A 276,914-nucleotide genomic window follows, 5' to 3' on the forward strand; every position below is an offset into this window, starting at 1 on the left:
CAATGGGGTTCAAGCCATGGACTGGGAGCTGATCTAAAGAGAACAGATGTGGATCTAGAGGCAGAAGCTTCGCCACTGAAGATCAAGGCGAGTCCCTGGTGGCTCAGTGGCCGCTCCACACTGAGATCCCCTTCCAGATCCATACTGCCTGGGGGTCCTCCTAGAGCATCTATTATCCCAAAGTGCTGTGCAAATTCTCCCATTATTAAAATGCAGCCACCGCTGGGGTAGGAAATTGCACTCGGCTTTAAACACCTGCCTAGATCAAACGATGGTTGAGGTTAAGTCCAAATTTCTATGCTAATTTTCCCACTAGCCAGACACAGGCATTCTTAGCCCAGAAAAGTGTCTCATGTAGTCAAGATTTTAAAAAAATGAAAGTATTTCTTGTTTCACTGAAGGTGTCCTAGCATGCATTGCCTGGTGACATTGCAAATGCAGTGAAATGCAACACTGCTTCTGGTGACTGACGTCCCATTCTAGGATATTTACAGTGAGCTAGGAAATGCCAAAGGAGGATTTCACAGAGAGGGAGAGGAATTTTATAAAAGAAAGGCTACTGCACTTTTGTGTCAGCTACCTCTCCCTCACCATGGCCTGGCTAATGGGGATATTCAGCCCAGGAATCTATACACTTGCCAGCTCCTCTTTCTACCTGGCTCACTGCAATGCTATGTTTCAGGCAGTAAAGAGTATCCTAGCCATCTGAGACAATAGCATTGATGGGTCAGATATGAGGCAAGTTATACCAGCCAGATGGAAAGAAGATTTTTTAGGCCAGAAGGGATGATTATGATAATCTATTCTGACCTAGTGCATAGCACAGGCCAGAGACTAACAGCCATGACTTGGTCATTCCAGTTTGACCCTGTTCATGTTTGATTCTTTAGCAGAATCTCTAAGCCCTTGCATCAGCCTGTAGTGTGTAGGTGTGTACTTCCTGGCTTCCAGTGGAGTGGGAGGGAAGGCAGGTACACTCAGTCTAGCACAACAGGAAATGCTAATCTGCCCTTGAAATGGTGGGGAATTTCGGGAGCCAGAACGCAACCACCCAGGAGAAAAGGACAAACATCCTCTGTGGCTAACATCCTTACTCTCCTGAAAAATACTGTGAGCTCTCCAATGATCATGTGGCTGGAGAGACCTTAGATCTATGGCACCACCTCCAGAAGCAGGGGGCACCCTGGCACCGAGCTCGGGGATTGGCTCAGGAATCCATCCGGGGGACGCTAACCAGTTGCAAAAACTGGTGAAAGAGCAAATCTCATTTACGTGAGGCCAAAGGCACCTGGCGCGAGGATCTGAGAACTTGGTGTGATGGAGACACTGCTGCTGGCTAGGTCCTGTGGAATGGACCAGCCTTGCTTCAAGGTCGCTGGCAAAGAACGGTTGCTTTGCCGGGTCTGGAGGGCAGCAGGATGTGTGGCACCTTCCTGCAGTTGAACAGCCCCATAACAATTGAGCGTCGATAGGTCTCTCTTGCTTGTGGTGATGGCTGGATTCTAGGGTCTTAAATACCGCAGATGGTTCCAGTGAAGAGCAGTCAGGACTCCGCGTCTAGAACCAAATCAGAGAAATAACCAATCTGTCTAGAGTCCAGAAGAGGTTTCCTGATTCTCATTGCAATGGCAGAAGCAGGCTGGAGAGGCAGAACTGCAATTCTCCTGCGGCCACAGCAGCTCCGCCTGCAGAATTTCTAAATGTGGGCGTCAGCCAAGCGTGACCTCACAAATGCCAACTCCGCCCATCCCCTGAGGACAGGGCACTGCTGCTAGCTGCCTGGCTCTTGCAGGAGGTGCAGAAAGCTCCAGCTAAGGAACAGCTGCGGTCGCATTGTTTAGAATTGGGAAGAGTCCCATGCTGAAGGGCCATCCCAGTGCTCCTGTCATGCATACGTAGTAAATACACCACAGCAGGGCTGCTCCCAGAGACCGAACTCCCATCACCTGTAAACCAATGGGGGAAGTATCAGAAGGGTCCAGAAAGGAACAGCAGGGTTTTATAAAGGAGAGCAGCCTTTCCAGCAGTTGTCAGTTGCCAGCCAAACCTGGCCGTTCCCTCTGATAGGATTCACAAGTCTGCTAGCTGAGGGGGAAGCAGGCGATCTGAGGCTAATTAAGCACTGGATAGGGAGGTTGTGGAACCCCCATTCTTGGAGAACAGGTTCAACAAATGCCTGCCAGGATGGTCTAGGTCTAGGATAGGCAGCAAGAGATGGATTAGATGGTCTCTTGAGGGCCCTACATTTCTATGATCCCATGGCATACTGTATCTGATCTTAGTAAAGCACTTGATACAATATCTCAGGCTTACATGAGATTAATTCAACTGAACTTGGCTATGAACATGGTCATCAAATAGAGCCTTGGTTTATGATATGTGTGTTGACTTCCAGCGCCTGGAACAAAGGGCGGGATCTAGGTGCAGCAGGGATCTGGGTTGGGTTGGATTTGATTAAATAATTGGGATGAGGAAGTAAACCTAGGAATGAAACTAGCAACTGATATTAAACTGGGAGGAGCTGGAAATGCCACTGAGGACAAAGATAAGCTACTAAGACCTCTAGAGAGACTGGAAACATGGCCAGGTAATGAAAGAAACAAAATTCCCCCTAGAATCATAGAGAAGTAGGACTGGAAGGTACCTCTACAGGTCATCTAGTCCAACCGCTTCAGGTAAATGCAAAAGAATCTAGGTCCTGTGCATGTAATCTAGGTCCTGTGGCTGTAAATATATCCGATGAAGTGAGCTGTAGCTCACGAAAGCTTATGCTCTAATAAATTTGTTAGTCTCTAAGGTGCCACAAGTACTCCTTTTCTTTTTGCAAAATAATCTGACATTCAGATATTTAGTAGGCAGGTAAAGTGGGAAGCAGAGATGCTGAAAGAGACCTATGGGTGGTAGCAGACAGCAAATTGGACACAAGTTTTCAACATGATATGGCAGCAAGAAGGGACCAGTACAACTGGGTCTCGGGGGCAGTCTACACAGAGGCATTGCAGGATGGGGAATTAATAGATCCATCTCCATGGATGTGGCTACAAGCCTGTGGAATCGAGGCTATGTCGACACTAGCATGGAGCGGCTACGTGGGAGATCTTCCAGTTGCAGCGATACCGCTGAGCTGCTGCAAGCTCTCTAGTGTAGATATGGCCCAAGTCTCAGAGCCCAGGTCATTTGACTCAGGCTTGCAGGGCTAAGAATAGCAGTGCAGATGCACGTCTCCCTTGCTATTTTAGAGTCCTGCAACCTGAGCCCCGCAAGCCCGCGTCAGGTGACCCGAGCTAGTCGTGGCCATGCTGCGGGTCTTGTAGTGCAGTATAGTGCATAACCTGTATGGCTCTGGTGCAACTGCACCTGGACTAGGCTGGTCACTGCAGGCCCTCGGTTACCAGAAGTGCACAGACAAACTGGAGGGAATTCAGAGCAGATGAACAAAAATGGCCAAGAGGGCTGTCGGACTGGTCTACAAGGGATGATTGAGAGGGAACAGGAGGCGAATCAATTCAACACCTGGCTTTCTAGCTGGAAACTCCTCTCTCTCTTTATAGTTGCAAGTGAGGATGGCCACTAAACCCACAAAAACAGGCACAAATGTGTATCACCCTTGTTCGCCAAGACCTGGATGGGCCATACAGTCTGAACCCCCCTTTCACCGCTCTACCTGGCCTATGCAGGCACATGCTGGCTGGGGCTTGCACTGCCGGACATTCTCTGGCTTGTGTTATGCAGGAGGCCAGACTAAATGATCATGACGGTTCCTTCTGGCCTTAGATCTCTGGACTGCACCTGCTCCAGGGATAAATGGAGGGTAAGACTCTGTAGCGGGCTCCTTCTCCCCAAATATTAGAGCGGGGTGAAATGTTTCACCCAAAACTCCTTTCGGTGAAAAACGCAGATTCAGTAACACCAAAACATTCACCACGTCGGTCATTGGGAAGGGAAAATCGAAGTTTTGCTTTACCAGCTTGACAAGACATTTTATCTTGAAATTTCCTTTACTTTTATGTTGTTTTAAATCCCCAAATGGTCATAAAACAATGCTTTCTGTTTTGGCTGAAAGAGTGAGGGGGGAATTCCTGTCACCACAATAAACCCATTTGCCCAGTCTGGAGGGGAGGGGGGACCTTGGCGTGGATGCATTGCACGCCCATGGCCTGATGGTCCTGCCCCATCATCAGCCTCCAGGGGGCACAACCCCTTTCTCAATCCCCTGGCCATTCCCCATGGGGACCCCAGCTACCCCAGTGCTCCGGCATCTATGGGAATCCCAGCCTCCCTGCAGTGAGAGCTCTGACTCCTCTCCTTGCTCACTCCATCCCCATCAGGGAGACCCATAACCAGAAGAACCTCAGCCTCCCAGCGTCAGGGGCCCCCCCTTCTTAGTTCCCAGGGCCAGATCCACCTGTGGGCGTCCCCCTGATCCCACAGCCAGGGACCATGGGGCCCAAGGACCCCCAATCTCAATAGCCAGGAACCCTTGGGCCCCCAACCCCCCATAGGTCCCCTACTCCTTCACTGCCAGGACCACCTGGGCCCCCACCCCATCAGCCCCCCCAAGCCCCATAACCAGCCCCGCCACGGAGCCTCCCCTCCCCACTTCCAGGAGCCCATCAACCCCCTCCCGAACCCCACAGCCAACCCCCCATGGGGCCTCCACCCCCCCATTGCCAGGAGCCCATCAGCCCCCCTCACCCAGCCCCCCATGGAGCCTCCACCCCCCATTTCCAGGAGCCCATCAGCCCCCCTGAACCCCTCATCCGGCCCCCCATGGGGCCTCCAGCCCCCAATTGCCAGGGCCCATCAGCCCCCCGAACCCCTCATCCAGCCCCCCATGGGGCCTCCACCCCCCATTGCCAGGAGCCCATCAGCCCCCCAAACCCCTCATTCAGCCCCCCATGGGGCCTCCACCCCCCCATTTCCAGGAGCCCATCAGTCCCCCCGAACCCCTCATCCAGCCCCCCATGGGGCCTCCACCCCCATTGCCAGGAGCCCATCAGCCCCCCCAAACCCCTCATCCAGCCCCCCATATGGCCTCCACTCCCCATTGCCAGGAGCCCATCAGCCCCCCGAACCCCTCATCCAGCCCCCCATGGGGCCTCCACCCCCCCATTGCCAGGAGCCCATCAGCCCCCCCGAACCCCTCATTCATCCCCCCATGGGGCCTCCACCCCCCCATTTCCAGGAGCCCATCAGCCCCCCCGAACCCCTCATCCAGCCCCCCATGGGGCCTCCACCCCCCATTGCCAGGAGCCCATCAGCCCCCCCAAACCCCTCATCCAGCCCCCCATATGGCCTCCACTCCCCATTGCCAGGAGCCCATCAGCCCCCCGAACCCCTCATCCGGCCCCCCACGGCCGGAGGCCCCCGGGGATCCCGCCCGCAGCCCGTGCCCGGCAGCGGCCGCTAGGTGGCGGCGCGGTGCCCGCTGGTGCCCGGCTCCGCGGCGCTCGGCAGCGGCTGCCGCTCACTCGGCTCGGGCAGAGGGAACCTGCGCCGGCCCCGCCGCCCGGCCCCGCTGCGCAGCGAGCCCCCGCCAGCCCCGAGCCGGGACCGCGGGCAGAGCCCCAGGCAAGTGCGGCAGAGGCGGGGAGGAGAGGGGGGCAGCATCGGGGGCGGGGTGTGGGGGAGACTCTGGCGGGTTGGGGGGCAGGATTGCGGAGGGTGGGGCATGGGGGAGGATTTGGGAGCCATGGGGGTTGGGGGGCAGGATCGAGGGGTGGGGTATGGCCCAGGATCTGGGGAGCTATGGGGGCTGTGGGTCAGGAATAGGCGGTGGGGTATAGGGGGAGGATTTGGAGGGCTACGGGACTGGGGGCAGGGTTGGGGGCATGGGCAAGGATCTGGGAGGCAGGAGTGGGGGGCAGGGTATAGGGAAGATCTGTGGGGCTTTGGGCCATGGGACCTGGGGGGGGCAGGCTCAGTGCCCGGGGAAGGATCTCGGGAGCTGTGAAGGCCTGCGGGGGTAGGATTAGGGGATGGGGTATAGGGGGAGGATCTGGAGGGCTACGGGGCCATGGAGGTTTGGAGGGGGCAGGATTGAGGGGTGTGGTATAGGGACAATCGGGGGGACTACAGGGGTTGGGGGGCAGGATCAGTGGCCAGGGGAATAGGGGAAGGATCTGGGGAGTTGTGGGAGTCTGGGGGGCAGGATTGTAGTGTGAGGGTATTCAGGGCAGATCTGTGGGGTTATGGGTCAGAGGTAACATCCATGGGGGGCTGGGGGGCAGGATCCGGGGGCAGGGATATAGGGGAGAATGGGGGGTATGAGGCAGGAGTAATATCCATGGGGAGCTGGGAGACAGGATGGGGGGATATAGTGGGAGGATCCAGGGCTGTACAGGGCAGAGGTAATATCCTGGGGGTGAGAGGTATAAAGGGGTGTCTAGGGGGACTTTGGTGGGCAGGGGTCTGGAAGAGTGACATATTGGGGGCTGTGAGTGGGGCTGGATTTAGGGGAATGGGGTAACGTGCTGGAGGCTAGGATCTTGGGGGGGTGATGTGGGGGTGGGTTTAGAGGAGCAGTTTCGGGGGTGCACGGGTGTGGGAGACATACTGTGAAGTGTGAGATGCCGGTGTCTGGTCCCGGGGGCATAGTGGGGTGGGGGGTGACTTGGGCTGTGTGTCTGTGTATGTTGGGAGCTATGGGTCAGGGAGCGTGGTGGATGGGTGGGCTGGGAGGCAGGGGTTATGTATGGGGATGGCCTGGTTTCGGTGTCGGTGGTGCAGGTAACATTCACTGCGTGGGTGATATAGCACAGAAATCCAATGGGATATTGATGCCTTCTTCGCCCCTCCTCCCCACGAGTGCCCTCATGGATGGGGGGGGCGGCTGGCTTGGGGAGTCACCTGGATTGAAGACTGGGGCCCCTTGAGGGGGCTGGCTGTGAGGCTTGGGGATTTCAGATTCATACCAAATTGCAGGCCAGTGACACCTGGGCTGGGGGCTGGAGGGGGATGCAGCACACTGGGATTGTAGTGCTGGAGTGCAGTTGTTTTTTTCAGCCAGCTGGGCACTTTCCCTTCTCCCCCTTCCCTGAGTGCGGGGCTGTGTGCGGTGCAGGGATCTTTCACACAGTCTGGACAATCTTCCTTCGCTGGCCCCCTCCTCATCCCCAGCGAGCTCCGCGCCTCGGTGTGGCCTTTCAGAACGCCGGCTTGAAAGTGGGGTAACGAGGACGTGCCTCTTCTGCTGCTGACAAAAATAGTCTTGCAAGACAAAGAAACTGTCGAACATGGATGAGGAGCGCAGGTTCCCCCAGAGGCAGGGAAATTATTATGAACAACAATGCCATTTTTCTGTGCCCATTGGAAAGTGGCTACCCTCCCAGACAGGCTCCTTTATGTCCTCCCTTCCCGCTCCCTTAAACAGGAGCTTAAGGGTTGCCCGGAATAAAGGCCCGACTCTTAGTGACTTCGGTAGGACTTAAACTTGAGCCGGACTTAAGTGCTTTGCTGAATCAGGGCTGGGTGGCGGGGGGAGTCTATTGTGGCCACATTTCCCTCTGGTTTGTTATGGAGCCATGCTCAACACAGCGGATCTCTGCTCATCTTGGCATGGTTGCTCTGGGGAGGGCAAAAAACCAGTGTTTGTGGTGGTCCTGAATTTCAGTTTAGGGTCTGAAAAACGTGTTGATAGTCCACTGAGGGTTTTTTAAAGTCCGTTCGAATCTTTCCGTTCCCTTCCCTTTAGGGATGTAGTGTGTTCTTGTAGCTGTAAGATTTATTCAGTGATTGTGGCAGATTGAATGGAGGAAAAACAACCAGGAGCACTTGGAATAATTGATGTCTAGTCTGTGCTCTGGAGCGGAGTAGCTGCTTTTAGGTGCATTACCTTACTTCATAACTATGCATGGAGCATCTGTATTAGCAGCTCAGGTAAGGATCCGAGCACGGGAGCTGGTATTAAGGTAATTTCACAGGTGAATGGGATGGGATGTGTGAGGGGTGGAGAGGGAGAAGCTCTCCCCTGGGTTTCTGGAGTTTACCTGGGAGGCTGAAATTGACAGTTTGATGCAACTTGTGTAGCTGCTGTAGCTTAAGGTACAGAGAAGAACAGTTTATCACTAATGCTTTGTAAAGCTGTTTGAGCTGATGGAGTGAAAGCTGCTGTAGAATTCAAATAGCAGAGATCTGGTGAGAGTCCCCCAAAAGACTTGGTATCTGCTTAAGCTATCAGAGAATGCGTGTTTGTATCCACCCACCCTGGATAAAATAGTGCAGGGAGAAAGCTGAGTTTGGCTTCCAATCTGCTTTGCTGCCCTTCCTCTGGTGTTGAAAACCCTGTGTAAAATATTAGGGGTGGGTGCGTATTTGGCTTGAAGGTAGGGTGAAGCTCGCTGGCTCCTCTCTGCCCTGTTACTTGCTTTGGAAATCGGTGTGATTAGAATTTCTATTTTTGTTGCTCTTGCTGCTTTGCGACCCCTCGTCATATTTTATCAGTGCTAGGGCTCTGCTTTAACAAGGTCCTGGCGAAATCATCTCCATGTGAATTTTCTGAATAAACTCTCTCTCCTCTCTTTCCCCCCCGTGGACCTCCCAGCCCCAACCCTGCAGCTAACCTGAAAATAAAACCTTCCAGCTGAGCGTTCCGGCAGCCTTGTAATAAGATGATGCCCTGAACAGACATCAGCTATTAGACTTAGGCTTTGCTCTAGTTTGTGACTTAAAAGAGAGAGAGAGAGAGAGAGGACTTCAGCAGAATTAAAATACTCGATATTCTGTCTAGTGGGACTTCTGGGGGCAAGCAGGACTGTGCTTTTAATGGAGGTCCTACACAAAGCTGCAAATAACCTCAGATGGGACAAAGTGCTGTGCAGCTATAGTATGCTTTTGTCCAAGGTAGAAGTAATTTTCTTCTAATATTCATCTTGAAAGCTGAGTTAAAGGAGACATCAACTTAAAGTTAAGCTACGGGGAAAAAACAAACAAGGTTTTATTCAACTTGAAGCCAATAAAAATGCTTCTATTAAATGTTTTCATTGGATTTTTGAAAGAAAATGTATCTTTAAATAAATAAAGGGGAGATGATTCAGTCTTGGGGTTAAAGCACTGGATTGAGACAGTTTGGTTCAATTCTCGGCCCTGCCACAAGTTTCCTGTGGGACTTTTAGCAAGTCACTTAGCCTCTCTGAGCCTCAGTTTCCCATCTGTAAAATGGGGCAAGTACATCCTACCTCACAGTGCTTTTGTGAGGCTCAATCCACTCCTGTTTCTGAGGTGCTCTGGTACTGTAGTGATGGTGGGGCCACGTAAGCAGGTTGCCAGTAAGGGTTTTTGAAATCCAAATCTTGTGGCACAAAGAAACTAGAAGTAAAACTGGCACTAAGCGCACATGAAACTGACTTAAATGGTCTTTCATTGTTCGAGTCCAATGAAATGCAAAGTGTCACAAAGAGCACGGCTAGGGACAAGCAGATTGGATCTATAAATAGTGGGGAAACTCTTGAAGCCTGAGGTATTGCTAACAACAGCAGGGCAACTTGTCAACGTAAATAACGTGTCAAGAGTCTTTTTACATTTGGGGCCCCGTTTTCTTCTCAGTGTAACTCTAAAATTATGCTTCCGCTTCTAACCTGAAAATAAAGCCCTTACACCACGAAGCGTGTGACGGGTTAACTGTAGATCGCATCCAGCATGTTATGATGAATGGTACAGCTTTGTCTGAAAGAAAAGACAAATGCATGCTGCTGGGAACCTTTGCCGTAGCACTGTCAGCCTGGAGTTAGCTCCTGCACAGATCGGATGTGGCGCTGCTGGGGAAATGATCATTTCCCAGCCCTGTGCATGGTCTTTCCAAAAGTACTTAACATTTGAGGGTTTGGTTGTTTTCTTTCCTTCTGGATTTTATCTCCAATCCCCTCGTGCTGGCTTAAACGGAGAGCATGCCCCTCTGAGCAGGATTTGGATGGGCTGCCTTGGTGTCCTGGAGTCTGACTCAGTCTGGGGAGGATTGTTGGTATATTTATGCCCTGTTCCTGGTCTCTAAGGTAATGGAGCCACAGAGGAACTTGGTGCGAGTGGGAGCAAATCTGGCTAAGCTCAGTGGGAATTGTGCTCACTAAGGTCATAGCTGGACTGGTCTATTGTGCTGAACTCTAGTTTGAGTTTGTTACTGGGATTCCCTCTTGCTTGGACAGATAGTCCAAGGTAGCAGAGACGTAGGGTTGCTTGGGGAAATTGACCTACGCCTATGGGTCTGTCTTCACTGCCAAGCTCACTCGAGCTTTTTGGTTGTTGCCCCTCAGCCCTCTCCAGTCCACATGCAAAACTTGCACCCGAGATTGGTGATTTAAACCCCGGCTAACTGGGGGAGTGGGGTTAGAGCCCGGGTTCCACTTTCAGCGGGGCTGGTTATCTGCCCACTTTGCAGCGAACACACAGGCTAAACCATTCCCATGCTGCTAGTTCTCCAGTGCCTGCCCACAATTCCTGCCATGTGCCCAGGAGGTCAGACAAGTTCTCCCACAATTTGGTGGGAAGGAATCAGAGCGGCTCAGCTCACCGCAGCTCAGAGCACCCTGGGATGTGCCCCCAGAAGCCCTAGCGATACACACAGGGGAGCGCAGCGCAAGTGAGGACATGGTCACGTGCTGGCTTTGCCACATGGCTTCTTGCAGACTCAACTTGGCTGGTTGGCACCTGTGCCTAACCCTGTGCAACGAAGACATCCCCTGTGTGTACATTGCAACATAAGGAAAATAACCAGCCATAGCATTTGAGGGGAAAACTGGGGAGCTGCATTGGCATAACACCCCTCCTGTGAAGGAAAGCTCTCACGATAAAAATTGCATTTCTCTGGGTTACCCAGAACCTTGGATTATGAAAACTGAGCTCTGAATCGCCTCTCAAATAAGCTCTTGAAGCTGGATGATTTCCTCAGGTGTGGGATCCGAATCAAGCCCTCCGCATCGCCAGTTCCACTTTCAGGTTCTCATATGCCCTAGCACTCTTCTCCTTTTGTCCTTTCTTGTAAAAGGTCCTTCCCCCACCCCGGCCATCTGGCGTGTCACTGTGCGACCCAAGCTAGGAAGGCACCACAGATCGCTGGTGGTCCTCAGACCACAGAACTAGCACAGGGCTGCTTTGTTTGGGTTTCCGATTAGTAAATAAAAGGGAAGATTCGTGGAAATTGCTTGCACATGCCCTTTCATGGGAGCATCTTGCAAAGCTAAACGGCTTCCAGCAAACTCTCTGTTGTGCAGCTAACTGACACAAATTGTCCTGGTAAGGGATAGGGGTTTTTTACCCCAGAGTTGAGGGACAGGAGCCAGGTAAACTTGGCTTCTGGCTTCCTCTGCTGAATAAATGAGAGCCTGCCTGTCTCTCCCCACAAGTTCTGAAAGACGGACCACTCCCCACCCACCTCCCTTAGTCCTTCAGGATGGCACTGCTTTCCGGTTGTGGGGCAAGAAAGCCCACGTGCTCACCGCCTCTGTTCTGAGCTAGCTACCTGCTGCGGCCTCCCAGGGAGAAGTGGGGGCCAGTTACCCCAGGCAGGCTGGTGGAGAGACTCCTGGACAGAGGCCTGATGTATCAATACTGGCTTCTTCCACAGCACCCGGCCCTCCTGCCTCTCCTTGTGCCCCCTTCTGTCAAGCTCAGTGCCCCCTTGAGTTTTTGCCCTGAAGGAGTCAAAATCAAATCCCTAACACCAGAGGAGTGAGGGGGCAGAAGTTCGGGGTGGGGGAGGGGGGTTTGGGTCCCGTACCGGTGTTCTGGGAGCACCAACCCCAGGCTTGCTGTCACTTGTTGTGCATCTGCGTACAAGCCCTGGGCTGGACATGTTCCTCTTTCTAACATGTCCCATTGGCTGATGCTCTGTAGTGCTCTGAGGGGGGGCTGGCTCTGGAGGGGGGGTACGTTTGCTGGCAGGAAGGAGTCTGTGGGCCTGTTGTCTGGGGGCGGTGTTGTAGGTTGGTTGCTAGTTATTGGAGTGATGGAGCGAGAGCTGCTGGAAACTGAAGACATCTGAACAAACAGAATCAGCGGACCCATGCGGCTCTTCTTCCGCTCCATAGCAGTTGGAGAGGAGCTCCAGCCAGAGGGTCTGAGCATGTCAAATCCTAAAGTGTGGGGCGGAAACAGGAATACACTAAAAGCCAGTTCATAGCCTGGAGTGCACATAATGCTGTCCCCAGCTCCCATTAACGTCCCTGGACAATTCTCAGCCATGGGCCTAGGAATACTCTTGGAGCTGCTGAAGGCAGATAACGAGAAGCTCCGGAGACTGGCCTCTGAGTATGACTCTGTACATTTCGCTTTCTGAGCCTGATGTGTTGCCATGAGATGTTTCTTCCTGATCCTAGCAATTCACTAATTTATTCCCTCTCCAGATTAGGGAGGTAATGAGCTAGATCATCTTTTGGCTCTAAACCTAGCAGATACTTCAGCCCCCTTTCGCCAAATAGCATCTGTTTGACTAATCACCTAATCAGTGCTGAAAAGTACCAGTGTTCTAGGGAGGAGCGGAGATGCTGATCTTTGGGTCTGTGTCACAGTGAACCTGGCTGCCCGTTAGGAGGTGGCTGACCATTTGGAAAGGAGTGTGTGTGTGTGTGTGTGTGGGGGGGGGGGGAAATGGAATAACAGTCTGAGAGGGCTGAAAATCAGCTGGTGTGAACTACCAAGAATTCTGGAGGGAGCTGATCTAATGTGATCCCTTCTAACCTTAAATGCTGTGAAACTGTGACCAGTGTGCAAGGCACAGATGTAATCAATTATGATAACCTAATGCTGAGTAACCCTCCCCTTTTAACTTCTGCAACACATACCTAAAACTCCGGAAATTCACTTGAGAACCAAGCTGTCTCCACTACAGACTGATGGCCGGTGGCTAATGTAGTTACTAGCCATAAGCCAGAGACCAGTGCTCTGGGGAGAAAGTCCCAGCAGACCAAGTGTCTCTACATGGATGAAGAATGCTTGTCTGAAGTTTACCGCTAGTTAGCATCCCACTCTGGAGAAGCCTTGAGACACTAAGGCATTGCCATTACACAGCCAATGGAGCATGTTTCCAGGGTGGATTTCTACACTCCAAGAGCTTGCTATTAAAACTGTCTAAAAGTGGAATGGAATTTGATCTAGTTCTACTGTCCAAACTGAGAAAAAAAGAAAAGGAGGACTTGTGGCACCTTAAAGACTAACAAATTTATTTGAGCATAAGCTTTCGTGAGCTACAGCTCATTTCATTGGATGCATTCAGTGGAAAATACAGTGGGGAGATTTATATACACAGAGAACATGAAACAATGGGTGTTAGCATACACGCTGTAACTAGAGTGATCAGGTTAGGTGAGCTCTTACCAGCAGGAGAGCGGGGCGGGGTGGGGGACGGGACCTTTTGTAGTGATAATCAAAGTGGGCCATTTCCAGCAGTTGACAAGAATGTCTGAGGAACAGCCCAACCTGAAGCAAATACTCACCAGCAACCACACACCACACAACAGAACCACTAACCCAGGAACCTATCCTTGCAACAAAGCCCGTTGCCAACTGTGTCCACGTATCTATTCAGGGGACACCATCATAGGGCCTAATCACATCAGCCACACTATCAGAGGCTCATTCACCTGCGCATCTACCAGTGTGATATATGCCAGCAATGCCCCTCTGCCATGTACATTGGTCAAACCGGACAGTCTCTATGTAAAAGAATAAATGGACACAAATCAGACGTCAAGAATTATAACATTCAAAAACCAATCGGAGAGCACTTCAGTCTCTTTGGTCACTCGATTACAGACCTAAAAGTGGCAATTCTTCAACAAAAACAACTTCAAAAACAGACTCCAATGAGAGACTGCTGAATTGGAATTAATTTGAAAACTGGATACAATTAACTTAGGCTTGAATAAAGACTGGGAGCGGATGGGTCATTACACAAAGTAAAACTATTTCCCCATGTTTATCCTGCCCTCCCCCCCCCCCCCCCCGCTGTTCCTCAGACATTTTTGTCAACTGCTGGAAATGGTCCACCTTGATTATCACTACAAAAGGTCCCCCCCCCCCGCCCCGCTCTCCTGCTGGTAAGAGCTCACCTTACCTGATCACTCTCCTTACAGTGTGTATGGTAACACCCATTGTTTCATGTTCTCTGTGTATATAAATCTCCCCACGGTATTTTCCACTGAATGCATCCGATGAAGTGAGCTGTAGCTCACGAAAGCTTATGCTCAAATAAATTTGTTAATCTCTAAGGTGCCACAAGTCCTCCTGTTCTTTTTGCGGGTACAGACTAACAGGGCTGCTACTCTGAAACTTGTCCAAACTGTGTGAGCTGCAAAAAGCAAGCAAGATGAAGAGTGGAGAGAACGTTACACGAAACACAGTTTTATCGGTAATCAGTTTTACCAAGTGCATGTGTTTGAAAAGCATGAGTCAGGGCCCCAAAATCAGGAGATTGTCTTGAAAATGATGAGATTTTAAAAGAGCAAATCTGGGCTTTATTTGCTTCTGGGTTTTGAACCATTAAAGTTTCACACATTCTTGCTTTCCTCTGCAACCGTGAGGGCTAGAAAAAAAATATGTTTTTAAAATGAAAGCAGCGATTCTCATGGAATAATGTGACTCTAGCAGCTGGGGATTCAAAAAACGTATGGTGAGATTGATAATCAAACCACAAGAGTTGACAGTGCTGAGTAACAAAGGCAAGGAAGAGTTTTATTGGTCAACAGCATCCCTTTGTTGTTACCATTTCTGAGTGTGATCTTTCAGCTAGAAATCATACGGATTTACTTCTCCTTTTTTGGACCCAGTACGTAGTGATCCGTCCCTCAGTTCTTGTTGAAGGGAGAATGCTGAGAGCTCTGTTTCGAAGTACAGAGTGCCTGTGCTGTCATCTATCACTTTGTTTTTCTGCTTCCCAGTAAGTTCGCCTCCCTCCCCCTTCTTCTTTCCTGACGTGCAGAACCAGAACATGAGATGCCGTTTGCACTCCAGCCCTGCCTGTTCTGAGGGGACAGGTTAAAGGGACACTGTGCAAATGCACAACACGGATTAGATTTTGAATTTCTTCCCCACTCTTAGCAATCAAAGAGGGTGTTACATGGGCAACTCCTGGTTTTAAAGCTTTCAAGCTCCTAGCAGCAGCCAGGTCTCCGCTTGGGTGCTGATTTTGCTCCGTTTGATGCAGTAGACTGCTCTGGCCTGTTCCTGCTGTACCATCTCCCTGATTAACTGCAGGGCTGATGTGTTCCTGTCTCCCTCGGGTCACTTCTTCCAGGTTTTGTGCAGGGAAGTGGGGCTCTGATTCATTGGAAGACATTCTTCATGTCTCTTTATCTTCTCCTATTTGACTATCCCTTCCTGAGGTTTTTTTGCATGGCACATTCCAAGCCATTGTCCAGTTAAGAATGGGGGGGAAGTGTTTTTCCCTCAACCCCAGATGGCTCCCATAGGTGCTTTAAGAAAAGGAGTACTTGTGGCACCTTAGAGACTAACAAATTTATTAGAGCATAAGCTTTCGTGAGCTACAGCTCACTTCATCGGATGCATTTCCTTTTCTTTTTGCGAATACAGACTAACACGGCTGCTACTCTGAAACCTGTCATAGGTGCTTTAATACGTGAGCTGCCCGCTCCTCCCAGTCACCCACAGACCAGCAGTGGTCAGTTGTGGGAGGGTGTGCGTTCGCGAGGCTCTGATTGCTTCCAGAGGAAACCAGCACAGCAAAACTCCCACTGGCTCTGCACAAGGGAGGTGTCCTGGGCTCATTCACTCGACTTACTCCCTAGGCGCCATCGAGGTCCTGGCGTTCGAACAGGGCAGAAAGCCATTTTCTCGTCCTGGCAAATTTTTCAGTATTTTGAACACTTTTCTTGGCCTGAATTAGTCACCTTTTCACAAACTGCAACACGCCCCCCCTCCCAATATTTTGCTTTGGGTCAATGAAAACGTTTTGATTTCAACCTTTTTTTAACTTCTTTTTTTGGGTTTTTTTCCCTACATTATCTGAAATTTCCAAACGAAAAGTCCTATTGAACCGAAAAGAACATTTCTTTTGGAAAAATGCCCAAACAGGATGCGCTGGCAATTTTGAACCTCCCCTCCCCGGCTCCCAAAACAGGGAAGTCACCAGACCAGGCCCTTTCTCATAAAAAAACCCTTTCTTTTTGACAAATCAGCACTTTCCAGTGAAAAAATGTTTCATTGATGAATTCCCAGTGAGCTCACCTGACAGTGCAGGCTTCGTCTGTGCCCATCCGCCAGAAGCTGAGGAAGATCACGGTACGCTCACTGCCCTAGGATGCGCCATACTCCATAGTAAGCAGCAGGCCTCCTTCTCCCTCCTCCACCCCTCTTCCTTAATATAGTTCCCCCATCTCTTCTCTTAGGCTGGGATGTGCCATTGGATCCTCAAGCTACCACATTCCCCCTCTTTTCTTCCTGCTGCTCTCTCCCAAATACCAGCCTTTGTGTACCTGCTACATGTTCACCTTGAGATGAATGAATTGTGGGCCACACACTGTATAGCAGGGGTTCTCAAACTGGGGGTTGGGACCCCTCAGGGGGTCACGAGGTTATTACATGGGAGGTCGCGAGCTGTCAACCTCCATCCCAAACCCCACTTTGCCTCCAGCATTTATAATGGTGTTAAATATATAAAAAAGTTTTCTTCATTTATAAGGGGGGTCGCACTCAGAGGCTTGCTATGTGAAAGGGGTCACCAGTACAAAAGTTTAAGAGCCACTGCTGTATAGGAAGGCTGCAGTTATACAGGGTTAATTATATGGTCCATGACTGGGGCTTCTAGGTGCTAAGATACTACAGATGACAATGAGTACTTGTGGCACCTTAGAGACTAACAAATTTATTAGAGCATAAGCTTTCGTGAGCTACAGCTCACTTCATCGGATGCATTTGGTGGAAAAATGACAATATGAGCAGACGTTGGTTTTTCTTTCAGAGGTTTATAAGCCACCTTGAGCAGGTGATTAATAGAAGGCCTATAAATGGGTTAACTTTGTATAAACTATTCAGAAGAACGTTCAGGCTGCGAAGTCAGGAGGTGGCAGGTCTAAGATGGCCCCATGCAACCCTAATTCAGCCTCCTCGTGGGCATATGAATTATGGCATTAAAGACGGCTGAATATTATTCCCTCTGTCCCTGTTGTGCAGATCTGCTCTAGGGATGAATCAGGTTTGGGTAGTGAAGGAGGCTACCTATGCAGGGCCTGTGCTTCACTTGCATAAGGCCCCATGGGTCTAGAACCTAGGCCTGAAGAGGTGCTAGCTTCATGTTGCCACCCAGCACCAGCTGTAACCTGCTTACACGCTACTTTCCATGACCTGCTGTGGACACTGACCATGGGATGTTCCGCCTCAAGGGTTTGACAGACAGCAGCTTCGTGGCTCCTGTTTGGCTCCATGCCCTATGTAAACCCATGGGGCATTCCATGAAGTGTCCCGCCACTGGTGTGGATCTCCTGTTGGTGCCATGATTAGTCCCGCTCCCGAACTCCTGGCTTTGACCTTGGCTTGATATGGACTTTGCCTCCTGACCTGGACCCTGAAACCTAACTCAGAGTCTGACCTTTGGTATCTACCCTGGCCGGTAACCTGACTTCAAACTCCTCTGCTACTTGCAGACCCAGGTTTGCCCCTGCTCTGACCCTTGGTCCTGACCACCCATGGTAGGATCCTGACAGTTTGTTGCAGAAGTTGGAAGGTGTGTAATGAATGAAGATGGTCTCTTGGGGAAGTCAGCGGAATGTTGCCCTGGCGAATTGGATTCTTTTCCTGCCCCTGCCACTGAGTTCTTATGTGGCGCCGGGCAAGTCACACAAACCCAGCTTTTCCCAGCTGACCACTAACTGTGTGTTCCTCATTTTCTGGGTGCTCAGCACGAAACACCTGGGGCTGGATTTGCAGAAGTGCTGAGTACTCACAGCCGCAGCAGAGGTAGAGGGAGCTGTCCTTTGAATACATGTGCTATGATGATGCTAAGGACTCTGGAAAACCATGGCCTTGTTGTCCCAGATGGGGCACCCAAAATTAGTGGATGCTGGGCCTTAATCTCTGTGCTTCAGTTCCCCATCTTTAACAGAGGGTAAGAATCCCACCTACTGTCGGGTATGCGAGGAAAATGAATGCCTGTTTGTAAAGCACTCGGATGCCATGGTGAGAGAGCATTATAGAAATGCCCCAGCAGGAAGTTAATAACTTTGTGCTCATCACAGGCTTTAGAAGAGCTGTGCTTAAAACAGGCCTTGGGCCACACACTGAACAAGGGAGGGGGAGAAAAAATAGTGAATAACTCTTCAGTTACTGAATGAGGCAGGGTCCTGTTGGGGGGGGTAATAATCTGTGATTGTGTAATTAAAGACTGTGTCGTAACACATGTGCCCAAGGGGGCCGAATCAACCTTTGTACTGGCGTTTCTTAACTTTGGAAAGCTGGAACGTTAAGACAGCGTAAATCTGTTAATTCAGGTTTCTTTGTGATTTCCTAAGTTTTATTTTTAAAAGCCACAGATTCATCTGGAACCATATTGACCCCAACTTGGTCAAGAGCAGGCTGTGGACCTTTTGATCCACAGCACAGATGTCTGCCACTTGAGCTAATGGAATAATAATAGCAGTAATAGGCTGTCATCCTCTATGAGGAGTTGCTACTAGAGGCACACACTTTGCCAGTGGGTTTCACAGATGTTTGCTGAAAGCAGAGGAATGGAGAGATTCAGGACTCTGGGTACAGTTCTAGGTTTTGGAGGGGGAATGTGCTCTACTGGTTACGCTTTCACCCCAAACCCTGTGTCTGTCCCCCAGCTCTCTCTCTCCTCCTCCCCACTCCCACCCATCGTGACTCCTGTTCCTTGTCTTCTAGCTCCTGCAAACCCTTCCTCCCACTTCTTCGTCCTCTGCATTTGAATCAGGTGCTTCCTCTGTTTCCTCCTTGTTGCCTGGATGCCAGAAGGGGAAGCAGGAGAGTAGACAGTCTCCCTGATCTCAGTTCTGGTGCCCAATGCCACAGTGGCCACCGACAGTGAGAGGAGCAATTGCAGGGAAAGTCCTGCTCAGCCCCTGCGGCCCTGGGATGGAGCATGCTCAGTTGCTCTGTGGGATGGTGTATGTGCAGTCCAGTTGCATGTCGAAGCTGTGAGGGGCTAGAGCATGCTCAGTGCAGATGGCCTCTTGGGAGAATTTAGCTGCCAAACTTTAACAAGCCTGTCCTAGTGTGTATGAATTGAGAGTGCACCTGTGGCTCCTCCCCCACCCCACCCCAGCCTCATAATTTGGCCAGATTTGGGTGAATTTTCACAGGAATGGCAAAAGACATGTCCCTGGCACCAGGATGACACCACCCTCCCCTGCCAAGTTTCAAGGTCCTGCTCCAAAGCAGAAGCACCAGAGCTTCTCAACAAAACACGGGGAAGAATTTTTTTTTAGCATAGAATTTTTTATTTAGCTGCAACTTTATTTTTTTATTTAGCTGCAACAAAATAATTCGTCTTGAGGTGCAGCTGTAGGACACAGCCTGGAAGCAACTTCTGGGATCATCAAGACCCCTGCCGTCGCAGGGGCCCGGGACATAGCAGCCTGAAGGATTTAAGTTTAGCAAAGTTGTAAGCAATGGAAAACTGGGTCTTATTGTGCAAAGTGTTGGACAGCTTTAACTATAGGTGGCACTACCAGCTGTGCATATGATACCCTTAGTATAAAGTGTGACCAGATTTATGAGAGCGATGCAGTGAAAGAAAACGGTACTTGGTTGGCGTACATTTACTTTTAGCCATATTAGTGAGCAGGCGTTTTTGAGCACTTGTGTGTTGTGAATGTACTATCTTATAGTCTCCTGCTATTCCGATTTGTATTTTGTTAGCTCTTTCACAACTCTTACTACAGAAGAGGTGTGCGCATAATTCCAATTTATTTGCTCCCATGTACTGAAGGATAAAGAGCATTTATCTGTTGACACAGGGAGAGCCGCGCGAGATAAGGCAGAAGGCATGGCCGTGTTTCAAGGGAGTATAATTGCATTTGATTAGTGCAGAGAGCTTGGCAAAGCGGATCTTCTGAGACTTCACCCTGGCGCTGATCTTTCAGAGTCAGAGATCAGGGACATGAGGGAACATCAGAGCCCTACTCTGCAAATCTTTGTACAGTTCTACAATGCAAGTATCATTCCCTGAAATGCTGGGACAACTCATTAACTTGCCGCTCTCACTACAAGCTGCTGTGTCTAGCATTCGTTGGGTTTGTTGAGGAGGAGCTGAAGGCACGGAGAGGCACCTCGCTGTCCTTCCACGTCTTGTATACTTAAAAAAAGCATTTAGCTTGATTTACTTCATTTAGAAGATGCTGCTCATAGAAAGTCCCTGAAGAAAGGATTGAGCTGCTATGTAACACAGAGAATAGAAGATGGGACCTGACCTTTCCCTCTGAACTATCATATTTTTTTTTTAATTAATGCTAAAAAAGGGGAGCTGGCTCTGGTTTCAAATAAGCTTCCAAGCTGGGTTTGAGAAGCCCTTAAGCTAATTCTCGGGTGCACATTGGCTGACTTGATATCAGGGCTCTTGGCCTCTGAACGTGGGCTGGTTTGGGTGTTGCAGTTCCATAGTCCAGTGCTGCCCTCCAAGTAAAAAACCGCTTTTACTGGAAAAATGAAGTGAGCTATGCAAGATGGGTCCCAGTGACATCACAGGTAGATGCGAGGTGATTGGTCATCCCTGAACTAGAGCCACATGTGGTGATGAGTCATTTCTGTGCTAGGCTCCGAAGCCAACCTGCAAGCCAGGAGCGGGTCTGGTGACTCTCAGGGCAGGTATATAAGCCTTGCAGGAGCCATAGCAGCTCCGTCTGCCAAGTGTCACTTCCTGGCTTGGACATGTCCCCTGCCTGATAGTGGTGACAGACTCTACATGCCTTTGCCTGCTCCAGCCCTACATGTGCCTTGTTCTGACCCCACTCTTGACTCCTGGCTCTAGCTCCGACCTCTGGTTCCTGGCCTGGCTGCTACCACACTGACCACTGGGCCAGACTGCCGCTGCTCCAATCGCTCGGCCTGACCCTCCGTGTCTCAGTTTCTGGCAGTAGGGTCGTCTCTAGTTAAGCAATACTACACACAGAATTACCCATGGTTCCAAGTAACTAGGGGTGTGGGAAAGGCCAATGAGGAGCGCTAGATCTACTAGGAATCACCGCAGGTCCAAGGGTAGCCTGGTGATTAAGGCACTAGAGTGGGATTTAGGAGATTGGGATTCACTTCCACATGTCACCTAATCCTACACCTCCATTTCCCATCTGTAAATGGGATCGTATTCCCTCTGGCTGTCTGGACTGCAAGCAAGGACCGTCCCCCACTCTGTATCTACACAGTGCCTAGCCCAATGTCTGAGGCATTTGGGTGCTACTAGAATATTAATTCTGGTCCCAGCGATAAGATGTAGGTCCTCAAATGTGAATCTAACCTAAACAGCAACTCCAAGGGAAGGCAGTGACTCACTGACTCGAACATTAGACTGGCTTGCTAATGTAGAGGAATGTTCTACCGCCTGCTGATCACTGCGTTACAGATCTGCCATTTTAAAGTGATTTATGACCGCTAGCATTTTAGTCCACAGTGGTGGAGTTCTGGGGGATGGAAAAGCTGCTTGGGGCAAGTCTTGGGGCAATTTAGTGTTAATGGAAAAATAAGCTGGGTAGCCTTTGGAATGTAATTCACAGCTCCTTATAGGGCATCTGTCTTCAGGTATGTCTCTTTGCAGTGACTGTGGGAGAGAACAATACAAAGAGTTCCCATTGTGGGCGGATTGTGTTTGAGTCAATGTCGCATATGCTAATAACAGTGGTGTGGGAGGCTGTTTTCCAATGGGAAGCATTCGCTCTGATTGTACGAACTTGTATATATACTTATGAATGAAGCTGTGTAGTTGGCTGGCCTTGCGAGGCTTTGCACTCAGCTTGATCGCATTTCTCTGCTTGTTTTTCTAAAAGATCTGCTCTAGGGATTATTTTGGGGCAGTTCTCTGGCCTTTGCCATATAGGGAATCAGACTAGATAATCACACTCGTCTCTTCTGGCCTTGGCATGTATGAGAAGAAGAATGGTGGTGGGAAGGGGGCTCACAGATCCCCTGGCATGAGGCAGAGAGTCTCTAAAATAGATGGGGATGGGAGGATGGCAACAGAGAACCTGTGGGGGCAGGGGGAATGAAGAGATGGAAGGAGCCCAGATGGGCTTCTAATGGAACAGGTGACAAATCTGGGGTCTCTTAAAAGCTTCTTCCATTCCATAGCTCTTAGTGTTCTGAATAAGAAAGCTGGGTCTAGCAGTTTCTGGGCTATCCTTGCCTGTCCTGAGGCAATACTCTTGTGATAATGCCTCGAATCCTCAATCAAATTGGTCTCTGTTCAAGCCAAGGTACAAACATGGCAAATGGCCTTCCCTGTCCTAAAGCGCTTACAATCCTAGAGTAACATAGAAAGCTAAGGTCGGTTAAAAACATTCCCATCCAGTTGGTTGTTCCAGCTAAAGTTGTGGTGTGATGGGAACCAGTCCCAAAACTGAATGCAGCTTTGCTGGGCGAGGAGTAACAAAATACATGAAAAAAATGGAAGGCCCCCTGCCCTTTTGTTTTATAATCACGGAGCAATGTTTAGTTTGATTTCTGACATCTAAGAACAAAGGAATAGGGTTTGATTTCAGTTTGGACTCTTTAAAAAGCTGCGACATTTGCAATGTATTTTGTCTCTGGCTTGATACCTTTACCTGCTGTCATGGTGGCCTACAATATGGGGAGAGAAATCTGTTGACTATGATTTGATTGTGCTTTTCTTAACGAGGGCTTGCAGATTAAGGCAGAATATTTTCAGTAGAAGGCAGAATATGTATCTGAGAGTTTATGAATGAGAGAGCAGGATGTGGGAATGTTCACAGTGAATTTTAGCCTACTGGATTTAAGGAAATAAATGTATACCCCCCAAACGGTGGCGTGGGGGATTTCTGTTGTCCTCTGTGACAGGAAGAGATTTCAGCTTTTGACACAAGTACTTTGTTTGACATGCTCAGTCGAAAACTCTTGGGAGCACTGAGTATATTGCTGGCACGAAAACTTGTTTGGGAAAGCTTTTGATCTGTGTAAATGCCTTGGAACTCTTTCAAGCCACACAATTTAATAGCCAACAGCAAGCACAAGGGTAAAAACTAGGAGTGGGAGGTGGGGCAGCCTAAGTGATAACTACAGTGTAGTGGAAACAGGGGTTGTTTCTACTCCAAACTGGAGTCTAGCTTTCAGAGAAGTAGGTAGTAGTTTCATTTAAGATGTTCCTACACCAGTGCAAGAACAGCTTTTTGCCTGCAGGCCCACTCGACGGGCTCATAGGCTTTTTCCACATGCAGTCTGGTGATCGTTAGGCCAGAAGGAACTCAAATGAGGCTTTCTTGCCCATTAAAATAGATTCTTTTAAGTGTAATAAGGCTTTGGACAGTTGGCAGGTGGGACTGTGGCTTCTTGAATAGAATACTGCTCTTTAAATGTAAAAGGCTGGGCACTGGGCACTGACTTTCCTGTTTGATGCCCACGGATTTGAACGGACACTAAAAATGTAAAGCCCAACACAACTTATTCTGACCTGGAGTGGCGCAGGAGTGTCTTGACTGGCGGAATAGCATGCAGCCCATGTGGGCTTAGGGGTGTGCTATGTCTGAGCCACCTTCTCCATTCCCTTTGTGTGCAAAGCTCATCACTTTATGAGAAGTATTTAGATGAGCTCAGTGTTACGAAACTGTGGTCTCATGGGGTAAAATCCCGTTCATGAAAATCGGAAACAGCAATGGCCAAAGTGCAGACCTATGACTGTTAATTTTTAAATGAAGTGAACTGAGATGAATATGAACTGTGTCCTCAAACTGCAGCTAATCTTCCTGATTCACCCTTGTAACTGAATTCGCACCACTCAGCTTCATGTTTTGCATGGCCCATGGGGACTGATTTTACTGTTTTCCCCCCTAGGAACAGAGACACTGTCATGGCTGGAACAGATCAATGGCCAACTCTAGCCTTGTGTCTTTTCTATTCCTGTGATCCCCCCAAAAGTATATCCAGGCCAGAAAGGAGAAGGTGGTATGAACAATGGTGGCAGAAGAACACAGTCGGACATGTCTCATGCTTGGAGGCTGGGGATACAGTCCTGTATCGCACTGTATGGGAAATCTGAGCTGCTATCACTCATTAATATCAATATTAACTGCTTGGATGATAGGGATCGGGGAACAAGTTTTAAAAGTAACAGATGCTTCGTTTTCCAGCAGAACAATTAAGCGAGGGTTACATCAATGTAAGAATCAAGAACAGCTCCACCGAAGTGAACAGACGCTTGCGTAAGTGAGATCAGAATCAGGCCCCCAGGAGAAGGTAAAGGCACACTTCCTGCCTGCTACCCCAGGGGCTCTTTCACGCTGTGATAAGGAAATACCTCGCATGTGGGAAAACACCTCCAGTGAGCACTGAAGGGACAGCAGTGAAAAATGGGGGTTCACAGGAGCCAACAGGTCTGCACTGACTATGGATTTGTTTCTTTGCTCAACACTGGCTCCCTTGCCTTTGAGTGGGACCTTTCTGTTCTTTGACAAACGGACGGGGCAGGCTAGAATCACTGCAGCTTTTGTAAGAGCCTCTCACAGTGCTATGTGGTATCTTCCTTGGGTCTGTCTACACTGCAATTAAAAACCCGCAGCAGGCCCGTGCCAGCTGATGTGGGCTTGCAAGGCTTGGGCTGCAGGGCTGTTTAATTGCAGTGTAGACTTCCAGGCTCGGGCTGGAGCCCGGGCTCTAGGACCTTGCGAGGTGGGAGGGTCCCAGACCTCAGGCTGCAGCCCCAGCCTCAACATCTACACCACAATTAAACAGCCCTGCAGCTGGAGCCCCTCGAGCCTTGGGCCAGCCATGGGTCTCTACTGTAAGGATATGTTTACACTGCAGTTAAAGTACTCAGTAACAGCTGGTGGATACCGCATGCATGCCACAACTGGGTTCTTGGGAACACTCCTTTTCCTTCTTAACTCCCAAAAGTCTGACACAGGTTTAAGAGCCCTCTGTGAAGACATCAAGAGGCCGCACTGTGTAAGTGTAGGATCAGAAGACAGATAGAATTTCAGCTCCTGAGTATTGTAAGTCACTCCATTTTCTTAAAGGAAGCTTTTAAATTAAAAGCAGAAAATATAATTAGGATCAGAAACTAAGCAAGGAGGTTGCCCCAGGAAAAAACAGGCTGGCGAGAGACATAAGCTCTGCTTTAGCCAGGAGTCCTATGCAGCCAGCTTAAAAATATCAGCTTAAAAAAAATAAATAGCCAAAACACATGCTGCTGCTGAATGTGTTTTCAGCCACTGAGTTATTGGTTATGGTGTGAAGGTCCGGGTAACGGCAGCACATGGAAATGTAATCCCTCTGCATGGGCCCTGGCCAGGAGATTTTCAAAAGTCTGTTAGACGCTAACCTATTTCCCTGCACTATTTTATCTGGAGCGGCCATAATAAGTAGAAAATTGCTATATTTACGTAGCAATGCAATTACACCCGCTAGAGTAAAAGTTAAAGGGGTACCTATTGTCATGCTTCAGGGCACAACCTAGACTTGCGGGTCAGGAAGATAGTCACCACATATACAGCCACATCATGGTATAGTCCAGTTCAGCATTGACTTTTGAAGTGGAACTTTCCCACTTGATGATCCTGCTCTCAGTTGGCAGCGAACTTGATGTGGCTTTGGAGAAGCCCATTTCACAGCAAAGCATTGCCCCGTTTCTCCAGGAATGCTGCAAAACTCCCCCTAAAAAGAGCCCTGTCAAGATAAAAAATCAAATAGGTTCATGCCATTTGTGTACGGGACTTTGTTAACACCCCTGCATGTTGGAATGACAGTTATAATGCCCTCGTTTTATCTTGTGCTGGCTGTTGACATCTGGGCCCCATGTGGTTAGCGTGATGGTTCTGGAGACGGGTTAGTTTTGCTCTCCAGTTCTCACGTGTTAGAACAAGACTCTCTGGGTTCCCAGCTTGCCAGGGGAATGCTGGAATGTAAATAAACTGTGTAGAATTTTTTTTTTTTAGTTGAGTAGTTTAAATAACAGGGCTTAGTCTCCTGAGAGCTATTATACTTTGGTCTAATCGTGAATGCTGTGGAGAAAGTGAATAAGGACGTGTTATTTACCCCTTCCCATAACACAAGAACCAGGGTTCACCAAATGAAATGAATAGGCAGCAGGTTTAAAACAAACAGAAGGAAGTATTTCTTCACACAACGTAGAGTCAGCCTGTGGGACTCATTGCCAGGGGATGCTGTGAAGGCCAAAACTATAATGGGATTCAAAAAAGAACTAGATAAGTTCATGGAGGATAGGTCCATCAATGGCTATTAGCCAGGATGGGCAGTGATGTAATCCCATGCTCTGGGTGTCCCTAAATCTCTGATGGCTAGAAGCTGGGACTGGACAACAGGGGATGGGACACTTGAAAATTGCCCTGTCCTTTCCCTCTGAAGCATCTGGTACCAGCTGCTGTTGGAAGACAGGATACTGGGTTAGATGGCCCATTGGTCTGACCCACTCTGGCCATTCTTATGTCTTAATTCTCGTCGTTTGCTTGGTGCCTGTGATATGCAGGAGGGCAGATTAGATGTTCTGGTGAATCTTTCTGGCCTTAAACTCTGTGGCTCTGGAGAACCTGGGGCAGGCCAGCGAGTGCCAAGGTGGCTTTGGGCCTCCCTAATTTTGACCTTCTCCAGGAACCTGCGCAGCCCCTCCAAGTGAATTGGATCCAGCTGCCAGTCGGCTGCTCTCCCTCCCGTCCCTACCCCTACGTCAGGTGGGCTGTGTTGGGCTGCTTATGTTGGCCTACACTGGGGAAAATCTCCAAGGGGCTCTTCCCCCCACCGGGACCCTCTTGCTGAGCAGAATTGGATCAATGTTCGGGGTGGCAAGGACTGTCTTGTACAGCTTAGACCATCTGCTTGCGCCTGCCCAGTGCACAATAGCTTGCATTGTGGTGGCCATTGATAACTGGTTTCTTTCATCCTGTAGCTTGTCCCCTCCTGAGCTGTGGCGTGCGTGGACGCTGGTGTTAGAATGTAGGCTGGTAGGTTCTGTGGCAGACGTGGCCTGAATATACCTCTAGGCTGGCTGAGGCCTGAGTGTGACCGTAGAGCTGAGATGCATCTGTCCGGTCAGATCTTGCAGTTCTGTTTGTTTCTCTCTCCCATCATCCCTTTCTGGGATGAAGGGGGATCAGTCAAGGTAGGAGCGGAGGTGGGGGCAGTCATGTACTGACTCAGGGAGGAAGTGCTTGGGGCCTGCCAGAGTATCAAACTTCTCAAAACAGGTGAGCTCTGAGGCTGGGACAGAATCTTGCCTTCCCTCCCCATCGCTGATTTCCCCAGGGAAAGCCATGCACCTGTAGAACCTGCAGAACAAACCCAGCTTCCTGTGGGCGTGAAATGCCAGCCAGCCAGCCAGTCCCCCCCCGGTCTGTGTGGGCACTTCCTTGTCACTGCACTGCGATGTTTGTATTGCCCCAGCTTGAATTCACTCTGCTGTGCGACTCTCTGATCTTTTGTTAAGGAACAGGGTCTAGTTTCTCTCCGCCTTCCTCATGCCAGGGGAAGGTCTGTAAGCACTTGGGTTTGCCAATCGAACAAGGCCAAGGATGAGTTAACATCCCCTGCTTGCAAAAAATAAAAAAATAAAAAAAAATAAAATTTAAACCCCAGCAGTTCCTCCTTCTATATCCACTGGGTAAAAAATTAACCAGCTTTTACAGCTAATTGGATGATTGTCCTTCAAGACAAAAAGCTACCCATTGATCGCAGACAAAGGAGCGCTGGGGAGGAGGTGTAATTACTGCTCTGCAAAAACACCGAAAAGCTGACTTCATAACCCCTACATTGGGAAGACGTGCATACACAAGAATCCGGGTCTGCCATTAGCATTTGCTTTGCCCTATCTGGTTACATTTTAGACTGCTGTTTGAGCAGAGTTTGCTTTGCGATAAAGAAAGGCCCAGCAATCTTTCCTGAGGCTGGGTTTGGCCGGCGGTCTGCCAGCTTTCTAGAGGAGGAGATGGCAAGGAAACAAAGTTCAGGGCTTATTTATTTTTGGAAGACAAACTGTGCATGCCTGTCTGTAGCCAGGCAAGTGGCATGATTTTTATTGATCTGTTTTTCGTCTGGTGGATGAAAGAGAAGTAGCCCTAACATTTACCAGCCCAGATGTACAATTTACTTGCATGCCTTTTTTGGGGCGGGGAGCAATCCGCTGGCTTCGGACAAACAATTTCATGTTCTCGCTTCTGCTTGATGCAGCACGGTCAAAGCGGTGCGCAGGGCTCGTGTGTAGGACTCCCAGGGAGCTGTTGCTTGGGTGCCCGAAGCCGGCTTGCATGAAAGCACTTTGGTGTCACAGCCCCCCGCAGGGTGTGGCACACCATGTGCCTGCATATGCCAGTACGTCCAACGGTACTCAGACAAATGCCACGCTGGTGCTTGCCCTTGGTCTGTGCGGAACTGGGTGTTGTATCTTCCCTCGCTGGCGCAGTGACTGCTCAGATAGGGGCTATGCCTGTCCAGTCGGTCCCCCCAGTGAAATTCCCCTCATCCTGCCCACCCTTCAGGGACTGCCGAGCCCCTCGCTGGCTCGCTATATGCAGGCCAGAGAATGGTCCTGCTCCAAACTTGGTTTGTCCATCGTCCAAAGCAGTGAAGAGACACCAGTACAATGAAAACTTCCACTGCATTTGCAGAAACTCTGTGCATCCCCTAGGGTTCCTTGCAGCATTGTTCTGGGAAGGCCTCCATTTGGATCCATCCCAGCTTTAGCCCCTCCAGGAAAGCTCAAGAGAAGGAAACTGTTAGCGAAGATCCAAACCCAGGAATATCCTAGAAACATAGATTCTAAGGCCAGCAGGGGCCATTGTGATCATGTTGTCTGCCTGCCTGTACAGCACAGGTCAGAGAACTGCCCCCCAATAATTCCGAGAGCAGAGCTTTCAGAGAAAGATCCCATCTTGGTTTTAAAATGGTCAGCGACGGAAAATCCACCATGACCCTTGGTAAATTGTTCCAAGGATGATTATTTTCACCATTAAAAATGTATGCCCAATTTCCAGTCTCTGGTGATGAGCAAAGGTGTGCCAATTGCCTGCAGATCTGGTCGCCCCACCTCAAAAATGACATTGGATTTGGAAAAGGTACAGAGAAGGGCAACCAAAATGATCAGGGAGATGGAGCAGCTTCCATAGGAGAGATTAAGAAGACGGACTTTTCAGCTTAGAAAAGAGACGACTAAGGGGTGATATGATCGAGGTCTGTGAAATCATGGCAGGCGTGGAGAAAGTCAATAAGGATGAGTTATTTACTTCTTCCCATAACACAAGAACCAGGGGTCAACCAATGACATTAATAGGCAGCAGGTTTAAAACAAACAAAAGGAAGTAGGTCTTCACACAACGCACAGTCAACCTGTGGAACTCCTTGCCAGAGGATGCCGTGAAGGCCAAGACTAGAACAGGGTTCAAAAAAGAACTAGATAAGTTCCTTGAGGATAGGTCCATCAATGCCTATTAGCCAGGCTGGGCAGGGATGGTGTCCCTAGCCTCTGTTTGCCAGAAGCTGGGAATAGGTGACAGGGGATGGATCACTGGATGATTCCCTGTTCTGCTCATTCCCTCTGAAGCACCTGGCATTAGCCACTGTCGGAAGACAGGATGACGGGCTAGATGGGCCTTTGGTCTGACTCTGGATGGTCGTTCTTATTTAGTATCCCTGCCGGGGGCGCTGACTTACGTACTGATTGATCACCATGTATGCTGTTGGCTTTGGCTCAGTAGCAAAGTTCAGAACTGTGGGTCTCTGGATCACCTTAATCTTGCGGTGATGTGTTTCCAAATCTAGACTTTGGAGGGTCTCTAACTCCAGCCCCAGGCCCACCTGTTGGTGGTCTGTATAGAGCAAGGGAAATAAGACATAGATGGGCGTGAGCCATTCTGAGACTCTGGACTGGATTTGCATTGCATAGGCCGCCATACAGCAGTCGGCTGGCTTGGACCACTAATCAGCTGGGCTGATTTAAAATCAGTGACTTCGAGGGCGGAGGCTCTGTGTGCTTTTTTATCAGTCTCCCACGCCAGCCAGTTCTCCCCGTCCTGCTGCTGCACCCAGAACTTGCACCGCTCTGGTGAGCTTTTAACAGAATGCACAAACGTACTATTGTAAAAATGAAGGGCAGCCGTGTCGGGGGGGGGGGGGAAATGGCCACTGTGCGTGTTTCAGGCAGGCTGGGAAGCAAACTGGCGTCTCTAAATAGATGTGAGAAAGTTGCAAGCCATTAATAAGCGGAGCCGAGATGGGAACTGATCCCATGGGGGCATCTAAGCAAGGCCACTTTCTGTGCATGCCTCGCAAATGAAAACAAGATCATCCATTTCTTGGTGGGCCGCGGCGGTTTTAGAAGTGCTTTGTGGGAAAAGGAATCCAGAGGGGAATATTCGGGCGACTTGTTGTTGCAGGAGGGGAACAGTGACAGCTGCATTCAATATTTGCACGCAGAGCTAACGAGGAGCTTTTTAACGGCCGCTGGTGTATAAAGGAATGAGAGAAAGTGGCAGGCCCAAATGTTCTGTCGGCGGCTACTGCCAGGTGGGAATGGATTGCTATGGGGGAGGAGGGTCAGCGTGTTACAGCTCCCCCTTGATTCTTTTGAGGCCTTGAATGCCAGCATCAGACCCCAGCAGGAGGAGCAAGAACTCAGCACCTCTCACATTCTCAGGCCAGAGGCTTTTGACCCCTGATCCAGCAAAGCACTTTTAAGCACGTGAGTACTCCCGTTGGCTGCTCATAGAGCCCTGGGACTTGAAACAAAGCATGGGCTCTGCCGGGCTGGGTCTGCAGAGCCAACGAAAATGGCTGCGCTGATGTAATTGCTGTCCTGGAGCAACGGGCAGTGACACAGGACGGGGGTTTAGTTTTTCCTATATGGCCATGAAAATTAAAACAGCTCCCACTGTTAGCTCTGCAAAGGAGGACAGTGCTGGGGACGGACGTGGGGCGAGCGGCCGTCTGGCTGGTGAGGGCTTCCTCCTGGGAAGCAGACTGGCGTGTGTAGTGGGGAAAAGAACATCCCGTCAGGATCCTGAGCTTGTCAGAGCTGTCAGTGCTAAATTCTCTGCTCTTTTGACTAGGCTAGTGGAACAGAGGGAGCCCAGACCCCATGCTGGGGGGAGGGAAGGCATGCACGGCCAGTCTTTGCTCTGATTACTGTTCAATAAACACTTGAATCAACCAGTAATTTAAAAATGCCTTGCCACTCTAGAGTAAACGGAGAGCTTAGATTCTTCAGTGTCTTACCCGGCCCTGTCGGGCTGTCAGCTACAGTAGGGGCTTCTGGTTCAATCCTTCATCTTGGTGTTGGATTGGAGAACAGGGCTGTTTCCAGTGACCGACTCTCCTTCTAATGCAGCTGCTATAATACTGTACCTTCCTGCTTTACATGGGCGGTTCCCACTAGTTGCCCGATCCCGAGGATTTGTACCCTTCACTCCTCTTGGAGGCTTCACTTGGGTGTCTCAAGGTAGTCCAGTGTTTGCAGAATTGGACCCTTTCCATACCCAGCCCTCCTGAAGGGCTGCATGCATTGGGCCTGGTTCTCCATTGCCCAGGCCAAGTGGCCGTGTGGATGATGAGGTAGCGTTTGCGGCTTGGTCTGCACAGGTGTTTATGATGAGAAAAGGCTCACAGCGGGGGACAGTCTGGCTCAGTACATCCTGCTGAACTGGAAGCCGGAGTCCAGCTTTCTGACAGCTGGGCTGGGCAGTGAGGCGTGGGATGGTGGATGGGCTGTTTCTCCTGGAGAGACGGGAGGATAAGCCAAGGCGAAGGATAGCATTAACCTGCTCTGGAGATGCTAACGTGGCCGTCGTAAAAGAAGTGATGAAGTTGGGGCTGAATCTACAACAGAGCGGAGAGTAAAAGAATGGTGGGGAGATAGCTACAGGCATGTGCTATAAATTGGAAGGACCAGCAAGGAGTCTCTGGCCGTGCTGTACTCTGCCCAGCGCTGCTGAGCTGGAGATTGGGACGATGGCAAAGCACCTCTAATCTGGGTACTTACGTGGCCTCCAACACTTTGTCCTGTGGCATTAGGAGCAGGAAGCACGAATGCCCATTTCCACGGTTTCCTAGGTGGGAGGGTTGTAGGTATGCTCCCTTGGGAGCTGATTGAAACATTTTCAGTAAAGTTGGGGCTGTGTGGGTGTGAGTGTTTAAATGAAAAGTGGCTTCTTTTTCCTGACCAAAATAAAAATATTTGCAGAAAAATTTCATTTTGGTCAAAACACCATTTTTTAAAGTCTCAAAACACAACTTTTTGTCTTTGTTGGGGGAAATTCTCACTTGATCTTTTATCCCCCCACCTTGCCCCCAACCTCCTCTTTTCCAGCTGGGATGGGGGAAGAGTAAAAGAGCAAGTGGGTTTTTCCTGCAACAAAATCATATTGTCGGGTTTTTTTCACCAACAAAATTTATTTGACACTTTCATGGGCTGACGGAATTTCAAACAAAACAAAAACACCTTAGTTCTTTGCAAAATATTTTGCGAAATATATTCCCCCATCTTTCTCCTCCCCCCAGCTCTGGTATGCTTCCTCAGAAGCATATTGCATTGGTCCCAGAAAGACACCGGACTAGAGACGCTGATGGGCTGAAATAGCTCGGTGATCGTGAGGTAGAGCAGCACTGCCCATGGGGCAGAGCAGAGATCTCTCTTCTTTGTATAAGTTTAAAACAAAAAATCCACGCAAAGATTTTGCTCCACACACTTAAAATCCAAAGAGCCCCTTTTCGCTCCCAATTGCAGGGGGCAGTCGGTGGCCCAGCGACTCCAGAACTCTGATCTCAAAGTTTCCAGTTACTGGAGTTAGAGATGAGTTCCCCCTTTCTGCTCCGCGCAGAAATGCGCAAGCTCACTCTCGCCCGTCATTTCTCTCCTTGACCCGCGTCTGAGTCAGCCAGGCTCCTGCGCGCCCCTCTGTAACTTGGGAGAGTGCTTGGGAGAAGACTGCGATCTCATCTGTGCTTGGGGGGAGGGGACGGAACAGGCTTCATTAGCAAAATGATTGTGCCACCCCCAAGAGGTGGCTTAATGTGACCCTTTTTTGGGGATGGGGGAGTAGTTAGAAATATTATACCGAGAGAGAGAATTATATAGAGAATCCACTTAGTGCTATCAGGGATTGAAATCATAGGTATGCACAGAACAGGTCCAGCACAGGCTAGCTCCTTCCTTCCTCTCCTATCCCCCTCTGCCCCCATTCAGACCTGCCTTGGTAATATGCTCCAGCCCGCATCCCGATAAACTGCACCTCTTGGGATAATTGAACAGCCTCCTGACTCTCACAAGACTGCCAAGGAAAAGAGAGATGACCATGGCAGCTCTAATGGCAGGTATCACCAGGTGGCGTTGTCCTAGTCATCCACATTCTTAGCATGTGAACAAGTTTTGACTCTTGGGGAGACATGCTGCCATGTTGAGTTTTGTGTTATGGAAGGTTTCTGCATAGAGGCAGCCTGAGGAGAGAGGTTGCTATGCAAGCGGGAGAGTTTACCCTCTGCCTTGGTCTCCAATGCCTCAAGGAGGAACAGGGCGCTGCTGTTGGGCCGAGATTCCTGGAAGAAGGGATGGCTTTGCATGCTCTTTTGACCGCCTCTGTTCCAGGACTGGTGTGTGTGTAAAATCAAGGAGTTACCCTTGGAGTGTACCCGAATTCTTTGACTTTAATTTCTTCTCTGCTGGGAAGCTGACCAGCAAGACTCCAGACATCGGCGACTGCTCAGCAGAAATGTTGTAATGGGACACTGGTGTCAGAAGAAGGGGGCAACACAGCCGTCCTCTGGGACTGGCTTTTGATCTTGCCTGGAAAATTAACCCCTCCAGCTTCTCTCTCCAGGCCTGGAATCTCATTTAGCTTTTTTAGAATTTGTTTGTTCTCTGTTTCAGATCTGATTAAATATTTGCTCTTGGGAAACCATCTGCAGCAAGCATGTTTGAACAGTGTTCTAGAGGGCTAGGTAGTTGGGGTGTGTGTGTGTGTGTGTGTGTGTATATATATATATATATAAACAATATACATATAAAAAAATCTTAAGCAAACCAATCCACATTAGTTGCTTTATCAAGAGGTCTTCTATTTAGAGTTCTTGGCCTATCTCTCCTGTTCTCATTAGTTCCTTTTAAAATTAGCAGGCAGCTTCTGCTGGAATGGCTATTCCTGTGATGGGATTGGAACTAAACAGCTTAGAGGAGATGAAGATTTTGTTCATTAGAGCCCAAATGAGAGGCAGAAACGCAAAAGCGGGCAATAAAGAGACATCAGCTTCAAGGTTTGGTTAATGGCTTTTAAAACCCACCTCCCCAGAGTCTGGTCTGTGCTGTTTTAAAACAGGAACTAGCAGGCCCCAGGGCAATGTCAAGGATTTTTTGGTAAATTACAAAACTCTCGATGCGGATTAGCTTTCTCCATTCAATATTCTGACTTCCCCTTCTTGAGACTGGTAAGCGCTTTGAGAAGTAGCTCGAAAGCTTATCCCAGGGCTGCTGCTGCTTCTGTGAACGCCTCTCTATCCTCTCCTGAAACTGAAGAGTGGAACGAGGGGTGGGGGGGGAGTGGGAGACGCTCCGGGAGGGTGTTTAAAGCTGCTCGCTGCAAGTGCAGAAGCAACGGAATGAAACTGTGCAAAGAATGACGGACTCGTTACCTAGGTGGGCATAGGGAGACCTTTCCATTGTTCGCTGCTGATCAAAACGTGCTGCTGGAAATAGCTTCTTTGCTCATGACTCGTAATCAGGCGCCGTTCTAATGTTTTGATTTTTGTGTGGGGGGAGAGAGGGCTTGGTTTCCATTGCTGGGCTCCCCCTGGTTTGGAAATGCGCTGATGTTTGCTAGCACAGAGGTGTCTTTAAAGGTGATGGCATGGGGTTGGAGGCAGAGTTGTAGCTGTCTGACCTTCGCCCTCCTCTGATGCTTTTCTGGTTGTGCTTTACTGGAGCCTGTCTTGCCTCCTGAGTAGAAATGAAAGGCCAATCCTGCTGTCGGTTACCTGCATGCACTGGGGTCAGGACTTGCCTGAGTCTCATTCTCACCCCCACGGTCAAAGAACCACTGCAAATTGTTAATCCTAAATCTGTGCTCCTAATGAGCCGGCCCACATAAGTGGATCTAAATAGTGATGAGTTCACTAGGGTCGGGTATTTCCTCCCTTGCTAGCTATTGCGGGAAATGCTGCATAAGGGGCACCTGACTGCTGGAACAGTCCTAGCCAGGGTTCCCCCTTCTCCAGTGCACGTGAGGCCTGATTCTCTGAAGTGAGCATGTATGAGACGAGATGTTATCGGTACGCGTGGCTGTGTCTTGCTGAGCGGCTGCTTCTCCAGCAGTAGCACTGCCAGCTTTGCTGCTCAGACCTGCATCCGCATACTCAGTGCAAGGCCTTTCCCATCCTCTGCTTTTTGCTCTGGTATCAGCCTGCCGAGGGTGAGACAAGCCAGTGGGTCCCAGTCGAGTTTCTAATACAGCAGCTCCACTAGCCCTCTCGGTAGAGGGACCAGGACTTGATGGGCAGAAGGGCGAGTCCGTGGAGGTGGTCTCGTAACAAGGTTGAGGTTGTTGGTGGGGTGGGAAGGGATAGGCTGGCCCTGGTGCTGGATCTACTCTGGGATGGCTGGTCTCTGAACGGGGCCCTGGGTGCATAGAGTCCAGGGCCAGGCGTCCAACCCCCTGGAGAATAGGAGCCCTGCATGAATCGTTCGGCACTATCAGGGGTCTTACCCTGGGTGTTTCCACAAATGCATCCTCCATTGGCTTATGATCAAGGACCCGTGTGAGCAGGGAGCATTGTGCTGGCAGAGAATAGAGAAGGGCCTGGGAAACCGATTCACTCAGTCTTGCTTCCCCCCTGCTTCAAGTCTCCAAAGCCCAGCGGCAGTGGGAAGCTGAGCCAGCTGGCAACGTGTCTCTGTGAAACGCTCTTTGCTGGAAATGTCTCTGCTGCGTTCCCAAGAGCTGATGGCTAAAACCCAGTGCTGGGCTTGGCGAATGAGGCTGGGGCTGCAGGTAACTCCTCAGAGGAGACTGTCTGGGTCGCACCAGGGATGTGGTGCCAGCACAGGGTGGTGAAAGACGTTCCTGAGAAAGCAGGGGCGACTAAGGAGCTGGAGAGCGCAGGGGACTCTCCCAACCATCTCTCCCTTTCTGGCCAGGTGGGGGTGCTCTGGGTGGCAGACCCAGGGTTCCACTGTGTGACACCTGACACCGTGCAGTGCCTGTGAACCTGAGGAGTAAAGCATAAGACAATATCCAGTCAAAGCTCCGGGGGGAACGTCAGGACGCTCCACGGCCCCTCGTCTTGCAAAAATTCCCTCCAATCTTCCAGGACCACGAGTGTTTGGAGTCTGTTTCTCACCCCTGGCAGGATGGCCCAGCCTGACGCGGTGATTCGTGGCTCCCTCTAAGAAGGGAGGAAAGCCACCATCTGGCCCACCGTCCCCACTGCCTGCCGCCTTCTGGCTTCTCCTGGGAGGTCTCTCTCAAACGCTGCCCGGACCTGACCCGGCGTCTCTTGGGAGAGCTGCCGAGGTCACAGTCTGCGGGGCTCGTGCCACCTCAGCCGGGCATGGGGTTAGACTCACTCTCATTTATCAGCAGTGTGGTACTTGCAGTTTCTCTGAAGCCCTCGGTGTGGGGTTCTGGGGCCCTTTTGTTCTCCCTCCCCAGTGCCCTGCTGGAAGAGCTGGCCCCCAGTCCTTGCAGAAGTCACCTGTACAGCTCCCAGTTCAGCCAGAGGGGTCAGTATAGAGCAGGATGTGGGGACACAACTCTGAGCCCCAATTCTCATCGCCTGATGCCCTCTAGTGTTGGGGGGCCTGTCATGCTGCCAAACATGTGTGTTAGGGGGCTTATTCCTTCACCCACTCACTTCCCTGGTCCTTCTCGCATGAACGGAGAGCAACAATACCCCAAGTCCAAAGGTGCAAACAATTCGATGTTTATTGGGGTAAACTTCCAGCAAGCATGATTCCATTTTCCTTCCTTAGTGTCCCCCTTCCCAGCTCTGACACCACAGAGCCTTACCTGTGTCCCTGTTCCTGTTCCCCCCTTAGCAAAACATGATTCCAATTTCCCCACCCCCATTCCCTGTTCCCATTTCCCCCCCCCCCACTTCCTGATTGACTGCAGACTATATAGTAAAACTTGAGTTCTGCTTAGCTGTACCTTAACCAATTGTCTTACTGAAATTTAACTAACCAATCCTAACATATTGTAACATGATTATGTAACCAATTATATCCCACCACCTTAATTAGTTTACAGCCAGCAAAATTAATTATACAGCAGACAGAAACAATCACAGAACCAGACAGAGATTATACAGAGAAACAATAGGGAAATGGGGACTACAATGATAGAATAACACAGAAATGAGGATTTCACGTCCCAGCTATTGATAAGTGAGTTCTTGCCAGACAGGATGCTATCAAACTAAGTTTCCTTTTACATCTTCTAGGCACTTCCCTTTCTCTGGAGGTGATGGGCGTTATCAGGACAGGATTGTATCCTAACAGCCCAATAGCATCTTATTTCAAATGTGACTAGGTTGGGATGTGAGGATCTGACCGTTCGCTTCCCAGCTCATGGCTGCCCCTGCTGCTTAGCCAAAGGCCTTAGCCTAAGAACAGGGCCTCAGACAGTCACGGTGAGAGAAGGACCTTTCGCCGGCAGACAGTGATTTTGATTCTTGCTTTTATACGTGTATAACTAGCCAAGTGATAAGAATACATGTAAATTCTTAGAGTACAGGCCTTTACAGACAGGCCTGGCTATCTACACCCTGACAGTGTAGCTTTCCCGTGGGCGCATGGTGAGCCTTCAGCCAGGAGGACTCAAGCTCCAGGGTTGAGTGGAACAAACGTGTTCCTGTGGCTCTGCCATGACGAGGCCACGTGTCTTTTCCGTAGCGCTGGCGGGGCAGGGCTTATGGGCGTCCAGGCTTCCAAAGCTAACCACAGCTACTGGGGCAGTAACGGGAGCTGACCCTCCCGGCAGTTGCCTGCTCTGGGCATATTAGCAAGAGTCTGATTTTCCATCTCTCTATAAATGGTGGGTGCATAGCAGCAATTCTGCAAGGGAGGGAAACCCTGGGCAAAAGCAGAGGCTGCAGAGATGACCCAAGCATGCAGCCAGGTGGCTTCCTTGGGTGCGTTTTGCTCGGAGGCATCAGCTGATGGAACGAGCTGAGGTTTTGGGGATCGTCTTGACCAGAGATAATCAGGGTTAGACTTTGCACTCGTCTATGATGGGAGGGTCGGGAAGGTTGGAACTGGTTGTGTCACAGCTTGTGCACGAGGACTGATGATTAACCAGAGGCCCCTTAGAACATAACATAAAAGCGGCCAGACTGGGTCAGACCAAAGGTCCATCTAGCCCAGTATCCTGTCTTCTGACAGTGGCCAGTGCCAGATGCCTCAGAGGGAATGAACAGAACAAGGAATCATCAAGTGATCCTTTCCCTGTCGCTCGTTCCAAGCTTCTGGCAAACAGAGGCTAGGGACACCATCCTTCACTCCACATGAGTCTCCGTTAGCACCTTGATCCCCCAGTAACTTGCATCATCCTGTCGTGGTGAAAGAACTTAATTGTCAGACTCTGGGTCAGACCCCAGACCTTGCCCTTTACTCCTCTGCCAGGAAAGGAACTAACGGCTGGCACAATTGTCCGAGATAGCAAATAGAAGGGAGCGCAGAAGAGTCCCCTAACCTCCAGTCGTGTGGGGTTGGGGCGACCTTGTTACCTCACACTGAGCTTCCTATAACCAGAGAAGAGTTGGAGACTCAATGAGTTTCATTGGGCACCTCAATATAGCAATCTACTTTAAGCTGGGAAGTGATCAGACGCTGTGGGTGGGCAGCTGGTGTGCTGAGACCACTGCCTGTTCTGCTGTGTGCTGACCACTATCACCGGATTGTTTCCTTCTGCTTCCCCTCTTGGAGCAGGGACAGTCTTTGTTCTGTGTTTGTACAGCGCCTAGCGACTTGCCGCCCTGCTCCACAACCGCAATACGTGTACTGACTGTGGTGACGGCAGCTATTGCACTCCCCCTAAGGCAGTGGTCCCCACATCCCCAGCCTTGCTCTGTCCCCAGCCCTGCTCCACCCCCAGCCTCGCTCCTTCCCCAGTCTTGCTTGGCCTCCAGGCCCGGGCCAGCCCCATGGGGGACAGGGAGGGAGTGCTATGCTTCCAGACCAGCTCTGCCCCCTGGCCCAGCTCCGCTCCCGGGCCCAGTTCTACTCTGCCCCTGCCCTGCCTCCAGGCCAGATCCACCCCCAGCCCCAGTTCTGCTTTGCCCCGGCTGGGGGAGGGGGCAGACAGATTCTGTTAATGGTAAGGTTAGGCACAACTGGAAAAGTTTGTGCCCCACTGGCCCAAGGCTTGCAGATGGCAGCCCCGCTAGGCTTGCTTAGCCTTGAAGAGTCCCAGACAGGGCTTTGGAGCAGAGCCCCGAGCTGGAGCGCAGAGCAGTGGAGCTGGAGCAGAGCCGGAGAACAGCTCCAAAGCCCTGATCCCAGAGGAATAATTATCTAGCTGGGAACCTCAAGGGCATGTCATATGCGTCAGGCCCTGCTTTATTACCCTGACCTTTAGTGTGAAAACAAGGATCGTGTGGTGAAACACCTGCATCCTGCCCAGACCCCTTTCCTTGCACACTGTGCTGTGTTCCCCACTCCGGCGGCCGGCCGTGTAAGGTCTTCGGGGCAAGCACTTGTGTTTGTAATGTATCTCGTGCCCTGAGCACTCTGGGCACCCAATCACATCACCCTAGTTACCACTAAACTGGCTGGAGTTAGCTGCTCCAGAAGGCCAGCAAGTTAAATCTTGTGTGGCTGGATTGGTTTAATCCTCCCACCTTCTTTGTGGACAGCAGTTCAGTTTACCCTTCTCTTGGTGTGCTGAACTCCATTCTTCTGGGGGGGGGGGCGGGTGTAAACTAATCTACTGTGGGAGACCAGGAAGTGGGCTTTTCCCTACACACCGCATTGCTTAATTGGCTCCCTCCATTACGGTTTTACACCTTCCTCTGAAATGCACGGCTGAATTAGACGGGTTTGCTGGACCGAATCAGATTACTGGCATGTTGCGTGGGGTTTTGGCTGGAATTTCCTCCCTGCTGGAATGGAATCCAAGGCAGATTCTGAATTTCCAGGCAACTTTTTAAGGAGAAGCTGAAATCTAGTGGAATAATGTTGGGAAACCCTCTCACCCTAGAAACAACTCGGCTAAGGTGCCAAACTGCCCCTGTATTCTCCTACCGCTCCTTTTCGTTTTTGGTCACTGCTTGAAATGTCTTCACCTGAAGGCCCTGTCCGCTCAAGTCTCCCTGCTGTGACTTGCAACTTCAGAGACGCCTTCCCTGTCCCATGTCAGCGCCCATCCTTCATCTGAAGGCATAGGACACGGCTGCATCAAAGCTGAAAAAATCTTGTTATGAGACTCCACGTGTTAATTGCAAAGAGAATGGGCCAGTAAAGGATATCGCCTCCCCTTACCTCATCTCTCTCAATTGCAAAAAGAGGCATGAATCCAGCTGTACAGGAAAGGGCTGTCTTTGTGAACAGATGTTGCCTCATGAAAGGGGGCTTCCAGCTCCCTTGGGTTGCAGGAGGAGGTAGGGAAATTGAAAACATCTGGATCTTTTCAATCTCTTCCCCAACATGGTCAGGTTTGTTTCTGGCTAGCTATTCTCTTCTGAAGAGCCTGGCCCAGGCTTTGGTTTTTAAATGTACAATGCAGGGAGCTACACTCCTGTTGACTTAGTTGTCCACTTGCATCACATCCAATAAACTTTTCAACTGAAGGGGAAAGCACCCTTCTGGTTTTGGGTTTCAAAGTGGTAGCCATTTTAGTCTGTATCAGCAAAAACAAGGAGGAGTCCTTGTGGCACCTTAGAGACTAACAAATTTATTTGGGCATAAGCTTTTGTGGGCTAAAACCCACTTCATCAGATGGAACATTTGCTATGTTCTTTGTCCCTGTCTGGAGAGGCGTCTTAGCAGGGCAGGTCTACACTGCAGAATTATTTCGGTGTAACTACATTGCCCCAGGGTGTGAAAAATCCACATGCCCGAGTGACTTAGTTACACTGACCTAAGGCCCAATGTAGACAGCGCCGACATAGCTACTGCCTCTCGGTAGGATTAATTACACCGACGGGAGAGCTCTCTCCATCGACGTAGAGCATCTTCATTGAAGCGCTACAGCTGCGCCGATACAGTGTTTTAAGTGTAGACCTGCCCTTAGAGTCTGTCTACACTGCAGTCAGGAGGTGTGATTGCTGCACATGTAGACATAACGGAGCTATCTTTGAGCCCCGTAAGCTGATGAAAGTGGAGCCCTAACTCTAAAGAAAAATTGCAAAATGAGCCATATAGAATGAGTGGCTGCCCCCTTCTGTCTCTTTCCACCATACCCCGCTTCCTTTGCAATAGCATGAGGGTTCTCTCTACGTCTCCCTCATGCCATCTTCCATTCAGCAGGGACCGGCAGAAAGAGATTGGTCTTTCCTGGGTGATGAGTGCGCTGCTCTCAGTGGAAAGGGCTGAAGTGTTGTCCTGGGGAGGAGTGGGCGCAGCGCTGGCTGTCCCTTGGGGCGTCTGAGCCGGGCAGGAAGAGAGCTTGGGTCATGCAGCCCTGGAGCTAATTGTGCCAGCAGGATCCCTAGGAGCTGCAGAGCAGATTGAGGTGTCTCAGCTCTGCACCTGGCTGGCTGAGGATCCCCAGCTGTTGTCTGGTTCCTCCTGTCCCCCGCCCCCACCTCTAAACCTGCCATTAGCTGGCCAAACTGGCCGAAAAGCTATCCTGCCGTGGGTCCCCTTAGCCCTGATGGCCTGAGCTTCCTCTGCCACCGCCAAATGGGTCCTGCCCGTGGATGCATTTCATGGGGCATCACTAGAGTTATTTGGGTAAAATGAAAAGCTCCCCCCCATCCCCCCATTCTGTTACTGCGACACTCCGCCCTGCTCTGCTGCCGACACAGAGCGTGCCACGCAGTGCAGGGGAGTGCCTGGCCTGGGACCTAGAGCTAGGGGTTGTGGAGGTGACCTGGTGTGTGTGAAGCACGTGTGCTGCGTTAAACCGAGCCTGCTTGTGTTCCTTGTGCCCCTGGAAATTGATCCTCCGTGCCGTGAGGGACATGGACTGTGGCTCTTCTCCCGCCCCAGGGCAGACAGGGAGCAGGGGAGGCCTCCTGTCTAAATGCACCTTCCGTCAGGCTGGACAACCTTCATGCGGCTCTTCCCAGGAAAACCCTCTTCTCTGATCCAGTTCCGCCACCTGCCTTACCAGGCCCCAGCAGAATGTGAGAGCGGAGTGGAAAATGACTAACCGAGCAGGCAGAGATGCACCCAGATTAAAGCTCACATCTCTGTCAGAGATTAGTTCCGTGTGTGTGTGTGTATCTGTCTGTCTGTCTGTAGCCCTCTCGCCTCTGGAAGTGCTAATCTCTGTGCGCCGAGCTGGTGAGCAAATCAGCAGAAATCCCTTCGCGTGAGCCAATACCGTTGGCAGTTCAGACACCCTCACAGTATCTGCGTCAGTGCTAGGCCAGCCAACCATGGCAGACCCGCTCTCCCACTTGCTTCTTCCTTAGGCCAACCACGGCAGGGAGTGATCTTTGCTGAGGTTCTCCTAGAACGGCCTGTTGGTTTTTTTTTTATCTTTTCATTGGTTTCATTTTCAGAGCCAGCAATTCCCTCCTTTCCCCCTTCAGCTCTGCCACGTGACTAAGATCAATTGTTTCTCCTACATAATACTCTTCATGCAGGTCAGCAGTGCAAAAAATGGCCTGAAGGCGAAGGAAGGAAAAGTTTAGGCCAGACCTTAAAGAAGATAATTCTCAGCCTCAAGAGCCATCAGGCCAGAATGCCTAGGGAAGCTGGCAGAGGTACCGTTGCTGCAGATCAAAGCACGTTGGATTTGAAGTTATGAGCAATGATGTAGCAAAAGGCGGATGAGCCGAGGTCTGGCAAGCCCCTTCTGCCCTTGTGCACAGCCTGTCACCCCCTCAACTCCCACAGTGCGCTTGTGGTACTCAAGGAATGTCGGATCAGATGCTACGCTCCCTTGAGTCAGGAAGCAGAGAGAGCAGCCAAAGTTCCTCCAACCACCCAGCCATGAAATAAGCTCTACTTTCCTGAAACATTGCCAGGTGCAACCTTGGGTCATGGGCGATAATGAATTTGGTGGCTTCTTCCCACTTCTGTGCACATGTGCCACCTGTCTGATGCAGGGTTTCTGGGTGGCCTAGATCTGGACTAGTGGAGAGGGGCCCGTGGCTCAGAGTGGAAGTGAATCGTCTTCACCATGCCTGAGCCCTGGGACGGGAATAACACAAGGAATACTCTGGACCAGGGCTGGATGGGAAGGTCGTCCAGGACCTCCCTACCTGGCATGTAATTCAAGCTCCCTGTTAGGTCTGGTACAACGTACTTAACTCTGCACACGTTGAGAACAGCCCATTGAAAACACAGCTTGCTGCTGGTTTAACTTCCAGCTGAGCCAAGTGCGTGCTGCTCCAGCTGATCTCCAGTTAGATGCCCCAACGGAGACCAGCCTCCCCGTTACCCCAGGCACGGAGGCGTTCTTGCTGTGAAAGTCAGGCCTCTGCAGCGTGGCCCGGAGCTTGTTGCATAAACACAGACATTTGTGTTGGTACAGCCTTGCTGCAATGAGCTACAGTCTGCAAATGTCCGCCCTCGAATGCTGATCACTGGGTGGTCTCCAGCATGTACTGGCAGCATGGGGGGTCTGCCAGCGAGACCAGTGCCAACTGGTGAGTGAGCGGTGGCAGCTGGTCTCCTCCAAAGGAAAGCTGCTCTGTGCATGTGGGAGAGAGCGAGCACCGAGCAGTTGCTATTCCAGACAGATATCCACGCTTTCCCCTCTCAGTGAATCCCTTCCAGCAGCCCAGACTTGAGTGGGCTGCAGTCAGAACCAGGCTCCATAAACCCGTAGGGTTAGAAGGGCCTGCGAGGGTCAGGTAGTCTAACCCCTTGCCAAGATGACTTAGTACTTTCCAGCGGTAGCTCTTGAAGCTGTGGGTATGTAACCCAACTTTGGGAAGCAGGGAAAAGCCTACCTGCCTTCCCCGGCTTCCCGTGGTGAGTCGGGTGGAATGGGGAGTAAACCCAGTGGCCTCCATGAAGCCGTTGGCTAGCACGCTTTTAGGCTGGGAGGCAAAGCCTCAGGCTTGCTGCCTGCCGTAGGGCTGAAGTCAGAATTCCCATGTGCGATGCAGCAGGTACACCTGGCCCCTTGGAACAGGGTTATTACCATAACCCCCTATGCAAAGGCCAAGTGTCAGCGCCCACAACCTATTGTTTCCCCATGCTTCCACTGGCTGTCGCTTGTCTCTGACTCAGGTTGTAAGCTGTTTGCGGCAGGGACAGTCATTTCAGGGGTGTGTGTGTGTGCGGAGGTGTACAGTGCCTAGCGCAGCAGGGCCTCAATCCAGGATCGGGTCCCTCGGTGCTAGCGTAATAGAGATTATCACGTCACCTTCCCACAGCACAGGGGTTCCCAAACTTTTCGCCGGCACAACCCCATTGTAATGAATTATTTCCTCTGGGACCCCAGATAGCATGGAGGCACCATCGTGAAGAGCACTGGGGCATGCGAGGTCAAGCTGAGTGGAGCAAATGGCATCCCCCCTGCACTAGGGATTGTGGTGATCCCAACTGCTGATGGGGTGATGTCATTTGGGTGCACGGCCCATGGTTTGGGAACTGTCCCTGTAGCACCAGTCATCGGAGGATCTTGCAAAGCAGTAAGTCTCCCAGTGCACTGGGCCGTGGGCATGTCCCTGCTTTACCCAGGCTAATTGACGTGCCCAAGGGCAGTTAGTGGCGAAGCTGAGGGTAGGTCCCAGGAGTTCGACTCCAAATGCCTCCCCTGCTCTGACCACTGAGCCGCCCTTCCCGGGCAGAAGTGGCACCGGGACAGTGACATCACGGCCTGCCATGAAAGGAACCTTGTTGGTTTGTTTTCCAGGGAGCCTGCTTCAGGGGCAGCTCAGAGCAAGGCACTGTGCCAAGGCACGGAGTTTATGGCTGGAAGGGACCACAAACCCAAGAGGAAAGCCATACCTTGTGGGGATCAGTCATGGGGAGGGACTGGAGGGACCTGAAAGCCAAGCCTCTCCTGCTTCCCATTCTGAAGCAGATGGATTCCCAGCCAGTAATGGGAACCAACCCCTCCTGTCCCATGGGCTTCCCTCTGCTCCAGAGGCTGGTGGCAGGCTGAGAAATCTTTCTCCATAACATTTCTTGCAGGGGATGGAGGTCTCTAACCTACGCCTAAAATCTCTAGAGACTGTAGGGGCTGGCCGTGCTGCCCTGGCTTGCAAGCAAAAGCAGGGTCCGACCGAGAGAGACCCAGCCTGCTGGCAGTGGGTGACTAGATGGGGACAGAAGACTGGACGACTGAACATTGTACTAGGAGCGAGGAGCACCTGTCCTGCCTCCCCCCGTGGCTTTGGGAGATTGCTGAATCTCTCTGCCACAGCTTCTCTATCTGCGAAACAGGGACAGACCCTCCGGGAGGCATGGAGGATCCAGGGCTGAACTGCTCTGAAAGGGGGAAAACTCTGTACCCGTGCCAGTAGCGCCCTGATGCCCCAGCATGCGGCCCTGGGACGCTAGGCTGCAGGTGCCATCTGCTGGGCAAAACTTAAACCCAAGGCTCTAACCACGTGCAGCCATGATATATCCCAGTGGTTCTCAACCAGGGGTCCGGGGGCCGCGAGCAGGTGTCAGGGGGTCCACCAAGCAGGGCCAGCATTAGACTCGCTGGGACACAGAGCAGAAAGCTGAAGCCCCACTGCATGGGGCTGAAACCCAAGTCCCTGACCCCCACCACCTGGGGCTGAAGCTGAAGCCTGAGCTTCTTAGCTTTGTGGGGGTCCCCATGCATGGGGCCCTGGGGAATTGCCCTGCTAATGCTGGCCCTGGCTTTTATATGCAGAAAATCAGACGTCGTGGCACAGGAGTGGAGTTTTTATAGCATGTTGGGGGAGCCTCCAAAAGAAAAAGGTTGAGAACCCCTGCTATATCCCCCGTGGCCACTCAGGAGTCAGGAGTGGTCTGTCCTTGTGTCCTGCCCAAATTCCACCCGGCCAGTCACTTTGTCTCCTTCAAATTCCTTTCCAGAGTCAGTTGGAGGTGGCACCTCTCACTTCCTGTCCTAAAATCCCATGCAGTTGACACAGCTGCTGCATTGTCAGTGGTAGGTGTGAATCTCTCTCGGCAGTGGTAGGTGTGAATCTCACACACACACACACACACACACACACACACGTTTGGATTTTGAAAGGTGCTGGTGAGAGATTAACCTATATACGGATAGTGCTTTCGAACCACATAAGCGGAGAGTCAGCCAGCCAGCCTACCAGCCCTGTGATGGTACAGGGGTACATCTAACGTGCACTTCCCTCGCTTTGAATCATTAAAGTAACCGAGTTCCTGTTGCGACCGGTGGCTCGCAGAGAAGCTAAATGATAGCTCCGGCTCTTTGTGATCCTTCGGGACGAGTCGGCGTTGCTCAGAACTCCTGCAAAAAAGCTGCCACGATAAAAGCTTGGAGAGTCTCGCTAACTTACTCGCAGTGCTGGTGAGCACTGAAAAGCTGGCAGGGATCTGAGGCAATGGCTTTTATTGGAGTCTGAACAGCTCGGAAGCTGTGAAATAAAGAGAACGGAGTCTGGCTGCCTGACTTGGCTACTGTTCCTCTCTGTGCCCACCCCCCTGTTGTGAAAGAGAACTTGAAATGTATGCAATCGCTGGCTACCTCCTGCCGTATCTTGGCTTCCCTCTGAGCTCTGCAGCTTCCCCTAAGCGGGTTCAGGGCTGGTCAGTGAGACGTGTAGGGGCAACACAGGGGAGAGCTGCAGGAGGTGCCAGTCAACAGGCCGCAGCCTTCCCTCTGGGCTGGTATTGGGCGTATTCCTGCAGCGTGGCAGTAGGGTGAGACTTAACCCACAGTCCTGGTATCATGGGATTGTCTTCCATGGGGGGCTCACAGCTGCCACATCCCCCGCTGCCCTCTGCTCCCGATTTAGCTAGCTAGAAGCTTAAATCTGGAGCAAACGGTTGGCCCTGCCAAGTCTTTCCTCCCTCCTGCATGTCTAAATGGCTTTGCTTTCCCTTGGGATGGCCCGGTAAGTTTCTGGATGATAAGGAAACCGCAGTGCTATATCCTTCCTTTCACGCGGCTGGAGCAATGTGACTGTTCAAGCCAGAAGAAAAGGAGTACTTGTGGCACCTTAGAGACTAACAAATTTATTTGAGCATAAGCTTTCGTGAGCTACAGCTCACTTCATCGGATGCATCCGATGAAGTGAGCTGTAGCTCACGAAAGCTTATGCTCAAATAAATTTGTTAGTCTCTAAGGTGCCACAAGTACTCCTTTTCTTTTTGCGAATACAGACTAACACGGCTGCTACTCTGAAACCTGTGTTCAAGCCAGAGGCATTGGGCAGAGCTGCTCCCTTTGGTGTCGCTAGCTGTCTGCCAGCCCTTGCTCCCCTCACTCTTTCAGCCTGGGCAGGTGCACCGGAGGGCCCTGTTTCTTGCCACAATATTCTGAATTGGAAGAAGACCAGCTGCAGCAAAACTCAAAGGGATCAGGAAGCTGGCACGCCATGCTCACCCTCTGCTTTGGTGTTAGGAGGAATTCGCACCTCTCCCTAGACTTGCTAGAAAATGACTCGGCACTTGGGGAGGGCGGGAAGATTTTTGCTGATGGTTTCCACCTCTGGCTTATGGTTTAGCAAGTTGCTGCAACTGATTTGGCTTAACGATTGCAGCGTGTTCAGTTAATGACGGCTGCGTCGCATGTCATGAACCGGGGGCATTGCACCTTTAATGCCATGGTGTGGCTGTGATCACAACTTGCTGTCTTGGAAACGAGCTAAAATTGTCCAAGGGGTTTTCCCTGGTAACCTTGCCTCACCATGCACAGACGCAGTTGGGGGCTGGTGCAGGAGTCTGGGACCACCTGGGTTCTCTTCCAGTGACCTCCCCAGAACCTTAGGCAAGTAGCTCTGCCTCTAATGAGATAGATATATATACTGTAGATAGATAATAAGACAGAAAATATCATATTGCCTCCATAAAAATCCCTGGTATGTCCAGATCTTGGATACTGCGTGCAGATCTGGTCGCCACATCTCAAAAAAGGTATTTTAGAATCTGAAAAGTTACAGAAAAAAACAACAAATATTGTTAGGGAAAGGAAGAGCTTTAATTTGGTCCTAGATTAGCTTGTTCTTTCAGGTGGGGCAGGTTAGTACAGTAGGAAAACAAACTACTAGCCGAAACGAAACTGAAATATTGGCCCCAAATGCCCAATGCATTCCATAGGATTCTGTGCTGGATGCAGAGTGCAAATAGGGACTCTAGTACCACAAAGATGGCTGGAAGTCCCACTTCTTCTTTTTAATTATATTTATTACCTTGATTATTTCAACTGAAGTGCTCGGATTGCAAGGTATAATAAAACACAAAGGATCCTCTCATTCTTGAATTCATTGCAGTGTTAAATGTGACGTCTTTGTGCATCTTAGCATCTTGCATAAAAAAATCTGGGGGAGTAGGGATAAATTAATTTATTCCCATGCTGCCTCTTCTGAAATGGCTGCACCCAGGCCTTTCAGACGCTGTAGTTTTATGATGCAGATAGAATGAGTAACTGAGCTGTTATCCAGCTGCACGGCATCTTCTGAGTTCTGTAATACGTGGGCCACCATTTGCCTATGGGAGAATGTAGCGATGTAGATCTTTTTGCGTTTGGATTTAATGAGGATAGCAGGCTTCTGGGGTTTGCTAAGGTGCCATTTCTATTTGAATGTCTTTCCCACAGGCTGTGCGTGTTTATTAAATGTAGCAAATTAATACTGTTGAAAGAGGAGAACCTATCAGAACAGAATCCCTAGCTAGAGGGAGTGATGTGTAGTGGCTAGTGCAGGCGATGCTCAGAACTCCTGGGTTTCTATACTTACCTCTGCCACTGACTCATTCTGTGTCTTGGAGTAAATTGTGTCCCCTGTCTTTGCCTCAGTTTCCTCATCTATCAGCAGGGGATAATACTTCTCATAAACAAACTAGGGAAACGCAACATAGATGGAGCTACTATAAGGTGGGTGCAGAACTGGTTGGAAAATTGTTCCCAGAGAATAGTTATCAGTGGTTCATAGTCATACTGGAAGGGCATAACAAGTGGGGTCCCGCACGGATCAGTTCTGGGTCAGTTCTGTTCAATAGCTTCATCAGTGATTTGGATAATGGCATAGAGAGTACACTTATAAAGTTTGCAGATGATACGAAGCTGAAGGGGATTGCAAGTGCTTTGGAGACAGGATTAAAATTCAAAATGATCTGGACAAACTGGAGAAATGGTCTGAAGTAAATAGGATAAAAATTCAATAAGGACAAATGCAAAGTACTGCACTTAGGAAGGAACAATCAGTTGCACACATACAAAACGGGAAATGACTGCCTAGGAAGGAGTGCTGCAGAAAGGGATCTGGGGGTCATAGTGGATCACAAGCTAAATATGAGTCAACAGTATAACACTTGCAAAAAAAGCAAACCTCACTCTGGGCTGTATTAGCAGGAGCGTTGTAAGCAAGACATGAGAAGTAATTCTTCTGCTCTACTTTGTGCTGATTGGGCCTCAACTGGAGTATTGTGTCCAGCTCTGGGCACCAAATGTCAGGAAAGATGTGGACAAATTGGAGAAAGTCCAGAGAAGAGCAACAAAAATTATTAAAGGTCTAGAAAATATGACCTGTGAGGAAAGATTGAAAAAACTGGGTTTGTTTAGTCTGCAGAAGAGATGACTGAGAAGGGACATGAGAACAGTTTTCAAGCACATAAAAGGTTGTTACAAGGAGGAGAGAGAAAAATTGTTCTTCTTAACTGCTGAGGCTAGGACAAGAAGCAATGGGCTTAAATTGCAGCAAGGGAGGTTTAGGTTGGACATTAGGAAAAACTTCCTAACTGTCAGAGTGGTTAAGCACTGAATAAATTGCCTAGGGAGGTGGTGGAATCTCCACCATTGGATATTTTTAAGAGCAGGTTGGACAAACACCTGCCAGGGATGGTCTAGATAATACTTAGTCCTGCCATGAGTGCAGGGGCTGGACTAGGTGACCTCTCAAGGTCCCTTCTGGTTCTATGACTCCCTGTCTCATGGGGCTGCTGTGAAGCGTAATATTTGGGGAAGTGCTTTGAGATCCTCAGGTGAAAGGACTGGCGTGTTCCGCTCCTCAGCTTTCCCTCTGTATTTCAGGAGTACGATCGTGGTTTGCCGTGAGACACGCAGGAGCCGGCGGGGCGATCTCTGTGAGCTGGGCCCCCATCCACTGGCAAAGAGTTTGTGTCAGCAGAGCAGCGACCTTGGCCACCTGGGAAGATGAGAAGCCATATGGCCTGTTACCTCTTGGTCCTGTTGGCGGCCGTGACAACGGGCTACCCCTCTCGACGAGCCGCCGTGGACTTGGACGCCACCCCAAGGATGACGATTGCCGATAACGGTAAAGAAGCTCGGTTTGACTCCTGCCTTGGGAGTGGCAGGCCTTGTTGGGGCTTGGCGGGGGGGGGAGGGAACCTGCTCGGAGAGCCATCAGCCTGCCCTGCGTGCTGTCTCGGTGCTGCTGCCGATTGCTACCTACCAGATCGGAGCTGTCAGCACAGCAGCATCTGCCTGGCCGATGACATCAGCATCTCCACTTTCCCAGGCTGCTGTGGTTCAAGGACTTATGGCTGCAGCCGCTCGAGCACGCCTGTTCCTGGCTGCCTCTGCTCAGCCCCTGGCTGCTAGAGCTTCCCCGAGCAATTGCATTAGACTGACCTTCCCTATGACATCCCTACCTGCTTCCTTCCCGGGGACTTGAAGGGAGGATTTTGTCTTCTCTGCAGAGGGGCTGTCCTGGGGTCCACACACCATCCCACGTAAATCCCAATGTAGCTCATAAGGTGGTGCGTAAATCTTGTCCTGGCCCCTCTGCCTAGGGGTGAATTCTGCCTGTGGTAAGCTGGAGGGTGGTCAGATAGGCTGTTGCAGGCCCACCATGGCATGGCTTTCTTGGCAGGACTGGTTTATCCAGCCTCCTGCATCATCTGCCCTGGCCCATGGACAGACTCCTGGTTGCACGGTCGGAAAGGAGTGGGCGTCTTGCAGTTGTCTTGGATAGACAGAAGAAGGCTTGGCCTTTGCCCTGCGGGCTGGCTTGGTGACATCTCACCTGAGATGCTGCTAAATACTTCACGACAGTTTGGAAGTGAAGCCAAGGCAAGAGTCTCTACCTTACAGGGATGATGCGAAGGCTGATTAATTAGCTAACATTTGCCCAGCATTAATTTAAAGGCTAATGGAGCAAGGAGAATTCAATTCTCACGGAAAAATAAAACCTTCATTTAACTGCAGCAATTTCTTTGCAACGCAAAAGGATTGACTGAAATATCCCTGCAGAATGCTCAGGAGAAACCGAGAACTTGGTTAAAAGCTCATGCTTGAGATGAGTAGGAGGTGTCCCATGAGTGCCGTGTGGGCTAGAGGGTTTAGCTCAGGGCTCGGAGCCATGAGGTTGGTCCCAGCTTTTTCACACATCTACCACAGAGGGTGTAACTGCTTTGAAAACCAGAGAGCTGTTTGTAAACCCTTAGCCATGAAACAGTTTGGTGTCATCGTTCCATATTACATAAGAATGGCACCACTGGGTCAGGCCAATGGTCCGTCTAGCCCAGTACATGAGAACAACCAGACTGGGTCAGACCAAAGGTCCATCCAGCCCAGCACCCTGTCTTCCAACCATTGCCAGTGCCAGGTGCCCCAGAGGGAACTAACAGAGTAGGCAATCATCACGGGATCTATCCCCCTTTGCCCATTCCCAGCTTCTGTCAAACAGAGGCTAGGGACACCATCCCCACCCATTCTGGCTAATAGCCATTGATGGACCTATCCTCCAGGAACTTAGCTCGTTCTTTTTTGAACCCAGTTATGGTTTTGGCCTCACAACATCCCCTGGCAAGGAGTTCCACAGTTTGGACGTTGTGTGAAGAAATACTTCCTTTGTTTGCCACTCCCAGTCTCTATTCAAACCCAAGTTAATGGGTATCTAGTTTGCATATTAATTCAAGCTCAGCAGTTTCTTGTTGGAGTCTGTTTTTGAAGCTTTTCTGTTGCAAAATTGCTACCTTTAAATCTGTTACTGAGTGGCCAGAGGAGTTGAAGTGTTCTCCTACTGGTTTTTGAATGTTATGATTCCTGATGTCAGATTTGTGTCCATTTATTCTTTTGCGTAGAGACTGTCCGGTTTGGCCAATGTACATGGCAGAGGGGCATTGCTGGCACATGATGGCATATATCACATTGGTAGATGTGCAGGTGAACGAGCCCCTGATGGCATGGCTAATGAGATTAGGTCCTATGATGGTGTCACTTGAATAAATATGTGGACAGAGTTGGCATTGGGATTTGTTGCAGGATAGGTTCCTAGGTTAATGTTCTTGTTGTGTGGTGTGTGGTTGCTGGTGAGTATTTGCTTCAGGTTGGGGGGCTGTCTGTAAGCAAGGACTGGTCTGTCTCCCAAGATTTGTGAGAGTGAGGGATTATTTTTTAGGATAGGTTGTAGATCTCAGATGATGTGCTGGAGAGGTTTTAGTTGGGGGCTGAAGGTGACAGCTAATGGCGTTCTGTTATTTTCTTTGTTGGGTCTGTCCTGTAGTAGGTGACTTCTGGATACTCTTCTGGCTCTGTCAGTCTGTTTTTTCACTTCAGCAGGTGGGTACTGTAGTTTTAAGAATGCTTGATGTAGATCTTTTAGGTGTTTGTCTGAGGGATTGGAGCAAATGCGGTTGTATCTTAGAACTTGGCTGTAGACAATGGATCGTGTGGTGTGTCCTGGATGGAAGCTGGAGGCACGTAGGTTGGTATAGCGGTCAATAGGTTTCCGGTGTAGGGTGGTGTTTATGTGACCATCGCTTATTAGCACTGTAGTGTCCAGGAAATAGACCGCTTGTGTGGATTGATCTAGGCTGAGGTTGATGGTGGGATGGAAATTGTTGAAATCATGGTGGAATTCCTCAAGGGCTTCTTTTCCATGGGTCCAGACGATGAAGATGTCATCAATGTAGAGCAAGTAGAGTTGGGGCATTAGTGGATGAGAGCTGAGGAAGCGTTGTTCTAAGTCAGCCATAAAAATGTTGGCATACTGTGGGGCCATGCGGGTACCCATCGCAGTGCCGCTGACTTGAAGATATAAGTTGTCTCCAAATGTGAAATAGTTGTGGGTGAGGACAAAGTCACAAAGTTCAGCCACCAATTTTGCCATGACAATATCGGGGATACTGTTCCTGACGGCTAGTAGTCCATCTTTGTGTGGAATGTTGGTGTAGAGGCTTCTACATCCATAGGATGGTGTTTTCAGGAAAATCACCAATGGATTGTAGTTTCCTCAGGAAGTCAGTGGTGTCTCGAAGATAGCTGGAAGTGCTGGTAGCGTAGGGCCTGAAGAGGGAGTCTACATTGTCAGACAATCCTGCCAATTCCTGAGATGATGGGGCGTCCAGGATTTCCAGGTTTATGGATCTTGGGTAGCAGATAGAATACTCCTGCTCGGGGTTCTAGGCATGTGTCTGCACAGATCTGTTCTTATGCTTTTTCAGGGAGTTTCTTGAGCAGATGGTGTAGTTTCTTTTCGTAACCCTCAGTGGGATCAGAGGATAATGGCCTGTAGAATGTGGAGTTAGAGAGCTGCCTAGCAGCCTCTTGTTCATATTCCAACCTATTCATGATGACAACAGCACCTCCTTTGTCAGCCTTTGTGATTCTGATGTCAGAGTTGTTCCTGAGGCTGTGGATGGTGTTGTGTTCAGCATGGCTGAGGTTATGGGGCAAGTGATGCTGCTTTTCCACAATTTCAGCCCATGCATGTCTACGGATGACCTCTATGTAGAAGTCCAGTCTGTTGTTTCAACCTTCAGGAAGAGTCTAAATGGGCATCTTGATTATCACTACAAAAGTTTTTGTTTTTTTTCTCCTGCTGATAATAGCTCATTTTAATTAATTAGCCTCTTACACCACCTTTTCATGTTCTCTGTGTGTATATATATATCTTCTTGCTATATGTCCCATTCTATGCATCCGATGAAGTGGGCTGTAGCTCACAAAAGCTTATGTTCAAATAGATTTGTTAGTCTCTAAGGTGCCACAAGTACTCCTGTTCTTTTTGTGGATAAAGACTAACACGGCTGCTACTCTGAAACCAGTGTTACATTAGCTACCCTCCAGTTATCTGAATCAGAGGCTGATTTAAGCAATAAGTTACGTACCCCTGTTAGTAGTTCTGCAATTTCACATTAGAGTTCCTTCCGACCTCGGGGGTGAATCCCATCTGGTCCGGGTGTCTTAAATTACACAGTAATACCAGTTTGTTCCAAAATCTCCTCTGTTGACACCTCAATCTGGGACAGTTGTTCAGATTTGTCACCAAAAAAGAAGGGCTCAGGTACGGGAATCTCCCTCCTCTCCTCAGCCATCAAGAACAATGCAGAGAATTCATTTAGCTTCTCTGCAACGGCCTTGTCTTCCCCGAGTGCTTTTTGGCACCCCGATTGTGCAGTGGGCCTAATGACTGGCAGTCTTCTTGCGTTAGATGTACTTTAAAAAATGTGCTCTTAGTTGTGCTAGCTGCTCTTCTATTCTTTTTGGGCCTGCCTAATTATACTTTTACACTTGACTTGCCAGAGTTTAGGGTCCTTTCTATTTTCCTCAGTAGGATTTTGACTTCCAAAAAGAAAGGATGTCCTTTTGCCTCTTTTACTCTGTTTCACTATGGGGGCGGTTTTTTGGCCCTCTCACCGTTTTTTGTTTTTCTTCGGGGGAGCCTCAGTTATGGTGGAGTTTTAAAAGTTTCCAAAACTGTATTGATGAGGCACAGAGAGGGGAAAGGAATAGCCCAAGATCACCCCCAAGAGCCTGAACCAATACACACTAAAATCCTTCACCTCTTCCTGCAGGAGGGGAAGTTGCAGGTCGGGGGAGGGCTCCCTTCTGGTGCTGCTTTTTCAAAAAGAAAATCCGAATGCGTTATTTCTTAACAAGGCTTCAGCCAAAGTGGGCTGAGCCCTGCCCTCCAGGAGCACGTGGTTTGCTAGATGATGGTGGGGCGCAAGAACATGCAGGGGTGAAGAATAATTTCTGTGCCTGCTCAGTGGGTATCGGTGGAGCTTTTGAGCAGAGCCTGGACGAGCTCCCTCCCACTTCGATCATCTGTGCGCTTTGCCTGCCTGGGTTGAACTGCTGCTGGGACAGCTGGCGCGATTCGGGGGGATAACACTTACTGCTCCACACAGAAGAGTCCTTCCTGGCCAAAGCCCAGGACGTCCAGGAGAGCTGACGAAAAGCCCATGCACCCCAAAGAGCAAGAAATCCTGGGGTTACCTGCAGACCTACCTTTGAAAAGAAATCCTAGGAAATGAAATGCCAAAAACTTTGCTAAGATGGCCCAGGTAGGGTTGCCGGGTGACAGGTTTTCGACCGGAAAGCCTGGTCGAAAAGGGGACCTGACAATGTCCGGTCAGATCTACTGACCGGGCACCCAAAGTCTGCTTACTTTGGCCCCGTTGTGCATGCCAGCAGCGTGACTTTGTTCCTCCACTAGCCGAGGGCATGTCCACGCTGCAGTTCCGAGCCTGGGCAGACAGACTTGCGCCAGCTCTGCTCTGCTCAAAATAGCCGGGGCACCCGTTGCAGCAGGGAGCCGGCTCAGGCTAGCCACCCGAGCTCGGGCTGATTGGAACTTGGGTGGCCATCAAGCCACTCCCTGTGCCACAACATCCACGCTGCTGGTTTTGAGCGTGCTGGCTCAGATGAGGGTCCCAGATGAGGAAGCTTAGTGGCTGTGGCTGGTGTCTGAACGACGGGCTCTAGCAGCTGGGTGAGTGTCCCGCCATGGCACGGAGACAGCACGGGCACGTCACATGCATTAAGAGAGATTGGCAATTAATAGTGTTTGAAGGGCGCTCTGGGGGCTTTTCAAATAAGCCCAACACACCAGGTGATTCAAATCCACTTAGCACGGGCCTGTCCGCCCAGCAGAGCCCAAGTCGTGCTTTCATGATCTGGGTGCAAGCTTGCAGCCATGGGCAGTGAGCCACGTACACTGAGTCAGACTGCCTTAGGGTGACCAGATGTCCCGATTTTATAGGGATAGCCCAGATATTCGGGGCTTTTTCTTATAATAGGTGCATATTACCCCACCCCGTCCCGATTTTTCTCACTTTCTATCCAGTCACTCTAAGCTGTACCTGCCACAACCCCAGAACAATTGACAAAATAAGGACATTTCCTTCCCAGGGAAGTGCCTGGGGTGTGTTTTGGGGTCACTTTTTATTGGAGTAGCATCTAGAGGCCCCACTGGAGTGTACAGACCAGAACCCGGATATTCCTGGAGCCCCTTTGCCAGTTGGCTTTAAGACAAGGGGAGGGGATGTGACTTGTTCACTCAGGATCACCCAGCAGGTCAGTAGCAAAGCTCGGACTGGAATTCAGGTCTGGGTCCAGTGACCTACCCACTAGCCTACGCTGCCTCTCGCTGCACTAGCGCAGCCCTTCAGGTTTGGGCTGTATTTGGCACTCCATGAAATGTAGAACCGGTGGGAGTGGCTGGAGCTAATCCTAGCGCAAGCGGCCCACTTGTAGCTCTGGCCAAGCACCGCCGGCATGATCCGCAGCCCGCCCTGCAATTCCAGGCTTGTTGAACACGGCCCGTGCCGCCCGCTGCCGTTCGCCCGTTTTGTTTGAAAAGGCTTTGCCCTGGGCCAGCAGGGGAAGAAGCGTTTCATGACGCAGGTGACTGCTCTCCCGCCGCAAGGGATGGGAGCAGATAGCTTAGTGGAATCTCTTTCTTCCGAGGTCACTGAGTCCCCAGAATGTCACGTCTTAGTGTTATTTAGCACGTCTCTGGGTTTCCCCAGACCGCTGTGAGCGAGGGGACAAAGGGCTCTGGCTATGCACAGGAGCCATGCGGGGTGGGGGAGGAAGGTGGTGGTTTGTTCCCACAACATGAGACTGTGCACCTAGATCTTCCTGTCTCAGCCATTCGCGGCCTCCCCTGCATGCTCTAAGCAGCAGCGAAACAGAGCCGGGGGACAACCTCCAGTAACTCTGACACAGGGGCTCTGTGCGCCGACACCCCGTCTCGCTGCACACTCCAGCAGGAGTCCCTGCTTCCGTTCCCATTTTGAAGGCTTTTGTGTGTGTGTGACCTGAGGGCTGGAGACAAGGCATTAACTTCTAATATAAAGGCCTGGCTTGGTGAACCACTGAGGACGAAGCCAGTCCAGCCCCTAGACATATGCATGCATACGAATACGTGTGTGTGTGTGTGTGTGTGTGAGAGACTCCTCCCATACACCCCTGGTGTGCGCCTGGCATGCACGCACTGGGGGGAGAGAGACCACGCGAGGTGCTAAAATATTCTTCACACTTCTACAGAACAGCATCTTAAGATGCAAATCTGCAAACCACGGGTGTGTGTCCCTCTGTCAATCTAAGGCCTGTGAATAGTGGTGCTTGTACAGAACATTTACGTGCAGAATATAAACAGTTGGAGATCACACGTTCCCAGGAACCTGCTTGTGTTGGGGTGTTTTGAGCTCCCTGGCTTTGCCCTCTCCTTCTGACAGCTGCAGGGGCCGCACCGAGAGGGGAACAGTGGGGGGCAGGGCTGAAGCCACCTCATCTTACCTGGTTTGGTTCCATCCCTGGTGATCTTTGGAATCCTAGAACCACTCCCCGAATCGGAGCACAAAAGTGAAATGGCTCCACATTGGCTTGGTGGCGTTTCATGGCAGGCAGCTTTGTACCAGGGCGGCTCCTTACCCCCATACTGGGGCCTGGCTAAAAGCTGGAATAGCCCATAACTTTGGATTTGTGAGTTCATGGCCTCTTGGCCACCCAGGCATGTTCAGACGCTGTGGAATCCACAGAATCTCTCTTGAAACAGAAGTTCTGGGGATTGGGGATGTGGTCACTGGGGAGGAGAGAAATCCAGACCCGTATTGGTCCCTATCTGGGGTTTTTCTCCATAGTGCGTGTGGAGTGAGTGCTTCTTTCCCTGCCCTCTGGGTGCGGGGAGCCTGAGATCTGGGCATAGGGGATGGCTCCTGAAAGAGCTGGGTGGTCAGGCAGGAGCATGGGGGCCATTCCAGGAGTACTGTGGGGTGCAGCCCACGGCACAGCATCTGTGCATCACTGGATCTTGCCCTGAAATACAACAATGGCTGGGCATGTGGCCTGGATCAGAGAGGAGTTAAATTCCATCCGAATGAGGGAGCTGAGCCTGCTCTCTAGGCTCGGGAATGGTGTAACGAGGGCCTTGAAACAATAACGGGGTCCCGAGTCATCTTGGCGTGTTTCCTCTCATCTCACAACTCTGTCTTTTGGAGCTAGGGCTTCTCTCCTCTGTCTTGTTTGTTCTTTCTAAGGTTCACCGGGAATCCACCTCTTTTGCCAGGAGGGATCCCCCAGGGCTAGTCAGATCTCCCAAGGAGCTGTGTGATGAGTGCATGGTGCCCACACCTGCCCTCCAGGATCTCCCTGCCGAGGTGAGTAGCCCCAGGTGCTTCCCCCCTCGCTCCCAGCTGGGAGCAGGAAGGCACGACGGCCCAGGGGGCAGCTGGGCTCCCAGCAGAGAGCTATGCAGAGCTGAGCCCTGGCTCTCAGCCCCCCCACCCTGCCCCTCTTCTGTGGGTGGAAGCACTCCTGGTGAGGACAGAAGGAGGGTAGTGTGGACATCAGCCACTGAAATAATTACTGCGGCGGCTGTTAATCAATCTAACAAAGCTTGACTTAAGCTTGTAGTGTAGACGTGCTCTGTGAACTATAAGGAGTTGCACGGGTTGCAAGAGACCATTCAGAATGAAGTGGGCAGTTAACCCTCCTGCTGCCACAGGACAAAGGAGAGTTCGTGAGATTCAGATTGTTGTGATGAGCTGGTAAACCAGCATCGCTACTGAGTCCATGGCTTTTGGGGCCTGGCAGAGTTATGAATTTATGGGCTGGTCTACTTTACAAAATTCCATCGACCCAGCCACGGTGCTTAGGGGTGAAAATCCACATCCCTGAGCGAAGCTGTTAAGCCGATCTAATTCCGAGTGCGGACAGCACTAGGTCGAAATAAGAATTCTTCCGTCATCCTGGCCCCCTCCTCTCCGGGAGGTGGATTACCCAGGCTGCTGGGAGACCTTCCCCTCAACTCCGTTGGTGTAGGGAGCGTCTACACTAAGTACCGCAGGTGGGCCGCTGTCGCGTTTGAAGTGTGGATGAGGCCTGAGCCCCTCCCAGCTGGTCTTTTGAAGGTGCTGTCCAGGTTTCCTTCGAGGAGGAGGATGGAGAGGTTGGGGAGAGAGTGTGAAAAATTACAGTTGCCCTCATTCAGGTAAAAACAGTCTACGTGTTTCTTGACCGTCAGGGGCCACTGTACTCCACCCCCCTTCCTGCCTCCCTGAAGGTCTTGCCCCACTTCCTCCCTGCGGGGACGGCTCCATCTTGTAGCCACCAGCTTTCTCGACCCGGCTCTTCGGAGCTGCCCCTCGATGCTCACCAGCATCATCTGAAGCCCCTGTGCTGAGGGCTGAATGTGACAGTCTCTAAAAACAGCCCCTTGCAGCACTACAGCTCCCCATCTGGGCTGACCCCGTCACCTCTGATCTCTAGAGCTGCTGCAAGGGCTTGTTTCAGGCGGGAAGCCCAAGGGGAGGTTTGCAGCTGTAGCCGGAGGGGTAGAGGCTTTCCAGCCTTGTGTTCAGCCAGGACTCCCCCTGTGACGCATCTAAGTGTGTTAACAAGCCATGACCCCATCAGGCAGCCTCCCCTGGGGATCAGGAAATACCAGTCTAGACTAAACATCTGGACGCTGTGGCTTATGCTGCAGATGTGATCCTCTTTACAGAATGTATCCCGTGTTAAATGCAGAGGGAATCGATTCATAAATTCTGGTCCAGGAGACGCTGGGATAAATTCAGAGTAAATTAATTGACGTCAGAGTTGAGCGATGCTGCGGTAAATTTGTAACAGATCAGAATCTGGGTTGGGGGGGGGCCCTGCGTGCGCCTCAGGCACTGGAAATATAGCTGCCCTAGCACGGATTCAGGGAAGAGGGAGTGATAGAATGCAACATTTAAGGAATAATATTCCTGGACTTCCTTGTAGGGTAGGTCTATACATGCTTCCCTGCCATGGGCCCCACAGCTGCTTCTGACTTTTTCCCATGGAATTCAGCTGTGCTGGGCAGAAGGATGGATGGAAAGCAGGGCCCTTTCTATGAATGAGGGACCAGCGCAATCTGAGGTTCTGTAAACAAGGGGCATTGGACCTGCAAGGGATAGCTAGATGGCCAGCAAGGTAGAGGTGGGACAAAGATGGGTCTTATTGACTAGTGATGGTGAAGCAGTTGAGATGAACTTCTATGCCCCATAAAGTACCAGCTGGGCTGGTGCGGAATGGGTACCAAGTACCAGCTGGGCCGGTGCGGAATGGGTACCGGTCCAAGTACTAGCTGGGCCGGTGCGGAATGGGTACCGGTCCAAGTACCAGCTGGGCTGGTGCGGAATGGGTACCGGTCCAAGTACCAGCTGGGCCGGTGCGGAATGGGTACCGGTCCAAGTACTAGCTGGGCCGGTGCGGAATGGGTACCGGTCCAAGTACCAGCTGGGCTGGTGCGGAATGGGTACCGGTCCAAGTACCAGCTGGGCCCGTGTGGAACGGGAACCGGTCCAAGTACCAGCTGGGCCCGTGTGGAACGGGTACCAAGTACCAGCTGGGCCCATGTGGAATGGTTACCGGTCCAAGTACCAGGTGGGCCGGTGCGGAATTACCAGCAGGGTAAGGTAGACTATGTGACCCTCAACTTCCTTTCTCATTGATTCTTGAATCCGTGTGCTGAAGCGTTAGCTTTTTGCCGTGCTGACTTGGGATGCATTTGATTGCAGGTGCAAACAGAGGCTCATTTTGGAACAGATGGATGCTTCAGGCGTGAAGCACAATTCTGGATTTTTCCCCAGCTGGTTTCTCGCTGTCTTAGCGCCCAGTTCAGTCTGACACACTGCTGTGTTCAGAGGGGGCCTTTCCGAACCTCTGCAGAGAAATACATTTTAAAACTCCCTGACGGAAGATCATTTTCCAATTATTCTACAGTCTTCCTGAAGCCAGCTGGAAGCTGTGAGACAGCAAGAGGGGCGCAGGGCGGGTTTGCTTTTAGGCCTACAATGTTTTGGAGTGGTTCCATCTAACTTTCCCAGGCTTGTTAAATTGCCTCTCACACTGTAGGCTGCATCCCTGTAAGGTGAGCAGAGAGGGTAAAGCTAATCTCTGACCCTTGGGGCTCCAATATACATGTGCCACAATTGTGGCAAATAGGAAAGCTTTCAGCTCTTTTTGAAGTGAGCTTAGCTGCCCTGAAATATGGCAGCTCAGCAGTGCCCTGGGTTATCAAAGTTAGAGGGGGCTTAATTGGCTGTCTACACTTTCGGAGATTTCCTTTGGACTCAAACAGCTGCCAGAACTCGCCACGCTCTGAAGCAGCTGAGTGCAGTTCTGGTCGCCCCATCTTGACAAAGATATATTACAATAGGAAAAGATGCAGAAAAGGGCAACAAAAATGGTCAGGGGGATGGAACAGCTTCTGTATGAGGAAAGTTTTGAAAGACTGGGACTGTTCACCTTGGAAAAGAGACGACGAAGGGGGGATATGATAGAGGTCTATACAATCATGACAGGTGTGGAGGAAGTGAATAGGGAAGTGTTATTTACCCCTTCACATACCACAAGAACCAGGGGTCACTCAGTGAATAGGCAACAGCTTTAAAACAAACAGAAGTACTTTTTCACACAACGCACAGTCAACCTGTGGAACTCATTGCCAGGGGATGTTATCAAGGCCTAAAATGTAACTGGGTTCAAAAAAGAATTAGAAAGTTCATGGAGGCTAGATCGGTCAATGGCTATTAGCCACGATGGTCAGGGATGTAACCCTGTGCTCTGGGTATTCCTAAACCTCTGACTTCCAGATGCTGGGACAGGATGACAGGGGATGGATCACTTGATAATTGCCCGGTTCTGGTCATTCCTTCTCAAGCATCTGGTATTGGCCACCATTGGAAGGCAGGATACTGGGCTAGACGGACGATTGGTCTGACCCAGGATGGCTGTTCTTATGAAGATCATAGGGACTGTGGGCCCGATCCTCTGCTGGTGGACATTGTCCCAGCTCCATTGCAGCTGGGCCCTCTTCACCAGCTATGGTGTTTGAGACCCCTGGGCAATGACTTGAGGATGTAGGTGACCACATCCCAAGTCACAAGGAGCCTGAATTTTTCCTCCAGAGGTTCTGAGCACCCGCCAGGGGAAAGTCTGGTTTCAGAGGCCAGTGTTGAACTCAGATCTCAGGTAGCCTGGGGAATAGTCTCTCCCAAGGGAGTAGGGGATGTGCCATCTACGGGGATACTTAACCGGAGAGTGGAGGAGAATGCTGCTGGTCTCTGTACCACTCCCTGGGACCTCCCAGATGTAGCTCCTCCTTCCTTTGGATGCAGTACGGGAGCCCCATAGGAGCTGGGCCCACTGCTGCATGCTCTGGGCAGGGAGATAATTGCTGTGGACCTGTCTCCTCCTGCCAGTGCTCCTGGAGCATGGGTGAGAGTGCTGGGGGCAGGTGCACGGGCGCGCTGTGTCGCTGCAGGCCGCACCGCTGCATCGGCGCCGCTCTCCTGGTTGGCTAAGGCGGGAGTGCTGGGAAGGTAGTCCGGGGTCCCGAATAGAGCCCTCTCTGTCAAAGAGCTGCAGAAGGAAGCTGGGGTGTGTCCTGTCTGTGCCGGGGATGCTGAATCAGGAGCAGGGACTCTGCTGGAGGAAAAGCAGGCACCGAGCACTGCAAAGTCCGGGTGATGGGGAGCGCGGATCTGGGCAGCGGGACGGGCTGTGGTGGAGCCGGCAGCGGCCCAGTGAATGAAGGTGGCAAAGCGAGCTGGGCTGGAATTGGCGTGCCCACTGGGCTCTGATGTGGGGTGATCGGAAGGAGCGTGAAGTCCAGCATGGGGCTCAGAATAGACTGACCGTTCAGGGCACTGTCCCCGCGCCACGGCTGTTCTCTGCCTTCTGCAGGGCGGGCACAGCGGGAAGGGGAACTTAGCACTTTGATAAAAGCCTGACTCCGCTTCAACCCTTGCGTTGCCCTGAAATCCCGCCCCTGGCTGCTGCCTCTGTGCCACGGACGCCGCAGGCAGGTCCTCTGCCGCTGGGCCTGGCTGGGAAGGGGGTGGAGAACGCCGGTCCCTGGAGTTCTACACGCACAGCCCAGGTGACCGACTCTCTCGCGCCTCGGGGAAGCTGCCTGCAATGTATGTTTTGGGCCCCCTGCGCCATCGTGGAAGTGTGTCACCCAGCGCTGCAGTCCATCTGCCACGCCACCCCCAAGTGCATTGCAGCCATCATCTGGCCAGGCCAGCTCTGCCCCTCCTCGAGCTCTGTGCTGCCCCTCCTCCCCCAAAGCATTGCTTCGCCTGATGCTTCTCCCCTCTCTAAGGACCGGCGTCTTCCCGACGCGTCTCCCGTCGCTAAGGCCTGACTCTGGCAGAGCCCCTTAGTGTAGATGAACTGTAAGGCAGTTGCTGGCACAGCTGCCCCACCTCCTCGAACCCGATGTCAGGCCTAGAAGTGCTCTTCTGCTGGCATAGTTACATTTCCATTGGGGATTTTGCCAGCAGAGTTATGGCGGTTTGGGGTGTCATTTTTTCACAGCCCTGGTCAGCAGAGCTATGCCAGCTTAACTCTGTAGCATACACCCGGCCTCAGGTGTGTGACCAGCTACCAGCTGTCCTGTGCAGGGAGGGGCGCTGCTCGGCTGCTTTCCAGGACAATAACACTCAAAGTCCCCGTTAACCCTTTGGAGGAAGGCTCAGCAAACCTGTGGGCTGGGCCAGCTGTGTCTCTTGCCCTTGCAGTGATGAGCTTATTGCCCACCAAGAAGGGGAGCGAGCATCCCTTGGGGTTGGGACATTGCTGTCTGATTTATGCCGGCTCAGTCGCTTTCGGGGGGGATCCAAGAGCTCGCTCTAAAAACAGAAGTGCTCCTCTGGCTCTGTGCGAGCGTGGTGGTGAGTTCAGGCTGGGATCTACTCACAGCAGCCTGGGCTTCCCTTCCTCTAAAGTGACTGTGAAGGGCACTATCATCCAGCCCACCTGTGCACTGGGAGTGGAACACAGCCCTCCCTTCCTCTGATCAGCCGAGCTCTCTCCTCAGCTCTGCTCGCTGCAGCAGGGCAGAGAGGGGGAAGAGCTGGAACGGGGACCCAGGGAGAGCTCCTGCATGTGGGATCTGTGCTAAGGGAGCCAGCTTCTCCGCTCCCTCAGGGTGGCACCATCGTTTGACTCCATCGGGAACTGCGTAAAAATCCTTATCAAGGTCACACGCACAATCAGACTGTGCCTGGGTCCTGCACGCAGCCATTCCAGAGACCTAGTTTCACTGCAGAAGGCAAAACTGGGTTAGGCTGGAAGCTGCTGGGAAAAGGGTCCTTGCAGATTCCTCCCTCTTCTCCATTGCTGGAGTGAAAACCTGCTCCTCTGCCCTCCCCTGGGACAGGTACAGCACAGCCACCCCACCCCCCCCGGCAAGCTTTCCTCCCTCCCCCATGTCCTGGCACTGTGCTTTTCCCCACCCCAGGGCCCAGTCTGTTGCCGGTAAGAGGGGACAGTAGGCTCCAGCCTTCTTAGCCAGGGCCTCTCTGGGGATCAGTCATGATGAAGCCTTTTGTGCTATCGTCACCCGACCCCCTGGACCCATCATCAACCTGTTTTATCCCCGGGCCACAGAGCATGGCCAACCTGAGGCGGATCCCAGCATCCAAGCCAAAGGCTTCATTGTCCAGCTCTGATCTCTGGACCCACTGGGCATTATCAGCAGGCAGACAGGTCCCAGGGATGACATCTTCCCGGTGCGACTGCCTTGGTACCAGGCCAATGGGGCTGTTAAAAGGCTCACTCAGATCTGCCAGCAGAGACCGTCATCCACATCGGTGGAGCTGACTGGGGCTCTGTAGCTCCGGGCCTCGTTAGATCCTGATTAAGTAAGGCACCGTGTGGAATCTCTGGATCTTTCAGCCTCCTGCTTGTTTGCCTTCTGCTAGTTTTATTTCTCTTGCGCCCTAGACGCCAATCAGACCAAGATTGCTTCTCTGCCTTTAGGAAACACCCAGATCTGCCAGTCAGTGTCGGCTGCTGCTCTGAGCAAAGGATGGGCGAGGAAGCAGAATTTGAATCCTGGCTGTGACACTGCCTGTCCATGGGGACTCCGGCCCAGCCCTCTGCATAGGTGTTGAGTGAATGTGCCAGCCTGTCACCTGACCTGCATTCCCATCCCTCTACCATGGGCCAACCCCCATTGGGCCAAATGTTGCTCCTGGTTACACTGGTGCAAACCCGCAGTCTTCCTCAGAGGTTGGATTTGGCCCTGTCTGGCCAGCAGCAGCACATAGGAGTAACTCATTTCTCCCACCGTTCCTGAGTTGTTGTCCCCCCCCCCCCCAGGGCTGCCCCTTCTTCCAGGTGCTGAGGGTGAGATCGGCTGCCAGGTGGTTTAGGGGAGGCTGGGGTCTGGAACATGCTTATGACCCCCTTAAGACTTCTGTAAGGCGCTTGACTTGGTACCACCTGACACGGTGATTAAAAAAATAGAAAGCTATCAAATTAACATGGCCCACGTTAAGTGGATTAACAGCTGGCTAGCTGAGAGGTCTCAAAATGGAATTATCAATGGGGCAGCAGCACCCAATGGGAGTGTTTCCAGGAGGGTCCTGTTCTTGGCCCTCCGTTATTTGACATTTGTATTAACGACCTGGAAGAAAACATGAAATCATCGCTGGTAACGTTTGCAGATGACACAAGAAGTGGGGGGGTCTGTGTAGAATGAAGCGCACAGGTCACTGATCAAGTGATCTGGATTTCTTGGTAAACTGGGCACAAGCAACCAATGTGTGTTAATATGGCTAAATGTAAATGTATCCGTCTGGGAAGGAAGAATTCCACCGTGCTTACAGGGCGGGTGAGGCTAGCTTGGGAGGCAGCAACTTGTAGATTTGGAGGTTGAGGTAGAGAATCAAGGGACCCTGAGGTCTCAGCGCAGTGCTGTGGCCAGACATGCGTAAACAGGGGACTGTCAAGTAAGAGCAGAGAGGTTATTTTCCCTCTGGATTTGGCACTGGTGCGACCACTGCTGGGATCCTGTGTCCAGGTCTGGTGCCCACCATTCAAGAAGGATGTTGATGAATTGGAGAGGGGTCACAGAAAAGCCACAAGACTGATTTAAAGGGTTAGAAAACTTGCCTTGTAGCAAGGTGATCCATCTATTTTAGTTTAACAAAGAAAAGCTTAAGGGGTGACTTGATCACAGTCTGCAAATATCTGCATGGGGAATAAATCTTGAATAACGGGCTCCCCAGTCTAGCAGACAAAGGTCTAACACCATCCGATGGCTGGAAGCTGAAGCTAGACAAATTCAGACTAGAAATAAGGTGTCAGTGTTTAATAGTCAGTCAGTCAACCATTGGAGTAATTTACCAAGAGCCGGAGTGGATTCTCCATGGCTGACAATTTTAAAATCAGGCCTGGCTGGTTTTAGAACATAAGAGTTTCTAAGAGATCTACCCTAGGGATTATTCTGGGGAGGTCAGACGAGATGATCACACTGGTCCCCTCTGGCCTTGGGAGCTGTGAGTCTGTTCCAGCAGTGCCGTGGCAGGGAGAGCAGGGGTGGGTGCTGCCGTTGGGGTGGCCCATGGCCAGATGAGCCCGTGGCTTTGGTTCTGTACGCTCTCTGGCTGCTAGGGTGATGGCAGGCTGGCTCCATTGCCTCGGTAGCCCTTGCCATCTGCATGGCTCTCTTCCACCTTGCTGCCCTGCCCCGGGTCCCCGTCTGGTGCTGCAGGGAGCGGGGGGGGCCTCAGGCGCAAGCCACACAGCTTCCTGCAGTGCAGGAGTCTCCGTCAGCTGCCCGTGCTGGCCCCCACGCAGCGACCCTGCAGTATCCAGTCGTAACCTTACAGCCTGATAACATGCGTAGCTTGTCTCGGTCCTTAGCAGGGGTCTCAGCACATCCCAGGGCACCACATGAACCAGAGGGGCTGCAATGCCGCTGTGGGGCAAGCGGTGGAGCACAGAAAGGGGGCGTGGTTGGGTTTATGTAACTCTGGGATATTACCCGGGCTGCGCTCCACCCCAGACTGTACTTCCCCCAGGCAGCACCTGCCCATCCTGCCCTGTCCACTCCCCTCCCTCCACATCCATCTTCCCAGCTCCCAAGGCTGGGGGAGGAGGAGAGCTGGTGAATAAGAGATGAAAAGCTTCAACGAAACTCCGGAGGATCTCACGGATATCGAAACCTGGGCCCCAGGCAGCTGGCGCCCCAGCAAAGGGACGGCCGCTGGGGAATTTATGATGCGAGCGATTCTGCTCTCCACGCCCCACGTGCATCTCTCCCCCCATTCCCAGGCCTCTGTGCCAGCACATGTATCCTGCTGTCCGAACCCAGAATCTTACACGGCAGGGCCCCAGGCAGGGAGGACAGAATCAATGAGCAGAGGGGGCTCGTCCAGCTCTGATTCCTTGGAGCAGAGTGGGCTGTGGGACTGAAGTAACACAAACAGGCGGGTGTCGCGGCTTTGGGAGCAGTTGGGAGTTCCGGGCTCCAATCTCCCCGTAGGCTTGGGCCTCTTAGCTTGGGGAGAGGGGAAGGCAGTGAGCTGAAAAGTTGGCATCCTCCCCCTGGGCTCTTACCCCTCTTCCCCCCACCCCTCTCCTGCTCCATGACTAGCCGAGGGAAGATCTGCGTGGTCCCAGCCTCCAGGCAAATCCAGCCAACCCAACCCAGGCCGTGAGAGCAGGAAGCGTGTGGGAAGCGCGAGCAAGGCGAGGTCTCGATCCGGAGCGGCCCTATGCTGCCAGCAGCTGGTGTCCTTCCATCATGCTGGAACCTGGGTGGGATCAGGCTGGCTGGGGATGCTCTGCGTTAGAAGAGAATAATCGCTCCAGGTGAACGCGGTAATGTGACAGTTTCTAAGTGTAAGCAGGGGAACAGTCTCGCTATTGTGGGGAACTTTCCTGGCTTCTGCACGACCCTGGTGAAGTGGGCTAGCGAAAGGATCTGAGTCCTTGCTCCCACTTCCTTTACCCAGTGGCCTCCCTGCCCTTGAGGACTCCCCTTCCACTCTCCTGTCTGGCAGAGTCCTCGTAACCCCAACAAGGCTGGGCCCAGGATTCCTGGGGGGCTCGATCCCCAACCCTGCTGTGGTCACCTAGGACAGGGCTAGGGTATCCCCACTCCGGGATACTCTCTCTGCACTTCTCTGACCCACTGATCATTACATACAAGCTAAAGCAAATGCAAGTTATTTAATCAACAATTAATTTTAAAAAGAATAAGGGGAAATGGGAAAGGTTAAAGGAAACACATCACCCCGCTCTGTGGCAGGGAACATCACAGACAGTGTCTCTGGGATGTCAGGGCAGTTCACAGTCTGTTCCGTGTAAGTCCCCAGGTCGTCTCTCAGGCCCCCGCTGTGCTGCAGGGGTGCTGGGGGTTTGGACACTCGCTCTGGTGGTGGCCATTCGCTCTCAGGCTCTAAGTGGTAGGACCCTTCTGCCCAGTGTTGCCCCCGCCCTGTCGGGGTTACGATCCAAGCCTGGCCTGCAGAGCCTCTTGGCTGAGGCGTCTCCCTATGCTGGGCCCATTGCCCAAGATCCCCCTCACTCTCCCCAACTGCTCACGACACCCAGCTCCAGCTCCACTCTGCCTCAGAAACGGCTGCTGCTCTGCCTCCAGCTCCCTGGGCTGCTTCTTTGGCCCCTCTGGCTCTGGTTGCTGCAGCTCTGCTCCAGGACAGGTCCTGCTCTCTTTGGGCTGTGCCTCTGGCTTTGAGGCTGCAGCTCTGCTCTCAGCACAGGGTCTGCTCTCTCTGGCTGCTTATCTGGCCCAGCTCTGCCCCCCAGCTCAGCTCGGGCCCCTGCTTTCTCCTTAGCTTGCCCAGCTCTGTCTGACCCAGGCAATTCCAGCTCACACGGAGGTGAGACCTCCCTGGCCTCCTGACTCCCCGATTAGCCTGCTCGCCCTGTCATTCAGGCTGACCTGGAGCATTGGCCTCTCCCCACTGTTCCCAGGGACTGTCAGTCTCAGGGTCCTGATTCCCCATCGACCCTTCCCCCTTTTAGTACTGGGAGCTAGCAACTAAAACACCCCCACTGAATGTTAGTAAGGGGGCAACAGTCCCCTTACATAAGGCATTGGCAGCAGGCCCTCCTGCCCTGTTCCTCTGGCCGTACTCCGGCAGAACTCCTGGTGCTTTACCTGGGAGGCTGCCAGAGAGGAGAGCTCTGGCTTTGGGCCGTTGTCACGACTCACTGGGTGGGAAGCTACGCAGAACGGGGTTCCCTCCCGAGTCATTCCCTCAGAGCAGAAGCACACTCCGGAGGACCTTGGCAAGGCTATCAAAGGACGCCCCAAAAAGTAGGACAAGTAGCTGCCAGCCCTCCCCGCCACATGGCCTTTTGGGTCTCTTCCCTGTGCCACGCAAGCCTGACTGTCTCAGATCTGGGCAGGAACGGTCAGCCGCCGGCTCTCCAGGGAAGCAGCAGTTGCCGGGGTGCAATGGGTTTTGCACTGTATAGCGCTCCAGGGACCTTCGGGGAGAGAATGCCGTTGCCTGGCGCCGCGTGAGGTCACTGACTCCGAAAACCAGCAGGGAACGTGCATGTAGCGACTGCTGGCAAGCGCCTGATTGCCCACGTCACAGCAGATGGCAAGCTGGGGTCCTGTCGGTGGAAAAGTCACCTGGTAATGGCAGCTCTCGGCCTAAGTTACCTTCCCTCCCGCAGCCAGAGCCTAGAAAGTCATGTTTGTTTTCCTGGCCGCTTTGGAGAGTTGCTCTGCTCTGGTGCATTACTGAAGCAGCAATGGCATTTCCAAGGCAGGTGCCTGCCATCTGTTCCCACTCCCCTCAGCCAGGGTTCCAGCAGCTTAGAGGTCAAGATCAGATGGTTTGTGCTTTGCTCGGGAGGCGGGGGGGGGGTCCTTCTTATTTATTTCTGCACAGGCCTGTTTGTTCATAAAAGTTTAACGATGCAAATACCTTGCCTGTCTGAATTCCAGGTCGTTTGGGTGGGTGATCGTGCAGCTCAGTTGTACACACTGTCACAGTGATTGCATGTGCTGTCAGAAAGGCCAGTCATTTAGTGGACTGGAAGCTCTTTGGGGAAGGGACTGTGTCTACCTCAGTGTATGTACAGCATCGTGCACCGTGGGCCCCCAATCCTGAGTGGGGCCACTGGGCAGGACTGTACGATCAATATTACATGTGCAAAGGATAATACTTGGTGTTTCTAGCAATCTTTCAGCAGCAGATCTCAACATGCTTTACGAAGGAGGACGGTATTATTATCCTGATTTACAGATGGGGAAACTGAGGCAAGGTCACCCAGCAGCCCAGTGACAGAGCTGTGGGTAGAATAAGGTCTCCTGAACCCCACTCCAGTGAGTTATCCACTAGGCCGTGCTGCATCCAATTGTGTGCCTGAACTTTGTGAAGAACTGGCCAATAGCAAAGATCTCAAACCCCCTCGCAGCCATTGCTGGCTTTTCAGTAGGATGGGGATGGAACGGACAGACACACACACACACACACTCTCTCTGTCTCGCATTATCTGCATTGTGCCAGCAAAACTGACGCACAGAGAGGTTAAGTGACCCGTCTAAAGTCACACAGTGATTCCGAGGCAGCGCTGGGGACAGATCCTTGTTCCTTGCTCTGCTGTTTTGTTTAGTGTGTTGTTATTAGGGAGCAGGACCCTGTGGTGCTAGGCGCTGTATATACACACCCTGAAAAGACAGCCCCCGAGCTTACAAGTGATGTGACATGCTCTAACCACTCCACCGTGCTCGAACAACCAACTCTTGAGTGTTCCTCTGAGCAGGGGAACGGGGAGAGGATATGCTGGCCATCTCTTTGCTCCTTCTCCTTGGCCCCCGTTGAATCCAGCCCTGGTGCCTGCCTTCCTCAATCATCTCTTTCCCCTGCTGGGCAGGTTTTGAGTTGGTGTGGGCAGCTGCCTAGGCTCTCGCCTTGTGAGAGCGGATGAATTGCTACCAGGTGGCCAAACTCCCCAGCCCCACCCTCTCTCCGTCCAAGTGAAATTGGGTTGAACTAGCTGCTTCTATTGGTTGTTTAATGTCAGTGCTTTGGAGAGTGAATCCTGGGAGCCCAGCTCTCGGCCGTGGTTGGCTGGTTACATTCATGGGCGTGGGGCTGGAGCCCGGAGTGCCCCACACTAGCCTCACCCGCTCTGTTTCACGAATAACTTAGTTTCTGCAGCGCCCTCCAGCCCAAAGGATCCCATGGTTTCCAAACTTCAACTGATCTGCAGGGCCCGCTTCCACCGGCCTCCAAAATGCAGCCACCTCTGGGGCGAAACCTGGCAGTTATCTAATGGCCCCGCGCAACGGTACATAACAGTTCCATCCTCTGCTAGTCCTGGACTGCTTCCTTGAGGTCAGACAAGATGATTTAATGGTCCCTTCTGGCCTGAAAAGCTGACACAGGAATTCCACCTCCCTGGCTCTTTTCCTGCACTTTCAGTTGGATGCGGAAATGTGGCCAAGACACCCCTGGTGGCAGAGAGAGATCTGCTCCATGGCCGATGACCAGCCTGTTAAGACCTCAGTTTTGTGCCTCCCTGGAGGCCCCTTCGCGTCGCTGACTCAGTGCTGAGTCAGAGGGAAGCGTTTTTCCTCCTTGCAGTCCGCAGCGGCACTTCTGCACCAGCCAGTTGACCCTCGGAGGTTTCCCCCTCCTGGGATCCCAGCACCAAGGGCGGAGTCCCTGGGCCAGGTTACAGTCTCTCCCTCCCCGTTGCTGGGGGACGGATCCCTCGCAGAGCGGAGCTGGCTGCCTCACAGCCATTTGGGGATCGCTTCTGGAGCTGTGAGGGGCGTTGTGCCAGCCACGAGCTCCTCTCCCTTGAGCTTTGGCCTTCAATAACACATGGCGTGCCTGAGAGCCGCGTGGGTGGTCTGAGCAGTGTTCATCCATGCCCGAGTCCCTGCTGTCAGCTCTGGCTCTTGATATCTCCTGTCTCGAGCGCAGCCTGCCGGAGGGGAACCTGGGGCATGGAGAGAGGCAGCGATGTGTTGACGTCCACTCAGCGGCGGAGCCAAGAATCAAACCCCGGTGGCCTGATTCCCCCGTCGGTGCCTTAGCCGTGGATCTGTGCCTTGGGGGCAGGCTCAATAGAGAGGCCAAGGGCCCTGACACAGGCTGGAGTGAAGCCCAGCGCTGCGCTGAGCCGTCTCAGGGAAAAGCTCCTTCACTTCTCCCACCCAGAAATGCTGGATGCAGGGTCCTCTGACAGGCTGCCGGGAAAGGCCCTGCCCCATCTCATACTGCCCCAGATCCTGCCCGTCCAGAGGGGAAGCAGGCAGATCGCCTGGACTGCCGTGCATTGCTCAGGGCTGGTGCCTGGGGCGTTCCTGCACAATCCAGGGGCTGCTGCTGCAATGCACAATTCATAGCTGACACATAACGGCTACAGATTGGTGTCCAAAGTACCCCTGGGGGAAAGATGTGTGCAGCTGATGATGCCACCTGTGCAAACGTGGGTCCAGTGGGGACTATGTGGGGCAGTGCATAGGCCCTGACTTTTATTTTTCCCAGTGGGTCTCCACCCACAGAGTTGGTGCCTATGAGCCAATGGATAAGGCACCGGCTTGCAAGCTTGGATTCTGCTCCCAGCTCTGCTGCAGGCCAGGGTGACCTTGTGCACAGGGGTGAAAACTGCATTCCCTGTTCTGTACCAAGCTTTGAGCTCTAAAGGCTGCAAAGGGCTCTGGGAGGGCTCAGGGTCGAGTGGTGCGTGTATGTGGCTGCGATGGGCCCATTGCACCTGCTTTCCAGAGAGTTATGAGCCAACCAGCGGGGGCAGCAAGGTCCCCCGTGCTTCCTGCACTTAAACGGGGCTTCGATCTCCTAGCACCGGGCTGGCTCGGCCCGCCGGGCTGGGGCCTGAAAGGATCTCTCAGCGGCGCAAATGGGGGGGGGGGGTGAAGCCCCAGACAGACTCTGCCATTATGGGGAGCTCATCTCCTGAGCTGCTTCACCCTTCAGCATCTCCAAAGCCCAGCTGGCAGGAGCCCCCGCCTGGGGCTTTTGGTTAGTTATCTTCTTTCTGCAGGCCCCTCAGGATTGGGCCCAGACGCTGTTCCCTCGCAATGGCTCCTCAGCGGCCTGTGTGAAATTAGCGGCAGGAAGCACCCCGCCCTCCCCCTCACTGTTGGGCTCGATTGTGCCCCTGGTGAGCAGCCGCAGCAGGGGGGCGATGAGTTGGGTGGGCCACAGAGGCTGAGCCCCTCTTTTCCCCTGTCAACTTACTAAACCCTTGGAAAGCTCCCTCTGGCGTGGACCTGGGCCCCGGGAGCACCTCATCCTTTGTCCCTCCAGTTTCGAATCGCAGCTCCTGTGCGTGTTAGACTCAGGAACAAGACACAAACCTCAGACAGCTGCCTCTGGGCACCTGTAGGGAGATGGCATTGCTGGTGCTTTAAGGAGTGGGTGGAAAGGTTTGGCTCTTTTCCCTACAGCCGCAGTCAGATTTCCATGTGTCTTCCTTTTGTGCCTGGCTCTATAACTCCTAGGCAACACTATTCCTTGATGAATTCCAGCCGGGCTCTGTACACAGCCCTCAGGCGAGCTCTCCAGGGACTTGTTTTCTTCTCCTTCCAGCAGTGGAAGGACACCAGTGTCATAAACGGAGTGATTTGTTGTAGCAGGACCCCGACACTAATGGCTCCTGAATCTAAAGAGGGATTTTAATTAGTGAAGAAAACTTTCCAACTCGAGACTGAAAGCAATTAGGGCTGTTCGCTTTCCACAAGACCTTCCTCCTCATTTATTTCTTTTGTCCTTTTTCCCTCGTTAGCCAAGCTGGTTAAATAATAATACTTGATGTGCACATTCAAAGTGCTTTACAAACGTTGGTTAATCCTCACCCCTGGGGCTGCTTTCAGTTTCTTCAGACGAAAAGGTCTTTTTTTGGTTGGAGAAAACCCAACACTTTAAAAAAAAAAAAAAAAAAGGTGTGTCACATTTGTATGGCTGTGTTTTGTTTCCCCACAAACAGGGGTTTGGGCAATGGAAATGGAATGTTTGGGAGAATGTTTTCAGGAATTTGGGGGGCGGGAAATGGATACATTTCACCCACAAAACTTAAAATTTGCTCGTTCGAACACTTCCGAATGAAGACGGTTTTTAAGTTGTTCGCTAAACAGGTTTCCAGCCAGTTCTGCCCCAGCCCCTTCCCTGGGCTGGGTTAGGATCCCACAGTTCCGCTTCTTAAACCAGGGCAAAGAGAAGGTGACTTGGTGAAGGCCTCAGAAGGAAGCAGTGGCAGATCCAAGATAAGGAGCTGGGGGTTTCTGGCAGTTAGTCCTTCGCCACTACACTAAATCCCTTCCTGGGCCACTGGCTTTTGTTTTCATTTTTCCCACCATGCTGTGAGCCAGTGACCGCGCGGGTGTGAAACGTCGCAGGGAAACATTTACCGCTTTGCCCAGCGGCACGTGCTTCCTGCATCGCACTCCGCTGTGAAAGGCGACAAATCGGCCCGTCTCGCGGCAGCAAGGCCTGGGGATTCCCGAGCCACCGTCTGACTGGAAACGTGGCCCCTCTTCGTGACCCACCGGGCCCAGTCTCCTGGCTTAAAACCCGCACGATATTGCAGACTCTGGCAGGATCCGTCTCCAGCTCGTGCGGGGAAATCCCACTGAGGCCCGGTCCCCGGGCAGAAGAGGCACCAGGTTAACTAACAGACCCACACACTCGTATTGCTAGCCTGTGTGGAGACAGTTTCAGACGGGTCAGAGGGGCTTAGCCAGGCTCAGTGAATGTACACGCGACAGGCCTAGCACCAGTATTGCGTCGGGCTGGCTGCAGTGGGACTAACCAGCTTTAAAGTCTAGTTAAACCAGTGCCGTTGTACCAGGGAAAGGTGCCTCGTACAGGCCTAGCTTATCCCTCCTTCCTGCGTGGGTACCGCGATAGCGCTGCCCTTAAAGCACTCCGGGTGTAGTTACGCCGGCGGTTACAGCCGTGAGGCTCCCGTGGCTGTACACCAGGCCGGCGGTGCAGAGCCCCGTCTCCCTGCGGTGTTTGTGACGTCACAGCTGCTTCCCCCGCCACCGGGTGAGGCTTTCCCACTTCTGCTTACGAAACCCCAGCCTCGGCTCCCCCCCGGCCAAGGGAAGCAGCAAGCCGCCAGCCAGCCCCCACTTCCCGTCTCTCCCTGCCCCTGGGCATGAGCAGGGCTGGCAGCTCTAAGGGGAACTGAACGGGCCACGGCCACAGTCATGGGAGGCCCTGCCAGCTGCTGCCCCTTGGCAAGGTGCCTCCTCCCAGCCAAGATCCCCTCTCCCATGTGGGCACTTGATGCAAGCCGATGTGGGGAGGTCCTATAATGCACTAAAGCCAGGGGGCAGGGGAGACACTCTGAGCAGGGACTCACTTGGGCTGGCTTTGGGCCAATCTGCTGCCTCAGTTTCCCTCTAGGCTCCAAAGTCTCCATGTTCAGGGCTTCCCCTGGCTTACAGCCTAGCCTGCCTTGCCTTCCCTCCAGCCACACGACTCCTTGGTGGTCCTCTGAGCGGGGGGCTTTTCACCCAGCAGGCTCCTGCTTCCTGCATGGCTCTCCCTCTCTCCCTGACCTCAGGCTGCCCTTCTCTTCCCCACAGGCCTGGTTTCTAGTCCCCTGCTGCATCCTGTAAGCCCCACACCCATTTTGTCCACCTGGAGAGGTGGCTACACCTGGCCTAAGCCCCAAGCCCCTCAGGTGGCCAGCTCAGCTTGTGAGAAGTTCCCTTTGCCAAGTGGGAATTGAGAGGGTATAACAGTCCGGGGATGGGCTCCTGGGAGTCCCTGATTCCTTGAATCCCTTCCCTAGCTTCCTTCTGCATTAAGCTCTGGTTGTTCATCCTCCCTGCATGTCTCTGCTCCTGTTCCCTCCTGCTCTCTCTCTCCGCTCCCCTCCATCCTCCCTCCCACTTTCCCCTTTACCCCCTTCACTCTGTCCCCTGTATCCATGTGCCTTCCAGTGGGATGCCCTCCCTAAACCAGTCTCCCTCCTGAAACTTCTCTCCTGCCAGGACACCCCGGGCCCAGCATACAGTGCTGTTGTTGCATGCTGGGACCTGCTTCTCCATGGACCCCCACCTCCAGGATAGAGGAGCAGCAGCTCTGTGTCACTGCGCAGTCCTTTGGGCAAAGTTGGGGTGGGGGGGAGGAGCCTGCGTCTCCCGCACCAGCACCTTCCCCACCCAACTCCACAGCTGCAGGAGTTCCTGTCTGACTGTAAAGCACAGATTCATATTTCTTATGACAGGTTTCAGAGTAGCAGCCGTGTTAGTCTGTATTCTCAAAAGAAAAGGAGTACTTGTGGCACCTTAGAGACTAACAAATTTATTAGAGCATAAGCTTTTGTGAGCTACAGCTCACTTCATCGGATGCATATTTCTTATGGACGCTCTTGAGCCAACGCAAAGGTTCAGATACAAGCATGAAATAAACCCAGCTGTGCAGCAGCAGCCCGGGGGAGTGACAGTGGAGTACCTGATAGATGCAGTACTTAAACACAGATTGGTGAGAGAGAGGGGTTCCCTGGAGCTGGGGACCCGATACAGCAGCCCAAAAAAGAGCAAGCACTGAATCAAAGTGACCAGGACTCAGCATCGACAGCTGGTCTGCGGTTCGCGGGACCTCCAGAGATGAGTCACACTAGTTCCAGGGAAGCAGCCTTGTCCTTCAGCTCCTAATAAATGCAGCTCAGAAGCAGTGATCACATCTGCCTGCTTGTGCCCTGGCACGTCTGCAGAAGGGCATTGGTTCCTCTGCTCAGACTCATCTAGATGCTTGGTTTTCTTTTCCCACCCCGTGTAGATCAGTGGGTGATCTCTCAAGGTCCCTTTCACCCCACATTTGTGTGAGTCTGGGAGATTGCTCCAAAACCCGCGTTGTTGCCTACACATCCCAATGCTGAGTGCAGTCCGCAGGTCCTGGTTCACTTTGCCTGTCTACGGGAGCGACAATCCCAATGCAGTTTAGTTCTACCTGGCCGTTCGGTGTGCACATGGCCAACAGACCCCAGGTCCATCCCCTTCTGGAGGTGCAAACGGTTTCCCCACTGTGCATGGCCAAATCCTGAATCCTTCTCCCCTCTTTGAAATCTCACAATAGCACCCAGAACTTCTGGCCCAGGCCTGGGAAAACATACGTTTATATAGATCTGCAGATACCAGAGAAGTGGATTTCCCTTCTAATGCCAGTGAAGTTATCCCCACTCCTGTCTCATGCAGGTACATTAGAGGTGCAATTCACCCCTGTTTGGTGGGCTAGGACAAAGGGCTAGTCTCAGAGACCTACATCCCTGTGGGCTGGATGGGACCTGGGCCTTCTTGTAGGGGCAAATTTCCCCCTAGATGACCTGAGCCAACTAGCCAAGTGTCCTGTTCTAACACTGCCCTGTGCTTCTCCCCCAACAGAGTTGTCCGACGTCCGGCGCTTCAGCAGCCACGCCCTGAACTACACCACTCTGCTGCTGGAGGATGAGAAGGGGATCCTCTACGTGGGAGCGCGAGGGGCCATATTCGCCTTAAACTCCAGCAACATTGCCGATGGCTCCCAGAGGGAGGTGAGCAATGTCCCGCCTGGTCTTGGCTCCCTTTGCAGCAGCTTTGGCTGAGGTTCCTGAATGGCCAGTTGATTGTTTTGGGTGCGGCAACGATGCTGCCTGTAGGAGCCAGCTGAGTTCACTCAATTAGGGTGAAGTGCACACAGAATAGGGCAGACAAACCCCTGGTGGATATTCCAATACGTAGATTTACCAAAACAGCCTCTGTCTTACCTCACTGGTTACTCAGAAGTCCAAACAACGCAGTTCCCTTAAAGTGCCCAGCCTCCGGCCTCCCTCCAGACACACATGTCAGATATGATGATGATTACTGAAAGTGTTATCTCATCATATAAAAGAAAAGGTTCTTCCAATCCCAAAGGATCGGCCACACACCCAGGTCCAATGATAACTTAGATCTTACCCAAAATGCACGCTGACAGCCAATTCTTGTTAATTAAACTAAAATTTATTAAAAAAGAAAAGAGAGAGAGTTGGTTGAAAGATCAATATACATAGAGACTTGAGTTCAATTTCTTGAGGTCCAGATACCTAGCAGAGATGGTGAGTTTGTAGTTGCCAAAAGTTCTTTTAGAAATAGTCCATAGGTTACAGTCCAATGTCCATATTCAAGGTGACTCCAGTCAGTAATGGGGATCTCAATTCTTATGGCTTAGGGTTTCCCTTTCTAGAAACCCAAAGTAGATCTGAGATGAAGAAGGATCATGTCCCAGGGTTTTTATACATTTCCAGCAGCCTTTTGACCTGAGAAGACAATTGGCTTAACTTTCCTTCTCCCAAACATCATTGCAATTAGCACAGGGTAATTTATCCATTAAACAGGTTACCACAACCTTCAAAGAGACATCTAGACAATAATACTATTTCACTCAAGTGCCTTCCTAAATATTAATACTCTTTTTTTTTAATCTTTGAATCAAAGCCATAGTAATAGACCAGACTTGTTTGCTGACATCACAAGACCTGAGCAAACAGCTCCCCTTCTCTCTCTAACAATGCAGGCTTCATTTCAAAGCTCTGTTCATTTCCATCTCTTCTTAACCAGTCTTTAAAGGTCGGCCCTGGGCCAGGTCAGTCTGGGAGTTCATTAACTTTTTCTGGCCCTGTGTCACCTTTCAATGAGATAATTATATTACACTCCTAACGTCACAGGTATTGAATATCAGGCATCTGCAGCTGGGCAAAACCAAGTCACTGGTCGCTTGAAATCTTCTCCTTGGCTCCTAGCTGCTTTTTTTTTTTTTTAATGATATATAGGGGTCAGATTGGTGTGGGGGGAGGGCAAGGAGGTGGCACTCGTCTAAGCTCCACCCATAAATATAAGCCCCACCCACAAAAATAAGCTCCGCCCGTGTGTCCCCAAAACGAGGCCTGGCTCCCAGGAGAATGTGTGGATCAGTGACCTTTATCAATAAGGATAAATGCAGGGTCCTGCACTTAGGATGGAAGAATCCAATGCACCGCTACAGACTAGGGACCGAATGGCTCGGCAGCAGTTCTGCGGAAAAGGACCTAGGGGTGACAGTGGACGAGAAGCTGGATATGAGTCAGCAGTGTGCCCTTGTTGCCAAGAAGGCCAATGGCATTTTGGGATGTATAAGTAGGGGCATAGCGAGCAGATCGAGGGATGTGATCGTTCCCCTCTATTCGACACTGGTGAGGCCTCATCTGGAGTACTGTGTCCAGTTTTGGGCCCCACACTACAGGAAGGATGTGGATAAATTGGAAAGAGTACAGCGAAGGGCAACAAAAATGATTAGGGGTCTAGAGCACATGACTTATGAGGAGAGGCTGAGGGAGCTGGGATTGTTTAGTCTGCAGAAGAGAAGAATGAGGGGGGATTTGATAGCTGCTTTCAACTACCTGAAAGGGGGTTTCAAAGAGGATGGCTCTAGACTGTTCTCAATGGTAGCAGATGACAGAACGAGGAGTAATGGTCTCAAGTTGCAATGGGGAGGTTTAGATTGGATATTAGGAAAAACTTTTTCACTAAGAGGGGGTGAAACACTGGAATGCGTTACCTAGGGAGGTGGTAGAATCTCCTTCCTTAGAGGTTTTTAAGGTCAGGCTTGACAAAGCCCTGGCTGGGATGATTTAACTGGGACTTGGTCCTGCTTTGAGCAGGGGGTTGGACTAGATGACCTTCTGGGGTCCCTTCCAACCCTGATATTCTATGATTCTATGATTCTATGATTCTATGACCTTCCCTCTGCTTCCTCACACCAGCAGTGACAGAATGAACAAGGCTGATGTTTGAATTGGCGTCCCTGGTGTCTGAGCTAACCCCTGGCAGAGCTGAATGAGGTTTTCACCTCTTCTAGCGATTGCCCCAGGCTCTCTGCCTCAGTGACACTTGTCACGTTTTCGAGATTGTCTTCCTAAGGAGGACAGCTGCAGACTTTTTATTTTGTTCTACAAGCTGAGATTCTGGAGAGCAATTAACAGCTCTGGTTGGATGCTCGTTAGGGCTGGGTGAGACACGGTTTTCTAATCCCAGGAGAATTTTCAACAATCTGAAAAATGTTCCTGTCCCAAATTATTGAAAAAAGTCAAAATGTCAAAAATGTTCAAGAACCAAAGAACCACTGTCCAGCTCAGTCCAAACGTAACGTTTTGACCTTTTTAGCTCCCCCCCCCCCGCGTTTTTAGTGTAAATTTACAGACATTTCTTAACTAAAAGTAATTTTGACAACAAACTGAAACGTTCCAGTTCACCTGTCTCTGATCTCTTTGACCAAAGGTTTCCAAGTCTGGTGTTTCATTGTTCCTGACCGAGTTTCCTGATTAGTTTGGGTTTCGATAAATCTGCTTCTTTTTGGGGGGGGGGGACACTCCTGATCATCAGAGAGTTCCCAACCTGGCGGTGCAGGGAATGGGGCACGTGCTGGCTGTTTCTGAAGCCTGGACTTAAAGGGCAGAAATGGGCTGGGTTCCCCTAGCCGTTCCCAAAGTGCCCTGTGTTGCTCTCCAGTTGATAGGAGTGACGACCATTGTTCACAGTAGCTGCCCTCTCTCTGGGGCAGGAACAAGAGCTTTGCATGCTAGTGGACAGCTCTGGGCTGACAGTCCCAGAGGGGACGCCTTCTACAGGTGCAGCAGCCGCAGTGCAAGATGCTCCACTCCCACCCACAGGACCAGAAGGCTGGAGGAGGGTGTTCCTTGGCAGAGCAGGCAAAATTGACTCTCAAGTCCATCAGAGAGGGAGGGTGGGCATGCGGCTAAAACACAGCACAGGACTGGGACGCAGGAGATCAGGGTTCGTTTCCCAGCTGTGCCTCAGGATCACCACATGACCTTGGGCAAGTCACTTCTGTGCCTCAGTTTCCCATCTGCAAAACAGGGCTAGTAATCCTTCCCTTGTTTGCCTGGCTGTGTCTATGGTGAGCTCTTCAGGGCAGGGACCTTCTCTTGTTATGCCCAGCACCTCGCACCAGGGGGCCCGGATCTCAGTTGGCACTATCGTGATTCCAGTCATTAGTAACAATGACCAGGCTCTGTCATCTCTCCGTTGCCTGACTTAGCTGAGCTAGTTCTTGGTACCAAGTGAGTTTGCTCCCAGCAACCCCTTCTGCCTCACCAGGGTGCAGATTGTTGCTCCTATCCTTCCCCGGGGTCTCTGTCCCCACCTGGGGCCGGTCCATCATCCGGCAGGCATACAGGTCCATTTCAGTGACTTGCCGCCACTCCTGCATATTGGGGTTGGTCCATCTGTCCTCCCAGTTGATGCCCTCAAGTGCTTCTCCCTCAAAACCTCAGCTGCTTTACCTCCTTCTTTTGGGGTACATGCCAAGCCCCCCGGCAATGCCGGCTGTTGTCCACTGAACAAGGTGGGATGGGGAGAACATCCTTCCTGCAAATTTCTCCCTGGGCCCTGGCACCCAGCAGCTGAAACCAAACCAAACCCATGGTGCTATAAAGCACCCGATCTGGGGTCACAGGCGTTAAGGCCAGAAGGGGCCCCCTCGGTAACCTAGCCAGACCTGCTGTAGAGCACAGGCTGTTCATCTGCACCCAGCAGGGAGCCTAAGAATCTGGAGCAGGCCAAAGTCCAGGCTCTTTGCCCCAGGCAGAGTGTGGCGGGGGATTGGGGTACAGGAGGGGCTGAAGGGAGCCGGGGCAGCGTGTCCTCAGCAGTCAGCCCTCCCTCGTGGACTCTGCTGTTCCCCCAGCCCAAGCGCAGCCACTTGGAGGAAGCGCTGCAACGCACTGCTTTGGCCAGGCTCTTCGCTCGCCCCACAGCCTGCTGTTCAGCCTCTCCTGGCAGCTTCTTATGGCTGAGGCAGACAGGGATTGTGGAGCACTGGATCCCTGTGCAGCAGAAGAGCCCTTTGCTTTCATCTAAAGCCACGGGCAGCGCGTCCAGCCAGGATGGCGATGGGCACCAGGCAGCATCCGTGCCCATCTCGCCGAGCCCCTTATCCCCAAACCCCACGTGGTCAAACACATCTGGCGCCCAGCTCCTCCCCAGATGTGTCCCCAAGTGACCTTTAAACCCCGGGCCCACTGCCCCCCACCCCGCACATGCCATGCTCCTGGGCTGCCATTGCAAACACGGTCCACTGAAGTCCATGCAGCCTCCACGCCAGGCCTCGCAGGGCGTCTGGCCGCCCGGCAGCTGGGACGTGCCATGACTGAAGGAGCTGTCGGCAGCGGGTCCCCTTTGCAGGCCTGTGAGTTTACCCCTGCGCCGTCACTGCCATCACTGTGTCTTCGTTTCCTTTTCCATCTGCTGTGGGAACGGCCCGGAGCTGCGCGGCGAGAGCGGCGAGCCACCCGCTAGCTCTGCGCGGTCGAGCGGCTCGCCCGCTCTCTGGCTGGGAGCGGGGCGCGGCAGGGCAGCCAGCGGAGACTCCAGAGATGGTGGTGGGGGGACGCGGGCGGCGAGCGAGGGGAGCTGTCCTCTGGTGGAGGGGTGGTTTGGTCCGAGTTCGGGCTAGCTGCCCGGCTGCTGTGGCAGCTTTTGCTCGTCTGTGGCCGGCCGGGGGCGTGCAAACGTCTCTCTGGGAGCCTTGCGACTGTCCTCCGTGAATTGCCTGGCGGCCTGAGTGCGCCACGCTGGGCTAGGCCAGAGCCACCCAGCAGGTGCCCAAGGCAGCAGCTCATTTGCGAATCTGTCCACTCCTCCTCCCCGAACTCATGGCGTAGGCAGCACCCCCCCCGGTTTTCCCAGCTCTGAATCCTGTAGGCCCACACCTTTCTGCCCAGCCCGGCTCCTGGGAGCTCCAGGGCGGAGCAGGCCTGGGGTGATGCAGGGGGAGAGGCATAGCCTGAAGGCAGTAGGGCAGGCAGCCCAGATAGTGGAGCTGCCAGCTCCCCTGCGGCCAGTTCAATGTCTCCCCAAAGCTGGATGCCTCGCCCCGTCCTGGATCCTTCTCCGCCTGTCTGTCTCATGCCCCTCGGTCCAGTGTCCCGTTCCTTGCTGCCCCAAGCGCCAGCACCCTCCCTCAAGCCGTGATCTCTGTAACTCGCTCACGGGTGCTCCTGCTGCTCCCTTCCCCCAACAGCCCATCCCAAATGCTGCCACTAAAGTCCTTCCCTCTCCCCCATGCTGGGACCCCCCTCTCCGGATCCCCTGGCCACCCCCTCCTGAAGGAACTTGACACCTGCCGAGAACCCCTGTCTCCCTCCCCTCCAACTCTGCAGCTGCTGCTGGGTGCCTGGGACAATGGGACCCCCCACCCCAGGGTGCTGGCTCGATGGGATGAACTGGGCTGGCACATCCTACCCCAACCCTCTCTGCCCAGGGTCTCTTGCAGTGCCAGCCCAGAGGCCCCGATGAGGGACGCTGTCAGAATGGGCCTGCAGGACTGGTGGTAGCCGGCAGCTAAGGATACGTGTCCACAGGTGGTTGAGAGGTCAGACCATTGCAGGGTAGAGTTAAGGTTTTCCAGCCATTAAGTCCTTCCAGATCCTGTTGTCCTGGACACACACACAGTCTTTTGTGTCCCAATTTTAAGACACCGCCCCCCACTGACGGGAGCAGTGGATGTGGTTTCGCAACCTGACAAATAGGCGGGTGATGAATGTTGTCTCTGCGCCAGCCTCAGCGGAGCTGCCCTCCCCATGAGGTGCCAGTCCATCCGGAGGTCTTACTGACAGCCACGCCGTCTCTGTGCCAGCCCCGCTGCATTGGCAGGATGGTGTTGCTGGGCAGTGGAGAGGCATTTTTGCTTCTGTCTCTGTCTCTCCGTGCCTTTCCCACGAGGGGCCCCAGGGCTTTTGTCACAACGGCAGCAGTGTCCTAGTTGCACGATCGTTTTATTATGCGTATATGTATTTATTATGTATATTATGGTGGCACCCTGTCTGGCCTGTGCCTCCTCTGGCCCAGGTCGTGGTGAGTTTGGGCACTAGAGTTTCACATTGCTGGGCAGTGCCCCCTCCTGGGGTGGATTCTCCAGGGCATAAACTGGGTGGTTTAAGCTCCTTCCGGTTCTGCTCAATATCTTCATCATTGATTTAGATGACAGCATAGAGTGTCCACTCATACAGTGTGCGGACGATACCAAGCTGGGAGGGGTTGCAAGTGCTTTGGAGACAGGGTGAAAATTCAAAATGATCTGGACAAACTGGAGAAATGGTCTGAAGTAAATAGGATGAAATTCAATAAGGACAAATGCAAAGTTCTCCATGTAGGAAGGATCAATCAGTTGCACACATACAAAATGGGAAATGACTGCCTAGGAAGGAGTGCTGTGGAAAGGGATCTGGGGGTCATAGTGGATCACAAGCTAAATATGAGTCAGCAGTGTAACACTGTTGCATAAAAAGCGAACATCATTCTGGGATGTATTAGGAGTGTTGTAAGCAAGACATGAGAAGTAATTCTTATGATCTACTCCGCGCTGATTAGGCCTCAGTTGGAGTATTGTGTCCAGCTCTGGGCGCCACATTTCAGGAAAGATGTGGACAAATTGGAGAAAGTCCAGAGAAGAGAAACAAAAATGATTAAAGGTCTAGAAAACATGACCTATGAGGGAAGATTGAAAAAACTGGGTTTGTTTAGTCTGGAGAAGAGATGACTGAGGGGACATGATCACAGTTTTCAAGTACATAAAAGGTTGTTACAAGGAGGAGAGAGAAAATTGTTCTTCTTAAACTAGGCTAGGACAAGAAGCAATGGGCTTAAATTGCAGCAAGGGTTGGACATTAGGTTGGACATTAGGAAAAACTTCCTAATTGTCATAGTGGTTAAGCATTGCCTTGGGAGGTTGTGGAATCTCCAACATCGGATATTTTTAAGTGCAGGTTGGACAAACACCTGCCAGGGATGGTCTAGATAATACTTAGTCCTGCCACGAGTGCAGGGGCCTGGACTAGATGACCTCTCAAGGTCCCTTCCAGTCCCGTGATTCCATAAGTGGGACAAAGTGAACTGGTCAGTCCGGACAGTCTGCCCCTTTGCTTTGTGCAGGGAAGGCAGGGGAACTCAAAGCACTAAAACCTCAGTCTGTGAAAGGCATTTTCCAGGTGAGTTGGGTGCTGCTGCTGCCCAGCGAGCCCCCGGCCTGGGATTAATAGCAACCAGGTCTTTATTTTAGTCAAGAAGCATGGAAAATAAATGGACCCAGGTGTGGGGCTGTTCCTGGCACTGGTCAACCTGCCATTAGTGTTTACCAGCCGTTGGCTCTTTAGGGGCTTTGGTGACATCACTCCAGGGCGTTGTGGGGCAACTATCGTCTCCACAGCCGGGAGGTACCGGTGAGTAACGACCCCTTTTCCCTTCACAGATCCGGTGGGAGGCATCTCTGGAGAAGCAAACCGACTGCCTCCAAAAGGGCAAGAACAACAAGGTATTTGCAGTGGGGTCTCTGCACGTGTGTGGGGGGGAGGTGTGGGCGGCCTGCAGGCGGGGTCAGGCCCCCGCGTGATGCTCTTTCTTCCTCTCTGCAGACCGAGTGCTTCAACCACATCCGGCTCGTGCAGAGGCTGAACGACACTCACCTGTACGCCTGCGGGACCTACGCCTTCCACCGCTGTGCGCGGCCATCGTGAGTGTGAACATGGCGGCGGGGGGGGGGGAATTCACGAGGAGGGAAACCCTGGCTGGGTGTTGGATGCTCCCTCCATCTTTGTTCATCGCTCCGTGCTCCGGCCCGTCACAGTTTTCTGTCTCTTCAGTGCTCTGTCTCCCGACCGGTATATTCCTGCAACAAGTCCCAAGCCTAGCTCGCGGTTGTCCCTGGACCCGTTCAACGCAGGGAGGGGCTTAGCATCCGCCAGCAAGGGGTGCTCCGCCAGCCCTTCTTTGGAAGGGTTATGGACTGTCATTTTATGGGAAGGAGAAAAATCCCTAGGGTTGAGTTTTTCTTCTTGGGGGAGCTGGTTGGATTGGCTCAAGGCCCGGCTTGTGGCTTTTAGAAACGTGAAGATGAGCGGAACTGTTTTCAGGAAACGTAAAGGGGAAAAACCAGGGACATCGGTGTCTTCATTTGAGCGTTCCCCTCGCAGCGTCTGCAACCCGAATCCCGCAGCCCAGGCCCCGCCGCGTGATAGTCACGAATTAAATGTGGCTCGCAAGGACGTGGCTGGATCTTGGCCTCCGCCTCAAGCTGCCCCACCCAGCACCCAGGCAGGGAGTGAAAGAGTCCATTCTGGGCTTTCTGTTCTTCACCTTAGTCACCTCTGGTCTTTGATAAACAGGCGAGGGCACATTTTAAACCAGTGTGGGGCTTTCATCTGAAGGTCCCTTCGCTGATGTGAGACGTTGTGGACACAGGCATGGTTAGGGTTATCAAATTTATAAAAATAGTCAGGGCTGGTGGAAGGTTGCCTGACACTTCCCATTATAAGACCCTGTTTTCAGTTGCTTATGACCGTGCCTGTCTGGTAGCCGTCTGGTCCGTTAGTTAGCTAGTCTAGCCGTCTGGTTGGAAGAGCCAAGCCCCGGTATCCGCCAGATTCCACCGTGTTCCCCAGCCCGCTGGTAACGATGGCATGTCCGGGTGGGCTGGCTTCCAGCAGTGACAGCATGGCACGCCCTGAGACTGGCAGGGTGGGTGGGAATGGTGGCTCTAGTGCGTGGCCGGGGGGGGGGGAGGCTAATGGGTGCTGGAGCTTTGCATCCCCAGGCTGCCAGCTCCCGCCCGGCCCGAGTTGGGCAGTGGCTGACGATCGTAGCCATTTGGGGGCTCTGTGATTTGCATTGGTGGGGGGCAGTCTCTTCCCACTTGCTGGTCGGGAAGGGCCCCACACATCGTTGGTGTGGTTATCTGCCCATGATGGGGGGGTCCTGCCAGCTCGCGGCCTGGGGAATGTGGAGGGAACCTTCACCTGTCCCTGGTCCGTGGCTGCATATGAAGGCCTCTGGCGCTGTGGGTGTGCTTTCATGCCGTCCTGCCCAGCCCAGCGGCTCCTCACCCCTCGCTCCCCTCTCTCTGCAGGATGCCGACAGGTTGCGCTGCCGTCCCACTTGGAGGAGGGCAAGGAGAATGCCCGTACGACCCCGCACCCGCGGCTACACCGGCCTCATCGTAGGAGGTGGGGCTGCTCGCCTGGGGTTCCCCGGGGCAAGGTCACAGCTGATTGGCTCGGGCTGTCGCTGAGTGAGTTGGAGCAGCCAGGAAGGTTTTCCCCTGCCCCCCCGCCCCAAATCTCTGTGCACCCCTCAGGGCTGGAGCCAGCCTCCCCCTACCTCTGCTTCACAGCCAGTACCTCCCCACAACGCCCACCTGCCCCATGGCGTGCCAGTCCCTTCTGGCCCAAACCCTGACGAGCTGTACACGCCTGGTGTGCACAACCACATGAATGAGAAATCCTTCCCCCTCCCCCCCCGACAGGGTCTCTGCGACGGGTCCAGCCAGGTCCCGATGCGATCCAGGGCTGGGGAGCAGTGTCCCGGGCACCGCCCAGCTCCATGTTACATAGGAGTCCCCGAAGGGGTCCAGCCTGGCCATGCGGCTTCCCCTTCCTCCACCCTCCTCCCCCGGTCCCTGGGCCCTAAGTGACCTGGGATGCGGGTTAGGCCACAGGTGATTAAACAACTGGGGGACCCTGACCGGTCCTCCCCTACTCCCCCAATCTCAGATGGCGGGTTGTCCACGGGCACGCGGGTACGAGTTCCGCAGCCTGCCCACGGACATCAGGCGGCCACCTGCACCAGCGGCCCCTGAAGACGGGAAGGTCCCCCGTGCACTGGCTAAACGGAGTAAGATTTCAGCGCCCCAGGAGAGACCTGACCACTCCCCCTCATTGCCGGCTCTTGAGCACCCCTCACCAACAATGGCCACTGCTTGCCCCCTCCGGGCCAAACCCTGCCGTCCTCGGGCAGAAGTAACGCCCAGGGAACATTTAAAGGGGACAGAATAGACTTGATCTGCGTTGGCCCCGCGACACCCGGGGTCTGAAGGGTGTCCTGGGGTCCGAATTCTCGGATGTATGTTTGATCCGCAGCCCAGCACCTCCTCGCTGCCCATCTGGCGTGTGGCACAATGTGGTGCACTCGGGGGGGTTATGCTGCCCTCCGACGCACCCAGGCTGGGCCGAGGGCATCAGCTGGACTCACGATGGCGGGTCGTTCCTGTGTGCTGCCGCAATGCCTCGCCCACCTCCTGATCGGCAGACGGGGGGCCCTCGGCGGGCCTGGCAGTGGGGCAAAGATGCACGTGGCTTGGTGGGGCTGCAAATATTCACACAAACATGGGAGCGTCTCTGCTCCTTATGCCCGCCTTCCCCAGAGCACCAAACAGGCCTGAGCCATGGAGAGGACAGAAGCCGGGGCCTTCTCCATTAGCGGAGAGCAAGGCATTAGGGGCATCTATCGCATGATGTGCCAGGGTCACTGGAGCCTAGGGCCGCCCCTGCAGCCTTGGCACTGATCCTAGCAACCCGCCTCTGTGCTCACTTCCCGGGAGGGCGCGGCGCTGGCCACGGAGCAGGCGGCTCTGCTTTGTCCATACGGCTGAGTTCCTTCCTCCTTCTCTTGTTTGTCTCTTCAGTCTTTGCCCCCCCCGCCTCTTTTTGGGGGTGTCCTGGTGGTGATCACTCTCCAGACCTTTTCACACCCTTGCCCCATGTTGAGTGGCAGCCCGTTCCGCTGCTAACCCTGGCAAGAACCTACCCCTGGGAATCTGGGTCACTCTGGTGACAGGGCACCCTGAACCTCTTGCCATGTCTGGGTGGGCGGGGTGCCCGAGATCACTAAGAGTTGGGGGGTTCGCTAAGTAGACCAGCATGGGCACAGAGGCCAGCTGGAGTGCTCAGAGCTGGGGGGGGAGGGGGATGAGACACAGAGTTGACTAAGTGCAGATCTCAAAGCTCTTGTCAGGCCCTGCAATAACCCTGCAGGCAGAGGGTGGGCGGTATCGTCCATCTTTATTTAGAGTGAAGGAAGCTGAGACATCCAGAGGAAAGGGACTCAGCCAGTGGCAGAGCTAGATACCAATCAGATCCACCACCCGCCGGTGGTGTCTGACGCCGGTGCTGTTTTGCAGATGCAGAGTTCGTGGCCTCTGTTCTGGTCCAGGAGAGCGTGCGCAGCCCAGTGGGGGATGATGACAAGATCTACTACTTCTTCATGGAGCGGGCGGCCGAGGAGAGTGCCTCCTTCGACAAGAGCCAGGTGGCCAGGGTGGCCAGAGTGGCCCGGGTGTGCAAGGTAAAGAGACACTGCCGGAGCTGGGGCACGCAGCAAGGGCTGAAAGCTGGGCAAAGCTTCCCAGGGAAACCTGGAGGCTGGTGGAATGATGGGCCCTGGGCATGGCCATTAGGCCAGGAGGGATTTCATCCTCGCAAGGGGAAGCACCCTGAGTGCTGGTGAATTCACAGCCATCCTTGGCACCTTTGCTGGACCAACATTGGACCCTGGCACTTCCTCCCCAGGTGCATACAGTTTGGGCTGCCCCTCACTGCTGTTATCACTGAGGACGGCTTTTATGGCCCTCCCTCCTGCCCTGTCCACCAACCCCCCTCTGTGTCTATTTCACGCCATGGCTCTGCAAGCGGTTCGTCCCAGTGGTTCTGGTGCTGCTCCAGAGTATCTGGGCCGGCAGTGTCTCTGCAGGGCCCACATCTCTGGAGAGGAATCCTCCACCAACAGCTACGAACGAGCAGCCCGAGATCAGTTAGTTAAGCACCAGTGTTGGCGCAAGAACAAATGGCTATAAACTGGCCATCAATAAGTTTAGGCTTGACATTAGGCGAAGGTTTGTAATCATCAGAGGACTGAAGTTCTGGAACAGCCTCCCAAGGGGAGCAGTGAGGCAAAAACCTCACTGGCTTCCAGACTGACCTTGATACATTTATGAAGTGGATGTTCTGATGGGATTGCCTACAGTGGCACGTGGCCCATCTGCGACTGTTAGCAGCAGGTATCTCCAATGGCCAGTGATGGGACACTAGATGGGGAGGGCTCTGAGTTGCGACAGAGAATTCTTTCCCATGTGTCTGGCTGGTGGGTCTTGTCCCCATGTTCAGGGCCTATCTGATTGCCATATATGGGATTGGGAAGGAATTTTCCCTCTGGTCAGACTGGCAGAGACCCTAGGGATTTTTGTCCTTCCTCTGTAGTGTGGGATGGGTCAACTGCAGGTTTAACACTAGAGTAAATGGTGGATTCTCTGTAACTTGAAGTCTTAAATCATGATTTGAGGATGTCAGTAACTCAGCTAGAGCTCAGGGGTCTATGACAGGAGTGGGTCGGTGAGGTTCTGTGGCCTGCAACATGCAGGAGGTCAGACAAGCTGATCACAATGGTCCCTTTGGCCTTGAAGTCTATGAGGCCCCAGCCCTTGGCATCAGCACCCTGCTCCCACCACCAGACTGCATGAACCGGGCCTTGGGCATGACTGCCTCTGGGGACGTGAGGAGTTTTAGCCTCCCGCAGCTGCACCCGACACAAATGCCGATGAGGCGCGAGGATGGGAGCTGGCCGAGTTCTCTCTGGTCAGGGGCAGGCAGGAGCGAGCATGATGCTGCGGCTTGAAGCAGGAGACAGAAGAGGCTGGCATGATGGGCACTTCAGACAGGAGCTAAATACACCAGGGTGAGGCAGGCTGTGGGGACGACACAGCCTGTCCTCAGTCCCGACATCCATCGGGGCAGGAAGGCGAGTGGCTGGGTCTCCGATGGCTGCTCCTCGGGAATCTCAATACTCGGTCCGCTCCCTCCGCATGAGTGCTCACATCGGTGCCCGACGCTCTCACTGCGCCTGCCCACGGGCAGGCTCTGCAACGGGGTAATGCCCCCGCGGAGCTAGCAGTCACCTGCAGGGCGTGTGGGGGCTTGGACTGTCCGATCGCTGGGGCAGGCGCAGAAGGGGCTCCTCAGAGAGCTGCCCGGGTCTGTGCCAGGGTGACTGCTGCTGCGGGTGGTGCGAAGGCAAGCCGGATTCAACTCTCAGCCAGCCCAGAGCCAAGTCAGGCGGCTGGCCAACCAGCAATGCAGAGTCACCCTGCCCGTGTACATGCAGGTGAGGATTGGTCTTGTGGCTATCCTGGGAGCCTGAGGCACGAGCCAGGACCCGTGGTGCTAGGAGCTGTACAGACACAGAACAGAAGGACAGCCCTGCCACAACAGCTTGCAATCGAAATGCCGGCTGCACTGGGGTTCCTTCCATTTTCCATCTGGGGAGCCCCCTTCCCTGGCCTGTCTGGGGCCCTGAGCAGCTGCAGGGAGAGGGGAGGTTGGGAGCACCCCAGTCCCGCGGGGCTCAGAGGCTGTGATGGGGTCAGCCCAGGCGACAGCCTCGCCCTCTCCCAGCGCTTCCCTTCCCTTCCCTTCGCAGAGCGACCTGGGTGGGATGAAGATCCTGCAGCGGAAATGGACATCCTTCATGAAGGCCCGGCTGGTCTGCTATATCCCCTATTACGAAGTGCTCAAGGCCGTGCACACCGTGGATGGGGGCAGCTGGCCCAGCACCATCTTCTACGCCACATTCACCTTGTCAGCTCAGTGGTGAGTAGGGTCCTGCTTTCCCACGCGGGGGCCCACAGGCTCGTCCCAGAGCAGGGTGATGGAGCCACTGGGGGGGGTGCGGGCTGGAGCAGTTCAGCAAGGTCGCCTTGTCCCTTGCGGGTGACCCCGAGAGCTGATTGAACGGCTGATCCCCAGCCCCGGTCGGAATAGCTGGTTCTGGCCATTCCCCTCGTGGACACGTCACAGCTCCTCCCGCTTTGCAGTCCCCAAACAGGTCCTCTTCACTGCGGGTTCTTCCAAAAACTGGCCCTCGGCAGTGGGCTCTGTGCTTTGTCCACTGCCGGCATCTGACCCGTTCCCCCATCACAACCCTGCTTGGCCAGCCAGGCTGCCGGGCCAGGTCTATGTGCTTTCAGCTCCCTGATCTGTGCCAAGCCAGGCCCTGCCTCTGGCTCTCTCGGTGCACTCTGGGCAGGCAGATCCTCCTCCTAGCACCCGCTTCTGAGAGTTGTGCACAGGCTGTGCAAACAGTGTTCCCAAACCAGTCCCTCTTTCCTATAGACAGCACAGGATATATGCAGCTCCAGACAGCCTACTAAACCACCCGTGTGCCATCCCCTGCCTCAGTTTCCTCCCTACTCTGCAGGATTTGGGTCAGCGTCCTTGCAAGGGTCCTGGACCGCCCTTCCCAGGGTCCTGGACCGCCCTTCCCCTCTCCGTCACTCTGTGTGGGTTTAAAGATTCGTATTGACTCCGGGCCTGTGTTTCCCCTTCATGGGGAAATTCCACTGCTCCAAATCCTCCTCCTGGCCAACCACCTGGGTAGCTCTGGTTCCCCCCAGCTCAGGCAGGCTCTTCAGCATAACCCTTGTCCTGCCAGAGTGCAGATGGTAAGGTTAACAACTTCCTTTGTTCAGTCTGCCACTTCTGTCAGACCAAGGGGTGGTGATAGAGACAGGGGGCCCCATGGCTGACTTATGCCTAGGGTGACCAGATAGCAACTGTGAAAAAACGAGACAGGGAATGGGGGTAATAGGCGCCTATATAAGAAAAAGTCCTATAAAAACGGGACATCTGGTCACCCTACTCACGCCCCATTGAGGCGTTCATTGATACAGGAATTTCACCCAATGAACCAGACTACCTGAGCTGTACATAGCCAATCCTGCAAGCGGTGTCACACCCTCCCCCCCAAGTGATGATCTACCTTAGTGTGTGCAGATCTGGCCACACTCCACAGCACGGGAACGTATGTGTAGGGACCGTGAGAAAAGCCAAGCCCATTCTGTGGTTTTGAACAAGCTCTTCGTCGCAGAGCGACGTGCGTATGCACCGTCGCATGGGGCGGCTCGGGGCTGGTGATGGCACTGGCGTCACAGCTGACTTGTTCCCTGCGAATGATGCGAACGGAGACACGGTGTATAAACGAGTCACTGGGAAAGCGTAGGTCTGGGAAAACCCAGTGCCCGGAGCTCAGGAGGACACTGGGATGTCAGAGAGAGAGGTGGTGTTTTTCCTAATTTGCTGGATTATTTCCCAACCTCAGCACTCCTGCTCCACAGGGGGCTTTCTGCTTTCACTGTCCATTCCAAACACATCGGGCATTGCAAACGTTTGGGCCCCAGTTTGCAAAGCTTCATTTGTGTGCAGAGGGCAAACCTGGAGAGCAGGGGATCGATGGGGCACAGAGAACCCATCCGGAGCTCAAAGGCTTACCGCAGCGCAGTTAATCACTGCTGCGTGCGTTACATCGCGGGTGGCAGGGGGGGAGTTGAATCATTCTGGCAGGCTTCCTATCTCCACCTTATCTGGTGGAAATGCAGCCCAGTTAAACAGGAGGTTTAGCAGGAATGGGAGCTATGGAGGAGCCGGGGTGGATTTCACTTGGGCATATCTGGGCCACGCTCCAATGGCCGTTTTAATGGAAAAGGGCGTTTCCTGTTGATTATTGATGTCAACATGAATTCTAATGAATTGCTGCCTGGCTAATTAGCCGGGTCTGTCTCTAGAAGCCTGATACTGACCGTGGCTATTTATAGCACAATGGGACAGGGAGAACAACTGGCCAGATGGGAGGGGATGGTTTCTATAGAGAAATTCATTAATGATCACTCAGGCAGCTCGTTAACCCCTCAGGAGTGGGTCTGCCGGGGGGGGGGGGGAGTATGCAGGCAGCCAGGAAGAATCCAGGTGGGAGAGGGTTAAATTAAAAGGAAAGCAGCGATGGCACCTAGCCTAGTAGTTAATGCACTCCCCAGGCAGGGGTCCTGCTCCACTCTCCAGGGAGGCAGCAGGGTGAAGATGAGCAGGTCCTTTGCAGGGAGGGGAGGAAGCATCTCAAGGCAGCAGCAAGCAGTAATCCATCCCACTCCTGCTGACCAGGGAGCTGGAAACCACCTCCTGAGCCGGGTCTCCCCCAGGTACCCCCCCCCCCCCGCCCCCAGTGCTAGCTTCTCGCACTGAGCACATTGCGCGAGGAAGGGGCAGCGGCCCAGGGCAAGCATCTCTGAGGAACACAGAACCACCCTGCTACCAAGCCTGGAGCTGGGCGGTCACCCTCCCAGCTGTACCGTAAGCTGGGCAGAGGGCGCTGGGCTGGGGCTCAAACCTCCTGATCTTGGGGAGGTCAGCAACTGGGAGGTGGGAATGGGGCCAGGCCAGCAGTGAGGAAGAAGCCCCATCTCACTCCATCCCACTGTGGGGGGCTGGATGCCAGGCTGTCTGGGGTTGGGAAGGAATTTCCTCTGGAGGGACGGGCTGTAGGAGCCAGTGGGGCCGTGAGAGCCAGCAGAGGTCCTCCAAGCCATGTGCAGAGGGCTCACCGCTCACCAGGGGCTGTGCTTTCTTGGCTCTATGTGACTGCCGCTAAACAGAGGATCTCCAGGGGTAGGTTTAACCAAGTGGGGAAACTGAGGCACACATTGTGGCTGGGGCTCATCCTGACTCCTGGAGTCCTCGAATGGCTGCTTCTTTCCACCTCCCATCCTGCTGACATGCCAGCTTGCCAGGCTCAGCTGGGCAGCGTTTTTCTCTGGTGAGGGCATGCCCTGCAGGCTGCAGGCCTGCCACTCTCAGCACCTCCAGCAGGCCTGGTCTGGGGCACCCTTGGAGAGCCCTGCGCTTGGGAAATCGCCAGCCCTAAGGCTCCCAAACTTGGGGGCTCTTCCCCGACCTGCAGGGGCTCCACCTGGCACTCCCCCACCCGCCGCTGAGGCAAGAGACGTACGGTGGGTGACCCTGCTATTGCTGTGTACCCGTTAGCATCTCCGTTCCCTCCGAGCTCATCTCCGGTGCCTTTGGGGCTGATCTGCCCAGGCTGCTGTGGGCAAGGGGTGGCAAACAGCGCGGGGGTGCGGTGACCTCACTGCCGGACCGAGGCAGCCGCTGGGAGCAGAACCGGAACCACCTGGGCTTTTGCTGGTTCCTTTTGCGGAGCAGCCCACCTGGGAGACCAGAACCGGAACAGCACGGGGGCTGCTGGGTCGGGATTGAGGGGCGTTGGCAGAGCTGTGTGCTGCCCGGATTGGTGAGGTCGCCCATCTGCTCCCTATGCTGGGGTTGGACAGCGGCTCTGTGTCATTTGTGGACACACTGTCCATTCCTCCGTCACTCCTAGGGCCTGCTGTGCCCACCTCCTATCCTGCCACAGCTCTGCCAATGCCAGCTGCCGCTCTGGCGTTTGCCAGCCAGTGCCTGATGGAGCAATGGGGGGTTCTCCGTTTTCCATTCCCTTTCCCTGGAAAGACAGTTCTGGGCCTCAGGAGGCTAGGGTTCTCTGCCACTGCCTTGCCGTGTGACTCTGGGCAAGCCCCTTCCCCCTCTGGGCCTTGGGTTCTCATCTGTAAAATGGGCAGTATGCAACAAATCCACTTTGAGGTCTCCAGCTGCTAGTCCGTGGGATGGTCCTGTTGTCATTTCAGAGAGGGCAGCAGCTCCTTGTCCCCCTCCAGGAAAGCCTGGGTGTTTGGAGCCGTTTCTGTAGGCCCCAGCTCTCAGTGAGGGAGCGGGCAGCGTGGTCAGTGTCTGGGGCGTCTGGCAGATGGAGCAGGGAGGTGTGTGTAGCCCGTGAGGCGGCCACGGGTCACTGATCCTGTCGCTGTCTCTCCTAGGAGGAGCATGGAGGCATCTGCCGTCTGCCAGTACAACATCTCTGAGCTGCAGAGGGCTTTCGAGGGCCCCTACATGCAATACCAGGACACCACCCGCAAATGGACCCGCTACGACGGGGAGGTGCCGGACCCACGGCCGGGCTCTGTAAGTGACCTGGAGACGCCAGCGCCCCCTGCTGGGCTGCAAACATGCCCTCGGGCTTCATCCCCAGGAGGGATTGGTGGGGGGCCACGAAGGCCTGAATGCTGGTCCCAGCTCTGCTGCTGACTCACGGCCAGGCCCACCGGTTCTAGCATGCATGGCTCCCTCCTCAGGGCATGGGGGACAGGGGTTGGTGCTCGCGCCCCAGCCATTTCCTGAGTTTTGGGAGGCTGTCAGGGGGTGGGAGGGCAGGAATCAGCTGAAATGAGCTCCCAGGGCAATGCTGGATGTAAAAGGGCTAATGCAATTTGGGGCTATATGAACGGGAATCTCGAGGAGGAGAAGAGAGGTAATTTAGGTCTGTATTTGGCCCTGGTGCGACTGCTGCTGGGGTCCTGTGTCCAGGTCTGGTGCACGCAGTTCAGGAAGGATGTTGATCAACTGGAGGGGCTCAGAGAAGAGCCGTAGAATGGTTAAAGGGTTAGAAAATCTGCCTTGTAGTGACAGACTCAAGGAGCTCAGTCTAGCTCGCTGAACACAGAGCAGGTGAAGGGGGGACTGATCACAATCTGTCAGCACCTAGGTGGGGAATAAATATTGGTTAACGGGCTCCGCAGTCTGGCAGAGGAAGGTCTAATGCTGTCTGAAGCTAGAGAAGTTCCGACCGGAAACGAGGGGTAAAAGTTAACAGAGTAACTAACCACTGGAGCAATGTACCAAGCACCTGGTGGATTCCCTGACACTGGTGGTTTGGAAATCCAGCCTGGGCGCTTGTCTGAACCCTGCTCGAGGAGGGATTTGGGGGCAGGTCTCTGGCCTGTGCTATGCAGGGAGTCAGGCTAGGTGGTCGCAATAGTCCCTTGTGGCCCTGGTGTCGAGGAAAGCCCTGGAGTCTGAGGCCGGAAGGAATCATTAGATCATTTAGTTTGACCTCCCGCAAAACACAGACCAGGTGTTTCACCCCATGCTGAGGCCAGGTACAGTCAGGCTGAAAAGAACAGCAGTGGCCAAGGTGCCACCGAGACCCATGCAATGGCCGGGCACTGGTTAGGTGAGACGTGCCCAGATGATCCCAGCAGAGGACCCTGCGTCTTCCCTGCCTGGCCTAGCCTGCTAGGTGCTGTTCACCAGCTGCTCCCGTCCCGCCCCAGCGGTGGCTGCCTTGCCCCAGCGGGCAGGCTGCTACCCGTCCCTAGCCACCTCTCCTCCCCGCTGCAGTGCATCACCAATCGCTCCCGCAAGGATGGCTACCGCTCCTCTCAGGACCTGCCCAACAGAGTGCTGGACTTCGTCAAGCTACACCCGCTCATGTTCGAGGAGGTGAAGCCGGCACAGGGGGAGCCCCTGCTGGTGAAGAAGAACGTGCTCTACACGGCCCTGGCGGTGGACAGGGCGCTGGCCCTGGACGGCCAGCAGTACGACGTGCTCTTCATGGGGACGGGTGCGTCGGCGCCACCCCTCCCCCGTGCCAGGGGCTGGGGGGCAGTGTCATCTGGGGGCCCTGTGTCACTCCCCCAGGTTGAGCGGGACGGGGGACCCCAGTGTGGCTGGGGTACCTGAGCGAAAGCTGCCACCGGAGACGGGACCCACAAAAGCAGGGGGGTAGCAGAGAGCCCCATCCCCCCATCGGGGCAGCAGCCAAGGGCCCAGGCCAGGGGGGAAATTAGCTGTGCGGTTGCCCGGCCCGAGCCCTGGCTTATGGGCACAGCACTCTCCCGCCCGGTGCCGCCCTGACCGTGCCCCTCTGCCTTTACCCAGGTGACGGCTGGCTGCACAAGGGGGTGGTGATCGGCTCCGCCGTACATATCGTGGAGGAGCTGCAGGTCTTCGGGACCCCCCAGCCCGTGGAAAGCCTGGTGATCTCCAAAGGCCAGGTGAGATGCCGCTCCGGGCTGCATCCTGACTCCGCCAGGGGGGACAGAGTAGAACTGGCCCTCCGAGGGGGAGGCACCGTGGACACGCTGCCCCTCCAGGGGCCCTCTCGCTTGTAGATGGCAGAAGAAAATGGGTGTGTTGAACTCCTCGGCTGCCGCACCCCGCAGCCAGACCTGTTGAAATCTAGTGGCGCATCGGGGCACCCCCTGAGGGGGGATCGGGGCGGGCGAGACGGGCAAGGAAGGAGGGGCAGGGAGTTCTGCCCGCTGGAGCATGGGGCTGGGTGCCAGGACACCTGAGTTCTATTCCAGAGTCTGCCACTGGCTCCCAACCAGCCACTGCCCCTCTGTACAGTTGCCCAGGTGGGGGCAGGAGAAACAGCTGCCTTTGTGTTGTTAGCTGGGCTGCCAGGCCCTGGCGCTGCAGGGCGGCAGTGAATGGGGCCCCCGCAGCCTTTCCGGGAGCCCGTCTCCCACCCAGCCATGCTTTAAACTCCCTCTGGGGCAGCTGGCTGAGCAGAGAGGCCTGGCGGTGGGTGCCCGGCGCTCCCTGGGGCCCGTCTCGCCCAAAGAGCTGCCAGCACTGCAGGGTGGCTCTGATTAGCCAGCCTGGCCCCCTGCCCACGGCAGAGGTGCGGCCTCACTTCTGCCTGGCACTGGCTGACCCCAGCTTGGAATTCCAGAGCTTATCGGAGCCTGGGTGCCCTCGGCTGCCTGCCAGCCTGCCCGCCCCAGGGAAGGGGCTCAGAGCTATGCTGTGGGGCAGGGCACCTCCCCACACCCCAAGGTTAACCTCTCCTCGGCGAGGCACTGGCTGATCCACGTGGGGCAGGGGGCTCTGCTGACTGAGAGGGGCATCCCTGGGGCCCCTCCCTGCCCTCGGGGTCTCAGCCCCCATCTCTCCATCCCTGCTGTCCTTATCCGAGGCCCAGGGGAGGCCCCTCAGCAAGCCAGAAGAGGCAGCAATGGCAGAGCCAGGTCAGGCCGCCAGCCCAGTGGGGCAGGGCCTGGGGCTGTTCCCCCAGGGCCATTGTTACTGGAGACTCTGCATGGGGGAAGGGAAACCCCACTCTTTGTAGCACCCCCATCCCATCCCCTCAGTCAGGGGGTGCAGCCCAGATCCTAGGAACCAGGCATCCAGGAACCATACTGATCCCTTTGGTGCCACCCAACCCCGGGTCCCCATCGCTTCCCCAACACTACGGGAGCGAGTCAATTGGGGGGTGAGCCCCTCCCAAGGGGGGACAGAGGCAGTGACCTGCCCAAGGACACACACAGGTCAGTGACACAGCTGGGAGGAGAACCCAGGAGTCCGGGCCCCCAGCCTCCAGCAGGGTAGTTTGTATAGCGAGGCTGGGTGGCTGCATGGGGGGATAGGGAGGGGTGGGGCTCTGTGCCTTCGCTCAGGCCAGGTGCTGGCTCCGTGTTCTGCTCCGGGTTTCCCAGGTGGCTTTAATGGGGCCGTGGGAATCTGTCCTTCTGTGTGAGCTTCCACCCATCCCTTGCCATGGTGTGGCCTGGGGCGGGACCCAGGGGGCGAGAGCAGTACCCTGTCTCCCTTCGGCCCCTGGAGGTCGCCGACCAGGGGCGATTGTGGTACTGGCTTTGTCCTGAGACCCCCAACTCACCTCGGCCCCTCTCAGCCGTGCTGCCACCCAGCCTGCCTGATGGGGCACTGGGATGCACTGTCAATGCCAAGCCGGTGTGGCCCCTTCTCAGCCCGAGCGGCTGGTCAAAGCGCAGGCTCTGGGGACATCCCAGCTGGCGGCATCGTTTGCTGCACTCCTGTATATTTACAAGGAGAGTCACGCGTCCTGCCGCGCCGCACCGCACACGGGCGGAACCAGGAATGAAGGGGCATTTCCCAGCTTCCAGCCTCTGTAGCCAACAGACCCCAAAACTCTCGAGACTTTCCCAGGGTCTCGCTGTGCCCAAAGGCGGCCACTGGGCTTCCTCACGGCTTGTCTCTGCCTCTCTCTGTGCCGCCTGTTCCCGGCCTGGATGTCTTCTCGCGCCCTACACAGTGCCCAGCAGAGCCGCTGCCCGGCTGGCACTAGTTTCTGGGCAGATCCTCTTAAGCCTCAGTTCAGGTGTGTGTCTTACGATGCCCTAAGGGACGGCGCGTTCCCACCTCAGTGTGATCGAGTTTCCGCCGGCGCGTAATACCGGGGTCTCCGCTCTTTGCCTGGCAGAGAAGCGTGTACGTGGGTGCTGGCAGCGGAGTCCTGCAACTCCCCCTGTCCAGCTGCGCCAGGTACGGCTCTTGCTATGACTGCATCCTGGCCCGGGACCCCTACTGCACCTGGGACGGCGAGGGCTGCCGGGAGCTGGACGGCGCTGCGGACAGGTACGGAACCGCTGAGCTGCCCCTGCCCCAGGCCTCCCAGTGGGGAGGTCCCGGCCCCTGCGCGGCCTGCCCCACTGAGCTCCTGCTGCCCGGGTGAGACACGGCCATGGGGTCAGAGAGGCTGCCGGCCCAGCCATTGTCCCTGCTCCAGCCCGGGCTGGAGGGATGCTGGATCCCCTCCCGGCCGGACTCAGAACTGGATCGCTGCCGTGTGCAAACGCTGCCCAGAGCCGGGTGCGGATAGGGGCACCGCAGCCTCCCCCAACGCCGCCTGGCAGGACGGCTCACCCTCTCAGGGTGAATCCGCATCCTGGTATCTCTTGCTGGGGCGCATGCTGAAACATTGGGACTTCCCTACGCCCCGGCCCACTAAGCAAACCACCCCCCTGCCAGCTCCACCGCCCGGAGGTTCGGCAGTGCCATCTTAGCTCCTCGTTGGCACTGGTGGCCCCTTCCCAGAGCTGGCCTGGTGCTCAGGAAGCCCCGACTTCTCACCCCGGCTCCCTTGGTGCCCCTGGGCGCTTCCTTCACCCAGAATGGCATTGTTAACCGGGCTCTGATCAGAGCTGGGCTGCTGGGGACCAGCTAGTTTGTGTTCATGTGTGTGTGCAGGCAGAGCTGCGTGCATGTGTACCTGTCTGCGGGCGGGGCTGCGTGTGCACGCGTGTGCATGTCTCTTGGGGGCCTTTGGCCACCGACCCCCTGCTGACATGACCCGTCTTGCTCCTCACAGGACCCGGCTGACCCAAGACGTGCAGCACGGCAGGGAGGGCTGCAGGAACGGCTTTGCTCAGGGTGAGGCTCCGCCCCGCACCTGTGTGCTCATGCTGGGACCATCCAGCCTCCACCCCAAGGAGCCACAGGGGCCATCTGGGCCCTGGCGCCTTGGGGCTGTGGGCAGCACCAGCTGCTCTGGCACTGCCCAGGAGAGAAGGGGAAGCGTCCTGCTGGCCCCCTCACCGCCCCCATCTTCACCCCCAGTTCCCCGGGAGGGAGGTGTCCCCTGCCCTGTCCAGTCACTGCGCTGTGGGGGGGGGGGAGGTGCTGCAGTCCCAAGGCATTCTGGGAACTCTCACAGCTCAGCCATTGCCTTACCATGGCAGCCACTGGCGGGGGGGGGGCAGTCCCAAAGCATTCTGGGAACTCTCATGGCTCAGCCATTGCCTTACCATGGCAGCCACTGGGGCGGGGGGAGGCAGTCCCAAAGCATTCTGGGAACTCTCATGGCTCAGCCATTGCCTTACCATGGCAGCCACTGGGGCAGTCCCAAGGCGTTCTGGGAGCGCTCTCTGGGCTCAGCACGCCGCGCCGGCCGTGGGGCGCAGGCTGAGCTCCACCTCTCCCCTCTCTCCCCCCCAGCGCCCCCCGTGCAGAAGAACCGGACGGTGCTGCGGGGCGACGACGTGCTGCTGCCGTGCGAGCAGCGCTCCAACCTGGCGCGGGCCACGTGGCTGGTGAACGGCACGGCAGGGCTGGCGGCCGGGCGGGGCCACTTCCGGCTGGGGGCAGACGGGCTGCTGGTGACGGACGCCCTGCCGGAGCACAGCGGGGAGTACGGCTGCTACGGGGAGGAGAATGGTCTGCGCTCCCCGCTGGCCGCCTACGCCCTGACGGTGCTGCCAGAGCCGCCCCAGCAGCCGGCGGCGCCCACGGCCCCCCTGCCCCCCCGCACCGCCCGCCAGGCCTCCCCCGACATGAAGTTCATCTACCTTGCGGTCATCACGGTGCTGGGCGGGCTGTGCCTGGTGCTGAGCACGGTGCTGCTCCACGTCTCCTGCCTGCAGCGCCGCAAGGGCAGGTACGTGCTGGGCGCCCCCTCCGTGGAGCTGCAGACGGTCTCGGCCAACTGCGTGGGCAGGGGCCGGGAGGCCGCGGAGGAGGAGCTGGGCCGGGAGGCCGGCTGCCTGCAGATCGTCCCGGGCGAGGCCTCCCCGGCGGCCTCCCCGGCCAGGGAGGCGCCCCCGGCGCCCCCCCCGGCACCCCCGCCCCTCCCGGCCGAGTTCACCAACGGCATCGCCGCCCTGCCCAATGTGCTGCGCAAGATGAACGGCAACAGCTACATGCTGCTGCAGCAGGAGGAGCCCAGCCCCTCGCCCCTGTACGCCAGCTCCTTCGCCGAGGAGCTGAGCAAGATCCTGGAGAAGCGGAAACACACGCAGCTGGTGGACAAGCTGGACGAGAGCTCCGTGTAGGGGCCCCCGGACGCCGGTCGGATTCAGTCCCCTCTCCCCGTCCCCCTCCCCCACCAACCAGTGTTACACAAACCTACGGGAAACTACCTCCGGAGCCGAAGCGCGGGGCTGGGCCTCGGGGCGCCGGGACCCCCCATGCCGGGCCGGCTTGGGTCCGGACACTGCTGTAAAGAGACGTGGATTGAAATGGGAATTTTATTTATGGATGAAAGATGACGATCCGGAAACACGGCTGTGTCAGGGTGGGGCGGGAGGAGACGCCTGCCCGGACGCTGGCCTCGGACCACTCCTGCGGGAGAGGTGGGAGCTGGCCCCTGCATGCTGAGAAAAGGTAGGTGACTATTAATAAAGCCTTGCCTGAGAGCTGCTTTCTAAGGTCTCTCTCCCGTGGGATGGAAGAACTCGGCTGATTCCCTGCTAGGGGGCTCCACGCACTTGCCTGGGGGCACAGCGCCGGGGGAAACTGGCTGCCCCACTCCCGTGTAGCGTCCCAGCGCCAGGTCCAGGCTGAATGCTTTGGCCGTTGCTTGCCAGGGGCTCGCCCAGCACTGCGGCTTCGGCGCTTCATTGGCTGCCGGTGGGGGGGGTTGGTCCTGGTAGAGCAGCGTCTAGCCGCCCCAGCTGAGATCGGGGCCCCGTCGTGCTGGGGCTGGACAGAGAGTCAGACAGTCCCTACCCACTAGGGCACCCGGTCTAAGCCGAGGAGACAGACCAAATGGGGGGAGAGAGAGGGAGCGCCATCCCCACCGTTCAGAGGGGAGCTGAGTGACTCATTCAAGGAGTTTGTGGCAGAGCAGGGATTGAACCCCCAGCTCCTGGGTCCCAGCCTAGTGCTTGAACCAGTAGGCCAGCCTGCCTGATGACGGCTGTGTGGTTTTGTTTGCTGAAGGACCTTGGAGCTTCAATACACAGAATACGTGTGTGTGTACCAGGATGGGGGGTGCACAAGGACAGGGGAGGGGGTGTGTGTGCACAGAGGATGGGAGGAGGGATGTGCACAATGATAGGGGAGGTGCAGGGGTGCAGAGCCCTGTGACACACGTGGGGGGCGGGGGGTGTCTATGGATACCTGGCTGGCAGGGCAGTCCAGTGATTTGACCAGCAGGCACAGGGTGGCTACGTGGCTCGCACAGGGTGACCCAGCCCCTCTCCCATGAGGGCGGCCCCCCTCTTCCCCCACCCATCCTGTGGGTGGCGCTTTAGGGACAATTCTCAGAGTCTAAACAAATTACACTGGGATTATTTTCTGTCTCCCTCTACCTGTCCCGCCAGGGGCCATAGTTCCCTGGCTCCTGGTGCTCAGTGGGGAGGAAGTTCACCCCCACACACCCAGCATGAGGCAGGGCTCCCCATCCCAGTGGGCCCGTGGTGAGGGGTCGGCCTGCAGAGCCCTGGCGTCTGTACTGGCAGAGAAGCATTGTGTGGCCTTGGGCAGCATGACACCCATCCTGGCCCTTGGGGTGATTTGGGGGGTGGATTCCCCATGGCAGAAAGGAGTTCCCCATCTGCCGGCTCTTTGAGCTGCTCTGACGTGGGGTGCTGGGCTCAGTCCTGGGGGTGACAGGTGAAGGGGCAGCAGTGCACTCCAAAGCGTGCGACTCTTGCTCTCCCCTCCCTCCACGTGTGTCATGGGGCCCTGCAATTCATCACGCGTGTGCAGATGCGGGGAGGCACAGAAAACCACCCCCCCAGCTCTGTGCCACCTCGCCCTAGCCTGGTTCAGCCCTGAGCTGGTGGCCACTGGCTGCTTCCGGCCGGGGCTGGGTTTGTTTGACGTCCCTGGGGCCCCGGGCAGAGCGTGTGGGCCCAGCCAGCCCCAAAACGGTCCTGGCCTGGGAGGAAGATGCAGTGCCCCCTATTTCCTGTGCCACAGACATGGCCCCTGGGACCCGCCGGGCCGAGAGCCAGAGACGGGGAACCCGGCATGGAGGAGAGCTGGAAAGGTAGGATCCATGCGAGCACTGCAGAGGGGCTCGGCAGCTCGGTCCCTGCCTGGAGAGCGGAGGATATGGCAAAGGGAGCCCGTCTGCAGGGAATCGGGGGTGGGCACCTCGGGGTGGCATTGCTGGAGGGCGGGCAAGGGAGCAGGGCACCTGCTGCAGGCAGCTGGAGCTGGCAGAGTCCAGGCACCAGACAGGAGTGGGTCAGGAGCCGTTGAGCAGTGGGGACAAGGCGAGGGCTGGAGGAGGAGACGGGAGCAGTGGGGCCCGTCAGTGCCAGGCTAGGCTGTTGCTCAGCTCCTGCCGATGGGGTTGAGCCCGTGTCCCACCTGGCTGCACTGAGCCCTTCCAGCGCAGCACCCCCCTGCCTCGGGCCAGGCAGCTGGGCTGGTTCCAGCTCCCTCCTGCAGCTGGGTCTGGCCATGTCGGGTTTGCAGAACCCCAGCCTCCCCCGGGGGCCTGTGCTGAACAACGCCCTTTTCCTCCAGCCCATTAACGAATCACTTTGTCCCATCGCTGACCCGGGGCAGCTGGGCTCCCCCTTCCCCAGGCCAGAACGGCTTGGCCAGACCGAGCGGATCTGGGGACAGGAGCCAGACCCACGGCCCCTTCCTCAGCTGCTCCCCATAGCAACCTGCCTCTGCCCTGCCCCGGAAGGATGCCCTCTGGTGGCAAGAGCGGAGACTTGCCCGCAGAGGCCCGTGAGGGACCCAGGGGGCAGTCGGTGATATTGGGAGGGGGCATGCCCACCTCTCCAGGAACCACCCCACAGCTCTCTGCAAGGCCCTGGGCCCTGGCCTCCTTTAGCAGCGGGGCTGCACCGCTCAGCATTCGGGACAGGCCGGGCCACCCAATTGCAGATTCCAGTTACGAGATCCCGGGGCAGGGGATGTAATCACCCCTGCTGGAATTCAGTCGGGACGCCAGGGCCAGCACCCCCCGCCCGCCAGGGGAGCTGTCGTGCCCACAAGCTGAGGGGCTGTTTTACGTCTCTCCGGCCACCTCCTAGCAGCGTGGGGCCGTGGCTGGCACTGAGCTGCCTGGGTGATGGGCATCTGATGACAACTGTCTGCCATCTGCATCGGAGGGCAGAGTGCCACCTGCCGAGCATCCTTGGCCACTGCTCGCAGCAAGGCAGCATGCCATGGGGGTCTCCCCTCCCCTTCCCGACACCCCGCCTTGGCCCTGCTTAGGCTGCCCCCACGGGCGTGGCTGTTGACTTCTCTCCCACCTGCCCCTGCTGGCTTCCCACTGCCCACCTCCTGGCGCCGGTGCCCATCCCACGGGCCGGGGGAGGGACAGGTTTGGCAGGCCGTGTCTGGCGTGGCAGGGGGGTACAGAAATAACGGAGAGGGAAAGGCACTGGGAATGGGGCACGGGGTCCAGGGTTGTATCAGTGCAGCACTGGCAGGACGTGCCCAGCCAGTCAGGAACCAGCAGCTGATGGCGAGGGTCTGGTGCCACAACCCAAATCTGGCTCCTGAGGAGAGGGGCTGGGGCCAGACCAGGCCCTGGAACTGGAGAACTCAGCTGGTTTTACGGGCAGAACTGAACGGCCTTTCCCAGTGCAGGAGGTGTCCCGCTCCGCTTAGGAGGTGCAAGGGGGCATCCCTGTTCTGCTTAGGGGATGTCTCAGCTCAGGGGGTGCAGGGGGGTGTAGCTGGGGTTGGGGACCCTGCTGCACATTCTGTGCAAACGCCTTACACAAGCCCTTGTCTGTCTCTCAGCAGGAGCCCGTTAGTCTGTGCAAAACGCTGACATGGCCGTGAAGGGGCTGGCTCCAGTGCGGGGCCCTGAGCTGAACCACCACAGGCTGGAGCACAGGGCTGGGGAACGCCGGCTTTCAACACTGCCTGACATGGTGGGGAGAGAGCTGTGCCTGGCCCCTCCGTCGCAAGCAGAAGTGGCCCTGAGCTATCCTAGCGATGCCAGGCTACAGCCAGGTCATGGGGCAGAGAGTTGGCAGACAGGCCCTGCAGAGTGAGTGCATAGGGGTACGAGTGGGGGGTGACGGCAGCGTGGCCGTGGAGTGGTGCGTGTGGGGGGTCACGGCAGCGTGGCCATGGAGTGGTGCGTGTTGGGGTCACGGCAGCGTGGCCGTGGAGTGGTGCGTGTGGGGGTCATGACAGCGTGCGTTTGGAGTGGTGCGTGTGGGGGGTCACGGCAGCGTGGCCGTGGAGTGGTGCGTGTGGGGGGTCACGGCAGCGTGGCCATGGAGTGGTGCGTGTTGGGGTCACGGCAGCGTGGCCGTGGAGTGGTGCGTGTGGGGGTCATGACAGCGTGCGTTTGGAGTGGTGCGTGTGGGGGGTCACGGCAGCGTGGCCGTGGAGTGGTGCGTGTGGGGGGTCACGGCAGCGTGGCTGTGGAGTGGTGCGTGTGGGGGTCACGGCAGCGTGGCTGTGGAGTGGTGCGTGTGGGGGTCACGGCAGCGTGGCCGTGGAGTGGTGCGTGTGGGGGTCATGGCAGCGTGGCCGTGGAGTGGTGCGTGTGGGGGTCACGGCAGCGTGACCGTAGAGTGGTGCGTGTGGGGGTCACGGCAGCGTGGCCGTGGAGTGGTGCGTGTGGGGGTCACGGCAGCGTGCGTTTGGAGTGGTGCGTGTGGGGGTCACGGCAGCGTGCATTTGGATTGGTACGTGTAGGGGGTCATGGCAGCGTGGCCATGGAGTGGTGCGTGTGGGGGTCACGGCAGCGTGGCCGTGGAGTGGTGCGTGTGGGGGTCATGGCAGCGTGGCCGTGGAGTGGTGCGTGTGGGGGTCACGGCAGCGTGACCGTAGAGTGGTGCGTGTGGGGGTCACGGCAGCGTGGCCGTGGAGTGGTGCATGTGGGGGTCACGGCAGCGTGCGTTTGGAGTGGTGCGTGTGGGGGTCACGGCAGCGTGCGTTTGGATTGGTACGTGTAGGGGGTCATGGCAGCGTGGCCATGGAGTGGTGCGTGTGGGGGTCACGGCAGCGTGGCCATGGAGTGGTGCGTGTGGGGGTCACGGCAGCGTGGCCGTGGAGTGGTGCGTGTGGGGGTCATGGCAGCGTGCGTTTGGAGTGGTACGTGTGGGGGGTCACGGCAGCGTGGCTGTGGAGTGGTGCGTGTGGGAGTCACGGCAGCGTGGCTGTGGAGTGGTGCGTGTGGGAGTCACGGCAGCGTGGCTGTGGAGTGGTGCGTGTGGGGGTCACGGCAGCGTGGCTGTGGAGTGGTGCGTGTGGGGGTCATGGCAGCGTGCGTTTGGAGTGGTACGTGTGGGGGGTCACGGCAGCGTGGCCGTGGAGTGGTGCGTGTGGGGGGTCACGGCAGCGTGGCCGTGGAGTGGTGCGTGTGGGAGTCACGGCAGCGTGGCTGTGGAGTGGTGCGTGTGGGGGTCACGACAGCGTGGCTGTGGAGTGGTGCGTGTGGGGGTCAAGGCAGTGTGGCCGTGGAGTGGTATGTGTGAGGGGTCACGGCAGCGTGGCCGTGGAGTGGTATGTGTGGGGGGTCACGGCAGCGTGGCCGTGGAGTGGTACGTGTGGGGGGTCACGGCAGCGTGGCCGTGGAGTGGTACGTGTGGGGGTCACGGCAGCGTGGCCGTGGAGTGGTGCGTGTGGGGGTCACGGCAGCGTGACCGTAGAGTGGTGCGTGTGGGGGTCACGGCAGCGTGCGTTTGGAGTGGTGCGTGTGGGGGTCACGGCAGCGTGCGTTTGGAGTGGTACGTGTGGGGGTCACGGCAGCGTGCGTTTGTAGTAGTGCGTGTGGGGGTCACGGCAGCGTGGCCGTGGAGTGGTGCATGTGGGGGTCACGGCAGCGTGGCCATGGAGTGGTGCATGTGGGGGTCACGGCAGCGTGGCTGTGGAGTGGTGCGTGTGGGGGTCATGGCAGCGTGCGTTTGGAGTGGTGCGTGTGGGGGGTCACGGCAGCGTGGCTGTGGAGTGGTGCATGTGGGGGTCACGGCAGCGTGCGTTTGGAGTGGTACATGTGGGGGGTCACGGCAGCATGGCCGTGGAGTGGTACGTGTGGGGGTCACGGCAGCGTGGCCGTGGAGTGGTATCTGTGGGGGGTCACCCCTTGCCTGTGGCCTCCCATTGCCAGCCCCCCCGGCCATTAGGGACCAAGACCCCAGGAGCCAGGCTCAGCAGCAGAGGACGGGGCAGGTGAGGGGGCAGGGTGAGGGGGCACTTAACCAAACAGCCTCCTTCATCCTCACAGCCAGGGGAGGGCCCCATCCTGTGCCCTGTCCCAGTGTAGGCGCTCAGGTTACACTGGTGTAACTGGGAGCAGGTGTTGGTCCCAGATTCCAGCTCCCCTTGGCTTCCGCTGTCTGTCTCCTGCATCTTTCCCGCCCCGGTGCCACCTTCCTGCCCATCCGGCCCCAACGCCCCCTGCCTATGTAAGGCCAGAACGGAGCTGGGCAGGGGAGGGCATCGTGACAGGCCCTGCTGTGTGTGTGTGCGTCAGCGTGCGTGCGTGTGTGTGTGTGTGTGCATGCTCAGCTCCGCGCGCTAGAATGGCAGACACGCCACGCGACCGTGCCTGCTCACTAGTGCGCCTGCCGCGACGGGGATCCCCCTGCAGGGGCTGTGTTTTGGGAGCACAAGCTCCGGAGTTCTGGCCCCTGCCGGTGCTGAAGCCCTGTGCACATAGCCTGGGTTTATTCCAGCCACGGCCCCCGGGAGCGTGCGGGTGCGCGACACATGCCAGCGACCGGCCCCTTGCTCAGCTTGTGCCGAGAGAGGCCAGCTCCCAGCTGAGCTCCACCGCCTCCTCCATCCGTCCCGCTCGGCCGTGGCTTCACCCCTGCAGAGCCGCGGCCCGGTGCGAAGTGACTGCGGTTCACTAGCGAGCACTCGACGCCCGGGCCTCCAGCGCGGATTGGGAATGGCCGGTCGCTTCAAACGCAGGGACAGTCGGCCCCAGAACGGCCACCGGCAGATGTCCCCGAGCGTCCTGGCGAGAGAGAGAGAGAGAGAGAGACTGCGTGGCTAAGGCAACGCGCACACCCCCGGCTCCAGTGGTACCTGACCAGCCCTCTAGGTAGTGCGAGTTACCGCGTCGTCTCCCAAACGTCACAGCCACTGAGAGCCCAGACTTGCCGCTCCACACCCCCTGCCCAGCCAGCGGGCACCAACTTTCCCCGGCTAATTGACTTTGGCCTTCGCTCCGTTACCAGGCTGCTCTGGTATTCTGCGGGCGGGGGGGGGGAGAGACCACCCATAAAGCTGCTTCGAAACCCTGCTGTGGCTGGGAGCAGACAGCTCCCGAACAAGCATCCCCCCCGCACCCATCACCTTGTAACCAGAGCGGCGGAGGTGTATGCAGACAGGTCTGCTGGGCAAACACCCCCACGGCTCCACCGCTCCCAGCTGTGGGCGAGCTCCCAGGGTGGGTGGATCTTCCTCTCCCCACCACTCAGGGACCCGGTGCCACCCGGGCAGGTTGCACCTGAGCCTGAGATCGCTCTGGCAGAGCAAACAAGCTGGCTCTTAGCCTGTGGGCCAGCCCCTAGAGGGAGATGGGAGCTGTGGATGTCCCATGCATCCTCCCCCAATCCTCCTTTGCAGCATCAAGCAGCGTCCGCCTCCCTGCCCCCCACCTCTCCCTCTGCGTGGAACGGGCACCCCGAGCATGCGGACCGCAGCCCTGGCGTTGGAGAGCTGGAGCTGGTGTCAGGCCGTGGTTTCTCATGGAAGTGAGCAACAGAGGTGGTTCTTCTGCCTGGCCAGGGCACGACAGCTGCCCCCCCCCGCACCTGCACCAGGCCTGCGAGGGGCTGCCAGGCTGCCCACTCCTGTGGTCTCTGAGCACCTGCCTGCTCTAGCTTTAAATGGCCCAGGAAATGGGGCTCCCCACAGTCGCCTCGCCCTCCTGCCTGCCTCGCCATACAATTGGAGGGGAAGGCTGTGCTCTCCGAGGGTTCCCTCACTAGCACCCCCAGGCCCTGCCCAGCTGATGTGGATCTCTATGAGCTGCAGCTGGCACTGGCTTGCCCCAGCGGATGCGCTGCCCCAGATGAGTGGAGGAAGGGCTGGGTGGTGCTTTGCCTGGAGCAATAATGTTTCTGTGTCTGCGTGGCTCAGGCTGTCCCTCGCTGGCCTGCCATGCTGCCGGGCCATCCTAGACCTGGCTATGCCAGGCCCAATGCATGGGAATGGGGGGCGGAAGGGGGGGAGGAGAGGCGTGTACAGAACATCCCTTGTGTGGAAAATATTTCAAGTGGGAGGCTCTCTGGGCCAGTGATAGCAGCAGCAGATTGTGAGTCAGGATGTCTGGGTCCTATTCCCAGCTCGGGGAAGGGACTGGAAGTCAGGATGCCTGGGGCCTATTCCCAGCTCTGCCACTGGCTGACCTTGGGCAAGTCACCTTCCTTCTCTGAGCCTCAGTTTCCCCTCCATAAGGCAAGGGTAATTTCTCCCTCCCTGCTGTTGGGAGATGCGGGGAGGGAGGTTTCCAGCATTGGGACAGTGTGGTAGAAATGTAGAGCGAGCCAGCTGGTGATCCGACAGCAGTGGCCCCAGGTGCTGCTGTAGCCGTCCCAGGCTGTTGCTGTGGGGTTGGTAAGGCTGGTGCCGTACCCCGCACCCCAGCATTGCTGGGCCTTGCCCATTACCCAGCCATGCCCGGGAAAGGCCCCGCTTAGCATGGCTCAGGGAGCACACCGCAGACCCAGGGCTGTGTTTGTGTGCCAAAGGGTTGTCTGGGGGGACTTGTGTTCTTGAGCCCTGCTCCAGCGCAAATCGTCGACCAGCCTTGGCGCCCAGTTCCTGGAATGGGAAAGGGAGGGAGGAATCGGCGTGGCCGGGGCGGAATCCGTGGCTGATCCCCTGGAAGGAGCAGGGCTGGAGCCCTGCATAATGGAAGCACCTCGTCTCCAGGATGGCTTGATCTAAAACCTATGTACCAACCTGGCTGCCCAGCGGCCTGCCTTGGCCTCAGAGACATTACCATGGACAGTCAAAGCAGCAGCGTACAGCACCTTGCATCTGGTTGCCTCTGCCCCTAGCCGCTCAATAAACCTGGATCTGTCTGAATGAGCCAGTGTGGTGTGAGTCTGGTCTTGGGGGTCCATTCGCTGCTCGTGTGTGGCACCGCTGGGGCGGGGGCAGTGCTGCGACGGTAAAGAGGCACCGTTCATTAGGGCACTGCAGACCCTCCAGATTCAAACCAGGGAACCCATTTGGCGTCAGAGAGCTCTGGCCATTGTACTGGGACAGCCCCGGGGTCACCCCATGTGCGTCCATTGGACCATCTCTGCTACAGTATAAGAGGGCAGTATGTGGCTCTTAGCTACTGGTATGAGCCCCTGGCACTATAATGTCTAAGTGCCCTCGGTAGGTTCAAGGGTTAACAATGATAGTGACCTTTGCTGGTGGAGACTGGCTCAGCTGTGTTGTCCTCACTGGAATTGTGCTGATTAGCACCAGCTGAGGATCTGGCCACCAGCTGGCACCTCTCTCCTATTCAGATTCTGAGACTGTGCCCATCACCGTGGTATCTGGCCTCTTTGATCTCATAGGCTGAACCCAGCCCAAGGTGTACGGTTCTGCTCTGATGCTGAGGGGTGTTCCAGGTGTGAGACTTGGGGTCAGGAGAGGGGGGCAGGATCTAATATTCAGATCCCAGCCCAACTGCCCCTCAGCCGCTGGGAGCTCCATGCATAGGATTGGATTGGGCGTTGTCTCTGGAATGGCTGGGAGCTGTTACCACCTGGCTGGCGGCCCTCGTGCGATTGGTAGTGGCCTCTGCTCAACTCCTAGTGCACAAAGATTCACCAGAACAGCTTTGCCAATGCTCATGATATTTGGTGCTTCTCCTAAAGCCCCAGCTCCAGGAGTCCTGTGATTAGGAAAAAGAAAAGGACTACTTGTGGCAACTTAGAGACTAACAAATTTATTAGAGCATAAGCTTTTGTGAGCTACAGCTCATGAAGTGAGCTGTAGCTCACGAAAGCTTATGCTCTAATAAATTTGTTAGTCTCTAAGGTGCCACAAGTACTCCTTTTCTTTTTGCGAATACAGACTAACACGACTGCTACTCTGAAACCTGTGATTAGGAGAGACTCTCACCGAAAACGGGACCCAAGTGTGAATGAAAGGGCCGAAGCCAAAAGGCAAAGAAAACACCCCTTGAATGTATTAGGGGTTCCCCTTTTATCCCACCTGGGGGGTCAAAATCCAAGAGTTCACTGGGTTGCTTCCGTTAGGCTGAGACAGCGACCATATGAATCAGGGGTGTTCTTGGTGTAAACTTGTATAGTGACCCCTGGCCTGCTTCTCTGGGCAAGTGAGCAGCAGCTGGCCAGTCCCTGGCTAAGAAACCCCCACGCCTGCCCCTCCCACCAGCTCTGTGCCCAAAAAACCATGGTCTGCTTCCCATCAGGGACACGCTCACAGCCCCCACACCCACAGTCTCCAACTGCCCTCCAGGGACCGGCCTCTGCCCGTGAGGCTCAGTGCGGACGCACCCGCAGTCTGTTACCGCGGGTGGCCCCGCCAGCGCCTGCAGCTGGTCTATCCCCATGAAGGGGCTTGAGGTGCTGTCTGCTGAGCAGGGTGCTTGGCCACCCTGTGGCTTTCCTGACGGCTGGGATGGGTTGGGCCCAAGACTCCTGCGGCCGGCAGCCATCGGCCCCTTCTGGCACAAGGGGAGTTTTCAGAGGCTGACGGTTTTAAGCCAGCCTCGTGATCTTTGAACCCTAAGGGTTGGCCAGGCCGAGACCAGGCTCAAGAAATGCCCCTCTCCTGGCCCACCGCCCTTTGGCCCAACGCCAGCATGGGAGCTTCCCAGCCAGCCGGTGAGCCCTCCAACTCACTGGCCCTGGCAACCTGCCTCATTCAGCCCTCCTTGGGCAGCTGACAGCAGCTGGCCGTAGGCCCACCACCTCCTGAGCAGTGCCCCACAGCTGGTGTGACGGACCAGCAAGAAGCTGAAGTTTCTGGAGCAGCTAATGGGGTGGGGGTGGGGGTTAGCTCAAGCTGTTACAACGCCAGCCCATAGCAATGTGGGTTCAATCACGGTGCTGCCGGAGCTGGAGCACCCCCCCCCCCAGCTTTGTTAAGGTCTGCGTTTGTGAGGCCTTCAGCTGAGCATTGGCGTTAGACTGCACCCTGCTCTAGAGAGGAGCACCTTCACAGCCGGGGTTAGCAGCCACCAAAAAAATGACAGAGCTTCATTCTTCGGGGTGTAGGATGAGGAGGCAGGACTCCTGGGTTCTCTTCCTGGCTCTGCTGCTGAATCGCTGCGTGAGCAGGATCAAGGGCCTCCCCCCGACCCGGTGCCTCAATTTCCCCATCTGTAACATGGAGCAAATGATCCTGCCCCTCCTTTTGAAAGCGTGTTCACAACTACTGATCAGTGCTGCAATCCCCAGGGCGTGCTGGCACTATGGGCCAGCCCAGGATTACTGTCAGTAGCAGGTCTTTGTGGTGGCACCTTGAAATTACGGCCCCCATTGTGCCAGGCACTGTACAGGCACAGAGTGAGGCAGTCCTTGCCCCCAAGAGCTCACATGCTAAACAGATGAGAGGTTTGAGGGAAACTGAGGCACAGAGGGGGCAGGGACTTGCTCAGGGTCACCCAGCAGGTCAGTGGCAGAGATTCCCAGGCAGCTGGTTGCTTTGTGTCTCAACACCAGATAGCACCGGGGTGGCAGGATGCCCAAGGAGCCGGGGGGTCGGCAGCCATGCTGGTTTACACCTGGTGTCTCCGTTGTTTGCCCGTCCCCTCAGATTGCCTGGGACCATCTCTGCCTTGCCTGAAGCTGGGGGCGGGGGTGGGTGTCATCCCCCCCCCATCACCTCTCCCAGTTGCAAAGCCCTTTGCTGAGCCTCAGCTCCACCAGGGGATCAGCTGCTGGGAAGGAGCCCAGCCCCTTCTAGTTGGCCAAACCCTTCGGGGCAATGAAGGCGACTGGCCCGTGGCGCCATGGCCAGGCTCAGGGGAGAAGCTCAGGTCTTGGGAGGGGGAGGGACCAACCCTGAGGCCTGGCCGCTCCCCCTGGCCAGGAGGGCAGCTGGGGGAGCCGGCTAGCAGGAAACGCTTCACCCTTGCCGTAGGAGTCCCCACCCCGGAGCAGAGCGTGGCCAGCAGCAGCTGCTTCAAAGGAAGGGGTGAGAACCCTGTGGAAACGGGGCGAAGCCCCCCTGTGAAGGTCTGATCCTGGCCCTGCCAGAAAGCAGCCGCACTGGGTCACCCCAGGGCTCCTCATCGGCGTGGAGGAATTTAACCCTGGCTGCTTGTGGTAGCCCAAGACTCCCACCCCCACCCGCACAACCACAGGGCTGGGACAGTTCGCGGCTGTTAGGATCTATGGGGTCCGGTGCCGTAGACCCTCGAGGGGCCAACCCGACGGGGCCCCAGCGTGCCAGGCGCTGCCCAAACACTGCAGACAGGTCCGGTCACAAAGAGCCCAGCCGAGCTCTAGGCGGGCGCGACTGCCTCTCACCGGCACAAGCTTGTGGCCCGGGGAGGGTGTGTTGGGGGATGCGTGGCAGAGACTTGCTGCTGGGACTTCCCAGACCTGTGCTTGGACCTTGCTGCCAGATGCACACGAGGACTGAGACAGGTACCATGTGTGCAGGCCCTGGCACCCCCGGCTGGGCCACATCCCGAAAGCAGATGCCAAGGCACGTCCGATGCCATGGATCAGCCGGGCTGGGGAGTCTGAGGCTCCAGGGAGAGCCAGGCACTCAGGCTCCCCTCTCAATTTTTCTGCTGCTGTCCCCGGGCCGTTGTCAGGCAGGAACAGCTGGGTTTCATCAGCCGAGCCAGGAGCCCGGTGGGTGATCGGCGCAGGAAATTCCACTTTGCAGAAACACTGATCCCTTAGTAACCTTGGGAGAAACTCAACCCCTCAGCAATGGGGCTGCGCTGAGGGTGGCAGGGTACAAGGATGGTGCATGCTTGGACAGAGGGGTGGGGAACGAGATCTCACCCCACATCCCCTCCACTGCCACCCATGGCTGCTCTTTTAACACCACCGAACAGGGACTAGCCGGCGGGTCCCATCCCAGCAAGGGCTGCGAGCTGCGGCCGGGAGCGTCCATCCAGAGCCAGTGCTGGGGATGCTGCCGACTAAGCCCTTGAGGGCCCTGCGTGTGTGGGGTGGGGAAACCCCTCGGCCCGGCCCCGGTGGGGACAAGGAGCTCCTGAGCCGGAGTCTGGGCGCAAGGGAGTTGGTGGCTTCCTTCGCCCCCCCCACCCATGTGAGGGGCAGAGATGCCAACGCTGGGCGATCGGTGTCCCCACATGAGCTGGGTGCTGTGCTTCCCTCCTGCCCCATGCCGGGGCATCCTGCCCGGCTGAGCTCCGAATCCGCCCTGCCCCAGGCTGATCTGCACAGGCCCAGCCAGGGAAGGGTTAAGGGGCTGGCTCTCTCAAGCCCTGTGGGTGGGCCCGCTGGCTATAAACCCCAGGGATTGGGGGCAGGGGAGTAGTATGTGCTGGGAGGAGGTGGCTCAGAGCATGAGGCCCTGCATTGGTAAGGCGGGTTTTATGCACCTGGGGCTGGCCTGCTCCTCACCATGCAGGCGGTGGGAGGAAGAATTAGCTCATGCATAAGTTCTCCTCCTCCCACCCCCAGCTGGCCTGAGGAGCCAGGAGACCTGGCGGGAGGAAGGCAAAGCAGGATTGCTACTTGCTGGTGGCCAGGCTCAAGACCCCCAAGACCGCTCCTACTCGCTGGCACAGGGGGTGAGCCCTGGTGTCCGGGCCATGCTCTGACTCGGGCCATTGCACCCCGCCTCACTGGTGATGGAGCACGGCATGCCTTCCTGGCCTAAACTGCGTAGTGGTGGCACGGCCTCCCCAGAAGTGGTCGCATTTCAGCAGTGGGTGGAGTGTTTGTGCTCTGGGGCCCTTGGGGATCCTGCATGGTGAAAGACGCTGTCGACATCTGTTAGTGGGGCAGGGTGCTTCAGAGCTCACGGCCCCACCCATCTTCCCGTGTACCCCCGCTATAGCTGGGGTTCTCAGCAACTCCCTACAATCCCTCCTTCCATGAGGGGTTCTGTTCCCCCCCCATGCCAGGGTCCCCTATTCCCCACCCCCATGGCAGGGGGTCTGTGTGCACCCCAACCTTATGGAATGGGGGAAGGGGTGGACTGCAGGGACCCGGAGTCAGACACAGCCAGGTGGTAGATGGCCAGCTGTTCACCAGGGCTCCCTCAACCCTCGCTGACTGGAAGGGGGGGTGGATGAGGGGGCTTTGTCCCAGGGGGAGCCGTGCTGGCTGCTGGGCAGCCCCCCGCGATTGGCCTAAGGGGGTGGAGCAGTAAGGGCCCATTCTCCCATGAGAGGATCAGCTGGGGTGTGTGAATTGGGGCCATGCCCCAGCTGTTTGAGCTACAGCCCCTTGCAGAGGTGCTTGAAGCTGTGGCTGTACTAACGAACTGGCAGGGCTTCCTGCCCTCCCCACTCTGGGGTCTGGAAACCTGGCAGGGCTGCCCTGTCTAGCCATGTTGGATGCCGCCAGCTTCCTGCCAGGGCAAGGGGGTTTGGGGCCCCCAGGGAAAGGAGGAGCCAGGTGGCCCCTTAGACAGGGAGGCCAGAGCAGGCTTGGGTGGGCCAGGGCTGCAGGCGACAGACGGCGCTGCCAGGGAAGGGCTGGATGCGCCAGCATTGGCCAGATGAGCGGCTTAGTCCAGACGCCTGCCCTTCAAGTAGGGGACAGGGCTGGTGCTGCCAGGACCCCCAACCAAGCGGGGGGCAGGGTTGGTGTGGGTCTGCCCAGAGCCATGCTCAGGCCCTGCGGGTACCTCCTGCTGGTGACGGGGGTGTGATCATGGCCTGTGTGACCCAGCACAGCACGGCATGACCGCCCCGCTGGGCCCAGGGATGGCTGTGGGGGAGGGAGCACGTGGCAGGGGGTGGATGGGCTGGTGGGTGGCACGTCCCTGTGCCCGCTGGAGGGGGTGCGGATCATGGGGGGGGGAGAATAAGGGGGGTAGCAGGCCCCTAGCTCTCTGGTCAGTGGCCTTTGCTAGTTGTTGGGGTGAAGCCCCTGTCTGGCCTTTCCCCTGCCCCCCACACCTGCAGGAGGAGGCCAGGCACCTGGCTGGCACAGGCTAGGGAAGGGGCTGCTGGGCCATACAGCCCACGGTAGTGCCCCTGCCATGGCTGGAGCTGGGCCTGTCCTCCCCGGGAGAGAGCAGCCAGGTTCCAGGTGCTTCAGCAGGGGTTGGGGGGCTGCACCCCACCCACCACTGTCAGGGGAGCACGGTACAGCCTGCCTGGGTGCTGCCCTGCCTTGAGCCTGCCCCGGCCCGGGAGGGGATTGTGGGGTCCATGTCCCTGGCACCGCTCAGGGCTGGTGGGTGGGTGTTGGTCCCTGCCCCATCTGTGTGGCAGAACCCCCCCATCTCTGTTCATGCCGACTGGCCAAGGGCTGAATGGGTCACAGAGACCAAGCGGTGCTGGGCCAGCGCGGGGAGGAACGGATCCTGCTCTGCCAGCAACCCAACTCTCCTACCCCAGGGCTGCTGAGCCCAGGCCCCTCGCTGGCAGAAATCCCCTTCAAGGTGCATAAACACCCTCCCACCTTAGGCCAATTGTGGGGGGCTGCCCAGCAGCCAGCACGGCTCCCCCTGTGATGGAGCCCCCTCATCCATCCACCTTCCAATCAGCGAGGGTTGCGGGAGTCCCGGTGAACAGCTGGCCATCTACCACCTGGCTGTGTCTGACTCCGGGTCCCAGCAGTCCACCCCTTCCCCCATTCCATGGGCTAAAGATCTGGGGGGTTTCCCCCCCTGGGTTTTCTCCAGAGCCGCACCAGCCTTGCAGCAGGACCTGAATTTCTGCTCCCCGTCCGGCCGTGCTTCGGCGGGGGAGAGGGCAGCCATTGCTCTGAAGGCCTGCCAGATCTCGCCATCACAGCGAGAAACGCTGCTCATTGCTTCCTGCTGCAGGAAATCGGCGCCGAAGCAGCGTGAAGAATCAGGCGGAACGGCCTGGCGGTGGAATTCCCCCAGGGCAAGTGGGGGGACAACCACATCTGTTGGGAACTTGAAACCCCCCTCGACGAGAAACGCTTCATTTATTCCCCCCCGTGAACAGCCCACCAGGGGCCCAGGCCTGGGAGGTAAGGCTGCAAGGCCTTAAAGCTGGGATGGGAGAAAAAGTTCGGGACTTTGCGAAGGTGAGTGTGGGGGCTGGGACTGAAAGAAGAGCTGCCTCCTACAGCTCCTTGATCCCCTGATGCATTACAGACTCTTGGGGTAGAGATCTCTCCCCCCGAAATGCAGCTGTCTCTGGGGTGGAACAGGACAGCTGACTACTAGATACAACAGGAATTAGGACTCCTGGTTCTATTTGCTGCTGAGTGACCAGGGGCAAGACTCCTCCCTTCTCTGTGCCTCTATTTCCCCATTTGCAAGGTGGGATAAAGGGTCTTTGCATCCCAGGGGCTTTAAGTACTTAAAGATGTTCAGTTGCAAGGCCCCTGTAGTGCCAAGAGTTACTATTAACTATGGGCTGGGTCAACGGCCGACACTTCTCAGAAGTATTTAACCCACGGATCCCTGGATCTGAACCAGAGAGGTGTGTCGTTCCCCCCACCCCACACACACACAGTGCTCGGTCACACTCTTTCCAGCAGGTCACACTTTATTAGGCTGCTGCTCCAGTCTGCGCAGGCTCTGCATGGGGAGGGTGCTCGGCTTGTTGGTGAATGGGTGCCACTGGCCCTGGATGCTGGGGTTGTCTGTGTGGAAGGGCTTGCGGATGCGAATGATCTCCAGCCCCGACTGGTTGGCCAGCTTCTGGACCAGCTGCGTTATCTCAGCCACCGTCTTGTCAGCGATGATCTCTTCCCTCACTGCTCCGTTCACTGGAAGGAGAGAGAAGAGCCCAGGGAGTTAGCCCAGACCGGATCCTATCGCCAGACAGACAGGCTACGCTCGGCATGGAGGTCTCTGAAGACCTGGGGTGCAAAAGAAATACAGTGACAAGGCTAGTAATAAAGCACACGTCTGCAGCGCCTCATTTAAAGGGAACCCAATGTGAGCTACATGGACTCTGACCCCCTCCCCCGCTGAAATGCAGCCACCTCTGGGGTGGAACGTGGCAGCTGTTTAACTGTGCACAGCAACACTGCACAACACTTGAGGATGGGATGCAAAGGAGAAACAATTTAAACTACAGGGGGCTTGGGGTGGTAGATCACCCTCCCCATTTGGAATTTGGCCGTCGAAATATTGCCCTGATCCACGCCTGCTTAGCTGTAGGTCTGGGCGTGAGGCTGCAAGCCAGACTCCTCTGTCCTTCCCACCCAGCTACCCCTCGGAGGGGGATGCAGGAGAGATTCCTACACTTCTGCTAGCTTTGGGCTGAGGGGGCATCTGGCTGTTCTGCCCCCAGTGGGAGGCACAAGGATCGGCATCTTGTCAGCTGCACGTGTCATCCAGCCCCCGCAGGAATAACAGGGCCCGTGCTCCTGTCGGCTCAGCAGGAAGGCCCCTCTCTCAGCACTGTCCGTGGGGCTCCGTGCTGGCACAGCACAGCGAGGGGCCCATCTTCGTTTCTCTCGCCTCCTACTAGTTGCGTACCTGGCCCTCCCAGGGAATCAACGTGGCCCACGCCCAGGCAAGCCCCCTTCCTGCCAGACCCCGGGGCGATTCCTGTGCAAGCTGGGAAGAGGGGCAGCCGCTATTCTCAGCCCAGCGTGATGCGATCTGCAGTGGCAGGTCCCGTTCCACGAGCGTGCGCTAGAGCCTCCTGCGGCTCCTCATGGCCTGATTTTTAAAATCCCTGCTCAGCTCTCTAGCTGTGCTGCTGAAAGGGGCCGCGGCGGCCGTGGGGGGAACCGAGCAGGAGAGCTCCAGCTAGCGGCAGGGCAGGTTCTCCCTGCACCAAGGCGCCTTGCCTCTGCTGAGTGTCAGAGAGCGGTTCTGAATGGGCCAGTTACTGGCTAAAGGGCTCCAGCGCGGGTTCAGCCGTCTTAGGGAGCACTGTGATGGCGCTGGGGGCAGTGCAGGCAGCTAGCCCCCAAGCTGAGACCCCACCAGCTCACTGCACACAGGCTGTAGGACTGCTAGCCTCAATACTCCTGCCAGCGGCATTCAGAGGTGTCAGTCAGGATGGGCTGACAGGTAGCCACGGCCCTTGCAATGGGCAAGATTTTTGATCGGTGCTCTGGCACCTTATGAAGAGCCAGACAGGAAACATCACTGGTCTTTTGGCTGAAGGGCCAGCGAAGGACTCCTGCTTCCCTGTAACAACACGCGCATCCCTGCAGTGAACCCAACAGCCCCACTCCAGCCTGACCAAGGGGAGAATGTGCCGCAAGGCCCATGCGGGAGATCCAGGGCCAGGGGTCTCTCCCGAGACCCTCCCACCAGTTATGGAGAGCCAATGGCACTTGTGGCCATTAACCCCTTTGCTGTTGGGAGAAGAGGCCTTGGCTTTCTCCAGGATGGGAGTGATCTTAACGAGCGGTCAGTGAATGGAACACAGCCGGGTAACGCACTCCCATCAGGAGCCTGCCAGAGACCTGAGGAGGGGGCAGGCTGGAGGACAAGAAGGGGCGAGTTCTCCCGTAGCTCAGCACTGGCAGGTTTCAGCTCCACTCGGAGAAGCATGTGCAGGGACTCGGTCGGTGTCTGGGCTGTCCTCGCCAGGACAGTCTGTTCTCTTCCAATCGCTCCCGGTGTTCAGAGCCCGCTCTGGGGGCAGGGGGACGCAGGGCTGGGGAAAGGAGTTCCCTGGTGGGCATGGGGAGGGTTAAAACACCAGCAGGAAACTGCACTTTAAGACAATTGCTGATCCTTACAGAGCTGCTTGGGTTTGCCAGCTGGGATAGCCACGCTCTGCGTGATGCCCGGGTGGCAGCCTGGCTAAGGGGAGTATGCTATGGCACTCCTGCATAGGAAGAGGGCTGCACGCAGGCTGCAGACAGCCATCGCCTTCAGCCAAACCACTGAGCTCTTGAACACTTCCTCGGCCGGAGATCAGGAGACAACTGACCATGGGGCTGCAGGCCCAGCAGGGTGGGAGAAGGGGAGCCTGATCGGGGGGTGCTCAGCAGCAAAGGGGATTTGCCCAGTGACCAGCCCCCTCCTCTACCCCTGTCCCAATTACATCTACCTCCTCCCCTGCTCCAGCCCATCCTAAATGCTGCACCTGAATATCACTTACTCCTGCACCCTCGCCTGTTGTGAGCCACTTCTCTGGCTCCTCCTTTGCCTTCAGGGCCTTGCTACACCTCTGCTGGCGTCCCCTCCCCACTTTCTGCTCTCCCAGTGACCCCAGCCTCTGCAGCTGCTCTACCATGTGCCTCTGTCCCCACAGCTTGGGATACCCTTTCCTTCAGAAACCTCCTGGGCAAATGGCTGCCCTCCCCTGATCCACATCACTCCTCAAAACTTGCTTCTGCTGCATCACCTACAAGGAAATACTTACCTCTCCCCCCTACCACCCAGACGTGACCGACTGTGCCATCGGATCAAGTGCTAACAGGGCTCTCCTCGCCAGATCATCTAAGCAACTAAACTGAGTGATCCTCTTTCAGCAGTCTGGGTCCTTTCTTATCATGTGTTATATCCTCCCTTGTCTGTCTAGTCCATCATTTAGCCTGTAAGCGCTTTGGGACAGGGTCCTGTCTTCTGCCAGCAACCTAGCTGCTTGGGGGCACTGTGCAATGATCTCACCATTTCCAGTGAGCAAAACTCAGAGGCAGAAGTGACTTTCTGTACAGCTACTCCAAGCTCTGAATTGCCAAACAATAACCTACTGCCAGCAAGAGCTGATTCTAAGAGGACACGTCTCAGATCAATGCTTTTCCACATGTGATCAAGTCAATGCCTCTCTAGCCTTTCTGTCCACAGCAAAATGCTGAGTGCTTTGCATTTTCTTCTCCAGATACAGTTCTTTACGCTGCTTTTTGTCTTATTTGTGCATGTGAGAAATCTATTCAGGGAAACAGCACCACCTACCCTTCAGAAGCCATACTGCGATGCTAAGGTTGTACTTCCCTGGAGAGATGTTAAAAGCCCTTTGAAACTGCCTAGATTTCAAATTAGCAGTGTTGCTATAACCACGTACCTGCCAGGAAATGAGACAGACAAGGTGGGTGAGGTAATAACTTTTATTGGACCAACTTTTGTTGGTGGAAGAGACAAACTTTTGAGCTACACAGAGCTGTTCTTCAGGGCTGATCTCTGTGTAGGTTGAAAGCTTGTCTTTGTCTCTTCCACCTACAGAAATTAGGCCAATAAAAGACTATCTCACCCGCCTTGTCTCTCATGGATTTCAAGCTGACAAACAATGATTTAAATATACTTTCAGGTCCTACATCTGGTCCCGACCAACTGCTGTGGTCTTACAATCACATTTTTTAAATAGTTTTTTCTCTTCTTTCCTGCTGCAAGAGACCCCAAACAGGGGAACTGGAGTACGTGAGGCATATGTGCTGTCAAAAGCAAGCTTACACAAACTTCCTTTTAGTTTCTTGTTAGTTCTTTTTGTTGCTTTAACAGATGCATGATTTTAAGACTATGACTAAACTGGGTGTCCATTTAACAAAAGCTATCATTTTCTTGGGCACTTTGACAGCACAATATGAACTGCATTATACTTCCAAGAGCGTATTCCCCCCAATCCAGCCGTCTGTCTGGTCTGGGTATAGTTTTACTTCGTGGAGTTTGATTCTCTCCATCTACAAAAGACTTGCAGCTCTACCGCCAGAGAAATCCGTTGTCATAAATCTAGAAGCTGGGACTTGTCGGTGCTTGAAAATTAATTCAGATTAAGACAGCATGTAAATTTAAAGCACTCTAGCTAGTTCTGAATAATTCCATGTGTGGACACTCTTATTCTAAAGTAAGAATGCCTAGTTCTCGTTTAACTCCACTTTCAAAGTGGATTAAGTTATCTTTTACCTTCATACAGCTCTTCCCTTTAGTGCAAGTCTCTTTGATCTGGGAGGAAGCACCCTCCAAGGTGATGCTTTAAAACCCGTTTTCCGGGATGACTGTTAAATACCCGGGGAATTCTCAACAAGTCTCCCCTTCATTTAAGTTGGAAGCAGCATTTTTCATACTTACAATATTCTGCAACCACTGTGGGACTTCTGCATTTCTGTGGGGTCACGTATACCACCACACCAGGGTTCTGCTTGGCAAAGTCCAACACCTTCTCTTCTATGTAGCCTCTACAACAAAAAAGCAGGGAGAAATCAGAGGTGAGGGGGCAGTAGTATACCACCTATATGTGAGCTCTATGACCACCTTACAGAAGGAGTCAGGGTGCAGGTGTGCTCCCCCGACCTCGAGACCACCCACCTGGCACCTCGAGCCCACTGAGTGAGACACGGGAGCCAGGCTGAAAGGTTGGAGTGCAGGGAGTAGGAGCTTAGTGCACAGATCTTAATGTGCCCTCCGTGCGTGGTCAGAGTGCCTGGGGGTCAGGGGTTGCCTGTACACACCTTCCCCCCCCGGGTAGAGGTCAGAGTGCAGTGGCTGGGGGGGTCACGGCACCCGCCCGCCCCGACTAGAAGTCGGGGGGGGTCAGGGTTCCCCCCCCAGGTAGAGGTCAGAGCGCAGTGGCTGGAGGGGGGTCAGGGCTCCCGCCCGCCCCGGCTAGAGATCAGAGATCAGGGCTCCCGCCCCGGCTAGAGGTCGGGGGGGGGTCAAGGCTCCCGCCCCGGCTGGAGGTCGGGGGTCGGGGGGGGGGTCAGGGCTCCCGCCCCGGCTGGAGGTCGGGGGTCGGGGGGGTCAGGGCTCCCGCCCCGGCTGGCGGTCGGGGGTCGGGGGGGGTCAAGGCTCCCGCCCCGGCTGGCGGTCGGGGGTCGGGGGGGGTCAAGGCTCCCGCCCCGGCTGGAGGTCGGGGGGGGTCAGGGCTCCCGCCCCGGCTGGAGGTCGGGGGGGGGTCAGGGCTCCCGCCCCGGCTGGAGGTCGGGGGTCGGGGGGGGGTCAGGGCTCCCGCCCCGGCTGGAGGTCGGGGGGGGGTCAGGGCTCCCGCCCCGGCTGGAGGTCGGGGGTCGGGGGTCGGGGGGGGTCAGGGCTCCCGCCCCGGCTGGAGGTCGGGGGGGTCAGGGCTCCCGCCCCGGCTGGAGGTCGGGGGGGTCAGGGCTCCCGCCCCGGCTAGAGGTCGGGGGTCGGGGGGGTCAGGGCTCCCGCCCCGGCTAGAGGTCGGGGGGGTCAGGGCTCCCGCCCCGGCTAGAGGTCGGGGGGGTCAGGGCTCCCGCCCCGGCTAGAGGTCGGGGGTCGGGGGGGTCAGGGCTCCCGCCCCGGCTGGAGGTCGGGGGTCGGGGGGGGTCAGGGCTCCCGCCCCGGCTGGAGGTCGGGGGGGGTCAGGCTCCCGCCCCGGCTGGAGGTCAGGGGTCGGGGGGGTCAGGGCTCCCGCCCCGGCTGGAGGTCGGGGGGGGTCAGGGCTCCCGCCCCGGCTGGAGTCGGGGGGGGGTCGGGCTCCCGCCCCGGCTGGATGCGGGGGGGGTCGGGCTCCCGCCCGGCTGGAGTCGGTGGGGGGGCTCAGGGCTCCCGCCCCGGCTAGAGGTCGGGGGGGGTCAGGGCTCCCGACGCCGGCTGGAGGTCGGGGGGGGTCAGGGCTCCCGCCCCGGCTAGAGGTCGGGGGGGGGTCAGGGCTCCCCCCCCGGTGGAGGTCGGGGGGGGGTCAGGGCTCCCGCCCCGGCTGGAGGTCGGGGGGGGTCAGGGCTCCCGCCCCGGCTGGAGGTCGGGGGGGGTCAGGGCTCCCCGCCCGGCTGGAGGTCGGGGGGGGTCAGGGCTCCCGCCCCGGCTGGAGGTCGGGGGGGGGTCAGGGCTCCCGCCCCGGCTGGAGGTCGGGGGGGGGTCAGGGCTCCCGCCCCGGCTGGAGGTCGGGGGGGTCAGGGCTCCCGCCCCGGCTAGAGGTCGGGGGGGTCAGGGCTCCGGCCCCGTCTAGAGGTCGGGGGTCGGGGGGGGTCAGGGCTCCCGCCCCGGCTGGAGGTCGGGGGGGGTCAGGGCTCCCGCCCCGGCTGGAGGTCGGGGGTCGGGGGGGGTCAGGGCTCCCGCCCCGGCTGGAGGTCGGAGAGGGGTCAGGGCTCCCGCCCCGGCTAGAGGTCAGGGGTCGGGGGGGTCAGGGCTCCCGCCCCGGCTGGAGGTCAGGGGTCGGGGGAGGTCAGGGCTCCCGCCCCGGCTAGAGATCGGGGGGGGGGTCAGGGCTCCCGCCCCGGCTGGAGCTCAGGGGTCAGGCTCCCGCCCCGGCTAGAGGTCGGGGGTCGGGGGTCAGGGCTCCCGCCCCGCTGGAGGTCGGGGGGGGTCAGGGCTCCCGCCCCGGCTGGAGGTCGGGGGGGGGTCAGGGCTCCCGCCCCGGCTGGAGGTCGGGGGGGGGTCAGGGCTCCCGCCCCGGCTGGAGGTCGGGGGGGGTCAGGGCTCCCGCCCCGGCTGGAGGTCGGGGGGGGTCAGGGCTCCCGCCCCGGCTGGAGGTCGGGGAGGGGTCAGGGCTCCCGCCCCGGCTGGAGGTCGGGGGGGGTCAGGGCTCCCGCCCCGGCTAGAGGTCGGGGGTCGGGGGGGGTCAGGGCTCCCGCCCCGGCTGGAGATCGGGGGTCGGGGGGGGGGTCAGGGCTCCCGCCCCGGCTGGAGGTCGGGGGTCGGCGGTCGGGTCAGGGCTCCCGCCCCGGCTAGAGTTCGGGGGTCGGGGGGGGGGTCAGGGCTCCCGCCCCGGCTGGAGGTCGGGGGTCGGGGGGGGGTCAGGGCTCCCGCCCCGGCTGGAGGTCGGGGGTCGGGGGGGGGTCAGGGCTCCCGCCCCGGCTAGAGGTCGGGGGTCGGGGGGGGGTCAGGGCTCCCGCCCCGGCTGGAGGTCGGGGGTCGGGGGGGGGGGGGTCAGGGCTCCCGCCCCGGCTGGAGGTCGGGGGTCGGGGGGGGTCAGGGCTCCCGCCCCGGCTGGAGGTCGGGGGTCGGGGGGGGGGTCAGGGCTCCCGCCCCGGCTGGAGGTCGGGGGTCGGGGGGGGGTCAGGGCTCCCGCCCCGGCTGGAGGTCGGGGGGGGTCAGGGCTCCCGCCCCGGCTAGAGGTCAGCGGTCGGGGGGGGTCGGGGCTCCCGCCCCGGCTGGAGGTCAGCGGTCGGGGGGGTCGGGGGGGGTCAGGGCTCCCGCCCCGGCTGGAGGTCAGGGGTCGGGGGTCGGGGGGGGGGGTCGGGGGACGCACCTGGCCCCGCGCGAGGTCTGCCCGCCGGGGCTGAAGGCCAGGCTGAGGCGCTGCAGCTGACACACGTAGCGGCCCAGCCCGTTGCGCAGGACGCTGCTCAGGTAGCGGCTCGCAGTCCCGCGCGCGGTCATGGCGCCGGGCGGCTCTTCCGGCCCCGCCCCGGAAGTGACGCGGGCTGTTGTGTTTCCGGGGTCGGGGGAGGATGGCGCCTTCCGTGCGGCACGTGCGGGGTCCGAGAGCGGGCGGGGGCGCGCGGGGGGCGCCGGCCTGAGGGGCGGGACCGGGGTCAGCGCTGCTAGGGGGAGGGGCGCCGGGTCGGCGGGAGGGGGGCTGCCGGGGGGTACTGCCAGGGGGGCTGAGGTGGGAAGGGGTGCAGGGGGACTCCGGGGAGGGCTGCGGGGGGCAGGGGGGCTTCCGGGGGGGGTTGTGGTGGGAGGGGGACTCCGGGGGGGGACTGTCAGGGGGGCAGGGAGGGGCTGAGGTGGGGACTCCGGGGGGGCTGAGGTGGGAGGGGGTGGGGGACTCGGGGGGGGCGGCAGGGGGCTGAGGTGGGCAGGGGGACTCTGGGGGGGCTGTGGGGGGCAGGGGGCTGAGGTGGGAGGGGGCAGGGGGACTCTGGGGGGGCTGCGGGGGGCAGGGGGCTGAGGTGGGAGGGGGCAGGGGGACTCTGGGGGGGCTGCAGGGGGCAGGGGGCTGAGGTGGGAGGGGGCAGGGGGACTCTGGGGGGGCTGCGGGGGGTTGAGGGGGGCAGGGGGACTCTGGGGGGGGCTGTGGGGGGCGGGGGACTGAGGTGGGAGGGGGGGCAGGGGGACTCCAGGGAGCAGGCGGGAGCCGGGCTGCGGGTGGAGCCAGGTGAACTTGGGGTGCCCTCTGCAGGAGGCTGGCCCCGGTGGGATGATGGGGGTGCCCCCCTGCAGAGCCCCTCTGCGCCTGCTGCCTGCGCTCGCCGGCTGGGCGAGGGGCTGGGGAGCCCCACGGAGCTTAGGGGCCCTGGCTGGCCCCCCCCGGCGGCAGTACAAGAAAGAGACGCTCCCTGCCTCCGAGGGCCCCATCCCACTCGTGACCATCACCGAGATCCGCCAGTACCTGCGAGCCCAGGGCATCTCCTTCCACGACGGCTACAGCTGCCTGCATGCACCCAGCCTCTTCGTGGAGGGGCCGGGGGAGCAGCAGCAGCCCCCCGCCGGCAGTGCCCGCTACAGCCTCTTCATCGACAAGACCACGGGCAGCTTCGTGTGCACGGCCACCCTGGCCGAGGGCACTTGGCAGGACTTCCAGGCTAGCGTGGAGCTGAAGCACAAAGGAGTCCCTCGTGCTGGCCTGGAGCAGCTTGACTGGGTGGACCAGACTGGGGAGGACGCCCGCCATATCTGGGACCGGGCCCTGCCACTCTGGGAGCTGCTGGATGAGGAGGAGACTCGGACAGCTAAGGCCATGTTCGGCATCTCCAAGGTGTCGGACGCCACCTTAAAACGCTTCGGGGTGCGCTACCTGAGGGCTGCCCGCACCCTGGTCTTCCCCTGGTTCAGTCCCCGTGGCACCGGCCTGAAGGGCCTGAAGCTGCTGGGGGCCGAGTGCCAGGGGGACACGGTACGTTACGTGGAGAACACTCTGCCGCGGCCGAGCGCCTATCACAACCTCTTCGGGCTGCCCCTGATTGGCCGCAGAGACACAGAGGTGGTGTTGACAGGCCGGGAGCTGGACACCCTGGCACTGTACCAGGCTACTGGCTTGCCCAGCTTGTCCTTACCCCGGGGGGCTACCTGCCTGCCTCCAGCCCTGCTTCCCTACCTAGAGCAGTTCAAGCGCATCACCCTGTGGCTGGGCGAAGACCTCCGCTCCTGGGAGGCCGCCAAGCTCTTCGCCCGCAAACTGAACCCCAAGCGCTGCTCCCTGGTGCGACCCGGTGACCAGCAGCCCCGGCCCCTGGAGGCTTTCACCCGCGGCATGAACCTCTCCAAGATCCTCCGCTCTGCCCTGTCTGCCGGGCACAAGTCAATCATCTCCTTCCGCCAGCTGCGGGACGAGGTCTTTGGGGAGCTGTCCAACGTGGAGCAGGTGGCCGGGGTCAAGTGGGCCCGCTTCCCTGAGCTGAACAAACTCCTCAAGGGCCACCGCAAAGGGGAGCTCACCGTCTTCACAGGTGACTGGCTAGCTGCGTGAGGGAGGGGGCTGGGAGAGTAGGACTCCTCTTCTCTGATAGCTTCAGCCTCTGTGTTTGAGCACTTCATCCCTCTGTCTTTCTTTGACCTAGTCGGGGTGGGGGGGTCTTTCCGTTCCTGCCCTTGTCACTCCCCTTGTCATTGATAGTACTCCTATAGCCAGGATTCAGTCAAGGTGGCTCCTACAGACTGGCGGGTTCCTGTTTAGTCCTCTCTTCCCCACTTGGAATTGCTGGTAATATCATATCCTGCACTATAACAGCTGACTGTGATGTTACCAGGAGCCAGTTTGATTTCCAGTGAGGAATGAGCAGCAGGAGCTGCCAGACATTGAAGCGATAAAGAGCCTGTTTTCATACAATTTGACTTAGAAATTATATTCCCCCTTGTTCCCGCCCCCACTGGAAAATGTAAGATACCTGCAGAAGTTTCTCAAGGACTCTTGGGCACAGTTTCCTGTTGAAATCTATCCAGGTAAATGTGGCTCAGTTTCTTTTTTCCAGGCTGCTTTAAGTGAGGTGTAAATTCCCTGTGCATCTAGCCCACCTGTTACTGCAGGCATGGTCACGAGAGGTCGTACGCTAGTCCCACATCACTTCTCATCTGGAGAACCCTCTTGTGAGGGTGTACAGCAGCGTAACTCAGCGCAGAATCTAGCCCTTCAGCATTAGAGACAGAAAAGACCTGTTGGGTCTCATTGAGTCCTTGACCAGAGGAGGGCTGGGCCCTTCAGTATTTTCCCCAGTGACTTCTCCACCCCAGATAAGTGGCTTCCAACTAGGGAGGTTCTTCCCTTGTCCTAGTCTCTATTAGGAAGAGTTTCCTGATGTTCAACCCCCCGCAGCATTCTCTGGCTGGCAAGGCAGGAGAGCCCGTCGGCTCTAGCTCTCATTTAACCTATTTCTGTTGAAACAGGCCCGACGGGCAGTGGGAAAACTACCTTTATCAGCGAGTATGCCCTGGACCTCTGCATGCAGGGGGTGAACACCCTGTGGGGAAGTTTTGAGATTAACAACGTGCGCCTGGCCAAGATCATGCTGACCCAGTTTGCGGTCAGGCGGCTGGAGGAGCAACTGGACCAGTTCGACGAGTGGGCAGACAAGTTTGAGGACCTGCCGCTCTATTTCATGACCTTCCACGGGCACCAGAGCATCAAGTAACGTATCTGCCAGCAGCCCCGCTCTTGCACATCCACCCTCATGAGACCTTTGCACCACATTCACCATGGCAGCAGTGATCTGCCCCCCAGAATATTGTGTATTAATGTAACGTGCTATGGGGCATACGGGGGCACAGGGAGGTGAAGGGATTTCCCCAGGGTTGCACAAGAGCTGCCGGTAGAGTCGGGATTAGAACTAGGCAGTTCTTGGCTCCAAGTCTTGTGCCGAGTCCACTGGACCACACCTCCGAGGGGGATCTGGAGGGTCCTGTGTTGCTATGCAGACTGTGATCTGGGGCGCTTAGATGGGCTGGATAGAATCACCAGAGCCATTTGGTACCTAATGCCAAGTGTGTGCCTGGGACTCAGAACAGGCCGCAAATGCCTGCCGTCTGCTGTGGGTCACTTGAGGGAACACACCTTTGCCTCTGGGGGAAGAGAGCAGCAGCAGCATTACAGACAAGGAAGGATCAGGCCTTTCGTTTGGCATCTTACAGCCAAAAGTGTGTCTGTGATGCCTTCTGTCCAAAGCACCTTGTGAGTGTCAATTATATTAACCACACGGCCCAGCCTGTAGATCGGGATGCAAACCCCTTGTGTAGCCGGTAGGCTGAGGTGGTGACTTGCCCAAGCTCTTGCAGTGAGTCAGTAGCACAGCTAGGAATGGCTCTTCAGAGTCCATGTCCCATGCTTCAACCACAATCCCCTCATTCCTCCTCTCACCTTCACAGGAACCAGCTTCTCTGGTGCCTCATTTGCTTGGGCTGAATGCGTGTGACTGAGGCACCTTCTTCTCCTTTCCCCCTCAGGACGGTGATAGAGACCATGCTGCACGCAGTGTACATGTATGATATCAGCCATGTGGTCATTGACAATCTCCAGTTCATGATGGGGCAGGAGCAGCTCACTGTGGACAGGTGACTCTCTTCCCTCTTACTTGGTGTGTTCCACTCATGCTGCTTCTCCCCGGCCTAGAACCTCCTCATGCAATCCTCTCCAGTGTAACCGTGGAACCTGGTTCCTTAGGGCCCCATCTCACTCCTTCTCCTTCTTTTTACCTTGACCCGTGTTTGCCAGGTAGCCTTTCCTCATCTAGAGGTGCTGCCTGTATAATGTATTTAGGGAAATCTGGTTTTATTACTGTCTGGATTGTGGCAGCACCTAGGAGCCCTAAGTCATAGACCAGGTCTCGTTGTGCTAGGCGCTCTATCGATAAAATATCTTTGAAGAGAACGTCCCATTAGTCAGTGCCTGCAAAGTGAGCCCTGGCATTTATACTGTTTTCTGGGTTTAGATTTTTTGGTGCAAAGTGTTTTCTTGGCTGGGAATCTTCCGTGACAAGAAGATCAGGGAAAAAGGGAGGGAAAACATTGCTTCAGGTGGGTTCATATTAGGAGATACATTAAAAGCTGTTTTATCCGGCATGTTAGGGGAATGGGGGATGCCAGTAAGTGAAAAATGACAGTTAACTAAGAAAGAAGGGAGTTTGGATGCATGGCTGGGGGTTGGGGCACGGGAGGGTGTGTGCATGGTGCAGACCCTGATAGGGAGTTTGGGTGTGGGAGAAGGCTTGGGGCAGGGAGTTGGGGCATGGGAGGGGGCACGGGGTGCCAGATATGGGGAGCACTCACCTCAGGAGGCTGCCCGCAAGTGGTGACCTGTCCCAGCTGCTCCTAGGTGGAGGCACTGCAAGCAGCTCTGCGCGCTGCTCCAGCCCCGCCCCAAGCGCTGCCTGGCCAATGGGAGCTGCAGGGGCAGTGCCTGAGGGCAGAGGCAGCGTGCAGAGCCGTCTGTCGCGCCTCTGCCCAGGAGCAGACGGGATAGGTCGTCGCTTGTGAGGAGCCACCTGAGGTGAGCGGCCCCCAGATCCCGCACCCTCTCCTGCGCCCCAATCCCCTGCCGGCCCCACGCCAACTGGACTTTCAACGAAGATCAGAAATGCTGGTTTATAGAGCTTCTTGGTTGATGAAGTGCCGGATAAAACAGCTTTTACTGTACCAAGATGAGTTCCTTTCTGATGTGACTTTGTGTGTGGTGCTGCAGTGTTTGAGTTATGGTATAAAAACCTAGTGGATTAAAAATGGTTCATTGGTGGGGGGACATTTAAATTATTTTATTTACTAGAATGATTTTGTGCTTCTCCAGCTCCTGCAGGATCTCGAGGAGCTTTGCAAATGTAGCAACCTGATATACAGACAGTGCACAGAGGTCACTTCAGCCACTGCTGAAATGCAGTCTCTTCTAGGGAATGAGGTGGAGCTGTCTGACAGTGCTCAGCAACACCAGGTAGCATTTTAGTGCTGGAAGGGTGCTTACTGGACTGAAGCTGCAGGGGGTTATAGGGAGGCAGAATGCACCTGAGTTGGCGTTTGGCCCAGGATTATGGGGTCTTTGTGACGCACAAGAGATGAGCACTTTGGCTTCTATGTAGCAGCCTTTCCTTTTAAAGAGGCACTGCTTGCTGTTTGCTGCAGGACCCTGTTGTGCCGGGCACCGTAAAAACACAGCAAGAGACAGTCCCTGCCCCGAAGAGCTTAGTCCAAAACTAGATTGACATTGAGATTTCTCGAGCGCTCGGGTCCCCAGGAACCAATCTTGATGGGGATGACACAGGATCGGGCCCTTCATCTTAGCGCCTCAAAGTGCTTCCCAAACATCAGTGGCCGGAGCCTCTGCTGATACGATTGGGTGCAGCTCCACTGAAGTCAACCCACCGGCACCTGTCCCATCCTCTCTCAATCCTCATGTGGGGCAGGGAAGCCTTAGTAGAGGGGTACATTGAGATGCAAAGAGATTAAGCAACTTGACTAGGGTCATGCTGGAAGTGTGTGCCAGAACCGGGAATAGAACCCAGGAGTCCTGACTCCGTCTTCTGCACTCATCACTGCATGGCGCTCTAGCTGCTAGCAGGAAGGATGGCTTAGTGGATAGGGGATCGTGTGGCACTTGGGTGCTGTGGGTTCAGTTTCCCGCTCTGCCATAGACTTCCTGGGTGACCTTGGGCAAGTCACTCAGTCTCTATGCCTCAGTTTCCCATCTGAGCAATGGGGACAGTAACTCTGCCTTGCCTCCCAGGGGCATCGGTTCCATCAGTGAGCTTGAGGTGCTGAGGCAATGGGAGTCAGACAGTCCCTAGAGAGATGGATAATCACCAGGAAATGAGAGATGTAGAGAAACAGTCTGTATCAGGCGGGACTCATTTCACTTCCTAATGGTAGTGCAAGTTCCCCTCTCTCCTCAAAACTGCATCTTGCCCTCGCTTCATGCCCCACTGCTGTTGCAAACCAGAGCTGAGGAGCACCCCTCTCTGGCTGTCTGTTTACCATCCCCACGCCCCACGTGAAATGACCCCCTCTGCTTGCTAGCTGGGTGGAGAGCGGCATGTTCGATGCCACGCTTCTGGCTCTTAGGCAGGGCCTGGTACCCTGCAGGAGCGGGACTTGTGACTCTCCAATGTTATGCTATCCCTTTGGGTGCCATCAGTGCCTATAAACTGGAATCGCCTGATTGCCTCTGTGAGAAGGAATGAAGGCAGGCTCCGGGGCTCTCTGGATTGCAGGGAGGCTGGTCTCTTTATTCTGCTCTCAGAATTCAGCCCGTCCCAAACCCCAGTTTATTTCTGAGATGGAATAGAGGGGGCTTTATCTTGTAAAGAGCTCAGCTTTTTAAAACTGGAGACAGCATGACCATGCCTGTAAGAGTCATTTTTTTGTTCAAAGTTGGTAACAAGTGTTATAGGCTAATTAGGGTGTGCTGAATCCAGATACAGTTGTTCCCAAGCTGTACGTTGTGTACAAAGGCCTCTGCAGAGAGGACAAAGTAGCACATGGAAATCACTGACGGTTCAATCTTCATTAGCTTTGTGTTTAGGATTAACAAACTTCAGTTGGATTTTACTGAGCTACAGGATGTAATAAAAGTGAGCAAACAATATGCACAATCTTGATCAAGATATTGAATTTCAGTTTTTATTTGGCAACAGGTACTAGGAATATTTGAATGTAATACCACCAGGAAAGAGCGTGTTTATGCAGCTCTTATATATTGAGCATTACCACCTTGAAACAAAAAAGCTGATTTAACTGTTAGAAACACAACGCCTAATCTGAAAACACCTGCTTTGAAAACAAGTGAAAGTACTTTCTTGACTGAACGTTAAGAGAACATTTGAATGCACGCATGTTAATGTTGTACCAGATCACGAAACTTTGGATCTTGACAGTGGCAGATTGAATCAACTTCAGAGTAGGTCTCTTGTTATAACACGCCTACTTATTTAATGCAGCCATCCTAAGTGTCAGAGACATTGACACAACCTTGTTCCAGTTTTCTACATTTGCATGTTCCTGCACAAACAAGCCGTGCTGTCCTGTGCCCGCATCACTAACTTTTGCACCCTCTTGTGCAGCCACAGAATATGGTGGTATTGGTGGCAGCGACATGAGCTGTGGCACTGGACTCTGTCCTCCTGTTTCCAACCCATTGTATTGCTGCTTCTCTTTACTGGCTACTGCCTCCCTTATTCTGTGCATCCTTGTTCACCTGCTTCACGCACATCTTCTCTATTTGATTCCTGGCAAATAATCCAGAGACTAGGAACTCAGGTGGCTCTATTGAGACTTGCATGCAGTTCCATGTTTTACTTACAACTGTGACCAATTGGAGTGTCATAAACCACTGCCCCATCTAACTGCTGTTGCTTTATTTGTAAAATATATCATCACCACCACTTCTGTGTTAATTTTTCCCTCACTACAAAGCATGATGGGCTATGAAACCAAGGCCAAGCATCCAAGAAAATGAGAAAATGATTTCACATATTACAGGAAAAATAACTTCTGAGTTATGATTAACTTGTTGCTAATAGTAAGGTCTATGGAGACTGGATATTATAAAGAGTTGAATACTAGGGTACAAAAGGTGTTAAAATCATGATGTGTGTCATTTCAATTCTGTTCTTAAGAGACTGAAAGGGAATTATGCCAGACAATGTGACAAGTTCAAGCACACCCAGTTGGTGTTTCAAACCTTTCTGGGGAATTTTAGCGGCTATGTTTGTTTGAGGGTCTAAACATCAGAATTCAGCTTGGTGACAATCATTTTCAAAATCAGCAGGTTCCAGTTATGGTAGAAGAAGTTGATACCAGCTTTAAACAAAGAGTGCAACTAGACCCCTTCTAGAGGATCGACTGAGATTTTTGTCTAGTCTAATGATTTGTTTGTTGGAGCAGGAATCTGGCAATCAGGACTCCTGGGTACTAGTCTCACCTCTACCTGGTTGTGTGAACGTTGGGGAGTCACTCCCCTTCTCCCTGCCACCATTTGCTCATCTGTTAAATGGGGATAATGGTCCTTTTAACCCACCACCTCCATGGAGCTGTCGATGTGCAGTGTATCTGAGTACCTCATAATCATTACCATATTTATTCTCACAGCACCCCCATGAGGCAGGGCAGGGTTGTTACTCTATTTCACAGATGGGGAACTGAGGCACAGAGAGGCTAAGTGATGTGCCTGAGATCACCCAGTCTGTGGCAGAGCAGGGATTCAAACCCAGCTCTCCCAAGTCCTCGGTTAGCACTCCAACTATTAGACCATCCTCCTCTTTAATTGCACTGTCACTGTTTGCAAGAGGCTCATTGCCTGCGTGTGGAAAGCACTTCCTGGAGCCATGCCATGAGCAATGTCTCTTCCTCATCTCACCCCCTTGCCGTTTTGCTGTTCCAGGCTTGCCGTCCAAGACTATATCGTGGGTGCCTTCCGGAAGTTTGCCACGGACAACAGTTGTCACGTGAGCCTGGTCATCCACCCTCGGAAGGAGGACGAAGAGCGAGAGCTTCAGACAGCCTCTATATTTGGGTCTGCGAAGGTGAGCGGCTATTGGGAATAATCCAGGATTGGATCTGCTCAGGTTGTGTTAGCAGCTGGCCAGGAGTCATGTGTCAAATGGAGCAATTTACAATTGCCTGTCTTAAGAGTTTATTTGAGCATAAGCTTTCGTGAGCTACAGCTCACTTCATTGGATGCTACAGCTGACTTCATCGGATGTAGCTCACGAAAGCTTATGCTCAAATAAATTTGTTAGTCTCTAAGGTGCCACAAGTACTCCTTTTCTTTTTGCGAAACAGACTAACGTGGCTGTTACTCTGAAACCTGTTAAAAGAGTTGGTGGCCCATGCGGACTCCATCTCCCAGAATGCAGTGCTCTGTTGTGATGCGTCTTCCTGGCTGCCATGGCCCTTGTATATGGCTTTGCTTGCGCTAGAAATGAGCCTGTGCCCATGCGGGGCTGTTCCCTACAGCACAGTCCTGATGGGCACGGGTAGCAATTCCTGCACTTGGGTCACTGATAACTTCTGGTCTCAGCCCAGAGAGGAGCGGGTGTCTTGTAAATTTTGAGTAAAACTGGTTTAGGCAGTTCCGGGTCTGGCACCTTCCCCTAGTATCTAGACCCCACTGCCATAGCGCAGGCACCTATGTGTGGAAGTTTCAGTGGGTTTGTTTTGCAGTCCTGATGGTGATGGCGCTTTATCCCTTTGGGACCAGAGCGGGTTAGGAGCCATCTTCAGGGAATAAAATAGTGAACAGCGGGACGTCAGCTAGGGGCATGCTCTGGTGAAGGAGAGACCTGCAGACACTGCAGGGAGGAAGCCAAGCGCCTGAGAAGGGGACACAGTCTGGAGGTTTGAGGATGAAGCCTGATTCTTTACTTGTCTTTCTCGTTGATGCTAAACTGGTGTTCGTTGTTACACCCTGAGCGCTGTACCTTTGCCGGCTTAAGCCCTGGTGTAGCCGCAGCCAGGGCGACAGAAGAATTCTCCCATCCACCAAGCTCCTGCTGCTCGGAGAGGTGGGTTAACTAAGCTGGCGGAAAATCAGGAAGCTACAGCGCCAGAGCCGTGCCAGTGTAGCACCCGTAGTGTAGACCTACTCTTAGTGGGGCGGACGGGGGGGGACGTGTGCATGAACAACCCTCCCTGAGCCGAATTGGGCTCTCTAGGTGATCTGGGAGCATGCAGTCTCTTAAGGGGGAGTGTATGTGAAGGCAAGTCCCGACACACAGCGGGGCATCGGGGCCACACCAGGCTGCAACAGGCTCTGTGCCCTCCTGCGAGCCCCAGCCGTACATCTCTGTTCAGTGGGTTTGTCCTCATGTGGCTTTAAACGGAGAGTCCTTGAGTGCGGCTTCAAGCCCGTGGTTAGACCCGTCCTGGTCTGCCTTCGTTAAATGCTTTCTGATGTGCCAGCCACCCTCGAGGAAGTGGGGCTGTAACTTCCTTCTCGAGGATCCAGGCCGGTTTTCTTTCCTCCCATGTGGTGACGTGTGGAGTGCGCAGGAGGCTCTGTCTCTCGGGGACGCTTGTACCTGCCTCCCAGTGTCTTGCCATCCTGGGGGCTAGTAGCCCGAGTGCTGTAGGAGTCCAAAGGGCTGCAGTATCCCAGAACAGTAAATAGCCATGAGCCGGTGTCTCTGAACGGTCCCAGAGGTCCTGACTATCGCAGCCTGGTCCAGTCCCCGTTTTGGCCAGCCCCGGTCTCTCGTGACTGGACCTAGTTGCTGGGTCCCAGCCACCCAGGTGTGGGCAGAGCCTGGTCGCTGATCTGGTGCTGGCTCTGTAGGGATCGCTCCCTATCTCTGTGCCCTTCCGTGGGACAGGTGACTGCTCTCCTGCTGCCCCTGGGACCAGGGCCTCCGATAATCTCCTGAGCCCCCCTAGCCCCATGGCTTATGCTCGCCCCCACCTAGGCTGTGGCCACTCTAGGCTCCTAGTTTAACCCCTTCAGGGACAGTGTGGCAGAAAGGCCAGGAGCACAGGGGCTTTCCCAGCCACTGGAGAGCCACCGCTCATTGCAAAACAACGAAATTCCTGAGACATCCCTCCCACCCCCACACACGCACTCCTCTGAGTCGGGAGTCTTGTCAGCATGTCAGGCTGGGCAGAGCCCCTCCAGTCTTTTCCCTCTCCAGCCTGGGCTGGCTTGTGGCCACGGTCTCTGCCCGGGCTGCCCCCCTCCCTCGGTCTCTGCCCCATTTTTCCAGGTGCCCAGGGTGAGAAACTCCAGCCCTTTCCCCCAGCCAGGCTCCTGCCTAGAGAGAGTTGATTGTTCCGTGGGGTCGGGCCAGCAAATAAAGCTGACGGGCCTAGGTTGTTCTGGGATGGCTTCGCAGTCCTAGTGATTCAGCCCTTTCCCAGCCCGGCACCTGTCGGGAGTGCAGCTCACTGGCGGCCCTTGACGGGGCTGGCAGCTTTCAGCACAGAACCCACTGGGAGACCGGGTACAAACAGAATCTGACACAAGCACGTCCCGCTCTGTCCCACTCACTGTTCGGTCATTACCGATCCCAGCGCACTTTCCCCAAGCGCCAGGGGCTAAATTCAAATTGAGTGAGTCATGCTCCGCCTACCATCTCCTATAGTTTTAATTGGCTGTGGAATTCTTCACTTCCTAGTCTCCTAGTATTGCTGGGTGCTGTTGGATGTGCGTTCCACCCCAGAGGTGGCTGCATTTCTGAGGGGCACAAGGCATTTATGTTTGCATAAATGCACAGGCGCTATCTGAAGTGCTCTGGGACCCCTCAGTCGAAAAGGTGTATGTCCAAGTCCAGGTACTTCTCTCCCCATGGCCTTCTCCTTTCTCTCTCTCTTGCATCCAGGCCAGCCAGGAGGCCGACAATGTGCTGATCCTCCAGGACAGGAAGCTGGTGACGGGGCCGGGGAAGCGGTACCTGCAGGTGTCAAAGAACCGCTTTGATGGGGATGTGGGGGTCTTTCCCCTGGAGTTCAGCAAAGCGTCCCTCACCTTCTCCACCCCTATCAAGGGGAAGGCCCGGCTGAAGAAGGTGAAAGATGACAATGGAGCACCGCCCAAGCAGGCTCCATCTGGAAGCAGTGGGGCCTCTAAGAAGCAGTGACCCAGCCCATGGAATGGGCTGCTCTGGCAAAATCCCTTCCCCGGGGCACTCCTCGGCCAGTGTTCACCCCAGCCCCGAGGGGAAGGGAGCTGGGGCGGAGGAGGTGTTAACCCTAACCCTGTGCTGTTGGCCTAGCCAGGCCTCGGTTTCCTGCAGGCTCCTCGCCACTCTGTGGGGAACCTCGGCTGGGTTGCATCTGGGGAGGAGGAATCGCACACCTACCTCTGCATTACGATCAGATGATAAGCTATAAACGGGCTCTTGGCTTAGAAAAGCCTGCCAGGGACCCACGACACCCTGGCTGACGGAAGGTGAGATGGACACAGGCTGGGGCACAGGGGAGTCCTGTGTGTTATGCCCCCGTCTGTTCATTTAGCACAGGTCCCTGTCCGTTTGTCCCTGGGGAGCTGTATGTCCGGACGCTGGGCTGCTGAGTCGGTGTTGCCTTTGAGCTAGATGTCTGTTTGCCAGACCCTCTCTGCTTGTTACCATCCCTGGAGTATTTCAGTCAATGTGGGTAAATCCTGACCCCACACCCTGGCACCGAGCAGGACACTGGTGTGTTTAAAAACTCCAGTGACACAGTGTGTGATTCCCTGTTCTGTGAGCGGGATAACTTACCAGGGACGTGCAGCAGGCTGATGCACAGATCCTTCCCCTCTGCAGAGCGGGACTCCTAGCCAGGCGTGGGTCACAAGCCAGTGTGAGTTTGCCAGGGCTTCTTGACTCAGTCCCTACTGCACGTCTGGTCTGTGTCATAAAACTGCTGCTGAATTAGCTCCACCTATCTCAGGAGACCTCCCTCCCTTCAGTCCAGGACTGGGATGCTGGTTCTGCAGGCCAGTCTGGAGGGGCACCAGCAGAACTGGGCAGGTCCCAATGCTGGGCTAGCAGGAGGCTGCGGGTCGGGATTGAGAGGCACTGGCAGGGCTGGGATAGCAGGGAGTTGCAGGTTGGGATTCAGGGGCCCTGGCAGAGTTGTGGGGGGCTGTATGTGATGAGTGAGGTGTATAACCAAAGCTGTGTGGGTTCAGGGGTACCCAGCTCCAGCCCACACTGTCCCATGAATCCCTCACTTCCACAAGGCCTGGGAGAAGGTAGGAGGGAAAGGGAGGTTCAGGGGGGAAGCCAAGTGCCCACTGACTTAGAGGCTCATGGCAGAGAAGCCGAAGTGACACAGCTGATGGCACTTGTTCCTGCCTGGTGCCCATAAAACAGATTGTGGGGTAATCAACAGCACTGCTTTGGTAGCGTGTGATTGGCGATTTTGAAGCCCCTGTATGGCCGGTCAGGAGCCAGGGGTGCCCTACCAGCGTCATACAGTTGTCACATCTGTAGCCTGTGGGCTGCACCTACTTTGCTTATACAATTATTTTAAAATCGCAATAGGCCCAAGCCAGCAATGTGCCGAGAGCCCTCCATTGCCATCGACTGCTTCTGAGCTCACGTGGCTGGGACCCCTTGTTACCGGATTCTCTCTGATTTGAATCGCCCCACAATCTGGGGGAGAACAGGCCTGTGTGAATGCACCAGCAATAAAATCCCAGCTGTTCAGGTCTTCCCTTGCCCTGCAGCAGGCCACGCTGTAGTGATCTCTGCTCCATTCAGCTAGACTCTGGGATTCCAGCCCTCACTGCCCCAGCAGTGCTGGGTTTCTTTGAAGGTCCAATAATGCTGCTTGTGTCTGAGGTGGGTCCCAGAGTGGGGCATTGTGAAGGAAATGGAGCCCCCCAGTGCACGGGATGGGGGGATTTCTGAGGGGGTTTTATAAACCACATTCCCAAAAGACTTTTCAGAGGACAGTTTGGATTTATTCCCTCCTTCCCCAGGATTTGGAACCCAAACATCGCAGTCTCGGGCTGGTGCATGGGAACCAGACCCTGAATCCGACAGTCTCAGAAGGCAAACGGAATCCATTGTGCAAAGTAAATTAGGATTTTATAAATCCCTCTGGCTAGGCCTGGCTGTGCTGGCTGGTCTCTAATGTGACGGAGATTATGAAATGGTTTGCAGAGCTCTCCCTGTATGGCCGTCTGCACTCCCGTGTGTGCGTAGGAAGGCAGACTCTGGGAGAAGTGGTTTTCAATCAGTGTCGAATGCTGACTACTGTGATTTGGGGTTCCGTTGCACTGGGAGGGAAAACCTCCCCAATGACTGACTCTGCAATAATTTTGTACACACTAGGGTGTGAAAAAGATCATGTTGATTAGCTATTTTGTCTACAGCTTGTCATTTGATTAAAAACAAAGGTGGCTTTTCAGTGCTGCTTTGTCCTGGTTTTGCCCACAAGGTGTCAGTCTGCATTAGACTTGAATCTTCTCTTTCTTTTCAAAAGGAAAACTTGATGGAACTTTCCTCAAATTCCAGCCTCGTGCACAGTTCCTCTGTGTAGCACTAAGCATCTTGATTTTACGCTGAGCTCAGAAGTCTCCATTCCTCAGGCTATGGCTGCTGGCTGAGCCAGCACTTTCAGAGCATGGGTTTGCTTTACCTTTGAATGACCCTTTGAAACTCAAGCAGGGCCAGATTGTGAGATCCCCCTGCTCCTGGTGGGTAGTGCATGACTCCACGTCCATGGAACAGCTAATACACACAAGAGTGAAGGTGCTGGAGAGGGAGAGAAATCCAAACGCATCCCTGGAATACCACTGCTGGAAGGGAGTCAGAGAAAGGAACCCTCCTGGACGATAAACACTCTGATCTCAGTTACTTAGGAGGGCGAGGGGAGTGTATCACATGCCGTAACGGAACAGTACCGTCCGCGTGGGAGTTGGAGAGATGTGCAGCCCAGTCTGGGGTCAGCGCCAATCAGGATCAGTGATGACGCCAGGAGCAGGCCCAGACAGGAGGCCAGGTGCCTGGGGAGTTGTGGGACAGGAGGAATTTCTAAATTCATGGAATTTCCTAAACATCGCCCTGAAGAGCCCATATGAGGATCCCACCTGGCCTCAGCCTGGCTGCGGGAGCCCCTGGAACACAGCGGCTCTCAACAGGCTGAGGTGTAAGCTCTGGGGGTCACCTCCTGGCACCTCCAGCCCCCCTCACCGCACCCCAGTCACACGCCCCATGCGTCCTGCAGCCCCACACAGGCCTTTGCCCTAGGGAGTGGGAAGAGACGGATTCCACTGTCCCGGCTCTGCTCTGGCATGTTCTTCCCTCTAGTTTGAGAGCTCCACCCCCAAAGGGGTGGAGTCACAGGACTCCTCCCACCGGAGGTGGAGTTACGAGCGTCCTCTTCATTTAAAGGGACATTCCTCCTGTTTCCCCCACCTGGACGCCCACTTCACAGGGCAGGCAGGGAGCATTGCTCAGCGCCCAGTAAGGTCTGAAAAGGCTCCGAGACTTGGCTCCGCTGGCCGGGCCAGGCTTGAATCAGTCACAGGGCCGGGAACCTGCTGAAAGAGCTGGCGCTGGGAAGGGAAAGAGGCCCAGGACAGCCCCAGGTGCCCGGCACAGAAGGGGGATGGGCCAAAGGGAGTGTTTGGCAACCACTCCCTCTCTGTGGTCTGTTGGGACTCACCAGCCAGCTCCCAGCCTTCTCTGTCTGGAGCCGGGGCCACTCTGGACGTGGGGCCTGGGCTGTCCTGTGTCCCTGCTCTCGAAGCGTCCCATTGCGAATGGTGGCCACAGCTCAGACCTCCTGGCGAGGCACTTGCCCCAGGTAGTCGGCCTAAGTCTTCCTTGTCTTGTATACCTTCACGCTACCCCCTTAGCGCCCTGGGGACAATCTCAGCCCCCACCGCCTCTCCCTGACCATGAGTGTCCCTGAATTCTCCCCCCCTTGCTGTGCGTTTCCACCTGCCCCGCTGCACCCCATGGGCTCGCTGGCACCCCCTGGTGGCAATGCAGGGGATGAGAGCCAGCTAGCGGGCAGGTTTGTCAAGGAAGCTTGGGTTTCCAATGAGACCCTCAGCTCCAGGTAGGACATTCCCCTCTCTTTGCTCTCCAGGACAGAAAGGAGTGGAAGGGCTGAGGAGCACGTTTTGTTAATTCGCACAGCTGCTGCCAGCTGGGAAGTGGTGCCAGCCATGGGCTGGGGGGGCCCTGTCCGCTAGCTCTGCTGGCTGGGAAACTGCTCCCAGCTGGGTTCAGGAACATTCACCCCCAGCTCTGGGGCTGATCGGGTCCGTCTCTAGGACGGGCTGAACCCAAGTGCTGGATCCAACATCCTTGAGCTTAGGTGGGGGAGGGGCACTCCTAAACCGGACACAGATTGGATTGTGTAACGAGCAGTAACAGAATCGAACACTCCCCTGCACCCCCAAACTTCAGGCATGTCCCTGGCCGGGAGCAGGGTCAGGGTTCTGCAGCTGGGCTCCATCTCTGGTGCAATGAGGTTTGTAACCCTGGCAGAAGCAGAGGGGGTCACAGCCTGAAGCGTGCCTGAAAGCGATTTTCAAACACCCTTACGAGGCAATACTGCCTAGTTCTCCAGCATGGTTCATCCCAAAGCTCTTCACTCTGATCTAGCATATGTCGCTAAGGGAAGAAACCGCTGCCGCCCCTACTGAAATGCAGCCACCTCTGGGGTGGAGCCTGGCAGCTATGCAGTCTTTTAGGACACATCCCATATGAGACTGAAACTGCTGGGGGAATGCAGGGAGGGAGACTGCACTACCCCAGGCTGCGAACTGACCGATACCCGCAGATACCAGCTGCTCTTTAACAGCCATAAGCGGTCAGGGCCTGCAAGTTTAGACAACCAGCCTCTCCCTTTGCTCTTCACGTCCTCTGCTGCAGAGTTCAAGGGCCTTCTCTTGAGAATCTCTCGAGCTGCTGCTGCTCAGAGGAGACTTGGAGGGAGCGAGGGCCGAGCTGGGGCCCCGGCTGCTGGTGGGCTGGGAGGATAAACATCCCCTGGGCGAGCTTCGCTGCCTGCCTGCCAGATTTCTGTTGCTCTAGTCCAAACAGCAGCCTGGCCATGTCCCTGTCTGTACACAGTTGGTGGAACTCGCTCCAGGCAGCCTGTCTGCCCTGCCCAGCCCTCTGCCCTGGGCTCACCCCGATCAGCAGAACCGTCTCACGCTATGGGCTGGTCTGTTCCATGGTACAATCTACTTTTCCGGTAGAGTGTCCTTGTTTGATGAAGGCAGTTTTAGATGTGTTCTGGTGTGTATCCCCAGCTTTCTCCTGAGAGCATTTGCAGGCGACTCTGAGTGCCTGGCTGTAGATACTGATTTCTTTGTCTGTTGGGGTGGTTACTGTATCGGTGAAAGTAGATGTGGGAATTCGTGGGCTTCTTGTCTGTAGTTGATGTAAGGTTCCATGATTAAGAACAAAAGAACAGTCATACTTGTATCTGCAAATTTTGCCACCTCGCTGTTTACCCCTTTTTTCCAGATCATTTATGAATATGTTGAATAGGACTGGTCCCAGAACAGACCCCTTTGGCACACCACTGTTCACCTCTCTCCGTTCTGAAAACTGACCATTTATTCTTACCCTTTGTTTCCTATCTTTTAACCAGTTATCAATCTATGAGAGAACCTTCCCTCTTATCCCATGACAGCTTGAAGCGGATTGTGGTGTCCAAGAAGTTGATGCTGGTGTGGGAGTGTTTCAGACAGAGTTTAATGAATGAGTGGTGGTGGCTGAAGTGGTGGAAATCTGTGACACAGTTTAGGTCCTCTGTCCACAGGATGAAAATACCATCAATGTTTCTCAGGTGTATCATTGGTTTCATGGTGCATCTGTCCAGAAATTCTTCCTCAAGGTGGCCCATGGAGAGATTGGCATATTGGTGAGGTGTCCTAGTACCCTTGGGTGTTCCCATGGTTTGGACAAAGGGTTGTTTGTTGTTGAATGTAAAACTGCTATGGGTGAGGATGAAATGGATGATTTGGGGGTAGAGATCTGAGGGTTCTCCAGTGTCTTGTAAACATTGGAGGCAGGCGGCGATGCCGTCATGCTGAGGTCTGTGAGGTGGGGTGAGGTGGTGTATAAAGAGGTGACACCCATGGTGGTGAGGATGGTGTTCTGAAGGTGGTTGTTAGTGGTGCAGAGTTTCTGGAGGAAGTCAGCTGTGCTGGAGGAAGTTGGCCCTTTGTGCGGTGAGTGGTTTGAGGCTGGTTTCTGTCAGTCCCAATATTCCTTCAATCAGAGTGCTGTGGCCAGCTACGATGGGTCTGCTGGGTTCCCTTGTTCGTGTCATTTGGTGAGCACATAGAAGATCTCTGGGGCGGGTTCGAGGGCGGATGAGATTGCAGAGTGTCTCTTGGAGTTGCTGGGGAAGGGTTTGACGATGGCCTTAAATTCCGGGGTGACCTGCGGTGAGGGGTCATCTTTGCGCTCCGTACAGTAGCTGGTGTCGGAGAGCTGTCGGTTGGCTTGTTCACGTAGTCGTCAGGTTTGAGGACTATGCTGCTCCCCCCACCCCCCCTTTGTCTGCTGGCGTTGTCACTATCGGCTGGCTGGGTGTCAGGGACTGTGTAGCTGTCCTCTCGGCGGTGGAGAGGTTGTGGTGGATGCGATGCGAAGGATTTCATGGGAGAGGCGGGCAGCTCTCCCAGAATGCCCTGCTCAAGGCCAGCTGTGTGTTGATGCGCCAAGAGGGGCAAGATGCCTCAGGGCCTGTCCGATGTCCTTGCAGCACTGGCCCCCACCCAGCAAGAACGCACCGATCGCTTCCCACCCGCCGTGCGAGACTGGCCTTGGCGTAAGCTGTGCTCTTGGTCAAGCCAGGCCATCTACCTGGCAGCATCTTGTCTGGGGAAGAGGTTTGGAGCCCAGAGGGTCCTGGGTCCTAATGCCAGCTGTGCCCCCGGGGCAGGTGAGTCCAGCAGGGGACTTGGTAAGAGCTGGCGCCTCCCTGTGGCTGATCTGAAGGCAGATCTTTGCTGGGGTGTAGAGTCTGGTGACTGGGAGGAGAAGTGATCTGTGTCCTGCACCTTTCAATGCCTGCCTGTTCTGCTCCAGTTCAGAGGCTGACCGCTAGAGAGCGCCGCTGGGTGCTCTCTCACTGAGGGAGACTTTACATTGGTTCTTTCCTGGACGGAGTTTCCTTAATCTGAAATAAATCACCTGGAAATCCCTACCCGGCTTGACCCATCTGTGTTTGGCCCCAGGTGGCTGGAGAGGAGTACAGCAAGTTGCATTTAAACATAGCCTTGACTCTGCTTGGTGCCCTGTCACCAGCCCAGTGGGCAGGACCCCAGCTCTGTGCTCTGCCTGGCCTGACGTGATGGTGAGTTTGACTCCCCGGCATGCTGGTTTGGGTAGGGTTTGCACCACCTGCTTTACTCTGGGAGTGTGGGTTTGCATGAGGGTTGCTTTGGCCTTGGGGTGCCAGTCTGCATGGGGTTTGTGCCCCCTGAGTTTCCCATGGGAAAGAGCCCACAAACCCAAAGCAAAAAGGCAGAGCCACCAGGTCTCAGTTGGTTTCCTGCTGAAGCTATAATTCAGCCTGTGCTATCCCCAGAGCTTGCAGCCCATGTGCCCAGCGGGCCCCCTCAGAAAGCCAGGCCCTGTGTGAAGCTCTGGGTCCTCCTAACATACAGGGCCTTCTGGGGAACTCAGCCCCCAGGCTTCCTCTGAGCCACGGTGCCCACCTCCTGCCAGGGCCCTGTGCCGACAGCAGGCTGCCAGGTGCCACCTTGCCTGCCCCACGCTGCCCGTTCCAAATGCGGGGCCTGGCTCCCGGCGATCCTGTCATCCCCTGGCCCGGTGAAGGTGGACAAACAGCAGGCGAGAAGATCGAGCAGGGGGTGCCACTTCAGGACTCCAGGGGAATTGCCGCTGGCATCATTGATGGTCTCCCTCTGCCTCGGGACCGAGGAATGAACCCCAGCGCTGAACCGCCCACGCTTTGCTGGGGACAATTGGACTGACCCAGGACAGGCTTATCTAGGTAAGGATCTGGCTGGTGGACGGGGACGTTGCTGGCTGAAGGGTGAGCGGGACGGGGATAAGGTTGGGAGGCGCATCTCTGAGCACCCTACTACCTCCCCATCACTGCCCCAAACAGTGGGCTGCTCGCCCGGCCCTCTGGGCAGGAATCAGTCTGTGTCATTGCTGCCTGGGCTCGCCCCATATCCTCGCAGTGCCGCTGGGAGCTGAACTTGGCAGCTGCAGGCCCCATGGTACTGTGCTCAGTGGGAGAGACAGATCCCCACTCCATGCTAACGTTGGCTCCGATGGTGTGAGCCCTGTTCTACATAGGGGAAACTGAGGCATGGCACGGCGAAGAGCCTTGGCCAGACAGAGAATTCAGCTGTCCTGCCATGTGAGCTCCAGCACCTCTCTTGGAATCCCTCTCTCAGTTCCCAGGCAGCTGGAGAATGGGGCATTGGAGCAAAAGAGGGGGGTCTGGTTGGTGTCTTGGCACTCCCTGAGCCCAGCCTGCTCCCACTTGTCTTTCCTGGCTAGGTCTTGGCACTGTGCATGCCCCACTGCAGGCTGTGGCTGTCGGTCTCTCTCTCTCTCCTCACTTGGGAGGGGGACCCCGGCTCTCAGCTGGACGAGCTCCCCCAAAGCCAGAAGACGGAGCAGGGAGCTGCCAGGGAGGTGGCACTTTCTCACAGGAAACTGGCAGCGCCCCCACGAGCGCCTCATGGAAGGTCTGTCCCTGCAGCTGGCTCATTGGTGGGTCTGAGTGCTGCACTGGGGTGGGCTGGAGAGAAGGCCCCGTTCTTGCTGCCTTTCTTTGGCTCCTGGTGCCTGAATTTCCATGGGATAAAGGGGCCCAAAGAGCTAAATGGGTAACATAACCCAGGCACCGTCCAGCATCAAATAGTGTTAACCAAAGGCCAGGAGCGGGCATCCGGAGACCTGCTTAGCGCCCCTGCAAACGCTCCCTTAAAAATCCTTCCAGCTGTAATCCGCTCTATGAATCGGATATTGAGAATGGCCAGTTCTCTCTGAGTACTGCCAGGTGCTTGTCCCCAGATCAGGCCCAGCATTAGCAAAAGCGCTGTTCAGTTTGGACCCCCATGTGCACCGGAGCAGCCCCCGCCCTGGGACCCCTTCTGTATTTGCAACAGTTGGTGTGTGACTTTGCCCAAGGTGTGAATACTCTCACCCAGCCCGGGAGAGATGTGAAGGGCTCAATAAGTTTTCACGGGAACATCTTCCGGTGGCCCCTTTCCCTTTAGCTGGGGAGAGTTTTTAGAAGGAGCCCCCACAGTCCAGCCCCCATTTGATGGTAATCCCTGTTCTGCGAGCAGGGGGGAGGGGGAAGAGAAGGGAGCTGAGCTGGTTGGAGCTGTCATCCGTTCAGACAAGACCAGCCAAAGCAGAAAATGCAGCTTCTGTCTCTGGTTGACTCACTTGCAACCTCCCTGCTGGAACATGGGTCCGGCTCCCTAGTCTGATCAGCCACCCTGAGACCGGGCAAACTTGTGCCAGCGTCAAGCCCTGGAGGACGTAGCTTCCAGCTGCTTTTCCCTGGTCCCAGGCTTGCAGCAGGGATGAGCCAGGCCCTGACTACAAGGCACAAGGAGAGAGACAGGAAAGGGGAGAAGGAAAAGAAGCCAGTGGGGGTGGGGCGACACGTTTCCCATCCCAGGTGCTGTTTGGGATCCAGCTGGAGTCCTCTGGGTCCCTCTCTCTGGCCAGGCCTGGTCAGGACATCTCTTGGGATTGGGAGAGGAAGGTGGGGTCCCAGGGGTGGCAGCTGGATCGGCGACTCGCTCTTTCTCTTGTCTTCCAGCCAGCCAGCGTCGCGGTAGCCTCCTGTCCCCACCAAAGTCTCCCCTCCTAAGGACCCCACAAGGGAGCGGCGGGGTAGACTAGCCCCTCCCTTCCTTAATTTGTCCTTAGGCCTAATTTCCAGCACACCAACCTCCTCCCTCCTAGAAGCGGCGTGAACGTGTCAGACTTGGTGCCCACTCCGGGAGAGAAAGGCCGCTGTTCTGGGGAGGAACTGCACCAAATGCAATCAAACCGCCACTGGGGGAAAGGCCAGTGCGGCTGGAGAATGAGACGGACACGCTGGAGGGCTCGGGCTTCTGTGTCGTGCCTCAGTTTCCCTATCGGTATAATGAGGAGCCTGGTCTGCCTTATGGGAGGGAGGAGTTTGTGTGAGACCCTCCAGCCTCTCTCTCCCTGCTGTCAGTTCCTGTGCTAGTGCAAGGGGTCCTGGGTGCTGGTGGATGGGGCTGCAGGGCAGGGAGCTGGTTGGAGTTTAGAAATATTGGCCTTTTTTAACATTTTTTTCCCCAAGAAAATGCTTTAATTTCCCCCCAAACTTTCCAGATTTTTTTATGACCATCCCCATTGATTTGTTGTCAGTTTTAGGGTTCATCGTGCCCCCCTACCCTCAATCACGAGTTTTGATTGGTTGGCTGAGTCACATGGTGGGATCTTCCCAAACCAAAAAGAGGAAATGGGAATTTTCAGGGCTGCAAAGCTCCAGAGCCGTTTGTCAGAGTGCAGGAGCCTTCAGCGCCCCATCAGCAGCAGAGCTCCCCTGGCTCAGGCTCTGCCAATGCAGATAGTCCTGAGTTCTAATCCCGCCTGCATGAAAGTCCATCTAGCCGCAAACTCCAGAGGAATTTCTTTACCTAGGATGGTTTTATTTATTTTCCAGGCATCCCTATCTTGGGGCACGGTAAAATATTTACCTGCCCCCAGCCTCAGTTGCTCTGCAGCACCAGGGGCAGCTAAAATGCAACCTTGTTAGCCAAGGGAGAGTTTTACACTACAGACTACAGGTCCCGGCCTGCAATGCGCCCTACTAATCAGAGCAGTGCATGCTGGGGCCTGTAGTCTCTGAGTGCTGGTTGGGAGCTGACCTGGTTTCATGCTGGGAAGATGCTGTGGGTGAAAGTCCAACTGGCTGATATGTCCCCTAGCTGGATACATGCATGCGCCAGGCACTGTGTAAAGCTCTGCCACGTGGGGCTGTGGGTAACGAGGGGCAAATGGTGACTTTTATCTCGCCCCCGGTTCCCATGGGGCGCCGCGGTCCCTGCTCTGAAGAGAACTCAGGGCAAGAGGGCTAGAAGCTCATGTTGTTTTAAACGAGAGCCGAGCTTCTCCTGGGCTCCCCTGACTCCAGGAGCTGGGGCTTAGCAAGAAGCAGTGAACGTCCTGAAACGCTGGCCGAGAGCACAGGAAGGCAGCCGGGGAGAGATGGAGCAGGGAGCGGGAAGGGGAGCGTTGCAGGGTGAGTGGGGGGAGCTTGCTCTTGTTCTCTCCTGGTGTAGCTTGGCCCCACAGTGCTTCCCCTCGTGTCTCTTCCTGCTCTCGGTGAGTAACAGCCCCCGGCCCTCCCTCAGCCCCGACCCCAGCACGTGCAGCACTGGGTACATGAGGGCAGCGCAACCATGCACCTCCTCCCCCAACTGTGGCATCGTGGGCAGCAGAGTGATGGGCACCGTGCCTCCATCCCTGAGCTCAGTGTCTCCCAGAGAGCTCCAGGCAGATCTCGCACCCGTACACGTGTGTGTATTTGTGTGTGCGCCAGAGGCTAACACAGAGATGCACCCAACACCACACAGACTCCCTCCCCCTGTAACACTGCCCAGGGCCCTGCAGCGAGGTTCAGCGCCAGGCCTAGCGGACCCTCTGTCTGGCTCGCGCTCTGCACTGGCTCGCTCTCCCCTCAGCTGGGTTTTAGGCCTATCAGACAGGCTGGAGCCAGCGGCGCTCTAATCCAGCTTTAATCATTTCCAGGAGGAGATTGCATTGAACCTGGCGGCCCTCCGAAGCGAGCCCCTGCACCACATGGTGCCCCGGCCGGCAGGATGGAGTGGCGTGGGTCAGGGGACCGTTTGAACCTGAACCTGCCCCTTCCCAAGCTTCCCCATCACATCCCACCCATCTGGGCCCTTCTCAAGAGATCAGTTACTCTGGGTACCCCCTTTATCCCACTTGGCCCTGCCCCTAAATCCAGTCATACCCACTGCAAGGACCCTCTGGGCAGTTTGGGGTTCAGCTTCTGCCACCCCACCAAAGTTTAGTGATCCCCAGGGCCTGCCCCACCTCACCCTATTGCCATAGACTTGGGGGTGGGGGGCAAGGGGTCCCTCTTGCTGGTGCCGGCGATTTCAGGTCGTGCATCCCTGTCTCCCCTTGGCCACCCCTGCTCGGGCTGGCACTAGGCTTGTGGGAGCTGCCAGAGCAGGGTTTCTTCTCTGCTGCTGGAGATGGTGCCCAGATGCCATGGTGATGGGCAGCTTCATAAAACCCTAAGACAGGCCCGGCTGTGATCTGATCCAGCAGCCCCCATCCTGAATGCCCCTCTGTGACCCCCCCCTTCTCTCTTGCAAGATGTTTCTGACAGGAAGTCCTTGTGTAGGTGTTCCCCGCCCTGCTCCGTGTTCCTGTCCTCGGACCCTTGCTGGAGCAATGCACCCCAAGTTTCATAGGGGCCCAGCCCCCATCAGGCTAGGCCATTGGGCGTCTCAGTGAGCCAACATGCCAGCATTCAACTTGCTTTGCACAGGTGGGACTGATGGGAGACAGAGGATGCCTTTGGGAGAGGCAGCTGCACCCAGGGGTCACGGCAGGGGGGGATCTCCCCACACGTCCCTGCCACTAGCAGTGGGCACAGACCGAGATACTACTCCCTGGGGATTTCACTTCTCTCCCCGTCACACTTTCCTGAGGGGCAGACGAGTCCGGTCACACACGTGCTGACCTGAGCCGGCTGCCCAGGCCCCTGGCCTGGCCTCCATGGAGGGCTGGAAATGGTGGGGGAACCTTTTTTTCCCCAAGGGCTCTTTTCAGGCCTGAGCAGCCCAAGGCACCAAGTCTGTAGCAGCAGTCGGGCACCACCAGCGCTCAGGGAGTGTCAGGGCCTGGTGCCTGCTCACTGCTGGTTTGCTGCGTGGTGCCCTGGCTTTCTGGGCCCATTGCCCATGGCATCAGGGCTGCGGTCCCGCAGGGCCACTGGCTGAGGGCTTGGCGAAAGGTTGGATGAGGGGCCAGACTATGGGGTGTTTATCTCCCCCGGCCCCACCTTCAAGCGCTGCCTGTTGCTGTCTGCGATGACCATGGTGTCACAATTCGGGGTGCGACGCCTTCACCCCCAGGGCGGGCTCTGGTGAGGCTCGTGGGCGTGGGATGTGCCAGGAGCACTGAATTCTAACTGCAGAGACCGGCAGTTCCTGGGGGCCTTTGCAAGGGGGATCCCACCTCTGCGTGTGCCCCAAAAACAGCAGCCAGGCAGAAGATGGCGGTGGATGGGAATGAGGAAAAATCTGCCCCAGTCAATGCCCCTCCCTTTAGTGAAGTGGGGTCTGTGTCCACTCCAATTCCTGCATCCAGGCCCCTTGGCTGCTGGGGGTGACCAGGTGTCCCGGGGATTAGAGTCCAGTCCTCTGGGGGTGGGAGGGGTTGAAGAGAACCCAGGAGTCCTGGCTCCCTGTCCCATGCTTCCACCCATTAGGTCGCACTCCCTCATCCAGCTGAGAATAGAACCCAGGCGTCCTGCTGTCAGTTTCCTGCTTCCACCACCGGATCCCTGGTGAGCAGCCTGGGGCATCTGCTTGCTGTGTGTTGGTGCCAGCCAGAGCGCCCACCCTACGGCCCTCACCCCCGCTCTGCTCCCACAGCCTGGCCCCTTCTCGTCTGACCACCTGGTGTGTCTGACTGGGTGTCTGCTTCGTGAGCCCCGCTACCCTGCTGTGCCCTGGGGAAACTGGCGGTGCTGCTGGGTTAGCGGGTTAGCGCCCTCCCCTGCCAGCCTGCGATCGAGGTGCTGGGGCAAAGCAGGGCAAATGGGCGACTGACCTAACGAGGGCCCAACAGCGACGGCCAGTGAGCCTAGAGGCTGGGGTGATGGGCACAGAGCAGGAGCCTGGTCTGAACTTCAGGCTTCAAGGCTGGATCCCCCTTTCCCTGGGGTGCTGGGGGTTTGCTTCACCCATTGCACTACAGGGCTTTCCCTGCAACTCCCCAACCCAGAGGCTGTTCGGCCCTGGGCGCGATTCTAGCTCTTCTGGCCTGTAGCAATCCACGTGCTGTATGAAGGAGGTCAGGCTCATTAGCCCACATCCAGATGGGGAAACTGAGGCATGGAGACTTGCCCCAGGTCACCTCACAGCAGAGCAGGGCATGCCCTAGCCAATGCTTTGCAGTCATGCCCCTTCTCCAGCATATCGGCACAGGATGCACAGGACGGCCTCCTGGCCCTTAGAGACTGTGACCTGGGGGCAGGTGTGGGGCAATGGGGAGATTTGGCCTTGGGGCCTTTGTGACCAAAGTAACCTGTTAGATTCGGCGAAACCCTCAGACCCGTTCACTCCTGGCACTGGGGGTCTGTGGCATCGTCTTCCAGTGACGGGCGCCCCGTTACGTGGGACGCTGAAAACGGGCCTGGAGCCTGGGACTGGCCAGGGCTCTGTGGGAGAGTCCTGCTCAGGTCCCCGCAGACAGGCCGGCTGGTCTAACAGGCCGGATCTGGATCCACTGGACTGAGTCACTAGGGATCGCGTGATGCAGCTAGAATGAGTCGAAATATGAACCCTAGTGGCCTGGTCACATTCCAAGTGGCTTCAACCTCAATTGCCCTCCTGACTCAACAGGGTACATTGCTCATCTCTGCCGTGGGCTGTAAGCTCTTAGGGGATGTTGCCAGGCAGCTGATGTGTCACGCCCCAGAGGAAGTTGCATTTCATTGATGGATCAAGAGATTCCTTTGTATAGGGAGTTTGTAAAGACACTTTGATTCTTTCAGAATTAAAGTATCTATCTATCCATCCCCATACCCCCAACCCCATATCCACCCACCCACCCTCTATCTATTCATCCCCATACCCTCCCACCCACCAATCATGTATCTATCTATCCCCATACCCCCATCCTCATCCCCACCCACCCACCATCTATCTATCCATCCCTATCCCCATGTAGCCACCATCTATCTATCCATTCCCATCCCCACCCAGCCACCTACCCACCATCTGTCTATCCCCATACCCACCCACCATCTATCTATCCATTCCCATCCCCACCCAGCCACCTACCCACCATCTGTCTATCCCCATACCCACCCACCATCTATCTATCCATCCCCATCGACATCTATCTGTCTATCCCCATATCCACCAACCTATCATCTATCTATCCCCATACCCACCCGCTCACCCATCATCTATCTATGTAGCCTCATTCCCACTCACCATCTATCTATCCATCCTCCATACCCTCCCACCCACCAATCTTCTACCTATCCATCCCCATCCCCACCCACCCAGCCACCATCTATCTGTCTATCCCCGTGTCCACCCACCCATCATCTATCTATCTAATCATCTCCATCCCCACCCCTTCCTATCTATCTATCTATCTATCTATCTTCCCACCCATCCTTCTCGCAGGTTTCCCTGAGGTGCCCTGTCACTGCTATGTCACACACAACCATTGTTCAGATTCTCGGCTGTACCCTTTGCTGGGCACATGGTACATTGATGCCAGCTGATCTCATTCCACATTGCTTAGGCTCTGGCTTTTCCCGGAGACGTGCGGGCGGGGGACCGGTCTATGTGTAGGGTGGCAAACTTTCGACTTGCACAAAACCGAACACCCTTGCCCCGCCCCCTGACCCCACCCTTCTCTGAGGCCCTGGCTCACTCCATCCCACCCCCCCAACTCCTGTTGCTCGCTCTCCCCATCCTCACTCACATGCTCATTTTCACCAGGCTGAAGCAGGGAGTTGGGGTGTGGGAGGTGGTATGGGATTTGCCTGGGGTGCAGGTTATGGGGGGGCAGAAATGAGGGGTTGAGGGTATGGGAGGGGGCTCTGGGCTGGGGCAGGAGGTTGGGGTGCGGGAGGGTGGAAGGGCTCCAGCTGGGGGTGCTGGCTGTGGGGTGGGGGCAGGGATGAGGGCTTTGGGGTGCAGGAGGGGGCTCTGGGCTGGGGTTGGAGCTGAGGGGTTCGGAGTATGGGAGGGGCCTCCAGGCTGAGGCAGGGGATTAGTGTGTGGGAGGGGGTATGGGCTTTGGGCTGGGGTATGGGTTCGGGGGGAAGAAATGAGGGATTCAGGGTGTGGAAGGGAGCTCTGAGCTGGGGCGGGAGGTTGGGGTGTGAGGGCTCCAGCTGGGGGTGTGGGCTCTGGAGTGGGGCTGGAGATGAGGGATTTGGGGTGCAGGAGGGTGCTGTGGTCTGGGACTGAGGGGTTCGGAAGGTGGGAGGGGGATCAGGGCTGGGGGTTGGGGCATGGGAGGCGGTCAGGGGTGCAGGATCCAGGCAGCGCTTACCTCAAGCAGCTCCTGGGAGCAGCAGCATGTCCTCCATCTGGCCCCTATGCAGAGGCGCAACCAGGCGGCTCCGTGCGCTGCCCTGTCCACAGGTGCTGCCCCCGCAGCTCCCACTGGCCACGATTTCCGGCCAATGGGAGAGGTGGAGCTGGTGCTTGAGGCAGGGGCAGCGTGTGGAGCCCCCTGGCTGCCCCTATGCGTAGGAGTCGGAGGGGGAACATGCCGCTGTTTCTGGGAGTCATGCAGAGCCATGGCAGGCAGGGACCCTGCCTTAGCCCCCCGGCGCCGCTGACCAGACCTTTAACGGCCTGGACTAAAAAGGACCCTGGCAGCTCCAGTCAGCACCGTTGACTGGAGCCGCCAGGGTCCCTTTTAGTCCGGGCGTGCCAGTTGAAAACCAGACATCTGGCAACCTTAGGCACACAGCCTGTGTGGTCAGGCCTGGAGGGGGTCAGGCGGTGGGGGATGTTGGTGGTTAGATTGTTCTGGGTGCAAAGGATTGGGTGGGGGGAGTTCCTTCACTCCCCTGGGGTAAGGGACACAGCATCTGAGTGTATTATCTGGGAAGGCAGAACATGGCCAGTGGGTCCCGGCCTGCCTGGGCGGGTCACGTGGTCACTGCACCAAGGCCAGGTGGCGGGGGGCCCGTCTCAGCCTGCACCACGCATGGGCTGTGATGGCACCGGGCCGGGGCATCAGCCCAGCGGAGCCCATCCACAGCGGGCCCATGGAGAGGGGTGGCCACAGAGGAGATCTGGGAGGAGGCTGGCAGCTTCCCCTTGGAGTCTCCTCTCCTGCGCCCCATGCCCAGGGTATGAGCTGTGCTGAGCAGGCCCCTGGGGGGAGCAGGCTGGGCTGAGCCTGGAGCTGGGTGCCAGGCCGAGCAGACCCCACTGGGTTCTTTGTGTCTCTCCCTTGGGCTGGCTGGAGTCCTGAGGCCTCAGTGAGGGACAAAGGTCCCTAGCAGAGCAGCGGGTCCTGGTTCCCCGTGCAAGCATTGCCCCAGGCGCCCAGACAATCTGCAATGCCCTGCGTTGGCGTGTTGGGTGTGTCGTCCTCAAGCCCTTGTGCGTGACGCCAGCCGAGATCTCGTCCACCCAGGAGCCCTCAGGCACTCACCAACCCTCCTGCCCCCAGGAAATGCCCCCCTGTGCTCAGCAGGGACGCCCACTTCTTCTCGCCACCCAGCGGGTCAGCAGCCCGCCCGACACCCTTCACTGAGCTTGCTTCCCAGAACAGTTGCTGAGCCCGGAGAACGTTGTCACCAGCTGGACTTCCTCTGGCTGGGGCCCAGCTGTCTGAGCCCTGCCCTCCCCTGACCCTGCTGCCCGGAGTCCAGGCCCAGCCCAGGATCACCCACATCGGTGGCGTCTCCTGCCCAGAGCAGCTGGGCTCCAGCGTGGCGCCAGGGCTCACAGACTGAGGAGGAGTGGAGCACTCTGTTCCCCCACCGCCTGCACCCGGCTGGCAGAGAAAAGTTGGCGTGCTCTGGGGAAAGAGACACAAACCCGGATTGTCAAGCAGACCCAGGAACTCAGAGCCTGTACGTACTGAGACCGCCCCAGTGTGGCCTTGGGGGAATGCACCCCGCTCCCAGGGCTGGCACGAGACCGAGGCCCCAGCTGCGACTCCCTGATCCTGATCTGCTCAGCCCTGGCACAAAGGAGAAGTTCTAACTTACACCAGTGGCAGACAGGGTGCAGTGGAGCTCTGCCCCTGCCCTGCCCTCTCCCTCTCCGGATGCGAAGGGTAGATGGCTGGTGCAGGAGGTGCCAGCTTTCCAGTGGTGGGGCGTTCCCCTACCCCCCCCCCCAAGAGGGAATTTCCCACTGGCCATCTCCAGCTGCTTTAATGCCACTTTGTGCTGTGGGACTTGCCTGCCTGGATAATTGGGTTCGTTATTTTTCCCGAGCCCTGATCAGCTCCTTGACTGGGTGGTGGGCAAGGCTAATCAATGAGCAGACTGAAGGCGGAGCGAGGAAGGCTGGCCTTGGGGATAAGGCACTGAGCTGGGACCCAGGAGATCTGGCTCCAGTTCCTGCCTCTGACACAGACTCTCTGCGTGATCTTGGGCAAGTCATTTCAGCTTGGTGCCTTAGTTTCCCCATCTGTAATTTGGGAATAACAAGCTGAACTCTCTGCTTAAACTACCAGCCCAGCAGGGACTGTGCCTTGCTCTGTCTGTACAGCCCCTAGCGTCATGGAGCCCTGCTGTAATACAAATGGTAAATAACAATCCCAGGGTGCGGTAGAAGCAGGAAATTGTAGTTTCTCCCAAAGAAGATTTAAAGATACACAAACCGGTTGCTGCCCCGTGTCTGCAATCAAGACAGCGATGGAGACCGTGGTGTCTTTCTAAATGCCCTGGAGGGCTGGGCATTCCTCGCCAGCGTTCTCCTTAATGACAGCCCTGTGCTGGGAGCAGCTGTGGCTTCACCCTGGCATGTGGGGTTCTTATTAACCTCTGGCTGCTTCCTAGTTTGAGGGTGAGCCCTATTTAGGGAGACAGGCCAATAACAGGGTGGACAGGGCTAATTGCTGCTTTCCGGGTGCATTCGGTGTTCGTGTCTGCACAGCCGAGGGAAGCAGACCGTGGCGCCGGCCTGGCCTTGCCCTGAGAAGTCCTCAGATAAGGCAGAGGAGGACAGAGGCTGTCGCTGAGGTGTTCTAGGGAGGGAAAGGAAGAGGGTCAGCGCCCCCCGATCAGCAGTGGAGCCTGGGGAAAGGAAGGTAATTCATGGCCCCGCTTGTTTTGCCATTGGCTGATGGACGGGGGGGGGGGGGCGGAGGGGGAAGGGGATGGGGTGCTCCCAGCTGAAAGCAGCTGGGTTGGGTCCTGAGCCCTGCTCTCTGGGTTACTTTGCTGCCTCCTGGGCCATGAGCATTGGGGTGAATCTATGGCTCTGGGGAACAAGGGCCCCTCCAGGGCTTATCACAGCTGGACGTTTCCACTGTCACTCTCCTACCTCCAGCTGCTTGCAGGACCAGAGGTACCTTCGTGGGCGGGAGGCAGTGCTTAATTTGTGCCAGGGCTGAGTCCTGGCATCGCTGGGCCTGGCCATTCGTAGCCCCGGCACCGCTGGGCCTGGCGGTTCAGAGCCCCGGCTCCGCTGGGCTTGGCAATTTGTAGCCCTGGCAACTCTGGGCTTCCTGTGTCAGGTATGAATGTAAAGAAAATTGCTTGAGCCCCGGCACGTCTTTCATTGCAAATTAAGTCCTGGCAGGAGTGGGGTGTTATTGACACGCCCTCGTTTGGGAGCTGGTTTTATTGATGGTCTGTTGGGCTGGGGGGTGGCAAGTTGCTGTGAGGGTCCAGATAGGCCCAATGGCCTGTGATGGGATGTTTGATGGGGTGGGATCTGAGTTACTACAGAGAATTCTTTCCCGGGTGCCTGGCTGGTGAGTCTTGCCCATATGCTCAGGGTTCAGCTGATCGCCATAGTTGGGGTCGGGAAGGAATTTTCCTCCAGGGCAGATTGGAAGAGGCCCTGGAGGTTTTTCGCCTTCCTCTGTAGCATGGGGCACGGGTCACTTGCTGGAGGATTCTCTGCACCTTCAAGTCTTTAAACCAGAATTTGAGAGGTTTATTCCAGGAGTGGGCGGGTGAGATTCTGTGGCCTGCGATGTGCAGGAGGTCAGACTAGACGATCATAATGGTCCCTTCTGACCTTAATAGCTATGAGCCTATGAGTCTATGAGATGAAAATGCTGGCATCTGTGTGGGCAGGGCTGCAGAACCTGCCCCTGGGAGCCAGGGGCTGTGGCTTGGGAAGTCACAAAATACAATCTCACACACTTTGCTGAGCTGCTGTCCCTCTTGTGTTCCTTCCAGAAGCACCCAGGCAGGCAGGGGTTAATTCCTGACTGAGATTCGGCCCCAGGCTCAGAGTGAGGGCAGGGGTGGGCTGGCAGGATGCCAGGCCTAGCTGTTTGTATTGTTGTTATTTACTGGGTGCATTGTGGTAGGTGCCCTCATCCTGGGCCAGGACTCCACTGCGCTAGGCGCTGTACAAACACGGCACAAAGAGACCGCCCCTGCCCCTGAGCTGCCAGGCTCAGCTGCTCCAAGCAGCAGGCTCCTTCAGCTTTAGCTCTTTGTAACTGGCTCGTTAGGTGAAACAATTGGGCAGCCTCTGGGCTGCTGGCGGCCTGTGGCTTCCAATAGCCAATTGCTGATGTTTGCACTGGGTGATTGGTCATCTGGGTCCCATGGTGTTATTTCTTTTCCCTGATTGGGTGAATCATGGGGGAATTTCAACATGGGAGTGGTCAAGAGGCTGAGACTCAGGAGACCGGGTTCAGTGCCTGGCTCTGCTGCAGACACCTTGGGTGACCTGCTTCAACTGTCTGTGCCTCAGTTTTCCCACCTATCCCTCCCAGGGATGTTGTGAGGGGAAGCCATGGACTCCCAGACTTGACAGCAATAGAGGCCATGTAAGGACCCAGACAGACAGATGTTCTTTCTTCTCTGGTGGTACCCAGCACTCTCCAAACACCTGGAAGACTGAAGGGCTGTTGTGGTTTTGTTTGTTGCTGACCCAGCTGATCTGCCATTGGTGCCAGAAGTGGGATTCCATCCAATGAGCAGCATGGCGCCCAGGACCCTCCTGACATGGCTGGTGGAGCAGCAGCAGCAGCAATTGATGTGGCAACAGCAACTCCACCTGCAGCAGTTTATCCGGCAGCAGCAGGAGGCACCCATTCTCCCTGTTTCATGTACCACAGGCCGCTAATCACAGAGATCTGCTGCAGCTGGCATTCTAGCCATGTGCACACAGACTGACTGCCCAATTCCACCTCCAAATGCCTCCCTCCTGCAACCCATACTTCTCCCTCTGAGTTCCAGGCAGGTTTCTCCACAGCCAGGCCAGAGTCTATCAGGAAAGCAAAGACCGTGGGGCAGCCCAACTCTAGACACTGGAGCAATGGGCCCCACTCAGGCCCTTTGATTGCCTTGAGCAGGGGGAGCTGGTAGTGCCAGGGGATGCCATTAGATGTTAGTGAAAGAAAGTGGCTAGCCTTGCCCAGCCAGTGCCCCAAGGCCACCCCTACTGTGGGATAGATTGGCACAACTAGTGGGCATCCCCAAAGAAACACCAAACCACCAAGGAGCTTATGTCTTAAGCTTGGCTTGTTTCCTTCAGCAAACTGGGGGGTTAACTTAACCCCTTCCTTGGGCCCTGAGGTGGGAACAGAAAAGCAGCTCCAGTTACCGGGGCACGTGGAGGGGAAGGTCTGTGCGAAAGGGGTGTGGAGTGGCATCGCCTGGCACTTTCCAGGGCTGGGCTAGAACCCAGACCGAGTTTTCCTGTTTGTTTGCTCGTTAATGGATGCGTTGCTGCCGTGGCCTGCAAAGCCGGATTTCTCCCACTGCTGTCGCTTAAACCGCTCCAGGAATAAAACCTCACGGGGGGGAAACTTGCTGACTAACAGGTTGGTTCTTGGCTGCTGAGCCAGCTGCCCCGCTCCCACGGCTGGCACGGCTGTGAAAAAGCATCCCAGCTCCAAACGCCTTCTGCTCCCAGCAGGGTTCCAAACTTCCCCCCCCTCTATTTTACCCACCCATTATTTACATCCTCCTGCCTCTCCTTTCCAGCCCCCTACCTACAGATCAGCTGGGAGGCTATTGCTGTTAGACCCACAGGTCAACTTTCCCAAGGTGGGGCCTGCTTCCATGGGGAGCTATGGATCTGCCTCCTGGGGGCGCTCCCCGAAAGCCTGGGTCTGATGGCCCTCAGGGCTCTCTTATTCGCTTAGACTTTTGTGTGTTTTCCCCCTTAATCCTGCATTGGCTGCAATGACTACCTTTCTCTTGGGATAGAAATTGTCTGTTTTTTAGCAGCTGTAAATAGCATCTGGATAGGAAGGTGATCAAGGCTTTTAAAAAGACTTTCAATAAACCCTGAATTTGTATTTGTTTCTTTCTAAGTAGCTGAACTCCTGCTAGTGTATTCATTCCTGGCTGGTGTGAAGCCAGCACTGCGGATTTATACCAGCTGAGGAGCTGTCCCTCTAATTAATTCAGATTTGAGAGTGTGCGGCTAATTTGTAGCAAATCATTTGTTCAATTCATTTCATCTTTGGCTCCCCTATCAGTGGACTGTCTGTGAAAAGACTGTGAAATTCTTTAATTTATTTATTGTTCAAAATGGTTCACATTTCTCCTGCCGAGAATTTTGGTAGATGGGTCCCACATTGCCAATTGCAGAGGTTTATTAATTGCATTGTGTGAGTTAATGATGGGATAACAAATCACAGCACTTGCTGCTCACTTTGCGCTCTTCCTGCATGGATCTCAAAGTACCAGATAAAAAAGGGTAGATATCATTACCCTCATTTCCTAGATGGAGGAAACTGAGTCACAAAGAGGCAAAACAATTTGCTGACGGCCAGGCTTTGAGTCAACAGCAGAGTCCTGGAGCGCTGTTTATGTTGGTTTATGTAATCAGCCACTCCCATGTGAAATGCAAATTTCAAATATGACAACTGCATATACGATTTGACATACCCACTGGGCGGACTGGGTAATGCAGTAGTAATCTTGAAGACAAACAATCCCGCGTGATTCAGGTAACTCACCACAACAGCCGGCACATCCAATTACAGACTTGATTGTAATATTCACAGATTTGTATTTCACGGTGCATTGGTTAGTTACATAAGGCCTCCAGCCCGCAAATGCAAAAAGGGCACGTGTTTTGTGAAACCCAGTGGGAATGTGACAACTGACTGTCGACTTTGAAATTCACCTTCTGAGAATAGTCAAGATTTAAAATGGCTCTTTGGAAGCAGAGCTCAAGTATTTGCTCTTTCCGGAGAGTGAACACAGCAGCATCACACAAATGATTGAATCAAGATTCACACCTGAACTCAAATGAATATTTGGGGAATGGGACATGTTCATGGTTTATGGAGCTCTGCACAGCATGGCTACTGGAAGGTAACAGACAGCTAAAAATGCAGCTCTCTACCACTTGAGATAGTGAAGGCTCTCCATTGGCTGTGTGCAGTACAGGGCTTGTGTCACACAGGTGAGCAGTTCTGATTCTATCCAGCAGAGGGCAGTAGGACTAATACATGCAGGTCAGTCCTTATCTATCTCACAGGTGTGGTGTGTGGATTGACGTTTTCCTTTGGTGTTGGTAAAGAGTGGACTAAATTCTAAATATTATTAGTGCTCAAGGCTCAGACCAACAACAGTAACTTCTTGTTATTTTTATCACATGCAATACTGTCCTGGGACAGGGGCTTCTTTGCTGCCCCGAGATGTGATCTCTGCCCCAAAGCACTCACAACCCGTTACATTAATGTCATGAGTGAGCAGTGATGCAAGCAGATTTTAATTCTTACCCATACGCATAGGCCACTTATGGGAGGGACATAAAGGGGGGACACCAGTTAAAGGGGGGGCACGTGACATCCCCACATGACCCCGCAAGTAACTTCTTCCCGCCTGGGGTCCCCGCGCTTTCCCCATCCCATGTTACCGGGTGGGGGAGGCTTTGTTCTCCCGCTGCACCAGATACTGATCTCTGAACCACAGGGCTCTCCTGGCTGGGAACCACAGTGGCAAAAGGAGCAGATCATGGGGCTGCCAGCAGCTGTCCGGGGCAGCTGTACAGCTGCCAGCCCCACCCCCAGCCCTGTCCTGCGGCAGGGCTGTACAGACCCCAGACACGAGAAGGGCTGGGGATGGGGCTGGTACAAGCGCACTGGAGGAGCTGCCGGCGGCCCCACATTCTGCTTCCTTTCGCCACCGCGGTTCCCGGGAGAGCCCTGAAAACGTGTCTTTCCGGTACGGCGTACTGGCCATAAATATCTGAATGGTACGGTGTACCTGACTGCACCGGCTCATTTGCATCACAGCCAGCGAGAGTCACGAACAGCAGGGTTTTCATATGCCACGCTCCTGCAGCAGCCCGCCATGTGTCTCGCTGGGCCCAGCGATTGATTCTGATATCTCGTAAGCTCGTATTGTTCTTGCCCTACTTCCCAGAGGCCGCAGTCAGGATCCGGGCCCAATTGTGCTGAACAATGCAAAGACCTGGGGCCTGAGTCAGCAGAGTTCCAAGGCGGTAAAACTTCTGTAGCACCCACCCTCCCTGCCCCAGAGCCATACGCAACCTTGTGTGCAACGTGCAACGGCAGAGTTTCTAGGCCGAAAGACAATTCCATTGGAAACCCGAGTTAATTAATGACACACCCAACCTCACCCTCCTGTTAACCTGGCCTGCTCCAGGAGCTGCAGTCAGGGAGGACACGTTGGTGCACCCCGCAGCTGGTCAAGTTAGCTTTGCTTCCTTGGCCCCCGAAAGTGGATGTGGCTCTGGTCTTGGTCTGATTGACAGCTGTCACTTCACTTACTGGGAAGCCTGCAGCTCCAGAGGGCCCCTGGTACTACCTTGTGCTGGGAGGCTGTCAGCTCTAAGCAGGCCCAGACTGGGTTACCGTATGGATGGGAGACAGACTGAGCCATGGTGACAGGTTTCAGAGTAGCAGCCGTGTTAGTTAGTCTCTAAGGTGCCACAAGTACTCCTTTTCTTTGAGCCATGGTGGTGGTTCAAGAGTGAGGCTGCTGACCAGGAGGGTACTTGGGGGTCCTATTGTCTCTGAATGAGCCTTGTGTGGCAGGGTGGGTGACCCCGCAGAGGGTGTCGTTTCCCTAGAGTGTTGCCCCAGTGAGTTGCTTGGGGTGCTTTGTCCTCCTGGTGAGTACTGACCCCCCCTGCCTCTGTGCTGAGGGGTGACTCAGTAGGACTTAGCCCTCCCAGTGAGTACTGAGCCCCAGTGTGCATGGGGCTGCTGCCTTTTGAACAAGGCAAAGATCCAGTGGCATTTTACCCGAGAGGCAGGGTGTAAATGTCAGCGGCTGGCCCACGTGCTGACCCTGCTCCCTCCCTGGTACAGCTTCCACTGGGTTTGGGATTCTTCTTCCCTTCCTCTGCTCCATGGTTTGCTCCCTGGTGGGGGTGGAGTGCAGCTCAGCCCCACCCAATAGTGTTTCCAGGCCAGCCCCTAGTCCCTATGTGGCAAAGAGGGTCCATCCAGATGCTGTGGGGCTGTGACACCTGCCTTGGTGGGGAAAGGCCACTGGGGCAGCAGGGCAGCTTTGTACAGCACCTGGCACAATGGGGTCAGCCTGGTACACGACTGGGGGGTGGGGTTAAATGCTACCATAATATACACAATAAATGGGTACTGACAAAATCCTGGGGGCCCCCAGTCAGCACAGAAGGATCCTATGGTCTCCTGCCCCTAATGGGCCCCCGGGGGGGCTGATCTGGGGTGTTAGGGGTCCCCATCCCCATAGCAGGATCCTAAGGTCTCCCACCCCTAAAGGACCCCCGGGGAGGGCTGATCTGGGGGGTTGGGGTCCCCATCCCCCTAGTAGGATCCTAAGGTCTCCCGCCCCTAAAGGGCCCCCCGGGGGCGGGCTAGTCTGGGGATGGAGCGGGTCTGTCGCTGGGGCCGAGCTCCCGTCTGTAGGGACCCCCCCAGTCGGGCCCCTCCCCAGCTGCGGCTCCTTGTCGGTGCCCTCCCCGCTGGGGGGGCTCTAGGGGGGTGAAGGCGGCCGGGCGGAGCCTGGCGCTGGGGGCTCCGGCGGGGGAGCGCGGGGCGGGCGATGGGAGCGAGTGGAGCCGCCCTGGCCCGGGACGGGAGCGGAGCGCGGAGCCGGGGGCCGCCGGTGAGTGGCCGGGAGGGTCCCGGGGCTGGTGGGTCGGGACGGCGGCGGGAGGGACTTTGGGGGAGTTGTTGGGGGCAGCGGGGGGGAGGAGTTTGGGGGAGTTGTGGGGGGATGTTGGGGGCGGTGGGCGAAGGAGTTTGGGGGAGTTGGGGGGGGAGGAGTTTGGGGGGGAGTTGGGGGGGATGTTGGGGGCAGCAGGGGGGGACTTTGGGGGGAGTTGTGGGGAGAGGTTGGGGCAGCGGGTGAGGAGTTTGGGGGAGTTGTGGCTGTGGGGGGCAGGGGAATGTTGGGGAGGTGGGGTTGGGGGACTGGTGGAGTGAGTGGGGGATATAGAGGTCCAGTGTGTCAGGAGTGAGTGGGGCAGGTTGTTGGGGGCAATGGGGTGAGGGTTTAGGAGATGCGTTGTGGGGGGATGGGGAATGTTGGGGGTGGTGGGGTTGGGGGCCATAGAGGGGTGGGTGAGGAGGGAGGAGGTGAGTTGTGGGGCTATGGGGCATGTTGGGGGGCAGTGGGGTTGGAGGCTGGGATGTTGGGGGTGACTGAGGTCTGCGGGGGATGGGGTGAGGAGGTGGGAGGTGAGTTGTGGGGGGATGGGGCATGTTGGGGGTCACTGAGGTCTGGGAGGGAGTGAGGAGGTGGGAGGTGAGTTGTGGGGGGTGGGGCATCTTGGGGGGCAGAGGGGTTGGAGGCTGAGATGTTGGGGTAAGGGGCTGGGGACTGTGGTGAGCAGGGTGTTTATGGGGGTTACTGGGCAGTGGGGGGGGACTGTTGGGAGAAGAGGAGGGTTGGGTATTTGGGGGAGGAGGTAGTGGGGGCATGGGGTACATAGGGCAGGAGCTCAGCATACAGTTCACACCACGCCGGGCAGGCCGCAGCTGGGGCACTGCCCTGCTGCCCTGATGGCGCTGTGTCCCTGATCCCCACTGGTGAGGCCCTGTCCCCAGAGTGCTGGGAAAGTGTCTTGCTCCCTCTGGCCCCTCGCTGGGCTCAGGAGGGTGATTTACAGTGGAAGCAGCCCCTACCTGCTCTGGACTGACCCCGGCCAGCCAGGCCTCTCCTCCCCCAGCCCTGGCCTGCCCTTCTAGCCTGGGCAGGGGCTGGCCTGGCTGGCAGCTGCTGTGGCATATGGATCTCCATCTCTTTGGCAAAGCGCACGTGTGCATGTTAGGGGAGATGTCCTCTTTCTCTGCCCCCTTCCCATAGGGCTGCCTCGCCTGTCACCTTTGCTGCCCTGTGCAAACTCCTGTGGTGTAGAGTGAAAGGCGGTTCTGTGGTTAAGACGCTGGATTTGGACTGCGGAGAATCTGGGCTCAGCTCCTGGTTCTCGGGCAAGTTGTTTAGGGCCGGACTGGAGTCCTTCCATTCGCTCGGGTAGGGCTTGGAGCCTCTCGCTCCGTACCTCGATGGAATGTAACGGCCGGGATGGAACGCGAGTCTGCAGTGCAGTCCTCCAGAGCAGAGAGTCTCGTTCTGGAGAGCATCGCCCGGAAGCTTCGTCTGGGGAGTTATGGTGGGAGAATGCCAAGAGTGGGGCTGGCAGGGGGCCTGGAGAAGGCTAGGAAAAGCGTGTGTTGGGGGATGCATCAAATACACCCTGATCTGGTTTTGGAGGAGCTGGCTTTCACCTCCGCTCGATGTGGCTGCCCTGAGAAAGCATGGTTATTGCTGCGCTGCCGGATTTCAACCGACGCCAGCTGCGCTGTGAGCTGTTCATTGAGCACAGTGTAATATGCCTGTTTGCGGCCGGAGCTCGAAGGTCTGAGGGGATCTGTAATGTGATTCTTGGATTGGGAAGGCTGGCGGGGAGGGGAGCTGTGACCTGCTCATGAGGATGCCAGCTGGAAGGAGGAAAATCTCACAGTCCTTCCTCTGGATTCATGCTTTGATGCCCAGCAAGGAAACAAGCACCCTCTTCCCTGCCGAATTGCTGCATTAGGGCCTGATCCAGAGCCCTCTAAGGTCAATGGAATGGCTGCCATTAACCTCCGTGAGGCCCGTAAGGCGGGCAGTATGGGAAAGGGTAAACGTGACCAGATTTCCACGTATGAACATGCACATGGGATCCAAGTCACGAGCATGAGAGAGACATGCAGCGAGAGGCAGGCCTCCCCCACACCCCCCTGGTGCGTTCTGATAAGCTGGGGAGGATGTTTTGGTGTGACGTTGGAGCCATAGGGGTCAACTTGAAATGGCAAGTGGTTTGTTATTGCAGGGCTTGTGAGCTGATCTCATCTGACTTTCTCCTGTGCGGACACGCTTCTCCAGCAGGTTGTCATTCCTTTCTGAAGACTGGCTGCTTTTCCCTTTTCTTTTCTCCTGTGTGTGTCTCTTTCTTTCCCCCACCACCTCCCTTCCCTCCAGCGGGGTCACGTCACTGAGGAATGCAGAGCAGCACCCTGGGCTGGATGTGGGTATGCAGCTCAGCCAGCTTTCAGCTTCGTTGGCAGGAGCGTGTGACGATGCCTAGAGGAAACCTCGTCCCTGCCCTGCTCCCAGCAGCATAAATTTCACTAGGGAAAATGACACCCACTGTTTGGCGGCTGTTACATTAATTGCTTGTGTTGTAACTTGGACTCCAAGTCTGGCGGCTTGGGTGGGGAATTCAAACTTGGAGCAGTGGGAGGTGTAGTGAGGATCAGTGCTGTGTGGGAGAACTGGCCTCTTATCAGCTGTCTGGAAAACTTGAAGGTAGAAAACAGTGTGTGGGGGGGGCGGGGTCAGGAGTATGTACACGTGTGTGTACATTGCTCCTATGCTTGGATTGTCGATTCTAGGATCAGCAGGGTTATGAACATTGACCAGGCACCTCTGACCCTGAGGAATACACCTAGTAGCCCTAGGCAGAGAAGAAAAACCAGTGGGGAAATGCTTTCCCAAGCAGTTTCAGTGTGAAATTGACATGATTCTTGTCAGTTTCCCTTCTGCTCTGGGGTTCTGAATAGCTGTTGTGATACTGACCAGAGTCTTGTCAGTTTCACACTACTGCTGCTTCAGAAACTTCTGAGCCCCTGCAGAGGAGAGCTGCCTGTCTGCAGACTCAGGGTTCATCAGGATGCTTGGAAGGTTTTCTCCGAAGCCATAAGGGCTAGAAACTCACTTAAATGTTCCAAATTCACACAGCACACATTAAAAACTGGCTATTGACAGGTCTCAAAACGCAACAGGGTATCACCATTGACCGTTTCCATTGGGGTCCTGCAGGGGTCAGTTCTTGGTCCTACACTATTTAACATCTTTATCAATGACTTGAGAGAAAACATAAAATCATCACTGATAAAGTTTGCAGATGACACAAAACTTGGGGGTGTGGTAAATAATGAAGTGCACAGGTCACTGAATCACAGCGAACTAGATTATTTGGTAAACTGGGCGCAAGGACACAGTATGCATTTTAATGCAGCTAAATGTAAATGTATACATCTTGGGACAAAGAATGCTGACCATACTTTTAGGGTGAGAGATTCTATCTTGAGAAGCAGTGACACTGAAAAAGATTTTGGGCCGTGGTGAATAATCAGCTGAATGAATGCGATCCTGGGATGCACAAACAGGGGAAGCTCAGGTAGGAGCAGAGAGGTTATTTTACCTCTGTACTTGGCACTGGTGCTACCGCTGCTGGGATCCTGTGACCACGTCTGGTACCCGCAGTTCAAGAAGGATGTTGATCAGTTGGAGAGGGGTCAGAGAAGAGTCACGGGAAGGGTTAAAGGGTTAAAAAACCTGCCTGATAATGACAGATACAAAGAATTCAATCTATTTAACTTAACAAAGAGAAGGCTAAGGGGTGATTTGATTACAGTCTATAAAGTACCGACATGGGGAAGAAATCTCTAATATAGCTCTGCAATATAGCAGAAAAAGATATAAAATGATCCAGCGGCTAAATGTTGTAGCTAGACAAATTCTGACTGGAAATAAGATGGACATTTTGAACAGTGAGCATGAGTAACCACTGGAGCAATTTACCAAGGGTTGACATGGGTTCTCTCTCACGAACTGTTTTTGAACCAAGAGTGGATGTTTTCTAAAAGATCTGCTGTAGGAGTTATTTGGGGGCAGATCTCTGGCCTCGGCTACACAGGGGGTCAGACTAGATCATCACAATGGTTACTTCTGGCCTCGGAATCTGTACAATTCTACAGAGAGATTGATGGCTTTTTCCCCCTGCGATGCCCCCCCATAGCCCTTCCCCACCCCATTCTGATGTCCTGTGACACTGGTGTACTTGTGTCACTGCAGAAAGATGGAAACTATAATCACCCTTCACCATCTCACGGCCCCATTAGGCAGTTGCTTAAGAGGGAGGACATCTGTTGCGATTCCCCGAGGGGGAATTACTGTGGAGCCAGTTACAAAACAGCATTTCTGCAGAGGCCAAGGAAGTGCTGGGACAGAAGCTCCAGTGAAACTAGGTGACCTTCTAATCCATTTACCCACATGCTGGCAGCTCCCGCTTCCAGGCAGAGGAAGTAACAATGAATTCAGAGTAATGAAAGTTCATCTGAAAAAAGAAAAGGAGTACTTGCGGCAGCTTAGAGACGGGCAGCGCCTTTCTAGGGGGCGGGAGGAAGGAAGATCCCGACGGCCACGGATCTGGCATCTTCTCCTGGGTATCTGGCAGTGTCTGCAGATTGCTCCTCTGCTGACCATCGCTGCGCTACACCTGTCTGCCAGCTGGTGCTGGGGCTGTTGGGTCTCTCATGGAATTTCAACTGGACCGGGGGATCCGTTTTCACTTCCTCATCTAAACAGGCCCCTAGTGTTGCCATGTGACATTACACAACCCAGAGGGGCTGCATTTTGGTGGCGGGCACAATAATTCCTACCGATGTTGTTCTTGTATAGCGAGCTGTGAAGCTTGGGGATGTCACACGCTCTGGTTTTGGTTAAAGATGAGGCCAGAGAGGGGCGTACTTGTGAAGGGCGTACTTGTGAATGGTTCCCCCGCATGCCCATTTCAAGCAGTGGCCCAGCTCAGTGGCCCTAGCCACCTGATGGCCCCATTGGCAATTTCCCTGGAGCCAGAGGGCGACTCCTAAACTTCATAATACTGCCCCAGTCATAGCCCCCCTCCGCAAGAATGCAGCTATTGTTATTTGTCTGGTGGCGGTGCCAGGAGCAGGACCCTGCTGCACCCCGCTGCGCTAGGTGCTGTACAAACAAACAAAAGACAATCTCTGCCCCCAAAAGCTCAGCTAGGCAGTCCCGACTCCTGATCCCAGGGGAGACTGGTCACATCACGATGGAGAAGTGTGCTCGGGGTTTTACAGCCGGGGGTGTGCCCCTAACAAAGAGGAGGGCTGCTCCGGGCCGCGTGCTGGGGAAACTCCCACAGGCTGTCCCCGGCAGCGTGAAGCAAACCTTGACTTGGGTACGTTGGTTTCTAACTAAACTGTGCCCAATCGGTGCCCGGGCCTAGGACGGTGGCAAAGGAAGCGATTGCTTTCCCCTAGCAGAGGAGGGCTCCCTCTGGGTCTCTCAGAGGCTGGGGGGTGGATTGGTGAGGACAGGGCAGGAATTGGAAGTGGTATCCAGGGGAACTAGCTTGAAATATTTACGCTTTCTGGTGGAAAAAACAGCTCTCCCCTTTGCTAGTCCTGGGTCCCTCAAAGGCCAGCAGGGAGTAGCCTCTTCTGTGTAAATGTATCTGCTGTCCAGCCCTGCTAGCCCCTGTGAGCATATTCATGCTTGTGATTTATTCGCAATAGGATTAAACTGTCCCTTCTGTCCAGGCCTGTATGCCCCCCACCCTCCTACGATCCCTGGAGACCCTCCGATGGGTGTCATTAATCTGGCCCAAGTGTGTTTCTCTACGAGGTTGATGAGTGGAGCAGCTGTTCCCTGGAGCTTTATTTCTCCTCGGCTGTTAGTCATTGAGCATCTCAATTAATCCTCATTGTAGCAGTTCAGCTACACCTTGGTGGGGACCTACTGGCTTTAGTTTGCCACCTGCCGCGGTGGGCAGGCATGTCTGTGTGGGCGGAGCCTCTCTGCAGAAAGGGGTGGGGCTTTTCAGAGGGCGGAGCCTGGCTGCTGAAAGTGCCGCTCAGCCAAGAGGGTGATGGAAAACCCCCAGGTTGATCAGCTCAGCTGCTTTTTTGGGGAGGGGGGAGTGAGGGGGCGTTCCTCCTGAATTTAAATAGCTGTTCGGCAGGTGTGTCCAGAGCTCCTGGGCAGATATAGATGCCGTGGGGCTGAGCTCACCACCACAAGGCCTTGACTGTGGGTGTGATCAAGGGGAAGAGGTGTTGAATAAACTACTGGCCCCTCCACTTTTGCCTTCTCCCGCTGATGTCCCTTTAAAGCTGCTCTGGACGAGGTTTGATCCACCTGGCTCATGGAGCAGCATGAGCACCCAGGTGCTTGGCACACCGGGCATCGCCAACGCTGCTGAGCGGGTGCCCTGGTGACCGGCGTGTAGGCCAGAGGAAATGCACATATGGTAGATTGAGGCATAACCTCGCATTCTGCTCCTTGGGAAATGGATTGGAGCGAATTGGGTCGTCCCGGTTTGAATGAGTTTCCCAGCGGTAACGTGCCGGATAGTTAGTGTCCGGCTCACGCGTCTTAGGGTGGCCGCGCTGTTCTGTGGAGCAGCCGGCAGCTGAGCAGGGACTGGGGGGAAGTACTGAAAACATGTCTGGTGGGAAGGGGTGTGAGGCCTAGCGGGGCTAGTGGAGAAGTGGCTCCCCCTGGAGCCGTGGGTTCCAATCACACGGGAAATGAGTTTGCTGGCTCTCAGCCACGGGGTACGTGTCGTGCTGGCTTGGTGGGTGAGGGGCCGTGCAGAGAGACGGAGCCTGGGAAATGCAGCTCTCTGTCCCGTGTGGGGAGGAGGGGGAGAGCAGAGGGGGTTTTCCAGCCAGGCCTTGAGCTTTTGGCTGTTGGAGGGAGGAGGAATGGGTTAGCTGGTGGCTTTGTGCTCTGAACAGGACGCAGTGTCCCTGGCCAGCGGGAATCGGCAGGACGGTGTTAATTATTCACCTAGGCTGCCCCAGGGTGCATGTGGCCAGGTTGGAGGGGAATCAGAGAGGGGGTGGCTGCACAGGGGCTGGGGAGCCATCTGGGGCCGGAGCAGCTGGAGGTGGGTAGCCTGCCAGGCCCAGGTGTCCTTCACCTGGAAGGAGCGGGAGGCTGTGGGGGGCGGGGAGTTTTTCTGCTGGTGTTGGATGAATTGATGTGACCTTGGGGTGACTGGCGGCTCGTCTCATTTCTGGGTGTGTTTCTGGCCTGCCAGGTGCTGGGCTTGGGGCCTGGCTCGGGCCCACCTCAGTGACTGAGGTGCTGGAGGGGAGCTCCAGGGGTTCAAAATCAAATCCTGCCTCTCCCCCCGCCCAGCTGAACTGCCCTGGCTGTGCCCCGAGGGGGCCTCCCGCTGTGGGGTGGGGGCCAGGACCAGTCCCCGAGAGGGGGCTGAATTCAGGGCCTCCTGGCTCTGCGGGGGCTGTGACTGTTGGCACCGAGGCAGGCTCCCCCCAGCCCTGAACGGGGACGGCCCCCTGTGCGCAACTTGCTGCACGTCCAGAACACCGGGGGCTTCCCCCCCGTGCTCCAGCCCCACTCCGGGCTCCTGCTGCCGGGGAGGGAGCTGCTGGGAGACTGGCGCAGGGGACCCCCCAGCTCCTGGCGTCCGTGGGCGGCACAGCGGGGTCATTCTGTCACTTGGTCTGTACGAGAGCCAGCCCAGGGGTACGCGCTAAACAGAGAGAGAGGGGAGCAGCCCCCCCAGCAGGCCAGTGGTACAGCTGGGCCTAGACCCCCCCGGGTCCCCAGCTGCACCCTGGCCTCCCAGCCCACACTGCCCTCCACACTTCCGTTGGGTCCCCAAGCTGAGGAGGGGGCCCCGTGCCAACCAGCTCAAATTCTGGGCTGTTGATTGCACGGTGCCAGGCGATGCCCTGCTGCCTGCCCAACCCGGAGGCCGCCTGTGTCCCTGCCCCTTTAAGGAAAGTTTGTTTTTCTCCGTGCCTGGCAGTTATTTTAGTGCTAGACCAGCTGAGCAAGTGTGCCGGCTCCGGGGCTCCACCCGTGGCAGGAACTGGATGGGCAGCTTGCCCAGCCTTGGTTATCAGGTACAGGATCGCCGGCAAAGCACCTTTCTCTGCCTTGGGCCTGCCTCTGCCATCCTTACTCTGGCACGGCCCGGGTGCCTTTGGCTGAGGGCAGGACAGCACCCCGGGGCGCTGGGGACCCAGGCGCAGAAGCCAGCCACGTGCCAGCTGATTGTGGGAGGCTGGGCACAGCCCTGTGCCTGCTCCCCTGGCAGCCTTGGCATGGGAATGGAGGGATGCTACCTTCCCCAGCAGGGAGCTACCTGTGGTGCTGCCTCCTGTGAAATGCCACGAGTGGCTGCCCAGCAGCCCCGGGGGGGCAGGGCGGGGCGGGGTCCCCTGTGTGATTTGAGCAGGCCAGAATGTGGAGGAATTGTGTCCGGTCCCGAGGTGCTAGCTCTCTGCTGAGTCTCCCCAACCCATTGCAAGCCTGGCCTCTGTTGCGGGGGGGCATGTTTGGGGGGCAGAAGGGTCCCGTGGATCAGGGCACTGGCCCAGGACTCTGGAGACTGGGTTCTGTTCCTGGCTCTGCTGCGTGACCTTGGGCAAGTCACTGCACTGCACTGTGCCTCGGTTTCCCCAGCTGTAAAATGCGGATAACTGTCCTGACCTCATCTGGAAACTGCTCTGAGATTGGCTGACAAGGGGCTGTTCGGTGAGGACGTAGGTTTATAAGAATACGTCTGTGCTCTGCCGGTCTGATACCGTGCCCATCACTGAGGCGTCTGGGCTCATGACCCCTTCGCAGCCCTCTGTCAATGTGTATCACCGTTGCCCCTCTCTGGGGGAGATTAGCCTGTGCCCTGTTTTACACATGGGGAAACCGAGGCACAGAGCAGGGCCCCAGTGTGTTGAGGCCATGCTGCGGATAACAGCCCAGGAGTGCCAGTGCTCAGAGGACTAGGCCGTGCTGCCCTTCCCGAGGCTGTACAGGCACAAGCTCCATTGGCACGTGCAGGGGAGTGGTGTGCACAGAAGTAGGAATGTGTCTGGCACATGCTGATCTGGGCCGTGCCAAGCGCCGGAGGCAGGAGCTGTGGGGTGGGCAGAAGGAGGATATGGAGGGCATCCGGGGGAGAGCCAGGTCAGCGCTGCAGGGGGCAATGGGCTAGTCCTGGGCTCTAGGGCTGGTTCCCACCATGCACCTGCCTGGGATCAAGCCCTTGGGCCAGCACTGGCTGTCTGTGAAACCTCCCCCGGTGCGGTGTCACTGACTCCTGCGCCCTGGGATGGCCCGGTTGTGCCTGGTGCCGGCCTGTGGCGGCTCGGGGAGCTGATGGGGGGGAACACACTCAGCCGGCGGTTCCCAATGTTTTCCCTTCCGAAGGCTCCCTGCAAGGAAAAGGGCAGGAGTAACGTCCATTTCCAGCTTCCCCCGGCGGGCGCCGGAGAGCTCTGCCGGGCTCCGACGTACCCTGGGCCTCCAGCCGTGGATGGCACCAAACCCCGGTAGAAACCGGATCTGACCCACTCTCTGGCCCAGTGAAGACCAAGGCGACGCCTTCCTCCTTCACCCGGCTTTGCTGCAGTTTGGTCCTGTTTACACGGGCAGAGCCAAACTGGATTAGGCCGTGACGCCGTAGCCACGGCCCACTCCTGGGGAGGCCGAGACGTGTGGCGGGCTGGAGCTGGTGGGAGAGCAGCCGGTGTGTGGGGCCGGGGGTACGGTCAGGGCAGGGGGTGCAGCAGGTCCTTAGGGTGAAGGACGAAAGCCTCCTCCAAAGGACAGAGCCCAGCCCAACGCTGGCACAGGGGAACGGGAGCCAGGATGCCTGGGTTCTTTTTCCAGATCTGCCGGGTGGCCTGAACTGCCTCCCTCTGTGCTTCGGGTCCCCCGTCGGTGGGCTGGGGAGAGGGAGCCCCCCTGAAAAAAGGCTGGAGTCGTCAGGCCACGTTCCTCACTGTGGGTCTGCCAACCCTGCCTGGTGCCCTTCCTGGAGGGGAAGCTGGCACTCACCCTGCCTCTTGTGCCAGGCAGCACTTCCCTGGGGGATGGCACCGCAGTGCCCCTGGCAACCCAGGAGGGATTCGCCCGATGCCAGCCGGGGGAGGCACGCTGCCAGCCGGACAGCTGGGGCCTCCCCCCCATGCGCTGCCCACCAGCCCCTCCCCCAGCCTGGGGCCTCGGTTGCTGATGGTTTTGCTTGAGGAGCTCCTGGGTGGGGTGGAAAATCGGCAGGGCAGCGGCCAGCCTGGGAGAAACTAGCAGCCCTTTGTCCCAGGGCTTCCTCCCCCAGCGCCTGGCCTCCGTGGCAATTCAACCCGCGTAATCCTCTGGAAACAAACAGCCGCGCGGCTCCCAGTGGGGTGGGCCCTGGCTCCCCAGACGGGGTGGAGGAGGAGGGAGCAGGGGTCTTTCCTGGCAGGGGTCCCTGCAGCCCCGCTGAACTTGGGGAGCAACGCTCCCGTCGGGCCTGATCCCCAGCCCCATGTGGGCTCCTGGTGCCGTCAGTGGGGCAGGCCTGGGGGTCGGCGTGTCGCGGGTGGGGAGACGGGGACCTTGGTCTAATGAGTGCGGCTGGTGACTGACTGGGCACAACTGGGCTGGGGATCCTGTGAGATGCTCTGTGTCTTCCTCCTCCCTCCTTCTCCTCACCCACCTGCTGCCAGGGCTCGCCCCATGGCTAATCCCCAGCTGCCAGCAAGAGGAATGTGCTTCCCACGGGTACCCCAGAATCCTGGCCTGCCCCCTGCCCCTCTAGATGGGCCCTCCAGTGGGCGCTACTCCAGAGCCAGAGTGGGCCAAACGGATCAGTCAGCTGGTGCCCAGGTGCCCCGCTGGGTGGGCATGGGGCCCGGTGGCTGTGTGGAGCAGCCTGAGGCGGTTTCCTTAGCACAGCACAGCCGGGAGCACTGCCCGGCAGGACATTCGCTGACCCCCTTGCGGCTGGCTAGGGAACTCTGGAGTTGTCTCGAGGCTGGGGTTTGGGGTGGAAAGGCACAACAGGGGAACCCCTGCCCCAGAGCTGTCTTGGGGCCATCAGGATTCCTGGGTTCTAATCCCAGCTCTGCCATTCCCTCCCTCTGGGGCACCTCTCAGCTCCATGCTTCAGTTTCCCCATCTGGATCCTGGAGGGGGTTGGGAGGATGGGGAAGTTAGTGCTTGTGTGGCGACAGGGCTAGAGAAGGGTTAAGTTCTGTGGGCCGTGGCTGGACAGCACCAGACAGGACCCCCTGAGACCTTCCATTAGGAGCTCAGTCGTGCCCCAGGGTCTTGATGGGTGAGGGGAGCTGATCTCACTCTGCCCCATACTCTGTGGGGCAGCATGGACAGTGGGCACAAAGCTGCTGTCCCGCCCCCGCGACTGGGAGGAGAGTGGGACCGGAGGGCTGGCGCTACCCGGCGTGGGGCTGTTCATTCCTGGATCCCAGGGCTGTGGCCCGTGCAGCGTGATCCGTGCAGGCCAAGCACTGGCTCCTGGTGCAATCAACAAGCCCCTGTGCCAAGCAGCAATAGCAGGCCCAGCCGAGGGCTGAACGAGCCACGGGGAGCTCCCCGCTCCCCAGTGTGGGTCCCAGCAGGCCAGGGCTGAGACGGGTTTGTTGAAGAGCAGGGGGGCAATTCAGGATGGCCCCTATCAGCAGACAGGTGGGGGCTGGACCCTAGGCCCCTGCTGAGCCCTGCGTGAATGGAGCGAGGGGCGAAGTCTCAGATCCAGCTGAACCGTTCCAGAAATCGGCTGGAAATGCAGGTGCTCAGTGCTCGGTGCCTTGTGAGTGTGATTCAGCAGGGGGTGCTCTTCCCTCCAAGGGTATGAGCCTGGGTGGCCCCATGGCCGTGGCATCTCTGAGCTCCCCCCACCCAGTACTGAACGCCCAGGGCAGGGAGTTTGCATTCTCTCCTGCGCTGTTCAGCAACATGGCGGTGGGCTGTTAACCAGCTGCTGTGCTCCGCTCCAGAGGTGGCTGCATTCCAGTAGCGGGTGCTTTCGCGTAACTTGTAAAGGGGTCTCTGGGGTGGAAGGAGGCTGGGGAAAGGCCAGGCCAGTCGGGGTTTGACGAGATGTGTCAGAGGAGGTTTGCTCGGGCCCGAACAGCGTAGGGCCTGTAGGACACAGAGCGGGTTTGTCAGCAGGAGCTAGCGAGGTGCCAGGAACAGCTGCTGGCGAGTCATGTGGCCGACCCGGGCTCGGGGCTGCTGGTTAAAGAAGCAAAGATCAAATAAAGGCCCGGGCCCGAGGCTACCCGAGCACCACTCTCTGGGTGCGTGATGTGGAGGGGAGGGAGGGGGGGCCAGGGGCTTGGCACAATGGGTAGATTCCTCCCTCCCGGAGCCAGCGTGTGGCCAGGAGCCCCCGTTACTCCCACGGGGGTCGGAAGCCAATGTCAGTGCTCGTGAACTGGTGAAATAGGGTAGGGGCACCTCCCCACACAGCTCTGCCGGTGCCCCTCACTCCTGACCCGCAGCCCCCAGCTAGCCTCACCCTGGGCTCCCCCACACAGCTCTGCCCGTGCCCCTCACTCCTGACCCGCAGCCCCCAGCTAGCCTCACCCTGGGCTCCCCCACACAGCTCTGCCCGTGCCCCTCACTCCTGACCCACAGCCCCCGGCTAGCCCCACCCTGGGCTCCCCCACACAGCTCTGCCGGTGCCCCTCACTCCTGACCCACAGCCCCCGGCTAGCCCCACCCTGAGCTCCCCCACACAGCTCTGCCCGTGCCCCTCACTCCTGACCCGCAGCCCCCAGCTAGCCTCACCCTGGGCTCCCCCACACAGCTCTGCCCGTGCCCCTCACTCCTGACCCGCAGCCCCCGGCTAGCCCCACCCTGAGCTCCCCCACACAGCTCTGCCCGTGCCCCTCACTCCTGACCCGCAGCCCCCAGCTATCCTCACCCTGGGCTCCCCCACACAGCTCTGCCGGTGCCCCACACTCCTGACCCACAGCCCCCGGCTAGCCCCACCCTGGGCTCCCCCACACAGCTCTGTCGGTGCCCCTCACTCCTGACCCACAGCCCCCGGCCAGCCCAGTCCTGGGCTCTGACACCTCACTCCCCCCCAGTTCTGAGCCAAGCAGGTCCCTGTCCCTTGTGATCCTACCCAGGATTTGCACCCAGGTCTGTGTTGGGTAGAGCAAGGTTCTGGGCTGGAAGGGTGAGTGGTCACCTCCAGCGGGCCAGTCTCCCCCCATCCTCAGGGCCCTTCCTGCCCCCCCCCCCACATTGTAGTCCAATGGAGCTTCCAGGGGGGGTGCCCCAGGGCAGGGGCGAGTGTTTTGCTGGAGGAGAGGATCCCTCCAGCCAGCTTCCTGATGCCCAGAGCTCTGCAATGGGCCTACTGACGGGGTGCCGAGGTGTTGGGGGGGCTCGTTCCTGGGGTGCCAGGGCCGTTAGTCTACGGAAGCAGGGGTGTGGGGGTGTCGTGGCCTCCAAGGGTGCGAATAGCTTGTGTGCGGGGCCGCGCGGGCTGCAGGCCTCTCGCCCGTGGCCCCGGGATCGGGCCGCACGAGGTGAGTGTTGTGATGCTTGTGAGGGAGCTGTTGCAAGTCCATCCAGCTGCCGAAGGACATGGGGCTCTGAGTGGTTGTGGGGTGGGGTCATGGGACAGGGGTCACGGGCGGCCCACGGAGGTCTCCTAGCCAGAAGGTTTGGCCTCAGGTCTCCGCAGATGACGATTGTCCCTGGGCTGGGCTGTGGCACCGTGGGCACATTTCTGTCTCGGCTGGGGGTTGGGGAGGGGCAAGAGTTACTGGCTGCAGGGGAGCCCAGGGCTGGGGGGCAGCAGGGTGAGGGGTCTCTCATGAGCACCCAGTTCCCCCCTGGATGAAGCTCCTTACCCTGAGTGGCGCAGTGACCAGGGTGAGCTGATCTCGTGGGCGGGCTGATTGACAAGAGGGATCCCCGCACCCCCCACCTTCACCCCCTGCCGTGCGCTGGGCTGGGGCCCCCTCCCCACTTTGCTGCCCCAGGGGCGAGTGCCCAAGGGGCATTGGTAGGGCCAGGGTCCCCGTGTTGCCTCCCCCCTTGCAGGAGGCCGTTGAGCTGGGCTGGGGTCTGGCTGGCCTGGATCCGAGCTGGACGGGGCAGATGGGCAGGCAGGGCGGTCAGTGTGTTGGGGCTGCTGCCCCGGGGGACCCTCGGCTGTGGGGCTGCAGCCTGGCCCCCGGGCTGTCCCATTGCAGAGCGGCCAGTGGGGGCTGGTATGTCGGCCCCAGCCCCAGGGATCCCCCGACGCGGTTCCCCTGAGGTTCCACCTGCCGCTGGCGCCTCTGGTCCAGGCTCTTTGAGGTGGAAAGGGCCAGCAGGGAAGGGGCCTCCCCAGCCTCCTCCAGCTCCTGGTGCCTGGTTCCCATGTGGTGCCCGGGGCCAGGTTCAGCAGCTGGAGCGGCTGGGCCCGGCCCACACGGGGTTAACGCTGGCTGGAGGAATTCAGTGGGGTGGGGGTGGATGAGCAGCGCTGCCCCCTGCTGGATGGTGCCACAGCGCCACGCGCAGCCCTGGGAACCGAGCAGCTGGGGATGACTGGGAATCCCAGGGGCACAGGGACGTCCATCTGTCTGGACAGGGGAAGACGCTGGGGTCCCTGGTGGGAGGCACTGGGGAGCTGGCAGGGTGGCGAGTGCAGGGGACCTGGTGGGGGATACTGGGGGTACTGGTGGGGTGGCGGGGGTTTGGGGGCCTGGCAGAGGGGCACTGGGTGTGCTGGCAGGGTGGCGGGGTCTGGGGACCCTGGCGGGGAGGTACTGGAGGTGCTGGCAGGGGCTTGGGGCCCTGATGGGCGGCATCGTGGATGCTGGTGTCAGTGGGGGCTGGGAGACCTGTGGGGGGGCACTGGCAGGGTGGCAGGGGGCCTGGTGGGGGGCACTGGGGTTGCTGGCAGGATGGCAGGGGTTGTGGATCCTGGCGGGGGGGCAATGGGGGTGTTGGCTGGGTAGTGGAGGCTGGGGGCCCTGGCGGGGGGGGGTGCTGGCAGGGGCAGGGGCCTGGACGGGGGGCAACGGGGGTGCTGATGAGGGTGGGGGGTCCCTGGTGGGGGGCACTGGGGGTCCTGGCAGGGACTGGGGGCCCTGGCCGGGGGCGGCCCTGAGGGTGCTGGCAGGGGTGGGGGACCTGGCAGGGGGGCACTGAGGGTCTTGGCAGGGGTGGGGGACCTGGTGGGCGGGCACTGAGGGTGCTGGTGGGGGCGGGGGGCTGGGGGCCCTGCATGCCCCATGTGCTTCTCCCTGCACATGGGCAGATTGACTGGAGGTGGCAGCTAGGTGCTGGGCTCTGTGGTGCCAGGCCTGTCCCCATGCCAGCTGGATCCCCGGCTCCAGGCACTTCCACAGCTGCCGGGCAGCATGCGAGAAGGCAGCCTGAGTGTGTGTGTGTGTGGGGGGCTGATCCCTCGGCTGGCGTGTGTCACACGACTGGCTCATGGCATGGGCTGAGGGGTGGGGGATGCGTGTGCCCAGTTAGGAATGGGTTCAGGGCCTAGGACAGGCATCGCGGGGGGAGGGGCTGCGAAATCCCTCCCCAGCACCAGCCTACGCACCCCCCTTCACTCCTGCACTGGTCATGGTCATCCCCCATTGACCCATCCCCCCACCAATGCCCCAGCTCCCTCGTTCCCCCATTGGCCGTCCCACCCCATTAACACTCCCACTCCCCTCTTGCACCCGGGGCTCCCTGGCCCAGGCCTGGCGGCTCTCAGGGAAGGGGCTGTGGCTGGGGGGGTGAGCAGGGTCCCCAGGTCTGCCTGTGAGTGGGCTTAGGGGGTGGAGGGGCCGGCTGGGTGGGAGCTGGCCATGCTGTCAGGGCCAATTCCCACCCAGCTCCGCTCCCCTCTCCCCTCTGCTCCGTGTTGGGGCAGCCAGGCCTTGGGGAATCTCCAGTGGACGTGGGGGTAGGAGGCACAAGTCACTGCCCCCGTGAGCTCCACTGGGGCGGGGGCGGGGGAGCTGGGGTCCACGCTCACCTGATGAGAGCCGAGAGAGCAAGAGAGAGCTAGCGCTCCTCACTCCCAACGTGCAGCCCCTGCTAGCCCAGCCCCGGGCTCCTGCAGGCCACAGCTACCTACCGGCTGAAGGGGGCCGGTCTGGCCAGGCCGTTGGTCTGGGACTCTTGTCCAGGGTCCGGGCTCTGGAGAGCTGCTGAGTCCCAGAAGGGTCCCTTGCCATGCAGGCTGTAGGACTCTGGCAGGCAGGGGAAAGGTGACAGGAATAATAATTATAATCTCCCTGTGCTGGGCATCATGGCCAGGGATAAGGCTGGCATCCTGCTGATCCATTCGAGCTAAAGGAGAATCCCCCTGAGGTGTCAGCTGTACAGGGCCTATGACACACTGGATCAGTTCCGATTCCACCCAGGAGAGGGCGGCATTGCTCAGACACCCCAGCCAGCTCCTTCCTGCCTGAAATAGTCCAAATCTGCTGATCTGCCTCACGCGCAGCAAGGCACCTCTGCTGAGGAGGGCGTCAGAGAAGCGAGTGGTTGAGGAGTGGAATGGGGAATTTGGAGGGTGTGGGGCTGCCTGGTTTCTCGGATTCTCCTGCGCTGGGAGCTGCTGTTGGCTCTGTTGATCGTCTTGCAGCGCATGGGCAGGGAATGCCGGGGGAGACGCCTCTCGGCTGTTATGACTCTCCGGAATAAATAGAGCGACTGGAGAAAGAACAACTTTTCTCTTTGCCTTTTGTGCCTCGCTCAGCCATTTTCGAAGCTGAGGAGGAGAGTTTGGTCTTGTCCCCAGAGCTGCCCGGGTTTGACTTTAAATCCATGTGGAAGGTAGACGAGAGACCCCAGTTGCGCTGATTTCAGTGGGGCTGGGTCTAGATCCCTCTCCAACGCTTTAAAGAGTTCAACCCTCATCTCTGGTCAGTTTCCCAGCTAGTCAGTTTCCTCTGTCCCAGGAGATCTGCTGGGGTGGGGGAGCTCTGAGCTCTCTGGTGACCTTCCCCAGACCTGAAGACCGGCTCTGTGGAGCTCGAAAGTGTGTCCCCTCCACCCCCAGCTGTTAGTCCAATAAAAGATATTGCCCCTGACCCAAAGACAGCTCGCCCCTTTGGCACCAAGCTTGGCACATAGTCCAGACACAAAGGGCGAGGGCTTCCCCCCAGCCAGCGCATGGAAACGTCTCCGTGTGCAGCATGCTCGAGCGGGTGTGACTCTGAACTGTGCCCATGACGCCCCCTTTGCTTTCCTGGCTCTGCAGGCACCGCTGCCCTGGAGTTACCCCGGCTTTGTGAGGTGAATTGCTTTGGTGGCTAGAGAGAGCCCTGTGGAGGGGGCCAGCCGGCATGGGAGCCCTGGAGCCCTCCCACCCATGAGGGGGTGCAGGCCGTCAGTGGCTGTACGTATGTCAGTGCGCAGCTATTGTTTGGTTTGGTTTCTTCTACTGCCAAGCTGAGTTCACAGGGGCACCAGCAACAGATGTGGGCCGGGGGGAGGGGGATCCTCGCTGTGGGACTCACATCTTTTGGAGGATTTTGCTGTTGGCCTTCAAAGAGAAATGGACCCTTCCCCCTGCCGATTGATCTAGTAGGAGCCCTTGGCTGAGGCTGTTCCCAGCTCGGGGCCTGAACCACCTGGTGGTGATGTCTCAAAGGGCAGATGCCCGCTGTGCACTCTGAAAAGGGGCTTTCTGATCGGTAAGGCCCCGATCCTGCAACGAGTTTGTCAAGTGCGTGGTGCTGGGGGTCTAGCAGAGTTAGGAATTTAAGCTCCCAGGCTCATCTTTTGAAGGTGTTGTACAGATTTCCTTTGAGGACGAGGAGCGAGAGGTCAGCTAGGGAGTGATCCCTTTGTGAAAAGTGTTCGCCCATCAGTGATAGGGTGGTTTTGTGTTTGATCATTTTCCTGTGTGAGCTCATTCAAGGGTATTGTCATTGGTTTTACCCACATACTTGGTATTGGGGTATTTGATGCACTGGATGAGATAAACCACCTGTTGTGATAGGCGTGTGGGCCCCATGGATCTTGAAAAGTGTGTTGTGGTGGGGTGGGAAGGTTGATCATTATAGCATTGGCGATATGTCTACAGATTTTGCATATGTTGTTCTGGCAGGGTCTGGTGCTGCTTTGAGTTGCTGATCCTGGTCTGTAGGGAGCTTGCTTCTAATGGTGAGACTGGGGGACTGTTTGAAGGCCAGAAGAGGGCGTTCAGGAAAGATTTCTTTCAGGATGGGGCCCCCATCAAATATGGATTGTAAATGTTTAATAATACCTGTCTGGGTTCCAGTGTGGGGTGGTAGGTGACAACTTTAGAGATGTGGGGTCAGTGGGTTTTGGGTTTTTTTATGTATTGAAGGTTTTCCTGGGGTATTTGGGTGGCCCATTCCATGACACAATCTACTTCTCCAGTAGAGTGTCCTTGTTTGGTGAAGGCGGATTACATGTGTTAAGGTGTGTATCCAGGACTTCCTCCTCGGAGCATGTTCTGTGGTGTCTGAGCACCTGGCTGTAGATAACCAATGTCTCGGTGTGTTTGGGGTGGTGACTGGATCTGTGAAGGGAGGTGTGCTGATCTGTGGGCTTCTTGTATATAGTTGTCTGTAGGGTTCCATTGCTGAAGCAGATTGTGATGGAAGTTGATGCTGGCGTGGGAGTATTCTCGAGAGAGTTTAATGGATGGTGGTGGTTGAAGTGGTGGTGGAAATCTATGAGGGAGTTTAGGTCTGTCCAGAGGATGAAAATATCGTTGATGTTTCTCAGGTGTATCATTGGTTTTGTGGTGCATCTGTCCAGAAATTCTTCCTCAAGGTGGCCATGGAGAGGTCAGCACATTGTGGAGCCCTCCTTGTACCCGTGGCTGTTCCCGTGATTTGGACAACATGTTTGTTGTTGAATGTGAAGCTGCTGTGGCTGAGGATGAAATGGATGGGTTTGGCAATGAGTTTTGGGTGGATTTCTGAGCGTTGTGTGTTATCTTTTAGATACTTGAGGCAGGCAGCGATGCCGTCATGGTGAGGGATGTTGGTGTATAGAGAGGTGACACCCATGGTGGTGAGGATGTGGTTCTGAGGGCAGTTGTTAATGGTGCAAAGTTTCTGGAGGAAGTCAGCTGTCCTGGAGGAAGCTGGCTCTTTGTGCAGTGAGTGGTTTGAGGCTGGTTTCTGTGAGTCCCGATACGTCTTCAGTCCTAGTGCTGCAACCAGATACGATGGGTCTGCTGGGTTACCTTGTTTGTGTATCTTGGGAAGCACGTAGAAGATCCCTGATGAGGGCTCGTGGGGGATGGGCTTGTAAAGTGTTTCTTGGAGTTGTTTGGGGAAGGTTTGATGGTATCGTTAAACTCCTGGGTGAACTGTGGTGTGGGGTCTTTGAGTTCTTCACAGTGGGTGGTGTTGTCTGTTGGCCTCATTGACATTGTTATCTTCTTCTTCTTCCATATGGCTGGGGTAGAGCAGCAATTACAATTTCACCTGAAGCTGATCGAGCCAGGTGGCTACAGCAGGAGTGGCAGAATTTATTGTAGTGATGCCTCCTTCATATTTATAAATTGGTCTGTTGTGGGGAAGCACACTTGCACGCTGGGGAGTTCTTGATTTTCCATTTGTGCATTAGATGCCTGCATCTACTATGGTTGGTTCGGATATGATTCAGAGTTGACCAAGATGACTGTGGAAGGTCAAACCCAGGAACCTCCTGTGTGGGATCTGGCACAAAGTGCTTATTTTTAAAGTCTTGTTTAGCCCAATATTCTTTGCAAGCCTCCTTCTGATTGTCACCTGATTGCATGAGGCTAAACGAAAGTTCCCAGAAAGGCTTGCGGGACTTAAGATGCTGGGGGGAGATGAGGGTTGTTGAGGTCTTGGTGGATAGGAAACATCTGTTTTCCTGGATTTGCTGAGCTTCGTGGAGCATCGCAGCAGTTTGGCCTGCCGGCGGGGGAGCAGTTTGACAGAACAGCTGTTGGAGTTGACGGAAGGGTTCCCGGAATGTGCCGCATCCCTAAATTCAGCTGGGTGTCCACACGTCGTGTGTGGCTGCATCTGCTCCATACCAGTGCACAATATTCAGCTACCAAATATACAAGTGCCATTGCAGATGTTTGCAGCACTGATGCTGTAGTCATTGTAATTAAGGACTGCAATAGCGCCCCCTTTGCCCGCTGGTTTGATCACTAGCTGGTAGTTGGATTTCAGGACAAGATAGCTGTCCTCTTGGCAGCAGAGCGAAACGCCATGTCTACACTACACGCTTTTGCCAACGCAAGTTACGTCAGCACGGAGCTGCCACAGTTAGTCTATCACTTGTGCCTATGCATCCTTGGCTCCTTGCACCGGCGCTGGGGGAGCACCATGGGTAGGTAGCCCCGTATGCAATGTGCCATCCTCCAGCTCACTGTCTCTTGGGAAGTTTTGACAATGCATAATGGGGCAGAAAGCAATTGCACAGGGGTGACTGGGAGCAAGGTGACAACTTCCCAGCATGCAATTTTCTACATCCTATAATTTTTGCACCTTAAAAAAAAATCCCATGAACCCGCGCGGCCCGTCTCGCTATCCGCCATCTCTGACAGAAGCTGGAACCTGCACAGTTCTGCATTATTGTCATGGGCATTGCAAGCACAAGACGCACCATCTTTTGGTATTTGCAGAGCCGCAAGAAGAACCAAATCAGCGAGGAACACGATAATTGCTTGGAGGACAGATTGCTGGGGGACAGACCGAGAACCAATTCAAGGTTGTTGATGGCATTCACAGATCAGCGGCACATAGTGGACCGTCGCTTCTGGGCCTGAGAAACGAGCACTGACTGGGATTGCATCATAATGTAGGCTTGGAATGATAAACGGTGGCTGCAGAACTGTTTGATGTGGGAGGCCACGTTCCTGGATCTGTGTCCCAAGCTCTCTTCAGCCTTCCAGCACAGGGACACCGGAATGAGAGCTGTACTGACAGTGGAGAAGCCAGGGGCACTCGTACTGTGGAAACTTGCAGCGTTGGATTGCTACTGGTCAGTGGTATCCTTTTGGAGTTGGAAAATCCACTGTGGGGTGTCTTGTCATGCAAGCACATGGGGCCATTAATCACCTCCTGCTATGCCAGACTGAGAGTCTCAGCAATGTGTCGGACATAGTGGATGGATTTGCCGCAATGGGATTCCTGAACTGGTGTGGAGCATTAGATGGCATTCCCATGCCTCTTTTAGCGCCAGCCCACCTTGCACAGAGTACGTTGACAGAAAGGGCTACTTTTTCCATGGTTGTGCAAGTGCTGGGGGATCACCAGGGATGCTTCACTGACATGAACATTGGCTGGTCAGGAAAGGTGCATGACGCTCGCCTCTTTAAGAATGCAGGACTGTTCAGAATGCTACGGGGGCCTTCCTTCCCAACTAGCGGAATACCATTGGCAATGTTGAAATGCCAATAATGGTCCTGGGGGACCCAGACAACCCCTTTCTCCCCGGCTCATGGAACCGCATACTGGCTACCTCAACAGCTACCAGCTCAGCAGGTGCGGAATGACTGCTGAATGTGCTTTTGGTAGATCGAAGGGACGCTGGCGTTGGATTCTCACAAGACTGGATCTCAGTAGGGGAAGAAAAATCCCAATGGTTATAGCTGCTTGCTGTGATCCACATAATCTCTGTGAAGCAAAGGGGGAAAACTTGCCACTGGGGAGTAGGGCAGAGGTGGAGTGGCTTTGCAAGAGCACTTTAACAGTGAGCCACAGTAATGCATTGTGATGTATGCATTACTGCTCTACCTCTACCTGGCGCTGCTGTTTTGGGCCTGTTAAGAATTGTGTGGTGCTTGGTGTACATGTGTGAATATAGCACTGTCGATGCACCTAATAATTTTGTTGTACTTGCTGTACATTTATGATGAGTTGTCACGCTCTACAGTAACAAGTACTGAAGTGGGTGCTTTCATTGCTCTTTGCAGCATATGTTGGGAACGAATAAAGATGAATTATTTTCCAAACAATAGACTTTTGGGTAACAAAACCAGCGCAAAGAAAAATCTTGGCAATTTACAAGCGAAGTTAACAAGGGGAAAGAACATTTACATCCATTTAGCCTATACTTACACTGACCTGTGACAGCCACAGTTGCTGTATGTGAAGCTGTGGCTGTCCATGCTTTCTTCTGGTGTGGGATGGTAGGGGTATGCGTGAGAACCCTGAGGCCGTATGAAATGCTGAGGGGAGAGGCATAGGGACTGCAATGGAAGTCGAGCCCAGGATTGTTGAATATGGAAGTCCCAAGAATCTGCAGCATCTGTATTTGCTGGCGGAGAAGCCCTCTTGTGTCCTGGTGCATTTCCCTCTGCTTGTCTTGCTGGGACTCCTGGGTCTTTCTTCTGCCCACTCATTCCTTCCCCAGGCTGTCTGCAATATTCACCCTCCTTCCCCTTGGCGGCACTGGCTTGTAGGATCTCACTTAACGTGTCATCTCAAGTCCTCTTTTTTTCTCCTCCTCATCTTACTCAGGTGTTCCATGGGTGTGGAGAGGGAACCACTCAAGGCTGCAACCGCAACAGCTATAGATAAAACACCCAGAGGTACCATTATCACTATAGTCACAAGGGAAATCGAAAGTTAGGGTTTAGAACTGCTTTCCCTTGCCCCCCTAAAGATTTAAACAAGACCTGCTTATTGACGTTTCTGCTTCGGAGGGCTTGTGCATGGCACCACTTGCGGTACTGGCCATGGTGAGTATGGTCCACCAGAGGCGAGGAGAACAAGGAGGGAATTGCTTGGTTGCAAGACATGAAGAGTGTCGGGCAATGGCACTGGATACCAGCCCTGTTTTCCCGGCGATGGTGATTTTAGCTGATATCTCACTCAAGGGGAACGAAGGCACAGAGAGCACCGCTGCTGCTGGTGACCTGAAGTTACTCAGGACCATATGCCATTAACTTGTTTACTGCAATGGTGCCTGCTGAAGTGATCACCGGTTGGCATGGGAAAGTGTTCTACCGTGGAGGAAGGAATAAAGCTGCCACCTCTAGAAACCTTTGGGAGAGGATTGCAGAGAACCTCCCTGAAAGTTTTATCGAGATCTCTCAGGAGGATTCAAGGGACTTCTCTGTGTAGATAAACAAACTGCTCCACATTCCCCCCGCCTTAACTGTGTATGGGAACAAAAGCAGATATCTCTACCTCTTTTTGTTGTACCACTGCCTTTTCTAGTGCAACTAAATTAATGTGATGGGAAATACATTTACACACTTACCCAAGGTTCCTTCCTCTTATCGGGCTCGCCCCTGCTCAACTGCCAGGACTGACTGGATTGTGATGGAGTCTCAGAGGTCCTGGCTCATGGCATAGCTGGATCCCTTGGGCTTCGACCTTGCTGTTCATGCCAGGGGTCTGTGACTCATGCTTCTTGGCGGTATCCCCGGCGCAATGCGGGATGGGATGGGGTCTCCACCATATATGGCACGCAGCTCTTTGTAAAAGCAGCAGGTCTGTGGATCAAGTATTGGCCTCCCTGGCCTTCTGATCTGCCTGCCGCAGTTCCTAGGCTTTCACGTAGCTCTATCACTGGTTCCTGTGATACCCGTTCTCCAGCGTCCCCCATGCAATCTGCTCATAGGTGTCCACGTTTCGACTTCTGGTCTGTAGCTGGGCTTGCACAGCCTCTTCTCCCCCGAGGCCCAGGAGATCCCATATCTCCTGTCTGCTCCGTGCCAGAGCGTGACAGGAGCGTGGAGCCGGCCCGGCCAGCTGGGCAATTGCATGCAGTGGAGAGCTGCTAGGTGAGCACACCACGCTTGGCAATCAGGAAAAGGCTTCAAAAATGTGTGGGGTTTTAAAGGAGGGAGGGGGAGGGGGCGCTTCCAGTCTCAGTGACCCCGAGCAGTGGAGTTCCCAACTGTGATCAGAGCGGTCCGTGTCGGGCATTGTGGGAAGCTGCTGGAGAACTTTGAGGGTTGACATTGGTAACCAGATCCAGGCAAGGCAGCTGATGTCGATCTAACTTTGTAACATAGCCCAGGCCCTAGTCGGGGCTGTGATGTTTGTTACGGATTTTTTTCAATTGAGGTAACAATCCAGTGTGTGGTTTTGCCCGCTGAGGGTGTCCAGTCAGCTGATGACTGTGGGCTGGGAGGTGAAAGAATTCTTGGGGGCGGAGTTGGTGAAGAATTATTCTGGTTCTCCGCAGGTTAGGATGGTATCAGGTTGGTTCAGGCCCTTGAAGAGTGCAGATAGTTCCAGGCAGGGGCTGTCTTGCTAGGTTGACGACGTTGAGGTTTCGTGTGGTGGCCATTGGGTGGGTCCTGATGCTTTGGTTTCTCCTGGAGGTTGGGTGGGGGGTTGTTGGAGTCAGTTACACACCTTGTTTTTGTGTTGGGTGGCTGTCATTGTTTTGAGTGTCCTGCATGATCTCCAGGTAGGTGTCTGGCTTTTTTCTCTTCCATTGGGTGGGAGCAAGGGATGATCTCTACTTTGAGATGGTCCCTTCTGGAGCACGAGGGGTGCTGTAGATGGTTCCCCAGCGTCTCTGAAGTCTGTCTGCAGAGCTGTTCGCCGTATCTGGAGTGGCGTGTAGTGATCAGAGGGTGGTAATTGGCGAGTCCTCTGAGCATGTTGTTTTGTTTCTTGCATTTGCTCAGGAAGCTGATGTCGCTGTTTAGCCTGGCTTCCTTCTTCATCTTGTGATGTTTTCATTTTCAACAGCAAAACTCAGTCTCTTCCCTAGCGGTTTTTAGCATAGTGGTAGCTGGGTTGTTCACACATCCAGCCTGGGGGGGGGTTCCCAGTTGGTTTTGAGCTCCTGGGGAGAAAAGTCAGTCTTAAACCGCTCAGCCATTGTCTAATCATCTCTCTTGATTGTCACTGTCACATATTGTGTGTATTGTCACAGCGCATAGGTGCTCGCATGAGGTCCCATTGTGCTAGGGGCTGTACGGACATAGACCAAAAAGACAGTTTGTGCTCTTCCTTACATCCAAGCGGTGCACAATCTCTAGTAACTCACAAACCTGTACAGGGATTTTCCTCAGACTTCCCACCCAGCAGCCCACGATCAGCCATGGAAATATTCAGATCTCCTGAGGAATGAGGTTCTAGCAACTGCCCCGCCCGACCTCAGCTTGCCATGAGGCTCCCGGCTCAGACTGCGCTTCCCAAGTTGTGCTGGGCCGTTTGCCCCTAGTGCACAGACAAGGACAAGAAGCACAAAGAGCCAACATTTTCAACAGTGCCTCTGATTCTGGGTGCCTGGCTGGCACCTGTAGCTCCCACTGATTCCAGCTGGCATGGGAGGTGCACAGCACCCTGGAAAATCCAGCTCTAGGTGGGTCCTGTGAAAGGCACAAATAAAATCCAGGAGTCCTGACATCCCATCCCATAGCTCTAACCGGTAGGCCACACTGCCTCTCCTCCCCGAGGAGTGCAGGCTTGGCCCATGTGTGCCATGCTCCCTGCTCAAGGTGCCTGGCAGCGCCCATCTAGCCTGGCGCTGAGTGTTCCTGGGGTTGCAGTGACCCCCCCCAAACCCATGCTGTGTGCTCTAGAAGCCTGCTTTCTGGGGGGTGCTCTGTGACATGCACTGGGGTTTCCCCTCTAATGCAGGGCAGCCCTTGGTGTTGCCCCATGGGGTGACATGAGTGTGGTCGTTCTCAGCCAAAGGGCATGGTAGTGGGCGGGGGCTAGGGAGGCTCCCAGTGGAGTTCCAAGTGTGTGGGCTGCTTCATGTGTGTCCTTGGGCAAGTCGCTTAGCCTCTCTGTGCCTCAGTTTCCCTATCTGTGCCATGGGGACAACAGCCCTGCCTTGCCTCCCAGGGGGTGTTGGGAGGAGAAACCCATCCAGGGTTGTGAGGGGGAGGACAGGGAGAGCCGGGGACAGCGAGGGGGGGTGTGCAGCGGAGGGTGCGGGACTGTGGGGGTACCGTGCTGGAGTTCATGGGGCAGTGGGGGGCATGGCAAAATGTGTCAGGTGCAGCGGGCGGGGCCGAGCAGGGCTGGGGGCGGGGCCGGTACGGGCAGGGGGCGGGGCCCGAGCGGGGCCGGGGGCGGGGCCAGACCGGGCGGGGGGCGGGACCGAGCGGGGCCGATTCCAGCCGGCGGCCGGGCCGGGCCGAGCCGAGCGGGCGGGGCTGCGGGGCCGCCCGGTAGCGCGACATGGAGGCGGCCGGCGAAGGTGGGTGCGGGGGGACCGATCCCGGCCCCGATCCCGCTGGGGCGGCCTGAGCGCCAAGGGACCGGGAGCCAGGCCCTGCCCCCCCCCCGCGTCCTCTGCCCCCCCTCCTCCTCTTCCCCTTCTCCTGCCCCCCCCCGCGTCCTCTGCCCCCCTCTTCCTCCCCCCAGCCCCCTTCTCCTGCCCCCTCCTCCTCCACCCAGCCCCCTTCCTCCTCTTCCCCCTTCTCCTGCCCCCCCGCGTCCTCTGCCCCCCCTCTTCCTCCTCCCAGCCCCCTCCTCCTCCACCCAGCCCCCTTCCTCCTCTGCCCCCCTTCCTCCCCCCAGCCCCCTTCTCCTGCCCCCTCCTCCTCCCCCCAGCCCCCTTCCTCCTCTTCCCCCTTCTCCTGCCCCCCCCGCGTCCTCTGCCCCCCTCTTCCTCCCCCCAGCCCCCTTCTCCTGCCCCCTCCTCCTCCACCCAGCCCCCTTCCTCCTCTTCCCCCTTCTCCTGCCCCCCCCGCGTCCTCTGCCCCCCCTCTTCCTCCTCCCAGCCCCCTCCTCCTGCCCCCTCCTCCTCCACCCAGCCCCCTTCCTCCTCTGCCCCCCCTTCCTCCCCCCAGCCCCCTTCTCCTGCCCCCTCCTCCTCCCCCCAGCCCCCTTCCTCCTCTTCCCCCTTCTCCTGCCCCCCCCGCGTCCTCTGCCCCCCTCTTCCTCCCCCAGCCCCCTTCTCCTGCCCCCTCCTCCTCCACCCAGCCCCCTTCCTCCTCTTCCCCCTTCTCCTGCCCCCCCCTGCGTCCTCTGCCCCCCTCCTTCTCCTCCTCCCCCCGCGTGGGGCCTCTTGCGGGGCTGCGGGAATCCCGCCTTAATGCTGGGCTGGGGCTGGGATGCCTCTTGAGACCATGAGCCGCCAGGCTGGCCTGTCGGGGGCGAGGCGGCTGGAGGTGCCAGGCTGGTTGGTGCATGGGGGGGATATGGGGCACAGGGGGCTGGAGGTGCCAGGCTGGTCCGTGTGCAGTGGGGGGCACAGGGGGCTGGAGGTGCCAGGCTGGTCCGTGTGCAGTGGGGGGCGCAGGGGCTGGAGGTGCCAGGCTGGTCCGTGTGCAGTGGGGGGCGCAGGGGCTGGAGGTGCCAGGCTGGTCCGTGTGCAGTGGGGGGCGCAGGGGCTGGAGGTGCCAGGCTGGTCCGTGTGCAGTGGGGGGCGCAGGGGCTGGAGGTGCCAGGCTGGTCCGTGTGCAGTGGGGGGCGCAGGGGCTGGAGGTGCCAGGCTGGTCCGTGTGCAGTGGGGGGCGCAGGGGGCTGGAGGTGCCAGGCTGGTCCGTGTGCAGTGGGGGGCGCAGGGGCTGGAGGTGCTAGGCTGGTCCGTGTGCAGTGGGGGGCGCAGGGGCTGGAGGTGCCAGGCTGGTCCGTGTGCAGTGGGGGGCGCAGGGGCTGGAGGTGCCAGGCTGGTCCGTGTGCAGTGGGGGGCACAGGGGGCTGGAGGTGCCAGGCTGGTCCGTGTGCAGTGGGGGGCACAGGGGGCTGGAGGTGCCAGGCTGGTCTGTGTGCAGTAGGGGGCACAGGGGGTTGGAGGTGCCAGGCTGGTCCATGTGCAGTGGGGGTTGCAAGGGCTGGAGGTGCCAGGCTGGTTGGTGCATGGTTGGGGGGGATATGAGGCTCAGGGGCTGGAGATGCGAGGCTGGTCTGTATGTGGTGGGGGGTGCAGGGGCTGAAGGTGCCAGGCTGGTCGCAATGTGGTGGGGGGCACCGGGTTGCCCAGGATGGCACCTTGCTGTTGGATGCAGTTTATCCGTGGAGTTGGTGCCAGGTGGCCGTGGGGAGCCTGGCCCAGGGGCAGGCCTGTGTGCCTGTCTCTGTCCTGGGGGCTGTGGCCAGCCACACTCTGCGGGGCTCCCAGTGGGGCTGGAGCATCTCCCCCTGCATCGCTGCATGGCACGTTGGCTTCCCTGGCACGGTGCAGCCCCCTGGAGCCGCCCGCCTTGTTGTCCTGACGCAGCCTGGCCTCACGCCACGTGCCAGGCCTGGGAAAGCTGCCGGCACCGAGCGGCAAGTGGGGGCTGCCTGCCAGAGGCTCCTCAGTGTCCCCCCAGGGCCTGCTGGGAACGCTGGCCGGCCGCGGACCGCCCCACGGCCACAGGGGGAGGGCGCTGGTCCCGGCACCTGGCTGGTGGGGTGGATTTGACGGGGTTACCCACTGGCCCCAGAGGGACGGGCCCATAGCTCTGCCAGTCTAGTCTCTCGCTGTCTGCGCCTGGCCTGCGTAGCCTGGTCCCGCTCTGGGCCCCTTGGCACCGAGGGCTACTCGCTGGGCCGGGCAGCTCCAAGTGGAGCAGGGGACTGGGAGCTGGGGGAGACCCAAACGAGGCTCCAGGTGTGGGGATCAGGCTGGGCTGGGGGCCGACTCCAGTGATGGGCAGGGCCTGAGCAAAGGGGGCTTTGCTGGGGGGTGGCGGAGGGACCCCCCCGGAGGATGGGAGGAGCCATGGCAAGGGGGTAGCACGGGGGAGGCTGAGTTTGGGGGGTGGGGATGTGCCCGTCCCCCCAGCTCCCGTTACTGTTGTCAGGGGGTCAGTGGTGGCGGCCTGGTTGTGTGAGGTGAACTCGGCATCCGTAGGTCTGGCTTGTTGGGGGCATGGCTCCTGGGCCATCCCCTGAGAAGCTGACTGGGCTTGGCTGTCTACCTGCCCTGCAGTGCGGGGGGCAGGGGCAGCTCTGTAGGGTTCCCTTGGTGCAGAAGGGCAATGGTTGGGGGTCAGATGTATTGGGGACCCAGGGGACCGGCTCTGCTCATTGGGGAGGCCCCCCACCCCACATGTGCTCAGCACCCTTGTAACTTTCTTCCCGGGTCTTGATCTCCCAGTAGGACAAGGGACGCTGGGGGAGAGGTTCTTGAGGAGCATGGCCTGACTAACCCCCCCCCCTCGGCATGGCTGCCCCCCACGTGGACCCCCGGGGGACTCCTCGTGCAGAGGAGCAGCAGCCGAGCCTGGAACGCGCTGGGCTTTGTCCTCCCAGCCTAGGGAAATAGGCCGCGCAGGGGAGGGACAAGTGGGCTGGCGGGGGGGGGCAGGAGGGGGGAGGAATGGGCTGCTCTGCGGCTGGATGCAGCCTCCCACCAGCCCATGTGCTCCTGCGGGGGGCTGGGGCGTCTGCACGGTTCAGAGCCTGGCTTGGGAAGCTCTGGGCCGGATCCCGGCCTTGGCTCCCGTGTCTTGGCCAGCCTAGCCCACAGGGCAGGGAATCCAGCGAGCGGCTCTGCACTCAGCCCCTCAGCAGGCCTGGCCCCGGACCCCAGCGAGCTCACAAGTGCAGTGAGCTTGGTGGGTCTCTGCTAGTAACTCACCTGCCAACTGTGCCCTTCCCAGCTACCACCTGGCAGGCACCATGGGCACCTCTGCACAAGAGAGGCCCAGGGGGCTGAGGGTCCAGATTGAGGGGCACTGGAGGGGAGCCCAGGGCTGGGCTAGCAGGGGGCTGTGGGTCGGGAGTGAGGGGCACGGGCAGAGCTGGGGGTGGGAGCCCAGGGCTGGGCTAGCAGGGGGCTGTGGGTCGGGAGTGAGGGATACGGGCAGAACTGGGGGTGAGAGGTGATGCAGGCTCCCACGCCTGCCGGGGCAGTTGGGGGTTGTCTCTTGGCAGGCGTCTCTGGCTGTGCTCCACGGCCCGTGAAATGGGAACAGGCCCAGATGCTCCGTGGTGTCAGCGTCACTGAGTCTGTTCCAGGCCGATGGGCTTCTACCTTGATAGCTTCAGCAGATGCCTCCCCTCCCCTGGAGGGAGATGGGATGGGTGGGGGAGGGGAGGTCTCACCCATCCCCCTCGCTTGCTGTTGGGGACCCTGGCCAGGCTGGGGGTGCAGGGGAGCTGCTGGCTCTGAGCTAGTACAGGAGCCTCCAACTGCCAGACAAACACAGCTGGCAGCAAAGCACGCTGGGCTGGGGTGAGATGGAGAGGGGGGCATGGGGCTGAGCCAAGGGAGATGCAGGCCGCTTTGTGGGAGTTGTGAGCCTGGGGGATTGTCTCCCGGGGGAAGAGTGCAGAGCCTAGCATAGGCACCAACCAGCCCTGGCCAAGGGGGGAGCTGGCATTCAGCCTCCCAGCCCTGGGCCTGGCAGCCCCTTTTACAGATGGGGAAACTGAGGCACAGAGTGTGGGAGGGTCCTTACCCATGTGCTCAGACCATCAGCCCCTCCCCGCCTGGGATGGCTGGGTCGTGCCTGTACAGTGACTCTTGTGGGCAGGGCCCCAAGGAGCAGCAACCCTGGATCTGCTGGTAGGGCTGGGGTGCTCCCTAGCTCTACCAGGCTGCATCGCGGCCTCCCTCGTGGGGCATGGTTGAGACCATTCTTCTATTGCATGGCCGGTCAGTGGTGGGGCTTACAGCAGAGAGCAGGTCCGGGGGGGGGAGGACAAGCGGGTGCAGCTGGAGGCACAAAGGCAGTGGGGAGCTGTGGGTCGGGATTGAGGGGCACCAGCAGAGCTGGGGGGGAAGGGAGGGGGAACTTTGTGCAGCAGTTGGCATCTGTCTCCATCCTTTGCTTCCCTACTGAACCAGCACCTGCTGTAGGGGTGGGGGAGGGCAGTGAGGGGGCATGGCTCTGGGTTTGTGGGCGTGTGATCATCACTCCTTAACTCCATGTGTTCCTCAGGTGGCCGTAGTGCTTGGTGAGGTGGGAATGGCTCTTAAAGGGACAGGCCCTGCCCAGCTGGGCCGCTGAGTGATCTCCAGGGATTCCTCGAACTCATTTCTCTGGCCTTGTTGTTTCCTGTTTGGGCTTTTCATCTGTCTAGCTCCTTGTATGGCCCGGATTTACACTCACACCCACACAGCCCCTGTTGTGACGGAGGGAGCGGCCATCCCCATTTTGTGGGTGGGGAAACTGAGGCACAGAATGAGTCAGTGACTCACCCAAGGTCACATGACAAGTCAGTGGCAGAAATGGGACTTGACCAAAGGTCTCCTGAGTCCCAGCCCAGGAGCCTTATCAACCCCAACCTAGCATCTCTTTTGTGGCCTTCCCCATGGCCTTGTTGATGAGTGCAGAGTGCTAGGGGGCGTAGCCAGGAGCAGCAGCTGGCGTGCCAGGGTTGTGGGGTGTGCAAGGCGGCGGGGGCGTCTGTCTGGTTGCTCTGTGCTGAGGGGGAGCTGGGCTATTTGATTTGTAAATGGCTGGCTGGAATCTGGAGCGCGTCCTGCCCCACGTGGTCCCTAGATGGTGCTGGCTGCCAACCCACTGCATGGTGTCCTCGCCCTCCCTGGGGCTTTGACACACACAATGGGGCGGGAGGGCGGTGTTTATAAATGTGACTGAAGAGATTCAAGAGCAGCTGCTGCCCCCTGTGTGTGTCGGGCTCCCGCGCCCGGGTTCTAGACCTTCAATCCGGATGGATCTGGAAACCTGAGAACCGGGCTGTGAAACTGACTAGGGGCACTGGAAATCGACCGGTCTGGTGTCGCAGCCCAAGTGCTGCCAATTGCCTGTGCCCATGTGAAGTGTGGACTCGAGCTCTGCCCACCTGAGCTCCCCGGTCACACAGGCTGGGGGGAACCGTCTTCCCTCTGATCGGACAGGGCCTTGCCGCTCCCAGAGCGGTGTGTGTCCACGCACTGCCAGCCGGCTCACCCTCCGCAGGCCAGGTCCTTGCAGCAGAGGCAGCGCTGGCCTCTTGGTGCAGAGACCTTGTCCCCTGGCTCCCTGCCGCTTCGTGGGGTTCTAGCTCCCGCGACTCCCCGGCTGTGTCGAAGCGAGCGAACGAAGCAGGCCCTGCGGCCGGCGCGCGCTCAGCTGTGTGTGTTGGATCAGGTTTGTAGCTCGCTCGCCCCGCTCTGATTTAAAGAAACACAAGCTCACGGGTTCCCTGGACAATCCCCTTAACTTCCCTCCTGATGAAAACCCTTCCTGCTTAGACTCTGTTCTCGCCCTGGTGCTGTCTCTGGCTGGGCCTGCCGGTGGCGGCTCTGGGGTGCTTGGGGCGCTCGGTTCGGCTCAGACGGCCCAGCCGTGAAGTTGGGATCCAGGTGCCCCCCAGTTTCTGGGCTGTTGATTCAGGTGTGGCTCTGCCAGGGGCATTTACAGGAAAACTCTCTTTTGTCCCCTCCAAGTTGAGTGGCTGCTGCTGGATTACTGCTCCTAATCCGCGCCCAGCCCGGGCCGGTTGTCGGGCGATGCTGTTTATGCCGGGAACGAGAGGACCCTGACATCAGAGGGGGAATGCAGCAGCAGGAGCCAGGCCAGGAATGAAGATCCGGCTTCTGTACAAACGCCCGCGGCAGTAGGGGAGGACGTAGGGCTGGGAATGGTCCTAGCAGGGCTGGTTTAAAGGGCTGCTCCGTGCCTGGTGCCTGGGCTGGGCCAGGAGGAGTCGGGCTCTGCTCCGAATATGTCCAGGCCTCAGACCTGTTGCTGGTGCAGAGAGCCAGTCCCAGCGTGGGGAGGGGGGGTGTCCCTGCTCAGAGACCCTGACCCATGGCTGGTTGGCAGGGTGGGGAGAGCAGACTCTGCCTCGTGGGCTGCCTGAATTTGCCAGGCAGGGAAGCTGGCTTGTGCCACTGGCATATGGGAGCCCCTGGGGGACAGGGCAGAACCTAGACTCTCCCCTGAGCTCTGCAGACAGCTGGTGGGAGCGGTGCAGGCGGGGGCCATGCTGGGGGGGGGGAGGCTGGGGCAGAGCGGTGCAGGCAGCACCATGCAGAGGTCAGGGGAGGAGCGGGGCTGGGGCAGAGCAGTCGCCTCGGGGGATGCAGGGAGGAGCACGGGGCCCCATACCAGGCTCCCCCCACCCAGCGGGCGTGTGTGGCATGGTGGCGAGCTACCCAGAAGCTCAGGGACCTTTGGCCAGCAGGGCAGCCCCTCCCTGCGTACTGGCACCCAAAGGGGCCTGGAGGCCGCTGGTTGCATGGCCCAGTCATTGGTGCCTTGGCGGGCAGAGGGGAACGCCAGTGACCCGGTGGTGCCTGTACTGCAGTCCCTTGCCTGCTGTGGGCTGGACGGAGCCCCAAGCTTGGCTCACGCCGGCCCCGGACGCCCTGGAGGACCGGGCTATTGGCTGGCTGGGGCTGAGAGGTGGGTCCCCTCCCAGACCCCCGACTTCTGTACCTGTGTTGGATCGGCTGGGTGGGCTCCTCACTGCAGCCGTGTGGTCCTGGGAGGGGGGTGGAGATGGGGGTGGGGGAGCCCCCCAGAGAGGGGAGCAAGGCAGCTGTGAGCCCAGGCCCTGCAGGTCCTCGGAGCCAGCTGTAGCCTGGGCCGTGGGCGTATGGGCGCCAGCCTCTATGCTGATGGGAGGGCTGGGCTGGTGGTGACCCGGCTGGAGGGGGAGAAAGTTGTCTCAAGCGCTACCAGAGGGTGCGTAAGGAACAGGCCGGCTTGGCATCAGTGCTCAGCCGGGGCGTGGGCACGTCTCCCGCGCTCCCTGCGTGCTCACAGCCGTCCTTGTGGGTGAAGCTGGATGCCAGCTCCGTGATTCACAGGAGGGCGCGGTTCTCCTGTGCTGGTGGTCGGCGGGGCTGGGCCTGTCCCGGTGGGCCTCCGGGGCCAGCAGCATGTGGCTGGCCTTGCCGAGGTCCTGGCCAGGTCAGAATCCTGCCCACGTTGCCAGGAGTCCTCCGGGGAGCGCCAGGGAAGGGGCTGGCGGCTGCCAGGTCCCTGCTTCAGTGAGGAGCTTTCCCAGCCGGCTCAGGGCAGCTCAACCCCTCGGCTCCGCTCCCTGGTTCTCGTCAGTGGTTTATTCCCAACTTGGGGGGCGGGGTGTCACATGTCCCCAGTGCATGGAGGGGGCAGGTCTGTGCTAGCGGGTCTCTGGGGGGAGCTGCTGCGACTCGTGCGGCTGGCTTTGGGGTGCCCAGTGCAATCCAGGGGGGTCGGCCCAGCTGGTGACCCTTGTGCTAGCCTCCCCCATACCCCAGCCGTGCCTGTTCTCTCACACCCAGTGTGCTGTAATATGGGGGGGAGGGTGTGAATTCTTCAGGGTCTGGGGCTGTAGCGTGTGGGTCTTCCCTGGGCTGGCCATGGCTGTAGCAGGCGCGCGTGGCCTGAGGGCACAGGAGACATGGGGCTGGAGATCTCTTTTCTGACCCATTGCCCCGCGGGCATGGCGCTGGGCCAACCTGAGCAGCTCCTCAATGAACAGTGAGTTGTGGCAGCCCGACCATGGGGAGTCTGGGGTGAAGGGGGGTGACTGCGGGGCAGGCAGGCGATGGGGGCGCTGAAAGCCACCAGAGCCTCCCTGTCTCTGCCCAGGGGCCCCCTTGCCCGCAGCTGGCTCGTGGTGGGGTGGAGTGGGGCAGGGCTGGGCTGGCGCCGGGGGTGGAATCAATGCGGATCAGTCACGCCAAGTGAGTCTGAACCACTGGCCAGGGGACCAGGCACTTTCTGTTTCCAGCCCACCACCAGGGTTGGCTTAGGGAAGGGAAATCTGCTCTTGGGGGGGGTGGAGGGAGGTGCTGCCAATGCCCCCTCCAGGCTGGGGTGCAGGGACAGAGTCATTGTCTGTTACATCAGCCTTTGGCCAGGCCAAGATTGGTCCCAGGGGCCGGTCCCCCGAACCCTCCCTGCCCCATCTAGCCCATCCCCACCTGGATCAGGGCTGGGTTATTTGCCCCCAGGAGCTCTGTCCTGTCCAGGACTAGATGGCTGAGCAAAGGGCCACCCCTTTCCCTGGGGGACCCCCCCACCCGGGAGCTTCTCCTGGAGAGTCTGTTGCGTTTCCCCTTTCTCAGTGTCACCCTGTTTCTCTCAGCTCTGCTGGTGCCCCTCAATCCCGACCCTCAGCCCCCTGCTAGCCCAGCCCAGCCCTGGCCCCCCCCATCCCCCAGTTCTGCTGGTGCCCCTCAGCCCCCTGCTAGCCCAGCCCTGGGCTTCCCCCCAGCTCTTCCAGTGATGGGGGAGCAGCGGGCAGTTTCCCTGGCAGTTGGGCAGGCGATATCGGGGGTGGGGAGCAATTGTCGGCGGTGGGGTCCCCATAGGCGGGGGGGATGGGGAGCAGTGCCCCCCAGGCAGGCGATGGGCTGGTGTCCCTGGAAGGTGGGCGATGTGGGGGGTGGGGAGCGGTGGCCCTGCAGGAAGGCGGTGAGTGAAGGGGGGGATAGTGCCCCTGCAGTTAGGTGGGGAGCGGTGCCCCCATGGGAGGGCAGTGGGCGAGGGGGGCAGCGGTGCCCACGGGCTCTCTCCCAGCTGGACTCAGTGCTGGTTTCCCTCTCTCCCCGCAGGCTGCCTGCGTGGTCCCTGCCGTCTGAGGCCCCCACACCATGGCCATAGTGCAGACCCGGCCCGTCTCCATCGAGCCCGCTTCTGAGGCGGCCACCCGGCTCCGCGCCAGCACCCGCTCGCCCACTTCTGCCCGCGGCGCCATGGGGAGCGTCAGCAGCCTCATCTCCGGCCGCCCCTGCCACGAGAGGCCATGCAAGGCCGTGCCTGGCCCCTTCCACCAGCCCCTCCAGGGGCTGCCCCCCCCCAAGCCCTGCTCTGGCCTGGCGTCCGGGCACGGCGCCTACGCCAGCGAGGACTTCTGGGTCGAGGCCGTGTCCCCCGTCAGCCCCTGCAGCGACGCCGAGGAGCCGCGGGACGAGCGGGCTCGGAGCAGCCACATCCGGGGACCGCCCCCGAGGCTGGTCCCCGTCTCCGGGCAGCTGGAGAAGGTGAAGATCGGGGGGTGTCTGTGGCTGGGCTGAGTCCATCCCCTCCCCCTGCTGGGCCAGGCCTTTGGGGACCAGGTTTGGGCATGCCGCCTCCAGCAGTGGCCAAGACCTACGGCTCTAGAGACAGTCACCCCTCAGCCCCAGCAATACACCTGACCTGTTCAGTTGTCCATGGGGAGGGTGGGGATCTAGTTACTTCCTGACCCCCCCCCGTCATGGGCTTCCACCCTGACACTCAACGGTGCTTTCCCCTCCTTACTTGGTATTTGTGCCATCATTAGTGGTGCCACCAGGTGGGCAGGAGCTGCCCAAGGGAGCCTAGTCCAACCCCCTACCCTCCTGTAGCTGGGAGTTCTGCAGGCCATGTGCTGCGGTGATCATATCTCCCTGTACTTGTTCTTGGTGCCTGCTGTTGCCTGGTTGCTCCTTTGCCGCGTTGGCATGCTGGCAGCGTCCTGTAGCTGCATAGGCAGCGGGCAGCTGTCTGGCATTAGTGGGGACCTGCCTCCCTCCCCACATTCCAGCTGCAGAGATGGGGTTAATTAACCTGGCAATGCCACTGAACCCGCAGGCGCCTCTGGCTTCCCCTCTGCCCTGGGGGAGGTTCATTGTCACTGGCCCTAGTTCGCCAGGTCCACCTGGGCGGTTGTTGCAACCCTGTTTGCTTAGTGTAAGTGGGAGCCGCCGATCCCTAGTGCTCCTGTTCTTATAGGGGATGTGGGTTCTTCTGGCCCCCTGCTGCCCCATCAGACCCAGGGCGCACTAACTTGTTGGTGCCCATTGAGGGCGAGGACGGCCCCGGGCGTTTCCAGGCCAAGGTGTGGGAGCTCTGGTGCCCGCCTGGGAGGGTGATCACTGGTGCTCTGGCGCTGGGCCCTGGACAGCTGGGGCCCTTGGCTGCCTCGCTTCCTGGGGCTCAGGGCTGGTTTGCTGGCTCGTGCTTCAGGGAACATGGCTCTTAAATCCCTCCCACAGGTGACACCCCCTGTTGGGCAGCAGATACCCCACTTCCTGATACATAGGTGACCCCCCACTGCCCTGAATGTGCCATGCCTTGAGGGTTGGAGGTCCCATGTGCAGGATGTGGAGCGGAGTGCCAGGGAGCCAGAGTGACTGGTAAAAGCTATTTCCCAGCCTGACCTGGCTCGGTGGCATTGCTTCAGCCCTAGAATATGGCTCCTACCTTCCTGCAGCAAGGAGTTCCACAGGCTCTGGTCCAGGAATCCTTTAACCTGGTGAGATCTCCTGGCAGGGCCATTGCAGGGTGAGCTGTGCCCCTGGAGAACTAGGGACAGAGCTGGGAGCCCCATCCACAGGAAGGGGGTGGCCTGGGGATGGGGAAGAGATAGGGATCGATGGCGGCTGGGTCATCTCACCTCTTGGAGGGGCGTACTCCTGCGGGGCAGGCCAGAGTGATGCCAAAGCCAGCAGCTGAGAGGTGGTGTCTGAGGAGACCAGGTGATGCCCTTGCTGTGCCAGCTGCTCCAGGCCCCCTTGGGCTACTAGGAGCTATGGGCAACTCTGGGGTCACACTAACCTGCTGCCAGTGCCTAGCTGAGTGGCTTTTGATCTGCCCTGGGCCCCTCTGGTCCACCTTGGCAACCCCAGCTGACCCCTTTAGCCTGCTAGAGCTGGCCAGAGGTTCTGGGTCAGGGGCCCAGCCAGGCGAGGGGGTGGGATGGGGGGCGGATGCGGAGAGGAGGGGCTCGGTCCCTGCGGCCCCTTCGGCCTTTGACCTCTCTGCTGAGTCTACCCAGAACTCCTGCTATCCTGGCCCTCTGCGCTGTGGGCAGCTGGGCCGAGACCCCCCTCGCCCAGGGTCCTTGTGTGCTGGAGGCCCAGGGCTGGCTGGGAGCCAGCGATGGCTTTAGGGGGGCATCTGGCTCAAAACGAGCCAATGGCCCCGATCTGCCAAACTGGTCCTGACCCGCCCTTATCAGAGGAGGGCAGTTTAGCAAATGATCTATTTTCGGGGGGGGGGTTCCCCCCTTCATTTCAGCGGGGAAGGGGGAACCACACAGAGGATGATCTGTGTCTGCTTTCATCGAGGAAACCGAAAATTTGGAATGCTTCCCCCGTGAAAACCAAAGGCCGTAGCTTGGCTAGAAGGAACAGCCCCCCTCCTACCCCGCATCACCCAGGCAGAGCCATGGGGCTTGGGCCAACTGGCGAAGTAAAATGAATTGCCACTGGTGGATGTTTCTCGTATTGGCATCAGACCCAGCTTGTGCTCCAGTAGGGGGTCTGGCAGGGGGTGCTTTCGCTCCCCGGGCTGGATCTCAGCCCCCCTGCCTGCCTCCTTATTCGGCTGCTACTTTACAGTTTTCAACTGAGGAAAAAATGTCCTTTTCACTGTCTGTATTTGAACAAAGGAAGGCGTGGGCCGGGGGCTCAGGAAGGGGGCTGGGAGCCAGGACTCCTGGGTTCTACCCCACACTCTGGGAGGGAGTGTAGCCTCTGGGAGCAAGCCTCCAGACTTGCGGGGACTGGCCCTGCTGCTGATTGGCTGGGTGACCTTGCTCAAATCACTTGCCCACTCTGTGACTCCATTTCCTGGCTGGGGAGTGGATCCCGGCATCGTCCCCAGCCCACGCTGTCGGACAGCGCGTAACAGCCGGAGAACCCAAAGCACATTAGGAGGTTGGCATTACTGTCATTTGACAGGGGGAAACTGAGGCACAGAGTGAGGCAGTGACTTGCCCAAGGTCACCCACCCAGCGGGATGGGGGCCAAACCGGGACTAGGACCCAGGTGTCCTGAGTCAAAATCCGCTAGGCCACGCTGCCTCCTGAGGAGGGTTATGATGAGGTGTTGATCAGAAGGTGCCACGTTTCCTGGCAGGCTGCATAGCCTGGGGCGCTGGGCTGGGTCTGAACACCTGCCGGGAGTGGCACTGTGTTGTGCTAGGGGTGGGTGGGTTGGGGGGGGCGTCCTCAGCCCCCGTCCTGCCACCCCACAGTCTCTGCTCTATGCGTTTTAGAACGTCGAGAAGACCCTGATCCGCCCGACGGCTTTCAAGCCGGTGGTGCCCAAGGGCAGGAACTCCTCGCTGCCGGGCTACGTGGTGCCGCGGCCCGGGGTGTCGGCGGTCCCCGAGAGCCAGGCCAGCCTCTCCCACCTCTTGGGCGGCACCGCTGCGGCCAGCGCCGAGAAGCACCACTCTCTGAGCTGCCGCCACAGCGCCCACTCGGGCACCCTGTCGGACTCGGGGCGCAATTCCCTCTCCAGCCTGCCGACCTACAGCACGGGCTGCAGCCAGCCACCGGATCCGGGCACCGTCTGCATAGGTCACCTCAGCCTGGACAGTCACGGCGGGTACCCGGAGCGGGGCTCCAGGGGCCTGGTGGGCCCCTCCAACTCGGACAGCGGGCGCTCCTCCTCCAGTAAGAGCACGGGGTCCCTGAGCGGGCGGGGGCCCCCCTCCTCCGACGGTGGGTCCTGCGCCCGCTCACCCGTCGAGGGCGACGAGGCTCTGCTCGTCCGCGAGCTGGAGGAGAAGCTGCGGGAGCGGGAGGCGGAGCTGCAGCACCTGCGCCAGAGCCTGGACGACAACGAGGTGGCCATCTGCCAGGTACCCGGCTCGGCAGGAGAGCCCAGCCCCCGCCCGAGTCCTGACACTGCGGGCGGCCGGAGGCGCTGGGTGTGTCCGTGGGGGGCTGGGCATGTGGGTGGCAATTGGGCTCTGGGAGTGTGCATCTGGGGGCGATTGGACACTAGGAGGTGTCTGCTGGGGGGGCTGGTGCATGTGGGGGGCAGTTGGGAAGGATGGACAGGCCAGCTGGTGAGCAGAGAGAGGGGATGTGTGGGGGGGCAGAGGTGGGGATGGGATGCATGAGGGGTTGTGGGGGGTTGGTGTTTGAAGGGCTGAGGTGGGGGAGGGGCAGGTGGCAGGCTGGTGCATTTGGAGCCCAATTGCTGTGAGCGCCCCCTAGGGGTGCAGGCAGTAAATGCCTTCTGCGCGCCGGAGCTCCCCCTGCTGGAGCAGCCGTGCAGCTGAGCAGCCTGGAGCTGCTGTAACCTCGGCAGAGCTGCACTGGGGTGCAGGGGCACCGCAGGCCTGGCCTGAGAATGCCAGTTCTGAGCGGGGGCCCCCCGTGGGGGAAGGCAGGCAGGGTGCAGGTCTCAGGGTTCTCGGTGGGGCCCCATGTTCTCAGTGTGAACAGGCAGCCCGTGAAGCCTACAACACCCAGCATGCAGTGTGCAACCTCCTCAATGCATGCTGGGAGCTGTAGTCTCCCATAACTGCATCTCCACAGTGCTCAGGCCTGGGTGACGCAATGCATGCTGGGAGCTGTAGTCTCCCGTAACCGCATCTCCACAGTGCTCAGGCCTGGGTGACGCAATGCATGCTGGGAGCTGTAGTCTCCCATAACCGCATCTCCACATGTGCTCAGGCCTGGGCGATGCAATGCATGCTGGGAGCTGTAGTCTCCTGAACTGCATCTCCACAGCGCTCAGGCCTGGGCGTCGCAATGCATGCTGGAAGCTGTAGTCTCCCATAACTAGAAAAGAAGTACTTGTGGCACCTTAGAGACTAACAAATTTGTTAGTCTCTAAGGTGCCACAAGTACTTCTTTTCTGTTTGCGAATACAGACTAACACGGCTGCTTCTCCCATAACTGCATCTCTACAGGCGCTCAGGCCTGGGTGACACAATGCATGCTGGGAGCTATAGTCTCCCATAACCTCATCTCCACAGTGCTCAGGCCTGGGTGACGCAATGCATGCTGGGAGCTGTAGTCTCCCCTAACTGCATCTCCACATGTGCTCAGGCCTGGGTGACGCAATGCATGCTGGGAGCTGTAGTCTCCCATAACCGCATTTCCACAGGTGCTCAGGCCTGGGTGATGCAATGCATGCTGGGAGCTGTAGTGGGTGCAGGGCACCCCGAGTGTTAGCGGAGGACGGCTGCAATCAGGGGCAGCCCATGGGCTGCGCTGGGTCTGCCGGGCAGAGTCTGGGGGCCGTGGCCGCGCGGGGCCCCCCGGGTGACGCTCTTCCCCCGCCCCAGGTGTACGAGGAGAAGCAGAAGCACTGTGAGCAGGAGATGGAGGAGCTGCGGCAGGGCTACGCCTCCCAGGTCAAGCAGGCGGCGCAGAAGGCCCAGCGCACGCAGCAGGTGCTGCAGCTGCAGATCTTCCAGCTGCAGCAGGAGAAGAAGAAGCTGCAGGAGGACTTTGCCCAGCTGCTGCAGGAGCGCGAGCTGCTGGAGAAGAGGTGCGCCTCCTTCGAGCGCGAGCAGACCGAGCTGGGGCCGCGGCTGGAGGAGACCAAGTGGGAGGTGAGCCGGGTCCGGGTGGGACGGGACCCCTGGCTCCAATCCCAGCTGGCCGGGGCCCTTGGAGCCCGGATGGTGAGACTCGCGGGGCTGTCAGTTCAGTTCCGCCAAGAAAAGGTCGAGGGGGGTACTCGAGCCCAGTCTAGAAACACCCACCTGGGGAACAAATACTCAACGGTGGGCCCTCCGGCCTCGCAGGGCCGGGGCTGATGCCCTTCGATGGCTGGCAGGTGATGCTAGCCAGTCAAGTTGGACGTTTGCATGGGGAGGGTAGTTCACGGTCAGAACCGTTCCCCCAGGGCTCTGCCAGATTCGTCGTCCTGGGCAGTTTTTAATGATTGCCTCTGTCTGGGAGATCTGCCCTAGGAGTGACTTCGGGGCTACTCTCTGGCTGGGGTGGAGCAGGCCCAGGAGATGGTGGCCCTCCAGATAGGGCAGAGGCCAGGCCAGCATAAAGGAGGGTCTCTGGGCAAGACCTGTTGGTATGTGTCTTACTCTGGCACCTCCCAACAACCAGGAGAACCCGCAGCCTGGGCCGTGCCATGGGGAGGTCTCTAGGCTCTAAAACGCCCCCCCCCTCCCCGCCCCCTTACTTCTGGCATCTGGCTGGGACCCGGCCCTGGGGAGCTCAGACTCGAGGGCTCTCCGAGCAGGTCCCCAGCCGCCCATGTGTCCTGCTCCCGTTCTGCGGCTCGAGGGGGAGTGGGGCTTGGTTCCGAAGGCTGCCTTATTCGTCTCCCTCCCCGTAGAGAGGGAGAGACCTACTCACCTCACCGTCTTGGAAGCCGGTCGCAGGGGGCTGGCGGAGGACTCTGGTTGAGTGGGGTGCGGGGGGGGCTTCTAGTTCTGCAGGCTGCCCCGTTGGGTGCAGAGGGTACTGGTTCCAAAAGCCAAGCTGCCCCGTTGGGAGGCAGCTCCAGTTCCGGGGGCTGGTTTAGGACGATGTGTCGTTCGCAAACGTGTCGCTTAGGGGCAGGATCCTGGTTCTAGGGGCCACCCCATGGGGGGAAGGGGCGGGGCCTGGCTCGGGCAGCCCCACTGGTGGGTGGATGGGTGGGAGGTTCTGGAGGCTGGGGGGACCATAGCCCTTTGGGGGGGTGTTGGGGCAGGGCCAGCCGCACGGTCTAACCCCCCTCCCCATCCCCCAGGTGTGCCAGAAGTCGGGCGAGATCTCCCTGCTGAAGCAGCAGCTGAAGGAGTCGCAGGCGGAGCTGGCGCAGCGGGGCGCCGAGGTGCTGCTGCTGCGGGCCCAGCTGCGGGAGGCGCGGGCGGAGCGGCAGGCGGGCGAGGAGCGGGCGCTGGGGCTGCAGGAGGCGGCGCGCACCCGGGCGCTGGAGCTGGAGGTGTGCGAGAACGAGCTGCAGCGCCACAAGAGCGAGGCCGAGCTGCTGCGGGAGAAGCTGGGCCGGCTGGAGCAGGAGGTGGCGGGGCTGCGGGGGGCGCGGCGCCAGCCCCGCTGCCCGGAGGCGCCCGAGCCCAGCCTGCTGTGGGCCAGCGACGAGGCCAAGGGCCAGCGGCAGGCGGCCGAGGCGCTGCAGGGCCTGCGGGCCGAGCTGCTCCAGGAGCGCCGGCGCGGCCAGGAGCAGCGGGCCGCCTTCGAGGCCGAGCGGCTCACCTGGCAGGGCGAGAAGGACCAGGTGATCGGCTACCAGAAGCAGCTGCAGCACAACTACATCCAGATGTACCGGCGCAACCGGGAGCTGGAGCACCACCTGCACCAGCTCAGCCTGGAGCTGCAGGGCCACCGGCTGGACGAGTGCGGCCTGCACGGGGCCGAGATCTGCTTCGAAGAGATCACCGCCACCGAGATCTGAGCCGGGGATGTGTGTGTGCCGGCTGCCCCCTCTCTGCCTCGTGAGCTAGACCCTGCCCCTTCCGCCAGATGGCTGTTAGCTGGCTGCTTGGGGGGCAGCTGGCATAGGGGCCCTTCGCTGACTGGGGCAGGCTGTGCCCATGGCTGGTCCGTGGGGGAAGGGGAGCTGGGCCTGAGGCTGGGAAGAGCCGATTAACAGCTGATCCCGTTAGTGCTCGGGAGGGGATTAGCGGCACCTGCTCATAGCCGGCTGGGGGGGCGCAGGGATCATCCCTCTGCTGTATGGGCCCTGTCACCTCTCCTGCCGCGCCCCAGAGCCTCCATTGAGCTGTGAGGAGGTGGCAGGACTGCTGGCCTCCCCAAGCCAAGGCCCCTTGTGCTGGTCACGCCCCCCCACCCCGGCTGGCTCTGGTGTGGTAATGGGGCTGGGGCGTGGGAGGGAGGCCCCCCTCTGCCGGGGAGAGCCGGGTCTTTCCGTGGCTGCCAGGCTCACTGGCTGAGCAGGGGCTGGCGCGAACTCCAGGCTCGGTGGCACAGTCCTGCAGCGTGTTGCCTGCCAGCCTGCTTTCAGGTGGGGCTCCCCCAGGGGCGGTCTGCGGTGCCAGCTGTGAGAGCAGTGCCCTGCCCTGGCCATGCCCCTGTTCTGAACCCCCCACCCCCAGGGGGCTTGCAGGCTGCAGATTTGCCCAGTCAGTGCAGGGTCCAGCCCAGGGCTTGGGATCTCCATGCTCCTCTTCGAAAACCGGCTCCCCCCTTTTGTGGGCCTGCTCCCCACAGAGGCTGTATTAGCAGGCAGGGCAAAGACCGAGTGGGGCACATGCCTTGCAGCTAGAGCTATGCCCTCCAGGTGCCCATTGAGCTAGTGGACTGTGAACAAGGCTGCTTTGCCCAGTTCCCCCAGCTCTGCCCTCTGGGTGCAGTCCCCATGCCTGGCATCCCCTGCCCATGGCCCATTGGGCTCAGTGTTCCCTGCGTCCTGCCCGGGCTGGCTGCCCCTCTGCGTTTCAAACACCCGGCTTTGCAGGGTTTCGTTTCTGTGCCATTCAAATGTATTCTATTTTTGTAGGACCTACAGAAAGGTGTCCGGGCTTCCTGGGTGCAGTAGCAATTCATTAGCCAGCGTCCATGGTGATTCCGCTCCCCATTGCTCGGCCGGGAGGTCTGCGCACACCTCCGCCCTTTGCCTTGTCATCCCGTGTGCCGAGCTGTACCCCCGCCCCGGCCCTCCATTGCCAGGGCCCTGCTGCCCTGTTTTGCTAGCCAGCCCCAGCTCAGGGTGGGACCCTCTGCCCTCATCCCATGCGGAACTGGCCCCAGCCTGGCTTTGCCTTTTTGCTTCTGGCCCAGCGTCTGCCTCTGCCTGGCAGGTGCTTCTCCCCCCCCCCCAAACTGAGAGCACCTCTACAGGGGGTGCTGCTCACTGCCCCACCCCAGCCTGGCCCAGCACCCACCCCATGCCCGCCGGTGGCAAGGCAAACGCAGCCATGCTGTGGGCAGGGGGAGGGCTGTGTGGTGCCTGGCGGGCAGAGGCTGAGCTGTTGCATAGGGCCATGGATCAGCTGCCCCTTTCTCCCTGGCGGGTGCCAGGCTGCTCTGGGAATGGCCCCATGGGCACTACGCAGCCAGGCAGGGACTTTGCTGAGCCAGGCCCTGGGCCTGCCTATGGGGCAGCTGCCCCTCATGCTGAGCAAGGACGTGGGCACCAGCTCCCTCCAGGGGGGCAGGCTGCTCCAGCCCTTCCTCCCTGGGCCCCCATCCTGCCCGCAGGTGCCAGCACTCCTGGGGCCTACTCGTTCCATGGTGATACCAATCTGTAGGCACAGCCCTCGCCCAGGAACACAGGGAAGCTGGAGAGCCAGGGCTGGGGGGGCGCCTGCCGGGCTGGGGCAGCTGCTGTGCCCAGCCTGTGCCCCCCCCTTGGGATCTGATGTGCCCAGCCTGGCAGCTGCCATCCCACTGGTACTGTCCCCAGCCTGATCTGCCTGTCCCTCCAGCTACAGCCAAAGCCCCTGAAGGGGAGTGTGTGCCGGGGGGGTGTGGGGTGCTACGTACAATACAGGATTAATCAAATTATTTAAAAACAGCCCCCCCCATCAGCCCTGTGGTGCCCGGCTGCCCTGGCACAAAGGGCAGGGTTGGCACTAGACCAAAGGAACATCAGCGCTGTGTCCATCCGCTTGTTAGCAAGCCGCATCCCTGCCCCGGGCAGCGCCAGCCGCTGTGGTTTGGTTTGTTTTGTTTTTTACTTTATTTCTGACCTTGTCTGGTTCTCAGGCTGTGTAAATTTCTTGTACAAACCAAGAGGAAAGTGCTAATAAAACCCACCCCTCTGTTTTTAAGAGATGTGTGTGTTGGGGGGGGGGGAAACGGGTGGATGGGGGGGCAGTGTGAGCACCACCCACAGGCTGTTGCCCTACTGTGAGATGCCAGGGGCTGGCTGAACCCAGGTACCTGTAAAGTGCATGGGGTGCCCCCCCCAGGTTAACAACCTACAGTGGGAGCCAGGTCGTGGAGTGCTCCCCGGGGGGGCCCAGGGTGTACGGGGGTCATTACACAAGCAGCGTGCTGGAAGCAATGCTCCCCTTCCCTCCCCCAGCCAGTGGAGCGGCAGCAGTAGTAGGGCTTTTAGCCTCTCCTGCGGCCTCCAGCTCAGAGCTGGATTGTGGGGCTGTGGCTGGGAGCCACCCTGGGCTGCAGGCAGCATCTGGGCCACTCAATGCGCCTGCAAGGCGCCAGCTGGGCTGCAGCATGTGGGGGGAGGCCTCGGGCGCTGCCCCCCAACCTCCCCCCTGGGCTGCTGGAGCAAGGACAGTCTCAGCCCCATGACCACTCCTGTGTGAGCTGAGCAGCCACCCCAGCCCCCTAGGGGCCGGCCCTGCCTCCTCACTAGCCCAGCAGGGGCAGGTGGAGATGGCCAGTAAAACATGATGACCCGTCACCTGCAGGAGTCGACACAGGGGGGCAGTGTGGCTCAGCGGGGGCAGGCCAGGGTTGCAGCCCCATGGCATGGTAGCCCTCTGCTGCACCCTCCCGCCCATGCACCCAAGACCAGGGGGCGTGTCTGTATGTCAGGGATGCGCCAGGCCCTGCTGCCAGAGCCCCCCTCCCTGGGGCCAGGCCTGGCTGAGGCCACCTGAGCGGGGGGGGGCCTCTTCTCCCACCCCTGCCAGGCTGCAGTCGGGCTCGTGGGACTGGATGCCCATAGCCGCGGGCTCTGCCTTTAACCCCTTGAGGATCTGCTTGTCCTCCCGTGGGCCTGGAAGACGTCTGTCTGGCTGTCCGCTCAGCCCGTCGCTGCCAGCCTGGCACCGTCCCTGGCTAGGCTGTGTCACGCCTTGGGCACCTTCACCACCAGCTCCATGGGTGCCTGCCGGTTGGTCCTGTAGGCCTGGCGGATGAGGTCCACCGCCCGCTGGTGGGTGACGTTCTGCAGGCTCGCCCCATCCACAGCCACCAGCTCGTCCCCAGCCTAGCAATGCCAGAGAGACAGGGTTGGGAGCCTACAGTGGGCACCGAGGGTAGGGACAGCCCCTGCTGCGCCTGGCTCTGGGCTGGAGCCCCAGCTCCTCCCTCTGTTACCTGGGGTGCTGGGTGGGGCCCTGGGGACCAGGCTGGGAGCTTGGTGCCACTGCAGTGGGGGTGGGGTGGGGTCACTGAACGTCAGGATGCCTGGGCTCTTGGGGAGGGGAGTGGGGGGCCAGGGGTTAGACTCCAAGCCCTCTCTTCCTCTAACCAGTAGCCCCCCCCTCTGCCCCTCCTCCAGCACGCAGACTGGAAACCAGGAGTCCTAGCTCCTGCCTGCTGCCCCTCCATTAACCTGGATGATGTTATCCAGCGCTGCCCCCCACAAAACGCCCTGGGACCTGTCTGAGAAACTGGAGGGGCTGGAGGGCATGGCCTCCTTCAGCATTGCCCACAACTTTGTCTTCCGTGGGGGCAGCCGTGGGCCTGGTACCAAGGCAGCTGCTGTAGGGCAGGGCGGGGGGGGCAGCTGCTGGGTGGGCAGGGCCCCAACAAGGGCTCTTTGTCAGTGCCACAATGGGGGGGGCCGCAGTGGCTGTCCTCCCCCTTCTCCCCCCCTGGCCACAGCCCAACTTTGCCATGGGTGGGAGGCTGGGTGCAGTTGCACCAAGCGACAGGCTGTGGCATATGGCATCCTGCTGGCCAGGACCTGACCCTGCTGCCCCCCCCTCGCCCCCAGCTGGAACAGCCAAGGGCAGGGCAAGTGTGTGGCTTCCCAAATTGCATGCAGGCAGGGGCAGCTGGCTCTGGGGGGCCCCTAGCCCCCTAGTCAGCTGCCCATGCCCAAATGCCCACCCAACTCCTCTCTTTGCTGGACCTCCTGGGCCAATTGCGCTCACTAGCTCCTGGCTACTTCCCCTTGGAGCTGGGCTAGCCCTGCAGGACCAGTGGAGCTAGACCCTGGCTACTTCCCTGCCAAGCTGGCCCCACAGGAAGCTCCTCCCTCCCCCCATCTGGGCTCCAGGATGCATCAAGGAGGCTGGTGGCAGGGAAGGGGCTAGCTAGTGGGCAGAGCACTGGGCTGGAACGTGGGACAGCTGGGTTCTAAGGGGTTACCACAGCCTGCGTGTCACTTAATCGTGCCATGCCTCAGTTTCCCCACTGATAGTGGCGGGGGGGGCAATGACCCTGGGCAGTAGGGAGAATGGCTGTTAATGCTTTTACATCTGGAGCTGCAGGGGCCCATCCTGCCAGCTGCTTCCATGGCTCTGGAAGCCTCCAGGGTGGACACATCATTTCAAACACATCTTGCTGTCTTGCGCTTACAAAGAATCCTTCCAACTGTGACCCGAAGGGTAATTGATGCCAGGGCGCCCGCCTGTGTCTGTAGCCAGCCTGAACCAATGGCTCTGGGCGGCCCGAACTGCCCCTGCTCATGCCAACTGACTGCTAACTCTGAACCCTACTGATGGCAAAAGGCCGTTTTGCATTTCTCGTCCCTGAGCAAAGCACACAAAGGAGAGCGATGCTCCCATTATGCAGAGCTGTGCCACCCACCGTGTGCTTTGCCATCTCGCGAGGAGGGGTTTGGGGGGCACGGGTGGAGCATGGGAAAGGTCCGTGCCCCTGTGAAAAGTGCTGGTGTCTGAGCCTAGCGCAGGAGAGCAGCTGGGTCTCTGTCATTCAGCTCTGTGTCCGACTCAGTCCGGGCCAGCGCCGCAGGTATGTGTCCCTCCCCGGACACCCCCAGGACCCCGTCTCTGCCCAGTGTCTGATCACATAACGGGTCTGTGCCACAGAGAGACCAGCTAACCGCCCCGGGGGTTAGCCCCAGCCGCAGCAGGGAGCCCCCGCCCTCCCCCTACCACTCCCCGTACCTTCAGGGCCCTGCTCAGGAACGCCGCCCCTCCAGGAAAGATCTTCTCGATCTTCACCATCGGCTGCACCTTGGACTCGATCCCGCCCGAGATGCTGATCCCTGGAAGGCAGGGGTGGACCAGTCTCAGCCTGCCCACTCGGCCCAGACCCCCCCCTCTCGCCCCACCAAGCTGGCGCCACGGATCTGGCACCTGTGGGCAGCCCCCAAGGTGTGGCCCGCTTTAGCTACCCCCGGCCCTCTAGCTGGGATGTGCAGGCTCGGGGGACGGGGGGGCGGAAGGGGATTCCCAACTCCCCAGGGCTAGTGAGCCCAGCCTGGCATTGTGGCAGGCTCTGGTACTCACACCCACTTCCAGCACCATCCCTGGCTTGTGCCTGCGCCCCACTGCACCCACCCAGCCGCGTCTGTGCTAGCAGACAGGGCTGGGTCCCCCTTCCTTTGGCACCTGAAACAGGATGGAGACTCTGGGGTGGGGGGGAGGGCGGCTGGTATCTGTATTTAAGAGAGCGCCCATCCCCCCAAGCAGATCAGGCTGCTGTTGTGGTAGGCCCTACACAAACACAGAATGGGCTATGGTGGGCTCAGCTCCCCGTTGCCAGGACCGGGCTGGGCCCAACTGTGACCCCTGCCAGGCTGGTTTTCAAACTCCCACGTGACGGGCTCCCACCTCCCTTAGATTCGATGCCATGGCCGGCCCTGGTGCTGGGGTCTGTGAGCATGGAGGTGGGGCCGCAGGCAGTACATAGGGGGCAGGGAGGAGCTGCAGGGAGCCCAGCGGTAGGGGGCCTGGAGCAGCTGCAGGAAACCCAGCGGTGGGGGGCCCAGGGGGCACGGCAGGGTGCCACTCACCCAAGGACTGCCTGAGCTTGGAGAGATGGACGGTCATCAGCTTGTACTCCTCCTCGGCTGGGCCGTTGTGGGCCAGCCCCTCTTCTCCCTGGGTCCCTTGGCTGGATGCCGAGATGCCCGTGAAGACCTGGCAGAGCCGTGGCCGGGCCCGCTGAGGCTTGCTGAGCCCCACATAGAGCGAGTCGCCCCCTGGCTCGGCCTCGCCCTGCCCGTCGGAGGAGCTGGGGGTGCGTGGCCCCTCGCTGCCCTGCCCTGGCGGCTGTGCCAACGCCTCTGTGGAGGGGTCAGGACATGGCATGAGCCCAGGGCTCTGGGCAGGCTCCGCCAGCAGCCAGCTGGGCCCACCGGCAGCTGGAGCTGCAGGGGTAATGGGGGGGGCCACGCAGGCGTCCACGGGCACGTCGGGCAAGGGCGTGTAGCTGCACGGGCGAGTCCATCTAGAGGAGCCCTTCAGCCGCTCCGGCCCTGCCCTCGGCACCCCCCCCTCCTCCTCGGCCTGGAGCGGCTGCAGCAGGAAACCTCCCCGGCGGTCTGCAAAGAAGAGACGGGGCTGTTAGCAACGTGCCGGGGCAGCCCCCCGCCTCATCCCCTCCCAATGGGCTCTGAGACCCACCCCGGCCCTAGCCCTGCCCTGTCCCCGGCCTCCGAGACCCCTCCTCCTAGCCCTGCCCTGTCCCCGGCCTCCGAGACCCCCCTGTCCCAGCCCTGCCTTGTCCCCCGAGAGGCCTCAGCCCTTTCCTGCCCCATGACCTCCGAGTCCCCCCGCCCCCAGTCCTGCCACCCCCCCGCCACAGGCTCTGAGCCCCCCATCAGCGGAGAATCAGAGCATGCGGTGACTGCCTGTCGGATCCCGGCCCCAGGACTCCAGCCACCCTGCCAGCCAGCCCCTGGCAGCCCCAGAGCCCTGCCCTGACGTGACCCACAATCCCATGGGCGCTTGGGGCCGGCTGGGATGTGCGGGAACCACCTGGCTCAGCTGGCGGCCAGTGACTGTCGCCCTCTAGTGGACAGAGCCCTCAGCGTTGTCAGCCCTACATGTGCAGCCAATGCGGGTGGGGGGGAAGCAGCAGGGGACTGGGCGGGGGGGGGATCTGGCAGGGGGGGGCAGTACTGACCAGGCACGGGTGTGATGAGGTGTCTCTTGGGAGGCATTTCCTGCTGCGCCGGGCGGAGCGCGGACAATTTCCCTGCAGGCGGGCAGAGAAGCGCATCAGAGACGGGACGGGTTCGCTCTGGTTCCTGGTGCCCGAGGCTCTGGCTGCTGGCACGGCGCCTCTCCCAAACCAGCCCTGCTGCCCACGCGGAGCCACGCTGCCACCCCCTTCCAGGCCGAGCCTTGCTGGAAAGTTTGGGGCTTCTGCCACCAGCCCAGTGCTGACTGCTCCCCCCATTTCCCCCGCTCTGCCAGCAGCGCCCTGCCCGACTGGCACTCACTGGCAGGGCGCTGACGCCCCCTTCCCCTGCTAGGCTGGAGCCTGGCCCGTAGCGTGCGTGTGCTGAGCATCCAGCCCTGTACCCGGCTTCAGTGGCGGCTGCTCTGAGCCGATCGCAGGCTGGCTGCTGGGGTGATGGGCGATGGGACACAGCAGTGGGGGTGAGTTTGCAAGGTTCCCACCCAGCCGGCAGGTTTGGATCCTCACCCGCTGGGCCCATGGTTTCATGGTGCCCAGGGTAAAGAGGGGTTTGTGCCAGGACCCAGGGGCTTTAGGAAGGGGCAGAGACTCATTCATCACCAGGGGTAATGGAAAACTGGCAACCTGGGATCCCCGAAGCCAGTCCCCAAAACAAGAGGAGTTGGGAGGCCAGCTGGGCCCAGCCCTCGCGGGGGCTTCCCCTACCTGCTCTGCTCTTCAGGGTGTCATATGCCTCCAGCTCCAGCGGCATGACCATGCTGTCGAAGCGGCCCATGTCAGTGGAGGTGACCAGGCTCCTGCAAGGGGCAAGCTGTTAGTGCCCAAGTGACCGCCACTGAAATGCAGCCACCTCTGGGGCGGAACGTGGCCACTGTTTAACGGCAAACAGCAACATGAGGTGACAGCTGAGGGCAGAAGCAACCCAGATTCAATTGCAATAGTGGGGGTGATTCTAGGGACCCCAATGTACTTACCCAGCCAGGATCTGCCCAGGGTGTCACCTCTGCGCTCACTGTGAAAACTGCCATGAATGGAGGGACATGAGGGATCAGGGGCTTGGACCCAGCCCAGAGCAGCCCCTAGCACCATTGGCTCAGTACCTAGTCAGAGGCAAGAGCGCCCGCTAGGGAGCTGCTTGCATCATGCGCTCTAGCCCCCTGGAAATGCATGGACCTCGAGCCAACGTCCCACCGGGGCCACAGGGCTCAGGGCTGAGCTAGTTAATCTAACTGCTGAGCAGGGGCAAATCCAGTCCTGGTGAAACCAGCAGCCCCGGCTGTGTACGATGGAGACTGGCGAGGCAAGGCGCAGTGTGAGGCCGGAGCGAGGAGACAGTCCGAGCGGGACTGGAAAGTCTAGGAGAAGGAGGAGCCGGGAGGCCGGGAGTGCAGAGCAAGCGGTGGGGGCTGTTCACCATCCCGGGGCACAGAGGGGAGAGGCGCTAAGGGCCGGGATCATGAGCCAAATCCTGCTCCTGAGGCTGGGGGAACCTGCAGGGACCCCAGGGAGTTAAGGGAGCTGCCGGCTGCTCAGGGCCAAGTTCAGAATCTGGGCCGCGCAGCCTCTCTGTCCCGTCTCGCAACCTGCCGCAACAGCCTTCTCCCTCACAGCATGTGTGTTGTTTGATTGCAGAATAAATGCCCCGACTGAGACAGGACCCGGATGGTGCCACGGGCAACCACTGGGCCTGTGACCCCAGCACGCCCCATCACCAGCCTCATACTTCTTGACATATTTCTTGACACCTTAAATGACTGTTTCTTGGAGCAGCTAGTCCTGGAACTCACAACAGTAGATGCAATTCTTGATTTAGTCCTAAGTGGAGTACAGGATCTGGTCCAAGAGGTGAATATAGCTGGACCGCTTGGTAATAGTGACCATAATATAATTAAATTTAATATCCCTGTGGCAGGAAAAACACCACAGCGACCCAACACAGTAGTACTGAATTTCAGAAAGGGGAACTACACAAAAATGAGGAAGTTAGTGAAACAGAAATTAAAAGGTACAGCGCCAAAAGTGAAATCCCTGCAAGCTGCATGGAAACTTTTTTAAAACACCATAATAGAGGCTGAACTTAAATATATACCCCAAATTAAAAAAACATAGTCAAAGAACCAAAAAAGTGCCATTGTGGCTAAACAACAAAGTAAAAGAAGCAGTGAGAGGCAAAAAGGCATCTCTTAAAAAGTGGAAGTTAAATCTTAGTGAGGAAAATAGAAAGGAGCATAAACTCTGACAAAGGAAGTGTAAAAATATAATTAGGAAGGTCAAAAAAGAATTTGAAGAACAGCTAGCCAAAGACTCAAAAAGTAATAGCAAATTTTTTTTTCAGTACATCAGAAGCAGGTAGCCTGCTAAACAACCAGTGGGGCCACTGGACGATCGAGATGCTAAAGGAGTACGCAAGGACAATAAGGCCATTGCGGAGAAACTAAATGAATTCTTTGCATCGGTCTTCATGGTTGAGGATGTTAGGAAGATTCCCAAACCTGAGCCGTTCTTTTTAGGTGACAAATCTGAGGAACTGTCTCAGATTGAAGAGTCATTAGAGAAAATTTTGGAACAAATTGATAAACTAAACAGTAATAAGTCACCAGGACCAGATAGGATTCACGCAAGAGTTCTGAAGGAACTCAAATGTGAAATTGCAGAACACTGTAGTTGCAACCTATCACTTAAATCGGCTTCTGTATCAGATGACTGGAGGATAGCTAATGTGACACCAATTTTAAAAAGGCTCCAGAGGTGGTCCTGGCAATTACAGGCCTGTAAGCCTGACTTCAGTACTGGGCAAACTGGTTGAAACTATAGCAAAAAACAAAATTGTCAGACACATAGATGAACATAATTTGTTGGAGAAGAGTCAACACGGTTTTTGTAAAGGGAAATCATGCCTCACCAATCTACTAGAATTCTCTGAGCGGGTCAACAAGCATGTGGACAAGGGGGTGTGATGTTATTGACATAAGCTGGGACTGTATAGATCATTGTTGCAACAAAAGTCCTGTAGTGGCACCAAATCTTGTATAAAGGGGGTCAAATGAGGTGTCTAAGACAAGGTTATGGTTTGCTGGTTATGATTATGCTGTCTATATGTGTGTATCATTTTTATAGAAAAAGTTATGAATATTGCCTCTATACTGTCTGTATTTCAAACTTTTGCTATGCTTCTGGGGGACACCCCAGACAAGTTGGTGTCAGCTCTGCCTAGCCTGCTTGATGGCCCATTAAGGACCATCTTCTATACAACTGACCCACTGAGAGAAGGCAAACACACCTTGGGACTCAGCCAGGTATGCAGGGACCTGCCTATGGACAGAACTCTGAGGTTTTTCCAGGCCGTGTGAGGGACAGCTTGTCCTTGGGACAAAGAAAGACAGACCACATTGCAAGAGACTATAAAAAGCTGCTGCAGCCCTCAATCTTGTCTTCAATCCTGCTTCTTACCTCTGGAAGGACTTTGCTACCCTGAAGCTTTGAACCAAGGACTGAAAGACCCAACCCAGCCTTGGATGTTCTCCAGAGATTTGATTTGAACCTGCAGTTTATTCCATCACTGCTGCAAGCCTGAACCAAGAACTTTGCCATTACTGTATGTCATTGATTCCATTTAACCAATTCTAGCTCTCATCTATAGCTTTTTCCTTTTATGAATGAACCTTTAGATTTTAGATTCTAAAGAATTGGCAACAGCATGACTTGTGGGTAAGATCTGATTTATATATTGACTTGGGTCTGGGGCTTGGTCCTTTGGAATTGAGAGAACCTTTTTTCTTTTACTGGGGTATTGATTTTCATAACCATTTTTCCCCATAACGAGTGGCACTGGTGGTGACACTGGGAAACTGGAGTGCCTAAGGGAATTACTTGTGTGACTTGTGGTTAGCCAGTGGGGTAAAACCAAAGTCTTCTCTGTCTGGCCGGTTTGGTTTGCCTTGGTGTGCACAGAAACCCCAGCCCTGGGCTGTAACTGCCCTGCTTGAAGCAATTTGTCCTGAACTGGCACTCTCAGTTGGGTCCCGCCCAGAACCAGCCTCGTTACAGGGGGATCCAGTGGATATAGTGTACTTAGATTTTCAGAATGCCTTTGACGAGGTCCCTCACCAAAGGCTCTTAAGCAAAGTAAGTTGTCATGGGATAAGAGGGAAGGTCCTCTTGTGGATTGGTAACTGGCTAAAAGATAGGAAACAAAGGGTAGGAATAAATGGTCAGTTTTCAGAATGGAGAGAGGTAAATAGTGGTGTCCCCCAGGGGTCTGTCCTGGGACCCGTCTTATTCAGCATATTTATAAATTATCTGGGAAAAGGGGTAAACAATGAGATGGCAAAATTTGCAGATGATACAAAACTACTCAAGAGAGTTAAGTTCCAGACAGACTGTGAAGAGCAACAAAAGGATCTCACAAACCTGGGAGACTGGGCAACAAAATGGCAGATGAAATTCAGTGTTGATAAATGGAAAGTAATGCACCTTGGAAAACATCATCCCAACTATGCATATAGAATGATGGGGTCTAAATTAGCTGTTACCACTCAGGAAAGAGATCTTGGGGTCCTTGTGGGTAGTTCTCTGAAAACATCCGCTCAGTGTGCAGCGGCCGTCAAAAAGGTGAGCAGAATGTTGGGAATCATTAAGAAAGGGATAGATAATAAGACAGAAAATATCATATTGCCTCTGTATAAATCCATGGGACGCCCACAGCTTGAATACTGCGTGCAGATGTGGTCTCCCCATCTCAAAAAAGATATATTGGAATTGGAAAAGGTTCAGAAAAGGGCAACAAAAATTAGTAGAAAGAAAAGGAGTACTTGTGGCACCGTAGAGACTAACAAATTTATTTGAGCATAAGCTGAAGCCCACGAAAGCTTATGCTCAAATAAATTTGTTAGTCTCTAAGGTGCCACAAGTACTCCTTTTCTTTTTGCGAATACAGACTAACACGGCTGCTACTCTGAAACCTGTCAAAAATTAGTAGGGGTCTGGAACGGCTGCCATATGAGGAGAGGTTAATAAGACTGGGACTTTTCAGCTTGGAAAAGAGACGACTAAGTGGAGATATGACAGAGGTCTATAAAATCATGACTGGTGTGGAGAAAATAAAGAAGGAAGTGTTATTTACTCCTCATAATACAAGAACCAGGGGTCACCAAATGAAATTAATAGGCAGCAGGTTTAAAACAAAGAAAATGAAGTATTTCTTCACACAACACATAGTCAACCTGTGGAACTCCTTGCCAGAGGATGTTGTGAAGGCCAAGACTACAGCAGGGTTCAAAAAAGAACTAGATACATTCATGGAGGATAGGTCCATCAATGGCTATTAGCCAGGATGGGCAGGGATGGTGTCCCTAGCCTCTGTTTGCCTGAAGCTGGGAATGGGTGACAGGGGGTGGATCACTTGATGATTCCCTGTTCTGTTCATTCCCTCTGGGGCACCTGGCATTGGCCACTGTTAGAAGACAGGATACTGGGCTAGACAGACCTTTGGTCTGATCCAGTCTGGCCGTTCTTATACCCCCAGGCACAGGGGCCTGTTTCTCTGCCCCTTGGGACATGCCCCATGGAAAGCAGCACAGAGGGAACCCTCCGTCCCAGCATCGTTCACCCACCTGACATCCCTCAAAAGCAGGAGTTTCTCAGGCCGGTCCAGGATGGCCAGGAGTGGCCTCACCAAGTCCTCCACCCCACCTTCATGGACATACTGCGGGCAAAGGACAGGCAGCGTCAGACGGGCCTCTTCACTGGCCAGAGCCCAGAACACCAGGCAGTGCTTAGTCAGCGCCAAAATGCAGCCACATCTGGGGGGGGACGGGGACGCAGGCAGGGTTTCACAGCACCCAGCAACAAGCCAGAACAGCTCTGAAGAGGGAATAATGATTTCTCCCAGGGGCGGGGGGGGGGGGGAGGCAGAACCTGATCATCCCCCTGCTGGCATTTGGCCAAGACCCTCAGGCTTTCATGTGGGGCCAGGGCCTGCTCACAGTGATGAGTTACTCCGTCCACTTTAAATCACTTCCCTGCCCTTAATCCAGATTGACAACAGCATTAGTGAGAACAGGATCCGGTCCCAGATCAAGCAGTGAGCACAAGGGGCAGGGCCCTACTCTCCAGGCAGCACCTGCTGGTGCTGCGGCTCAGTACTGACATGGGGGGCCAGCGCCGCTGGCTGGCTCACTGGCAGCTGTTCCTGCTTAGCCCGGGAGAGCCAAGGGCCAGGGTGTGGGGCAAGCTGGGGGGTGGGTGGAGAGGAGTCTGGGGCGGAGACGGCAGCTCCAGTGCAATGGGCTAGTTCTACCCGCACAGCTGGGGAGGCTGCCAGGACTCTCCCCCCCCCATCACCCCATTGCCCAGCGGTCAGGATTAGACCTCCTGGCCAGTGCTCAGACCAGCTACACCCCGTCCCAGCGTGAGGCTGGCAGCTGCCCCATGCCGGGAGTGGGAAAGCGGCACGGGTCTGGCTGTGACGCCCTGGCAGTGGGAGTCCTGGGAGCCAGGGGTTTGCCACAAGAGATCTAGGGGGCTTTGTTATGAGAGGCCCCTGGGAAAAGGTTTCCCAGCCAGGAACCTGCTCCAAAGGGGGGCACTGGGGTGGCCAGGGGTCCCCGATGTGTGGGGAGGGGGCACAAGTGAAGCAGCAGAACTGGTTTGGTTTATGACCTGGATTTGAATTGGGACTAAACCCTTGTTACCAGTGAGGTGCAGGAGAGTGGGATGTAGGGGCTAGAACTGGGGTGTGGGAGCCAGGAACACAGGGCTCTGCTTGTGACCTGGTGCCAGTCCCCACCCCCCCATGCCTCAGTTTCCCCCGCTGTCTGATGGGGCTAATGACATCTGCTCTCCTCCCCGATGCACTGGTAGGGCTGGGGTGAGCCGGAGTCTGGCCTCACTTTGACCCTCTCCCTGCCAGCTGGTGGGTGACCCTGTGGAAAAGGGGGGGTCTCTACCTATGGAACAAGAGCCCCCTTCCTGGGCGGCCTAGTGGATATGCCCAGGAGTGGGGGTTGCGAGGGGTTAATCTGGATTCGGTCTGGGTCCAGCCCTTCTCCGTGAAAGGGGGGAGGGGCAATGGGGTTGGGGTGAGCAATTGGGCAGGGATGGGGGGCTGAGCTCTCGAGGACACAGGGGCAGGCTCTGAGTGGCATCTAGTGTTCACTAGAGACACCGGCACCTAGCAGGCCCAGGGGTCGGTGTGTGCCCAGGCTCCCTGGCTACAGGGATGGGTCTGTGGGGGGGCTCTAGGAGGAAGGCTGCCAGGGCACAGCGGGAGGTAGCGCTGCCCTGGACATGTCCTTCTCTAGCACTTTCATCCCTGCACGCAGCCACGAGCAAAGCCAGGCACCATCCCCGAGGAGAGATCCAGGTGGGGAAACCGAGGCACGGAGGGGGTGACACGTGAACGCAGAGGCGGGGACGGAGCTGGGAGAACTCAGCTCTCCCACTGCACAGCGGGGCATGGGGGGGTGGGCACAGGGTGGTGAGCCAACAAAACAGGCCCCAGAACGGAGTCCAGAGCCCTCGCTGGGCTGGGAGAAGCACAGGCTGAGGGAGCCAGCTGGCTGGGCCGGGGTGCCCTGACCGAGATCCCATAGAACAGGACAGCCTGGCTACCCTTTCCCCTGCCCTCTCATTGCTCTCTGCTTTGGCCACCCTGGGCACTGGTCACACCCATCCCGTGTCCCCTCTGGGCTCCTGGCTGCAGTGCAGGTAACAGCAGCCCGGGCATGTGCCCACGCTCCTTACCCGGATGCAGTGGCGCAGCACGGCCGTGACCTCGTCCTCCATCAGCAGCTTCCCGGCCATGTCCCGGAGAAGCAGAAGGCGGCTCTCAGTGGCTGGGCTGGGCTCACGGGCGGCACGACCCGGGGAGCCCAGGATACTGACGGGGCGGCCTTTGTCTGGGGAGCAGCAAAGCAGGGTGAGCGCAGGGCCACTGGGGAGGTGATGGGAGGGCAGGGAGCTCCAGAGAGGTGGCCCTCATCTTAGCCCAGGTCGTGGCCCGCTGGCTATGTAGGTTCCCTCCCCACCCAGGGGCTCAGCAGCAGGGCTGGGACCAGCCCCTCCCACCGCACAGTCGGGACAGACTCCACTAGCTGGGAGCAGTAGTAGGCTGTTCTCCCCCAGGTGCCCGCTGCCAGAGGGGGCTGTGGCATGCTCAGCGAGTGGGTTACCCAGGTACAGCTCATGGGTCGGATCCCTGGCCAGCTGTGGGCACCTCATTTGCGCACACAGCTGTGCACATGCTTTTATAAAGACGTGCCCCAATGGCCCTGATCAACCCCTGCTCCTGATTCATCAGCCAGTCCCTCTCTGCCCCCATCCCCCCCGCAATTCTCCTTCCCACCCCACAGGCCTGGCCGGGGCCAACTCCTCACTGGAGCTCATCAGCTGGGAGCCAAACAGGGGCAGCGTTGAAAATGGAGAGACTCTGCAGATCCGGGGGCTCTGGACACTCCCAGTGGGGCCGCAGGGGGGCTGGGCTCAGTCTGCCGGGCCCCGAACCAGGCCCCCAGAGCCCAGCCCACATGGCAACGGCCCAAGATCAGCTAAAGCCAGAGCCAAAGAGCAGCAGCTGAGCGCAGCGTCCTGGCGAGGGCCCCACTCTGCACCCCATGGCCCCAGTGTCGCGGGCTACGGATCTACCAAGAGCAGCCCAGCGCGGCGACCCCGGACTGGCCATGGTACAGCTGAGATGCCCCCTGCCTTCAAATCAGGGGTGCCTAACAGCCCCTCCCCCAAATCCCTGGGGGCTCCAATCTCCTCCTGCCACAGGCACCAGGGAAAGGAAGGGAGCCAGCTCTCTCCAGGACAGCCAGTGGGGAGGCAAATGGCACACACAGCAGCACATGTCTGCACACATGTATGCACACACATCAGCACTTGCATGCACATGTGTGCCATCACACGCATGCACACGCACACTGGCACACGCATGCACACACGTGCATCGCAGTTACCCCGCTTCGGGCTCCGGCTGACAAGTTTCTGCAGGGCGCTGGCTGCAGGCGGAAAGCAGAGGGCAAAACCAGCACACCAGGTGATTTGCCAGCAGCCCTGGGGAACCAGGGGTTAATGCCCTGCGGGGTCTGGGCCATCTCCCCTGGGGTTCAGTGGGTGAGCTGGTGCCAGGAGCCTTGAGGCTGCGACTGGCTCCCACAGCTCGGGAGGTGGGCAGGCGGTATACCAGGCAGGTTTGCAGTTAAGGACTGGGAATCAGGAGACCTGGGGTCAACCCCTGACTCTGCCACAGGCCACCGGTGACCCTGGGCAAGTCACTTCACCTTTCTGGGCCTCGACAATCCCAACTGCAAGAGGAGGGGTTGCACAGGCTGGCAGCTCTGGGTGCAGGGCCCATCTCCCTGGGTGTGTGTGGGGGGGAGCAGGTCCCTTTCTCCCTGGGCACGGGGGGAGAGGGGGCAGGGGCCAACTCTCCCTGGGCCCCGGGCAAGGCAACACCAAGCAATCAAAATTCATGTGATTTAAAATAATAAATTCCCTGGGGGAATCGCCATGGGGCCAGACCCACCCCCGTCGGGGAGCAGGGAAACCCCATGCACGACCCCCCCTGCCCCAGGAGCAGAGATGGGCACGTCCCTCCCACACATCCCTGGGGCCATTCCAACCCCCCCCGTGACACAGCCTCGCCCACCCCCCCAGGTGTCCCAGCGCCTGTTACCTTTCCCCCCCTCCGGGCTGGCCGGGGACCTGGCCCGTCTCCTGCGCCCTGGCGGCCCAGCCCCTTCGCTGCCCGGTGCCCAGCTCTGCCTCGCCCGGCTGCCTCGGAAGAAGAGATTGGCGAGGGTCTTGGAGCGCCGCAGTCCAGCCTTGTCCCCGGTGGGCGCTGGCAGCTCCTGCCTCTTCTCTTCTGGCACCGGGAAGAGAGCCACCGATCAGACCCGGGGCCAGGCAGAAGCAGCGGCTCGGAGCCAAGCATGTCTCACCCTGGCCCCCTCGGGCACCGCATCGGACCCGGGCCCCGATCCCAGCCTGGGTTTGCCAGGCAACCACCACAGAGCGCAGCCATCACCACTGGGCCAACCCCCTGCCTTCCCAGCACCCGCCCTCCTCGTCTTCTCCTGGCTGGGCCCAGCCCCCATCTCCCACCCGTGCTCCCCACCTTGGAGCTTCCTTCTCCCACCTGCATGTCAGACGCTGCTGCTGAGTTCTCTGCACCCCTGGGCAGGACAGCGCCCTGCTTGGGCATCCCGCACCACTCCCCTTGCAAGGGGTGCGTGCCCCCCCATCCCACCGTGAGCCACCCAGGGATCACGGCGCCCAGCTCACCCAGCCCCCCGGGCCAGGCTGGATGTTACAGACAGGGATAGTCGGGGGGCAGGTTGGCTGCTGGACCTGCAGCTCCCCGCTACCCTGGGTGGCTGCAGGAGTTGGGGCGTCAAACACTCCGATACACTTTCTCCTCCGGGCCTGGACATAGGGGAGGGTGCCGGACTGCTCGAGGCCCCCCTCACTGGGGGGCAGGGGAAGCGGAAGCTCAGTTCAGACATCTGGGATGTCACCATCTGAAAGTGGGGAGTCAGGACCAGCTAATTCCCCGCCGGGGGGCAGGGCCACTGGAAATGAGAGGAACCTGCCTGGGATACACGGCAGGGAGGGTGCTGCTCTCCGCGCCAGGCAGGCAGAGGGCACCTGCTTTCCGGGCTGGGCTGATTCCCCTGGGTCTGGCTGAGCCCGAGTCTCCCTGCGAGGCGGAGTTGCACCTCCAGACACAGGGGCTGGCTGCTCCCCTGGGCAGAGTCGAGGCTCCAGCACGGGATGAGGAGCTGAGGGGGCTGGAGGGCAGGAGAGGAGAGCCCAGCGTGTGGGGATTTCGGGTCCTCCCTGGGGGCTGGGAGACAGCAGGTCAGGCATCAGTAGAGCTCTGGGGGTGTATGGGGGCGTGGATCACAGAGCTGGGATAGCAGGGGCTGCGGGTCAGGAGTGAGGGGCCCTGGCAGAGTTGTGTGTGGTGGGAGCCCAGGACTGGGCTAGCAGGGGCTGCGAGTCGGGATTATGGGGCATTGGCTGAGCTGGGTAATGAGGGGGCCCAGGGCTGGGCTAGCAGCAGCTGCGAGTCGGGATTGAGGGGCATTGGCAGAGCTGGGGAATGGAAAGCCCAAGACTGGGCTAGGAGGGGGCTGTGGGTCTGGATTGAGGGGCATTGGCAGAGCTGGGGAATGGGGGGGCCCAGAGCTGGGCTAGTAGGGGGCTGCGGGTCATGATTGAGGGGCATTGCAGAGCTGGGGAATGGGGGGGGCCCAGGGCTGGGCTAGCCGGGGCTGCGGGTCAGGATTGAGGGGCATTGGCAGAGCTGGGGAATGGGGGGGCCAAGACTGGGCTAGCAGGGGCTGTGAGTCGGGATTGAGGGGCACCGTAGAGCTGGGGAATGGGGGGCCCAGGGCTGGGCTAACAGGGGGCTGTGAGTCGGGTTTGAGGGGCACCAGTATGTGCAGACGGGGGAGCCCATTCAGCTCATGCTCTGGCCAGTCCCGGCGCCAGCACCTACCGCCCACGGAGAGGTAGCTCTGGGATCTCTTGAGGGGCTGCCGTGGGCGGCTCAGTGCCAGGAGCAGGGCCATCCACGGCGAGTCCGAGAGCTCCTTGTTGGAGAAGGGTCTGTGCTTGTTGCTGGGGAGCGGGTCCCGGAGGCTCTTGGCCCGGATGGCCGTGTCCTTCAGGATCTCTGGCGGGTGCACGGTGTGCCAGGTCTCGGTCCCCGCAGTCCCGTCACCGGAAGGGGGCAGGTCCGTCTGCATGGCTGTCTCCACTCGCTCCAGGGAGCGGCTGCATGCCGGAGGGTCCTCCATGGAGATGGAGACGTCCACCATGTGGGCTGGGGCAGGGCTGGAGAGCGGGGCCTGGGGCCGCCTGTCCAGGGAGCTGAGCGGGGTCCCCGAGGAGTAGGAGGAGACGGAGGAGCTGGTCTCTGAGGCCTGTGAGAGCTGCTGTAGTTGGCCATTGGTCACTGGGAAGAAATGAAGGGATGAGAATCCATGGGGAGGGAAGGAGCCACCACCAGCCTCGGCCCCTGGGATCTCACAGCATCTGTCTGGGCCCTGTGGAACTTCATGGCCCGTTGGGTGTGGAACCGAAGCCCTGAACTGGGAACTGCAGGAGAACCACCAGAGATGCTAGCTGTGTACATGTCAGTGCGCCCCAACTACCCAGCTATGTATCACAGGCCCTGTACTGCTGGTAGGTAATGAAGATTCCCCTTGAGCTCTCATAGCCAGGAGCGCATGCTCTTGGGAGCAACCAGGTCTGGGCGGCTGTGGAGTGCAGCATAGTGACCTCTGGACAGTGCCAGCCAGCCAAAGATTGGTGGCACCCCTAGGCACCAACACTGCACCTGTGCCCGTGAATCTCAAGGCCCGTTCCAGGAGTGACCGGGTGGTGCTGTCGTCTAAACACAGCTGGGTCACTGAGCTCTCAGCAGGCACTTCCCGAGGTCATGTGGCGAGGAAGGATCAGACCCCGGAACAGGACCCAGGTGTCCGGGCTCCCTGCCCTATGCTCGCTCAGTGAGACAGCACAGCACTGGAGTCTCTTTATGATTCCCACCGGCAGAGGGTCACCCGCGGACCTTGCCCCCAGTCGACCCTAGGCAGAGATGTCCCGGGGGGCATCGAGGGGAGCTTTCTTACACTGACTGAGCCAGCAGTACTCAGCCACCATCTCCTTGTAGGCAGGGAAGCGTCCCGTCTCCTAGACGTGGAGGGAAGGATGAGGGTTAGCGTGTCACCGGCTGCCCCGGGCAGCATCTTTGAGATGAACCCGATCTGCGTGCTGGAGCTTGCCATGAATAATGCAGCTGCCTGCCAGCGCCTAGCTGGGTTGAAACTGGATCTGCCCAAGAGTGAGGCCCGCGCCCCCGCTTGGGCACCAGCCAGGAGCTCCCCAGAGCTGCCTACGTCAGGGGAACCCCGAGCAGCCACCAGAGCCAGGGCAGGGGAGAAGCAGAGAGTGACTGCTCCATGCCCCGGGAAGGGCCTTCGGGCTGGGAGTCACCAGAGTCCCTCTCATGGCAACATGCCAAGTGCCCAGACCATGATGGGCTTCTCCAGCCTTTCCCAGGGTGGCACGGTCCCACCTCTCCCTCCCGGGGCCGGTCATGGCTGGGGTGTGAGCCCAACGCAGCCCAGCCCAGTGCCCCAGGTGGCAGGTCCTACCTGGATGGTCAGCATGATGTGCGTCTGCCCCTTTAGCACTTCCACTGCCTTGCTATGGCTGATGGCGTCAAACTTGACTCCGTTGGCTGCAAGGACTTGATCTCCCACTCTGATCCCGTTCTGCTCCGCCAGCCCGCCAGGGTCGACCCTGGAATGACCCACATCAGGCAGCTGGTGGCTCTCAGCCCCCTGGATGGGGAGGCCCCCCGAGCCCAGTTCATCTCCCTAAGTGGCACACGACCCACTGCTAGGGACACGTGAAACCGGACTGGGGCGATCAACTCAAGGGCCTGAACCCATACTGGATGGGCTGCCCAGACTGCTAGATCCTGCCCCACCTCCAGGGCTGGGACAAACCCTGCTTCTAGCCAAGCAATATCTCCAGACAAGACTATGTGACGTCCCCTGATCCCCACATCTGAACCTTCTCAGCTGGGTGCGGGTCCAGCTGTTTCTTGTCATCAGCTGGGGGATGCTCTTGCTGAGTTGTTGGGCCCTAGCTGGGTGCCTGGCTCTGGCTGCTCCTTGCCTCATGCTCCCTGGCTTGGATGGGGCTGTGTCTGCCCTTGGATGGAGGAGGGGGGAGGTCTCTGGCCCTGGCTCTGCCTGCTGCCCCTGGCTGGAGGGGGTCTCTGGCATAGCGGGACCAAACCTCCACGGAGGTCTCCATTCACCCCCTGGGGCTTTGCTCCCCATCCTTTGGACAAGGGTGATTTTTGCCAAGCTCAGAGAGAAGCCGGGTGTGTAACCCCCCCAGCTTGGGACCCGTCGCCTGGCATTTCAGAGGCCGCTGCTGGGAATCTGGCCTCGGTTGGCGCTTTGCTGGGGAAGGGACAGAGAGACTGTAAACATTTAACATATCGCCCGGACAGAAGGAACACTGGAGATCCCACGTGTCCCTTCGGACGGCGTTTCTTCGCTTTGGAAAGGTGGAGACGTTTGAGCAAGGAACCTGCTGACTTATTCTTAGGGACAGGGCAGGGCAACCCCCCCCCCCGGAGCACTACAGGTGAAAACGAATCCCATGACAATCCACGCTAGGGATGGAAACGGACTGTAAGCAGGACCCAGAAAATCCCGTAGGCTCCTATGTAAGAACTTGCTCCTGCAGTCGCCCAGGATGGGGCTCGTCACATGGGTGCAGAGCTGCTCAGCTCAGAGTCCTGGGGCAGCAAATTTAGGTCCAGCCCCAGCCTTAACTCCACCCACGTCGTGTGGATATGCACCATCCAGTGATCTGACGGGCGGAGCATTCTGAGCCCTGGATCCAGCAGTCCCAGTGGTCAGCGGGCTCCTTGCTGTCATGTAGTCTGGAGACTACAACTCCCAGCAAACCTTGGTCTTAAAGGGCCACCCACCCCACACATGCGCTGACTGTACCTGCCCTAAGCCGCTTTGTAACCGAGTTAATTAGATTTGCAGCTGCCCCCCACTCCCAGGGCTCCGTAAGCAGTAAGGGGTTTCTCCTCCAGAAGATCTCAGAATGGGAGGCTGGAGGATCTCAGACACGGAAGGCCCAAGAGGACGCTCTGCCAGGTGCTCAGGACACGGTGTGGCTAGTGGGTGCCGGGCGCCGAGCGAAGCTGCTGGGGCCCAAGGTACCTGGAGACGTAGATGCCAAGGCCGAACTCCTTTCCCCCACGGATGTTGAAGCCCAGACAGTAGTCGTCGGAGGTGGTGTAGAGGTGGACCATGCGTCTCACGCCGCCCTCGGAGCTGCTGTCTGACGGGGTCGACCCGCTCTTCTCCACGATCAGGCGCCTGTTCACGACATCCACCCTGCCACAAGAGCGACCGTGGCAGGATTCAAACAGGGGCCCAAAATCCTGGGGCTGGCTCTGGCACGACTTGGGCCCCAGGGTACGTCTACACTGAGAACCCTACAGCAGCCCAGCTGCGGCGCGTCAGTCTAGACGCTACAGACGGGAGGGGTTCTCCGCTCACTGGAGCAAATCCACCTGCCCGAGAGCCGGTCGCTGGGTCGATAGAAGAATTCTTCCCTTTACCTAGCGCTGTCTACACAGGGATGTACGTTGGCTTATGCTCGAGGAGGGGTGTGTGTATGTGTGGATTTTTTGCATGGGGCTGGCTCGATCTCATTCTCCAGGGTAGCCCAGCCCCCAGTTTCACTCAGCTGCTCTCCGATGGTGGCAATCTCATGAGGTCAGACAACCTGCTGGAACGTCCACCGTGGGAATGGCAGATATCTCATGAGACTGGCTCTTTCTCCAGCCACTTTGGGCCCCTGCTGAGGTTCTGGCTGCAACCAAACTGGAAAATGGTTGTTTGGATACAGGCCCAAAGCTGGGATGGTCAAAAGTGCCCGATTCTAAACGAATGCCAGTGGGGACTGGCTGCCGGCTTTGAAAAATCTTCCCCCAGACCCAGGCTGGGAGCTGGTGGTTCAAATCAGACTCCCCCTGGGATCTGCAGGGGGCATGAATCTGTGAGTCCAGTTTCGACCTCTCTCTAGCTTTGATGCTACGTATAGAGGGAAATCTCACCTGCCCGGAACCTGAACTGCAAATATTTGGAGGTTTGGAAAAGGTGGAGGAATTTTTCATTTCCATGGTGGGACCCCATCCCCCTTCTGGCTGGTAGATGGGACCCCACGAGAGAGGCTGTCCTGGAGGTTTGAACTCTCCCAAGGGAGCCTGCCCATGAGTTTCCAGGCCCGGGGACTCTGCTAGATCAGGGAAGTTTAGGATCAGAATCCAAACTTTCAGGAGCGAATCCAACCCCCGTCTCCAAACCCACTAAGATTCTGCCCTTGCACAGCTCCTGAAGCCTGCCTTGCTCCCCAACAGCTAACAGGGCAGAGTCAGAGACCATGGTGATGGGCACAGCAGAGGAATCTGGCAAGAATCCAGCGTTCCTCTTCTCACAAGACCCCTGGGGATCGAACCCACAACCTCTAGATCACGAAACAGGCACCTTTACAGGACAAGCTAAGGAAGCCAGGCTCTACTGGCTGATTCGACCCTAGAACTGTTGGGGGTGAGATCTGGAAAACCCCGATAATGGACAAACCAGTCTCTCAAACATTTAGCCCTCGCGTCTCACCCAGCCCCGCCACGGCTCCTGAATGCCCACCTCAGTTCCAGCCCACCATGAAGCTGTGCTAACCCAGTCTGGGCTCTCCCTGCACATCTCTGCCGCTGCCCCTCAATCCCGGCTCAGAGCCCTGTCACGATCGCCCCTGGCTCCCTGCTAACCTAGATCCCTGCCGGTGTTCCTCAACCCTTCCCCCCGCTATTCCATTCCCCGCCCTCGCCCCCAGGCCGCCCAGCATGCTGATCTGTGTGAGGCGGACAAACAAGGGCCCAGCATGTGACCCTGGGACACCCAGTTCCCTGAGGGCCCAGTGCAGGATTCGAACCTGCCCTCTGGAGGGGACCGCTGAGTGCGCTAACCCTGCGGGGCACCGGGTCCCGAGTTCACTCCAATGTGCTCTCCTGGCTTCTTGTGAACCCGAGAGCTCCCTCTCTGCTCAGAGGAGTGCAGCTTTGACCCACCCGCATCAGACACTGGGACGGGCCGAGGATCGCGGCAAGGTATAGGCAGTGAGCGTGCCTCTGCTTACCACGTGGTCTTTTCTCGGGAGAATTTAATCCCTGGCACCTTTCCCATGCGCCTCACCATCATCCGCAGCCGGTTGTTCCCAGTCAAGACCTTGACGGCACTCCCCATGGTGATGCTCTCCAAGCTCACGCTGTTCACCTCCGTGATTTTGTCCCCGATGCACAGGCCGGCCAGATCTGCAATGTTAAACGGGGACCCCTGAGATCAGGCTGAGAAGAGGCGGCTGGGACGGGGGAGCGAAAAGCTGGAGGGCAGCTGCCTGGTCCAGCCAGACTTTCCCCGGGATGGCAAGTTCTCAGCTCAGCAGCAGCCAGATCTCACCTGGAGTGTTGTCGCAAACACTTCGACCTGGAACGATCAGGTGGGGACTCGCCTTCCAGCCCTGGGATTGGAAGGTCATGGCCATGTAGCGTGGGGGAGAGCAGTTTCCTTGATGTCATGCATGCTCCTGCTTCCCTCACCAAATTTCGACCAGCAATGACCACGGCCACAGGTCTCAGGTACTTACCCGGCCCCCCTCTCTGCAGTATCACAACCTCTAATGCGTTCAGCCTCCCTACAGGCCTGCGAGGTGGAAAGTACCCCCATTGTCACTGTCCAGACAGAGGCTAAGTGACTTGCCCAAGGTCACGCAGGAAGTCTGTGGCAGACACCAGGAAACAGAACCCGCAGCTTCTATCTACTCAGACTGGCGCTCTGGCCATTGGGCCAGGCTTCCTCCAGGGTCACAGGAAAAGGCTCTGGCCCTAAGTAGCTGGCCTGGCCCTGATCCGTTGCTGAGACCAGACACGAGCTCCTCCAGGCTACTGGGGTGTCATGTTTTGACCCTGCCTAAAGGGGCAGCTAAGATTTTCAGCACCTTTCCTCAAGCTAACTCCAACAACGATTAACGAGCACCAAACCTGACGCCGCCAGGAACTGGAACCGAGCCTGGGTGTTCTTATTTCTGATGACAGCATGTTATTCGGACAGCCTCTGCCCGCATTGGATTGCTCTGGTGCTTGCAGAGCTACAGGGGACTAGGGTGACCAGACAGCAAGTGTGAAAAATCGGGACGGGGTTGGGGGGTAATAGGAGCCTATATAAGAAAAAGACCCCAAAATCGGGACTGTCCCTATAAAATCAGGACATCTGGTCACCCTACAGGGGACAGCCAAATAAATCACTCCCCTCCTGTAAAGGTTAACAGAGGAGGCGAGACAAAGGGCTTCCCATGCCCCACAGAGATAGCTAGGCCCCCTTCACTTCCCACCCCAGTGAAACGAACCCGACACAGGGTTCAGAGCGTCAAGGCCAGAGGGGACCATGCGATCTCCTGTGTTGCACAGACCACAGAACCTCCCCCAGCTCCATCTGGATTGAGGCCAATCACTTGCGTTTGACTAAAGCAGAGATCCCCAAACTGTGGGGCAAGGAGGAACATTCGGGGGGGGGCATGGCATGCAGCTCTGCTCTTGGTTTGCCCCCAGCTGTGGCCCCAGCCTCGGCCCCCTTACCCCTGTCCGCATCCCCCATTCCCACACCTTGGCCCCGGTCCTGGCTTGGGAGGTGCGGGGGTGCAGACAGGGGTAAGGGGGGGCACAAAGTGAAAAGTTTGGGGACCATTGGACTAAAGCATTTTCCACTGGATCCGAAGACATCAAGTGCTGCAGAACCCACTGCGTCCCTTGGTGGCTTGCTCCCGGGGTAAGTCACCCTCTCTGTGGAAAACACCGGCCTGATTTCAATTTGAATTTGCCTGGTTTGAACCTCCAGCCATTGAATCCTAGAATCCTAGAATCTCAGGGTAGGAAGGGACCTCGGGAGGTCATCTAATCCAAACCCCTGCTCCAAGCAGGGCCAACCCCAACTAAATCATTGGTCCCAGTTCTGCCAGTCATTGGAGGAGCCTTTTAGTACCGGGATTTTCTCGGCGGCTCCTCTCCAGTTTTCCCAACATCCATTTTATGACGTGGAGCTGGCACGGGGTTGCTGACCCCAAAAAGCAGGTGTCAGACCCCAGTGACCCATCAGATGGGTCCCCAAATCATGCAACGGACTAACTAATGTTTGCTGAGCCGGTGGTTTGCATTCCTCCCGACCCCAATACGTGTTGCCGATTTAGGCTGAGGAATACGATTCTATCCCCTACACCCCGACAGCTAATCCCTTTGGACGGCTCCCCCCCCCCCAGCCCCACATCTGCTCCTCCAGCTGCTGTGGAAGTTCTTCACTCGCATACCCTGGCCGCTGGGGGGCACCGACGGGGGGTTCTGCGTCTCCCCCTGCCAGGCCAGGTGCTGCAAGGAAGGGGCAGGGGGTGGGGGCACCCTGAGCTGCTGGGTTCTTTCTGCCCCTTCCTGGGAGAAGGCTGTTGGCTGCTCCCCCCTCAACTCCTCTGGGAGGCTGGGGAGCCCTTTGCCTCCCTCCTGCTGCAGCCCGGGGTTGGCGGCTCTTAGCCTGGAGGCAGGGAGTGGGGCAAGCACCCGATCGGTGCGGGGGTTCCCCATGGCAGCTCCTGTGGCATCATGGCGAAAACTGGCTCCACCATGGGCCAGTCTCACAGTCTGCTGGGGGGCCTTTGGCGCTAGGCAGGACAGCTGCAGGTTAAGCCAGGGCTCGGGCTAGGGGCAGCAGGGTGGCCTTGCGAGCAGCCAGGCAGGAAAGCCCTCCAGTAAACAAACCGGTGGGCCAGCTGAAACAGTCTCCTGTGCCCCGAGGCCCTGCCGAGACCTGCATGTGCGCATGGCCCTTCCCCGGCTCCTTCCCCACCCCGCCACCGTCCCCTGCCGTGCAAGGAGAGCCCACAGACCGGGACTCAGATGGAGTCAGCGCTCCCCGCACGGCCCCCTGCTCTCCACCCAGACATTGGAGCAGCCCTTTGGAGACTACAGATCCCAGCATGCTTCGTTTGGCACCTCCCTGGGCAGCCCTGCGCTTGGATCAAGATGGGGCGCTGCCTCTTGGCAGCGTTGTCAGTCCCCAGGGAAGTTGCAGAACAACCCGGGCCAGGCTCCATCTTTAGCCAAGCCAAAGGCTGCCTGGATCAAGGTGGAGCATTGCATGCTGGGACTTGTGGTCTCCCCATGATGGCGGGCAGAGGCCCTGGCACGGCGCCCCGCGACGAGCTCCGCTTACCGGCGCTGCTGCCCTCCTCCACTTTGCTGACGAAGATGCCCAGCCCGTGCTCCGAACCGCCGCGCACGCTGAACCCCAGCCTCCCGTCCGCGCTCCTCTCCACCGTGACGGTGTTGATCACGTCGCTCTCGTCGCCAGCAGCTGTGGGGACAAGGCCAGAACACGCGGGAGAGAACAGGGCAGTTTCCACAGCTGCCAGGCCCCGCACCGCCACTCGCTTATGCAAGAGCCGGGCCAGGCCTCGCTGGGGCACATGAACGGGCCAGGCCGTGTTCCGGGCACACAGCTGCTTTCCGGTGGTCTCGGGAGCGCCGCTGGAGGGCTCCCACAGTATTTACAGGGCTACTGCCCTCTTCCCATCCGCCCATGGAGCCAAGTCCTCACCAAGCCCTTTAGAAGCATTAACAGCCAGGGATCACAAAGTGCTTTCCAAAGATCGACTAACTGCACCGCACCCTGCTCCTCCCACGCCCAGGTGGGATTATCACTCCCATTTCACAACTGGGAAACTGAGGCACGGGCGGGTGGCGGGAGAATGGCTCGCCCAGTGATAGAACCCAGGTGTCCTGGCACTCAGGCCAGTGCTTTGGCCACAAAACCATCCTTCCTTGTTAGGTAAAGAACCCAGGTGTCCTGGCTCCCCGTCTCCGGCTCTAACCCACTTCCTACCCTGCTTGGATTTGAACTCAAAGGGCCACATTCATCCCTGGCGTAACTACCTGGCCCCAAGCGTGTAGAGCGGCAGGAGCAGAGCGAGCGCTCGGGGTGACGTGCGTAGCATGGGGAGTTCCCTACGCTGCAGAATTTCTGCCCATTGATAATTAACGAAAAACAAAACTGCACCCAATCCCCACGGCCCAGAGGCTGGGACTGGCCTCCAGGCCAGGCTGCAGCTAATGGAGTTACCCTGGAGATGAATTTAGTGCTACGATTTTTGCTCCTGCTCAGACCAATGGAGCACGTGCAAGGAACGAAGACAAGTTCACTGCAGTGGATCTCAACCTTTTCCACACTGGTACCTCTCCCTCACCCCCGACCTCCCTCGCATCCAGCCAGGATCTAGCCATGGCCCCCCCATCATTTAGCAATAGGAGTAGGCCAGGGCGGACAGGCCCCACATCCCCCAAGGCGAGAACACCTGGCTCCAAGCAGCTTCCGTGAGCTGTATGTAGCTGAGCTGAGGTGCAGAGGATGCTATGGGGGTGGGGGGAGACTCGGGGGACCACGTCCAATAAAAAGGGGGCCTACGTCGACTGGATGGGGAGACACAAGCACCAACTTCAGGGGCTCTCTCCTGCTTTCGGCAGGGCCAAAGCTGTTCCTTGGGGCACTGCCCTGCCCGACTCACGGCTTGAGAAGGGGGCTAGGTGTTGGTATCTGTGTGGTGAAGGGTGACCCCAAAAGACTCCCCTCTTCCCCCCCGCAATGGAAGCGGAGAGAGGCCCCGGCTACCATACCTTCGATGGGTGAGTTGATGAGAATGACCCGTCCCATGGGCGACGAGGTGCGGATGCCCCGCGGGTGTCCGTTCACCAGCCGGTTCGGCTTCCTGAGCAGGTAGCGGGTGGCCGCGCTGGCGTCACTGCCCGAGCTGTGGGAGTGGGTGGCGCAGGCTGTGTCCCTCAGCACTGAGTCAGATCCGTGTGCCATGGCGGGGCGGGACGGCCGCTAGTCACGGAGGGACCCTGGCGTCCAGGGGACGTCTTCAGTGGGGGAGCAGGGAGGGACCCCGCACCCTGCCCTGGGGAAGCCTGATTCCGTGGGTGGCTGGGGCGGATCGTTACATTTTGGCTGCTCGGGTTTCCTCCCGCCAATGGAAGTGGGCGCCTGATGCAGCCCAGTGGCATGTTCCTCCGGGTGGGCGTGAAAAGGGGCCGGGGCCGCGTTTTCTGCCAGGTCTCAGCTCCGTCCAGGGGCCTCACGCAACGGCGCCGTTCCTGTGCCTACGGCATCAAATCCAAACGGACCCGTGTCAGCCCCACAGTTCTCCCCACCACCAGGTGCCAGGGCCCCACCAGTGAACGACCAGGGTCGTTCGGAACAGCCCGCCAGCGCCTGACACCCCCCACTCACGGGAAAAGCTCCCAGGCCAAATCCGGAGAGGAGCTCTCTGATCCGGTCACTTACACTGGCCTCCAGTGGGGTCACTCTGGATTTCCACCAGCGCAGGAGGGAATGGGAATCAGCGCTGGCCCCTCATGGGTCAGTCAGTTAGCTCCCCGGAGGGCATTCAGACCCAGGGGCAAGTAGGCCTGGCCCCTTCAGGAGGAACAGCTCTGCCAAGCTCACCCTGCTCTGCAGCCAGAGAGTCCCAGACTTTTAGGCCATGTGGGCCCATGTCGATCGGCCGCCCGGCCTGCTCTGTGTAACACCAGACACCAGCATTCACCCGCTAATTCCTGTATCAAGCCCCTATCTAGGGGCGAGCCCGAGCCCATGTGCTTGGCTCTTCTCCACCTGGAACAACACTGGCAGCCCGGTAATCAAGGGACAGTTAGACCAGAAGGGGCGATAGGCCGGATTTGGCCCTCGGTGCACATTGGAAACACCTCTGTTTACATCAGGGGAGTTACTCCAGATTTACACCGGCACAGCGGAGATCAGAATCTGGCCCTAGCCCCATGCATCACCCCGGAGTTAATCCGGATTTACACTTGATGGCGTGAGATCAGCTTCTGGCCCCAACCTGGCTGATTTAAAGGGAATCCCTCTGGGTTTACACCGGGATCAGGGAGATCACAGTCCAGCAACAATCCCGTTGGTTTTCCTGGAGCTACTCTAGGTTCGCCCCTGCGCCGGGGGCAGATCGGGCTCCGGCTGTCTCCTGGTTTACAGACAACCCGGCACACTTTCCGTGCCCGGGGCTCCTGGGAGGCAGGGGAGCCGGGGCAGCTGGAAGCCGGCTCAGCGCAGGGGGGTGGCCCCTGGCCAGAGGAATAAGTGACGGGGTCCCTGCCCAGGAGGCACCGGGCGTGGGGGAAGGGACGGAGCCAGGGAAACACCCGCGGGCCGGGGCAGGACGCTCCCCCCGCACCCTCCAGGTGCGCAACTTTCCTCCACCCGGCGCCCCACTGTGCCCCCCGTGGATCGGGGGCTCTGCACCTTGGACAGACCCAGCCCCCGCGATCCCTGGGCTTGGACCCCACGCTCCCCACCCAGGTGTCTGCAGGTGAGCCCCGGCTGGGTCCCTCCCTGCTCCCCGTGCGCCAGAGGGGGCAGCAGCCGCTGGGGCCCAGGTATAGGGCTGATGGGGGGAGTCTGACGGGGGGGCTGCCCGCCCTAGCCTGCCCCGCCCCGTCCCCCCCTCACCTGTCTCCGTGTTTCTCTGCAGCCTGCCAGCCACCTCACCGGGCAGAGCCACCCGGCTGAGGCTGCACCGCCCCCTCCCACTCAGCCCCACCGATAGGCCGGCCCAGCTGGGACCCAGGGCCCCCATAGGCCAGCCTGGCAGTCAGTCCGTGCCAGCTCTTGCCCGGTGTCTCTGCACAGAGGCCGGCTGGCCAGGTGAGCTGGGTCCCTGCTGCTCCGGGCATGGTGCCCCTCCCTGGTGCCAGGCAGCCGAGCGAGGGCGGCTCTGCCCCGGGGCCTGCTGACGCCCACCTGGCAGGGACACTCGCACTCCATCGCTCACCTGGGGCTGGGATGCCCCCATGGCACAGAGCTGCCCCAATTCCCACCCCCCCCCAGCCATCCATTGGGAAGCCCCGTCCCGCTCCTCCCTCCGCTGGCCCCAGGATGGTAGAATTTGGCTGTATTTTGTGGCAAGGCGTCTGGCACACTTTGGCGAGCTCGGCCGTATAAATCAGATCCAGCCGTTCTTAAAAATAAGGCCGAGTGCTCCAACAAGATCGCAACCCGCTTTCCAGAGGGCGTGTGGGGTTGTGAGTCCCATTGGATAAGTGGGGAAACTGAGGCAGCATGGCATAGCCAAGAAACACACGTGGCACTTTAAGCCAGAGTTGGGGACATAACCCACGGGTCCTGGTTCCCAGTCCCCCCTCTTACAACCACTGGACACCACTCCCCTTTCAGAGCTGGGGAAAAGAACACAGGAGTCCTGGCTCCCACTCCTATTGTTGCTAATTATTATGACTGGGCTAAATCCTGAGGTCCTAGTGGAAGGAGCACAGAACTGGACCAAGGACTCTGTCCTAGCGAGTCCTCCACCTGCCCGCCCGAGGCCATGGTCCAGTGCAGTCGAGAGGGGACTATTTGAACTCAGTGGTTTGGTTCTACCCCATTTCTCAAAGAAACAGTGTAAGGGAGAAAGCTGGCGCTGGGTCCCTCCCATGCAGAGAACTGGGCGTATTCCACCCCCTCCCCCCCAAGGTGCCAAGGGCACCCCACAGTGTCCTGAGCCCCCTCACCTCCCAGCCCGAGGCCTCGACACTCCTCTTGCCTGGGGAAGCGGTGTCCGCCCATCGATTGGTGCGGTTCCCTTGCTGCTGGGATGGCTGTGACTGTCACCAGGAGGCGAATTTGATACCTGACCGGTTTCAGGTGATACGCACCTGCCAGGTATTGGATACCCTGGGGAGAGGAGCTGCCGGGTGGGGGATGAAGGGTGAAAGGACTGCCTGGAACAAAGCCATCTGCAACCTCCCCCACCCCCATGGAGAGGCGCCTGGCTCGTCACGTAGCCCCACTGATTCAGGAGTAGCAGAGCACTCCCTATCCAGGCTGGCAGAATCGGCTCCTTTTGCACCAAACTCTGCCAAGGAGCAAAGGAATCAGGTGGAAACTTAATTCACATACAAGCAAAGCGAATGCCCTTCAAGATGTGGGGCTAAGCCGGAGTCATGGCTATCTGTTGTTATAGCCTCAAGGACATTGTCACAGGGCTTGCTATACTCAGGTCAGTGAGTTTGGGACTCTGTCTCTGACTGGTGCTTTGCAGAAAAGCATAAAAGTAATGCGCCTGTCTAAATAATATCATCCCATGGGGCAATTTCTTCCTGACCACAGCTGGTGTGTACCATGAAGCATGAGGACTGAGAACCCACTTTACTAATCTAAGTGTTTCTCATAAGTTTTTTCCTCCCCCTTATTTATAATGATCCACCGAAAACTTGAACCTAACATTTTACTTTCTATCAAAAATGTGTCCTATCTATATGGCCCCAGTCACCACAGTGACTGAGCACCTCATAGTCATGAATGGATTTTACCTTCACAACTCCCCTGGGAGGTAGGGAAGTAGCATTACCCCCTTTGTACAGAGGGGGAAACTGAGGCACCAAGAAGTTACGTGGCCCACCTAAAGTAACACATCAGGTCAGATGCAGGAATTATATCCAGCTCTCCAGGCCTGTGCTTTAACTGTAAGACTATCTTTCTTTCCATCACATACACATCAATAATATCAAATCATCATTTCTCTAGAACAGTGGCTCTCACCTTTTCCAGTCTACTGTACCCCTTTCAGGAGTCTGATTTGTCTTGCCTACCCCCCAAGTTTCACCTCACTTAAAAATGACTTGCTTTCAAAATCAGACATAAAAATACAAAAGTGTCACAGCACACGATTACTGACAAATTGCTGACTTTCTCATTGTTACCATATAATTATAAAATGAATGAATTGGAATATAAATATCGTACTTACATTTCAGTGTAGAGTATATAGAGCAGTATAGACAAGGCATTGTCTGGATGAAATTTTAGTTTGTACTGACTTCGCTGGTGCTTTTTCTGTAGCCTGTTGTAAAACTAGGTAAACATCATGAAGAGTTGATGTCTGGGTACCTCTGGCTGAGAGCCACTGCTCTAGCACATATGCGAGTGACAACCATAAAATCCTTCATGATCACAGACTTCTTACAATACAAAAGAGACGGTGCAGCAATTTTCTTCCAAGAGCCCAGGAATCCCTGGGCTAGTTCCCTGACACAGTACAGTGAGAAAGGCTTGAATGGAAACAGTTTGATTTTAAAGCCATGTTGCTGTCTCTGAAGTGAGCAGCCTTGCATCTCGTAATTCTGCTTTCAATGTCAACGGAAGTAAAGGGGGCAAGGCAGGACTCAGGTGCCAACCTTTGCGATATTTGTCCCTTTGCTACTTCCAACTGTTTGCAAAGTTCCCAGAATTACAAGGATGAGTTTTCCTCAGAATGTCGGGGCGTTGCCTTTTCCCCTTTCTTAATTAGAAAACGGTCAGCAACCCTACAATAACAAAGCCGTCTTGCCAGTGTGGCCCTCACAAGCAGGGCAGTGCTAGGGACAACTTTCCTCAGGGCTATTATAAAACAGCAAGGCAAACAAAACCAGTATTTCCAAAAGTATGAAAATGAGGCCTGGTCAAAGGGCCTGTTACTGAGCATCAGATATCAAGACGGCCTGAATGTGCTTCTACTTGTTGTATTTCTGTAACAATCACAAGTGGGTGGTTCTTTTAAAATAGACTTTAATATAATAATCAGTGAAATTTGCTATTAAGAAAAGACAGATTTCCCCCCAGGGCTCTGGTGCCTTGCTCTAACACTTGCACTATAACAAAGTCATTCAAATAAAATCATAACATTTCCCTTAAGACCCCTCCCAGGGGATACTTTTCTGTATTTTCCTCTGAATGATGCTCACTACAAATATTGATTAAAAACGAATTAGGGGCACCAGTCTAAATTATTAGCCTCCGGGGAGTTAGATCAGGGATTAATTTGGCCTGTTCTTCATCTCTTAAAGCCTGTTGCTTGGAGCTGCCAGTAGAGACGTGGCTGCTGTGTTCCACCCCAGAGGCAGCTGCATTTCCCATGTGAGATTAATCAGGCCAGCTCCTTCAGGTTCCAGTCTAGTGCAACTCCTAATGCACAGGATGAAAAGAGCTGGAGAGACATAAAGTTACTATTCTGCACCCCTTAAAACAATCCAAAAGATTGTGTGGAACCAGGGTACAAACACAGCCTAGCACCGGAGTCTCTCATGCCATCGAAGTGCTGAGTTTCAGCTGCAGTCAATATAAAGGGGTGATTTATTGAGGCTGATGCTACTCCCCTCTCTGCCACAAGTCACATGATGTGACTCAGTTTCCCTAAGGAGGGTGATAACATAGGGCCACCCTGCACGGGAATTGTGAGGCTAAATTCCTGGCAGATTTTAGGGTGTGTTGAAATCTGCAGGTGGAAAGTTCTCTAGATGAGCAGCGTAATAAATCACTGTTGATATTGTGAAGCAAGTGTGTGGGAGGGATTGGTGCACACTACAGTGTGTATATGGGAGAGTGTCTGGGGTACATGTACCTGGGAGTGTGATGGGTGCACACGCAGGACTATGCAGGTGGGTCAGAGTAAGGGTGCACGTATCAGACGGTGTGTTTGTGTGGACGAGTCAGAGGGGGTGCGTTGTGTGTGTGCGTGAAGCAGAGGATGTCTGTATGTGTGTGTGTGTAGGTGCCACACCAACTCTCTGTGCAGCAGTCGTCCCCGCCTGTCCCTCTCCCCGCCGCCTGCCCTGGGCAGCCTCTGCCCAACAGAACGGGGTCCACCCCCGGCTGGTGGTCAGCAGGTTTTGCAGTACACCTCGAAGAGGCTGGCCACCGAATGCATGCGGTAGAAGATGCCCAGTGGCAGGGAGATCTTGACGATGATGACCCAGAGGGTGAAGCCATAGAAGGCCTGCTCGATCTGGCTCACCAGGTGCGGCCGCGTCCCGTAGGCATAGAGGATCCACACCTAGCAAAGCAAAGGGGTCAGGCGTCAGCCACAAAGGGACATGGGCCATGCTGGACTCTGTGTCCCTCACTGCCACCTACTGGATGGACTCAGATGTGCGGGGACTGACGCCTAGTGAACCCATTCGCTCCCGGTCTGCCCCTCGCCCCGTTGAACCTGTCACCAAGGCAGGGCCAGGCCTCGTGCATTCCTCCTGGGTGTGTCCATCCATGGGGAATGGGGCTGAGAACCACCGACTCATTGCACATCATCAGCCACCGAGCACCAGCCCAGCAGCAATGGACACTCCATTCCGCCCAGCAATGAAAAGCCCCCGGCTGGGGCATTGACTCTCCCACCCTGAGCGCTGCATGAACGTCACCTCCCGCCGGCAGGACGAGCGCAGAGTGGATGGTGCTTAGTGCATATCCCCACACCATGCTCTGACAGCAATGTGGGGACAGGGCTTGACCGGGGCCTGCCAGAATCCATGGGGTGTGTGTGTGTGGGGGGGTCCCAGCTTCATAGTGAGGGTGCTGGTGAGGGGGGTCCATGCGGGGGGACCCTGCCAGGAACAATCCTGCATGGGGTCAGAGGACGGAGTAGACCAGCATTGACAGAGCTATGCCACAGGCTGCGTTACATGACGGGGGGCCCTCGGGCTCTGCCCAGTGATTATAATGACAGACTTGTGTTGGAGCAGTCCCCATGGGTCTGGCTGGGCACACAGGCAGGCCCCGTGGCTTCCCACCCGGGGTTCTCTCCGCAGCACCGTTTGCTAACAACCCGTCTCATTCGCCCTTCCTGTGCACAGCTCAGGGCGGCAGCGTGAGAGGAGGGGTGGGGTGCTAGGTGCGCCTGCAGGGATGAAGGGCAGTGCCAAGGCCAGGATGGCTGCTGACTGTACGGGAGGGGGAGGCACAGCTGTCATCACCCTGGACACAGCGATCTCGGATCTGCATGGGCCGAGTCCGGACATCCTTAGAGTGAGAATTGCTCGGAGCTCCGTCTATTCAGCTGAACACAGAGCAGGGGAAGGGGTGATTGATCACAGCCTCTAAGCACCGACATGGGGAATACAGATTTGATACCAGGCTCTTCACCCTAGCAGACAAAGGTCTCACACCATCCCCTAAACCCTCCCCCATGGAGAGGCTTCTTCGCTGGACACAGTGTGGGGGGAAGGTCCTGTGAATATCTGTTCTCTGCACTGGCCCAGGGGCCCTTACAAGACACGGGCAGTGCAGGGAGAGGAAAGCTGGATCTCCCAGCCCCACCAGCAACCCAAACACAACGGCCTTGCATGAGAGAAACTGCATAGGAGACCTGCAGCACCTCAAACCGCCAAAATGGTGGGAAGCAGTTTTGGAGGTTAAAATCCATTCACTTTCAATGTCCCAGGGCCAGATCCTCAGCCGGTGCAAATCAGCTCAGTGCCATAGGCGTCCATGGGTTCACACCAGCTGAGGATCTGGCCCCCAGATCCCTTTCCGCAGCACCCCTTCTGCAGTCATTTCCCATTTTGTATGCGTGCAACTGATTGTTCCTTCCTAAATGGAGTACTTTGCATTTGTCCTGATTGAATTTCATCCTATTTACTTCAGACCATTTCTCCAGTTTGTCCAGATCATTTTGAATTTTAATCCTCTCCTCCAAAGCACTTGAAACCGCTCTCAGCTTGGTATTGGCTGCAAACTTTATAAGTGTACTCTCTATGCCATTATCTAAATCACTGATGAAGATATTGAACAGAACTGGACCCAGAACTGATCCCTGCGGGACCCCACTCATTATGCCCTTCCAGCATGACTGTGAACCACTGATAACTACTCTCTGGGAACAATTTTCCAACCAGTTCTGCACCCACCTTATAGCAGCTCCATCTAGGTTGCATTTCCCTAGTTTGTTTATGAGAAGGTCACGGGAGACAGTATCAGAAACTTTACTAAAGCCAAGATAAACCACGTCTACCGCTTCCCCTGTCGGAGTTAAAGAGGCCCTGTGCAGTACCTCTCTGACGGGTGAGGAGAGTGTCTACTCTACGTCAAAGCTGTCTCTAGATGGGAAGTCAAACCTTTTCGGAGGCTCCTTTGTGTCAAAGGAGGGCTGGTGGCCTGAGGGCTACGTGGGCCCAGGAGAACAGCTTGCACTGCGATAGCACAGCCAGGCAAACAGGTCAATTATTTTTCACTGGACATTTTGAAGATTTCCCCCCCCCCCCCCCCAAAATCAATTCTTTTGGATTTTTTTGATGAAAGCCTGAAACCGAAACTTTTTGCTCAATCTCCAGAAAAAGTTGACCAAAATGGAAAGTTCGGAAAACTATGTTTTTTGTCCCTTACCCCGCATCCTCCAAAGTTAGACAAACAAATCCCAGCTGCCTCTAGTGAAAATCCCTGGGGATGACTTTGGGGAGTCAGTGCGAAGCTGCGGATCCCAGGAGAGACAGATGGGGGTCTGCAGGCAGGGGGAGCACTACACAGGCCGTTTGGCTCAGATCTATTTGTGGGTCTGGGCCTATGTGACAAAAGCTAGGCAACATTTTTAAACTGAAACTTTTTCAGCAAAAAACCCGCAGATTTGGGTCGATCGAAAGCTTTTGCAAACATGTGTTGATTTAGGCAAAGTGTTTCAGTTAGGAAAAAACCTTGAAAAGAATCCAAATGTTCTACTCTGACATTTTCAAAAAGAAACACTTCAACGTTTCGATGCCAAACACCTTTTTGTGATGCCGTTTCCTGCGATTTGGCGAAACCAACTAGAAAACCCCATTAAAAAGGCTCAAAATGGAAACGAGGGTTTTTGGTTTCAGATCAAACAAGAAATGGGTTTCGACTTTTCGATTCACTGGAAAGTCTGAAAAAGGTCGGTTTTAGTCAACCTAAAACGATTTTTCCCCCCTTGATTTTTCAGGATCGTCAGAGAACCAAAAACCGTATTTGCCCACCTCTATCTGTGATCTCCCTGTTCAGCAAAGCTGGCCCCAGGTACATTCTGCACAGAAACAACTCACCCAGACAATAACTACACTAGGTGTCACTGATTTCTGACCTGAATGACCCTGACACCCCCCACTCTGTGGCCACGGGCAGCATTCCTCTCTTTGGGGACCGCTGCGAAACAAATTGGTGGTTTTCAGTGTAGTTTCTAGTGGACGAATATTCACACTACTGACAACCCTGCTGTCTCCTACTGTCCCCTTGCTGGCAGCCTCAAAAGGGCTGAATGGGGTTGTGAGACTGAGTCCCCATCTCGTCCCTGGCCAGGGTCCCCCCAGCAGGGCTGTACGGACAAAGCTTGCTCTGGAGCTGATTGCACAGCATCTACTTAGAGGATAGACAGAGGACCTGAGCTCAGATCCTCAGCTGGTGATGGCTCAGTGGAATGGCGGTAATTGACACCAGCCGGGGGTCCAGCTGTCAGCCTCCAGAGCTCCCCATGGGAAGCCAGAGCCCCAGGGCTGGACAATCAGGCGCCATGAGCCAGCTCACCGAGATGTTGTAGAAGATGAGGAGGATGGAGATGTTCTGCAGGACCTTCCTCCGGATGCTGACGTGTTTCGGCTCCCCTCTGGGCCAAGACCGCTGGCCCCCAGAGGGGATTTTGGCAAGGGAGTCATTGCTGCTCCTGCAGGCCAGCCAGCACCCCGGCACCTGCTCCTCCAGCTGGGCCACCATCCTGGCTGGTGTGTGGCGGCTGGCCGGGCAGATGGCGCAGTTATTCTCATGGCGGGCAACCATGTCCTGCTGGACCGGCTCTTCGGCGTGGCCTCCGGAAATGGAGAAGACCCATTCGTTGCCTGGGGGGCTGTCGGGGGCATCTGGCTGGTGGGTGGGCCTGGAGTAAAGGGCTTCGGTGATGAAGAGGTTCTGGCCCAACACTTGGATGGTCTTGCAGAGGGAGAAGCAGAGGTCTAGGAGGTGGAGGCTCCCGTTGATGTGCAGGAAGAAGATGGCCACCAGGGAGAAGACGGAGACCATCAGGGGCCCGCAGGAGCTGCCCAGCAAGAGGGTGACATCCAGGCTCCGCACCATGCTCTTGGAGCAGTCGGTGGAGGCCGGGTCTCTCTGGAGCCGGTAGGCGGCGATGCCGACCAGCGAGGCCAGGAACATGGCAGAGAGCAGCACTGAGTTGAAGATGTAGTAGGTCCGCAGGGCCTCAGGGACCGTCTCAGGGGCCTTGGCCAGCACTCCGAAGGAGATCATCACCCCGAAGGTGGCTGAGATGGCCAGTGCCCCCAGCACCAGCCCCACGAAGGCCCCGCTGAGGTGGAAGCGGCCCCTGGGGCATGGGTGGGGCTGCCGGCGACAGGCCGCCTGCCCCGTGTTCTTCCACACCACGAAGAGCATGGTGGAAGAGAAGAGGCTGAACTCAATGTTGAAGGGATGCAGGTAGGCGGCGCCCTCGGAAAAGATGTGGCACAAGCTGGTGGCGCATGAGCAGCTGTTGGTAGGCGAATTCCCTGCAGTGGGTGCAGTGGGGGGGGCACTCAGCACCAGCCTGGGAGTGGGGCAACATGGGAGGGAGACGGACTGGATGGGGGAAGGGCTGTGCATAGGGATTGGAGGGCAAGGCTGTCCGTGGGGGGCTCTTCCTAGGGGTGTGGGGATGGGGCAGTGCATGGGGAGGGAGGATGAGGCTGTCCATGGGGGCTGCTGAAGGGTCTGGCTCCTTAGCAGCCCCCCAACCCCATCTCACCACTGGGCTGGGTGGGTATATAAACCCTGTCCCAGGGCCCCTTGGCTTGGCTGGCCCCAGTGAATCTCCGCCTGCCCGGGACCGTGTGGCACACACTGTGGTGGTCTATGTGGGAGAAAGGGGCGTTGGCCCCCCCTCCACGGGTCCAGCCCCCCGCCCGGGGGGCCCTCACCATGCCCGGGCCAGGGGCTCTCCGTCTCGTGGGCGTCGTAGATCTCCTGCAGCTGCTTCATGGACTCGTCCAGCACTGCGCTCATCCACATGAGCACATTGGTGGCCAGCGTGTGCATCAGGCCAAACCTGGGACAGGGGAGAGGGCAGGGGGGAGCTCACAGCCCAGCCTGGCCCCAAGGGCTGCCCCCGAAACAGCCAGCCCCTGCCCCCATCCCGGGGTACAAGCCGGGAGCCCGGATACCTGTTGAGACACTGCTGCTCCTGGATGCAGACCTTGGCGTGGAAGGACAGCAGAGACACCTGTGCCGAGGGCGGGGAGCGAAGGCAGAAGACAGGGTCACAGAGCAGCACTGCGCGATGGGAAAGGACGAGCCCTTCCACAAGGCAGGCTGCACCTTTACTGGCAGCGGCCATCTTGGGATGCGGGGCTCCCTCCTGGGGACCTGATGCTGGTTCTTTCTTGCGTCGTGCTTTCCCTTCTTCTCCACCCAGCCTGTCCCACACGGCCCTGGGGACACCAGGGCTGGACGAGTACACAGAGGAGCCCTCTTGTGCCAACAGCCTACACTAGGGTAACGGCCTACAACAGCTACCCCCTAGTGGAGTCACTACTTGAGCTCATGTGGCCTGTTTTGTGGGGCTAGTGTCACCCGGGTGGGTCGCTCCTGGCAGTCTGACTCCTCCCTCCTGGCCACTAGTGCTCGGAGCACGCGAGGCCCCTCACCTGGATGATGGTGAACACTGCTTGCACGACAGGGAAGGCGGTGATGAGGACGGAGGTGCAGTGCTGCAGCTCGTAGTAATACCCCAAGGACAGGCAGTCCAGCACCAGCGTGGCCAGGGCAAAGAGCGAGAGCCCGCCTGCCAGGGCAAGAGAACACCATCACCGCAGCCCGGCCAGATACAGGGCACCCATCCCGTGAGCCGTGTGGCAAGGGCCAGGCTGGGTGCTGTGGGGCCAGTGGATGGGAGAGGCTGGGGCCTCCATAGCCGCGGGGCTGCAGTGGTTTTGCTTTCTGTCTGCAGCACCTCTGGCTAGCTAAGGACCATGTCTGCCAGGTGGTGGCCACCCAGATGCGACATGTGACAGCAGAGACGCCCCCACTGTGCGCTCTCCTGGAGCCTCGCGCCCGCTCTCTCTCATTGTGTTCTTGCTCCTGGTTCGAGCTCTGGGCTGGGCTAGCAGGGGGGTGGGTCGGGATTGAGGGGCACCAGCGGAGCTGCTGTGGGGCAATGGGCCGATCCCCGTGATTGTTTTCGCCCAGGCAGCTCATGCCCCCCAACCCGGAGGCAAGTCACCGAACCCCGTTGCCGGGCAGAGGCTGCCGTGGGACCAGGGGGGTTCCTGGGGAGCAGATGGTACCTTTCAGCCAGCTGGCCCCGGCGTGGTGGTCCTGGTGCAGCTTCCGGCTCTTGTTCTGGGAGGAGCGCCAGCCGAACCACAGCATCCAGGCGCAGGACGTGAGCATGAGCGTGGCCAGGAAGCCGTGGACGTTGCGGCTCTGGGGGCTGCGCTGGTGAATCTCGGCCAGCAGGACGGCGCTGCCCAGGAAGGTCAGCAGCACGAGGTAGAGCAGGGACAGCAGCAAGCCCGCCCGGGCGTTGGGCAAGTCCTGCCAGCCTGAGCCCTCTGGGTCAGCGGGGGAGTCTGGGGCTCCCTGGCCCTGCCCCTCAGGGGGGTGAGGGGAGCCCAAAGGGGGGCACCGCTGCAGCACTTTGCTCATCGCCCCAGGGATCATGGCTGTGAGGGGAGGGGACAGGGAACCATCAGGGAGGGAGTGGGATGGGGCCCAGGGCAGAGGTGGGACAGGGGAGGGGGGAGATACCCCACAGGTCACCCCCAGAAGGGAGACTTAAGAGGGGTTACACTGCTCCCCTCACAAGCACCCCCACGTATCCCCACACACCCATCCACGCATCTCACTCTTACTCACCCCCTCCAGCTTTCATCCTCATCCTCACAGTGCCGGCCCTTTCCCTGGGCATAAACTTTGGTGAACAGTGCTGAGTGGGGCAGGATCCAGCCCCCAGGAGCCAGCAGAAGGAGGAGATCGAAGTCACTCCTGGCCGCCCACTCCTGGCTCGTGGGGGTCTCTGGGCGGCTGGGAATGGCCATTCCACAAGTGGCATTTGCTGGGCCGAGCTGAGCTGGGAGCAGCCCAGGGCCAAGGCCTCTCAGGTGCCCCCAGGGAGAAGCCTCTGCCCTAGCATGGAGAAGGAGGCCTCCAGCCCACTGCCCTTCCCCACCTAGCCACGCGGAGGCATTTGAGCACTGCCCTGCCTGCTCTTTCCACGCATGCCCCTGGCCCAGAGACGGACACATGGACACTCCCAGGTGTGACTCAGAGCAACAGCAAGACCGGGGGGTAGGCAGACGCCGAGCTCTGGACTCTCCACACACCCAGTGGGACCGTCTCCTAGACTCCCTTGGGCTGTGCCTGGGTCCAGGGGATCTTGCCCGGCATCCATGGGGCCGTGCCGAGGTCCAGAGGGCCTTGCCTGGGTCCAGGGGGCCATGCCCACCCTAGTCTTTCTGCCTGGACTGGTGTGGGCATGTGGGGTGCTGGTTTGGTGAAGGTTGGGAGTCAGCGGGCTAGGACCTTTAACTGGGGCTGGGCCAGACTCTGATAGTGACGGCTGCAGGGCCCCATCCTGCTCCCAGGGGAGGAGGGGCTGCTCGCTCCGGATAGGCTTCCCCTCCCAGCTTCACTAGGCTCTCTGGTGCCACGACAGACGGACAGACAGACAGACACCTCCTCCCTCTCCATCCACACAAACCTGCCTGGAATGGACCATGCCGGTGTCTCATCCGAGACATCCAACCCTGGGGAGAGATGGCCCTAGACACCCCTGGGATGGGTCCTTGCATCTGCCCCACACTTACACGGTGCCGCTGGTCACACTGGAGACTCAGGAGCTTGTCTCATGCCACTCTCTGTCCTCGCCGGCTGTGTGGGGCACTCTGCCCAGGGGATGCCTTAATATTCCAGGGGGTGGGTCGTTCCTCTGCCAGTCTGGCACCTCCCACTAGAGTAATTGGGGCAGGGGGGAGTTGCCACAGGCAGCCCTGCTGCACACAGAGGGGGGGGATCTGCCCCTCCCTGGCCGCTTGCCCTTTCATGGCAGATTGGAGCTTAATAACCGGAGTGTTTCTGGAGCGATTGCAGCAGCAGCTCCCTGCTGCCAAAGGCCATCGGGGAGACCCGGTGCCGAAAATCCAAGGGCAGGGGGAAGAAGAAATCAGAAATCGCTTGATTTGGGGGTGGGGAGAAGCAGGGAAATGTTATTTAAATCTATGTACAGAAAAAAAAGATCAGATTGTTTCTCCGATCACTAGGGAATTGCACCCAGCACAGCGCCTCTCACCCAACTCGGGCAAATCCAGGGGTGACTGCGAGGAGAGAACGTGGACTCTGCTGTTCTGAAACCACAGGGTCACATCCTTTCAGCTAAAGGGGAATCCTCAGTACCTCTTAGCAGTACAGGGCGTAGGCCACACAGCGCCAGTTTGGATTTCATCAAGCAGAAGCTGGTGGTGCGTGCATGTGCCCACATAAACACAGCCACATGTTGCAGAGGAGAGGCACACGCTGTGCTCTCTCTCCTGGAGACTTGACTGGGTCTTTTTTGTGTTCACGGCTTTCCTCCTGGTAGTGGGCAAAGAGCTGTGATGCCAAGGGCAGGGCAGGGCGGGCACGGAGGGGCCTGTCGGGGGTCAGACAACCTCTGAGATCGGCAATCGCAGCCTGCCCAGCCCTGGCGCGGTGCTAGGCACCTGCAAACATCGCTGCTGCTGCAGGGTGCCCCGAGGCGGCTGGCACTAGCCCCAAGCATGGCCGGTGGGGCACAGATTTGGCACCCCCCCATTCAGCCTGTCAGTGGAGCTCTAGGCAGCGCCAGCTGCACCTGGCTGGGGCGGCCCCGGGCAGGGGAATGGCGGCCGCACGGCCAGCCCTCGCCGGGGGGGGGGGCCGGGGCAAATGCCCCCCTGGGTGCCAAACTGCCCCAGCGCGGGGGGAAGGGAGCCCGGGCGGCGGGCCCGATCCTGCCCCCGCTGCGGGCCATGGGAGCAGGATTGGGCCCCCCCCACCGGGACATCCAGCCCCCGGCCTCGCCGCCCGTGCGCCCGGAGCGCGGGGAGCCGCCTGGCTCCGCCCCGCCGGCCCTGCCAGCGCCGCTCCCCGGCCTCCGGCCTGCGCGGTCCCCGGGCGCGGCGCCGTCAGCGAGCCGCGGGGCGAGCCGGTGAGTCGGAGCCGCCCCGGGAGCCAGCCCCGCGCCCCGGGGTGGGTGAGTGGGGGGCGGCTGGCTGGGCGCGGGGAGCAGGCGCCCTCCAGCCAGGCGGGCGCCCGGGATCCGTTGGTGCCCAGCGAGCGCCCACGCGTGCCCGGAGCCCCCCCCGCCCCTACGGGCGCTGCGGGCGGGGGTGTCGCTTCCCCCTTCCCTGCACCCCCCGTGGCCGCAGACGGCCAGCCCAACCCTCTCCCATCTGCCTGGGTTTGTGCCCCCCACTCCGACCCGGAGTTTTAGCGCCCGGCTCTGGGGCTGGGTTGGCACCGTGGGCGGTGCAGGGCTGGGCTCCAGGACTTAGGCAGGGCCCCAGGGGCACTGGCCACTGAAGGGGGGGTTGGGGGCTGGTTTGGGCCCCTCCGCAGTCCAACCTGCTGGGCTTTGCGGGGAGGCCGCAGAGCACCAGTGGGTTCAGTGCAGAGCCCCGCTGGGCCGGGGGTCCGCTCCCCTGCGAGCCAGCCCGGGTTGGCTGGAGCAGACCAGGGAGCTGTGACCCAGTGGGATTTCACCGCAGGCGCCTGGCACAACGCAGGCCGGGGCGAGCAGCAGAGCGGGGCTGGTGGCAAGTGCATTGGCCGAGGGGCTAGCGTAAGCGCTGGCTGCCAGGGCTAGGCCAGAATCACCCGCCCGGCATCCTTCTAGGTTTGGGAAATCTGCTTGGAGGAACTGCGGTCCTAGGTGCTGAGGGCTTGGTGCATCTTAGCATGCCAACCTCTTCCCCCCTTTCCCTCCCCCTGCTCCCTCTCCCAGAAGCTCCCAGGCAGATGATGCTAAGAGCAGCGGTCAGTCCCCTGGAGGTGGGCAGAGAGGAGACGCTGGGAGTCCAGCCTCAGCCCTGGTCTGCCTCTCGTCCTTGTCTCACTCCACTCCCTTCCTGGCTTCCTTGCAATCTCATGGCCCTGGGCGCAGGAGCCTTCTCCTCTGCATCTCCTGTCATCTGCAGCAGCCTCTGTTGGTCTCTCCACTCCCTCCCCTGCGGAAATAGTCTCCTCTGGGGAGTGGTGGAGCCCCCTTGGATCGTTTCAAACTCAGCTGGGACAAGGCCCTAGGGATATGTAGTGTAGGGAACAAGCCTGTTGGGGGGCTGTAGAAATAGCGGCTACTTGCAGAGAAGGGCATGGAGTTCAAACCCTCCTCCTGTCTGGGAGTCAGGCTGTTGGCTCAGGCCTGTTTCTACTCTCAGGAAGCCAGGTTTTGCCGGGTGGGGGGCAGGCTGCCCCAGTGCCCTCCTGCGCCCACGGTAGGTACGGGCAATGGGCCAGCATCTGACTTGGCTTACACAGAGGGCAAAGTGACTTTGCCGGAGCTACTCCAGGGTTACGCTGATGTCGGCGAGATCAGGATCTAGCCCGAAGTCCAGGGCATCCTAGTGAATGGGGGGAGTGCCCTTTGGGATGGAGGTAGCAGACGCAGCACCTCCCTTGGTAGGTTTTCTTGCCCCTTGAAATGGGCTCTGGGTCCTGATTTCACACCTTGCAGTCCCCTTCTCCCCAGCGCTTGGTGTTTGGGACAGCCTCATGCCCTCTGGCCACCGGCTCGGGGTGAAACAGTCAGTTCTCTGCACGGCACTCGCCTGCTTTGCAGGAAACACGAGAATTAAAAACAACAGAACAAAACAACGGGGATAAGGGCTTTAGCAGCTCAGCTGCGGGCAGGCCCTGGCGTCCGATTCGCTTCAGGACAACTGGCCATCCCCTCCTCCTGCATAGGGATTATTCCTGCTGGACAGCATTATAAATATTGGAAATAAATCCAGGGCGAGCTGCCAGGGAGGGCTGACATTTCAGAGATGCAGGGAGTTGGAGGCCAGTGGTTTTTCTGGTTGCTAGGGGGAAATGCAGAGACTTTTGCTGGGAGCCAAATGGCAAAAGAGGAACGGAAAGAGCGGGCGGGCGCCAGGGCCTGACTCTTGCTCACCCCAGGGATACGCCCCGGCACACCACTGACTGCAGAAGAGTCACTCTGGATTGACACCGGGGTGTGTGAGGTCAGAGTTGGGCCCGGTTCTCTGGAGATGCAACTCTGCTGGGTTCTGCCCTTTCTCGCTTCGGGAGATGGGGCCTCAGCCAATGCCTGCAAGTAACTTTGGAGGAAGTTGGGGTTCTTCAAGGGGCAGCTGGGGGTCAGCACTCACCAGTAGGGGGCAGGATTCCTGTTCCTCTGCTCTGGCCACACGGCTAGTCTGCACCCTGAGCTCACGCTCGGCTGCTTACGTCAGTCACCCCAACCGGGGGCTTGGCTGGGAGAAGACCCCTCCCCCCCCGATTGGACATGCTCAGAGGAGCGAGCCGAACCTTTAAGGGTCTCTCTGCACCAGGGACCCCTCCCTCCCAGCCCCCGCACTGCCCTCCTTGCCGGCACATCCTGGTGCCACCTCGCGCCCTGGGTGGGTCAGCAGCTGCCGGGGTTGAACCTGGGCCCTCTGGCTCTTAAGGCCAAGCACGCTCTGGTATCCAAGGCTGTAGCAACCTCTGTGTGCCCCCTTGCGGTGCAGTTGGGTGACTCAGCCTCAGTTTCCCTCCTTGCATGGCCCCCTCATGGGGTAGGCTCGCCCTGTAGTGCTGGCTTCCTGGGCAGCTTCTCACTAGCCAGCAGCTGAAGACTCCTGCTCTTGGTGGTTCCTTAGCGTCTCCATCAGCTGCCTGGCACCCCATCACGCCAGCTGCTCTTCTCCCGGAGTCCCTGGGGATAAGCTCCTTACAGCAGCTCTCCTCTGACTCATCCCTAGGGACCCTGCAGTCCTTTCTTCATAGGGCCCACCCAGCCTGGTTCTCCCCAGCTGGGTCTAATCCTTAATTACCTGCATCCCCCCCAGGTGCCACAGAACCAGTTAATTGGGCTCTCCTGCTCCCCGTAACTGCCAGTGTGGGGGTCAGACTCCCTCTCGCAGGAGCCCAGCCTGCACTAGAGGGGGACCGAGCGCTGCCTGGAGCGGGTGTGGGTCCTACTGGCTGCTCCCTTCTGAAGGGGAAGTGGGGGGAATCAAGCATCCTGGTCTCCCTTCCCCCTGGCCGAAGAGTCTGCTCCCCTTATTAGCCCTTTGCTTATCTGTTGCACCTTCAGCTTGTTGAATCCAGGCAGCGTTGAATTTCGTCTCTGTGAGGTAGGGGAGCGTTACCCCTGTTTCCCAGGGGGAGGAACCAAGGCACAGGGAGGTGAATGGACTTGCCCGTGGGCACATGATGACTCTGGGGCAGTGCTGGGAATAGAACCCAGGCATCCTGCATCCCCAGCTCTGGGCGTCAGCGCCAAGGGCAGGGTAAGGGGACGGTCCCTGTGCACGTGGTTTGAGCTTTCCCTTTCACTGGGTGGATCTAGCTGCCTCCTGGAGGTTTTTGCTGTGTGAGCCTGCTGAGCAGGGGCAGGGGGGCGGGGAGGCAGCGCTCTTTGATTGCAGAGCCCCAGGGTGAGGGAGGGATCCCGTGACATTCTCAGCGAGAAGTCAAGCCCAGTAGGAAGGAGACAGTGCCCTGTGCTGGGACAATGCAGCAGAGCTATTGAACAGTCTCCTCTGGCCCCCCCCCCTGCTCAGGACACAAGGGAACGAATTGCCTCTGGAGTGGAGGAAGGACCCCTCCCCTAATAGAGCTGGGAACCCACCGCCCCCTCCAGCCGCGTGCGTGTGTGGGGGTGTCTGACTGAGGGAGGGCCGCCCCCGTGCTGGGTGCTCCTGAGCCCATCGCCTCCCCACTCGCCGTCTCCCCCCAGAGGATGTCGGAGGAACTGCCCTTGCACATCAACATCCGGGAGCCGCGATGGGACCAGAGCACTTTCCAGGGGCGAGCCAAGCACTTCTTCATGGTGACCGACCCCCGCAACCTCCTGCTGTCTGGGAAGATGCTGGAAGATGCCCGGCGGGTGGTTGAGAATTACAGGTTCGCTGTAAAGTCTGGTCTGAGTTTCCCCTCCAATGGTTGGGGAGCGGTGGGGCTGGGGGGGAGGGGGACCGCATTATCTGAGGGAGGCTCTGCAATCCGGCTGCTATGCCACAGTGACCCCTAGTGGTGGGGTTGGGGGTGACGCCCTGAATGCAGGGGGGCCAGGAGCTGGTCCGTGCCATTGGCTCAAGCAAGCTGCCCTGGCGTCCGCCTGGGAAGGAGGTGACAAGGCGGGGGACCCCTCTGCAGGGCTGGGCAGTAGTTGGCAGGGAGAGGAGGGGAGATCTGCTGCTGCCTGGACCCTGGATGCGGGCAGGGCTTGGAGCCAAAGGGCAGTGGCGTGAAGGGGCAGGGGTGGCTTTGGGGGTTTAAGGACAGAGGGACGTTTGGCATGGCAGAGGGCTGGGAGGAAGCCCAGTGGTAGCCGTGATGGCCAGGGGAGCTGGCACCCTGGGGAGGGAAGGTGCTGGAGGAAGCCATGGGGCACCAGCCTTCTCCCCAAGGGAAGATGGAACCTATGGTGGCGGTGGGGAGGTAGCCGGGCACGCAGAGCAGAGACACCCACCAAGGAGACCACAGTAGGGTTTTCGCTCCATGGAGACGTCCGGCCTGGCCAAGGCTACTAGCTGAAGCCTCCAGCTCTCTCTTGGCTGCTGAGGCTCCCGGTAAGGCACACAAGAGAGTAATGAGTTGGGGGCGATCTGCCCTGGGAGTGGGTGCAGGCGGTGCACAGGCCTGGGCATGGGGGGCCCCGGTGCGAATGGGGTTAGTCACGGCTCCCTCTCCCTGGCACCACCCAGGTCGGGGACGGTGTCACCGGGCCTGACGGAAGACCAGCTCTGGCGGGCGAAATACATCTACGACTCGGCCTTCCACCCCGACACCGGGGAGAAGATGTTCCTGATCGGGCGCATGTCGGCCCAGGTGCCCATGAACATGACCATCACTGGCTGCATGCTCACCTTCTACAGGCACGTCAGTCCCATGGGGCAGGGACCCCCCAACCTCTTCAGCGCCCCCTGCTGGCCTGGGGTGGGGACCTCCCCTGACCTCTCCAGTGCCCCCTGCTGGCCCTGGGGTGGGGAGCCCTTTCCCATGCCCTCCAGTGCCCCCTGCCGGCCTTAAGCCGGTGGCGGTAGCGCAGCCTGATCAGTGGCAGCGCATCACCACGCCCGTTGCACTTTGGAGCAAGCCCTGACGGAGGATGGGCAGGTAATGTGCCACCAGGTTAACATTGCCGGGTAGGTTCCCTGGAGCTCAGTGCCACAGCGAAGGGCAGGGGATTCTGATAGCCACATGCTGTGATGTTCAAGCCCTGGGGTAGGGGTCTGAGGCCCCCTTCCCTGCTTTGCATTGGAGTGAATGACGAGCAAGGGGTCAGGCGGGGGAGAATCACAGGTAGGTGGGTACATGTAACACTGGGTGTGGATGGGGAGGGCTGATCCGCGCTAACTCCACCAGCCACACCTCCTCGTGGGCACGTGGCCCCTTTCCGTCCCATCTGCCGTCCGCTGGCGCAGAGCTGCCGGGACTTTGCCTCTCCCTCCACCGACGTGCTCTCTCCCGCTCTCCCCAGGACGACCCCCGCGGTGTTATTCTGGCAGTGGGTGAACCAGTCGTTCAACGCAATTGTGAACTACACTAACCGGAGCGGAGACGCCCCCATCACGGTCGGGTAAGGAAGCTGCAGAGATGAAGCTCCAGCTGTCTTCCAGGAGAGCTGGGGGAGTGCCAGAGCCATGCAGCCGTGCAGCCGTGTGCTGCACGAAGGTGGCTGCTTTCAGAACAGCCTCAGCCTGTCGCTTGAAACGTGGGGGCTTGAGCTGCCTGCCCAGGGTGGTTGGACTCGAAGCCAGCGCTGCAGGCTCCCTGCTGGGCTGGTCTCGCCCTGTGGTGCACAGAACCAGGGCAGGCCACTGGGGGGGCGCCCTCCATGCCTGGAGGGAAAGGCTCACTGTGGGGCAGGCAGCCTGGCAGGACGAGGCCCCGCCATGCTGCCCTGTGCTGCACAGACTGCACCAGTGAGGGGAGGGCTGCCCAGTGGGTTGCCGGCCTCACAGGACTTTCCCGTTTCCTTTGCAGCCAGCTGGGGACGGCCTACGTCAGCGCCACCACCGGGGCAGTCGTGACAGCGCTGGGACTCAAGTCTCTCACCAAGGTAGGGGGCCTAGCCCCGCTTCGAGTCAGAGCACGCCTGGCACGGGGTCCAGGGAGTGGGACCGCCTGGGCTCTACACTGCAGGACCCATCTGCTGGCAGGCAGCAGGGACAAGACAATAGCTCCCAGCTTCTCTGGATCCACGCCTGTCCCCCCAGGAGCGACCCAGAGGCTATCCGAGCTCTGGGTGGGGCTGCAGGGGTGGGGGTTGGGGTCTTGCTTGGGGAAGCCCCAAGCACTTTGCTCCCACCCGTCCCCCTGCGACAGTTCAATGCCCCATGTCGTGTCTCTGCCCCAGCTAATCCAGCGACGCAGGCAGACAGTAATAGACCCGATTTGGATCTCCCACTGGGGTGGAAGTCCATGGGCCTCCCTGGAGTTGTGCCCATGGGGCTAGTGAGAGAAGAGCCGACGGCTCTAAGATGAGCACTGGGATCCAACTGGAATACGCCGGAGAATGGAGCAGCCGTTTCCAGCCCCCCTCAGGGCCCCAGCCAAGATCAGGGCCCTGGGTGCTGCACTGATGGACGTGCAGTGACTAATAGCCCCTGCCCTGGCACGCTGAAAGTCTAACCAGACAAGGCAGATGTAGGACAAGTTGTTGTTCCCGCTTTACAGACGGGGAAGTGAGGCTTAGAGAGATGAAATGACTGGCCCAGGCAGAGCCAGGAATGGAACCGAGCCTCGTGCTCTAACCACTAGACTATTGTTCCCTCTACCCTGCTATAGTCTCATTCCCTGGCGTGTGATTCTCTCTTCTCTCCCTCTGCAGCATTTACCGTCAATTATTGGCCGTTACGTGCCTTTTGCTGCCGTGGCAGCTGCTAACTGCATCAACATTCCTTTAATGCGGCAGAGGTAAGGGGCCTTCGCCCTAACAGAGCAGCTCTGTGCAAGCGGGGGAAATAGATGCTGTTGAAGGACCTAGATCCATCTAGCCAGGTACCTTGCTTCTGGCAGTAAACACAGTCTGATGCTGTAGGGGGAGGTGAGACCCTCCTCATACTGCCCTGGGTCAGCAGTGCAGTGCTGTGACGGGTGGAATTCCTTCCTGACCGCTGCAGCTGGTCAGCATGTGCCCTGAAGCATGAGGGTTGTTTTAGTTTATAGAACTGCAATAATGGTCATTTCCCAGAGATTAGCCATGATATGAAAGCCTCTCATCAACCACAGACCCGGTATGGCACAGGCAGTGTCCTGGTGAGCCTCATGCCAGTTTTAACCTCCCACCTGCCGTGGCGGAATTCAGTCCTTGGCCTCTCTGCTGAGATCCCTAACGAGTGATCTGACCACTAGGAGCTGGGCTGAGAACCCCCGCACTCACTCTCACAGTTTGCAGACGCAGCCAGTGGAGGGCAATGACTCTGTGCCCCATTACCCATCTCTCTGCCCCAGCCAGGCTCCCAAACTGTGGCCGAGCTGGGCCCTGGCACGCAGGTAGTGGTAAGGGACCCCGGTCTGTCTCTTTCGCAGGGAGCTGAAATTTGGGATCCCCATCACGGATGAGGACGGGAACCGGCTGGGGGAGTCAAGGGCAGCAGCCCAGCAAGCCATCGCTCAAGTGGTGGTGTCCCGGATCGGCATGGCCGCCCCCGCCATGGGTGAGTCGCTTCCCTGGCAGATCCGCACTGCGCGTGGGCGGGATCCGGACGCAGCTCGGGTGCCACAAACTCCTACCTTGCTTCCTGCCAGAGACGCCCATCGCAGTTAGCGACGCCAGTTAATTTCCTTCTCCTTTGCTCCTCCTAGCCATCCCTCCCGTGATCATGAATGCCCTGGAGAAGAGAGCCTTCCTGAAGGTAAGTCCCCAGCACAAGGCTACCGTGGCTTTCCCTGCCCAGCCATGCCCCAACAGCCTCTCCATGGGGCTGGATGGCACCCCGACTACACGGCTTGGGGGGGTGGGGTCTCCTCTCATTACAGCCTGGCGCCGGTCTCCACATTTGGCCAAGGGCATCGTTGCTATATATGCTGTGGGATTCATGGGATTCAAGATCTGCCCAACGCCCCAGGACGGTATCAGGATTCCAGCCCGCCCCTGGGCCGGCTTAATGGGGGCAGGAGGGTTAATGTTGGTCCGGCTGATGGGGATGGTATAAAGCTCATGTAAGGATATGGCTACACTGCATTGTAAAACCAGGGCTGGGGGACCTGGCTTGTCCACTTCGTGTTTTCAAACCTGTGCTCAAGCATCCACATTGCATTGTAACCCTGGGCTTACAATTTCTGGGCCTGGGTCTCCCAGCCAAGCTAATGCATCCACAGAGCTGTGGTATGAGCTGCATCCACACTGCAAACTGACAGGGCTTGGACCTGAGTGGCTTTTACCCACGCTCCCAGCAGGGTTCTAGGACCCAGGCCATGAGCACTCGCTGACCCAAATCAGGCTGATTTGTGTGTGGACGGAAAGGGCTTAAACCTGAGTCAGAGTCTGGGCACAGTGTAGACAGACGCTTAAGCGTGAGATTGATCAGAGATGGGAGATGGGCCTAGATGAACCATGGCTCTGGGAAGAAGTGGCAGACCCCAGTCCTACGTGACGGATGTGTGCAGAGCCGAGCCCCATGTGCGCACAGAGATCTGGGGATTGTCACGGTTTGGACTGGCTTCTGACAGTGATCGTCTCCTGGCCTGCCCTGTTTGTGGTGCACCAACCCCTGCCAGTGCCGCTGGGGAGAAATCACCCTAGAAAGGACGTTTAGCATCTTTCAGAGCTAGCTGGGGACCGGGAAAGGAGCAGGCAGCTCTGTATGGATCACCAGCTAGTGCCCCGCGGGCCTGACACAATGTATAGTGCCTACCCCTCCAATCTATCCCCTTGGCCTTGATGTATAAGGGAACGCCCCTGTAAGCGGTAACCCTCTTGCTAACCCAAAGCCCCCTTGTCTTTCCATGTAGCGATACCCCTGGCTGAACGCTCCCTTGCAGGTCGGACTGGTGGGGTTCTGGTAAGCGACGGCTGCAAATAGGGAAAACTCGCCCAGCCCAGCTGATGGGAAGAAGCCGCTTGGGGACAAATTTCCCCTGGGTTTGCTAGCCTGGTCTCGGAGTTGGAAGCATCTTTTGCTTCAAACCGGTTGGGATCAAACTGGAACCACCGTGAGCCTTTGAAGTGAAGCCAGCCCTTTGGGAGGCTCAGAGGGGATCCCGTCATTTCCCACCCACTCCCCATCATTATTCATTTTGCAGTTAAATTCATGGCCAGGAAATTCAGACCAAGTCAGTGGTCAGACTGCTGCTTTGCCTGGTGTGCACACACCCTGTGGAACTCCCTGCTGCAGGATGTTGTCAGGCATGAGGCTTCCTAGGTCAGGCCAGAAGTAGTAGTGCCAAGAGACCCTGATCGTATTTCCTACCCTCCTGGCAGCAGGAAGGAAGGGATAAAACTCACTGGAGTGTATGTGTCTGGTGAGGTTTCTAGCTCAGCGTTGCAGAGACAAGGGATCTGGATAGTTCAGATCAGCAGCCAACTGCCCCGTTACAGTGATTTGGGGATGGGAAGGGAAGTTGTCCAGGAGGTTCATCTGGGGAAGGCAGAGGAGGGTGAATGGAATTTCCTTGCAGGCAGTGTCTCTCCTTGTCTCATCTAGGTGCTGACCCAGCCCTAATTACTATGTCCCTTGGCACCTCGCTTTCATTGGGATACCCCAGGCAGGAGGTGTAACAGCCCCACCTTACAGATGGACCCAGGTCTCCCGAGTCCCAGCCTGGAGCCCTGATCACTAGTCCATTCTTCCTCCCTGCAGTGGGGCTTCCTGACCCTCATGCCAGCGCTGCCCCAGTTCTAGCCTCTCGTTTCATGGGATGCTGCTTCGTTCCCACCGTTTTCGGCTCTGCAGCAGTTCCCGGGCCGAGGCGTTAGACATCAGCTCTGCTCTTGGTGTCTCTCCTTTTGCAGCTTGGTGTTCGCGACCCCGCTGTGCTGCGCACTCTTCCCACAGAAAAGGTAGGGGTTGGCCGGTCTTTGCCGGGCCCTCTGTATGCCTGGACCTTAGGAGTTGGGGGGGTGTGGGTTTGGGTGTGTACCTATGCACAAAGGTGGTTTAAGACGGTGTCTCTCAACCTTTCCAGACGACTGTACCCTTTCAGGGTCTGATTTGTCTTGTCTACCCCAAGTTTCCCCTCACTTAAAACAACTTGCTTACAAAATCAGACCTAAAAATAGAAAAGTGGTCCAGCACACAATTACTGACAAATGGCTGACTTTCTCCTTTTTTACCATATAATTATAAAATAAATTAATTGGAATATAAATATCGTACTTACATTTCACTGTATAGCATATAGAGCCATATAAACAAATTATCTGGATGAAATTTTAGTTCGTCCTGACTTCTCTAGTGGTTTTTCTGTAGCCTATTGTAAAACCAGGCAAATATCTAGATGAGTTGATGTACCCCCTGGAAGATCTCTGTGTACCCCCAGGGGTACACGTACCCCTGGTTGAGAACTACTGGCTTAAGACATCTTTGCTCCCCAGCTCCCTGGAGTCACTTTTGTACCAGTTAGAGAAGCCAGAGGCTGTGATCAATTATTCTTCATGGTCGCTGAAGGTAGGACAAGAAGGAACGGGCTTAATCTGCAGCAAGGGAGATTTAGATTGGATATTGGGAAAATCTCTCTAACCCTAAGGGGAGTTAAGCTCTGAAACAGGCTTCCCAGGCGGATTGTGGAATCCCCATCACTGGATGTTTGTAAGACCAGGGTGGACAAACCCCAGTCGGGGCTGGTCTAGGTTTACTTGGTCCTGCCTCAGTGCACAGGCTGGACTTGATGGCCTCTCAAGGTCCCTGTGATTCTGGATGCAGCGCCCCATCCTGTGCGTTACCCGGTTCTTGCCGAGAGAAGCAGAAGGGCGTTCTGGGCAGCTGGTCTCTGCAGGGCCGTTAGCAACGGCTGGCACAGGAAACGTTTGTGCCACCGTCCTGGATTCTCTTTGCTCTGTGCTGCCTCCTCCACTTTCTAAAAGTCTCAGCCATCCACTCGCAGAGCAGAAACGCTCCCATGTGACGCAGGCGGCCACTCGCGGGCTGCAACTAGCTTGCAAGCCAGCCCGTAGACTGAGACTTGCCACATAATAGTGCATTTACCGGGAGGTTCTGCATAACCGGGAGAGCTGTTCAAATCCAAATCTGTTTGCAGACTGTCTGTGAGCAGAAAAAAGAGACTAAAGTGGGTGATGGGTGATGTTGGATTGACTGTGGAGCATTCTCCCACCTGTACGGAAAGGGAGGCTTCCTTAGACACCTCTCCAACCAGTAGTCACAAGTCCGTTGCCCTCCCTGCCTCCTCTCTGAGTAGGTTTGTCTCCCTTCTGCAGCTCGATGCGAGTGAGTCGCCTGGAGCCTGAAGTCCAAGCTCTGATCCAGGAGAAGAACCCCCACATGGAGATTGTTTATTTCAACAAAGGGCTTTAAACGAGGCTCCCTCCCTCCCGCCCCCCAGCTGCCGGGAGACGAGATCAGGGAACGGATCAGAACCCAGGTGTCCAGGGAGAATGTTAAATGTTGTGCTAGAATAACGCCTGTGAGCTGCTGCTTTATTTCTGGCTGTCCTGTGTGCACGGTGTAGGTTCCTTGGACTCGGATGACCCATAGCAATAGGTAGTGATATATGCTGCTGTGATATAGATCGTCTTTCGTGAACAAAACCGAAACAGGCAGAGCTGATTCTCTCTGGTGGCAGGTTGAGAGCGGCCAGAGCCCCTAAGTAACCCTTCCTCCACTCCACCCTCCTGCTGTGCGTGCTCCCAAAGTGGCTCACATGTCCATCTTCGCTGCTTTTGAGAGTAATGTTCCTGAGATGCATCAATGGGGAGAAGAGGCTGGAGTGGGTGATGCTTGTAGGGTGAGCAGATGTCAAGGGCCGAAAAGCGAGTTTTCCTCCAGCTTTGTTGTTCTCTGGTGGCATTTCAAAACTGACCTGAGGCCAGTGCCGTCAGAAAGCCCAGTAGAATGGACCAGAGTCACAGTGGGGCATGGCTCTGGTGCAGTGCCTAGGCGTGAATTTTACAACACGTTGAAAGATCATTCTAAATGTTCTTGCTGTGTCTGCAGATGGTTTCCTGCCTTAGCAGCAAAGACAGGAGCTCATCTGACTTCCCTAAGGGAGGGAAGTAGCCAAGGAGGAAGACGTCTGGTCATCTTCCAGTACGGCAGGCCCAGAGCGGCTTGGCGTGTTGAGGAGTAGGCCAATCCAAGGTGGGTGAGCAGGTGTCTTCTCAGTGCATTGGTTCACCAGAATGAGGGATGGGGCAGCTGTATACAGTGTGACTTGGCTGTTCCCTTTCACCATATTGGAGGATCTCTCTAGGGTCATCCATGCTCTTGGTCCTTTTAGTATTGGCTTGGCTTCGTTCATCACAGACCTAAAGATTTAGCTTCTCTGTTGGGTGGTAGGTAGTCACACAGCCCGTCTCTCCTTTCCAGACTCATAGAGTGCAGCTAAGCAACCCTGGTGCAGTGTTTATAGACACTTAATTGCGATGAGGTGGACTGACTGCTGGGGAAAGCTATGTACTTGTACAGCAGAGTCGCTCCGAAAAAGATCTAGAGGGGGAAAGAAACTGCTATACAAGGGAGCTTGCTGCAGAGATGGACCCCAGGGAGTTTTGAGTGTCCCGATTTGGGGTTTCTCTGCCTACCAGAGGAGAATTAGCTGCAATTCCTGAATGTGGGGAAAGCCCGGACCCAGAACTGTAACTCAGCTTTGCGCTTGGGCCCATCGCTGCTCTTGGAACCTGGTGTTCGGACCCAGCTTTCGCTCATGCGTGTGTGTGTGTGTGTATTTGCACGCTCCACGCCTGTACATGTGCCAGCTCATTCCTAACCATTGTCTCTGCAGGGGCCAGTTCTGATACCTTGCACATGCAGCATAACGGAATTTCCATGGGGGAGAGTTAAATTGTCCGTGAGGAAATTCCCCTGCCTGGCTGCACAGATCTAACCATCTGTCCTTTGCATTGCCCCTTTTAAACGCACTATGGGAGGTGTGAGGGAAAGTCAGGTCCCCCCACCCCGTTTTATTGGGAATATTGACTCAATACACGTATGGTGCAGGGGAAAATGCATCACAGTGGCTTTGGGATGCAAAAGACAATTGCCGGGCACAAGAGATCACTGATAAATAAAACACAAAAAGAAGAGGAAACCTGGCCCTCTTCTGTTATCTGAAGGAACGAAACCCTATAGGGGTATGGAGACTCTTCCAATAATCACAGCTCTGTTGCAGCCTGCACAATCTAACTTAAAATATTACTCGTTCAGAGCCTGATCCCGCCCTGCTGAAATGTGCCGGAGTTGTACTGTTGGCTTCAGTGGGTGCAGGATCAGGGGTCTGCATGCATCTTTTTAAAAATAGCATAATCAAGTAAGCTAAAGTAGATCTGATGGTTTGGAAATGCTTGAGCTGCCTGTCCTCTAATGGAAAGGGCTGGGGAATGTCACAGCTAAGCGCGCGGGGCCCAAGGCTACTCCAGGTCAGCAATTTAATCCGGTTTTCCGCTCCTTTCATCTCCAGAGCAAATTACACATTCTAATCTCCGAAAAACAGCCCAGGGTTGTTTTTTTTTTGTTTGTTTTTTTAATGTCGTCTTTGTTCCAGGCTCAAGTCGCATCCTGGGGCTGCTAGATGCCCTTTGAACATGTTTACTTTTACGGGGCTCTTGTCTCCTTGCTGTAAGATCACCTTGTTGTTTGCTATATCAGCCTCCCTTTTAACATGTGACGTTTAAAGGGATCACGTCACACTGCTTTAAGGTCACTGTGCTTTGTGCTGTGGGTGGGGGTGTATATCCTACAGATAAAAATTGGATGTTTTACAACATCTAAACCAGAGAGAAATGCTTCTGTGACATTTAAGAATTTCAATGAAAACAAGTTTAGTCCTGGCTGGGTATTAACCTTCCCCTGCTACTGGCAGAAACGGGACAGGAAACTGACCCGCCTGGCCAAGCTGAGTGAGGTGCACAGAGCAAACAACCCAGCTCTGGAGGGGAAAGGGAATTGGATATTTAAAAGTAGAATTAGCTTGGGGTGGGTGTTGCTAGTAAGAGCGGGCAGGACAAGCCTTTGACTGTGTCCTGGAGGAAGAATTAGCCCCATCCTACAAGAGACACAGAGAGAGGAGATCTGCTGTGTTCGTATCTAGCCCCTTCCTTGCGGAAGATGGCTTGTTGCTCCTCCCAGCTGCCTAGAGTGACTCTAGTTCCCAAAAGGAAAATGGGGCACTGAGCTGGCCTGAGCCCTCCCCACTCCCCCCACAGGGCTTGCCTGAGCCCTCCTCCCTGAGCGGGGCTGGCCCGAGTTGCTTGGCCGATCCCTGCCTGCCTCCTGCACGAGGCTGGGGTTGCTGCTTGCCTGAGTCCTGCCTGCTCCTTGTGCGGGGAGCCTGGCATCGCTGTGCCCTCCCAGCACCCCCGCCCACATGTTCCTCTGCACCTCTTTTTTTTTGACAAAAGTGGGCATTTGTCCCACTGATCAAGTCCTCTCCTATATTGGCCCTGACAGAATCAGGCTCAGAGTTTGTCTGTAATTTGCCCAGATTGCACTGGCCGGGAGGGCAGTGATAAGGACCGTTGATCCTCATGCTTCAGGGCACAGAGTGATCAGCAGCTGGAGTCAGGCAGAATTTCCTCCACCCACCCCACTCATAACAGTGTATCGTGGGTGTTTTACACTTCCCTCTGAAGTGTTTGGTACAACAGTGGCCATTGCCTGGGGCTATGTGGGACACCAGATTCTATAGGACTTAGATAGGGACGGGCTGACTTTAATCCTCAGTCCACTTTCCCTTTTCAATGGTTTTAAAGGCCTTTAAGTGTTGGTTTTGAGGGAGGCTGGAGGCAGCTTGGTTGAGTGGTTTGAGCAGGGCCCTGGAAGTCAGGACTCCTGGGTCCCCTTCTTGGTTCGGCCATCGGTTTGCTGTGTGCCTATGGGAAAGCCATTTCACCTGGCCACACCTCGGTTTTCCTGGGTGAGGGGAATGGGGGCGATGCTGCTCGCCCGGCTTTGTCAAGTGCACGGAGGGCTTTGGATAACCGGTGCTGTAGAAATGCAAAGTAGACTTGTGACTCCATAGAACCCGAGGGTCAGAAGGGACCGCAAAGGTCATCTGGTCTAAACCCCTGCCGAGCTGCAGCGGTAAGCATCCAAAGCAGCTGCTCTGCAGTCTCCTTTGGAAAACCTCCGGCCGAGGAGCTTCCGTGGCCCCGATCACTTCAGTCCCACCTCAGAGTCACTCAGCTTGAGCGGGGGGGAGGGGGGCGGGAACAACAATGGAAACTGGGTGTAAATGAAAGAAAAATATAGGAAGCTCCAAGTTGTGACAGGGACAAGGAAACAAGGCAAATCCCGATACTCTTGTCTGTAACAGTAGCTGGGTGTCCCTTCTCCTCTGCATTGAATTCCTTTCCAGCAGGGGCCTGCACAGAAATCAAACCTTTGGAAGGGCGGGACGTTAAAAAACGAACAATCAAAAAAAAAAATAAAAGCACCCTGGAGGCACCCAGCAGGAGTGTTATGCAACGCAGCGTTTATATGTAGGTCCTACAAGAAGTGTGTCGCTGCTTTCTGGTGACGCACAGGGGCCCTGTGCTGGCAGCATGTGGGAATAGGTGCTACAGGATGGATGGACTTCCACGGGGAGCGAGTTTGGCAAATTCCCTCCAGTTATGTGCTGTTTGTAACCTCCCTCGCCTGAGTCTTTGTCCCTGTCACCCAGGTCTGTTCAGAAAGGGCGTGGGCATGTCTCTGAGGACGGGGAGTTAGATAAGGGGACGCCGGCTTTGACAGGCGGCGTCACTGAAACGAATGCTGTTGCTTTTGTAACGACCTTGGCACGATCTCCAGTGCGTGGCGTGTTGGGGCCTGGGAGAGCACCGTGAGCAGGGGGAACTGGGGGGGGGGCGCAGCGGGTGAGTGTTACATAAAGAGCTTTGGATCTTGCCTCCGGGGTGGGGGGAACACTGCCGGATGGTAGCTTTGCCCCAACTCCAGGATGTTCTGGCACTCTCCCATGAGGGCCCGGACTCCTGCTAATCAAATGCACCTGCTTGAGAGCGGAAAGCTTTAACAATCCTTGTGCAATATGGCCCGGGCTCTCAGTGTTTGTTGGCGTCTCCCCTTCCCCAGGGGCAGGGGGCAAGTCGTAGCACAGGGGTATGTCCGATCCCTTCCTGCCACAGGCCCATGGGTGGAAGGCCTGGCAGCATGTTTGCTGCTCGCTTGGCTGGTGTCTGGGGGAATACCTGTAGCCTGAACTCAGACTCCTCTCGGTGGGACACTGAACCCATGGCTGACCTCCACTGTTGCTTTAAACAGGGCAATTGTTCCAAAATAAAGTGATATTTTCTGTCTCTTGCATGTGGCTTTGCTGCTTTTTGGGGGCAGTAACGTGGTGTCCTTCCCCAGTTGGTAAGTTCTGGTTCCAATCTGGCATTCTTCTCCACTGCCTGTCCTAAAGGGGCATGGTGAAAGGTAAGGGTGTGAAGTCTCCCTCTAGTGGCTGGCCAAAACAGAGAATAAGGGACCTACTATAGCTGCCAGCTAAGGGAGTGCTCCTTTAGCTCAAGGGGGAGAGTGCTGGGCTTCTGGAGGGTTGATGTCCCAGGTCCCTTTATGCTCATGGGTTAGTGAGCTAGCTTCTCCGTTGCACAGGGATTTATTACAGGGGAATTGAGCTTTGGAATTTGGATAAGATCTACTTCCCAATGATCCCAGATGTTTGTATCCAGAACGTGGTCCCCAGGGCAGAACAGTGGGCGTGTTCCACCCCAGAAGTGCCTGCAGAGTGACACAGGCTGGGAAGTGCCTTGGGATGGAAAGCAGCATAGAAACACCAGCTGCGGCTGTGGGACTAGCTCCAATCCCAGCACACCTGCGTTCTTCAGAGGTTAATCCCTTTTCACACAGCTAAGCTGCCTCTGAGCCCATCTCACCGCACAGGAGTGGTGACCTTCAGTTATGCCGGAATGCTGCGGCTGCTCCCCGTGGCGTGTTGGATCTGGGCTCTGGTCAGGGGATTAGCCCTGCTCCAGCTTTGATCTCTGTATCCTCCATGCCCTGATTCTGGAGTCTTGGCTCCTGCTTTCACTGGAGCAGGGACAGATCTAGCCTGGCGTCAGGCCCATCTGCTGCCTCAGTTTCCCTTCCAGTAGGTCTCTGGCTCCCAGCATGGTTAGTCACTGAGAGGACTTACCCCTCCGGGTAACGCTGAAAGGCAGCGTTTAAATCAAATCCAAATCAAGAAGTCAGCCCAACCCAGATCTCCCCTCCCCCCCAGACTTGGCAGGCCCAGCCCCTTCTCTCCGTGCCTGGCCCCTCACCGGCTCCACTTCCTCCCTTCATCCCCTCCCCCATGTTGGCACCTCACAGGATGGCAGCATAGGGGGAAACACCCCTTAGCCCAGTTTTTAAGGTACCAGGGCTCAGAGGGTAACTGCCCTATCTCCTTCCCACACCCTCTTTCTAGGCTGTCGGCCAAGAGCACTTGCCCCCAGGTCTGCCCTCCCTGGAATCTCCCCCCAACTGGGTCCGTGCGGCCCTTACAGCGCCCAGCCGGCCTGGTTCCTAGTCACAGGACCCTGCTCGTGTTTCCCGCACCAGAGGTGGCAGGGCTAAGCCCGGCACGGGGCAGCTGAGTGCCAGCCCCCTTCCCCAGCCATTTGGGGGCTGTATTACTGGCTGGCGAGAGTCCAGCTGAGCGCTGAGGAGGGCGCTGGGCATCTATACGAATTTTCCAGCATTGCTGCCACGGAGCCGGGTCCGGGCAATGCCCGGGCATGTGATCCCACGTGGCCCTGATTTTTATAATGGGCAGAACCAAAGATCCAAATGGCCTTACAGCATGGGCCACCCAATGGTCCATGAAACCCAGTGTCCTGGTTGCAGCAGTGATCTGTACTGAGTGGGAGACCATACCCCAGGAATACAAGACACTGTGCAGTACAGGATCAGCCCCAGAGGCTGGGGTGTCTAGCAGATTAGGCTCAGAGACCTGAACACCTGCATTCTGATGCCAGCCTCAGTGGACGTCCCAAAACCAGAGGACGGGTGGCCCGTGCAATGTTTATTGGTCAAGCCGCTGCTCCCTTCTCCTGTGTGCACAAGGGTCTCACCCTTTGCTTGAAACTCACTGTGCTGCTTTTCTCCTATCCGGTCCTGCAGCAGGGAGTTCCACAGGCTCACATGCTGTCCTAGGGCAGCAAGGTTGCTGCGGGCGGCACTTTTGCTCTGCACTTGCCTCGGGACCCCCTGTTGCATCAGAATCCCTGGGCACGTGGCACCTGCAGCCTGATCACCCACTGGGGGGAGGGAGGAGTTGTTTGATCTGGAAACTTGAAGGAAAATTCGGGGTGGGGAGGGGCCGGGAACTGCAAGCAAAATACAATGGAGAGAAGGACCTGAGTGGCAATGTGCTGCGTCCAAACCTGGGTCCGCCTGAGGCTCAGTGTGGGGCTGATCACCCCTATCTGATGAGCTCTCCCCTGGCTGATGCTTTCCCTGGGATAATCCAGTGCTCACCCCTGGGTGTGTACCTGTGACTTGAACTCACCACTTAGCTCTGCCCTTTGCACCCCGCGTCCCTGATCCCTTCTGCAGGGAGCTGGGCTCCCCAGCAGAGGGCGCTCTGCACCCAGAGAAATCAGGCAGGGCTTCCCATGTCCTGGCTGACCCATATGTCAGCCCTGACCTGCACCAGCCGCTGCCGGGGTGGGCTCCCCCATGCAGGCCAGCTGGGTGGGATGGGAGTGCCGAGGAAATCCTCACGGGGCCGGTTCTGGTGGGTTTCGGGCTGCATGGGGGGCTGGCCTGGCACCAAGCAGCCATGTGGGGCCCCGGCTGGCCTAGCGTGTTGCTGAAGTCAGTGCAAGGGAGGGGACAGTCCGGCTTCCTGGGGCCCACCCATCTGTCGCTACGGGATCTGCGCCCATCTCGGTGGGGGTCTGCTCCCTGCCTGCCCATCACCACAGCGTCTGGGCCCCACTCGCCCATTGCGGCGTCATCTTCGTCCTGCCCATTGCTGTAGGGTGGGTGCCGTACCCGTCACCGCAGGGTCTGTGCAGTGCCCAGCGTGGTGGGTCCGTGTGCCCACTCAGCACCACAGGGTCCATGGCCCAGCCATCACTGTGGGGTCTACGCCAGCCTGTTGCTGTGGGACCTACGCAGCGCCCACAAGGCCGAGCGCCTGGGGGATATCTGAGCACCTGGTCTGGCTGGGCGGTAATCTCTGCCAGCCTGAACCTTTTCCCCGAACCCCAGTTCACCTGTGAGATGGGCCAAGCTGAAGGAAGCAGGAAGAGAGTACAGGAGGTGCAGGGGCAGCAGGGGAAAGCCCCACACCATCAAACGAATCCCAGCCTCCCCTGGGACTGAAAACGGCTCCTGACCCCCCTCGGTCGTGAGTTCTAACCCTGCACTAGTCTGCATCCAGTCACCTCGGATCCTGCATGAACAGCTCTGACAGATCCCGACCCAGATGGGCCCTGCTAAGCCCAGCCGACTCCTGGGCCCAGCAGCTGGAATTTCAGCGCATTAGCCCGGCAGTGACACAGTGCGTTTGTTTCACCAAAGGTGTCTCACAGCTGGGCACAGGCCGGGCCTCCCTCCTGCTTTTAGATTCCCTCCCCCCCCACTCCTTTTCTTTCCAGTCATTACAAGCCAGAGCTGAGGGGCCAGGGGAACATGGATCCCCAGGAACCCCCAGATCTAGTTTGCTTGTTGGAAAGTCATTACATGACAGGGAAAAGGCAGGAACCCTCTTCCCCACTCTCTCCGGTTGGGTTTGGGTCCCGGGCTCCTGCTGGGAATGAAATCCAGCTCTGGGTCTTTCTGTTTGATGGATGTGAAACAGCTGCAGCCTTTAGCTGCAAGTCCTGCGAGGAAGTAATCTGGGACAGTTGGACCATGTGCTTCCTGCACCACATGGAGGCTCCCTCGTGTTCACACGCATCCCTTTGGTGCAACCGTTGCAAGTGATTTCTGACCCGTTTCCCCGTTGTGAGATTTCTTCTCACTGACGTCGTCCTCCTTCACAGAACGGCTCCCAAAAGTTCCGCTTCCAGCCAGGGCAGGACCAGAGCGGCGGCTCCAAACTCTTGTGGTGAAGATCTATGACCTGTTCTGAGTGTCGGGACTCGGACCGTCCTCTGGCTCCCGCTTAAGGCTCCTGAGATGAGCCGTGGTGCTGGGAGAACTTCTACAGGGCCAGAGTCTGGCTTTGGCTCAGACAAGCCCCTTTCAATATAGGTTGTTCTACGAACTAGCTCAGCCTCTTGATTGGTCAAAAGATGGGTCCAACAGCTGGGACGGACAAGGGTGGCTCCAGCTGAGGTTGAGGGTGGCTGAGGATTTAGGTTGGGGCCTTGTTTCTTCCAGCCCCAGAAGAAGCATTGGCCCATCCCTGCCCAGCTCCATCCTGGAATGATGGCAGGAGAGTCACCCATGGGCGCAATGGCACCACACGATGACTTCAGCCTTGCCTCACCAAGCTGGCCAGGTGGACACTCCTCTCTGCAGAGCACAGGGACACTGCAGCATGGTTCTCGCTCACCTTGGGCTCGCTCTGCCAATGCTTTAAAGCTTGGCTAGGACATCAGGGGTCACAGGATGGCCTCTTGGGGTGCAGACTGGGGTCCACTAGAGGAGGAGGCATGATCAGCCCCCTCCTAGCCCTGGCTCTGAGCTGCGGTTTTCAAACCCACGTCCCACACAACTGTCGGTGCTCAGGGCACGAAGGGGGCTGTCCCCGAGTGGAAATGAGCTAGCAGAATCCACCGAGAGTGGCGAAGGCAAAGAGACGGTGGAGAAGTCCCCAAGCCAGACTCGGCATTAGCGGCCATGGAGCGGGGCCGGCGTTGCCTCCGTCAGCACGGACGTGGGATCCAGAGGCAGGATGTCCCCAGGGATGTATCTCCCCTGGCGGACGTCCTGGCACCTGAGTGTCAGCAGGAAGGTGCAGATTTTGTGGGGGCAGGGTTAGGTTCGGCAGTCACGTGCGTGATATAGATCCCTCTCTGCCGTCACCAGCGTGGGAGTAAATGGCTCCTCAAGGTGAAAGGCAGTGGAGAATTGGGCCCCCAGATTACTAACATGAATACAATAGCTAGATTAGATTAGATAGCCAGGCACTGATCTATCTACCTGATATTGTCTGATTGTTTCCCTGTTTGTCCGTCTCCACTTGTCTTTTGTACGCAGATTGAAAGCTGTATGGGACAGGGACTGTTTTTGTCCAGTGTTCATACAGCACCTAGCACAATGGGGTGCTGGTCCACGCCTGGGGTTCCCCGGTATTCCAAGAATACAAGTCAGTCAATCAATCAGAATAATTCCTACTTTTGAACCCCTCTCCCTGTAGCGGACAAGCAGCTGTGAGTGGGGAGCAGTGGAGGAACAGGGGAGTGAAGGACATTCGGCCTCTGGACTTTTCCACTCCCAGGTGGGACACGGAGGCAAAGGATGCTGCCCAGCGTCCAGTGGAGGTGGGTGTGTACAAGTGATTGACATGCTTTTGAATCGTGGTGGCGGTGTTCCCCAAATTAATGCTGGGTTCCTTCACTCTAGTTTTCTTTTGTCGTGCACAGATGCGGGGGGGAGAAGGAGGAGGAGGATTACTTCTCAGAGGCACCTGGGACACAGTTTTGATTTCCCAGATTTCTGGGTGGCAGGAGCCAGTTCTGTTTTTGCCAGGCCAAGAGGAACCCCCGGATATTGAATCTGGTCTTTGTTGCTCCCAACACCACCTAACAGACAGGCTACGTTTTTTTCTGTCGGGGGCTGAACCAACCCCCTGAATCCAAACACTCCCACGTGCCTTGAAAGCCAAACTCACAGCTGTAATTTGCACTGCAGAACCAGAGCTGGTCCAGCCTCTTCCATCCCCTGGTCTGGCTTCATTTGGCCTCATGAAGGCCTGGTCGACACCTAAAACTTGGGGGGATGATAATTCCCCACTTAGCTCCAGTACCTTCCAGCCTGGAGCGACCATCTCAGCAAAACCCCCTCTCTCAGTGGGTGACTGGTGACCCAGGCCGAGGAGAGGGGGCTGCGAGCGGTGACGATGCCACGTGAATGACGGATAGGTTCAATAAATCACCCCCCAACCTACCGCCGCCTCCTCATTCATCTTGGGGCTAATGCGTGTCATAACGGGGACCTAATGAAAAAGTAATGAGCAGCCGGTGAGTGAGATTGACGCATAAGGTCACCCACTGGCTGCACCACTTCTTCAGGGGCATGCCCGCCTATAAGAAAAGCAGCCGGAGCCATGGGGAGAGGCTACGGATGGCTTTAGTCATCGGGTTCTGGACTTCCCCTACCCCCTTCTTCTCTTCGCGTTTTGCAAGCATCTTCTGCTCATGGATGAAAATTTCATTAACCACTTAAACTATTATCCTTGCGAGCTGCAAAAGCAATACCTATTAATGACCTTCTCCTGATTGCATTCGGTGCATTTAAATGGATATTGTGTCCTCTGGGCACTAGTAATATGAATGCCTCATTTGTCTGTTTTCCTTTTAGATCCCCCTGCCCTCTCAGAAAGGCACATTTTTGGAGATGCCCTTGCTAGGGTGGGCTCCACCCCAGGCTTTCAGGGCAGTATCGGAAACACAGGAGCAGTTGCATGTCCGCCCCTTCGCTCACTAGATTGACGGGTTCACAGCAGGGCCCCGAGATCCGAGCCACCCTGGGCTTTGGAAAAGAACAGATGTGGATCGAGCAGGCGTGAGCCTGACTTTTCTGATGGACTTGAACCAGAAACCCAGATCCCAACATGCCTGAACGTTGGGACTTGAATCTCCAGGCTCTCGGCCCGAACTAGAGTCTCCCTCCAGATCCAGAGGGAAGAGGGAATAACGGGCTGTTCCCTGCCAGGATAATGGGCAATCTGATGATTATTGTTACTATCTGCTGGTGTGAGCATAACTGGTCAGAGCCTTTCCTGAGCACTTCGGTACCAGAAAGATGGGAGGAATTCAAAGAGTAATAACAATGATTAAGGAGCCGGAGGGACTGATTTATGAGCAAAGATCTGAATGCGCCTAGCTGGGCTAAGCGAGGAGGAAGGGGGGTGGGGACATGATAACCAGCTACAGTAGAATGTTTGAATGGTTGTAAAAGCCAAGGAAGGTGGTACGAAGGGTGTTAACTAGGAGCCCTGGGATGAAATTAAGGAAGGTGGCAGGACATGTTGACTTGCAGTATGTGAGTTGCAGTAGATGGCTCACTGGGTTGGGTGGAGTGCCAGACGCTGGTAAACGAAAGACACAAAGGTAGAACTTGAGCCATGTGGAAGCTTGTTTGCTGCATTGGCAACTCTACGAGTTGGGTCAAAAATCACGAGAATGTCTTAAAAATCAGGAGATTAAAAATAAATCAATATTGGCTTCTTTATTTGCCCTTCGGTTTCTGAACAGTTCGATTGCACATGGGTCACCTTTTCAAGCTTTTCTCTGTGACTACGAGGGCTGGGAATGTACTTTTTAAATAAGTGAAAGGTGAGATTCTCATCACATCACAGGACTCCAGGAGCTAGGGTTTTAAGAAACACACCGAACATCACAGCAGCTGGCAATACTGTTTATGCTTGTTGTGGCTGCCGGTTCTCTGTAATAAACACCTCATGTTTAAAGTCTGTGCCTCCATAAATCATAACACAAGGGCAAAAACAAAGGCTGATTATCAGGAATCGCTTCCTTTCAGCTGTACTAGATTGTGGAATGGCCTCCAGGGGAGTGATGCTAGACTGGAAATATTTCAAACTAGACTGGGCCAAATCTGAGCAAATAAACCAAAGGACACAGCCCCGCATTAGCCCCAGAGAACTGGGCTGGGAGGCCTCCATGGTATTTTGCATCTCGAATTGCCAGGGCTCACAATGTAGTTGGAAATTTTCTAGAGCAGAGTTCTGGAGTTTTGACTCTAGAACCCCAATGGGTTCTCTGTTTGATTAAAGAGCGTGCCCGTTGCATTTCCATGGATACACGTAGCTACACAGCGTGCTTCAGAATGCTACTTTTTAAGATCACACAAGACACTGGGCTCCAGACAGGAGTAAGTGGGCAACGTTCTCTGGCCGATGCGCTACGGGACTCAGACTGGACGATCTAATGGTCCTTTGTGGCCAGGAGATCTGGGAAGAGCTTTAGAGAACCTGGCAGAGCACAAATGACTGATGCCCATGGAATATAGCTGGGGCCAGACCAGGTGCTGCCCTACAGCATGTGAGGAGATGCCATGTGTCAAAAGGGGCACCAGCTGGAGACAGCCCTGGTGGAAGCCAGGGGCTGATGGCCTGACTTGCCCCATATGGTCTGGGGCAGCAGAGACTGTCTGGGGCCGCCCCTCCTGGCCCGATTCCTGCCAGAGGCGGGAGGAGCCTGCCGGAGGTTCTGGGCTGACCCAACGGGTAGACGGCACTCGGAGCCAGGGTGGTGGTTCTCTCTCCATGCGGCACCAACTGCCTGATCCTGCACTCAGGGGAGTCAGTGGGGAAACTCCTGCTCTCCACAGGCTTTGAGTCAGGCAAAGAGGGGGAAAATGACTCGGGTGGCAAAGACTGCAGCCAACCCGCCAGAGCTAATAGCCAGAGACCCTGGGGGGAGGGGTCCCCCAAATATCAACAGGCACCCAGACCTGCCGTTCAATCCACCACCCCTCTGCAATGGGCTCACCCCAAATCCTGGATCCCATTGAGAAACAGAGGATTCCTCCAACCTATCTGGCTGCAAGTTCACTAGCCTTTGTCTCTCAGTGGGGACCCTGAAGCATTGCATGCAGGGAACTGTAGTCTCCTTGGGAATCCCTGCTGCATTAAAGCCAAGAGTGCTGGCTGTCGGCTCTGTATTATGATCTCCACAGCCCTCGGCACCGAGGCCCTGCCCCCAACTGGACTCTCCTCTGCAGGCTGTGGGTCGGGAAGAGCTGTCACTTCTTGATCCTCACAGGCACCAGGCCGGGGTGATCTCTCCTGCAGAAAGGGAAACTGAGGCAGAGAAGGCCTGCTTTTAGACCGCCTAAGCGCTCACAGCTTCCCCTGCCCATGTGAGTCACAGGGGGCTGCTGCAGGTGCCCAGCCCCTCTGAGAAGCAGGCCCCATTGGCCCAGGCAGTGTCAGAATGCAGGGGTTCCTGGCTGCTCAGTGGCCGCAGCCCTCTCAAGTACCCCCGCCCCAAGAAAGCCCTGACCCCAGGGGGGTCCGGGTCCAGCCCTTCCAGCCCAGGCCCCTGCATATTCTCCCCCTCCCTAGATCTCACTCAGATCCCTTCAGCTCCTGATCCTATTCCTGCTCCGTTTCCCAAACCTGACCTCATTCCATCCCTCACCCCACTCCTCATCCCAATCCAAGCTGGAGCCAGTCCTGCTCTGATCCCATTGCTGATCTGAACCTAATCCCAATCCTGACGTCACTCCAGTCCTCAAAAAGAAAAGGAGTACTTGTGGCACCTTAGAGAGAATACAGACTAACACGGCTGCTACTCTCACTCCAGTCCTGATCTTGTTCCAACCTTCCTCCCATCCCAGCATGACCCTGATCCGGTTCTCATCCCCTTCTGCTCCTGCTCCCACTCCCGGCCCCCAGGGCTGCAGTCTCTCCTTCCTCAGGAGACTAGGAGCTGGAGGGTGTTATGGGAGGTGGGTGCTTGTCCCTCACAGTTCACACCG

General features: G+C 57.1%; 7 protein-coding genes and 1 long non-coding RNA gene across 17 annotated transcripts; 4 read left to right on the top strand and 4 right to left on the bottom strand.

Annotated features, from left to right (window-relative positions):
* The first annotated feature begins 6,832 nt into the window (after nucleotides 1-6,832).
* SEMA4G (semaphorin 4G) lies at nucleotides 6,833-111,320 on the top strand. Its single transcript, XM_043518914.1, is given in 19 exon segments — nucleotides 6,833-7,878; nucleotides 50,382-50,625; nucleotides 77,722-77,870; nucleotides 85,601-85,663; nucleotides 85,764-85,861; nucleotides 87,254-87,320; nucleotides 87,323-87,355; nucleotides 87,897-87,959; nucleotides 87,961-88,014; nucleotides 89,302-89,466; nucleotides 91,594-91,763; nucleotides 95,834-95,978; nucleotides 97,194-97,416; nucleotides 97,734-97,849; nucleotides 100,042-100,196; nucleotides 100,930-100,991; nucleotides 101,556-102,719; nucleotides 104,262-104,331; nucleotides 106,056-111,320. Coding segments are annotated over 16 exon segments (2,517 nt in total). The 5' UTR covers nucleotides 6,833-7,878; nucleotides 50,382-50,504; the 3' UTR covers nucleotides 102,389-102,719; nucleotides 104,262-104,331; nucleotides 106,056-111,320.
* LOC122461052 lies at nucleotides 79,169-80,217 on the bottom strand. Its single transcript, XR_006282751.1, has 2 exons — nucleotides 80,073-80,217; nucleotides 79,169-79,273 (listed from the first exon to the last, which is right to left on the bottom strand). It is a non-coding gene; the product is annotated as an uncharacterized LOC122461052 (long non-coding RNA).
* Nucleotides 111,321-118,869: 7,549 nt separating the features above from the next.
* MRPL43 (mitochondrial ribosomal protein L43) lies at nucleotides 118,870-126,571 on the bottom strand. 2 transcript variants are annotated; one of them, XM_038410168.2, is made up of 3 exons: nucleotides 126,400-126,571; nucleotides 123,324-123,430; nucleotides 118,870-119,110 (listed from the first exon to the last, which is right to left on the bottom strand). In XM_038410168.2, the coding sequence occupies exons 1-3, from the start codon at nucleotides 126,528-126,530 to the stop codon at nucleotides 118,881-118,883; spliced, it is 468 nt and encodes a 155-aa protein (XP_038266096.1). In that variant the 5' UTR covers nucleotides 126,531-126,571; the 3' UTR covers nucleotides 118,870-118,880. The 2 variants fall into 2 exon arrangements, with proteins under 2 accessions (XP_038266096.1, XP_043374757.1); XM_043518822.1 differs by lacking the exon at nucleotides 118,870-119,110 and adding an exon at nucleotides 121,405-122,474.
* A 643-nt stretch (nucleotides 126,572-127,214) lies between these two features.
* Nucleotides 127,215-140,894, top strand: TWNK (twinkle mtDNA helicase). Of its 3 annotated transcripts, none has more exons than XR_006282722.1 (5): nucleotides 127,215-128,542; nucleotides 129,477-129,717; nucleotides 130,530-130,637; nucleotides 131,866-132,006; nucleotides 135,448-135,572. XR_006282722.1 is itself a non-coding variant. In XM_043518823.1 (5 exons), the coding sequence occupies exons 1-5, from the start codon at nucleotides 127,294-127,296 to the stop codon at nucleotides 135,933-135,935; spliced, it is 1,827 nt and encodes a 608-aa protein (XP_043374758.1). In that variant the 5' UTR covers nucleotides 127,215-127,293; the 3' UTR covers nucleotides 135,936-136,114. The 3 variants fall into 3 exon arrangements, 2 of the variants coding, with proteins under 2 accessions (XP_043374758.1, XP_038267124.1); XM_043518823.1 differs by lacking the exon at nucleotides 131,866-132,006 and adding an exon at nucleotides 135,849-136,114 and having other exon boundaries at nucleotides 135,448-135,589; XM_038411196.2 differs by lacking the exon at nucleotides 131,866-132,006 and adding an exon at nucleotides 138,377-140,894 and having other exon boundaries at nucleotides 127,216-128,542; nucleotides 135,448-135,589.
* A 23,460-nt stretch (nucleotides 140,895-164,354) lies between these two features.
* On the top strand, nucleotides 164,355-209,562 carry LZTS2 (leucine zipper tumor suppressor 2). 5 transcript variants are annotated; one of them, XM_038410684.2, is made up of 6 exons: nucleotides 164,395-164,462; nucleotides 196,599-196,750; nucleotides 199,704-200,132; nucleotides 203,113-203,703; nucleotides 205,144-205,413; nucleotides 206,559-209,562. In XM_038410684.2, the coding sequence occupies exons 3-6, from the start codon at nucleotides 199,743-199,745 to the stop codon at nucleotides 207,222-207,224; spliced, it is 1,917 nt and encodes a 638-aa protein (XP_038266612.1). In that variant the 5' UTR covers nucleotides 164,395-164,462; nucleotides 196,599-196,750; nucleotides 199,704-199,742; the 3' UTR covers nucleotides 207,225-209,562. The 5 variants fall into 5 exon arrangements, with proteins under 5 accessions (XP_038266611.1, XP_038266612.1, XP_038266610.1 ...); XM_038410683.1 differs by lacking the exon at nucleotides 196,599-196,750 and having other exon boundaries at nucleotides 164,355-164,462; XM_038410682.2 differs by lacking the exons at nucleotides 164,395-164,462; nucleotides 196,599-196,750 and adding an exon at nucleotides 190,409-190,523.
* Nucleotides 209,563-210,053: 491 nt separating this feature from the next.
* On the bottom strand, nucleotides 210,054-237,754 carry PDZD7 (PDZ domain containing 7). Its single transcript, XM_038410905.2, has 16 exons — nucleotides 237,721-237,754; nucleotides 235,869-236,354; nucleotides 234,412-234,552; nucleotides 231,296-231,470; nucleotides 229,315-229,491; nucleotides 227,713-227,860; nucleotides 227,188-227,248; nucleotides 226,050-226,508; nucleotides 224,223-224,411; nucleotides 222,290-222,444; nucleotides 220,159-220,250; nucleotides 215,252-215,343; nucleotides 214,529-214,600; nucleotides 213,414-213,944; nucleotides 212,563-212,663; nucleotides 210,054-210,692 (listed from the first exon to the last, which is right to left on the bottom strand). The coding sequence occupies exons 2-16, from the start codon at nucleotides 236,059-236,061 to the stop codon at nucleotides 210,552-210,554; spliced, it is 2,727 nt and encodes a 908-aa protein (XP_038266833.1). The 5' UTR covers nucleotides 236,062-236,354; nucleotides 237,721-237,754; the 3' UTR covers nucleotides 210,054-210,551.
* A 2,993-nt stretch (nucleotides 237,755-240,747) lies between these two features.
* LOC119858191 (proton channel OTOP2-like) lies at nucleotides 240,748-250,876 on the bottom strand. The gene is made up of 7 exons (XM_043518586.1): nucleotides 249,813-250,876; nucleotides 248,292-248,669; nucleotides 247,653-247,789; nucleotides 247,170-247,228; nucleotides 246,927-247,054; nucleotides 245,548-246,518; nucleotides 240,748-242,077 (listed from the first exon to the last, which is right to left on the bottom strand). Exons 2-7 carry the CDS (start codon nucleotides 248,665-248,667, stop codon nucleotides 241,904-241,906), a joined length of 1,845 nt encoding a protein of 614 aa, XP_043374521.1. The 5' UTR covers nucleotides 248,668-248,669; nucleotides 249,813-250,876; the 3' UTR covers nucleotides 240,748-241,903.
* On the top strand, nucleotides 248,389-267,609 carry SFXN3 (sideroflexin 3). Of its 3 annotated transcripts, XM_038411433.2 has the most exons (12): nucleotides 251,121-251,171; nucleotides 254,217-254,318; nucleotides 254,924-255,090; nucleotides 255,894-256,064; nucleotides 256,670-256,768; nucleotides 257,176-257,251; nucleotides 258,023-258,108; nucleotides 258,724-258,851; nucleotides 259,000-259,049; nucleotides 260,149-260,198; nucleotides 261,149-261,196; nucleotides 262,571-267,609. In XM_038411433.2, exons 3-12 carry the CDS (start codon nucleotides 254,927-254,929, stop codon nucleotides 262,665-262,667), a joined length of 969 nt encoding a protein of 322 aa, XP_038267361.1. In that variant the 5' UTR covers nucleotides 251,121-251,171; nucleotides 254,217-254,318; nucleotides 254,924-254,926; the 3' UTR covers nucleotides 262,668-267,609. The 3 variants fall into 3 exon arrangements, with proteins under 3 accessions (XP_043374522.1, XP_038267359.1, XP_038267361.1); XM_043518587.1 differs by lacking the exons at nucleotides 251,121-251,171; nucleotides 254,217-254,318 and adding an exon at nucleotides 248,389-248,482; XM_038411431.2 differs by lacking the exon at nucleotides 254,217-254,318 and having other exon boundaries at nucleotides 251,051-251,170.
* The last annotated feature ends 9,305 nt before the right edge of the window (nucleotides 267,610-276,914 follow it).

Source organism: Dermochelys coriacea, chromosome 7 (genome assembly GCF_009764565.3).
Source record: "Dermochelys coriacea isolate rDerCor1 chromosome 7, rDerCor1.pri.v4, whole genome shotgun sequence".
Taxonomy (NCBI): domain Eukaryota; kingdom Metazoa; phylum Chordata; order Testudines; family Dermochelyidae; genus Dermochelys; species Dermochelys coriacea.

Coding starts and splice junctions, on each gene's coding strand:
- PDZD7 (XM_038410905.2), bottom strand. CDS start 236,061: ATGGCACACGGATCTGACTCAGTGCTGAGGGACACAGCCTGCGCCACC. Junction 224,412..226,049: donor GAGCTACCTCTCCGTGGGCG/GTAGGTGCTGGC, acceptor TCCCGGTGCCAG/AAGAGAAGAGGCAGGAGCTG. Junction 213,945..214,528: donor CCTCATCACACCCGTGCCTG/GTCAGTACTGCC, acceptor TCTTCTTTGCAG/ACCGCCGGGGAGGTTTCCTG.
- MRPL43 (XM_043518822.1), bottom strand. CDS start 126,530: ATGACCGCGCGCGGGACTGCGAGCCGCTACCTGAGCAGCGTCCTGCGC. Junction 123,431..126,399: donor CAGACCTCGCGCGGGGCCAG/GTGCGTCCCCCG, acceptor TTTTTGTTGTAG/AGGCTACATAGAAGAGAAGG. Junction 122,475..123,323: donor CACAGTGGTTGCAGAATATT/GTAAGTATGAAA, acceptor TAATTTCTGTAG/GTGGAAGAGACAAAGACAAG.
- SFXN3 (XM_043518587.1), top strand. CDS start 254,927: ATGTCGGAGGAACTGCCCTTGCACATCAACATCCGGGAGCCGCGATGG. Junction 258,852..258,999: donor CATGGCCGCCCCCGCCATGG/GTGAGTCGCTTC, acceptor TGCTCCTCCTAG/CCATCCCTCCCGTGATCATG. Junction 261,197..262,570: donor GCACTCTTCCCACAGAAAAG/GTAGGGGTTGGC, acceptor TCCCTTCTGCAG/CTCGATGCGAGTGAGTCGCC.
- LZTS2 (XM_038410683.1), top strand. CDS start 199,743: ATGGCCATAGTGCAGACCCGGCCCGTCTCCATCGAGCCCGCTTCTGAG. Junction 200,133..203,112: donor TCTCCGGGCAGCTGGAGAAG/GTGAAGATCGGG, acceptor TATGCGTTTTAG/AACGTCGAGAAGACCCTGAT. Junction 203,704..205,143: donor ACGAGGTGGCCATCTGCCAG/GTACCCGGCTCG, acceptor CCCCCGCCCCAG/GTGTACGAGGAGAAGCAGAA.
- LOC119858191 (XM_043518586.1), bottom strand. CDS start 248,667: ATGATCCCTGGGGCGATGAGCAAAGTGCTGCAGCGGTGCCCCCCTTTG. Junction 246,519..246,926: donor GAGCCCCTGGCCCGGGCATG/GTGAGGGCCCCC, acceptor CACCCACTGCAG/GGAATTCGCCTACCAACAGC. Junction 242,078..245,547: donor TCATCTTCTACAACATCTCG/GTGAGCTGGCTC, acceptor TTGCTTTGCTAG/GTGTGGATCCTCTATGCCTA.
- TWNK (XM_038411196.2), top strand. CDS start 127,294: ATGATGGGGGTGCCCCCCTGCAGAGCCCCTCTGCGCCTGCTGCCTGCG. Junction 128,543..129,476: donor GGAGCTCACCGTCTTCACAG/GTGACTGGCTAG, acceptor CTGTTGAAACAG/GCCCGACGGGCAGTGGGAAA. Junction 129,718..130,529: donor CACGGGCACCAGAGCATCAA/GTAACGTATCTG, acceptor TTTCCCCCTCAG/GACGGTGATAGAGACCATGC.